This window comes from Neoarius graeffei, chromosome 6 (genome assembly GCF_027579695.1).
Source record: "Neoarius graeffei isolate fNeoGra1 chromosome 6, fNeoGra1.pri, whole genome shotgun sequence".
NCBI lineage: Eukaryota > Metazoa > Chordata > Actinopteri > Siluriformes > Ariidae > Neoarius > Neoarius graeffei.
In genome coordinates this window covers 100,313,639-100,601,996 of record NC_083574.1, presented here as the reverse complement: position 1 = coordinate 100,601,996, position 288,358 = coordinate 100,313,639, and the positions used below count along the sequence as shown (strand labels likewise).

The 288,358-nt window shown below is 42.1% G+C and overlaps 1 protein-coding gene across 1 annotated transcript; it reads left to right on the top strand.

Moving 5' to 3' along the window:
• Positions 1-48,170: 48,170 nt before the first annotated feature.
• Positions 48,171-228,755, top strand: LOC132888460 (uncharacterized). Its single transcript, XM_060924506.1, has 31 exons — positions 48,171-48,231; positions 65,921-66,031; positions 92,466-92,544; positions 100,625-100,746; positions 102,764-102,874; positions 104,306-104,416; positions 116,718-116,775; positions 117,231-117,435; positions 117,708-119,469; positions 124,433-124,606; positions 130,281-130,454; positions 130,543-130,716; positions 130,851-131,018; positions 131,311-131,484; positions 132,010-132,183; positions 132,614-132,787; positions 134,148-134,312; positions 134,410-134,583; positions 167,987-168,163; positions 168,458-168,631; positions 170,599-170,772; positions 174,483-174,647; positions 174,737-174,910; positions 176,900-177,070; positions 178,855-179,025; positions 183,252-183,416; positions 208,017-208,187; positions 211,811-211,981; positions 217,571-217,741; positions 217,941-218,102; positions 228,086-228,755. Exons 4-31 carry the CDS (start codon positions 100,676-100,678, stop codon positions 228,090-228,092), a joined length of 5,922 nt encoding a protein of 1,973 aa, XP_060780489.1. The 5' UTR covers positions 48,171-48,231; positions 65,921-66,031; positions 92,466-92,544; positions 100,625-100,675; the 3' UTR covers positions 228,093-228,755.
• The last annotated feature ends 59,603 nt before the right edge of the window (positions 228,756-288,358 follow it).

Sequence of the window (288,358 nt, the reverse complement as noted above, 5' to 3'; positions counted from 1 at the left end):
TCATGAACGTTTCAACTTGCAAAGACGTGACTTTAAAAGATGAAACCATTTTTAAAGTTGCTCAAAAGTAAAAGTAAATTATTACAGCAAGAAACATCTCGTCTCGTCTCGTCTTCTTCTGCTTTATCCGGGACCGGGTTGCGGAGGCAGCAGTCTAAGCATGGAAGCCCAAACTTCCCTCTCCCCAGACACCTCGGTCAGCTCCTCGGGAAGAACACCGAGGCGTTCCCAGGCCAGCCGAGAGACATAGTCCCTCCAGCGTGTCCTGGGTCTTCCCCGGGGCCTCCTCCCGGGGGAACATGCCTGGAACACCTCCCCAGGGAGGCGTCCAGGAGGCATCCGAAAAAGATGCCCGAGCCACCTCAGCTGGTTCTTCTCGATGTGGAGGAGCAGCGGCTCTACTCCAAGCTCCTCCCGAGTGACTGTGCTTCTCACCCTAAGGGAGCGCCCAGCCACCCTGCGAAGGAAACTCATTTCAGCCGCTTGTATCCGTGATCTTGTTCTTTCGGTCATTACCCAAAGCTCATGACCCTAGGTGAGAGTCGGAACATAGATTGACCGGTAAATTGAGAGCTTCGCCTTTTGGCTCAGCTCCTTCTTCACCACAACGGACCGGTAAAGCGACCGCATCACTGCGGAGGCTGCACCAATCTGCCTGTCGATCTCACGCTCCATCCTTCCCTCACTCGTGAACAAGATCCCGAGATACTTAAACTCTTCTACTTGAGGCAGGACTTCTTCACCAACCTGGAGAGGGCAAGCCATCCTTTTCCAGTCGCGAACCATGGCCTCGGACTTGGAGGTGCTGATTCTCATCCCAGCCGCTTCACACTCGACTGCAAACCGCCCCAGTGCATGCTGGAGGTCCTGGTTTGAAGAAGCCAACAGGACAACATCATCCTCAAAAAGCAGAGATGAAATCCTGTGGTTCCCAAACAGGATTCTTTCCGGCCCCTGGCTGCGCCTAGAAATTCTGTCCATAAAAATTATGAACAGAACCGGTGACAAAGGGCAGCCCTGCCGGAGTCCAACATGCACTGGGAACAGGTCTGACTTACTGCCGGCAATGCGAACCAGACTCCTGCTCCGTTCGTACAGGGACCGGACAGCCCTTAGCAAAGAGCCCCGAACCCCATACTCCCGAAGCACCCCCCACAGAATACCACAGGGGACACGGTCGAATGCCTTCTCCAGATCCACAAAGCACATGTGGACTGGTTGGGCAAACTCCCATGAACCCTCGAGCACCCTATGAAGGGTATAGAGCTGGTCCAGTGTTCCGCGACCAGGAAGAAAACCGCATTGCTCCTCCTGGATCCGAGGTTCGACTATTGGTTGAATTCTCCTCTCCAGTACCCTAGAGTAAACTTTCCCCGGGAGGCTGAGAAGTGTGATTGGAGCACACTCTCCGGTCCCCTTTCTTGAAAAGAGGGACCACCACCCCAGTCTGCCACTCCAGAGGCACTGTCCCCGACCGCCACGCGATGTTGCAGAGGCGTGTCAACCAAGACAGCCCCACAACATCCAGAGACTTGAGATACTCAGGGCGGATCTCATCCACCCCCGGTGCCTTGCCACCGAGGAGCTTGCAAACCACCTCAGTGACTTCGGCTTGGGTAATGGACGAGTTCACCTCTGAGTCATCAGCCTCAGTCTCCTCAGTGGAAGACATGATGGTGGGATTGAGGAGATCCTCAAAGTGTTCCTTTCACCACCCGACAATGTCCCCAGTCGAGGTCAACAGCTCCCCACCCGCACTGTAAACAGTGTTGGCAGAGTATTGCTTCCCCCTCCTGAGGCGCCGGACAGTTTGCCAGAATTTCTTTGAGGCCAACTGATAGTCCTTCTCCATGGCCTCCCCGAACTCCTCCCAGTTCCGAGTTTTTGCCTCCGCAACTGCCCGAGCTGCAGCACGCCTGGCATGCCGATACCCGTCAGCTGCCTCAGGGGTCCCAGAGGTCAACATGGCCCAATAGGACTCCTTCTTCAGCTTGACAGCATCCCTTACTTCCGGTGTCCACCACCGGGTTCGGGGATTGCCGCCACGACAGGCACCGGAGACCTTGCGGCCGCAGCTCCGAACAGCTGCATCCACAATGGAGGTAGAGAACATGGTCCACTCAGACTCAATGTCCTCCACCTCCCTCGGAAGCTGGGAAAAGCTCTCCCGGAGGTGGGAGTTAAAGACCTCCCCAACAGAGTGCTTGGCCAGACATTCCCAGCAGACCCTCACCATACGTTTGGGCCTGCCAGGTCTGTCCAGCTTCCTCCTCCGCCAGCAGATCCAACTCATCACCAGGTGGTGATCAGTTGACAGCTCAGCCCCTCTCTTCACCCGAGTGTCCAAGACATAGGGCCGGAGATCAGATGAAACGACAACAAAGTCTATCATCGACCTCCGACCTAAGGTGTCCTGGTGCCACGTGCACTTATGGACACCCCATGCTCGAACATGGTGTTCATTATGGACAAACCGTGACTAGCACAGAAGTCCAATAACAAAACACCACTTGGGTTCAGATCGGGGAGGCTGTTCCTCCCAACCATGCCCCTCCAGGTGTCACTGTCGTCGCCCACGTGAGCACTGAAGTCCCCCAGTAACACAATGGAGTCCCCAGTCTGAGCACCCCTCAGTACCTCTCCCAGGGACTCCAAGAAGGCCGGATACTCTATACTGCTATTCGGCCCGTAGGCACAAACAACAGCAAGAGCCCTCTCCCCAATCCGAAGGCGCAGAAAGGCGACCCTCTCGTTCACTGGGGTAAACTCCAACACATGGTGGCGGAGCTGGGGAGCTATAAGCAAGCCCACACCAGCCCGCCGCCGCTCACCATGGACGACTCCAGAGAAGTGGAGAGTCCAGCCCCTCTCGAGGAGCTGGGTTCCAGAGCCCAAGCTGTGCGTGGAGGTGAGCCCGACTATCTCTAGACGGTACCTCTCAACCTCCCGCACAAGCTCAGGCTCTTTCCCCCCCAGCGAAGTGACATTCCATCTCCCAACAGCTAGCCGCTGTGTCCAGGGATCAGGTCGTCGAGGCCCCTGCCTTCGACTGCCACCCAATCCACACTGCACCAGTCCCCTACTGCTACCTCTGTGGGTGGTGAACCCACAGGAGGTCGGGCCCACGTCACCTCTTCGGGCTGAGCCCAGCCGGGCACCATGGGCAAAGGCCTGGCCACCAAGCGCTTGCATACGAGCCCCAACCCCAGGCCTGGCTCCAGGGTGGGGCCCCGGCTGCGCCATACCGGGCAACGTCACGGTCCTTGATGGTTTCTCCATAAGGGTTTTGGTGAACTGCTCTTGGTCTGGCCTGTCACCTAGGACCTGTCTGCCTTGGGAAACCCCGACAGGGGCATAATGCCCCCGACAACATAGCTCCTAGGATCATTCAAGCACACAAACCCCTCCACCACAATAAGGTGGCAGTTCTAGGAGGGGGCAAGAAACATATAAGGGACTTTTTTTTTTAAACCACTGTTTACTAAACACGAGGACCTGAGCATTCTAGGGGGGGAAAAAATCGATAAAAATAGACTGAACAGACAGAATCTTATTGAAAATAACAAATAAACTGAAGGCAGTGATACTTTTAGGGGCTACGCTCCAATTTCTAACTGCACTAACAGCTGCAGAGAAAATCCAGCCTCTGTCTGAGGATGATGATGGTGATGATGATCCTGCTGAGGGAAAATGCTGGCATTATTTAGAAGAAAGAAGAAACTCTTATTTGTCACATGCACACTTCAAGCACAGTGAGATTCATCCTCTGCATTTAACCCATCTGAAGCAGTGAACACATGCACACACACCCAGAGCAGTGGGCAGCCACACTAGAGCGCCCGGGGAGCAGTCAGGGGTTTGGTACCTTGCTCAAGGGCACTTCAGCCCAAGGCCGCCCCATGTTAACCTAACTGCATGTCTTGAACTGTGGGGGAAACCGGACCACCCGGAGGAAACCCACACTGACACAAGGAGAACATGCAAACTCTATTCAGAAAGACCCCACCAGCCGCTGGGCTCGGACCCAGAACTTTCTTGCTGTGAGGCGACAGTGCTAACCACTACACCAGTGGTTATGAAACCTTTTCAACTTGAGACCCAAACAATAAATTCAGAGTCTCCTCAGGACCCAAACTTACAAAAATCTACAAACCCCATTTCCATAAAAGTTGGGATATTTTCCAAAATGCAATAAAAACAAAAATGTGTGATTTGTTAATTCATGTGAATCTTTATCTAGCTGATAAAAGTACAAAGAAAAGATTTTCAATAGTTTTACTGACCAACTTAATTGTATGTTGTAAATATAAACAAAGTTAGCATTTGATTCCTGCAACACACCAAAAAAAAAAAAGTTGGGACAGAGGCATTATTACCATTGTGCTACATCAACTTTCCTTTTAATAACACTTTATAATCGTATGGGATCTGAGGAGTTGGACTTTTTGTCCATTCTTGCTTGATACAAGACTTCAACTGCTCAACAGTCTGTGGCTGCCGCTGTCTGATTGTCATCTTCACGATGCACCATGCATTCTCAGTAGGAGACAGATCTGGACTGGCAGCAGGCCAGTCAAGAACACACACACTGTGTCTACAAAGCCATGCTGTTGTGGCCCGTGCCGAATGAGGCCTGGCATTGTCCTGCCCAAATAAGCATGGACTTCCCGGGAACATTCTCATTCTTATCTCATTATCTCTAGCCGCTTTATCCTGTTCTACAGGGTTGCAGGCAAGCTGAAGCCTATCCCAGCTGACTACGGGCGAAAGGCAGGGTACACCCTGGACAAGTCGCCAGGTCATCACAGGGCTGACACATCGACACAGACAACCATTCACACTCACATTGACACCTACGGTCAATTTAGAGTCACCAGTTAATCTAACCTGCATGTCTTTGGACTGTGGGGAAAACCGGAGCACCCGGAGGAAACCCACGCGGACACGGGGAGAACATGCAAACTCCACACAGAAAGGCCCTCACCGACCATGGGGCTCGAACCCGGACCTTCTTGCTGTGAGGCGACAGCGCTAACCACTACACCACCGTACCGTGATGGCAACATGTGTCTCTAAAATCCCAATACTGTATATCAATGGCACACACTTCACACACATGCAACTCACCCCCTGATGCCCCCCATCCACCCACCCATCACAGATGAATCATCTCTGCCCTGATAAAAACATCAAAATAATCGCTTCCACCGCTGTTTGAAATCTTCACGTCGCTCGTGACTCCACCCTTTCTTTTCAGTCACACATGACCAAATCAACTTCCTGTGACTTCCATAATATCACCTGGCTCCGCCCCTCTCGGCTTTCAAGATGCGGTGTTGATGATGATGATGATGATGATGAACATCACACACATCACATCACATTATCTCTAGCCGCTTTATCCTTCTACAGGGTCGCAGGCAAGCTGGAGCCTATCCCAGCTGACTACGGGCGAAAGGCGGGGTACACCCTGGACAAGTCGCCAGGTCATCACAGGGCTGACACATAGACACAGACAACCATTCACACTCACATTGACACCTACGGTCAATTTAGAGTCACCAGTTAATCTAACCTGCATGTCTTTGGACTGTGGGGAAAACCGGAGCACCCGGAGGAAACCCACGCGGACACGGGGAGAACATGCAAACTCCACACAGAAAGGCCCTCACCGACCATGGGGCTCGAACCCGGACTTTCTTGCTGTGAGGCGACAGCGCTAACCACTACACCACCGTACCGTGATGGCAACATGTGTCTCTAAAATCCCAATACTGTATATCAATGGCACACACTTCACACACATGCAACTCACCCCCTGATGCCCCCCCATCCACCCACCCATCACAGATGAATCATCTCTGCCCTGATAGAAACATCAAAATAATCGCTTCCACCGCTGTTTGAAATCTTCACGTCGCTCGTGACTCCACCCTTTCTTTTCAGTCACACATGACCAAATCAACTTCCTGTGACTTCCATAATATCACCTGGCTCCGCCTCTCTCGGCTTTCAAGATGCGGTGTTGATGATGATGATGATGAAGAACAGCACACAGGAAATTGCTGTGATTGTCGTAACGGTGCTGAAACGTGTAGCTCTCGCACTCCGCCACCAGAGGGCAGCACGAGCGCACTGCAGTTCCAAGGAGAACCTTTCAGAGCTGAAAGCCTGAGAACTCCTGCTCCCTTTTCATCATGAGGAAAACACAACTGGCAACAAACATCATCATTCAGTTATAAAAGGATTAAATGAAGTAAAGAAAAAAATGGAAACAATTCCAGAGAAGGAGGATAAAACAAAATATACTGTAAAATAAAACACAAAAGAGTAAATGAATAAATAAAACCGTTTTAACTGAAAGGTATACTAAACACAAATGTCAGAATAGAGGAAGAGCTTTCATTATTTGTGAAAAATATTTGCTTTTAGTGAATTAAAACTCAACAATTAAAACAGTCAGGTACTGTATTCTGTGTGTGTGTGTGTGTGTGTGTGTGTGTCATTAGTTTAGCATAGTGCAGTGGTTCTCAAATGTTTTTCACCAAGTACCACCTCAGAAAATACTTGGCTCTCCCAGTACCACCATAATGACCAACATTAAAATACAGTAGCGTAGTAGGCCTAAGTATTCATTAAAAACAAGGCGGAAGTTTTATTTAACAAGTATATTTAATATTGTTGGCCACTGTAACATTACACACAGTACTTTGAACAGTAACACTGTGTTTAAATATAGGAAAATAAAACACTGTCCTTAAATAATGAATCAAATAAATTGGCCAAATCTGCAACATCTGTAGTCTCATCAAGCTGTATGGTAAAATATCTACTGTTCTTAATGCGCTCAATCAGTGTCTTTTTAACATCGTCAGCCATGTCGTTTATTCTCCTTGACACGGTGTGATTTGAAAGCGGCACCAAGTTTAACTCTCTGGCAGCTTTCTCTCCACACATGATACGCGTCATCTCTCTGGCTAATGGCAAACACAGCAGTTCCCCGATTGTGTGCGGCTCACCGGCTCTGGCGATCAGGAGGCTGCACGATATGAAGCTTCCTGTGCTTTGGCTACGGGTGTACCATAGGACAGAATGGTGGACTTGGACTGCTTCAGTTCATCACGTTTTCGTAAAAAAAAAAATGCATTGGTTTGTCCTTTAGTGCTGTGTTTGGTTGTAAGATGCCGTTTGAGATGCGATGGTTTCATGGACTCATTGCTCAGAACGTCCCCGCATACAACACACTGCGGCCTGGGCAGCTCCTCTGTCCCGCTCCAGATTAATCCCAGTTTTATGTATTTTTCGTCAGACTTCCTCCTCACTGGTTTCTGCCGTTTGCTAGCAGTTCTGGGGCTGGTTTTGCACTGTCGTTAGCATCCGCGCTCAGCTCACACACGTCCTCTTCAGTTCTCCCTCTCTCCTGATCCACGCTCCCATTCGCGGATTTAAGCCACGACAGTAATTTTGTCCGACTCGTCATAATTAGCAAAGCCACCTCCACCTTTTCCCATCACAGCCGAGTCTACCAATGGCGGATAACCGTCTGTCAGCGGAACCGGCGGGAATGCGCACGTACGCTACGTATGGCTACCCAGAAGCACTTGCAAACTTTTTAAAATTATTAACTTAATTTGTATCTCCTTTCATTTTCTTGTCATCGGTTGATAAGATATTTTCATCCATTCGGATATTATGGATAGTATTTCACGTTTAATTTTATTTTTTAAATTTTATTGATATTTAATGAAGTGATTCTTTGGCGTACCACTAGAATGGAGCCCGCGTACCACAGTTTGAGAATCACTGGCATAGTGGATTAATGTGGGTTGCCAGAGTGCGTTAATTTGTGTTTTTCTAAAGTGGATTCTTGTGGGTTGCCAGAGTGGATATATTTGGATTGTGAGAGTGGATCAATTTGTGTTGCCAGAAAGCCTTAATCTGGATTGTCAAAGTGGATTAATATGGGTTGCCAGAGTGGATTATATCGGTCATGATATTACACTGTATTACTTCAGAAAGTAATGTGCACAATTGTGTACGCGGTGACTGAAGAGGTTAATGTGTGTTGCCAGAGTGGATCAATTAGGGTTGCCAGAGTGGATACATTTATGTTGCGAGAGTAGCTTCATTTAGGTTGCCAGAGTAGATTAATATGGGTTGCCATATTCGATTAATTTGGGTTGCGAGAGATAAATATGGGTTGCCTAGTAGATGAATTTGTGTTTTCAGAATTTTGGTTGCCAGAGTGGATTAATGTGTGTTGTCAGAATAATAGTAACATGTTAGTATCCAATACAAAAAGGATGGATGGATGTAGGGTGTTTTTTCTGTCTTGGTCTTAGATTAACACAAATTTTAATTTCATAAATACAGTGAAGGACAGCAGTGCAGTAACCATTATCAGGTTAACCGAGATCATTTATATCGACACCTCTACCGCCATACGCTTCAGTGCTTAATACTGTGTTTGGAAATAAACCATGATATAATATACTATACAGGTACAGCATCTTCAGCTCACACTGCATGTGTTATTGCATACATGAAATTTCACTCAGTGTAGTTGGAGGTGCCAATAATTCTGGACATGGAAAGGTAGGAGGGGGGAAATATGACAGAAAATGTCACAATCATGATACTTGAAGATGTTTCTACAATCCATGATATGTATTGCAATATTTTTACTTTGCTAAGAACAACAGGTAAAGCTGAATTAAAAAGAAGAACCTGGGAACAACTGAGACTGATCCATCCATCCGTCCGTTATCTCTAGCCACTTTATCCTGTTCTACAGGGTCGCAGGCAAGCTGGAGCCTATCCCAGCTAACTACGGGCGAAAGGCGGGGTACACCCTGGACAAGTCGCCAGGTCATCACAGGGCTGACACATAGACACAGACAACCATTCACACTCACATTCACACCTACGCTCAATTTAGAGTCACCAGTTAACCTAACCTGCATGTCTTTGGACTGTGGGGGAAACCGGAGCACCCGGAGGAAACCCACGCGGACACGGGGAGAACATGCAAACTCCACACAGAAAGGCCCTCATCAGCCACTGGGCTTGAACCCAAGACCTTCTTGCTGTAAGGTGACAGTGCTAACCACTACACCACCTTGCTGAGACTGGTGATATTTAACATTTAATTTTGAATAAAATAAATGAAAATGGAATGAAATGAGACCAAATTTTCCATTTTATAAACTGAGTTGAAGAGAGAAAAAAGAATCAACGTCAAATCAAAGCTGCTCCGAAGGTCAATTTATTTCGTCATAATTTTTGAAACATGATAAAAGTTATAAACTATGATTTAAAAAAAGTTCTCACATTCCTATGATATCTGAATAAAGTCTATTGCAGGGAATTTTATCACGATATTAAAGTATCGTTACAGCATATAAATCACAGTGCCCCCTGGCGGCAGGACATTTTATTATACAGTGGATATTTATGAAGCTCTTTTGTGATAGAGTTAAATAGAGCAGCAGGTCACAGATTTGAGAGAGGTGAGGGGTGAGAGGGGTTTAAATAAAAATAAATAAATAAAAGCTGTATAATTTTTATTTTGTATAAATCTGGCAACCGGGGCGGCCCGGTGGTGTAGAGGTTATCGCTGTCGCCTCACAGCAAGAAGGTCCGGGTTCGAGCCCCGTGGCCGGCGAGGGCCTTTCTGTGCGGAGTTTGCATGTTCTCCCAGTGTCTGCGTGGGTTTCCTCCGGGTGCTCCGGTTTCCCCCACAGTCCAAAGACATGCAGGTTAGGTTAACTGGTGACTCTAAATTGACCGTAGGCAGGGGCGTATCACCTGCGGGGAATGCGTACGTTTCATTCCCCGCACATTTGTTGAAACACAATTTCATCCCCCGCACTTCTGTCAGATTAAAATGACATCATTATGAAAATTATACAGCTACTATAAAATGTGTAACAAGGAAGTAAACTATTGCCATAACGCATAGACCGCAGAACTGCCCGGGCCAGTGGGGCCGTGGCCCGGGTAACTTTTTGAAAATTATTTAAAAAATAGGCTAAACCAATATTTTTTGACGTTGAGCGGACTCGAGCCTGGCATGAACCGCTCTGACGCGCTATAATGACACGAATCTATCACCAGCTAATCAGGAGACTTAATCAAACGCATCCCCCACCCACCAATTTATCACCAGCCAATCAGGAGACTTAATCAAACGCATCCCCCGCCCACCAATCTATCACCAGCCAATCAGAAGACTTAATCAAACGCATCCCTCGCCCACCAATCCATCACCAGCCAATCAGAAGACTTAATCAAACGCATCCCCCGCCCACTTGTGTCCGTGTCTGAGACGCTGAATTTTCACAGAAGGAGGGAAGAAGTTGACTGAGGTAAGACTGTGATAAATTAACGAGCGAATAAGAGAGGGATTTCAACATATAGGGCTTAAGTTTGTTACCGTTAAATAAGCATTGCTTGTACAGTAGCGTTATGTCGTTACAACATTGACCCACTTTTAACGTGTCGAGTACCGACTGTAGCCGCTAACATGCTAATTAGCTTGCTGTCAAAAGTGCAAAGACCTTAAATTGCTCTGTGTAAATTAGAAAATGGTGCAACTTCCTCTGTAGCCGTCAACGGACAAGCACAGACTTGTCTTGAGTTTTGAGCCAATCACAGCAGGGCAGCACTGTGGCCTGAGGTAAAACATGATAGTTTTAGTTTGTTTAAATTACAAAAATGAGTAACCCAATGACTGTCTCATATACTCTTCATATACTCACACTGTTTAAGTAATGCAATAAAACTAATCTTTAAAAGTGGAATTTACTCAAACTGTTTGCACAGAATGAACTTTGGGGTTAACAGTGTAATAGTGTCGCAGTGTTCTGCAAATCTGCAATTTAATATTTCAGATCTTGAGACATGAAAGTGCTATTTTAAAAAATAAAAGATCAGAAATGTTTTCTTTGTCGTCTATTTAGTTCATTTTATTTCCTCAATAATTTTCCTTGATTGAGAAATCGGTCTGGGCTCTTATGGGTTAATCAGTAGCCTGCATGCTAGTATATGTTCCATTTACAGTCAAACATTTTGATGAACTCCAGGCTCAGTTTTGATGAATCAAAAATCTGCGTAGTAGTACAGTCTGAAGATGCTCTTGCACATTCGTTGTCAATTGAACAAAAATTATGGGAGGATATAGGTTTAATAAGTTTTACAATTTTTGAAGTGAGTGATGGATTGATAAGTTTAGATGTGTTCAATATTTTCTTATCTTCAGACATAATATTGTAGATGTTTCTTTACCTGCTTGATAGTTTTGACCGGGACTCCAATCTTCCTCAGAAGAGTCATTAGTCCTTAAATTAAATTCATTATAGACATGAATTTAAAATCGTTTTATTTTATGGCCTCAGTGCCCTGGCTTTTGGCCTTCGTGCCCTCGGCATCAGCAGAGAGTTCGTTTTCCACACTTCGTCGACTGAAATCATACCTCCGATCCACAATGACACAAAAGAGACTGAATGACTTGATGAACTGCCATATTCACCGTGACATTCTGGAACAAACTGACATGACAGCCATCGCAAAGGAGTTCGTGCAGGCCAATCAGTGCGTTTACATGCACATCCAAATCGAGCTACTGTCGGTAATCGAGCTAAGGGTCCCAGCAGGGGTGCCAGAGAAATCCAATCCTACATGCACACAAGGAAATCGAGCTATTGTGTGAGGTACATTGTGCACCCGAGCCACAGGTGGCGCTACACGCCCCATCGTGTTGGTACACTTCCGGTTGTCGTCATGAAGAAGAGCTATTCAAGAGTATAAACAAAGTTATCAGCAGTGTTGCCAGATACTGCTGATGTTTTCCAGCCCAAAACATGTTCAAGTCTGCCAAAATGCACTTAAAACCGCCCAATCTGGCAACACTGGCAGTTCCGTGTTCACAAGTTCCGTGCTCAAGCTGTTAGGCTTGCTCTAACAGACTGTATGGCTACAAACTGTCCTGCGCAGACCACTGTTTTGTAAGACAACTTATTTTGCACAATTGTATATTTTTCTAAAGCCCATTTTTTGCTTACAAAAATTTTTTTTTTTGCTTACAATTTAACTTATGTCTTAATAAACACACAAAAAGTTCAATTGTTTTGTTTTTATTGACATTCTTCAGATGTTGGACATTATATATACACACAAATACAGTGACTTGTTTATGTACACAATTCACAGCTATGCAACAGCTGTACAGATGTATTTGGTGATACAGTAAGTGAGCTAAATTTTAACAGTGCAAACAATGCCACAAAAAGAAAAGATTCATGCCGTTGTCATGCTGACCGAGGCTGTCGTGTTTCCCGCTTGTGGTCTCGTCACTCATCACTTCCGGAAGGGGCAGTGCTGAAGTAAGTAGCTCGACTCCGTAGCTCAATAGGGTATACATGCACTAAGTAGCTCGGCAGAAATCGCATAATCTAGGTCGTGTAGCTCGATTCCGAGAAATCAAGTTCGGTTCAATTTCAGCCGAATTAAGGTGTATACATGGCATTTTGAACTTCGATTTCAGTCGAGCAACGGCAGAAATTCGATTCTCTCTATGTGCATGTAAACGCACTGAGTGACAGACGCAGGCAGGCCTTTGGGAAGTTTTAAGCGCAAGTCATTGGTTACTTCTATTAGCACCGCCGAGTGCACTGCTTCCTCTGTTTTCAATGTTTCTATACTGCATTGGTACTGATACAAGCAAGTTGTTTAAGTTGAGTTAGCCTACTACCGAGGTGCTTTTGTTGTGTACTGTTGGCCGTTTTAGCATTTTATTCTGCACACTTCTGTGCTGGCATATTGTGGACTAAAGTCATAACTGATGCTGGGGTTATTAGTGTTGGCTGTTTTGGCATTTTATTCTGTGCAGTTATGTGCTGGCATATTGTGGAAACGCTCACACACACACACACAGACGCGCACTCGCGGACACACACGCAGCTCTGACAAAACTGCAGGCATATTCCCATACTTTCCTCTGACCGAGCACCGCCGAGTGCACTTCTCTGTATTCAGTGTTTCTCTCTATAGTGCTTTAGTACTGGTACAAGCAAGCAGTTTAAGTTGAGTTACCACCGACCACCGAGGTGCTTTTCTTGTGCATTTTAATCTGCGCGGTTCTGTGCTGGCTGTCATGACTGATAGCATTACATGCGTGTCCGTGTATAATGTAGCCTACAGTATATGCATCATGTCTGACCTAACATTTCGGTGACACCCTCTTGCGATTGTGGCCCCCCCCCCCTTGTTCAAATGCGTTCCGCGGTCTATGCCATAACGTTAGACAAAAAACAGCCACGCAACGGACTCAAAACAGTTTTTCTCACCCGACCAATCAGCAGTTGCGTGAATATAATGGCCAGTTTGCATAGCGTGCCGAAAGCGCTCAATAATACAGTATCTGTCTGCAGAGCTGCAGAGCCAACACCAGTTTTACCGCTCCTGATTCACCGTTCCAGGTTTGACGTCGCATGCGGTGCTTACTGTGCCTGGCTCTGCAGACAGACCCTTCTCAAAGCGCTTGCGATGCCATCGTTCAAACAGTTGTCCCAGGCCCCATGCCCTAAAAGATTGTGTTAAAGGGCTGATGACACGTTTTTGACATCTTTGGCGATGTTTTATAACATAAAAAGTAATTCCCGATGATCCATATATTAATTCACGAAGGCGCCTATTTTACAAGTTATGATAAAAAACGCGGTTAGTTGGGCAAATTTGACGGGGCTGCAGCACCCAGGAGACGAATGAGGAGGAGGGGCTATATGACATCAGCGAAAGAATCTTCCTCCTTACTTACCAGTTTGTTGTTGATGCGAGAGGTGTTCAGTTTATCATTATTAGTATTATTATTATACATACATATACATATATTAGTTATTATGCCTTCACGTTGTGTTGCCGGCTTTTGCTCCAAAACCCAAGGATGGGGTAAGTTTATTCAAGTTTCCCAGAGATCCCGAGCTGCATGCGAAGTGGGTGAAGCAAGTCAGGCGCACTCGTGACAAGTGGGAGCCCTCACCAACATCCGTCCTGTGCTCTGAACACTTCGATTTGGATTGTTTTGACACCCTTCCCAGCTTAAAGGAATCTCTTGGGTGTTCAGTTCAGCACAAACGTGTGCTGCTACCATCAGCAGTGCCTACAGTATTCCGGAGGGGGTCTACTAGTAGCTATGCCGGATCCAGCAGTCGCCTGGGACAAGGCGACTCCTCCAAAGACAGTCCAACTGTCAGAACATGTGTTGAGAAACGACATAAGATAAAGGTACGTAGAGCTATAGAATGCTCCGACATGATGCTAAAAATAGTAACCATGCGCTCTGCGCGGCCATCTTGGAAGTGACTCGCTCCAGAGCGCTCATAGAGTACACATCATAGAGTACACATTCATGATAATCATAAATGTAATCATAAAGTCGGCGTGATATCAGTCATGTATTTGCTTGTGAAAGCTTGTTTCTCAAAGCAAACACTGAGGGAAAGCTAACTTAGCCAGACAAGTAGGCTACAGATTGTCATTTGCTTACGCTGATGTAGGTCATCAAATATTTTGCTTCATTCAAGGATAAAACTAAGAAGCCATAAACTAGAAGACGTGCCTGCCAATATTATCCTAAATGTATCACGGATCAGGCATAGTCATAAGCTTATGTTAGCCGTTTGCATTCTCCATTAGGAACTATGTATTCAGTGTAGCATACGGCTTACATGATATAAGCAGTGTTTACACATGCAAGACAACAATACACAATATTAAAATATTGATTCCGTAACATTTTGAACAAATACGGGTTGACCTACCAATCCTTGTTATCCAACCTTGTGGTGTTCAATGCTGGGCTGTCTGCCTGTCCGCTGTCCATCTCGGGGTCGGAGTCGCTCTCAGATTGCACAGTAACAGGTTCAAACCTGTACGGTTGGATGCACCCGTGTTCGTCATCACTTGATTCTTCCGATCTATCCCACTCACAACACAATTCTAGACTCCCAGAAGAGGAAGAGCTAGAGAGTTCACCGGCGTTTTCATGCGCCATTTCCACTGAGTAGACAGCCAGTGAACCGCAGCGTGTTCTTCCGCTGACGTCACAACATGGCCGCGAGCCACGGACCCAGTTTTCTTGCGCTGTGCAATTAAAAGTTGGATATTCGCGTAACAACAGCTTCTTTTCACGTAATTATAACAGAAATCTAACATGTTTGCCATGTTGTATAGTTTATTTAAGAAATTGCATAGAGTCATGTTCGTGTCATCAGACCTTTTAATTGAGATTTAAAGGCATTTCAAATCGAATGAATGTTCAATAATTGTTGTACAGTAATGTTATTTGGCCATTAAGTGTTTGTTGTATGTGTAGTCTATTGCATCATTTTCAAATTTTATGCGTTAAACCTGATGTAATGCATGATGCAAACAAGTTTTGTACACGAGTTTGAATAATTAAAGACATTAAAAGCAGGAACTGCCCCGTCTTATTTGAATGCTATACTAAAGAGGTCCTTCCAGGATGCTGCGCTTCTCCAACATGAACTGATTAGCCATGCCTCCTGCTCACACAAAGTGATCCCAGTCCAAACTGTTATGCATGATGGTGTATGATCTATACACTGTGTATGACTTCTTGGGCTATGTGAAGTTTTTGGTTTTGTTTATATCAGTGTATACCAGTGTAGGCAACAATACTGACATCTCTGTTATAGAACAGTATCCTATTACCTAGAATTATCACTCAATACTTTTTGCCTTCACTTACTGAATAATTACATAGCCCTGGCAGTAACAACACCAAAACCCAACATGATAGATCTCTGCATGAAATGCAGAACTTGGCTGGAGTCAACTGGATTTATAGGCTTTCTGCTGTCCTCCCTTTCATTTGCATCCATGGACCATGGGCATGAAAAAGTTCCATATCGGTCATTGACAGTACATCAGTGTACACGCTGGGCGTGTATATAGCCATAAACCGATTTCTAATGATATGGCTTCCCCATTCCAGAACACCCCCACTTTTGGAAAGCTTGATACGCCCGTGCAAAGACCATCATAAAAATTGTACCTACTGCCATCTGGCAAGGTTGCAATACAGATGTGAGTGGGGAGTCAAACTCTCACGGTTACCAGAGAACCAGTCCCCCAGTGTAACCCTAGCTATATAATAAGTGAGAGGCCGAGGGCTACAGAAACGGAGATCAGCGCTGCCCAGTGCACCTCAAAAGACTGGTTAGTACTGGGACAGGAGACTGCCTGGGAAGACCAGGTCCTGGAGTGGGAGGGACTTTGACACAATTCAATGCGTCATATGCTAATATTATTATTCTACTGAGATTGATTTTGTGCCCTTGCAAATATTTTGCTCATAAACTCATCAGGAGCTCCACTTTTATGCAGCGCATATATATATATATATATATAAAAATTTTCTCGCTTATTTGCAGATATTTCATGCGACAGAAAAATTACTTCAGCATCATTGTCAACAACATGCCCTCCTCTGACTAGCTGAAAATAGGTTGGTGGTCCATCCGCTTCCACGACGTAGTCAAGATGGTGACCACTGAGGATGAGAAGTGTCCAGGGTTCCACACTCAACATTGTGACTGTTTTGAGTCCACCATCCAGGTCTCACAGCATGTTGCAGTGTGAACACACTCAAAATATCAAGTGTAAGTAGAGGAGTGTGCGAACTGAGACACCTCAGCCCTAATGTGACCAGACATCCCGGTTTAACCGGGACAGTCCCGATTTTGAGTTGCGTGTCCCCAGTCCCGACAAAGGTCCGTCAGGATGCTGAAATGTCCCGGTTTATACCAAACACTAACAAACTGTCCCGGTTACAGCGATTATATATAGCCAACAAGATGTCAATAAAGCTTCTACCAATTCAGCATCAATGAGCGTGTGTGCGCAGTCAACTTTACAATGTATCTATTTGTACAATCTTGCAATGTAGAGGCCGCGTTATAACGGTTTCTTTCGCTAGTGGCAATGCCGAACGGATGAGCGCTGGGCGGAGATGTTGGTGCACTTCAAGAGTAGGGAGATTCCTTACAGCAATGTCAGCCAGCTTTGCCAGTTTGCCATGTACCTACCTGGCACCAATGCTCCAGTTGAGCGAATATTTTCACTCATGAGTAACACCTGGACTAATGAGAGGAATCGCATGACCGTGCCTACTCTCAAAGCCTTGCTCATTACCCGGGCCAATTTCGACGATACTTGCTCGCAGTTTCACAGCAGGCTCTCGGGCAATAAAGCGCTACTGGAGTAAATTCACTCATCATGTAAATATATGCAATAAAATGGCATCTTCTTTAGGGTGGGTGGGTTGGGTGGCTGTGTTTCTGAAACATTTTTTGTTGTCTTTCATCTGTCTTTAATCTGTATCACAGATTGTCTTGACTTGTTTGATGCTGTTGTCAACTCAGGGTTCATCTCATCTCATTATCTGTAGCCGCTTTATCTTGTTCTACAGGGTCGCAGGCAAGCTGGAGCCTATCCCAGCTGACTACGGGCAAAAGGCGGGGTACACCCTGGACAAGTCGCCAGGTCATCACAGGGCCGACACAGACACAGACAACCATTCACACTCACATTCACACCTACGGTCAATTTAGAGTCACCAGTTAACCTAACCTGCATGTCTTTGGACTGTGGGGGAAACCGGAGCACCCGGAGGAAACCCACGCGGACACGGGGAGAACATGCAAACTCCACACAGAAAGGCCCTCGCCGGCCACGGGGCTCGAACCCAGACCTTCTTGCTGTGAGGTGACAGCGCTAACCACTACACCACCATGCTGCCCACTCAGAGTTCACGTTTTCAAAATAGTTAATAGCTGACACTGGTTAAGATTAAAGAGACGCATTTTGGGTAAAGGTTCGGAGGTGACAATGATTAGGCTCATGTGCTCATTCCTGTTACAATGCATAGCCTATTGTTTAAAAAAAAAAGTTCATCGCATAAAATATTGATGTTAATATGCAAGCGATGCATTTTCTTGGCGTTTTCACAAAGGTGGAATAAATCAGTTGAAATGTAGGCTATTGGCCTATTCCCCATCATCACATCTGTTGTCTGATTTTCTTACTTTAACTGAATTGTGATAGAAGCACATGTAGATAACAAGAAAACACTTGCTTATTCTCTGAAATCTTGATAAAAGTGAACTTCTACAAAACGATAAAAGCACCTGTCTGAGCCATGGTTTGAGCTGGCGCATGTTTACATCAAAACGCGTGTGCGTGCACGAGTGTCCCGGTTTTAGACTCAAGAAATCTGGTCACGGCGGCACGGTGGTGTAGTGGTTAGCGCTGTCGCCTCACAGCAAGAAGGTCCTGGGTTCGAGCCCCGGAGCCGGCGAGGGCCTTTCTGTGTGGAGTTTGCATGTTCTCCCCGTGTCCGCGTGGGTTTCCTCCGGGTGCTCCGGTTTCCCCCACAGTCCAAAGACATGCAGGTTAGGTTAACTGGTGACTCTAAATTGACCATAGGTGTGAATGTGAGTGTGAATGGTTGTCTGTGTCTATGTGTCAGCCCTGTGATGACCTGGCGACTTGTCCAGGGTGTACCCCGCCTTTTGCCCGTAGTCAGCTGGGATAGGCTCCAGCTTGCCTGCGACCCTGTAGAACAAGATAAAGCGGCTAGAGATAATGAGAGAGATGAGATGAGAAATCTGGTCACCCTACTCAGCCCCTATACAGTTCTGTTATTTGAAACACATCAGTGAGCTGGTGTCTTGTTGGTATTCAGAACTGGAAATTCTCATCTCATCTCATTATCTGTAGCCGCTTTATCCTGTTCTACAGGGTCACAGGCAAGCTGGAGCCTATCCCAGCTGACTACGGGCGAAAGGCGGGGTACACCCTGGACAAGTCGCCAGGTCATCACAGGGCTGACACATAGACACAGACAACCATTCACACTCACATTGACACCCAGTGGCGGATTTAGCAAATTGGGGGCCCCAGGCGAAGGTATGTATGGGGCCCCCCTCATCCGATCCGAAACAAACAAACAAACAAACAAAATGTACCGACTGCATGGTGGATAGGCAGGTAAAGCTAATCTATAGGGAAGTAAAGGTTGGAGAGGAGAAAAAAAAAACATTCCCCTTTAAACCCTGCATACACTTCTGTACTCCAAAATGAAGATGGAAAGCAGAGAACACACAAAGTGTAGCACTGCACAAACTAATAGTCATGATGGAACCCAACAGAGAATAAGATTTCAGATAACATCTGTCTTTGCCAAAATGCCAGGAAAACCAGCACTGTTTATTTTTTTTAAAGATCAGAACATTTCAAACAAACATTCTATAAATAAAACTATGTACATGGTTGTGTGTGTCTATGTGTGTGTGTGTGAGAGAGAGAGAGAGTGAGTGTTTCTCTGTGTGTGTGAGTGTGTGTGAGAGAGAGAGAGAGTGAGTTAGTGTTTGTATGTGAGAGTTAGTGTGTGTGTGTGTGTGTGTGAGAGTGAGTTAATGTTTGTGTGTGTGTGAGAGAGTGTGAGTGAGAGTGTTTGTGAGTGTATGTGTGAGTGTGTGTGTGTGAGTTAGTGTTTGTGTGTGTATGTGTGAGAGTGTGTGTGTAAGTGAGAGATTGAGGGAGAGAGAGAGTGTGTGTGTGTGTGTGTGTGTGTGTGAGAGAGAGAGAGTGAGTGAGGGGAGGTAAGAAGTGTGGACTGAGGAGAGATGAGGTGGCATTTGGCTCTAAGCAACTCCATATCCATGTGAGTGTATGTGTCAGTGAGAGAGAATGAGACAGTGAGAGAGAGAGAGTGTTGTGTGTGAGAGAGGGTGAGTGAATGAATGGGAGTCATTTTCTTCGTGGTGGTCAACAGAAACGGGACACGCACTCACCACCTCCGCTATGTTTTTTTCAGAATGATTATTCTGCTGCTCGTCTGCTGTGTTGGAGCTCGATGCCGCTCGCTCCCCTCCTGAATCCACAGCAGCTCCTCCTGCTCCGCTACAACATCCGAGTCAACCGACGCTGCTGACACATTAAAGAAAGCTGTAAGCTTGGGAAGTGCATCATTCTTTGATTTCGCCTCATCCCGCTTCCTCCTTTTCGTAGCACCACTTGGAAAGTGGCGCTTCATTTCGCTGATCACAAGTTCAAAACAATTCAGCACAGTCGCTATTAGCAGTTCTCTGAATTCACTCACTCAGGTTCAGCTCACGCTCGTCTTTCGCGCGATCATTGCATGGAATAGTCCATTTCAACACAAACGGGGGGGGGGTACAAATACTTCATTCCTTTGTATTTTAGTTTTTTGTCTTTGTTTCCGATTTAAACATACAAAATTACAATTTACAAACACAATGGCTTAGGAATGGATCGCTGTCCAAAGGCCCCCAAATCCCCAGCTGATTCGGGAAGGGGCAGCTGGTCTGGGGCCCCTGCCGAATGGGAAAGTTGAAGGGGCCCAAGGCAATCGCCTACTTCGCCTCTATTGTAAGACCGCCTCTGATTGTGGCCAACACGAGTGTTAAGTTCCCTAAAAGATCGCGTGAAGTTGGCTGCTATCTACTTTGCGTTCGTTCTCATTTTCCTCCATCATTTCATAGGCCAGAAACAGATGTTTTGACGTAATTTAATTTAGTAGGCTATGATTATTATTTAACCGTAGTCTTCTAGACATTTTGACTGTTTGGGGCATTGAACGCTGGTGTATGATTTTCAGGGAATAAAGTTTAGCGCATGTCAGAACATCATTGCGCTCGCAGCCTCCAACTCCTCAAACGCCCTTTAAATTGTGATATAACGTAGGCTATAAGGCACGGTTCTAACATCCCTTACACACTGGCCTAACGAAAATAATAATTGTTGGGGCGTCTGCTGATTTGTTAGCTATAAATTTAGGTCTAATTACTTCTGACAGTCTGCAAGCATTGCACCGTCGGGTCTTCAAGTCTGGCTGAAGCAGAGGAGCGGGCTTTCCGGGGTTTATTTTTTCGGGTTTTTTTTAACATGCTCTATTTCTATATGTCCAGGTTTGAACTGAGTCATTTTGGCAAGATTTAATTTAATACAAAACAGAAATGGTCAGACACAAGCACACCAAGCACATGGGAATGTATTTTGCCAATTTTGACAGCGCATGTTTTTTTAATGCCGCACTGTAGACAGCAAACGTTTAAACATGATCAAACATAGGAAATGAGCGACACAAAGCATGGCTCAAAAACAAAAAAGTTAAATAAACCCTGCTGATAGTTGATGGTGTTGCAACACATCAGTGTTATAACCCAATCTCTACCCAACCACCCGTCATTTTAATTCTCCTCGGATCAGCACCGACCTCACATTTGGCCTTGGGAGAGTTCAGTTGACGGAAATCCGTCACACGACGGAAAACTTTAATCCATGCTACTGCAATAGCATAGGCAGGGAAACGCAGCTGTCAGACGTCTGGGGAACGATCAAACAAATGAGTGGTATAAGAAGAAGGTATGAAATACCAGTGTTAAACCAAAATAATAAAATAGCAGTTACAAACAGACAAAGCAGAGCTATTGGCACAAACGTTTGTTAAAATTCATAGCCTAGAGAATCTGTCAAATACAGCTAGACAATCTAGAGATAATACACTGACATTAAATTCAGGTGTTGAGGTGAAGAAAACTACATTAGGTGATCATCTGGACTTACCCTTCAGTCTATTTGAGTTAAATAGAGCTATCATGAAGGTCAAGCAAACTTCCCCAGGGAAAGATGGTATTAACTATAGCATGCTGGAACATATGGATAATAGTTCACTTAGTGTAGTGTTGAGACTATTTAACATGGTCTGGGAAACTGGAATAATTCCAACAACCTGGAAGCAGTCAATCATTGTGCCAATTTTAAAGCCTGGAAAAGACCCTTCAAACTACAGACCAATAGCATTAACATCACAGTTCGGTAAAACAATGGAGCGGATGATAACGGAGAGGATTACTTCATAGAAAGTAAACACCTTTTCGCACCTTATCAAAGTGGATTCCGTAAAGGAAGAAACACATTGGACTCTGTCTTATGCTTGGAATCAGAAATCAGGAAAGCCCAGACTAATAAAGAAATAGTTGTAGTTGTCTTGTTTGATATAGAAAAAGCATATGATACGTTGTGGAAAGAAGGACTTCTTATTAAGTTGAATAAATTAGGTATAGAGATCTTGCATGTGACGTCACAGCCGATCCAGATTGTGACAGACGCCATCGTGTCGGTCAAACACCATATTCCGCCTTCTACTTCTACTTCTGGTTCTACTTCTGCTTTTACTTCTACCTTTTCTTCTGGAAAACCCTACTATATACAATTCTACTACAACGGCTGTGGCTACAAGCTCTCCCTACCTGTGCACGGTTTTTATGTTTTTTGTGTGTATTTTTGCGTGTTGTTCGTCTGTACCGGACTTCAATATCCACTACAACCGTATGGACTTACTGGACATTGGTTTCCAGCAGAAAATGACGGTTTGTAGTGATTTCCATCGCATGCACAACATTCCGGACGAGAAAAAAAAAATATTCTGGACGAGACCAGATTGCGAGACCAGCGGGGTCTCCGTGGATTGTTATTGGAAGCAAAGCGAAGGAGGCGGCGCCGGGAGCCGAAGCAAAAGCGAGGCTACAGGCAGAGCCGGCCTGTTGACTAAGCTCAGAAAACAGCCACTCAAATCTCCACTGCCAAGCCTCTACCTCTCCAACGCCAGATCCATGTAAACAAGACGGACGATTTGGAATTACCTTATTCTATAGAGATCTTGCATGTGACGTCACAGCCGATCCAGATTGTGACAGACGCCATCGTGTCGGTCAAACGCCATATTCCGCCTTCTACTTCTACTTCTGGTTCTACTTCTGCTTTTACTTCTACCTTTTCTTCTGGAAAACCCTACTATATACAATTCTACTACAACAGCTGTGGCTACAAGCTCTCCCTACCTGTGCACGGTTTTTATGTTTTTTGTGTGTATTTTTGCGTGTTGTTCGTCTGTACCAGACTTCAATATCCACTACAACTGTATGGACTTACTGGACATTGGTTTCCAGCAGAAAATGACGGTTTGTAGCGATTTCCATCGCATGCACAACATTCTGGACGAGAAAAAAAAAACATTCCGGACGAGACCAGATTGCGAGACCAGCGGGGTCTCCGTGGATTGTTATCGGAAGCAAAGCGAAGGAGGCAGCGCCGGGAGCAAAAGCGAGGCTACAGGCAGAGCCGGCCTGTTGACTAAGCTCAGAAAACAGCTACTCAAACCTCCACTGCCAAGCATCTACCTCTCCAACGTCAGATCCATGTAAACAAGACGGACGATTTGGAATTACCTTATTCTATAATCGGCTGGTCAGTGCTATACTCAATACTTAAGTAACTTACCCATCCAGTGAGGATAATTTTCTTGTTTACAAGATGCCACATCTGAGTCGCTGACAAATCCTGAATTTCTGTAAAGAAAACTGTCCAGAGATTTATAAGCACGCAGTGCTTCACCACTGAACAGCGAGGGAAAATTGATGAGGTAATCATACACGTCCGGGTATTCCGCTGGCAGTTCAAAATCCGGTCGTGAAAACTCCGTCCGGAAAGCCATAAGGGTCACTAATCTGTAGATCGTTTATTTTAGACATATATCTAGTTATCTGTTCATTAGAAAAATGAGCCGTGTAGTCCATCAGTTGAAATTGATCCATTCTGTACACGAGTGCAGCAGTATTCAGCGGTGATTTTGACCGACATGATGGCGGTTGTGTACTTTCCGGTCACGTGACTGCAAGATCTCTATAGGTGGTAGGTTATACAACTGGGCGTTAGACTTTCTGTTTGGCAGAACATTCTCATCTCATCTCATTATCTCTAGCCGCTTTATCCTTCTACAGGGTCGCAGGCAAGCCGGAGCCCACCCCAGCTGACTACGGGCGAGAGGCGGGGTACACCCTGGACAAGTCGCCAGGTCATCACAGGGCTGACACATAGACACAGACAACCATTCATACTCACATTCACACCTACGGTCAATTTAGAGTCACCAGTTAACCTAACCTGCATGTCTTTGGACTGTGGGGGAAACCGGAGCACCCGGAGGAAACCCACGCGGACACGGGGAGAACATGCAAACTCCGCACAGAAAGGCCCTCGCCGGCCCCAGGGCTCGAACCCAGGACCTTCTTGCTGTGAGGCAACAGCGCTAACCACTACACCACCGTGCCGCCCTTTTGGCAGAACAATAGAAGTAAAAGTAGGCACAGATTATTCAAACATATATTCAGTAGAAAATGGAGCTCCACAAGGCAGTGTGTGTAGTCCGGAGTTATTTAACATAATGATCAATGACATTTTCAAGCAGGTGGAATATGGCATTGGGAAAGCACTGTATGCAGACGACGGGGCCCTCTGGATTAGAAATTTAGGATACATTCAGAAGAAAATGCAGATAGCAATAAAAACAGTAGAGGAATGGTCAAAGAAATGGGGGTTTAAGCTATTAAAGTCCCAGGTCATATGTTTTTCTAAACAGCAAAAATCACTTTTGCTGAAATGGTTAAACACTTGAGCAAGTCAGAGTGGTTAGGTTTCTTGGGGTTAATTTTGATGAGAAACTCATGTGGAGACAGCATATAGAACAAGCAAAAGGAAAATGTAAGAAAATCAACAATCTTTTCTGTTGCTTGTCAGGATGAGCCTGGGGGGGGGCAGCAAGATCATCATTACTAAACATTTACTGGGCGCTCATGAGAGCGACATTAGATTATGGTTGTGCAGCCTATATGTCAGCGGCAAAAAGCAACCTTAAAAAATTAGATGAAGCATAAGCACAGGCCCTAAGAATATGCTGCGGGGCATTCAAACCTCTCCAGTAGCTGCCATGCAGGTAGAAATGGGAGAAATGCCATAACATATTAGGAGAGTTAAGCTTATGTTGGCATACTGGGTTAACTTACAGGGACACAATTAATTGCACCAAACAAAGGCCATCCTGCAGGAGTGCTGGGAACACAACAAATCAAACTTTTACAGTTTTGGATGGATTGGTAATGTCAAGGCAGGTGAAGAAGGTCTACACAGTCACCAGTACAGCAAAACAGTTCCAATTTCAGTGATCCCTCCCTGGCTGTTTGTGATGCCATCTATTGATCTGAACTTACAAAAAGAAATGAAAGAAGTCCAAGCTAGTGCCCTCTTATTGCATTGTCCAAAGCTACATACAACAACACTTTGCAGATAAGACAGTGTTATTTATAGATGGCTAAAAAAAAAAACCTGAATCTGGATGCACTGGTGCTGCAGTATATATCCCACAGTATGGCACAGCTATAAAAAGAACAACAGACCATCTTTCAGTATACACAGTAGAGCTTGTGGCCATAATGCTCGGATTACTACGGGTAGAAGAAACCAACCAAAACAATACACTAATAGTAACAGATAGTTTATCAGCAGTCATGAGCATCAGGTCAGGGAAATCATGCAGGCAAGATATCATAAATGAAATATATCATATCATATACAGAATACACAGAGTGGGTTTAAGTGTATGTTTCATTTGGGTTCCTGCTCATGTAGGGGTAGAAGGAAACAAGGACGTAGACATACTGGTAAAACAATCAGTGAAATCACAAACAATTCATCTGCATATTACATTATGTAAAGCTGAGGCTAAAACCATCATTAAAAGTCAAACAGAGAAAGTATGGCAGGAGAACTGGGACACCAGTGATGCAGGAAGACATCTCTACAATGTACACAAGCATGTGGGTGTTGGGAGAAACAGAAGAGAGGAAACCATCATCACCCATCTAAGAATAGGCTATACAGCACTCAACAAGACACTTCATATAATAGGAAACCATCCGAGTGGGTTCTGCAGACATTGCAATCAGCCAGAATCAGTGCAGTGGAGTCGTGGAGTGTGACTTCTATAAGGAAGAGAAAAAGAAACTAAATTGAAGCACTTAAAGAAATAAAGCTTAACTTCACACTAGAGAACATCTTAGGTAAGGCATTGGCCATCTAATAACATTTTTAAAAGAAACAGGTGTAATAGAGAAAATTTAGTTTTTTGTGTTTTTTTTTCCTGCCAATCTTCTGTTCCACGCTCCAATCCAGTAGGTGGCAGTAATGCACCTTTAAGCTGGGATGCCAACCGCCATTAAATCCAAGAAGAAGAGGAATCTCCGCCCCCTGCAATGACCTCATCGGATGATTTAGTGGCGAGATGTGGGTTGACCTCTCTAGCGTGGAAGTGGTTCAGTTTTGACAAGACTGATGTAGGTCAAAATATGGCTATATGCAAGGCATGCTGAAAAACTGTTGCCGTGAAACTCAGCTCTACAACTAACCTGTTCCACCACTTGTGAACTAACCACACGAAAGAGTATGAGGAATATGAAAAACTTCCCAAGCACCACTGCAGCCAAAGAAAAGCTTAATAAATCTGCACAACACACTCAACAAACCCTCGCTGAGTCATTCAGCAGAAATGTGACATGTGATTAAAAAAAAAGTAAACGATGGCAAGACATCACGAACACCATCGCTAATTTCATAGCCAAAAAAATGATGCCGGTTCAAGTGGTAGAGAGCGAAGGCTTTAGACATCTTGTGAACATCCTAGACTATAATATCTACACATCCCTGCAGAGAGGGCATTCAGCACAGGTGGAAATGTTCCGTAACCCGTCACAGGGCTTCACTCGAGCCTGATGCTGTGGACAGATTGGTGTTTTTGGCTCATAACTTGAAGTTAATAACCTGTGCATGTAAACAGTTGGCCTACAGTTTTTTTCTGCAGAGTTCCAGCATATTGTTGATGCCAGTGTGCGCTGTAGTAACAATACTTGGTATTGTTTGTCTATTTGATTTAAAATTGTGGATTTTGTTTACATTTTAATGACATTTGTTTACAATTTTTACTATATTTTTGTACAATACCTAAGAGAATATGGAGAAAACCTGTTTTGGCATATTCTCCTGTTTTGGTTTTGTGTGATTTATGTACAGCCCTGGACATAACTTGAAGTTGGTCATTGTTCAATATGGCCATAAAATAGAAGTTGGTGTGCAATGTTTTGCAGAACATGCTCGGAGCACTTTGTTTACAATGTTAACAAATGCTAATATTTCATTTATTTGCTCTTGCTCATATGCTGCACAATTTACCTCACAGCAGAGAATCTGAATGTTTACCCATTCAGTGTTTCTACATTGGAGTTGAATTATGAGGAGTCTGAATTATTTTTACTTGAATGCTTAAGTTTAAAGAAAATAAACAAGAGCTGTTGTTCTGAAACATTGTGTCCATAGATGTGATTGGTAAGCAACAACAAATGAGTTAGAACTCAGACATTTAAAAAATAAATAATAATTTTTTTTAAAATCACATTTTAAAGGATATTGTTCAATTATCGATATTGTCAAAACTAAAAAAAATCAAGATATTATTTTTTGCCCATATCGCCCACCCCATTTCCACCTTGGAACATCCTCTTCACCTTGGCACCAAATTCCTCATGAACATATGATCTACATTTGGCTGGAAATTGATGGCATGGGTTACTTTAGTACTCAAACGCCAGTTTATGCTTTTGTTTGTGGACTTTGTTTTGAAATAAGGAGCCAATATATGTCTTCACCCCAGGAAGCTAGTGGTTGCTAATAAGCCCTCAGTCATCAAAACTCAACACATCTATAAGGCTTAAGCCTTTCTAACATTAAGTGTCTAGTCTGCTGGTTCAGACTAGACAATGTTAGATCATTGATCAAATGGCCGAAAATTTAAATCCCCCACCAAGCAAACCTCTGTTGGTCCCTTGAGCAAAGTCCTTAACCCTTTTTGATCCAGGGTCGCCACATCATGGCTGTGACCCCACCATTGTGACCCCAACTCCTTTCAGTCTCGGATACAATTTCTTTGTCCGGTATAAAATGCAGGCTATGTACTGTATGTAGGGCAGCCATGGCTTAAAGGTTAGAGAAGCAGCTTTGGGACCAAAAGGTTGCCGTTTCGATTCCCTAGGCCAGCAGGAATGGCTGAAGTGCCCTAGAGCAAGGCACCTGACCCTCTACTGCTCTGGGTATGTTGTACATCGCTCTGAATAAGATGTTAAATGCCTGTCATGTAAATAAATTTTTAATTTTTAACAAAAACGCAGTTATCTTCATGTCCAATCTCTCCTTCAAACAGCTGCAATCCACTTCTGCGTCCTGGCTTCATTCATGGGAAAAACATGAAAAGACCTTTTTCTTTTTCATCATATTGTGATTGTGACAACTTGCACAATAACTTTTTGCCATTTTAAATTGTTCAGCTCAGAACTGATAATGTTACTTATGTCAAACGCTGTTTCTGAGAGTTGTTTGTTTTCACCAAGTTGCCATGTAACATCACTTCCAGTTCTTCACCGACCAGACAAATCAGTGGCTGACTGTCTGAACACCAATAATCAGAGATTTTCGGGTTTTTCAGAAATCCTAATCTGTACAGCCAGAAATATTGCATCTGTGTGCTTGCGCTCCCCCAGGTAAGCGTTCAGTACTAGCTCGAGAGCTAACTCAGCCTCAGCGTACCTGTTGCAGTATTCCAGCTACCTTTCCAAGAGGGCAGGGTGCCAGTTATTATCACGGGCAATCTTTCATGCTTCTGGGGCAATTTTGCGCACATCACGATAGACAAAGAACCTATCACACAAAATTAGCCATACTGGGCAACTATTCAAAGTAGATTACTTTTGTAAAATAAAGTAAGCAAATCTGAAACTTCTTTGTGAACCAGTTTAATACAGTTTTCATAATTGTAATATGGACCAATCACGATATAGCATCGCTCCTCATCAAGCAGGAATATTTGTTGCCAAAGTTCTTCCACTGCAAATCTTATCCATATATTCTATGTGAATATTACAGTCATGATCACATGCACACATGAGTAACACGTTTCATCAATTAGGCCCCGCCCACAGAATTTCAAATTTATATGGCAGCCATGTTTTTCAAGTTCAACAAAAAAAAAAAATCATGAAGGTGAAGGGTGTGTTCTGTACCATGTCACTATGTGTCTGTCTGTTCATCTGTACCTCCGTGTGTGGGGGGGTTAGGAATCTTCACCTTATGTAAAAGAATCCGCTTTTTCCCTCCCTTATCCGGGCCTACCTTTCTCTTTCCTTTCTCCTCTACTCCTGAAGATGTTTTGGTTTGTTGTAAATCTTCTCTCGATGTTTCTGCACCCTAGCTCTCGATGCCTTCTTACGTTCACTTTCCTTTGCTCTTCATACTAAGGAATACACAGTTAGCATTAATGTTATCTATAGAACAATATATAATACACAATTGTGCTAATTTCCAAAAAGAAACTGTTCATACACATCACCGTAATATTATCTTTCATTACTGCAACAGGACTTGATATTGCATGGCAATGAAAGGGACACCTTCTGGTAATGAATGACATTAATGAAGTTCGCATAAAGTGACAGAAGCCATGATGACTCAGCAAAAATATTTTCACCAACAGTTGGGCTCACAGCAAGAAGGTCCGGGTTCGAGGCCCGTGGCCGGCGAAGGCCTTTCTGTGCAGAGCTTGCATGTTCTCCCCGTGTCCGCGTGGGTTTCCTCCGGGTGCTCCGGTTTCCCCCACAGTCCAAAGACATGCAGGTTAGGTTAACTGGTGACTCTAAATTGAGCGTAGGTGTGAATGTGAGTGTGAATGGTTGTCTGTGTCTATGTGTCAGCCCTGTGATGACCTGGTGACTTGTCCAGGGTGTACCCCGCCTTTCGCCTGTAGTCAGCTGGGATAGGCTCTTTCATTTTGTCACTGCCATTTATTCATCCAGTTCAGAGTGGAACACAAGAGGGCAGACTGTCTCTATCTCGGTCTCTGATTTCACACAAAAGAACATCGAACATTCACATAATGTAGTCAGTATCATGGTGGAGCCTATTCTGGGTTCAAGGTGGGGGGAAGGATTCCATCTATCACATGGCACCAAGTACACGCACACACACACACTGACAAATAGGATCAGTTTAGCATACCCAAACTGCCTAGCTGCATGTTTTTGGACACCGGGAGGAAACCAGAAAACCCAGAAGAAACCCACATACAGTGTCTTGCAAAAGTATTCATCCCCCTTGGTGTTTGACCTGTTTTGTTGTATTACAAGCTAGAATGAAAATGGATTTTTGGGAGGTTAGCACCATTTGATTTACACAGTACGCGTACAACTTTAAACGTGCAACTTTTTTTAAAAATTGTGACACAAACAATAATTAAGCTAAAAAAAAACCCAGAAATCTGGAGTGTGCATGGGTATTCACCCCCTTTCGTATGAAACCCCTCAATAAGAGCTGGTCCAGCCAATTAACTTCATAAGTCACATTAGTTGATTAAGATCCACTTATGTGCAATCAAAGTGTCACATGATCTGTCACATGATGTCTGTATAAATCAACCTGTTCTGGAAGGACCCTGACTCTGCAACACTACTAAGCAAGCAACATGAAACCCAAGGAGCCTCCAAACAGGTCAGAGACAAAGTTGTGGAGAAGTATAGATCACAATTGAGTTATAAAAAATATTCCAAACTTTGAATATCCCAGGAAGCTCCATTAAATCCATTATAGCAAAATGGAAAGAACATGGCACCACTACAAATCTGACAAGAGAAGGCCACCCACCAAAACTCACAGACTGGGCAAGGAGATCATTAATCAGAGATGCAACAAAGACACCAAAGATAAAGGCCCGGTCACACAGCGCTTTACGGCTTTATCACGGCCAAAACCCGTCAAAAAGTGCTCTCCCGTGAAGCAGACGATGTTGTTCGTGTTGATGTCGAAGTTAAGACGTGTTACAGTCGATATACAGACGTGACAGGACGCAGGGGAAAATCGGAACGGCGTCGGACGCGGCAAAAAGTTTTGGACTGCTCAAAACTTTAGACCGCGGACAACCACGGCCGGCACACGTGGTAAAGACGTGCAACACACGTGAAAAACACGTGATAATCAGTGTCCCGGCCGTTATTAAAACTTGGGGAGACGTGGTAAGACGCGAAAGTTTGGCGGTCTATCACGGGCAGAGCACGGTCATCGGACGGGTGTTACGCGTTGGTATCACGGGATATAGCGTGTGTTTAGCGGCTTATCACTGAGAAATGGATTTTTCCGCGTACATAGCACTGTCTAAGCCCGTTAAACGACGTCTCAAACAAGTTCTAAATTCGATTGATCACTGTCTAATCACTTCTGCATCACTTCTGATTTGCGGCATGTAAATACCGTAATTTTCTGAGACCTCGGCACTTGCAGTCTAAATGTCAAGGGGTGAACATGAACCCTCAACGCTGTGATGTCCTCATCTTAATGCTCCAGCACCAACAGAACCAACTGATACAGGCTCAACATATCCTACCGCTTTTATACGCGCAGCAAGCCGCTCTTCCAACGACGCTGAGCCGCGGTTACCCGTGATTTGGCAGTGCTGCAGCAGTGAAACAGCCGCCGACGGCCATACCCCGTACAAAGCACGGCAAAGCCAAAATTGACCAAAAATTACCACTTACGACCACGTCCACCAGATTTTTGTATCTTTTTGTACGTGATATAGACGCGGAGTGCTGTGTGACCGGGCCTTAACACTGAAGGAGCTGCAAAGATCCACAGCAGAGTTGTACGCTCCACAGAGCAGGCTTTATGGAAGAGTGGTCAGAAAAAAGCCACTGCTTAAAGAAAAAAAAAAGAAAACACATTTAGAGTTTGCCCAACAGCATGTGGCAGACTCCTCAAAACACATGGAAGAAGATTCTCTGGTCAGAGGAGACTAAAACTGATCTTTTTGGCCATCATGGGAAACGCCATGTGTTGTGCAAAGCCAACACCCTGAGAACACCATTCCTACAGTGATTGAGAATCTGTGGCATAACTTGAAGATTGCTGTACACCAACACAACTCATCTAACTTGAAGGAGTTGGAGCAGTTTTGCCTTGGGGAATGGGCAAAAATCCCAGTGGCTAGATGTGCTAAGCTAATAGAGACATACCCCAAGAGACTTGCAGCTGTAATTGCAGCAAACGGTGGCTTTACAAAAGTATTGACTTTGGGGGGTGAAGACCTATGCCCACTCCATATTTCTGTTTTTTCATCTTAATTATTGTTTTTGTGTCACAGTTAAAAAAAAATTGCACTTTTAAATTGGTAGGCATGTTGTGTAAATCAAATGGTGCTAACCCCCCAAAAATTCATTTTAATTCCAGCTTGTAATGCAACAAAACAGGACAAACACCAGGGGTGTTTGAATACTTTTGCAAGACACAGTAGATACAGGAAGAAAATGGGACTCTACCACAGTGAGGAGACATTGTTACCCATTGTACCACCATGTCACCTAGAAATGCCTTTTTACATCTTCTAGATGGCTCTTTATTTGTGTTTTCACACCTAGTATATTTCAATGCTCCAAGAGGTCTCCGATTGATGACTGAGCATTTTTTGTGCATATATGAAGACAACAAAAGAACAAGACAAAAGGTCTTTTACTGCTGCACATGAAGAAACAGAAAGGCCATGCAGAGTGCCTATGTAATTAGAACCTACTTCTAGCTACATGTGGTTCAAGTACTTCTGTCTTGTCAGAATTAAGTCAAAGGAAGTTTATAAGCATCCAGTGTCTAATGTCCTTTACACATTCCTCAGTTTATTTAAGCTGGTGTCTGTCATCTGGCTTTGCTGATACCTACAACTGTGTGTCATCAGCATAACCGTGGAAGCGAATACGATGCTGGCAAATAATATTACCCAGATCTAACATACATTAAAAAAAGCAGTGGGCCGAAGAGAGAACCTTGTGGAACACCAAACTTTACCTTATTATGCATAGAAAAATCACCATTTACATCAACAAACTGATAGCAATCAGTTAAATAAGACCTGAGCCAGGAGAGGGCCATTGCCTTAACTCCCACATTTTCTAGTCTATCCAGGAGAATGAAATGATCAGTGGTGTCAAATGCTGCACTAAGGTCAAGCAATACAAGCAGCGAGACACAGCCCTGATCAGAGGCCAACAGTAGATCATTTACTACTTTAACCAGTGCTGTGTCTGTGCGAAGATGAGGTCTAAATCCTGACTGATACAGGGCTGCCTTTACATTTTTGATTAAAAAACCTAACCTGGACCCCAGTCAGCTGTCCAACTATAAGCCAACATCATACTTCCCCTTTATCTCCAAGATCCTAGAAAAAGCTGTGGCACAGCAGTTATGTTCATACCTACATAGGAATAACACAGAAAGAGACAGAAAACACAGGTTGTTGGGTATGCCCAATGTCACCTGATGAGTAGGAACAGTATACATTTTGCACTGAGTACAAGCAGGGACTCCAGCAAAACTAACTATGACAGCATAACTAAAACGGGAGAGCCAGAAGGTAAACACGGGCATGAGAGGGCCCCGAGACTTAAAGCATCAGGCACTACACCGTCAACAAACTCAAGTGAGCAAGTGAGTGGGGGACTGACAGCATCCATACATCCCAGTTTACTAAACACTCTGTCTGAGGATCCTCCAGATCTAATCCTTTACCTAATAAAATAAAAAAAGGCTTGACTAAACAAATATGTTTTCAGCCTAGACTTAAATGCTGAGACTGTGTCCGAGTCCCGAACACTATTTGGAAGGCTGTATAAATGGGGGGCTTTGTAAAAAAAGGCTCCACCCTCTGATGTAGCCTTCACTATACGAGGTACCAGCAGCTAGCCTGCACCTTTTGATGTAAGTAGGCATGGCAGGTCATAAAGGACCAGAAGTTCTCTCAGGTACTGTGGTGTGAGACCATTCAGTGCTTTAAAGGTCAATAGTAATATTTTATCATATTTTACAATATGAAATATGGGGGGACTTCCGGATGCAGCGGAGGAGTGCAGACATGTATTCATGAGCTCTCGGTGGTAGGCCCTAGCACCTGCTTTTATCCTAATTTAACTTCTCATAATTTTGGTTTGTATGCAAGAGCTGAAGTCATTAAGAACACTTTTGTATGGCAAGCTACAATTTTCAACATACAAAGCGAAAGAAAACTACAATTCAAACTTCACTGCACTTGCACGCTTTAACTACAAGAAACATGGCGGCCGGGGAAAAAGAAACATCCTTCAACAAGCTTCTCGATGCTATTCGAGAAACTAAAGAGGACCTCACAAAACATATTGACAAAAAAACAGCCAACATACAAACAACTTTAACGAAGATCGAATCGTCACTCTCTACCCTGTCAGAACAGGTCCAGGAGATAGAGAATGAGTGAGTGCAAATGAAGACGATGTTAAGGATGCACGCAACCATGTTGAAAAACTGGAGAAACTGATAATGCACCTCCAAGACAAAAATGATGACTTAGAAAACCACAGCAGGAGGTCTAACATTAGGATACTGAATGTGCTGGAATAGGCAGAAGGTCGTGATGCTGTAGGATTTTTGGAAAAGTTTATACCGCAAATCCTGGGTAACGGCAACATCACCTCACCGGTCACCCTGGAAAGAGCGCACCGTATCGGGAAGAAGTCGGACAGACCGCGGCCCTTTATAGCCAAGTTCGTGAACTTCAAAGAGAAAGAGAAAGTCCTTCGGCTGGTCAGAAGCAAAGGAGAGATGACATACGAGAATAAAAATATATTGTTCTATCCAGATTACAGTGCAGACCTGCAGCGTAGGAGAGACGAGTTCCTTGACATGAAGCGGATGCTGTGAGAGAAGGAGGTGGAATACCCAGCCTGGCTTCGCATCAAACATCTGGGATCCGTCAAGTTTTTCTCTATTCCAGCCGAAGCGCAACATTTTCTGAAAGAACTCCCAAGTGAGTAAGCTGACCAAAGTGACTGCAGTACTCAGTCTAAAATTTAAAACTTTGCCATGTACAAACTGTTATGAGTGGCCAGTTTTAACTCCAGTAGTTGCTGGAGCCACCACTGTTGTTTAAGGGAGTTACCTACCTAATGTGGTTTTGTTACAGGGGTTTTACAAGGCAGGTTTTTACTTTAATGTTTTGGGGTTATGTATGGTCTCTCACTAACATTCGAACTTCTACTTACACATATGTCCAGATTATTCTCATGTCCAGGTTGTGTCTTATCGGTATACCTAGGTTAATTGTTTTTACCACCTCTAACTTATATTATGGGTAAATTAACATGTATATCTTGGAATATGGGGCGGCACGGTGGTGTAGTGGTTAGCACTGTCGCCTCACAGCAAGAAGGTCCGGGTTCGAGGCCCGTGGCCGGCGAGGGCCTTTCTGTGCGGAGTTTGCATGTTCTCCCCGTGTCCGCATGGGTTTCCTCCGGGTGCTCCGGTTTCCCCCACAGTCCAAAGACATGCAGGTTAGGTTAACTGTTGACTCTAAATTGACCGTAGGTGTGAACATGAGTGTGAATGGTTGTCTGTGTCTATGTGTCAGCCCTGTGATGACCTGGCGACTTGTCCAGGGTGCACCCCGCCTCTCGCCCGTAGTCAGCTGGGATAGGCTCCAGCTTGCCTGTGACCCTGTAGAACAGGATAAAGCGGCTAGAGATAATGAGATGAGATGAGATCTTGGAATATTAGAGAGGTCAACTCTCCAATTAAGAGGAAGAAAATGTTGACATATTTGAAGAGGCAGAATTGCCTTTATCCAAGAGAGCCACCTCACTGACACTGAACATTTAAAACTGTGTAGAGACTGAGTGGGTAATGTTTTCTACTCTTCCTACTCCTCAAAAGCAAGAGGTGTTGCCCAGCTCATTAATAAACACCTGAATTTTAAATTAAATTCAGTTGAAAAGGATAAAAACGGCAGATTTTTGCTTGTAGACTGTGAAATAAATAGGAACGAGATATTTTTGGTGAATATATATGGGGCTAACTACGATGACCCGTTGTTCTTTAGCAATCTGATTATGAAACTGGCTACAATTGGGGGTCAATGTATTGTGGGTGGAGACTTTAATTTGGTCTTAAACCCTCTTTTGGATCGATCATCACCAAAAACAACTTCACTATCAAAGGCGGCAACAGCACTAAACCAAGGTATGAAAGACATAGGCATAATTGATGTGTGACCAAATCTTTATCTAAATCAGAGGGATTTTTTTTCTTTTCACCAACACATAATACACACTCTAGAATTGCCATGTTCTTGGTGCCACAAGATATGATGGCCACGGTGATAGAATGCTCCTATTTAGCAGCTACCTTCTCAGATCATCATCCCATCAAACTCTCCTGGATGATTGATACTCCACAGCCCACAACCCGTAGGTGGAGATTTAAAAATTACATGTTAAAAGACCCTGAATTTATTTTATATATGACCACTAACATTGAAATATTTCTTGATGTCAATTTAAATTCCTCTTCTCATGCCAACATTTGGGAGGCTTTAAAAGCCTATATGAGAGGTCAGATTTTATCATACAGTGGCCATAAGGTAAAAAAAAAATTAGAGAGAGACTAACTAGATTAGAAAGTGATATTAAAAAGCAGGAACAGGACTACATTGCCACCAGAAAGGAAGAACACCTTAATACACTAATAAAAACAAGGATGCAGTATAATAATCTATGTACCAACAAAGAGGAAGCAGCTATGGCCAGAACTAGGTATCACTATTATGAATTTGGGAACAAGACAAGTAAACTCTTGGCTTGGCAAATTAGAAAGGAAACATCCGATAAGTTTATACACTCAATATTAACAGAGGACGGCAGACTCCTTGACGATTCACCATCCATAAATGCAGAATTCAAACAATTTTACGAAGATTTATATAAAACTGGGCAGGACGCTGATAATATCGGAGCAAAAAGGTTTATGGATGGAATAACCCTTCCTAAATTACAAGATGAGGATAGAGAACTGCTTGATGCAGATATATCAGAAATGGAGGTACTCTAAGCCATTAATTCTTTACAAAATAACAAGACTCCCGGGCCAGACGGTTTCCCTGTCGAGTATTATAAGGCCTTTTCAAAAAAAATTATTGACCCCCCTCACGAACATGTTTAAAGAAGCTCTAGAAAATAAAAAAATACCAGACTCATTGGAAATCTCAACAATCACACTGCTTCCAAAACTGGGGACAAACAGAAATGTGACTCATACAGACCCCTCAGCCTTCTAAATGCAGATTATAAAATACTGTCCAAACTAATTGCTCTCAGACTGGAAGATATTATACCAAAGATAATACACGCTGACCAAACAGGCTTCGTTAAAAACAGGCACGGAGCAGATAATGTGCGGCGACTGCTCCACATACTGAACATCTTTCAAAAAAATCAAAATCCTATGCTAATAATATCTATGGATGCAAACAAAGCATTTGACAGGATTGAACCAAGCTTTCTCTTTCTGACTCTAGAGGCTATGGGCTTTGGAGAGAAATTCACTTGGTATATTAAAACAATTTTTAATGCTCCCAAAGCTAATATTTTAACAAATGATGTTCTGTCTAACACTTTCTCCTTATCAAGAGGCTGCAGGCAAGGCTGTCCAAGCTCCCCCCTGCTCTTCGCACTTGTGATCGAACCATTAGCTGTCGCCATCCGCTCCAACACCTCCATAGCTGGAATTAAATTTGGTACAAGTGAACATAAACTTTCTCTGTATGCAGATGATCTCCTTTTATATCTAACCGATCCACACACATCAGTCCCCCCTCTATTGGAATGCCTCAAAGAATATAGTGCAGTTTCAGGGTATGAATTAAATTACACTAAAAGTGAGATTCTACCACTAAATATACTGGACAAAAATATCAGAGCTCTCACTGACCCATTGAAGTGGTGAATGGTTTCAAATATTTGGGTATAAAAATTGTCAAATCGGATGGGCATATATTTAAACAGAACTAGATGACATTATTGGAACAAACCAAACTCAACCTTCAAAGATGGATGGATCTCCCATTGTCTCGCATAGGCAGAATTAACACTATTAAAATGAACATTTTGCCTAAGTTTATTTACCTATTTCAATGTCTTTCTGTAAATGTTCCCAAGAGTTTTTTTAAAGAGCTTAAAAAATTATAACTCCTTTCATATGGCAGAGGAAAAACCCTAGAGTCAAACTCACCTCTCTGAAGCCTCTTGATAAGGAGAAAGTGTTAGACAGAACATCATTTGTTAAAATATTAGCTTTGGGAGCATTAAAAATTGTTTTAATATACCAATACCAATAGAAGTGCACCTTTGTGGGGTAATTCAAGGGGAGGACTTAACCTACCAAACTTTAGGAATTATTATCTTGCTTCTCAGTACCGATCAATTTGGATCTGGCTGCATGCAGAGAATAGTGAGGTTACATGGGTCCCAGTAGAACAACATGAGATGAAGTCTATGCCTTTAAAGGATGTTTCATTTTTAGGTACAAAAAAATGTTTAGCCACACTCACAAAGAATTCAATAATACTGAACACATTCACTGCTTGGCAAGAATCTCACTCACTTCTAAACACAAGTATTTCTTTTCTCAGAAGTGCACCTTTGTGGGGTAATCCCAACCTCTCACACCACATCGCTGACTCAGTATTGCAGGGGTGGAAAGATAGAAAAATCCAAACAGTTGCTGATTTATACATTAATGATACTTTTGCTAACTTCCAACAACTAAATGAAAAATCCAATCTTCCTAATTATAGTCTCTTCAAATTCCTACAAATTAGAGACTGGGTTAAGGACAAATCTAAAGAAACATTCCCAGATATTCCAAAAGAAACTCCTCTTGAAACCCACCTATGTAACAAGCTATGCAGATCAACAAAAGGAATAACATCTTCTATATATGGTATCATCAATGGAAAGTTACTTGTTTATGATAAAACATCTACAAAAGGAAAATGGGAAACAGACCTAGGCTGTGTTTATGAGGAGGCGGATTGGTATAAACTATTGGAACAGGCACAGACTGTGTTAACCTCCACAAAACACAGGCAAATTCAATTTAATATATTCCATAGGACATGCTACACCCCTTACAGGTTACATAAAATTGACAGCAACATTTCCCCCAGATGTCAGAGATGTAAAGTGACCGACGGTGAGCTTCTACACATGCTATGGAGTTGCCCAATTGTTGGGGTTCACCCAGAAAGAGACCCCGATTCCTTCATGAGCCACCCTCGGATCCGGGATGATAATGATCAGGTTGAGAAAAACAGACAAAGAATCAGAGATTCACATGCCAGTTTATTCGCACAGTCACTTCGTCAAAGATGAAAGATTACAAACACCTTTTATAACAAATCATAATCTTTCCAAACGGCTATTGTGTCTGTCAAATGTGTGTGTTTGTATGTGACCTCAGAGAGGGGTGTGTGTGTGTGTGTGTGTGTGTGTGTGTGTGTGTGTGTGTGTATGGGAGGGTGTGAGTAAGTGACATCATTTTGATATCTGTGTCTATGTGCTAGGTCAGCAAATGACATCTTAATTCCATATGTATGTGTGTGTGAATGAAACCTTCAATCATAAGCAAAATAATATTTCAGCAATTCAGCAATTTCATTTACGCACGTCAAAGCGCGTGAGATGTTTTTACGACAATGTTTTAAACAAAGACTATGTTTGGTCTAACAAAGAAGTGTTCTCCACTGGACAAAGGTCAGGCTACACAGGAACAGTTTAAAATCACTGCCATAGCATATGCAATAGTCCAAAATAATAAAGGATCTTAAAAAGCTCTAAAATATACTATAAGTAATATATACTATAACTATACTATAAAAATATAATATAAGAGTCTTAACTCTTTGTTCAGCAATAAGGCTACCATTACATCCAACATTAAAGTGTGTGTGGGTCGATCTGACATCAAAACAGACCTTGGTGTCGTTCAGACACATCTCTGATCAAAAATACACATTTCATAAACAAAATGTTCCCAAACAATGTCCAGCCGAGACAGAAGGTCATTTTTAACTGAACCTTAAGTTAATCCTTAATTTTGTCACCATTTTAATAATAATACTTATAAGAATAATAAGAATAATACTTATATAAACCTAACACCAATGATAGAAGAATTTTGGAAGCGTGCCATTGAATTAACCTCAAGGGTAATAGGAATTCAAATTGAACAGGACCCAAAACTATGGATTCTGTGGGACACAAGCTCTAATAATGTGAACTACTATAAGAAATACTTTATTTTACTTGCGAGCACTGCAGTGAAAAAATTTATTCTGATTAACTGGAAATCTGAAAATTCACCATCAGTAAGACACTGGATTAATGAGCTTGTATCTTACTGCACACCCGAAAAGATATTATATAATGTGAGAGGGAAGCATGGAGCCTTTGGAAAAATTTGGGGCCCCTTCATAGACATTCTGCCTTTTCTGGACTTGGTTGACCTTGGTGCTGTTAACCTTTATGGACTGGCTTCAAACTAGCCCTCTGTAGGTTCTTCTTGTACAGTGGGGCAAAAAAGTATTTAGTCAGTCACCAATTGTGCAAGTTCTCCCACTTAAAAAGATGAGAGAGGCCTGTAATTTTCATCATAGGTACACTTCAACTATGAGAGACAAAATGAGAAAAAAAAATCCAGAAAATCACATTGTCTGATTTTTAAAGAATTTATTTGCAAATTATGGTGGAAAATAAGTATTTGGTCAATAACAAAAGTTCATCTCAATACTTTGTTATATACCCTTTGTTGGCAATGACAGAGGTCAAACATTTTCTGTAAGTCTTCACAAGGTTTTCACACACTGTTGCTGGTATTTTGGCCCATTCCTCCATGCAGATCTCCTCTAGAGCAGTGATGTTTTGGGGTTGTCGCTGGGCAACACGGACTTTCAACTCCCTCCAAAGATTTTCTATGGGGTTGAGATCTGGAGACTGGCTAGGCCACTCCAGGACCTTGAAATGCTTCTTACAAAGCCACTCCTTCATTTCCCGGGCGGTGTGTTTGGGATCATTATCATGCTGAAAGACCCAGCCACATTTCATCTTCAATGCCCTTGCTGATGGAAGGAGGTTTTCACTCAAAATCTCACGATACATGGCCCCATTCATTCTTTCCTTTACACGGATCAGTCATCCTGGTCCCTTTGCAGAAAAACAGCCCCAAAGCATGATGTTTCCACCCCCATGCTTCACAGTAGGTATGGTGTTCTTTGGACGCAACTCAGCATTCTTTCTCCTCCAAACACCACAAGTTGAGTTTTTACCAAAAAGTTCTATTTTGGTTTCATCTGACCATATGACATTCTCCCAATCCTCTTCTGGATCATCCAAATGCTCTCTAGCAAACTTCAGATGGGCCTGGACATGTACTGGCTTAAGCAGGGGGACACATCTGGCACTGCAGGATTTGAGTCCCTGGCGGCATAGTGTGTTACTGATGGTAGCCTTTGTTACTTTGGTCCCAGCTCTCTGCAGGTCATTCACTAGGTCCCCCCGTGTGGTTCTGGGATTTTTGCTCACCGTTCTTGTGATCATTTTGACCCCACGGGGTGAGATCTTGCATGGAGCCCCAGATCGAGGGAGATTATCAGTGGTCTTGTATGTCTTCCATTTTCTAATAATTGCTCCCACAGTTGATTTCTTCACACCAAGCTGCTTACCTATTGCAGAATCAGTCTTCCCAGCCTGGTGCAGGTCTACAGTTTTGTTTCTGGTGTCCTTTGACAGCTCTTTGGTCTTGGCCATAATGGAGTTTGGAGTGTGACTCTTTGAGGTTGTGGACAGGTGTCTTTTATACTGATAATGAGTTCAAACAGGTGCCATTAATACAGGTAACGAGTGGAGGACAGAGGGGCCTCTTAAAGAAGAAGTTACAGGTCTGTGAGAGCCAGAAATCTTGCTTGTTTGTAGGTGACCAAATACTTATTTTACCGAGGAATTTACCAATTAATTCATTAAAAATCCTACAATGTGATTTTCTGGATTCTTCCCCCCCATTCTGTCTCTCATAGTTGAAGTGTACCTATGATGAAAATTACAGGCCTCTCTCATCTTTTTAAGTGGGAGAACTTGCACAATTGGTGGCTGACTAAATACTTTTTTGCCCCACTGTATAACTTCCTCATTGATGTATCTGCTGTGAGTAGTGTGTTGATTTATATACATTTGAATGTGTACAGATGGGTGTATGTATAGACTGGGTATACAGACTGTGTAGGTATATAAATGAAAGGAAAGTGAGAGCCATACGAGTGAGGAGGGTGGGATGGGAAAAGTTAATGTAATATATATATTTTTTCTTGTTTTCTCTTCTGATGTTCAAAAATCATCCTTGTATGGTGTGTCTGTAATGTTATACATTTATGTATTTTTTTTTGTAAAATATGACTTTCACTGTAACAAACTGTAGAAGGTTGCTATGCACTATAAACATCCTGTAAGAGCTTCTATGAATAAAAACAAATCTTTACCAAAAAAATAATACAAAATTTGATTGGGAGCCAATGCAGTGTACTGTAGATAAGACAGGGGTGATGTGGTCGTATTTTCTAGTTCTAGTAAAGACTCTTATTGCTGCATTTTGAACTAACTGAGCTTGTTTATGCACTTATTGGAACATCCAGACAGTAAGGCATTACAGTAATCCAACCTGGAGGTAACAAGTTCAAGTTTTATTTGTCACATATAATTACAAGTAATTACAGTGAAATTCTTATGTACCATAGGTCGTTGCGTGTATAAAGGTATATAGATAAGATAAATTAAAAACAATAGAAATAAAGGGGGGGAACTCAAGCTATATTAATGAGTGGAAGCATGGCAGAGATGTGATGATTGTGCGGTTATGAGTCCTTAAAGTCCAAAGTGCAGTACTGCATAGTAGTGTACCTTGTTATCATTATGAACAGTTCAACAGTCTGATGGCCTGAGGGAAGAAGCTCCTCCTCATTCTCTCAGTGTTGGCCTTCAGCTGTCGGTAGCATCTCCCTGAAGGTAGCAGGGAGAACAATCTATTATTTGGGTGGCTGGGGTCGCTGGCGATCTTCCTGGCTCTGTCCCTGCAGCAGTTGGAATAAATGTCCTGTAGGTTAGGGAGGGTGGTCCTGATGGTTCTCTCAGCAGAGCGAACCACCCTCCTGAGAGCCAGCTGATCTCTCCTCGTGGTGCTTCCCATCCAGTTAGTGATGCTCCTACTCAGGACACTCTCAATAGTGCAGGAGTAAAAGTTCCTTAGTACCTTGAGTGGGAGTTTGAAGTCCTTCAGTCTTCAAAAGCATGAACTTGTTTTTCTGCGTCGTGTAGTGACATTAAATTTCTTATCTTAGCAATATTTCTGAGATGAAAGAAAGCTATCCGGATAATGTTATCGATATGAGTTTCGAATGAAAGACTGGGGTCAATAATCACTCCGAGGTCTTTTACTGCTGCACGTGAAGAAACAGAAAGGCCATCCAGAGTTACTGTGGAATCAGAAAACCTACTTCTAGCTTCACGTGATCCAAGTACAAGTACTTTAGTCTTGTCAGAGCTAAGCAGAAGGAAGTTAATAAGCATTCAGTGTCTAATGTCCTTTACACATTCCTCAATTCTATTAAGCTGGTGTCTCTCATCTGGTTTTGCAGAAACATACAACTGTGTGTCATCAGCATGTAGGTACCATGCGCCATCTTGTGTCTCAGAACTACAACTCCCAGCCAACTTCCGCGTTGACCTACGTCACGCCTGGGCGGGATCACTTACATCACCTCCTCCATGATCTTCAAAAATGCTTGGAAGACTCCATTTTGTTATCTCTGGTGTCTGAACTCAGCGAGGAACAGACCATAAAGAGACGCTCACCATCGGACCGTCCGAAACCACGACTCTTTCTTGCAAGATCCACGCTTCAGCGCGTTTCCCCGTTCTGTTTACCCTTGATCACGGTAGACTCCAGAAACACGCGCGCTTTAACTCAAGCGAGTTATAAACCGGTTTTCAATTATTCTTTTAAGACGTATGCAACTGCAAGCAAAAAGGCAGTTTTCTTTGTTTTTCATCTGTTCGGGAAGCGGCTGGACCCTCGTGAACCCGTGCACGGTGCTTTTGAACAGAGCTCTCCTTCTCACGAGCCACAAAGCCTTTTCAAAGAACCTCCTCTCCTCCCTACAGAAGTTTTTCCTAAGCTCCAGGAAGACTCTGCTTTCTTCAAAAGACAAGACTTTTGAAGTAAGACTGGCATTGGGCAATAAGACTAGTTTTAGAAATTAGTTATTCACTTAGTGTGAAGTTATATGCAGGAAATTAAGTGTGCACACTGAATTTTTATTTTTATCATTTGTTATTGTTGATTTAAATTGGTTAATCAATAGGTTTTTGCATGTTCTCTCTCTCTCCTTCCTAACATCCTAATTTCACTACTCGCACATATCTTGACCTCATCAAGATTTCAGTAAGTTGAATAATACTATAGAGCTAGGGGTGAGCGGTCTGGAAGAGCTTTTGTCTCCATACTAGGCCTTAAACATGTGGCAAACCCCTCCTCCTCTCCTTTGTCTCCATACTAGGCCTGTATCTCAGCTTTAGATAATATCCTGAGTCCTGATTCAATTCAACCTTTATAGCGAATTCTCCTGTGCTTACATTTAAAGCCATATATATATATATATATATATATATATATATATATATATATATATATATATATATATATATATATATATATGTACCATGGATGACCGTTTGAATGTATTTTAATTGTTAACTTTAATTTTAACACACACACTAGGCCTGGAAAAGCACATGCTAGCCTAGCATCCCTTTGTCCAGTTAGCCTACAAAGCTAATCACTTGGAAAGCACATGGTTAGCTAGCATTCCCTTTGTCCAGTTAGCCTACAAAGCTAAATCTGCTTACACACACACACACACACACACACACACACACACACACACACATTCTGTTCATAGAAGATTTCATTCTGCTGCCATTCAATTATTCAAATTTCTTTTTTTTCCTTTTATTTTTACTTTTTATCTTTGTTATAATAAACTCCATTATTATTGGAATTTTGTGTGGTGTCTGTCTGCTGTTTCGATACTTTTGAAGTCACCCACATCGCAAAAGAACTATTAAGGTGTATTATGAATATTGGATGCAGCTTGGTAAGTGATCAAAATTCTGAGTTATATCAAATACTGGAATGATTCACTAAATGATTCACTAGATGATTCACTGAATGATTCATTTGAATGATTCACTTCAAACAATTCAATGAGACTGATTCCATGGTATGATTCAATTCAGATGAATCAAATTAAACGATTCAATGGGATTGATTCAATTTAATTATTAAAGATTGATCACTTAACACCAACCTACATACACATAAGCATAATTACACCTACAAGCATAACAGTGGAAACTAATACCATGCTTATGAATAATATCACCCAGAGGTAACATATATAAAGGAAAAAGCAGTGGGCCTAAGACAGAACCTTGTGGAACACCAAACTTTACCTCAGTATGTCTAGAAAAATCACCATTTACATCAACATACTGATAGCGATCAGTTAAATGAGACCTGAGCCAGGAGAGGGCCGTTCCCTTAACTCCCACAACATTTTCTAGTCTATCCAGAAGAATGGAATGATCAATGGTATCAAATGCTGCACTAAGGTCAAGCAACACACGCAGTGAGACACAGCCCTGATCAGACGCCAACAGGAGGTTGTTTACTACTTTAACCAGAGCTGTCTCTGTGCTATGATGAGGTCTAAATCCTGACTGATACATTTCATGGATGTTATTCCTATGTAAATATGAGCATAACTGCTGTGCCACAGCTTTTTCTAGGATCTTGGAGATAAAGGGGAGGTTTGATATTGGCCAAGAATTGGACAGCTGACAGGGATCAAGGTCAGGTTTTTTAATCAGGGTTTGATCACTGCTCGTTTAAAGGATTTGGGTACATAGCCAATTCTAAGAGAAGAATTTATTATTTTTAGAAGTGGTTCAATTACTTCAGGTATGATGTGTTTGAATAGTCGTGTAGGTAAGGGATCTAGTACGCAAGATGAGGATTTTGATGCGGAGACTAATGAAAGTAGCTCAATTTGTCTAAGGGGAGTAAAACATTCTAATTGCTGATCTGAGTTATATTGTTAACTACAGGGTTACTTAAATTGTCACTTACATTGTCTGACCTTAAATTAGTAGTTTGAATTTTTTGTCGGATATTTTCAATTTTGTCATTAAAAAAATTCATGAAGTCGTTGCTACTACATGCTGCAGGTGTGCATGTGTTTATAGTGGACTTATTCCTGGTTAATTTTGCTACAGTATTAAATAGGAATCTAGGATTATTTTTGTTATTTTATTACAGCAGCATGGTGGTGTGGTGGTTAGCGCTGTCGCCTCACAGCAAGAAGGTCCGGGTTCGATCCCCATGGCCGGTGAGGGCCTTTCTGTGCGGAGTTTGCATGTTCTCCCTGTGTCCAAGTGGGTTTCCTCTGGGTGCTCCGGTTTCCCCCACAGTCCAAAGACATGCAGGTTAGGTTAACTGGTGACTCTAAATTGACCGTAGGTGTGAATGTGAGTGTGAATGGTTGTCTGTGTCTATGTGTCAGCCCTGTGATGACCTGGCGACTTGTCCAGGGTGTACCCCGCCTTTCGCCCGTAGTCAGCTGGGATAGGCTCCAGCTTGCCTGCGACCCTGTAGAACAGGATAAAGCGGCTAGAGATAATGAGATGAGATTTTCTATTAGGGATATGTTGATCTAGCAGCACTGAGAGATTTTCTATACTTCAGGAAGCTCTCCTTCCATGCTAATGTGAACGCTACCAATTTTATTTGGCACCATTTACATTCCAGTTTTTGAGTGGTCTGTTTTAAAGTGTGAGTGTCATCATTATACCTGGGTGCTATTTTTTTCCCCTGATCATTTTCCTTTTAAGAGGAGCTACATTATCTAAAGTATAGCGGAACGTTGACTCTAAGCATTCAGTTGCCTGATTAAGTTCTGCGGGGGCTGACAGTGACCCAATCAAAGTTGATAACTCTGGGAGATCATTCATTTTAAGTAAGCTCTTCTAATATTAGGATGCACACCACTGACACTGTTCTTCATTTAGCCATCAGTGACGAGTTACTTTTGTTCTTAGTGAACCACAGGAAGATGCTCAAGTGTTGGCACGTGCACAATAAACAAATATATATGCATATTTTGAGGTGTTCATGAAGCATTTGAGTTCGTGAGGCATTCCTTGATGTTAATCCTCTCTAATACCTCCAAAAATCACCAACAAGGAGATATTAGAGAGGATTAACATCAAGGAATGCCTCATGAACATTATACAAATCAAGAAACTCAAGTATTTGGGGCATATTATTTGCCACAATACTTTTCATCGCATGCTTTTAGAGGGAAAAATGTATGGAAAAAGAGGAAGAGGAAGGCTAAGAATTTTATGGACATCCAACCTCTGTAGATGGACAGGCCTCAGTTACACCAAAGCAGTGTGAATGGCTCAGGATGACAGAAGTGGCTGGAGAACTATTGCATCCAACCCTCGACCCGAGGATGGAACCTGACGATGATGACGACGATGACAATGAGTTCCTTCTGTTCTTAGCGAACCACAGGAAGATGCTCAAGTGTTGGCATGTGCACAATAAACTTACATAGATGCATATTTTGCGGTGTGGTCTCAATTTTTTACTGTTCCAATTTACCCCAGGTTGTGTTACAACATACCCTGGTAGTGGGGTCGGCTGTAACAATGGCACTCCTTGCATTTGACATCAAATAATGAATTTGAGTCTTCATTTAGAAAATAATCCAAACATTCACATATTACAGCTTTATATTCCTGTACTCACTCTGATGATTTTTTTTTTCCTCCTAAAGATGATTTTTTTTTTCCTCACTCATCCCCGGTCTCCCCTACACCAGTTGTTGCCGGCACGCGCATGCCTAATGGCCGTGAATGGCCCTGCGTTTTCTGCCGTGTTGCGGACAGAGATTATTTCTAATGCAGAGCGAAAACAGAGATTGTTTTTACTTTAACGCCGTTTTAAAACTAAAACGTATGAGTGTGGACGTAGCCTATGTTTATATAAAGGAGAGAGAGAGAGAGAGAGAGAGAGACTGTGACTCCACCCTCTGAAACCCCGCCTTTTCTCCTCCGGATCTCAGGTGAAAGTGAAAGTGTTTTCAGGTGTTTTTCAGGTGAAGGTCAGCAGGAGGGTTTTTTTTTTTTGTGACCAGAAAAACATGTGGCTCTTTAGGAGGAAAAAAAAATCATCAGAGTGAGTACAGGAATATAAAGCTGTAATATGTGAATGTTTGGATTATTTTCTAAATGAAGAACATTTCTGTCTTAACTGACACAGTTGACTTTATTCTTAATTTGATAATTCGGTGTTGACGCAGTAACTTAACCTGAAGGAAGGAAACCTGTGTGTCCTGCGGTGTTTCTTACATGTGTGTAAAGTTTACAGCTGTTATTTGTTAGAGAGGGAAGAATATTCATATTTATTACAACAATTCCTGACATACTTCCACTATTTATTCTTCTTTTTCTCCAACAAACACAAACAGCAACAAACGCAACACCACTTCCTGGTTACACACACACACACACACACACACACACACACACACACACACACACACACAGAGCCATTTTAGATTGAAATGCTGAAATGTCATTGGACCTCGATACCATTCGTGTCAGATCGAAATATCTCACAGCAGCAATGATTTTTATCGATTCTGTCCTGATAAAACCATTTCAATCACAAGTCGGATAAATATCTGTGTAGCCTTCACCTGCTATATAAGCAACCAGAGAACTGTGCTTCAGAAACTTAAAGCTCTTTCAATAATAAATATCAATCTCTATGAAGTAAAATAGCTTTTTAGCATCATTTAGAGTAGAGTGGGGGGAAAAGCCCCCCTTAAGGAAAATTCAGTTTTTCTCCAAGTTGAAATGAACCATGTGTTTAGTTTTAATCATAGTTTTTGACAACAGTGACATGAACAATAATGCCACCTAAAGTTTGCCTAAAGTTAATACTTAATTTTTTTTTTTTTAAACAAAAACAAACATGGCGGCACGGTGGTGTAGTGGTTAGCACTGTCGCCTCACAGCAAGAAGGTCCTGGGTTCGAGCCCCGGGGCCGGCGAGGGCCTTTCTGTGCGGAGTTTGCATGTTCTCCCCGTGTCCGCGTGGGTTTCCTCCGGGTGCTCCGGTTTCCCCCACAGTCCAAAGACATGCAGGTTAGGTTAACTGGTGACTCTAAATTGACCGTAGGTGTGAATGTGAGTGTGAATGGTTGTCTGTGTCTATGTGTCAGCCCTGTGATGACCTGGCGACTTGTCCAGGGTGTACCCCGCCTTTCGCCCATAGTCAGCTGGGATAGGCTCCAGCTTGCCTGCAACCCTGTAGAAGGATAAAGCGGCTAGAGATAATGAGATGAGATGAGAAAAACAAACATTGTGCCAAGGGGGCCTTCCCCCCCCCACCCCCAGTGGGGTAAAAGGCCCCCTGAGGTGGGGCAATAGGCCCCCTCACTAAAAAAAAAAGCTGTTTGGATAGCAAAAGTGTTTACTTAAGCCTATAATGTGAAAGAAACAAGAAAATATCCCTGAATTAATGAATAGATGCATTATTTTATTATATTTCACATTTTAATTTCAATATAATTTTGTGTGGATTGAACATGAATTAACAAAGAACAAGTGCATCAATAAATAATGCTAATTGAATCAATGAATTCATTACATTAACATTACAGTGAAATGTAACGCTATCTAAATAAATACCTCACAGCTGAAAACCCCCAACTGAAACAACACACATGCCATCACACACACACACACACACACACACACACACACACACACACACACACACACACAACCATATCACCATGTTATATGTAACTATAAGAATCTGAATCTGATGAGCATCAATTAGCCAAACATGATGTGACTAATCTTAGGCTACTGTTCTAGCTAGCTACATAGCTATCTAGGCTAATCTGAGGTAATATTTTTAATATTAAGTTCAAATTACTTGCTTTGCTCAACCAGGTAAGCGAGATGTTATTAAAAACTATGTATCTGCTATTCAGAAATGTATGAAATACAGTAATTATGATAAAAGGAAACGATGCCCCCTGGGGGCCATTTACCCCGCCATTAAGGGGGCGTTTTACCCCACAGACTACACTTTTATGAAAAAGGGTCTTACTTTCAAAATGTGATTCAACTTTTTATACCTAATGTATTTTTTTTAACGTACTGACTTGTCTACTCATACCACATACACAGCTGTGATATCTGACGAAATAGCAGCTATCTAAATACAGTTTTACTGATATCTGAAAATTATATCACTTACCATGAAATTTGATTTCTCTCTGCTGCGTTGCTGATATGCGATCCACAGTGGATATTTGTATATCCCCGTTGTCAAGCCAGTCCATAGCAACAATAGAAATGTAACTTTGCGCCATCTGGTGGTTATTTTGGGTAAAACAGGCCGGGTCGTATTACCCCACGGGGGCTTTTCCCCCCACTCTACTCTAATTTATACACACTTTTTTTGACAAAGTACTTACCCATATTAACAAAAAAATAAACCTATGTATTTGTGCTTGCGTTTATATGGAAGAGCACTGAAATATACAGGAGATTAGTTGCTCAGTGTTGTTCAACTCAAAAGGTTAAATTCTTTACACATCTCCTGGTAAGACCAGAGAGACGTAACGCTTCACAATCTTGTGTACAAAAATTACATACTTGCCAACCCACTGAGAAGGAAAAGCGGTAGATCAGATTGTGCAGCATAGTCGCACCCTTGTCTGGGGGGGGGGGGGGGGGGGTGTCCTGGCTGCACTAAGGTCAAGCAATAAAAGCAGTGAGTCACAGCCCTGATCAGAAGCCAACAGTAGCCTTATCACACCCTTGGCAAAGCCCCGATGGTAAGGCTGCACTCAAGGTGTGTGAAGAGGATATGAGATGGCTCTTCCAGAATCAGAAAATAAGGAAAGCACAAGGTCCAGATGGAGTCTCCCCCTCCTGTTTTAAAGCCTGTGCTGACCAACTGGCTCCAATCTTTACACAGATCTTCAACAGATCCCTCAAGCTATGTCAAGTTCCCTCTTGCTTCAAGTGCTCCACCAAGAAACCCTCCATTACAGGACTAAATGACTACAAGGCTGTCGCTCTGACATCTGTGGTCTTGAAGTCCTTTGAACGACTAGTGCTGGCTCACCTGAAGAGCATTACAGGTCACCTGCTAGACCCCCTGCTTACAGGCCAAAGTGGTCAGTGGATGATGCAGTTAACATGGGGCTGCACTACATCCTGCAACATCGTGACTGCTCAGGGACCTATGCAAGAATCCAGTTCATAGACTTCAGCTCGCCTGCCATATGTCAGTGGATCACCAGCTTCCTGACAGGCAGGGAACAGCAAGTAAGGCAGGGGGAAGTCACTTCCGGCATGCGGTCAGTCAGAACTGGTGCTCCTCATGGATGTGTCCTCTCCCCACTGCTCTTCTCCCTTTACACCAATGACTGCACCTCCAGGAACCCAAATGTAAAACTCCTGAAATTTGCAGATGACACTTCTGCTGACTTTTTTTTTTGCTCACCTCTTAATGATCTAGGCAAAAAAATTCCACTAATTAACTTTTGACAAGGCACACCTGTGACGACCATACAGTCTATGGTGATGACTGCGAGTGCTCCTGGGCGTGGCTGCGCTGATTGCCTGATTGCCATCTGGCGGGATGAGCTCATCTGCGCCCTTATCTATTGGACTTCCCTCAGTTGTTAGTTACCCGTGAGCATTAGGCTTCACGTTTTTGCCACTTGTTGTGTGTGTTTGGTTTTCTGTGATTGTGAACTTGCAAGTGTTTTAGTAAAAGACTCGTGGTATTTTTGAACTTGGTGTATAGTTGAACAGTTTAAATCTTCTGTGCCTGAACGTGTAGCTATCTTTATTTCTGAGCATAAAGCTAAAACTCCTGAAAAGGCGGCGGAACTGGCTGACGAATTTACATTAACGCATAAAAGTAGTTCTCATGATGTTGGTAAGCCTGGGTTAAATGCAGCCCAGAGGGCGAGTAGAACATTGCCGGGGCCTTTGACGTTGTTGCCGAGTCAGGCCACGGATTTAGTATGCAATTACTGTCGCGAAATTGGGCACTGGAAGGTGGATTGCCCCGCCTTAAAAAATAGACTATTGCGCTCGACTTATAAATACGTTAAATCAAATGCATTAGCTAGGTCTTTGCATTCTATTGAGTCGTGTGCACGGAGCTCGGGGGGGTGACAGAGATTTTGCAAAAGATTGTTTAATGTCCTATTTGCCCTTTATTACTGATGGCTTTGTTTTTTTCCCAGGTCAGAACAGTGTTCCGGTCATAGTTCGAATTACAGGGGGTACTGGGGGGTACTATACCCCCCAATGAAGACCCAGTACCCCCCAAAGAGACAAAAATATAAGTTTTTGGGGGGTCCGATATTTTTTCTGATATTGTGAAAAGGAATATATAATTCAAACCAACTCCCATTCAGCATTCTTATTGTAGGAACATTTTAATGTAAATTGATTTCAGACAGACACCCCTATTGTGGACCGTACCATTTTTAGTCACCGCAGTGCTAGAACGTGCTACAGCAGGGGTTCTCAAAGTGTGGGAGAGTCAGCCCCCTCCCCCTCCCTCCCGCAGAGAGCAAATAAACAACAGCGCCCCCCCCCCACACACACACACACACAATTTTTGTTGTTGCTATACTTAATGTTCCATTCGTATTTAAAAAAAATGGTTGTTGTACACATTTTTATTTTTTCCTTTTACACATTTTAAACATCTGTGCTTTTTGAAAACATCTTTTTTACACATTTAAAACATATGAGCTTTTTTTAAACATCTTGTTTTACACATTTTAAACATCTCATAGCATCGTTAGCTAGCACCTCTTGGCAGACAACACACTGTAGCAATGGAGCATCTTCAGATCCAGTCCATGAAAATCTAAATTTTAAATAATCGTGGTCATACTTCCTTCTTTTTTTGCTTGGCCCAGACTCTGTCTCCTCACTCACTGTAGCTTTAGGTACTAAAAATCGATCCATTTTGTCTCTGGCAAAAGCTAGCTGAAGTTCGCTAAATGTCCGCAATAGTAACTTATTCTGGTTTATTTTTCCTCACGTTGTGCCCCCCCCCCCGAAGAACTCTGGTGCCCCCTAAGGGAGGCGCGCCCCACACTTTGAAAAGCCCTGCGCTAGAAGCAACAGCTTCTAGTCCACACCATATTCAGTTGATTCATCAGATACAGTCCATGGGTTTGCAGCAATTTATACAGTCATGTGGTTTGCAGCAGAAGACGTGCATTGGTAATGTTAGTTGCTAACCAACTTTTAGCCTGTTGAAAATGTGTTATTTTACAACTTTCATTTATTAAAGTGATTTGTTCTTTCAGCTCATGTCACATCTTTATACATTGAATTACTTACTCACTGAGGCCAGAAGGCTACAGTGGACGGACGTTAACGTTAGTTACCAGCGTTAGTTAGCAAGATAAGCTAAGTCTCTATTTAAATCAAGCTTATTACAGTGTGGTATAGAAACGATTCTCATTTCAAAGGAGAAGAACTCCATATGTTTCCATTCTCATTTTATCATGAATAAATTGTGCCCTTCTGAAATTCATTTGGCACATAGGCCCATCCTGTGTGTGTGATTAAGCACAAGAAGTTCTGATGTAGGCCTCGCTAAGCCTATGTAAAATTACAATCAGGACCTCTGGAGGCAACATAAAAAGAGCCAGGTAGTAGGCTAGCCTAGGCAAAATAGCCTAGTACATGGATGTTTTCTATTGTTTTTACTTACATTCCTTTTGTATTATTTTTAAGATATTCATAGTTTCATCTGAGTACCCTGTTTGATTTTATTCACAGAGACAGTAGGCCAAACATGAGGAAAAGAAAAGGGCCAGACATCAGGCATTTTTTTGGTGCTAAAAGAGTAAGTAGTAAATATTAGCACTAAGATCTACAGACAATTACAGTACAAGTGTAGGTGCAGTTAGGTTTTATACACTGTTCATGTGAATAAAGAAAATGGGTTCCCAGCAGACAGGAGAGGCACAGCAGGACGAAAGAGAGCAAGACATTCAGCAGGACTGTTCTGCATGTGTGTATATACTGTATGTGACTCATTTGTAGTGTTGATACCCAGTTTGTTCTGACAAAGAAGGTTATCAGGTTGTACTGCTGTTTTTCTTCTGTGGTAGTACTGTATGGTTTGTCATGCTTCTTAATGACATTAAAAATTATTGTTCAGAGTTATTGTGTTGAGTTACTGACACCGACTTCCATAGACGAGACGGGACAGGACCGGGGGGGGGATTGATATGATAATAATAATAATAATAATAATAATAATAATACATTTTATTTAAAGCGCCTTTCAGGGTACTCAAGGACACTTAACAATAAAAGTGTAAAGGTAAAATCAAGCAATTATAAACAATTAGAAATAATGAAAAATAAGATGAATAAAACGAAGCAAGGCAGGAAAATATAACAAGTAAACTATCAATAAAAAACATAAAACAATAAAATAGCTGGACCATTCTGACACTAAAATAATAAAACCGATTAAAAAAAGTATCTATTAAAAGGGAAAAGCAAGAGTAAAAAGGTGGGTTTTTAATTGTGCCTTAAAAGAAGAGAGAGAGGTACACTGCCGCAATGAGAGGGGGAGAGAATTCCAGAGTTTAGGCCCAGCTACACTGAAAGCCCTGTCACCCATGGAATGAAGACGAGTAGAGGGGGTGACAAGGAGGTGTGTGTCAGTGGAGCGTAGGGTGCGTGTGGGCTGGTATGGGAAGAGGAGATGAGTGAGATAAGGGGGTGCTAGATTATGCTGTGCCTTAAAGACGAGTAGGAGGATTTTGAATTGAATGCGTGACTGAACAGGAAGCCAGTGGAGTTGGTGAAGGACAGGCGTGATGTGTTGCCATGGTCTGGTGTGGGTAAGAAGTCTTGCTGCAGAGTTCTGGATATGTTGTAATCTGTTTATTGATTTGGCTGGAAGACCAGTAAGGAGGGCATTGCAATAGTCCAGTCTTGAGGTTATGAAAACATGGATGAGAGTTTCTGCAGTGGCAAGGGTGAGAGAAGATCGGAGTTTAGAGATGGTTTTCAGATGGAGGAATGCTGTTTTTGTGACCTGTTTTATATGGGATTCAAAAAAAAGTGATGAGTCAATAATGACACCAAGGTTCTTCACTTCAGATGAGGTGGTGGTAAAGTAGCCTGGGATGGAGAACTGAGAGTGGTTTATCTTTTTAAGGAGGGTGGGAGTGGCAATGAGTATGGCTTCTGTCTTATCATGGTTGAGTTTAAGAAAGTTACAAGTCATCCAATTGCTGATATCATGAAGGCAGGCAGCCAGGTCAGAAAGTGGGAGTGGATGTGAGGGCTTGGTGTGGATGTAAATGTGTGTATCATCAGCATAACTGTGGAAATGAAGATTATGCTGGCGGAGGATATGACCAAGGGGAAGAGTATAAATAGTGAAGAGCAGGGGGCCTAGGACAGAACCTTGTGGTACACCATGAGCAAGGGGCAAACTATGGGACCGGAAATCACCGATAGTAACAAACTGTTCCCTACCCGTGAGATATGACCTAAACCAAGAAAGTGCAGTGCCCGTAATACCCAAAAGTGTCTCAAGTCGAGTGAGCAGTGTATTATGACAAACCGTGTCAAACGCAGCTGTCAGGTCCAGTAATAAAAGAATGCTAAAATGGCCAGAGTCTGCAGCAATAAGTAGGTCATTAACCACTTTGACCAAGGCTGTTTCAGTACTATGCTTCACTCTAAAACCAGACTGAAACTCTTCCCACAAGCCACATGATGTAAGGTGGTCTTGGAGCTGCAGGGCCACTATACGCTCAAGAATCTTAGAAATAAAAGGCAAGTTAGAGATGGGCCGGTAGTTTTTAAAATCATCAAAAGCAGCTCCTGGTTTCTTAAGGACTGGTGTGATGGCAGCAGTTTTCAAGGAGCAAGGGACGATGCCAGAGACAAGAGATGAGTTTATGATGTTGACAAGGAGAGGGCAAAGAGCAGGCAAACAGGCCTTCACAAGAGGGGTGGGCATGGGATCCAGGAGACAGGTGGTGGGCCTAGCCTTGGTGACTAGGTCGTGAATTGTAGTGTCATCAACAGGGGAGAAAGATGAGAGTGACATGGCAGGTGTGGTCAGAGATGGAATGTCACACTGGGTAGTTGGTAATGACTGGAGTTTCTTGTAGATGGTGCAAATTTTGTTGTCAAAAAAGTCCAGAAACTCACAGCAGAGATCAGTTGTGGGGGTAAGCGGGAAGGGTTTGGATGGCTGGACAAGTTTGTTAATTATTGAAAATAGAGCTCTGGGGTTATTGTGACCACTGGTGATGACTGAGGAATAGTACAATGATTTAGCATCATTTAATGACTGTTTGTAGGATAAAATGTGCTCTTTATAAGCCTGTGCATGCACAGTCAGTCAAGTCCTCTTGCTAAGCCGCTCAAGCTGTCTACCGGCTGCTTTCATCTTTCTTAGCTCAGGTGTGTACCAGGGAGCAGATCGTGTGAAGGAGACAGTGCGGGTTTTTAAGGGAGCAAGTTGATGCAGTGCTTCAGAGAGATGGAAGTTGTAAATCAGCAATGGGTCATCCAAGTGGGAGCTATAAGACTCTGACATAAGCCGTGTTTGTAATAAACTAGTGAGCACAGCAGTGTTTATGTGTTTTATGTTTCTGTATGTAATGGAGCGCTTTGAGCGCATACGAGACTGAGGCTCAGGGATAGCAAAACCAAAAAGAACAGCTGTGTGGTCAGAGATGGCAAGGTCTTTAGATGACATATCAGATGGGGCTTTTCCACTAGTGCATACAAGATCCAGTGTGTGACCTTTCACGTGTGTGGGAAAATTTACATGCTGATCCAAGTCAAAACAATTTAAAACATTCAAGAACTGGCTTGAGAAATTACAGTGGTTAGAATCAACATGTATATTAAAATCCCCTAAAACTAGGATAGATGAGTACTTAGGGCAGACAGAGGAAAGAATATCAGAAAATTCAGAAATAAAAACAGTTGACGCTTTCGGGGGCCTATATACAAGTAAAATAAGTAGTGGTTGGCTACCATTAAAACTAAGAGCAAGACTTTCAAAAGATGTAAAATCCTTTAAAGTCACATATACAGGCTTGAAGCAAGAACGATAAAGCACAGCCAATCCACCCCCACGACCTGATAGCCGGGGCTTGTCAATAAATGTATAACCAGCAGGCACAGCTTCATTTAGTGCTATAAAGTCATTAGGAGCTTGCCATGTTTCCGTTAGACACAAAAAGTCCAAGTTCAAATCTATGATAACATCATTAATAAAAGGTCCTTTGTTGTTTAGCGATCTCACATTTAAAAGAGCAAAAGATGAAAAAGTTTGGTTGCAATTTTGAGAAGGCAAGGTGTACTTCACAGTGCGCAAATTGTTCACGTCAGCTGGTCGGTCTGCAGTAGGCCTACGAGCGGGCGAATATTTGCGGCGCAAACTCCAGAGGGAGTCGATGTCATTGGGGTGGCTATAGCAGGCAAAGTTCCTCCTAGAGCCTCTGTGGGTGTATTTTGGACGACGAATAATACCAAGGTGTTGGTGCATTTTGAGGTCGTCAGGAAATCTATAAGTGTTCTTTCGCAAGCTGTGTAAGAACACCACCGAGTATTTTAGGGCCATGACCATTGGCGAGGAACCCCACTTTACGCACAGATGTAGAGAGGGCTGAGATGGCAACAGCCAGTGGACAAGCCAGAGCAAAATGACAGCCAGTCGCATGAAGACCCAATGATAGTGGACCATGATGGTACCCCCCAATTATGGTGGGGTAATTCGCACTCTGGTTCCGGTGAAAATTCTGCGGGACACAGGCGCTGTAGATTCGTTTATTTTACAGTCGGTGCTACCTTTCTCTGAGCAGTCATATACTGGTGATAATGTTTTAATTCGTGGAATTGGTTTGAATACGGTTTCTGTTCCCCTTCACAGAATTAATATTCAGTCTGATTTTGTGCAGGGGGAAATTGTCCTTGGGGTTCATCTGGCCCTCCCTGTGGATGGAGTCCATATTATTTTAGGCAATGCAATTGTGGGGCACCGTGTTTGGGGTGACGTTCCTTCACCTATTGCGTCTGATTCCCCTGGTGCACCTGTTTGTGCTCCTAGTAATGAGGGGGAGAGCCCAGCCTGTGCAGTGACAAGGTCGATGAGCAGCACTGGTCATCATGTGGTACCGACGGCTGTGCAGAGGGAAAGTTTGGGGTCTGTGCTGGGCGTTCCTGATTTGTCTAACCTGCCCTTTCCTTTGTCAAGGGAGGAGTTGCGCAATGCACAGGCTGGTGATCCAGGGTTGTCTGATTTGTTTAAGAACGTGTTGTCCCCCGCAGATGCATTGGGAGCAGCGAGGGGGTACTTCCTGGATAATGGGGTTCTCTTCCGTAAGTGGGTACCGCAAGGGGAGGTGTTTGTGGGGGATGCCTATGTCCAGGTGGTAGTTCCTGCTCAATTTCAAAATTCTGTATTGCAGGTTGCACATGACCAGTGTGGTCATGGGGGCGTGAAAAAGACGTATGATCGAGTTCTTAGAACTTTTTTTTGGCCGCGCGTAAAAAGGGATGTGTCCGCGTATATAAAGACATGTCATACCTGTCAGACTACTAGTAAGTCAAATCAAGCGCTCAAACCTGTGCCTTTGCGCCCAATTGTAGCTGTTGGGGAACCTTTTGAGCACATTGTTATTGATTGTGTAGGCCCATTGCCTCGGTCGAAGAATGGTAGTAATTAGGATGCAGTGCTGCAGCACAGCAACCTATGGGCTCCCCTAGGGGAGCCCATAGGTTGCAGTGCAAAGCACTGCAACTATTGTTCTTCTACGTGTTTCTTCTTCTTCTTCTTATATTTATTATTCCTACGCAAATTTTGATTTCGAATAACTCAATAACCGTACGTCGCACACAGACAAACAATATATCAAAACGTGCGGCTCGATGGGACTCGCTATGCTATTACTTTTCTCTACAGAATACGATTTTTTCGCGACGTAGTCATGAAAAAATCATCAAAAAAAACCCCATTCATTTCTATGGAATTAACTGAAAAAAAAGCACTTTTTCAACGTTTTTCAAACGTCCGCTGCTCTGGCATGCTTTCACCTAGAGACGTGATTCTAACTCTAAAACGTAGGAAAACTTCTCCTCTGTGGATCTGGCATTCAACTTTTCTGCTAGGTTCTACACTTTTGGATCAGTCCTGGCTCAAACGCCAAGTGGGTTCCGGGAGAAAATCCGGCTTTTGAATGGGTGTCTATTGCGTTACACACCAGTGCACCTCGTTAACTCAGAGTGTAGACAGCTTGAAAAAAAAGCTCAAACTTTCTCGCTTAAACTGTGTTTTCAGCCACAAATTTCACTCTACAGACATGATTTTCTCAAAAGTAGTAGGAAAACTTGTCCTGATTCACACAATGTGTCTACCTAAACGATAGGATTTACAGTTTTTGAATGAGAAGCCTCAAACTGAGAAGAGGGCAGCCGAGAGGCTTCATTGACACCCATTATAAACGGGACAGAAAAGTCACTCATTTTTAACTCGCTCTAGTGTCGTCATTTTTAACACTACAGACAAAAAAATACATCATTTTATTCAGGAGACCCTTCTAGCGCTCACTGTGAAAGAATTTTGTGAATAGCTGCTTCCGTTGTCAAGTTATTTGTCATTGTTCGAGGCCTGGTCCTTCATAAAAAACAGCACAAAACTCCATACCTTGTGTGTCTTAGCTCATTGACACCCATTATAAAAGTGACAGAAAAGTCTCTCATTTTTAACACTACAGACAAAAAATTACATCAGTTTATTCAGGAGACCCTTCTAGCGCTCACTGTGAAAGAATTTTGTGAATTTCTTTTTTTTGTGAAAAAAAAAACAGCCTCGGTCGGCATGACACTTCACCTTAGCCGCCCACTTTATTAGGAACACTTCTGTTCGTACATACAAACTACAAACACTCTTCTTAGAGTTTAGAGTTTATTTTATTTTTAAAAGGGACAGTGCACAAATTAAACATTATCCTTGTGGTAAGGACAGATGTCTGTCCCAGGTTATAGCAGTACATGCTAATTTCAGCCTGTAGTCACTTTGTTTATACTCTTGAATAGCTCTTCTTCATGACGGCTGCTGTGTCAAGCACACACATAATCATTGCATTGAAACATCATTGCAGGTCACACATTCACGGCCAGCAAACATGCGTGACCGAATTGCTTTGCGCACTGCATCCTCTCACAATTTCCCCCGGGGAATTGTCCGGTCTAGTTATATTTTTATGCTAATGTGCTTGAACACGTTATCCTTTCATGTTTCCTTTGCGTACTAGCTCTGCGAAAGCTGTACTACGGGCTTTAATTCAGTTTATGTCTGTTTTTGGCATTCCAAGATTTGTGCAAAGTGACCGCGGGTCTAATTTTACTTCCCGTGTGTTTGCTGATGTCCTAAAACAACTGCGCATCGAACATCTTACATCCACAGCATATCATGCCCAGTCGCAGGGTTCCGTTGAAAGATTTCATCAGTCTATGAAATCTCTCCTCCGTGCCTACTGCGTGCAGCTGGATGCAGACTGGGAGGAGTCACTACCATGGCTCATGCTGGCTGCTCGTGAAGTTGTGCAGGAGAGCACTGGGTTCAGCCCGAATGATTTGGTGTTCGGTCACAAGGTGCGGGGACTTTTGTCAGTTTTGGGGGATGTAGGTAAACCTGTTGTACCACCCACTAATGTTGAAGGTTATGTGCTTGGGTTTAAGGACAGGTTGTCTAGGGTTTGGGATATAGCAAGAACAAATCTGGAGAGCGCACAAAAGAAAATGAAAAGCTTGTATGATCGAGCCGTAGAGCGTCGCTCTTTTGAAGCTGGGGATCAAGTGTTGGTGCTTCGTCAGTTAGTGGGGTTTTATAGATGTTTTTGTAAGAATTTTGCCACCGTGGTAGCACCATTGACTAATCTTTTGCGGGATGGAGAAAAATGTGTGGACTTCTGGCTGTCAAATGGCTTTTGAAAACGTCAAGTCAATTCTGTGTTCTGCTCCTGTTCTGTCTGCTCCACGTTTTGATAAGCCTTTTGTATTACAGGTTGGTGCCAGCAACGTCGGAGCAGGTGCTGTTCTGATGCAGGTTGATGAGCATGGCATTTACCATCCTGTGGGTTTCTTTTCCAAAAAATTCTGTTCTTACCAGCTTCACTATTCTGTGGTTGAGAAAGAGACACTGGCGCTAATATGGGCTTTGCAACATTTTTCCGTTTATATCAATTCCGCAGTAGCTTTGACTGTTTATTCAGATCATAACCCTTTAGTCTTCTTAAATTCACTGAAGTGTCCAAATCAGCGTTTAGTGCGGTGGTTTCTGTTTCTACAGTCATACTGTTTGGACATAAGACATATTAAAGGGTCTGAAAACATCGTGGCCGATGCGTTATCCCGTGCATGATCTACTGCTGTTTTTGTGCTCTCTCTCTTTCTCTCTGTCTCTCTCTGTCTCTTCTACTCATGGGATTGGGGGGGGATGACTATTGTTTTTGTTGTTTTAGGAAATTGTGGAAAAAAAAACTACGATCCTGAGGGCTCTGCGTTTTTTGGAAAGGGGGGGGCGTGTGACGACCATATGGTCTATGGTGATGACTGCGAGTGCTCCTGGGCGTGGCTGCGCTGATTGCCTGATTGCCATCTGGCGGGATGAGCTCATCTGCGCCCTTATCTATTGGACTTCCCTCAGTTGTTAGTTACCTGTGAGCATTAGGCTTCACGTTTTTGCCACTTGTGTGTTTGGTTTTCTGTGATTGTGAACTTGCAAGTGTTTTAGTAAGAGACTCGTGGTATTTTTGAACTTGGTGTTTGGGTTTTTTTTGTGGGTTGTTACGTCTTTGAGCCGCACGTAACAACGCCTGTTAATTGAAGTGTTCCAGGTGACTACCTCAGGAAGCTGGTTAAGATAATGCCAAGTGTGTGTACAGCTGTTAACAAGGCAAACGATGGCTACTTTGAAGAATCTAAATAAAATATGAAATATATTTTTGACCATTTTTAGTTTACCACATAATTCCATATATGTTCCAGATGTTATTCCATAGTTTTGATGTCTTCAGTATTGTTCTACAATGTAGAAAATAGTCACAGTACAGAAAAATATATGAATGAGTCGATGTGTCCAAACGTTTGACTGGTTGTGTGTGTAAATCATATTTGTTGTAATATCATTTTCCCCCTGTTGTTTTCACACCAGGACCAATCTAAGCTAATTAGACCTTCTGAAATAATGTCTGGGGAGTATGAGGAACTCAACATCTGAAATGCGTGAAGATGAGCAGCACAAGATAGATATATTTTGGAGGGTTCCCTCAGGGAAATTAAAATTCCAGCAGCATCATTACAGGATAAACAGAAAATAGAAAAAACTTCTGGATAAATTAAGTATTAACATATATATACAGGTGTATACATATGAAAAAAGTCCAGCAGGAGAGGTATTGCACTTTATATTGCACATTGTCCAGTATTGCTTTTTGTTAGGCGAGGCTACTGCTGCTCCTTCCCATCCTCTGTCCTCCTGTTACCCCTCCTCCCCCCCAGAGAGGAGTTGTATAGTGTGATGGCGTGAGAGACAAAGGAGTTTTTGAGTCTGTTCATCCTGCACTTGGGAAGGAGCATTCTGCCACTGAACAGGCTCCTCTGGTTGCTGATGACGGTGTGCAGAGGATGACTGGCATCGTCCATGATGTTCAGTATTTTGTCCATGGTCCTCTTCTCTGCCACCGCCACCAGAGAGTCCAGCTTCATGCCGACCACAGAGCCGGCCCGCCTGATCAGTTTATCACAAGACACAAACGAAAGCACGCAGAATGCAAAAATGTGATATAACCTACTGCTGCCTATGTTCTAAATTAAAAGAAAAAATAAATTTACATGCACTAACATAAACTTATAAAGGATTTGTTAGAAGTTCTGCATGGAGGCTCTGAATGAAATGTTGTACAGAATGGAATACATTTTTTTACTGTTCTTTTAAAGCAGTGTTTAAAATATTAAAAATGTGTAGTGTGAGAAGTTTACTATGACCCATAAATGGAACTAAATCTGAAAACTAGTAGTGCATTAACAACAAACTGGTAATGATTCAGGTTTCACATATTGTTGAAATGTTCGTGAGGAAGAAGTCCTGTATTTCTAGTGGGAAAAGGGTACGTTAATGGAACACAGGCATTGGGGGGGGGGGGGGGGGGGGGAGACAGGTATACTGAAAGAGCTGCTCAGAAATTCTTTGTGAACAGAACCAACAGAATCAAGACCATTAATGTTGCATGATCGTCAGAAAAATATCTTAAACAATAACAACTTGAAAAAGGAGAAAAGTGAGACAGAGACCTCTGGTGGCAGTGAGTACTAGTCTGTCTTTTTCAACCTGGAATGGAGAAAATCTTTTTAAAGAGATCATGAAATATTGTGAAAGCTAAAATTTGATTTTGTATGTTGATGTATTTACTTTTAAAATAGAAAATTTTTGTTTGTTTTTTAGAGAATTCTCTCTCACACACGTGTTTTACACACACACACACACACACACACACACACACACACACACACACACACACACACACACACACCTGGGACTACGTGAACTTTGCTAAAAAGCTAATTTCTTCCTTGCCTAGCTTGAACTCACATGATCTAATTTTAGGTGGTGATCTGAATTGTTACTGACCCAGCCTTAGACTGATCGAACAGACTGAAATTAAGACTTTCTCTAAAATGGCTACGTGTGTGTGTGTGTGTGTGTGTGTGTGTGTGTGTGTGTGTGTGTGTGTGTGTGTGTTCCTCTTTTCCCTCTCCACTGTAATTGTTTATTTTTCCAAAAAAATTCCAAAAAAGTTGGGACAAAGTACAAATTGTAAATAAAAACGGAATGCAATAATTTACAAATCTCAAAAACTGATATTGTATTCACAATAGAACATAGACAACATATCAAATGTCAAAAGTGAGACATTTTGAAATTTCATGCCAAATATTGGCTCATTTGAAATTTCATGACAGCAACACATCTCAAAAAAGTTGGGACAGGGGCAATAAGAGGCTGGAAAAGTTAAAGGTACAAAAAAGGAACAGCTGGAGGACCAAATTGCAACTCATTAGGTCATTTGGCAATAGGTCATTAACATGACTGGGTATAAAAAGAGCATCTTGGAGTGGCAGTGGCTCTCAGAAGTAAAGATGGGAAGAGGATCACCAATCCCCCTAATTCTGTGCCGACAAATACTGGAGCAATATCAGAAAGGAGTTCGACAGTGTAAAATTGCAAAGAGTTTGAACATATCATCATCTACAGTGCATAATATCATCAAAAGATTCAGAGAATCTGGAAGAATCTCTGTGCGTAAGGGTCAAGGCTGGAAAACCATACTGGGTGCCCGTGATCTTTGGGCCCTTAGACGGCACTGCATCACATACAGGCATGCTTCTGTATTGGAAATCACAAAATGGGCTCAGGAATATTTCCAGAGAACATTATCTGTGAACACAATTCACCGTGCCATCCGCCGTTGCCAGCTAAAACTCTGTAGTTCAAAGAAGAAGCCGTATCTAAACATGATCCAGAAGCACAGACGTCTTCTCTGGGCCAAGGCTCATTTAAAATGGACTGTGGCAAAGTGGAAAACTGTTCTGTGGTCAGACGAATCAAAATTTGAAGTTCTTTATGGAAATCAGGGACGCCGTGTCATTCGGATTAAAGAGGAGAAGGACGACCCAAGTTGTTATCAGTACTCAGTTCAGAAGCCTGCATCTTTGATGGTATGGGGTTGCATTAGTGCGTGTGGCATGGGCAGCTTACACATCTGGAAAGACACCATCAATGCTGAAAGGTATATCCAGGTTCGAGAGCAACATATGCTCCCATCCAGACGACGTCTCTTTCAGGGAAGACCTTGCATTTTCCAACATGACAATGCCAAACCACATACTGCATCAATTACAGCATCATGGCTGCGTAGAAGAAGGGTCCGGGTACTGAACTGGCCAGCCTGCAGTCCAGATCTTTCACCAATAGAAAACATTTAGCACATCATAAAACAGAAGATATGACAAAGAAGACCTAAGACAGTTAAGCAACTAGAATCCTACATTAGACAAGAATGGGTTAACATTCCTATCCCTAAACTTGAGCAACTTGTCTCCTCAGTCCCCAGACGTTTACAGACTGTTGTAAAGAGAAAAGGGGATGTCTCACAGTGGTAAACATGGCCTTTCCCAACTTTTTTGAAATGTGTTGTTGTCATGAAATTTAAAATCACCTAATTTTTCTCTTTAAATGATACATTTCCTCAGTTAATCATTTTATGTCATCTGTTTTCTATTCTGAATAAAATATGGAATTTTGAAACTTCCACATCATTGCATTCCGTTTTTATTTACAATTTGTACTTTGTCCCAACTTTTTTGGAATGGGGGTTGTACTTGTTATCATGACTTTTGGTTCTCAAAGGTGATGTGGTGTGTGGGTGTGGGGCTGTGGGGATGGGGGTGTGTGGGGAGGAATTGGGGGTGAAAAGTCAAAAAAGTATGTTCATATCACATGTTCAGTCCTTTTACTCAGTGTCTCCTCATAACTAGCTGCTACTTTGTAGCCAAGCTACAAAGCCCCTGTTGGTCCATCAAGCAAGGTCTTTATTCTGCTCTGTTCCAGAGGTGCAGTATAATAATCAAATTAGGATATGCAAATAATTATAAAACTCTGGAGCTGTATATGCATAATGGCATCTTCAGATATAAATGACTATATTTTATAGATAAAAATCTAAAACTACTTTCTCTTCATTCTAGTGAAACGAAGGAAAGGCCTGTCTCACCTGGACTCAGCTGTGTGTCCTTTCAGAGTGACGGCTCAATGGTGCAGCCTCTCGAGTTTACAGGTGGAGCATCCTCTGTGGAAAGGTATTCCTCTATCTTCCTCTCACTCAGTTCTCTGAATATCTGTAGAAATAACTCCTGACAGGGCAATTCTTGTTCGCTTCAGTATAAAATGTGTTGTGCTAAATTTTCTTGATTAAATTACTGGTATCATATTCAGAGTTCATATGAACCGTTATGAACGTGTGTTCTAGTCGTATCACTACTCATAACAAGCCCATAATAATTCTACCCTAATAACTTCTGGGTAGAAAAGGAAAAGTTTTTCCAGAAGGGAATCTGCCAATAGCCCTTGGTAAACTCCAGGAGGGGGTGGGGGGGATGGGGTTAGTGGTCAGAGGAGTCTCTGTATTGTCTTCCATGATCTAATTTTAGGTGTTGATCTGAATTGTTACTGACCCAGCCTTAGACTGATCGAACCCTAAACTTATGACTTTCTCTAAAATGGCTATGACCTTATCTGTATTTATGAACCAGGTGGGGTGCATTGACCCCTGGCAGACCCTTTTTCCTTACAACAAAGAACTTTCCTCTTTTTTCCCCCATGCACACAATACATATTCCAGAATTGATTATTTTTTCATGGATAAGACTTTTCTCTCCTCAGTTAAGAACGTTGTATATTCAGGGTCATTACTGAATACTCTAAGTGATGATTAAATACTCGAAGTGACAATATTTTTATGTGTAATTTGAGGGAAATGTTGTCAGTAATTTTTGGGATAAATAAAACAAAAATGTTCATGTTCTTCAAACACATAACTGTAAATCATAAAACCAGAGAAACTGATCATATATTTATATACAGTGGGGCAAAAAAGTATTTAGTCAGTCACCAATTGTGCAAGTTCTCCCACTTAAAAAGATGAGAGAGGCCTGTAATTTTCATCATAGGTATACCTCAACTATGAGAGACAAAATGAGAAAAAAAATCCAGAAAAATCACATTGTCTGATTTTTAAAGAATTTATTTGCAAATTATGGTGGAAAATAAGTATTTGGTCAATAACAAAAGTTCATCTCAATACTTTGTTATATACCCTTTGTTGGCAATGACAGAGGTCAAATGTTTTCTGTAAGTCTTCACAAGGTTTTCACACACTGTTGCTGGTATTTTGGCCCATTCCTCCATGCAGATCTCCTCTAGAGCAGTGATGTTTTGGGGCTGTCGCTGGGCAACACGGACTTTCAACTCCCTCCAAAGATTTTCTATGGGGTTGAGATCTGGAGACTGGCTAGGCCACTCCAGGACCTTGAAATGCTTCTTACGAAGCCACTCCTTCGTTGCCCGGGCAGTGTGTTTGGGATCATTGTCATGCTGAAAGACCCAGCCACGTTTCATCTTCAATGCCCTTGGTGATGGAAGGAGGTTTTCACTCAAAATCTCACGATACATGGCCCCATTCATTCTTTCCTTTACACGGATCAGTCGTCCTGGTCCCTTTGCAGAAAAACAGCCCCAAAGCATGATGTTTCCACCCCCATGCTTCACAGTAGGTATGGTGTTCTTTGGATGCAACTCAGCATTCTTTCTCCTCCAAACACGACAAGTTGAGTTTTTACCAAAAAAGTTCTATTTTGGTTTCATCTGACCATATGACATTCTCCCAATCCTCTTCTGGATCATCCAAATGCTCTCTAGCAAACTTCAGACGGGCCTGGACACGTACTGGCTTAAGCAGGGGGACACGTCTGGCACTGCAGGATTTGAGTACCTGGCGGCGTAGTGTGTTACTGATGGTAGCCTTTGTTACTTTGGTCCCAGCTCTCTGCAGGTCATTCACTAGGTCCCCCCATGTGGTTCTGGGATTTTTGCTCACTGTTCTTGTGATCATTTTGACCCCACAGGGTGAGATCTTGTGTGGAGCCCCAGATTGAGGCAAGGCAAGGCAAGTTTATTTATATAGCACATTTCATACACAATGGCAGTTCAATGTGCTTTACAGAAGTAAAAACAAAAACAGTAAACAATAGAGAAATAAAATTACATAAAATAATTTTTTTATTCTAAAACAATTAATTAAAAGAATTAAAAGAATTAAAAGAAAATAATAAGAATTAAACAATAGTAGAAATAAAATAATAAAATGAAGTAGAAATAGGAGGAGAAAAAAAAGAAACCAGCAGAATAGAATAAAGAATAAAATAGAATAAAGTTAAAATTAAAGTAAATTTAAAACATGCAGAGAAAGTAAAAATTATAAAAAAAAGAAGACAATATTAATTATTTAACAGAAAGCATCTGAAAACAGCTTGGTCTTTAACCTAGATTTAAAACTGCCAACAGCAGGAGCATTTTTAATGTCCTCTGGCAGTTGGTTCCATAGCTGTACTGCATAGTAGCTAAAAGCTGCTTCACCATACTTTGTTTTAACAACAGGTTTTACCAGTAAATTTTTCTGTTTTGATCTGGTAGGTCTGATTGGGTTAGGCCGCTGCAACATATCAGAGAGGTAATTGGGCCCTGTACCATTTAGAGATTTATACACCAGCAGCAATGCTTTAAAGTCAATTCTGTAGCTTACTGGAAGCCAGTGAAGGGACCTTAGAATTGGAGTAATGTGCTCTGTTCTTTTTGTTCGTGTGAGAACCCTAGCCGCTGCATTTTGAACCAGCTGAAGTCGTTTGATGGTCTTTTTTGGCAAGCCTGTGAAAAGGCCATTGCAGTAATCAACCCTACTAGAGATGAAGGCATGTATCAGTTTTTCCAGATCATTTTTTGACATAAGTCCTCTTAGTTTGGAAACGTTTTTTAGGTGATAAAATGCCGTTTTAGTAATTTTTTTCATGTGACTGTCAAAGTTTAGCTCGTTGTCAACGAAAACACCAAGATTTTTAACCATTTCTTTAGTTTTCATCCCTTTTGTGTCAAGAATAGTGGTAATCTTGAGTCTTTCATCTTTTTTCCAAATAGAATTACTTCTGTTTTATCTGTGTTCAGCTGAAGAAAATTTTGTGACATCCAGCTGTTGATTTGATCGATACACTGGTAGAGACATTCAAGGGGGGCATAATCATTAGGTGATAGAGCAAAATAAATTTGGGTGTCATCTGCATAGCAGTGATACAAAATTGAATTTTTATTGATAATTTGCCCAAGTGGGAGCATATAAAGGTTGAAAAGTAATGGTCCAAGAATCGACCCCTGGGGGACACCACAGGTCAAGGACATTGACATTGAGGAACAATTTCCCAGGGTAACAGAGAAGCTTCTATCTTTTAAGTATGAATTTAACCAATTGATAACTTTACCAGTCAATCCAACCCAGTGTTCAAGTCGATATAGCAGTATGTTGTGATCAACAGTATCAAAAGCTGCACTGAGGTCCAGTAATACCAGGACCGATGTTTTGCCTGCATCAGTATTAAGACGTATGTCATTTATAACTTTAATCAGCGCTGTTTCAGTGCTATGATTGGCACGAAATCCTGACTGAAAATTATCAAAACGGCTGTTTGCTATCAAGAAGGCAGTTAATTGATTGAAGACAATTTTTTCAAGGATTTTCCCAATGAATGGTAAATTTGATATTGGCCTGTAGTTATTTAATACTGAAGCATCCAGATTATTCTTTTTAAGTAGAGGCTTTACAATGGCTTTTTTCAAGGACACAGGAACAATGCCAGTCTCTAGGGATGTATTTATGATTTGAAGCACATCTGTAATTATAAGATGTAGAACAGACTTAAAAAAGTTGGTGGGCAGAATGTCCAATTCATATGTTGAGGAACTGAGATTTTGTACAGTTTTTTCAAGAGTCTCATAATCAATTAAACAAAATTCTGACATTGTGTTGAAGTTATCTGTCTGTGTCACTGGTGATTGCAGTTTTTCAATTATTTGCAACTGAGATATATTATGAGCAATATTATGTCATATTTTATCAATTTTACCTTTAAAGAAGGATGCAAACTCATTGCATTTATTAACTGAGAGAAGTTCAGGTGCTAATTGTGGTGGGGGATTAGTTAGCTTCTCTACTGTTGAAAATAGCACACGGGCATTGTTCATATTCCTGTTTATGATGTTGGAGAAGAAAGACTGTCTTGCTTTACGAATTTCATAATTATATTTACAAAGCATCTCTTTATGGATTTGATAATGGATGTGAAGTTTAGTTTTGCGCCATTTTCTTTCAGTCTTTCTACATTCTCTCTTTAGCAGTTTAACAGCTGGGTATTGCTTCCATGGTGATTTCTGCTTATCATTGACTCTTTTGATTTTGAATGGAACAATATCATCCATAATTTGGGTCATATTTAAATTAAAAATTTCCAGTAAATCATCTACAGAGTCTGACATTTTGGTTGAGATCCGAGAGAGAGCTTGCTCAAAGAGAGCACATGTGTTGTCATTTATGACTCTCCTACCCATAGTCATTGAGCTGTTCTGAATGTGAGGAGACATAGAAACATCAGAGAAAACACGAAAATGATCAGATAAGGCAAGATCAACAACAGTAGTAGAAACAGTAAGACCCTTTGTGATGACAAGGTCAAGGGTATGACCACGAGAGTGGGTCGGCCCCTGTACATGTTGTACAAGGTTGAAGTTGTCAATAAGTGCAAGTAGTTCATTGGCATAGGTGTTTTCAGGATTATCTACATGCAAGTTAAAATCCCCAGATATAATAAGACAGTCAAACTCTAAGCAAATGACTGACAACAGTTCACCAAACTCTTCCAAAAAAACTTTGGCTGAATGTCTCGGAGGCCTGTAAATAGTTAATAATAATGTGTTAGGAGAGCATGTAACAAGTGCACATAAGTGTTCAAAGGATGTAAAATCACCAAGTGAGGATTGTTTACATTGAAAAGAGAATTTGAATATATTTGCGATCCCTCCACCTTTCCCCTGTCGGGTAACATTCATAAAATTAAAATTTGGGGGAGTTGCTTCAATAAGGGTGGTAGCACTATTTGCTACCACCCTTATACAAGAGGCTGGAAAAGTTAAAGTTACAAAAAAGGAACAGCTGGAGCGCTTGGTGGCCGGGCCTTTGCCCATGGGGCCCGGCCGGGCTCAGCCCGAAGAGGCGACGTGGGCCCGACCTCCTGTGGGTTCACCACCCACAGAGGTAGCAGTAGGGGTTTGGTGCAGTGTGGATTGGGTGGCAGTCGAAGGCAGGGGCCTCGACGACCTGATCCCCGGACACAGCGGCTGGCTGTTGGTACATGGAATGTCACTTCGCTGGGGGGGAAGGAGCCTGAGCTTGTGCGGGAGGTTGAGAGGTACCGGCTAGAGATAGTCGGGCTCACCTCCATGCACAGCTTGGGCTCTGGAACCCAGCTCCTCGAGAGGGGCTGGACTTTCCACTTCTCTGGAGTCGCCCGTGGTGAGCGGCGGCGGGCTGGTGTGGGCTTCCTTATAGCTCCCCAGCTCAGCCGCCATGTGTTGGAGTTTACCCCAGTGAATGAGAGGGTCGCCTCTCTGCGCCTTCGGATTGGGGAGAGGGCTCTTGCTGTTGTTTGTGCCTACGGGCCAAATAGCAGTATAGAGTATCCGGCCTTCTTGGAGTCCCTGGGAGAGGTACTGAGGGGTGCTCAGACTGGGGACTCCATTGTGCTACTGGGGGACTTCAATGCTCATGTGGGCGATGACAGTGACACCTGGAGGGGCGTGGTTGGGAGGAACGGCCTCCCCGATCTGAACCCGAGTGGTGTTTTGTTATTGGACTTCTGTGCTAGTCACAGTTTGTCCATAACGAACACCATGTTCGAGCATAGGGGTGTCCATAAGTGCACGTGGCACCAGGACACCTTAGGTCGGAGGTCGATGATCGACTTTGTAGTCGTGTCATCTGATCTCCGACCCTATGTCTTGGACACTCGGGTGAAGAGAGGGGCTGAGTTGTCAACTGATCACCACCTGGTGGTGAGTTGGATCCGCTGGCGGAGGAGGAAGCTGGACAGACCTGGCAGGCCCAAACGTATGGTGAGGGTCTGCTGGGAACGTCTGGCCGAGCACTCTGTTGGGGAGGTCTTTAACTCCCACCTCCGGGAGAGCTTTTCCCAGCTTCCAAGGGAGGCGGGGGACATTGAGTCTGAGTGGACCATGTTCTCTACCTCCATTGTGGACGCAGCTGTTCGGAGCTGTGGCCGCAAGGTCTCCGGTGCCTGTCGTGGCGGCAATCCCCGAACCCGGTGGTGGACACCGGAAGTAAGGGATGCCGTCAAGCTGAAGAAGGAGTCCTATCAGGCCATGTTGACCTCCGGGACTCCTGAGGCAGCCGACGGGTATCGGCAGGCCAGGCGTGCTGCAGCTCGGGCAGTTGCAGAGGCAAAAACTCGGAACTGGGAGGAGTTCGGGGAGGCCATGGAGAAGGACTATCGGTCGGCCTCGAAGAAATTCTGGCAAACCGTCCGGCGCCTCAGGAGGGGGAAGCAGTACTCTGCCAACACTGTTTACAGTGCGGGTGGGGAGCTGTTGACCTCGACTGGGGACATTGTCGGGCGGTGGAAGGAATACTTTGAGGATCTCCTCAATCCCACCGTCATGTCTTCCACTGAGGAGACTGAGGCTGATGACTCAGAGGTGGACTCGTCCATTACCCAAGCCGAAGTCACTGAGGTGGTTTGCAAGCTCCTCGGTGGCAAGGCACCGGGGGTGGATGAGATCCGCCCTGAGTATCTCAAGTCTCTGGATGTTGTGGGGCTGTCTTGGTTGACACGCCTCTGCAACATTGCGTGGCGGTCGGGGACAGTGCCTCTGGAGTGGCAGACTGGGGTGGTGGTCCCTCTTTTTAAGAAAGGGGACCGGAGAGTGTGCTCCAATTATAGGGGAATCACACTTCTCAGCCTCCCAGGGAAAGTTTACTCCAGGGTACTGGAGAGGAGAATTCGACCAATAGTCGAACCTCGGATCCAGGAGGAACAATGCGGTTTTCGTCCTGGTCGCGGAACACTGGACCAGCTCTATACCCTTCATAGGGTGCTCGAGGGTTCATGGGAGTTTGCCCAACCAGTCCACATGTGTTTTGTGGATCTGGAGAAGGCATTCGACCGTGTCCCCCGTGGTATTCTGTGGGGGGTGCTTCGGGAGTATGGGGTTCGGGGCTCTTTGCTAAGGGCTGTCCGGTCCCTGTACGAACGGAGCAGGAGTCTGGTTCGCATTGCCGGCAGTAAGTCAGACCTGTTCCCGGTGCATGTTGGACTCCATCAGGGCTGCCCTTTGTCACCGGTTCTGTTCATAATTTTTATGGACAGAATTTCTAGGCGCAGCCAGGGGCCGGAAGGAATCCTGTTTGGGAACCACAGGATTTCATCTCTGCTTTTTGCGGATGATGTTGTCCTGTTGGCTTCTTCAAACCAGGACCTTCAGCATGCACTGGGGCGGTTTGCAGTCGAGTGTGAAGCGGCTGGGATGAGAATCAGCACCTCCAAGTCCGAGGCCATGGTTCTCGACCGGAAAAGGGTGGCTTGCCCTCTCCAGGTTGGTGGAGAAGTCCTGCCTCAAGTGGAGGAGTTTAAGTATCTCGGGATCTTGTTCACGAGTGAGGGAAGGATGGAGCGTGAGATCGACAGGCGGATCGGTGCAGCCTCCGCAGTGATGCGGTCGCTTTACCAGTCCGTCGTGGTGAAGAAGGAGCTGAGCCAAAAGGCGAAGCTCTCAATTTACCGGTCGATCTACGTTCCGACTCTCACCTATGGTCATGAGCTTTGGGTAATGACAGAAAGAACAAGATCGCGGATACAAGCGGCTGAAATGAGTTTCCTTCGCAGGGTGGCTGGGCGCTCCCTTAGAGATAGGGTGAGAAGCACAGTCACTCGGGAGGAGCTCGGAGTAGAGCCGCTGCTCCTCCACATCGAGAGGAACCAGCTGAGGTGGCTCGGGCATCTTTTTCGGATGCCTCCTGGACGCCTCCCTGGGGAGGTGTTCCAGGCATGTCCCCCCGGGAGGAGGCCCCGGGGAAGACCCAGGACACGCTGGAGGGACTATGTCTCTCGGCTGGCCTGGGAACGCCTCGGTGTTCTTCCCGAGGAGCTGGCCGAGGTGTCTGGGGAAAGGGAAGTTTGGGCTTCCATGCTTAGACTGCTGCCTCCGCGACCCGGTCCTGGATAAGCGGAAGAAGACGAGACGAGACGAGCTGGAGGACCAAATTGCAACTCATTAGGTCAATTGGCAATAGGTCATTAACATGATTGGGTATAAAAAGAGCATCTTGGAGTGGCAGTGGCTCTCAGAAGTAAAGATGGGAAGAGGATCACCAATCCCCCTAATTCTGCGCCGACAAATAGTGAAGCAATATCAGAAAGGAGTTTGACAGTGTAAAATTGCAAAGAGTTTGAACATATCATCATCTGCAGTGCATAATATCATCAAAAGATTCAGAGAATCTGGAAGAATCTCTGTGCGTAAGGGTCAAGGCCGGAAAACCATACTGGGTGCCCGTGATCTTCGGGCCCTTAGACGGCACTGCATCACATACAGGCATGCTTCTGTATTGGAAATCACAAAATGGGCTCAGGAATATTTCCAGAGAACATTATCTGTGAACACAATCCACCGTGCCATCCGCTGTTGCCAGCTAAAACTCTATAGTTCAATGAAGAAGCCGTATCTAAACATGATCCAGAAGCGCAGACGTCTTCTCTGGGCCAAGGCTCATTTAAAATGGACTGTGGCAAAGTGGAAAACTGTTCTGTGGTCAGACGAATCAAAATTTGAAGTTCTTTATGGAAATCAGGGACGCCGTGTCATTCGGATTAAAGAGGAGAAGGACGACCCAAGTTGTTATCAGCACTCAGTTCAGAAGCCTGCATCTTTGATAGTATGGGGTTGCATTAGTGCGTGTGGCATGGGCAGCTTACACATCTGGAAAGACACCATCAATGCTGAAAGGTATATCCAGGTTCTAGAGCAACATATGCTCCCATCCAGACGATGTCTCTTTCAGGGAAGACCTTGCATTTTCCAACATGACAATGCCAAACCACATACTGCATCAATTACAGCATCATGGCTGTGTAGAAGAAGGGTCCGCGTACTGAACTGGCCAGCCTGCAGTCCAGATCTTTCACCCATAAAAAACATTTGGCGCATCATAAAACGGAAGATACGACAAAAAAGACCTAAGACAGTTGAGCAACTAGAATCCTACATTAGACAAGAATGGGTCAACATTCATATCCCTAAACTTGAGCAACTTGTCTCCTCAGTCCCCAGACGTTTACAGACTGTTGTAAAGAGAAAAGGGGATGTCTCACAGTGGTAAACATGGCCTTGTCCCAACTTTTTTGAGATGTGTTGTTGTCATGAAATTTAAAATCACCTCATTTTTCTCTTTAAATGATACATTTTCTCAGTTTAAACCTTTGATATGTCATCTATGTTCTATTCTGAATAAAATATGGAATTTTGAAAATTCCACATCATTGCATTCCGTTTTTATTTACAATTTGTACTTTGTCCCAACTTTTTTGGAATCGGGGTTGTATAAAGAAAAATGCAGTGGACCCAAGACAGAACCTTGTGGAACACCAAACTTTACCTCAGTACGTCTAGAAATATCACCATTTATATCAACATACTGATAGCCATCAGTTAAAGGTGGAGTACGAGATTTTTTTCAGGAGTATTTTTTACCATATTGCTTGAAAAGCTCCTCACACCCATGTTGCAAGCAGTACAATAGAAGGTTTGACCCCAAAACGAAATATTTTAATCCAGTCTACAGTGTAAAATAAAGGAAAAACACCATCAAATCCTATCGAGGTCACCACCTCAAAATGATTGGATACTGACACATCAATCAGACTGAAGCCTGAGCAGCCCGGCCCTTCTGTGCATAGATTTACATAGAAGACTAGATGCCTCGTCCCCGTTGCCCGTCAACAAAGTCGAACGTCCGCACGTGGCGGCCATCTTACCTCAGACAGCTGGCTTACCCATTACATTGTGTTGGTAGCGATATGTACTTTTCAGATGACCGTAACTTCCTCAAATTTCAATCGATATTCAAACGGTTTGGTTTGTTATATAAAAAAAAACGGAAGTATATATTTATGATATTAATGATGAATAATCATTTTATGTTTTAAAAAAATACGCATAGCTTGGCGAAAATATTTCAGTATACCACAGACTGTAAGACAGGATGCATGCTGAAATTCCTCTGCTGTGAGAAGCCTAACACTGCATACTTATGGATAACTGCAGCCTTAGGACAAATAACCATACAATTTATTTCCAATTTTTAGTGAAAATATTTTTACATGTGATAGGGCCGTAGGGGAAGCTAAATTTAAATTAACAGCTTACTCACTTCTGAAACTTCAGAAATACTTCATCCACCTCAAAAACCTAATGCACTCACATCATAGCATAATAACAAATGTAAACTCACATCATAGCATAATAACAAATGTAAACTCACATCATAGCATAATAACAAATGCACTGCCCGAGTAAGTAATAGTATAAAACAGTGACAGCGACTCATGGTAGTTTGTGACAAAAAAAGCATTTAATTAATCACATGTGGTTATAGTTCCAAGGATAAAAAGATATCTTTACATTTACAAAAAGAACATTCAAAGCTGATTATCATGTCAAAGTCAATATATGTTAGCACAGAAGATTGAAATTTCATTTGACTAGGCTCCAATCAGGCCCGGCGCCAGGAACAGTTTACTAAGGGGGCAATTAGAAATCGCAAGGGGGCAAATATTTTTCATATAGTGTGTAGTAGTGATGGCGGTCTGACAACGTGTTTCAAACAATTAACTGCGCCAACCACAAAACCACGGCCCCGAAGGTTGCTTTAGTACGGGAAAATCATGTGACATATTACCAGGGCAGTTGCGCTTTATCAACTCCCGTGCCCACCTGTTAACCCTCCCCTCCGATTTTCTCACAGACACGCGGTACAACCGGAAAGATGCCAAACATAAAACAACACACACAAACCTACAGGCAAGTCCTTTACATTTAAAATACATACAAATAGCTCCGCGGCATGAAAACAAAACGCCAATGCAAGTCTAAGGTACTTGGCTCGGCGGCCAAAATCATAATTTAAAAAAAATCAACAGACCCCGCGGCTGCACCAGTAATAGCCTTCCTGATTCGCACCGAGTCAACGCTAGCCACTTAATCCGCGATCCCAGTTTAGGCGTGTAGGGGACTAAACACTCTGAAGTGATGAATTTTCACCCCCGCTGCATGGGGGGTGACGTCAACGACACATATTCTTACGCTATTTGCGCACAAAGCGGACCATATATGAACACATACACCGACATAAACGGAGATAAACTTAGCCTACAAAGAAAGAAAATGGATTCACAATATTGTGATTGAATTCGTTTAATTCGGTGGGGGAAAGACTACTCCCGTAAACTGACTGCATATAGACCCCTTCGCAGTAAACGTCATTCATACGTAAGCGGAAATTGCGCGCGCAGCCTGGACCCAAAAAAGACTCAGAAATGCCTAGTTGTTGTCTTGTCGGGTGTCAGAATCGTAGCAGTGATGGGGTTAAAATGTACAGAATTCCAGCAGGATCTCACCCATTCCAAAAAAATCGCCGACATCTATGGCTACAAGCCATCAAACGTGTAGACTGGGATGAAAGCACTATCAAAAATGCGCGGGTTTGCAGCGCCCACTTCATCACAGGTAAGATCAGGCTATTTATTAAATCTTTCTTTTTTATTCTTTCTAGTCTTCGTTTATTGATGTAGCAAAATACTTTGGTAACGTTTGTCTGATTAGCTGGGTCATAGTTACACAATGTAATGAATATTGTTAGCATGTTAGCTTTGCATGCAATTGTGTTTGTAGGAGAGGTCTTGCTTGACTCAAGCAGTCCAGATTTTGTGCCATCATTATTTGTGTATGCCAAAAATCACAATTTTAAAGCAAGGATGGAAAGGTAAAATTGTGTGCCCTCACTCTAAATGCCAACTTACGCTGACTGCTCTAACCTAGCTCCCGCCCCGTTCACTTTCATTTCTGCTCTCTGCCTCTCGCTTTTTACGCAGCTCTGATTTCTCTTAGCTGCACTCTTTACACTATCATTCCTTTCATGCCATTACCTCCTGCAAATTGCTGTTTAGTGTTGGTATTTGCTGTTGTAGCTAAAGCCACATTGCCATCACACCACTGGCATAATTTGATTAAAACAAAATGAATATGAATGTCCCATTGTTAATCAAGTTGTACATGCCCGCACAGAACATAATCATATGCGTCTAAAGACTTGTAGGCACGAAGTTTTTCGTGGGTGTACACTGAAGTCTTGTCAATAAGGTACGAGTATATATCTGGCCATTGTATACGAGGGAACTTACTAACATCGTCCGCCCACTCTTTATTTATTTATTTATTTATTTATTTTTGATTGATTGATTGATTGATTACTTTATTCTGAACAATAAAGAAGATATAAAAATAAAAATTTAAATAAAAAATACAATAATCAAAACATCATCATAAACAAACAGAATAGCGTAGCCACAAGGCAATAACATAACGTTCAGAAAGGATTAGGAAGAAGTAATAACTTATCCAATCCTAACCCTCTATACCACCGCTAATCAAATGTCACTTTCCACCATAATAAACTATATATACAAAAGAAAACAAAAGCAATAAACAAAAAAGAAAACATACCAACATACCAAAACATACCGACATGGTATAATATCGACCAAATCAAATCATATATACAGATACTTATGTTATGCATATATACACACATACAATACATCTAGTACATACATATACACATACCTATAACTATACACTAAATACAAGAAGACCAGTCACAGACTTACTCTCAATTTCATCATCACCTATATAGTCTGCCTGTCCTCATTCTCATATATTTTTATTAACATGTTTTTATATAATTTTTTAAACAGTTTTATGTTGGTGCTATTTTTGAGTTCATTATCCAGACCATTCCACAATTTCACCCCACAGACTGTTATGCACATACTTTTCATAGTTGTTCTAACATTTACTCTCTTAAAATTCATTTCCCCTCTCAGGTTATACCCACCCTGCCTTTCCATAAACGTATTTTGTACCTCACCCGGAAGAAGGTTATGTCTTGCTTTATACATAATTTGTGCAGTCTTGTGTTTAACCAGATCCGTGAATTTCAGAGTGTGTGCTTTTACGAATAATGCGTTTGTATGTTCAAGATATCCCGTATTATTGACAATTCTTATTGCTCTTTTTTGTAATGTGCATAACGGCTGCAGGTTAGATTTGTAGGTGTTACCCCATATCTCCACACAGTAGCTCAGATATGGAAGTATGAGTGCATTATACAGAGTATGTAGTGATTTATAGTCCAGAATGTGTCTTGATTTCCCCAAAGTTACAGTAATCTTTGCTATTTTTGCTTTAACATGATTAATATGCGGTTTCCAGCAGACTTTATGATCAACAATCACACCCAGAAATTTTATTTCATACACTCTTTCTATGGTTATGTTGTCAATTTTCAATTCAACTTGAGGGTTCGACTTATATTTTCCAAATAACATAATCTTTGTTTTACTCAAATTCAATGACAATTTGTTTACGTTAAACCACCTTTTTAATTTATTCATTTCGGTTGTGATTGTTTCCATAAGCTGCTGTGCATTGTCCCCGGCGCAAAAAATGTTTGTATCATCAGCAAATAATATGCATTTCATTATACTTGATACATTACATAAATCATTAATGTACAATATAAACAGTTTAGGACCTAAGACAGACCCTTGCGGTACTCCACATGTTATGGGCAAATAATCAGATGTGTGATCTCCAATTTTTACAAATTGTTGCCTGTTACTTAAGTAGCTCCTCACCCAGTCCAAACCAACCCCTCTGATACCATCCCTCTCTAATTTGTTGAATAGAATGTCATGATTTATTGTATCAAATGCTTTCTTTAGATCTATGAAAATTCCCATAACATGTTTTTTATTGTCTATACCATTTGTGATTTTCTCGATAAGTTCCACACAGCAAATTCCTCAGTGTTGAATTAACACTTTTAGAGTTAATTTGTGTCCAATTGGACCTATATAAACACAGTAGGGTGTTAAATCAACACTCTGGGTGTTAATTCAACACTGGGGATTTTGCTGTGCATTAATGCCAGGGTTGTTGATCTGTCTTTCCGGAATCCGTATTGACTGTCAGCTAGAAGTTTATATTTTTCAATGAAGTTGTCTGGTTTTGCTGTGAACAGTTTTTCGAGGATCTTGGAGAACTGAGAGAGTAAAGAAACTGGTCTGTAATTTGTGTAATGGTGTTTATCCCCACATTTATATAAAGGTATAACTTTAGCTATTTTCATGTTGTTTGGAAATTTACCAGATTGAAAAGACATATTACATATGTGAGTAAATGTTTCTGCAATTTCTTCAATAACTTTTTTTATTAAACTCATATCAATATCATTCCAGTCAGTGGAGGTTTTACTTTCACTTCTCCTTACAATGTCTATGACCTCTTTTATGCCAACTGCACCAGTGAATATAGATTTAGGATTTCTCTCCCATCGAGCAGCCTCCGCCCGTCCAGGTGTGTCTGTATCTTGAATCTTTTCTGCCAGATCTGGTCCCACATTTACAAAGAATCTATTAAAACCATTTACCACTTCCTCCATATTATTTATTGATCTGTCATTCTCAATATAATGATCAGGGTAGCTTGTGTTTTTGTTTTTAGCTTCATTCCTAATAATACTATTCAGTACATTCCATAGCCCCTTCATGTTATTTTTATTACTATCTAATAATTTATTATAATATTCCTTCTTACATGTCCTCATAATGCTGGTTAATTTATTCTTGTATTTTTTATATTTAATTTCTGCCTCTAAGGTTCTTTTTTTATGAATTGTCTATACAGCGTGTTCTTTTTTTTACAGGCATTTTTTAATCCTTTGGTGATCCATGGACCATTTGCCTGTTTATGTCCATCATTGTATTTCCTTACAGGACAGGTTTTATCATATAGTGTTTTAAAGATATTTAGAAATCCGCTGTATGCTTTGTCAATATCTTCTTCCTCATATACTACTCTCCAGTTCTGTTTCAGTAATTCACTCTTAAGTGTCCTTATGTTTTCTTCAGTTCTTATCCATTTGTATTTCAGCTGATTCATATCCTTAGGTTTCCAGTAATTACAGTGATAGACAATAAATACAGGCAAATGGTCACTGCTGTCATTATATAAAAGCCCCTTTCTGTATTATTTTCCATACTGTTTGTAAATATATTATCTATTAATGTGACACAATGAGAAGTAATTCTACTAGGTTTGGTGATTTTTGGGTATAAACCCATACTGTACATTGTATTTATGAAATCTTCTGTCATTTTATGCTTTTTTGGATTTAACAGATCAATATTATAATCCCCACAGATAAACACAGTCTTCTGCACTGAGTTAGAAAACATGTTTTCCATCCAGTTTTCAAATATGACAGAAGATTTCATAAATACTTGATGCTGGAGTTCTGTACAAACAGCTCACAATTATATTTTTTACTTTTTCCATACAAATTTCCACTGTGATACATTTCACCAGATTATCAACAGCTGCTGTCATACTCTCCCCCACCTTATACTTCAGTCCTTTGTCCACATATATTGCCACACCTCCTCCTCTCTTTTTCACTCTGCTTATATGATTTAGATCATAACCCTCCATCTCAAAGTCCACATCTCTGTCAGTGCTGATCCATGTCTCTGAAATTGCTATGATGTTGAATGGGTTCTTAAACTCTTTCAAATATTCTTTAATACTGTGGAAGTTGGCATATAGGCTTCTGCTATTGAAGTGGATGATTGATATGTTATGATTTGATTGGAAAGTTGCGTTGTAGTGCTCATCTGTGTAATAACTGCAGCTGTTTTCTATATCATTGAGTAAATTGTTATCCGGATTAATATCATGTTCTATGTCCTGTATTTTATGTTCTGTATATACAAAGTTTTCTAGTCCTAATGTGTGTTTATTATCAGGAGTTGTCATGGCTGTAGTTTAAGGATACCTTGTTGTGGTACGTTTCGTTAATATTTGCTCGGCTCCTCCAGCTCCCTGATGACTAGTACTTTGGCTTGTTCTGGTGTTCCATTTAACTTGATGTATATTTTGCAGTTTGAAGTCCATGTTGATTGTATTTTCTTCTGTTTTCTGAGTAAACGGGCCGTTCTGGCAATGTCCGCATTTTTCTTTGTCAGGTGCTCATTGATGTAAACGTCTGATCCCTTCAGCCGTCTTCCCTGTTTCAGCAGTTCGTTTTTGTGTTTTCTATTTGCAAACCGAACTATTATTGCCGGTTTTGTCTTCTCGTTTCCCCTTGGGAGCGGGTGACAGGCCTCGATGTTCTCCCTGTCTAACTCAACTCCCTTTGAGCGGAGAAACGCCGCCACCTGTTGCTCCACCGATGCCGCGTCCTCCTCGCTCGGCTCCTCTCCGTTCCGCATCGCCACTGCCCGTGCATATGAACGAGGTTTCACTTCCAAGCCGGTGATTATGATGTCGTTCATTCTGGTATATTGCTCCAGATCGGCCACCCGGTTCTCCAGCAAGTTAATCCACTTGTCCTTCTCGGTGATTTTTAGCCTCAAGGCTTTAACTTCCTCCACCAGGCTCATGATGGTTTTCTGCTGTTGTCTAACAGCAGAAACCTCCTCCGTCAACATGTCGAGCGATCTTTTAATATCGTCGACCTCCTCAACCTGTGCTGTATTCTTTCTTGGTGGCATGTCGCGAAGCGCAGGAAGAACAAGCGGGGCGGCAGCAGCGCGGCAGGAAAATCTGAGGCTTCAGCCGCGGCCCAGGCCCGCTCTCAGCCTGCTCTCGCTCTCAGCGTGTTCCCGCGCAGCCTCTCAGCCCGCTCTCGCTCTCAGCGTGTTCCCGCGCTGAGATATTTTGAGGATAACCCCTTGAGATGTGACATCTCATTTTCAAGGGGGTCCTAAATAAAATGCGGATTAAATTAAATGCGGATCCGGTAGGCGATGTCCACTTGTTAGAGTTAACTTATTTATGTAGCATTCTCGATCTTGTAACGACAGTTGTTTGGCATAATCTGACAGCTCATAATGCCAGTCTATGGGCAGCGCCATTGTTTCTGGGTCCAGGCTGCGCGCGCATCCTGGCAACGGTCGGTTTGTTTACAAACATGCGAAGGGGTCTATTACAGGATATTGCAGAGACAGTGCACTTGTAAGTGTACATGTAAAACCCCCACCCGCACGACCCCTCCCCTTGTCCTTATCACAGGTGTGCGCAGCTGTGTCAGCATTTCACACATACACTCACAATAACTAGTAGTCCCCAGTAGTTAGGATTGATACATATGTCTAAAACAGGGTTAATATTTTCTTATATCCATTTTGATGCCATCTAACACACGGTCAGCAGCCAACTACGAGCTAACCGCCAACACTCTCAAAACCCTTTGCCTGCGTGTACAGCGTCAGCAATGAAAGCGCAACACTGTGCAACATAAGAATCATAACAACCAATCAGATTTGTTCTACCGTGCCAGTTTTAGTAGTGATTTATGTGAAATGTATTTTTGTGCAATGCGCAACCACTTAATATTTCGTATTTGAAAATGCAAATTATTAATACGTCTATAATACATTATATTTTCATAAGAAAACAATTAAGTGATCTGAGTCTCCGTTGAGGGGGTGGGGCTGTAACCATGAGGGGGCGATGCCCCCTTTCGCCCCCCCATGGCGCCGGGCCTGGCTCCAATGTGCAGTTAAAATAAAACTAAACATACTGATATAAACATCTACAATTAAAACACACACACAGACACACACATCATCTTGTCATCAAAGTCAGTACTTTGAGTTCCTGTAAATCATAATGTGAGTGCTGGGCTGTGCTTGCGTAAGTCTTCATACCCCTTGTCTGTGGTAAGATGGCCGCCCTGTGCGGGCGTTCTGGAATAGATAGTTTTCACTGACGTCACGGCATTCCGGGGAACGCCCCCCAGCCGCCATCTTGGAGGGCAAACAAAACGGACCATCGCCACTACCGGCTACGTTATCTCGGACGAATTTATGAAGTTATATAGTCAGTTTTCTAAAATAAAGATCAATGTCGGCAAAATCAAGCAAACGGAAGTATACAGATACATTAGACGACATCTCACGACAACGGTATGCAGCCAAACTGGCCTTGATTGGGGGAATTGACCCCTATGAAGTGGACAAAGATGCATTTTCAAGTGACTATGCAGGGCTGCCAAAGCCTGAAACTGCCAAAGCCTGAAACTGACTTCATCAAACTTTAAAGGCTGTCTGATATATATAACTTTATATATTCACAGCGCGTCTTTTGGCGGATGCCGCCTGAATCGCGCAGATCCGATTTTATTATTTTTTTCAGGGGGGCGTTGGATGTCTGATTATAATTTCAAAGTAAATTCTGTATTAAAATTACTAAATAAGCAAATCCGTTACAGTCCATGAAACAGGAAGTATAAGGATGAGAAAAAAACAGTTTAAATCGGGAAGCTGCGCACATTTGCGCAGTCCTGCACACCGCTCGGGCTGCACAAGTGTGCGCAGCTTCCCGATTTAAACTGGTTTTTTCTCATCCTTATACTTCCTGTTTCATGGACTGTAACGGATTTGCTTATTTAGTAATTTTAATACAGAATTTACTTTGAAATTATAATCAGACACTCCAATGCCCCCCCCCCCCCCCCCCCCAAAAAAAACCCCCGGATCTGCGCGATTCAGGCGGCATCCGCCAAAAGGCGCGCTGTTTGCATCTCAAACACAAATTAAATCATACAGAATAGACCTAAAATGTTTTTCAAAAATGACCCTTGCGTGAGTGAAGTGACAAGTTTCAAATAGAAACGTGACAAACGAGCGATATTAAGTGTACATTACAATGTAAACGTACACTCAGCGGCTCCAGTTAGGCATTCTCCAGAGATTGTTTACACGATGTTTTGGTTTCCAAAAACAAACTTAAACACAATTGATTGTTTATTTAAACAACTTACCACTTATAAAATGATCGGAGCAGACTTTGCTGTGTTTGGAAGGCTGATAATCCTTGCGGTTGATTCTCGCAAGCCATAGATTTCTCCTTTGTATGCTGAGTTTGTCTGCTCGCCTTCGTGCTCCCGTACAGTGGGAATTCCATAAAAGCCCCGCTTGACTTCATCATCTGACCTATTACGACAGCCGTGAATACAACAGGTGTGCACCATTGCTAGCTTTAAATAGTAGTAATGTAACTATAAATGTAAATAATATATAAATGAATGTAACTCGCGCGCTACAATATGTGCTCAGTGACCCGTACGGTAAGCTGGCCCTCCAAGATGGCCGCCACCAGGGAATCCCCGATTCTGTGACGTCATGTGAAAGCTATCTATACGCGGTGAGGAATCGAGTCTTCTATGTAAATCTATGCTTCTGTGTGTGTGTGAGAGAGAGAGAGCAGCCCAACCCGCACGCTGAGCAGGGAGAGACAGAAATGCACAGGAAAAGGTCCCTCCAAACAACGGGGATTTAGACGAAAACGGAAGGAGATATTCACAAAATTCTTTCACAGTGAGCGCCACAAGGGTCTCCTGAACACACTGATGTATTTTTTTTTGTCTGTAGTGTAAAAAATGAGGTTGCTAGAGCGAGTTAAAAGCGAGTGACTTTTCTGCCAAGTTTATAATGGCAGTCTATGTGGCTGTGCTCTCTTCACTTTCAGGCTTCTCATTCAAAAACTAAATCCTATCGTGTAGGTGGACACATTGTGTGAATCAGGACAAGTGTGGCTACTACTTTTGAGAAAATTATGTGTGTGGAGTGAAAATTGGGGCTGAAAACACAGTTTAAATGAGAAAGTTTGAGCTATTTTTTCAAGCTCTCTACACTCTAACGAGCTGCACTGGTGTGTAACGCAATAGACACCCATTATAAAGCCGGATTTTCTCCAGGCACCCACATGTGTTTGAGCTGGGACTGAGCCAAAAGTACAGAACCTAGCAAAAAAAGTTGAATGGCAGATCCACAGAGGAGAAGTTTCTCCACGTTATAAAGTTTTAATCATGTCTCTAGGTGAAAGCATGCCAGAGCAGCGGATGTTTGAAAATGTGTGTAGTTTTTCAAATAATTCCATAGAAATGAATGGGAAATTTTAATGCAAACAGTCCTCGCGACAACCATGAACGCTGGGGAACTGGCAATGCGCGTTCATGTGCTTTGGAGGCGCGGGTAGGGAGGGGGGTGGAGACGCGGGGGGTGGGAGCATGGCGAGGGCGGGCGTGTTTCTTTTCAAAATATGGCTTGCGGGAACCATTATTCCAAAATCTCGTACTGCACCTTTAAATAAGACCTGAGCCAGGAGAGGGCCGTTCCCTTAACTCCCACAACATTTTCTAGTCTATCCAGAAGAATGGAATGATCAATGGTATCAAATGCTGCACTAAGGTCAAGCAGCACAAGCAGCGAGACACAGCCCTGATCAGACGCCAACAGTAGGTCGTTTACTACTTTAACCAGAGCTGTCTCTGTGCTATGATGAGGTCTAAATCCTGACTGATACATTTCATGGATGTTATTCCTATGTAAAAATGAGCATAACTGCTGTGCCACAGCTTTTTCAAGGATCTTGGAGATAAAGGGGAGGTTTGATATTGGCCGATAATTGGACAGCTGACAGGGATCAAGGTCAGGTTTTTTAATCAGGGGTTTGATAACTGCTAGTTTAAAGGATTTGGGTGCATAGCCAATCGTAAGAGAAGAATTTGTTATTTTTAGAAGTGGTTCAATTACTTCAGGTATTATCTGTTTGAATAGATGTGTAGGTGAGGGATCTAGTACGCAAGTTGAGGCTTTTGATGCCGAGATTAATGAAAGTAATTCAGTTTCTTTTAGGGGAGTAAAACATTCTAATTGCTGATCTGATACAGTTATATTGTTAACTACAGGGTCACTGACATTGACTGACCTTAAATTAGTAGTCTGAATTTTTTGTCGGATATTCTCAATTTTGTCATTAAAAAAATTCATGAAATCGTTGCTACTACATACTGCAGGTATGCATGTGTCTATAGTGGACTTATTCCTGGTTAATTTTGCTACAGTATTAAATCGGAATCTAGGATTATTTTTGTTATCTTCTATTAGGGAGGAGAGATATGTTGATCTAGCACCGAGGTGGGCAAACTACGGCCCGCGGGCCACATCCAGCCCGCGGAAGACAATCATATAAACGCGATTGAGCAGATCTATAAACCATAAGCTTCAGTGTTATCACATAGACAGGTGTTCTAGAGATCTGTCTTTCCAGTCAGTCGTATTCACGCGAGATTACATTTGCAGAGTGGTGCAGCGCGTGCCATGGAAGTCATTCTGGCGCCCGTGCCACTGATGATCTCGAGAACACAGGATAAAATTTTACAATGAGTGGTCCTAAAAAAAGAAAAGTGGACAGTGAGTGCAGGGTGTTCAATAAAGAATGGACAACTAAATATTTTTTTGCTGAAGTCCGATCAAAGGCTGTATGCCTTATTTGCAAAGAAACCGTTGCAGTTTTAAAGGAATATAACATCAAACGGCACTTTTCCTCCAAGCATGCTAATTATAGCCTAGGTAACAACCGGACGTACGATTTTTTGGCCGTGCGATTTTTGGCGTTTCCCAAATTGCTGCGTTTTTTTTTTGTTCATGGAGAAAGACGCACGTTGGCCGTAATTTTGTCTTGCAACCTGAAAAAAACCCGTAAGCGCCCGTAGAGTTTGTTTAACATGACAAAGAACCTCTGCGGCCGGTCTGCAGCCAGTCTATGGCTAGAAAATCAGCACGTCACACACGCACCCTCCGTGCGTTTCTTGCACGTAGACCGGCCGTAGGAGCACGTACGGCCGGTTGTGACCGAGGCATATGCTAACAACCAGTCAGCGCAAGAACGAACAAATACAGCTCAGCGGTTGCTGAATGAATGCGAGTATTAACACTTTCTCTTTTTAAAACTATGTTGGAGCTGTAATAAGATGGTAGTCACATGTTTACAGACATAATATAAAAAGTATAACTCTTAGTAATTTTGGTTGTCGTGGGTGGCTGCTGTAGTGCTGGTGTTTGTTTTTAAGTACCATGTGCTTTTGGGTGTCTGTTCCGCCCCTCATTTATGTCCCTGTCTGCTATTATAGGTGTATTATGAGCAGCTGACCTTGCTCCTGCTTATATCTGTTCCTGGACTTTTGCCTGTGGAGGTTATTCTGATCTATGAGTGGCCTTTTGGAATATGAAAACCTGTTTGGAACCTGTGTTTTGATTTTTTGAGGACTGGAAATATTTCAGTGAGTGACTTTGAACCTGAAAACCAGCTTGGAGTTTTTTGCTTTCTTGAGCTGTTTTGTTTGATTTTGTGGGCTGGATGGATCCAGTGCCAAACCATTGAACTGCAGACATGTTGGCATGGTGTGGTACCCAAACTGTTGAACTGCAAACATTTTGGAATGGTGTGGTACCTCTCCTACTAATGGTGGTGGGTTGTACTGGCAGGCTGGAAGTGGATGGTTAAAAAAAAACACTCAGGTGTAAATCTACGAGTTCAGTGAAATGTACAAAAATGATATGTACTGATATGTAATTTAGTTCAATTTAATGATATGCAATTTAGTTGTATGTATAAAATGATACAAATATACAAATACACTGGCATCCTACTCATCCTGGCAGCTCAAAGATGTAATTTAAGAATTAAGTGTGATACTTTTCTTACTGTCACATTGTGTGTGTGTGTGTGTGTGTGTGTGTGTGTGTGTGTGTGTGTGTGTGTGTGTGTGTTACTTTTCTGGATGGATCCAGTGCCAATCTATTGAACTGCAAACATTTTTCTGCTCTGCCTTTGTTGACTGAGAACTAAAATAAATGTCAATCTGATCTGCATTTGGGTCTCTGTCAGTGAAGGCCTTACAATAACACTAAAGCTTTTCCGGTTTATGTTCGATATGTATGAATTTGGTGCTGGCCCGGCCCGCCTGGCAAATTTCAAAAGTCAATGTGGCCTCTGAGCCAAAAAGTTTGCCCACCCCTGGTCTAGCAGCACTAAGAGCTTTTTTATACTTCAGGAAGCTCTCCTTCCATGCTAATTTGAATGCTACCAATTTTGTTTGACGCCATTTACGTTCCAATTTTCGAGTGGTCTGTTTTAAAGTGCGAGTGTCATCATTATACCAGGGTGCTAATTTTTTGTCTCTGACCATTTTCCTTTTAAGAGGAGCTACATTATCTCAGGTATGGCGGAATGTTGACTCTAAGCATTCAGTTACCTGATCAAGTTCTGCAGGGGCTGACAGTGACCCAATCAAAGTTGATAACTCTGGGAGATCATTTATAAAGCTCTGTGCAGCAGTTGACGTGAATGTACGTTTAATACAGTAGCGTGGTGAGGTGCATATATTATTACTCAGACATAGTTTGAATGAGATGAGATAATGATCTGAGAACTTCAGACTGTGGAAGTGTGACTATATTGTCTACGTTTAACCCGAATGTTAGTATTCGATTGAGGGTGTGACCACCGTTATGGGTCGGTCCTATGACATTCTGATTAATCCCTACTGAATCTAAAATGGACACAAACACTGTTTTCAAAGGGTCTTCTGGGTTATTGAAGTGAATATTAAAATCTCCAACTAAAGCTTTGTCGGAGACTGTGTCATGAATCCACAAAGCGAGCACAGAAGCACTGCCACACAGAGCGCTGGTATGTCCCAAATCACCTGCACAGCCACCGCGACACCACTGAGCAACATTGCTCTGAACACCGCGCCAAGCATAAAAGTACCGCTGCACAGAGCGCTGGACAACCCTGATGTTAAAAGAGCAACGCGCTCACTGCAGTCCATAGTGAGGAGCACAGGCATCACCAACAGTGAACCAAGGCCTGGAGGGAACCGCATACCTGTCAAGTCATAAGGATTAGCTGTAAGTCTTACGGATTTGTTGGGTAAAAATAACCTTACCAGCGTATAACAATTTTCTTAAAGATTTTTCCATTTTTCACCTAAAAAAATTCGCAATCGATTATTAGACTCACTCTTTATTTTGCACAAGAAAGCAGAGCAGTAGCGGCTTCCCCGCAAAATCCCCCCTAAATCGCTCTGCTGCAGCCGATAATGGCACTAGTCAATTTTCGTGACGTCATGTTTATCACTCTCCGGCAGAGTAAAGCTAATAGATTTTCGCACGGTTGTTTATTCCAGTGAAAGGAGATTAAGCTATTGGCCATGTTTCCAGTTCCTGATTCGTTCATTTAGTACAATGAGATTCATCAAGCAACAGCCGATAACTCACGGCTTCTAACTATGGCACCGGCAAAGAAGAAAGCAAAGTACAGTGGACGGTTTTTACCGGAGTGGAAAGACCAGTTTAATGGAGTTATTGTGCCTGCTAAGAATGAACAGTATGCACGTTGTTCAGTGTGCCTTCGCGATATCAAAGTGGCAGCATCAAGTGTGTACAATATAAAAGAACAATTTAAGTCAATTCTTCATAAAAAGAAATTGGAGGAATCACAAACGCAGGGTCGATTAATCTCTTTCACGAAAACACAAGCACCTTCAACCATCTTGAGGTCGGAAGTTATGCTGTCCAACTTTATTGCGCAACACAACGTGCCTCTATTGGTTGCGGATCACATGTGCGAGCTTTTGCCAAAACTCTGCCCCGACAGTGACATTGCGAAAAAAAATATTGTGTAGAAGAACAAAAGCAACTCAAATAATAAAAAAGTGTCTGGCACGGGAAGCCACAGAAAAGGTGATTGACTATTGCAGAAAAAATCGCTTCTCCCTGCTCATCGACGAATCCAATGACCAGAAGACTGAGAAAAGGCTGGTGGTTCTGGTGAGAACATTTACCATCATCGAAGGCACCAAAACTCGCATCCTATACATGCCAGTGTGCAACAATGGAACTGCAGAAGGAATATTCAACACTCTGGAAGATATATTTCGGTATGAATTACAAAGGTATCTTTCCATATACTTTTCTTTATTAATTGAATCAATATAGGCAGGTTCCAATTAAATGACATATAGTAATGAATCATAATTAGAATCTATTTACTTTACAATGTTAGCAATGTGAAATTTACATTAAATCATGCCAATGATATGGTGCCAAATCAGAAACATTTGGAATTGGCAAAAAAAAGCTGCAACTGAGTACAATAACCAACATTAATTAGCTCCAAGAGTCATTAGACAGTGTTACTTATGTTTGGCTCTTGAATGTATTAACACTGTATATTATGTGAATAAACCTTTGCGAAATTCGTTGTTAGTTATAAGGATTTTGTGTGGTTTATAAGGATTTTAACGGTTGCTTATACAGATTGAGATCCCTAGAGGTTGACAGGTATGGAACCAATACCCAAAACTGGGTCCAGAGCTACACCACAACCGGCGAACAAAACACTAAAAAAAAAACCCAGACATCAAACTATACAAACACAAAGAAGTAAAACAAAACTTTTAACTCGGAGAGAGAGCGTTCATTGTGCCGCTTGCTCTACCGTTTAACGATGATCTTTGTGCTGCGATGCTTTTGGGAAACTCGGCACAGATGAACCGGAGTCAGACAGGGAAGGTTTTGAGGAAGTCTTTGCAGGGACCTTACTGCTGGCGGGTGGCAATAAGAAAACTGAGCTTACTTCAGATTTGAGTGTCTTTGACCACATGGAAACAGAAAAGCGACCAGTGAACATGAAATCACACAAAAACCAGCCATTTAATGTTGAAGTTATTGACACTGGTGACAACTTACCCCGCTCTCCCCACATTGTGTTTCCTATTTAGTATTTGTAGCTGGCATTTGGGGGAAAGGATTTATCAGACAGGTTCAAATGACTGTAAGAACTAGCTGAGTGTGAATTCTGGAGCGGTGCTCTGAGCCAGTGGGAGTCATGCTGAAGTGAACACTGAAGGGTGAAGGAGAGAAAGTGAAAGTAAACTGCAGCAGAAGAACGGACTCGCTGTTAACACAGGAATGTTGTTTCTTTCTGTTTCCTCATTTATCTTTGTCCTAGAGACAACATCGGGCTTACAGAATATTAAATATCTGACAGATCAAATGAAATTAATCTTCCAGTCTGACGAATTTAACCTTTTTTAATCTGAGAATTTGATAAACACAAACAAACTGAACAAACACCATGACTAGGCTGTTTTAGTAAAAAATATCTAACAATCAGAAAGAAAACAATCTGAACATTTGTATTTCTTCATTGGTAAGAATGTTGAATTCATCAGAAATGCCTTTGATTTTACTGCATGCAGTTTGAGGTCACGTGCTACAAGGAGACACAACTTTCATTTCCTTTGGTTCAGAAATCATTAACCTTCAAACTGGTTTCCTGTGAATCAGTTACCAGATGTGTGCATTTAGCTGCTTGATCTCATGCACTTCTTCCTGACACTGACACTAATCACAAGAATCTCTTCTCCAGCAGCACAGCTCATCTGTTTTAGTCGGAAACGTGTTTGGACGTGATGGAGCCTGAAAAGAAGAACTAAAGGAAATAACCGGTAAGAAGAAGAATATACACACATCTGTAAACATCATATTCTAGGGTTGCCACCTGTGTCTGACAAAAATCCTGGACATTTCGACCATCCAATCGACCTTTTTGCTTGTAAGCAACGGCGCCCTTCGCACATCTAACCCAAGACAAAAATCGCCCTTCTACGCTGAAATTGTATTGCTCTAATTAGTAAAAATGACGCTTTTGCTAGTTATTTGTTTAGTTAATTGCTGTACATAATATAGCAGGTCTTCATTAGCCTGGCAAGCCAGACTAAATGTGAATATTTAGTCTGGCCTCGATCCGTAGACATTTCTGACGGGGGTGGGATGAACAAACCGCTGTCTTTCAAACTGTCTCTGTGCGTATAGGCCAACGCTCTGACCAATCAGCGCAACAGTGACTGTGACGTAGTCAGAGCGACAGAAAGCAGTGGGGGAGGCCTTGAAATAAATAATTTTTCAAAATGTGTATTAATTAATAAACAGGTTCTAGATATTAAGAAGTTTGGAGATAATGACCACAAGTTTGGAGTCTGTAACACATACACTCATTTTTTCCCCCAAGTGTTTTTCAAGGGTTTGCTTAAACTGTTTTTGAGAGTTTTTATTTAGTGGTGTTTGATGAAATAATTTCCCTTAAATTTAAAATAACGGGAAAATAAGAAACAATCAAAAAGTAATGTTTCAAAGCTGTTTATTAATTCTTCGTACTGCACAAACTAGCCCCATCCTTTTGGCTACGAGCAGAGCCAGCTGGTAGATCAGACTTTTGCCATAGCCAGTCGGCAAAACAGTGAAAACGTCCTTCTTGAAAAGGAATGAGCGGAGAGCCTCTTCCTGCTCATGTTTCAACGAAAACTCCAAGTCTAATTCTTCTAAAACTGATTCCAAAGTGGAGTAAAACGCGTGCTGTTCACTAGCCATAGCCATCTTTCCTGTTGTGCTTTCTCCAGCGTCGCGCAGCCTTGTCGTCACTCCTGCAAAAGCCCACCCAAAGAATCCAAACAAAAACCTTGTGTTGTGATTGGTGGGCACGATTTGATGCCCGGGGTGTTTTTGTTTATATGGTGCGAGGCTAGACCCACTCGCTAGGCAAAAATATTTTTGGCCGCTAGGCGGGTGGGTCTAGTTTACTAGGCTAGGTCTTCATTATTTTGGTTTATTTCCAACAGTTTTTGGTTGTGGACACCTGGGGGCAGTAGTGGGCACAGGTAAAAGGGGAATACATAATTAAGTTCTGTTTGTTTGCTTATGTGGAATAAAAATAAATAATCTAATTTTTCATTGTATCTAAGAATACCTGAATGTAACAATGTAAGGTGTAGTGTCCAACAGCTTACCTGATTGCTTAGAGTGTGGTGTGTGCTTTGCTTGTGTTTGCCTGTGCCTCTGCTGCTCTTGGCTAAACAAATACATAGGAGGACATGGAACTGATATAACTGAGCACATACAGTACATACAGGAGTATGTACTACACTACACTATTTCATTTAATTCACCAAAACCTTACCTAATCTTCCATTTACATTTGGTGTTTTTCTTTGCTGCTGCTATGAGTCCTGGCTGATTTTCAATGAATGTCTTGAACTCAGTACAGGACAACTGAAAGTTTAGCCTGACTTGAAGCTCAGCCTTCACCATTGCAACAGAGAGTCTGTTTCTTTTATCAGTCCAAGCTGGTTCCAGGCTAGCACCAACTCTCTGCTGGGCCAGAGGAAAGAACCGCTTACGTCAGCGGGGGGCGGAGTTGTTAAGACCAACAACAATAACAAGACCGCGAAAGATCGCCATTTTTAAGCGCCGAGAAGCAGCAGCTGTACAAACGCGAAGTCATCCATTATTATTATTATTGTTGTTGTTGTTGCTGCTTCTTCCGTGTTTTTGCTTTGATATTCGCGCCAAGGTTTATGTAAACGTAGCGCCGTATCTGACGTATACAGCGACGTAAGTGACGTATACAGCGACATAATGACGTATTCAGTGACGTGATGACGTGGCTCCGCTTAGCGGCGCTTAGCATGGCAAGCTATGGAAAAGCAAACTGGTTCTCAGCTGGCTCGCAAGTTGAAATACACATTTTGCCCATCATGTACAAAAAACCGGGACATTCAGTGTCCCGGATTTTTTTTTTTTCCGGGACAGACCATGAAAATCCGGGACAATCAGGAAAAACCGGGACAGGTGGCAACACTATCATATTCTCACATCCAGAGATGGGAAATGGCCTACTTGAGTAATTGCACTCCATTACAATAATAAAGTTATACCCAGTAATTACTGAATTGTCCCTCGGAATAATTTTAATTCAAAAAATTAAAATAAAACCCATTGTTTTCTGTCGGTGTTTGGAACCCAAAGGGTTAACAGTTGTGGTTCTCTACTGGTCCCGCCTCCTAAACCCATTATCGTTATTGGATTGGCTTTGGCATTTCTTGCTAACGTGTGATTGGTTAAAGCTCTATCTGATTCAAGATTCAAAGATTCTTTTTTTTAAATTATCAATTCACTATATATTCAGGACATAGAGAAAAATCAAAATGCCGTTTCTCTCTCACCTTACTTGTAAAATCAGATAAAACATATTTCCATTAGGAAAAACTATATATATATATATATATATATATATATATATTTTATTTTTTATTTTTTTTTTTATTTTTTTTTTATAAAATATAGTTAATAGAGGTAAAAATGCACTCTAAAATCAAACAATGTACAAAATAGCAGTAGTGCAAATCCAGTACAATATCTGTAACGGAGAAGGTGCTAGAAGAGCAGCTTATGAGGTGAATATGAACAGTAGTGCAAAGGATCAATAGCAGCAGATACAGCAGTAATGCAAATGATTGTAGTGTGATGTGCAAACGGATGAGAGAGAGTTTCTTGTGTGAATGAATGTGTTGCAGACCAGGGGTAGGGGGTAGGTAGTGGACAGAATTCAGCATCCTGACAGCCTGGTGGATGAAGCTGTTCAGCAGTCTTGTGGAGCGGGCCTGGAGGCTCCGGTACCTTTTCCCTGAGGGCAGGAGGCTGAAGAGTGAGTGTGAAGGGTGGGAAGTGTCACCAGCGATGCTGATGACTCTGCGGGTGAGACGGGAGTGACAGATGTCCATAAGGGAGGGCTGATGGGTACCAATGATCTTGCTGGCCGTGTTCACTATGCGTTGCAGAGTCTTCCGGCAGGAAGCACTGCAGCCTCCGTACCACGCAGTGATGCAGCCAGTGAGGACACTCTCAATGGTGCTCCTGTAGAAAGAGCACATGATGGGGGCTGGGACTCGTGCAATCCTCAGTTTGTGAAGGAAGTAGAGGCGAGTTTGAGTCTTCTTGGCCAGCAATGTCGTGGTGTTGGACCAGGAGAGGTCCTCAGCAATGTGCACCCTGAGGAATTTGGTGCTGCTCACCCTCTCCACTGCAGCACCGTCAATGGTCAGATAAAGCTCTCTCTGTAAAAGCTCTATCTGTTAAAGCTTTATCTGTGGACTTGTGAGGAGGCTGTTATCTGTATCCATGGCTTTCCTGCGAGAGCACTGAGCTCTATATAAAATCTGGAGGGCTCAGAGCCTATTCCCTGCTGTAGAGACGAGTGAAACCATCTGGCCACCATCTTAACTCTCACATCGTGCGTATTTGGTTTATGTGTTAAAGTGTCGTATCTGATCAAATTTGCCCCAAGAAAAGTATCTCTTGACTTTTTTCCCTTTCATTACCTCCTCTTATTTTCTCCACTCTAACCCCATTCCTTACAGATCTTTATAGTGCTCTTCTTCACTGTTATTGTTTTTTTTTTCCCTTTTCCAGTTCAGTCTCTGATTATTTTTTGAACGGCTCTTTTACTACTATAATTATTTAAACAGAGATTATTTGTTTTTCTCTTATATACATACAAAAAGCAAATCTTGTGCTTTAGCTAGCTAACATTAGTAGGTTAGCTCGCTACTACTGACTCTGAGTGCCATGCTTTGTTCCTGTAGACCTTTGTTCAAATGTCACCATCCTGATCCACAATAAAAATACACAGTTTAGATTGATTGATTACTTTATTCTGAACAATAAAGAAGAAAGATATAAAAATAAAACAATTTTAAATAAAAAATGCAATAATCAAAACATCATCATAAACAAACAGAATAGTGTAGCCACAAGGCAGTAACATAATAATGTTCAGAAAGGATTAGGAAGAAGTAATAACTTATCCAATCCTAACCCTCTATACCACCGCTAATCAAACGTCACTTTCTGCCATAATAAAATATATATACAAAACAAAACAAAAGCACCAAACAAAAAGAAAACATACCAACATACCAAGACATACCGACATCGTATAATATCGACCAAATCATATATACAGATACTTATGTTATGCATATATACACACATACAATACATCTAGTACATACATATACGCATACCTATAACTATACACTAAATACAAGAAGACCAGTCACAGACTTACTCTCAATTTCATCATCACCTATATAGTCTGCCTGTCCTCATTCTCATATATTTTAGTAACATGTTTTTATATAATTTTTTAAACAGTTTTATGTTGGTGCTATTTTTGAGTTCATTATCCAGACCATTCCACAATTTCACCCCACAGACTGTTATGCACATACTTTTCAGAGTTGTTCTAACATTTACTCTCTTAAAATTCATTTCCCTCTCAGGTTAGACCCACCCTGCCTTTCCATAAACGTATTTTGTACCTCACCCGGAAGAAGGTTATGTCTTGCTTTATACATAATTTGTGCAGTCTTGTGTTTAACCAGATCCGTGAATTTCAGAGTGTGTGCTTTTACGAATAATGCGTTTGTATGTTCAAGATATCCCGTATTATTGACAATTCTTATTGCTCTTTTTTGTAATGTGCATAACGGCTACAGGTTAGATTTGTAGGTATTACCCCATATCTCCACACAGTAGCTCAGATATGGAAGTATGAATGCATTATACAGAGTATGTAGTGATTTATAGTCCAGAATGTGTCTTGATTTCCCCAAAGTTACAGTAATCTTTGCTATTTTTGCTTTAACATGATTAATATGTGGTTTCCAGCAGATTTTATGATCAACAATCACACCCAGAAATTTTATTTCATACACTCTTTCTATGGTTATGTTGTCAATTTTCAATTCAACTTGAGGGTTCGACTTATATTTTCCAAATAACATAATCTTTGTTTGACTCAAATTCAATGACAATTTGTTTACATTAAACCACCTTTTTAATTTATTCATTTCGGTTGTGATTGTCTCCATAAGCTGCTGTGCATTGTCCCCGGCGCAAAAGATGTTTGTATCATCGGCAAATAAAATGCATTTCATTATACATGATGAATTACATAAGTCATTAATGTACAATATAAACAGTTTAGGACCTAAGACAGACCCTTGCGGTACTCAACATGTTATGGGCAAATAATCAGATGTGTGATCTCCAATTTTTACAAATTGTTGCCTGTTACTTAAGTAGCTCCTCACCCAGTCCAAACCAACCCCTCTGATACCATCCCTCTCTAATTTGTTGAATAGAATGTCATGATTTATTGTGTCAAATGCTTTCTTTAGATCTATGAAAATTCTCATAACATTTTTTTTTATTGTCTATACCATTTGTGATTTTCTCGATAAGTTCCATTAATGCCAGGGTTGTTGATCTGTCTTTCCGGAATCCGTATTGACTGTCAGCTAGAAGTTTATATTTTTCAATGAAGTTGTCTAGTTTTGCTGTGAACAGTTTTTCGAGGATCTTGGAGAACTGAGAGAGTAAAGAAACTGGCCTGTAATTTGTGTAATGGTGTTTATCCCCACATTTATATAAAGGTATAACTTTAGCTATTTTCATATTGTTTGGAAATTTACCAGATTGAAAAGACATATTACATATGTGAGTAAATGTTTCTGCAATTTCTTCAATAACTTTTTTTATTAAACTCATATCAATATCATTCCAGTCAGTGGAGGTTTTACTTTCACTTCTCCTTACAATGTCTATGACCTCTTTTATGCCAACTGCACCAATGAATATAGATTTAGGATTTCTCTCCCATCGAGCAGCCTCCGCCCCTCCAGGTGTGTCTGTATCTTGAATCTTTTCTGCCAGATCTGGTCCCACATTTAGAATCTCATCTCATCTCATTATCTGTAGCCGCTTTATCCTTCTACAGGGTCGCAGGCAAGCTGGAGCCTATCCCAGCTGACTACGGGCGAAAGGCGGGGTACACCCTGGACAAGTCGCCAGGTCATCACAGGGCTGACACATAGACACAGACAACCATTCACATTCACATTCACACCTACGGTCAATTTAGAGTCACCAGTTAACCTAACCTGCATGTCTTTGGACTGTGGGGGAAACCGGAGCAAACCCACGCGGACACGGGGAGAACATGCAAACTCCTCACAGAAAGGCCCTCGCCGGCCCCGGGGCTCGAACCCAGGACCTTCTTGCTGTGAGGCGACAGCGCTAACCACTACACCACCGTGCCGCCCTTACAAAGAATCTATTAAGACCATTTACTACTTCTTCCATATTATTTATTGATCTGTCATTCTCAATATAATGATCAGGGTAGCTTGTGTTTTTGTTTTTAGCTCTATTCCTAATAATACTATTCAGTACATTCCATAGCCCCTTCATATTATTTTTATTACTATCTAATAATTTATTCTAATATTCCTTCTTACATGTTCTCATAATGCTGGTTAATTTATTCTTGTATTTTTTATATTTAATTTCTGCCTCTAAGGTTCTTTTTTTTATGAATTGTCTATACAGCATGTTCTTTTTTTTACAGGCATTTTTTAATCCTTTGGTGATCCATGGACCATTTGCCTGTTTTTATCCATCATTGTATTTCCTTACAGGACGGGTTTTATCATATAGTGTTTTAAAGATATTTAGAAACCCACTGTATGCTTTGTCAATATCTTCTTCCTCATATACGACTCTCCAGTTCTGTTTCAGTAATTCACTCTTAAGTGTCCTTATGTTTTCTTCGGTTCTTACCCGTTTGTATTTCAGCTGATTCATATCCTTAGGTTTGCAGTAATTACAGTGATGGACAATAAATACAGGCAAATGGTCACTGATGTCATTATATAAAAGCCCACTTTCTGTATTATTTTCCATACTGTTTGTAAATATATTATCTATTAATGTGACACAATGAGAAGTAATTCTACTAGGTTTGGTGATTTTTGGGTATAAACCCATACTGTACATTGTATTTATGAAATCTTCTGTCATTTTATGCTTTTTTGGATTTAACAGATCAATATTATAATCCCCACAGATAAACACAGTCTTCTGCACTGAGTTAGAAAACATGTTTTCCATCCAGTTTTCAAATATATCGATACTTGATGCTGGAGTTCTGTACAAACAGCTCACAATTATATTTTTTACTTTTTCCATACAAATTTCCACTGTGATACATTCCACCAGATTATCAACAGCTGCTGTCATACTCTCCCCCACCTTATACTTCAGTCCTTTGTCCACATATATTGCCACACCTCCTCCTCTCTTTTTCACTCTGCTTATATGATTTAGATCATTGAAGCAGATTTAGATTGAAAATAAAAAGACTCCAGATTGTTCTCTGTAATTGTTCTTTATCATGTAAAATAGGCAACTCTTGCTTTTAAAATTTTATTGCAATTATCTGTTGGTTACAGTGCCACTCTGTGGGTGAGAAGAAAGTGAAGGAAAACTGCTCATCCAAAGGAAGCATATTTACTCAAATATGTGTAGATTAAAACAAACAAACAGGCTTTAAAATATAACAAAAAAAAGGGTGTAGAGAAGTTCGATTGTATGGCACAGGTTCCCAGTCTTGATCCTTGACTAATCCCTGACCTGCATATTTTCGTGTTTTCACTGCTCTAACACACCCAGTTCAACTCGGGACGGGATGTTAATTAGCTGATTAATTGAATCAGGTCTGCTGGGAGCAGAGAAAACACTAAAATGTGCAGGACAGGGGGTTCTCCAGGGCCAGGGTTGGGAACCTTTGCTCTGTGGTATATATCCAGAAGTTAATTTAATGAGCTCAGCCATTTTACACTCTCCTAGAGAATTCCTACCAGGATTAAGAGTGAAGCAGACGTTTGACTTTCTGAGAGAATGTCGGGGGAGTGTGAAGAAATCACAGCCACTGAAATGAGTCTTCCTGAGGGGAAATGCAAGAATCAAGGGTAAGCCAACCAGGTTTATTTGCTACTTACATTACAATAAATCACATTTACTGCATTAGCAGATTAGAATTCCATTTGGAAAAAAAAAAGAGGTGTGTATTTTGCAAACTGCCAGTTTCCCTCGTAAACATTTATATCATAACTATACAAGATGTTCGCCGATAATGTGTCTTATGTTCTCTCAACAAGAAGTCAGGAAGTTTAGCGTCTTGTGAGAGCTAAATATAACAGGCCTCAATGCTACTTTTTGAAATCTTGCCCTGCAGGGCAAATGGCCTCAAAATATTTTTGCCCCCCCCCTTGAATTTCCTTTTGCCCTAAAATTTTGCGGTATTTCGGCAAGTTTTCAAGTACACGGTTCAAGTCAACACTGATATGTTTTCTAGGGGTATAATTGAGTTATTTAGACAAAAGTACATGTTTAAAAAAATATATATTTTTAAAAGCATTTATTTCTGCAACAGAAGAACAAGACAAGCTCTGAAAACATGAAACATAAATCAGTATCATATGTGTACGGACTTGCGTACGGTACGAGTATGTAATACATCTTTTTATATAGAGTTTAGGACACAAAACACTTTGTTTTGCCTAACAATGACTAGCAATATCACAAAGATGAATTATAAAACTAAAAACATGATAAAACAGGAGTCTGTACTGCAGTAGTGTCTTATCATTCAGTTTGCCGTTGCATTCAGGAGGAAATTAAACAACCTGTCCTCCTCATCTTCACATGCATGATGGGCCAATGTCAAATGGTAAATGGACTGAGATATTTATCTGTGGGATAATTCACTATGTAAATGATGTATATTTGCTGTAGAGGGTGTGGTTTACTATTTGAGACACGAAAGCATGTCTTTCCATTCACTGAATGTACTTACCACTAGCTTTAATTATTACAGAATGATTATAGCTACTATAGGACTACACCTACAACTGGAATGTGCTGATTCTGTTAGCGTTTGTAATTATTGTTCCATCCACTATTAGATAAAATTAAAATAAAATCTTACAACATTCTTTGAATGTCTAGAGCAAGATATTTGTTATTTTACAAATAACACTTCAGATGTTGTTTTAACAATAATAAGCATCACTGTATAAATGATGGAGTGCAGATAGCTCTGTAACTACATGTCACTGGGGTTGATGAGACATGGAGGGGAGGGAATACCATCCAGCCCACAGTTCAGGTTGGAGTCCTTTGAGAGTAAATTCTTTGGCTTTCACAACATTCTGTTCTCAAAAACTGATGTCAGGAGAAAGTCTTTACACAAAGAAGGTTTTCTTGCTTTTGTAATTTTTTTTTTTAACTGTTCTTCCGTGTCGGGACTTTTCGGGAAAAAGTAGGTGTATTCCAACATGTAGTGAATGCTAACACTAGGCCACAAATCTGCACCGTCACTCCAGTCATTTCGAGGAATTTTGTACGGATCATAACCGCTAATAGACTCTAATTTCCATGTATGTCTGTCCTTCGCTTCTTTCTGACTAAGATTATCCAAGTAATCCCGTAGTAGAGCTTTTTTAGCTGTAGTTTTCTTTGGACAACAGACCCCGAACGGGTCTAACTTGCTAAACTATTTCTGCCTGAATGTCTTGGTCGGGTAAATCGGGCATTCGGGCAATGCCTGGCGTTGAGGCTTGTATAATGGGTGATTAAATTGAAGGTAAAATCTATCGCCCTCCTCAGCTGCTCTGAGGTCAGTTGAGAACCTGCTCATCACTTCTGGTTGGCACTCGGAATGCATTTTTTCATCACAGTAGACAATGTACTGTCACCATGTTATCAGCATGTTGTTGTTGTTTCCGTATAGAATTTGAAAGGTAAAACAAAAAAAAAACCTTTCAAAACTACTGAGGGACAAAATGGGATTATATAAACAGCAACATGTGTGAGAAGTGAATGCATGCAGAAGTAGAGGAAAATACAATAAAAACACTCAGCAGTGTGTATTGACTGTGTCCCTGGCGCTGCTGTTGATGTGACACATTTCTCTCAACTCTTTAGTGCAACAGAGAAAAGGCCAAATTCTCCTGAAGTCAGCTGTGTGTCCTTGAAGAGTGGGCGGTCAATGACGCCCCCTATTAACTTTAAAGGTGGAACATCCTCTCAAGAAAGGTATTCATTTCTTTTCCTCTTGCTCATCATTATCTAATCTTCAGACACATCTTTAGAAACAGTTTCTCAGAATGGAATTTTTAACCTCAGCCTAAAGGGGTTTGAAAATGATCCTACGATGAACCATAACTTATTGGTACTAACATTAGTGTGTTGCTCATTTAGTTTGTAGGACACTTTTTTCTCTTTCTTGCCCAGTTTCTATTTCTGCAGCTGGAAATGCTCTCTCCTACGCTGAAGGGACTGGATCAGAACAGCAGGGGGTTTCATTTGTCATCATGTAACGATTCACTCAATTCATGATTGCATTCGATTCACAATATCGGGTTCACAAATCAAATTTCCCCACAATATTTAAAAAAAAATTAAATGAAGAAAATTTTATCAAAAATGCAACATTTCCCTTGTTCTTTATCAGCTTCAATTTTAATTGTGTTCAGTAAAAAAAAAAACCCTTTTATTTCGTTTTCTTAATAACCAGCAAGAATTATTTGCCCACATTTGTAAAGGTTGGAGTAAAATATAATGGCCTATTAACTAAAATATTCTTTTTATTAAAAAGAAAAAAAGTTAAAAGCTAAAAGCGAGCTCTGATTTCTTGCTAAATCTATTTGTACAGTCAATCACACAACAGCTCTTTGATATTTTAGATCTGTTTTTGTGTTTTAACTGCTTTAGAGCAGGGTTACTTCCACCTACAGTGAAGTCACATGTATTCCTGCTATTTTATGCTATTACGCCCTCTGCTGTCTCAACACTGTTACAGCAATCGTCGATTCAAATAGTCATACATTTATATCAGGATTTATCGTTGCACAATATATACATGCCAAATCATTGGGGTGTGAAACCTGTTGGTGCAGTGGGATTTTCAAACCCACACTAATCCAAGATTTTGCACATGTTACTTGTTCCTGGTGCCATTTCATATGTGTCACCCACTTCAGTATAATAAGGCAACTTCACCTTCAAATATTAACCAGTTAAACTAGTGAACAAATATATTCACTATTAACAAAACGTCCATCCCAGATTGAAGTATTACTGAATGAAAGTGAAAGAGAGTGCGCCCATAGGATCAGTGATAGCTGGCTTGATTCCAGTAGGTGTGTCGGTGAGAACACAGGAGTCTAGTCAGGTTAAGTCCTTTGAATATGTTGGAGTTATATTGTGTGTGTGTGTGTGTGTGTGTGTGTGTGTGTGTGTGTGTGGTGTTTATTGCTCAATTATGCACACATACATGATAACAGGTCTGACCCGTACTCGTCGTCTTCTTGCCTTTCATCCATCCGTTTTCAAAACATTTCATCCAGCCGTCATTCAGTAGTTAACAGTCTGCTGCATCGGTGAAGTCACTCTGCATTATCTTCAGAGAATGCACTTTCTAGTTTTTGATTAAAAAAATCTAAAACTACTTTCTCTTCATTCTAGTGAAACGAAGGAAAGGCCTGTCTCACCTGGACCCAGCTGTGTGTCCTTTCAGAGTGACCGCTCAATGCAAGAGCCTCTCCGTTTTACAGATGGAGCATCCTCTGTGGAAAGGTATTCCTCTATCTTCCTCTCACTCAGTTCTCTGAATATCTGTAGAAATAACTCCCGACAGGGCAATTCTTGTTCGCTTCAGTATAAAATGTGTTGTGCTAAATTTTCTTGATTAAATTACTGGTATCATATTTAGAGTTCATATGAACCGTTATGAACGTGTGTTCTAGTCGTATCACTACTCATAACAAGCCCATAATAAGTCTACCCTAATAACTTCTGGGTAGAAAAGGAAAAGTTTTTCCAGAAGGGAATCTGCCAATAGCCCTTGGTAAACTCCAGGAGGGGGTGGGGGGGATGGGGTTAGTGGTCAGAGGAGTCTGATAATTTTTTTTTTTTAAATTGATATATCGCATTTTGGAAAAAAAAATTAAATACAATTTAAAAATCAAAATCTCGATTTGTATTTTTAATGTTATTACAGCTTCTTAGTGTTATATTAAAGTTTCAAACAGAACATCATGGCTTTCATGCGACTACTTTTTTGGTAAAGAAAATACCTTTTTCTCAAAGTTCCTGACAGTGGATTTATCGCGGTTTGGAACCAAACTCTTCAAATTGTCAAAACAGGAAACACCCTTTAGGCCACCCATTTTTTTATTTTTAAGTTCACGGATTTTTTCAACATATTTCTGATAATGTCGGTCGAAATAAAAATAAAAGTGTCCTTGTCTATTTTTTCTTTTTTTTCGCATGGCAAAATTTCAATGTCCGATTAAGATGATAAAATAATTTAAATTCAAAAGACTCCCTTTTTATATACAGTGCTGAGCGTAAATGAGTGCACCCCCTTTGAAAAGTAACATTTTAAACAATATCTCAATGAACACAAACAATTTCCAAAATGTTGACAAGACAAAGTTTAATATAACATCTGTTTAACTTATAACGGGAAAGTAAGGTTCATAATGTAAACATCACTCTCCATCCAGCATCCAGTCACTAAAAGAGGTCATTGTTGAAGAATGGAAAAAGATTGATGTTGCAAAATGTCGCCAACTTGTTCATTCCATGCCTAGAAGACTTGGTGCTGTCATTAAAAATCATGGAGGCCATACAAAGTACTAGATGGAGTAGTTTATGTTGTGGGGTGTACTCATTTTTGCACCACCCTAATTTGAGTAAAACTGAAAAATGTGTAATCTAAGTTATATTATTAACCTTACTTTCACGTTATAAGTTAAACAGATATTATATTAAACTTTGTCTTTTCAACATTTTAGAAATTGTGTTAATTGAGATATTGTTTAAAATGTTACTTTTCAAAGGGGGTGCACTCATTTACGCTGAGCACTGTGTGTGTGTGTGTGTGTGTGTGTGTGTGTGTGTGTGTGTGTGTGAGTGTGAGTGTGTGTGTGTGTGTGTGTGTGTGTGTACAACCCTGATTCCAAAAAAGTTGGCACAAAGTACAAATTGTAAATAAAAACGGAATGCAATGATGTGGAAGTTTCAAAATTCCATATTTTATTCAGAATAGAACATAGATGACATCAAATGCAGGGATGAGAATTTTCCGCCGATCGGCGGATTTCCGACTTTTTCAGACCAAAATGATCATTTTTGAGATCGATGTAAATCCGTTGAGAAATTTTCGGGGGGTATGATTAACGATCTGTGGTCACCTTATAACGCAGACATCCCAAGTCTCCCGGAACTTCCGGGAGTCTCCTGCATATTGATAGAAGCGAGCAAGAGCGTGCGCGCGCAACATTAAGGTCTGCATCACGCATCTTAGAATGTGCGCGCGCGAGGGAGACTGTGTGCAGTGTTGCCAGATATTGCTGACGTTTTCCATCCCAAAATATGTTCAAAACCCGCCAAAATGCACTTAAAACCACCCAATGTGGCAACACTGCCTGTGTGCCTGTTCATGTAGCGCATGCCAGACAAAGAGCATCCTGATTGGGTTACTCAGCAAAATAAGCCAATCAGCTTTCAGTGTGGGCAGGCTTTTATCCCTTTTCTCAAGGACCGAAGTTTTTAGTTGAGTCAGTGCAGCCGACAGGACCGGCATAGCAGAGAGAGAGCGCGCGCCCCAAAAAACCAAAGTACAAACCCCACTTCAGCTCAGATTACACAAAAGAATCTCCCTGTCTAATAAGGGTAGAAAATAATGACAGTTTCGCGCGATGTACTGTTTGCAGCAGTGGTTTCAGCATTGCCCATGGTGGCTTAAATGATTGTAAAGGACATGTTGAGGTGAGGAGTGTCATTTCATGTGCATTATATTTAGGTCTACAACAGGCTGTCATGAAAAGACCAAACTTACTGAAGATTTCCATAAAGTAACAATGTATGAATATACATCATATATATCAAATACACGTCATATATAAATGTGTATCTTTTTATAAATGAGGTTAGCTTGTCTAATGTAGCATGTTGGGGAGAATCATAGTATCATATCTATATTTCTGATAAAATTTTAGGTATGATACCGTGTATAACTCTCCTACTTATTGCTCATTTCATGGGGTGGGGGGGGGGGGAATTGCTGGGATGTGCCGCGCGGGAGCGTCTGCCCACATTTTTTTAGGCCGAGATGAACTTATAGTTTTTGATTAAAAATTTTTTTTCCAATTTGTAATGCCCATTGTACATGCCTGTTCTTTAACTCAACATCACCATCTCGATCTTCAAATTGACCGTATGGTATCTGTATTACATTCCACAACATCCTGTCCAGATAAAACCTCGTTAGTTCACACAACAGTTGAAAGGGAAGTGATGAGTGATGTTGAATGTTGCCTGCTTAATATGCAAGACCTCCTGCTACCATGATAACATCAGAAGAAAGCTTAAGAGAATTATATGACAGAACTTTTTTCTGCTTTGCACTTCATTGTAAAGGATTAGAGTATTCAAAGACATGAATAGCAAAAATGCAGAAATATAATACTGTAGAGCTCGTTTATATTAAAAGGTGCATTGATTTTTTGAAATCATCAAATGTGAATTGATTAAAAACAAGTCTCTTGTACCATATTAATAATTTTCACCTGGTAGTCCACCAAGAAGGGGAATTTATTTCCAAATACATTGCAACTTTTTGCTGATAAAATTAATGGTTTTGGGGTTAAAAAAAAAAAAGCCAAAAATCATTAGCGCCTGGAACCCCTGGGCCCCGCCCCCTTGGGCCATGGGCCCTGCCCCCCTGGGCCATGGGCCCCGCCCTGGTTTTTTCAGACTTTTTAAATATTTTCCATTCTCATCCCTGCAAATGTTTAAACTGAGAAAATGTATCATTTAAAGAGAAAAATTAGGTGATTTTAAATTTCATGACAACACCTCATTCATCTCATCTCATTATCTCTAGCTGCTTTATCCTGTTCTACAGGGTCGCAGGCAAGCTGGAGCCTATCCCAGCTGACTACGGGCGAAAGGCAGGGTACACCCTGGACAAGTCGCCAGGTCATCACAGGGCTGACACATAGACACACAACCATTCACACTCACATTCACACCTACGGTCAATTTAGAGTCACCAGTTAACCTAACCTGCATGTCTTTGGACTGTGGGGGAAACCGGAGCACCCGGAGGAAACCCACGCGGACACGGGGAGAACATGCAAACTCCGCACAGAAAGGCCCTCGCCGGCCCCGGGGCTCGAACCCAGGACCTTCTTGCTGTGAGGCGACAGCACTAACCACTACACCACCGTGCTGCCCTCATGACAACACGTCTCAAAAAAGTTGGGACAAGGCCATGTTTACCAGTGTGAGACATCCCCTTTTCTCTTTACAACAGTCTGTAAACGTCTGGGGACTGAGGAGACAAGCTCAAGTTTAGGGATAGGAATGTTAACCCATTCTTGTCTAATGTAGGATTCTAGTTGCTCAACTGTCTTAGGTCTTTTTTGTCGTATCTTCCATTTTTTGATGCGCCAAATGTTTTCTATGGGTGAAAGATCTGGACTGCAGGCTGGCCAGTTCAGTACCCGGACCCTTCTTCTACGCAGCCATGATGCTGTAATTGATGCAGTATGTGGTTTGGCATTGTCATGTTGGAAAATGCAAGGTCTTCCCTGAAAGAGACATCGTCTGGATGGGAGCATATGTTGCTCTAGAACCTGGATATACCTTTCAGCATTGATGGTGTCTTTCCAGATGTGTTAGCTGCCCATGCCACACGCACTAATGCAACCCCATACCATCAGAGATGCAGGCTTCTGAACTGAGCGCCGATAACAACTTGGGTCGTCCTTCTCCTCTTTAGTCCGAATGACACGGCGTCCCTGATTTCCATAAAGAACTTCAAATTTTGATTCGTCTGACCACAGAACAGTTTTCCACTTTGCCACAGTCCATTTTAAATGAGCCTTGGCCCAGAGAAGACGTCTGCGCTTCTGGATCATGTTTAGATACGGCTTCTTCTTTGAACTATAAAGTTTTAGCTGGCGACAGCGGATGGCACGGTGAATTGTGTTCACAGATAATGTTCTCTGGAAATATTCCTGAGCCCATTTTGTGATTTCCAATACAGAAGCATGCCTGTACGTGATGCAGTGCCGTCTAAGGGCCCGAAGATCACGGGCACCCAGTATGGTTTTCCAGCCTTGACCCTTACGCACAGAGATTCTTCCAGATTCTCTGAATCTTTTGATGATATTATGCACTGTAGATGATGATATGTTCAAAATCTTTGCAATTTTACACTGTCGAACTCCTTTCTGCAGGGTTCGTACAGCCTGGAAAAACCTGGAATTTCAAAATATGCCCTAAAGGCCTGGAAAAGTGCTTGAAATTCATATTGTGTCCTTGAAAATCCTGGAAAATTGGTCTTAAACAAATAAAATGATAAAATGCCCTTATTGTAGGTTATATCTAAAGTTTCTGTACATGCACGCATACGCGTTTTCATAGAAAAATCATAGCGACGATCAACCATCGGTATTCAATGTTTATAGCGACACGAACGCCATCTGTTGGTAAAATAATAAGATGCAATACTGTGATTTGACGCATGCGTTATAGGTCTGTACAAAATGGCGCCATCCACAAACATCATGCGTTAGCTCATAAGCGATCAGCTTTCGGTAGTTTTAGTGTAATTTTAGTGCAGTTTTTTTTAGTTTTATATATATATATATATATATTAATTGTGATGCCTGGAAATTGTTCGTTTACTGATCGATGGCTACAAAAGCCAGAATATGGGAAGTGGCTGCGGCGAGTGCCGGGAGACAGACACAAGGCACAGTGCACATTATGCGTGAAGACGTTTGACATATCTAACATGGGCGAGGCTGCTATCATGAGCCACCAAAAGGGAAACAAACACCAAGAACAGGTGGCCATGATAGCGAACTGCATGTGAATCACGGATATGTGCCCGTCGGTAAACACAACCTCATCAGCATCGCCGTCGGTCGTCACTAACTTGACTAAGCCACGTGATGCAGTGCCGCAGCCAAGTACATCCGCCACGAGTACCGACAGTGACAACAGAACATGCAAAGGGAGATTAGACAGTTATTTTTCGCGAAACGACACATTTAAAGCGGAGATAATTTGGTGTCTGCATATCGTCACAACTCATTCATCATATAAGTCATCTGAAGGCACAAATAAGCTTTTTTGTGATGTGTTTCCTGATCGTGCCATAGCAAAGTGGTTTGGGTGTGGTGAATCAAAATGTGCTCGTCTTGCTAAATGGGGGATCGCTCCTCATTTCAAGTCTCTCTTGATAAAAGCAGCGAATAGTCAGGGAAATGTTGTGCTTATGTTTGATGAGTGTTTGAAGAAACAGCTTGATGTTTATGTACGTTTTTGGGATCATGATTCGGTACGCTCCCGCTATTTGGGATCGGATTTCCTGGGTCACGGCGATGCTGATACGCTTGTGAAGAGTTTTTGCGATTGTGTCACTGATCTCCACCGAGGGAAACTGTTCTCATTCAAATAGCTTAAGAAGAACCATCACTGAAAAGAAGGCAGAATTGGATGAAACGGAGAAATGTTTAGATGGACTGTTAGTCAAATATAAAGGACAGTAATCATCAAATGAGATGGGAAATTTTTATTTTCAATATTTACTGTCAACTGAGTTTAATTCTAGTCTTATTAATATTTTTCTATATTTTTTATTTTTAATATTTATTTACCGAGTTTTATTCTAGTCTTGATCCAGCAGAGGAGTTTTTGTTTTACTGTCTAATCATAGTCTGGCATTTATCAATGTCATAAGCTATAAATACAGAAGATTAAGTGTTCATAATTATTGTATAATATTGCTTGATATGTTTTCATTTTCCAGTAGACAGTGGGTTGTTGCACATATTTATATTTTATTTTTATTTTGTTTGTTCAATGATTCATATTCCGTAATTACAGTAGATTATTTTTGTTTTATTGTTTGTTTAGTTTGATAATGTTTATGCAGATGTACAACTTTACAATTTATATTTTTATCATTTAACATTTTTATTTTTGATTTTTTTTATTTACAAATCTTATTTGTAGTACATGATATACAGATTGTTGGCTCACACACAGATGGATATATATACCACAGTATAGCAGCTGCAAAGACAATGTCCTAAATTTGATAAAATATGTATTTTCACAAGAAAAAGAAATAGTATGAATCTTTAATTTCCATAAGTCAAAGTTTTAATTGTATTTTGAATGATAATTATTGTTGATACACATGATTATTGTTGTTGATAAAGAAAATAGAAAGATTTCTGTGTACGTTTTTCTTGGCTAAGGTCCTGGAAAAATAAGATTGTGTCATGGAAAAGTCATGGAATTTCATTCCCTCTCAGGGTGAAGAACCCTGTTTCTGATATTGCTCCACTATTTGTCGGTGCAGAATTAGGGGGATTGGTGATCCTCTTCCCATCTTTACTTCTGAGAGCCGCTGCCACTCCAAGATGCTCTTTTTATACCCAGTCATGTTAATGACCTATTGCCAATTGACCTAATGAGTTGCAATTTGGTCCTCCAGCTGTTCCTTTTTTGTACCTTTAACTTTTCCAGCCTCTTATTGCCCCTGTCCCAACTTTTTTGAGATGTGTTGCGGTCATGAAATTTCAAATGAGCCAATATTTGGCATGAAATTTCAAAATGTCTCACTTTCGACATTTGATATGTTGTCTATGTTCTATTGTGAATACAATATCAGTTTTTGAGATTTGTAAATTATTGCATTCTGTTTTTATTTACAATTTGTATATATGTGTGTGTGTGTGTGTGTATATATGTATATGTATGTGTGTGTGTATATATATATATATATATATATATATATATATATATATATATATAATGAGAAATATTTTATGGCCCTATCATTATATCAGATGTCTCTCATCTCATTATCTCTAGCCGCTTTATCCTGTTCTACAGGGTCGCAGGCAAGCTGGAGCCTATCCCAGCTGACTACGGGTGAAAGGCGGGGTACACCCTGGACAAGTCGCCAGGTCATCACAGGGCTGACACATAGACACAGACAACCATTCACACTCACATTCACACCTACGCTCAATTTAGAGTCACCAGTTAACCTAACCTGCATGTCTTTGGACTGTGGGGGAAACCGGAGCACCCGGAGGAAACCCACGCGGACACGGGGAGAACATGCAAACTCCGTACAGAAAGGCCCTCGCCAGCCACAGGGCTCGAACCCGGACCTTCTTGCTGTGAGGCGACAGCGCTAACCACTACACCACCGTGCCGCCCTATATCAGATGTATTTGTTTGAATAAAATGTGTTCACAATTCTATATAGAAATTAAAAAAAAAGCTAAATCATCTACAGGCAAGCTTGCATGCTACCAGCACAAAATAAAAATGCTACCATCACCAATACAAGAAAAAATAAACCTACCTGGCCATATTGTCCAATTTCTGTTTTCCTACATATCAGTATTTATCATGAATAGTATATTTGTATTTTTTTAAACGAACACCTTCAAAAAATCAGTTTCAACATTTCTTAAAATCACACAGCAAGAGATATTTTGTACCACAGATACATGGACTTGTCTGATCTCAAAAACATTGATCCACATATCAGAGCTATTTTTCTATACACCATCAATTTATACCTGTACAAGTACCATACATCTGCTCATGAGGCTATCGCTAGCCATCAGCCGCTGAAAGAAAATGTTGAAAAATATAATACACAAATTAGCCAAAAATATTTTTCTTCTTTTGATTTACTGTAATGTGGTTAATCAATTTGAAATCCTGGTGCTAGCCTGGCATTCCCAATGACCATTCTTAAGAATGTGCAAATCCTAAGTAGGCACACAACACGTTTGTGTGTATATATAAAAAATCTCCTTCTCACCCCCGGCGGGGGGGTGGTATCCATGTCATCCTCAAGCTCGGGTCCTCTACCAGAGGCCTGGGAGTTTGAGGGTTCTGCGCAGTATCTTCGATGTTCCTAGTACTGCGCTCTTCTGGACTAAGGCTTCAGATGTTGTTCCTGGGATTTGCTGGAGCCACTCTCCCAGTTTGGGGGTTACTGCCCCAAGTGCCTCCACTACCACGGGGACCACGCAACCCTTGACCTTCCACATCCGTTCCAGCTGCTCTTTCAACCCTTGATATTTTTCAAGTTTCTCATGTTCCTTCTTCCTGATGTTGGCGTCAGCTGGGATCGCCACATCTATCACCACCACCCTCTTCTGCTCTTTGTCCACCACCACTATGTCTGGTTGGTTAGCCAGGATCTGTTTGTCAGTCTGGAAGCTGAAGTCCCACAGAACCTTGGCCCTGTTGTTCTCAGCCACCTTCTGTGGTATGGCCCATTGGGACTTGGGTACTTCTATTCCATACTGGTTGCAGATGTTCCTGTATACTATCCCAGCCACTTGGTTGTGCCTATCCATGTACGCTGATCCAGCTAGCATCTTACACCCTGCTACTATGTGCTGGACTGTTTCAGGGGCTTCTTTGCACAGTCTGCATCTTGAGTCTGATCTACTCTGGTAGATCCTGGCCTCTATGGCTCTTGTGCTTATGGCCTGTTCTTGTGCTGCCATGATTAGTGCCATATCATTCATATATATATATATATATATATATATATATATATATATATATATATATATATATATGTGTGTGTGTATGTGTGTGTGTGTGTGTGTGTATATATATACAGATCATATCACTTAATTGCATATCGGTTAATCGCATAAATCGCTTATTTGCGTAAGTAGAAAACCACAAACCATTCCCCATTATTCATAAACAAATTTGATCGGTTAATTGCATATCGGTTAATCGCATATATCGCTTATATGCATAAAAATTCATGGCAAAAACCTTCCAACTGATCAGTTTATCACATAACAATACAGGGTATTTTCCCATCAATCATCTTCTGCACATGCGCAGAGCACACGAGATTCCATGGAATCTCCGGTTATGACGTCAGTGTAACGTCATCACCTACTTTCGTGAATACTGAGTGGACGACCTAATTTCTGACAAATCAGCGCATTGTTTACCCGGAAGCAGGTGCGTGAAGCAAGATGGGAAAATCACTTTAGTTTTAAGTAGTAATGATGTCGAAACAACGTAGTAGGACTGACTTGGATATTTCCAAACAATATGAAGTTATCAGTCAGTTGGACAAGGGTATTTCACAAAGCATAGTGGCTGAAAAATTCGGGATATCTCAGTCACAAGTCTCATGGATAAAAGCAAAACGAAATGATGTTATTGCGAAATTCAAATCGAACGACAATACATCACGAAAACGGAATAGAATTTTGACACGTGATAATTTGGATGCGGCGCTTATGCGATGGTAGACTCAAGCCAGAGCCATGAATTTGCCTGTGTCTGGACCTCTTCTGCTCAGTAAAGCGCAGAGTCTTGCAAAAGAACTCCAGCTGGAAGGAGAAATTGTTAGGTCATGGGTCCAGAGATGGTGTAGATGGCATAAAATTCAGTTCAAAAAGGCACATGGTGAGAAACAAAGCCATGACCAAGAGGCAGCTGACCACTGGGTGAAGACCGTGTGGCCTGAAATCTTTCAACATTATAGTGCTGAGGACATTTATAACTGTGATGAAACTGGGGTCTTTTTTCGAGCACTCCCCAGTAGTGGAATGGTTTATGAACATGAAAAACCTGCTGGAAATAAAATCAGTAAAGAGCGAATTACTGCATTGGTTTGCTGCAGTTACACTAGGTCAGATAAAAGGAAACTGTTTGTTATTGGAAAGTCCTCGTCTCCTCGATGTTTCCGTGGTGTTCGGAAGCTTCCCGTAAAATATGCAGCAAACAAGAATTCCTGGATGACGTCTGTTTTATTTAAGGAATGGCTCCAGGAATTCAATAGAGACATGGGGAGCAAAAATAGAAAAGTATGTCTCCTGATGGATAATTGTACAGCTCACAATGTTGATGTACACTTGAACAATGTAGAAATTGTCCTCTTACCCCCAAACACAACATCGAGCATTCAACCTTTGGATCAGGGGATAATTAGAACAATGAAACATTATTATAGATCGGAGTTGCTACAGAGGACGGTGGCAGCAATTGACTCGGGTGCACTGGATAATGCCCTCAAAGTATCGAAATCAGTGACATTACTGGATGCAGTACACATGCTGGATAATGCATGGAAAAAAGTGAAACCAGAGACCATAGCAAACTGTTTCATGTCCGTCCTGACGGAGAATGTAGAAGATGACTTTGTAGGATTTTCTCCTGATGAAATTCCTCAGATGCTAAACAGGGAACAATATGAGGACTACATTGACATTGATGAGGAAGTAGAAAAAGAAGGAGCATTGAGTGATGCGGATCTCTGTGATGGTCTCCGACAAAAGGAGCAAGTGCAGGAGGATGAGGATGATGATGATGATGATGAGGAGGAGGACAAGTCTCCACCACAACAACCTCCTTCTAATGTTGAAGTTGTTCAAGCCCTGGATATCATTAGAAGGAGGTGATATCACCATGGACTCTCAACTGAGGCTTTTCAAGAAACTGAAAAGATAATCAATAAGGACATGATAAACAATGTTAAACAGAAGACAATTAATGATTATTTTAAGTAAATTTATAATGTTAAATAAACATTGTAACAATAATCATGTTTGTAGTTGATTATTTTAAGTAAATTTCTAATGTTACACAAACATTTATTGTATACCATGCAGAAGTGTATCAAGCAAAACACATTACACGACAATGCAAATCACACAACTGGGCTTAAACTATCCTCGAAGTAGCCTGATCTCTTAATTGCATAGATCACTTAATTGCATAAAATGATCTTGCACCAAGCTTATGCAATTAAGCAATCATGTCTGTATGTGTATATATATATATATATATATATATATATATATATATATATATATATATATATATATATATATATATATGTGTGTGTGTGTCTGTGTTCTAATATAAAACTGGACTAGTATTCCAGTACTTACTTCTCTGAAGGTGTGTGGTCATATGACCGTTGAGCTCTCATTAGCATATCGAGGGCTGATACCTTCGTGATACTCGGTTCGATAGGACTCTCTCCAGCACCTTCTTCTTCTAATTCTAGTCAGATACCTGCAGCCAAAATCTCAAACTAACGTTACTGCAGGCATGTTCAGCATGGCTCTGGTTAAATCGTTACCTTCTCTCTGTGAACCAAAGATCGTTTTGATCTTTTCATTGTTTATCTTCATCGCTTGAGAGATGAAATCGCCCACGTTTTCAAAAGATTTTTGTTTACCACTTGTTATGCTTACATAGAGTTGAGTCGATGGCTCGGAAGCCATGCTGTCAGCATCAGCCATGATCAGCACGAGGTTTATACTGTCGTAAAGCGGTCGTAAATCACCCTGTAGACTTTACAACATTCAAATCTAACATTCAAGTGAATACGCAATGTCGTAAATAGTTTCGTTTTCTGACTTGGCTGAAGTGGATATACAGTATACAACACACGTTTCGTTTGTATTTACGCTTTTTCCTTTTTACTTGCGACAAATAGGATCTAGTACTGGGGATACAATGCTGTTACAAGAAAAATATGTGACCCCAAAATTTTGTCACTTCTTTTTGTAAGTTTCCGTGGTTCAAATAAAAATACACACAAACTTTTTATTTTTTCAGCGGTAGTATTTAACTGCCGTCGGTGGATCCGTGATCTGAAAAACCTAAAATGAGTCGCCTTATGTTGCCATTGGAGCCAGTTTTCCCATGATAAGAGACTCGTGTGTGGAGTTCCAGAGGTTTATATATCACAGCTGTGTGGACCAGATCTACAGGATGTGTTCTGATATTAAAATTAAAAAAGTAATTTACAATCTTTGTTTATCTACAGAACCCCAAAACAGGAACCAGAAAACAGCTGCAGAAATTGGATGGAGTCCGTATTCCAGGTGTGTTTGTATGTGTTTTGTTGTGTAATTAATATACACAATTTTAATTTGAAATGATGACAGTAATTTACAGTTAACAGTTTAGTTACAGCAGCATTATGGGTAATCGGACAAAACTGCATTTCAATCTGTTTTAAAGTCAGCTTCTGACTTACAAAGTACTGATAATGGAGACTCCTTATCTACATGTGAAATAAACATCTGTTTACTGAAAACGTCACCAGATTAACGATTACTCACATTTTTAATCGATTGAGTTGGAGTGTTTGCTGTACAGGTCCCTGTGAAACAGCTGTACATCAGCTATAGAAATGTATTAGAATGAGAAAATAAATCCAATTAACCCCTTCTGACCAATCAGAATCCAGAATTCAACAGCAACGTGGTGTAAAATCAGGTTATATACCATTTTTATTGATTTATTTTAATTTAATTTAATTTTTTTAAATCACAAGCTGGAGCACAAAGTCATCACATTGGTGAAGAATGAACTGAACAATTTAAAGAAGCTACTGAGTGCTGATTACCCAGAATGCTCTGAGAGGGAGGAGAAAGCGGAGGAGGAGGATCTGGACCGTATTAGAGAGAGTGTGCTGAAGATCACACTGCGTATCCTAAAGAACCTGAAGCAGAAAGATCTCGCTCACCAACTGCAGATCAGTAAGAGCTTTAGATTATTACAATATTCTCTCAGTTTAAAGGAAACACACTGGGCCACTGGTCGATATTATCATACTGCTGTTTATCCTAATGACTACAGTTATTTCAACAAATAAACGACTCCAAGATAATCCGAGTGTTTTGGTTCTTTTCCAGAATATTTATGTATTTATTAGGAATGTATGTCAGTTTTTTTTATCGATATTGACTTTCACACTGTGTATAGTGTTTATACATGAAAATAATGGCCATCACATTGTTCTGTTTGTTAGAGCTGGCCTCTGTATATCAGCGAAAACTCAAATCCAGACTTGGAGATAAATTTAAAAGGATAAATGAAGGAATCTCCCAGCATGGGACATCAGTACTTCTGAATCAGATCTACACAGAGCTCTACATCACAGAGGGCTGGAGTGAAGACATCAGTAATGAACATGAGGTGAGACAGATTGAGACAGTGTCCAGGAGACCAGTAACAGAGGAGAAACCCATCAAATGTAATGATCTCTTTAAAGACACGTCCATCAGAAGTGTGCTGACTAAAGGAGTTGCTGGAATTGGAAAAACTGTCTCTGTGCAGAAGTTCATTCTGGACTGGACTGAAGGGAAAGTGAATCAGGACGTCACCTTCATGTTTCCACTTCCCTTTAGAGAGCTGAATCTGATGAAGCAGCAAAACCTCAGTCTGATGAATCTTCTTCATCAGTTTTTCCCTGATATTAAGGACCTAGAAGTAATAGACAGTGATACCTACAAAATCCTGTTGATCTTTGATGGTCTGGATGAGTGTCGACTTCCTCTAGATTTCCAGAACAATGAGAGATTGTGTGATGTGACCGAGTCGGCCTCAGTGGATGTGCTGTTGACGAACCTCATCAAGGGGAACCTGCTTCCCTGTGCTCTCCTCTGGATAACCACTCGACCAGCAGCAGCCAATCAGATCCCTCCTGAGAGTGTAGACCAGGCAACAGAGGTACGGGGGTTCAGCGATCCTCAGAAAGAGGAGTACTTCAGGAAGAAGATCAGTGATCAGAGCCTGGCCAATAAAATCATCACACACATGAAGTCTTCAAGAAGCCTCGACATCATGTGCCACATCCCAGTCTTCTGCTGGATCTCAGCCACTGTTCTCGAAAGGATGTTGGGTGAAGCAGAGAGTGGAGAGATCCCCAAGACTCTGACTCAAATGTTCACACACTTCCTGATCTTTCAGATCAAACACAAGGGACAAAAGTACCATGGAACATATGACCCTGATCCTCAGCAGACCAGAGAGAGTATCCTGGCACTGGGAAAACTGGCTTTCCAACAGCTGGAGAAAGGAAACCTGATCTTCTATGAGGAAGACCTGAGAGAGTGTGGCATTGGTGTTCGAGAAGTGGCAGTGTACTCAGGGGTGTGTACTCAGATCTTCAGAAAAGAATCGGGACTCCACCTGGGGAATATGTTCAGCTTTGTGCATCTGAGCATTCAGGAGTTTTTGGCTGCGTTGTATGCATTTCTCTGCTTTCTTGACAAAAACTCAACAAAAGAACAAACTACTGATCTGTCTGGTCTTTTCAACACATCAGAAATGTCTGACTTCCTCAAAGGTGCAGTGGACCAGGCCTTACAGAGTGACACCGGACACTTGGATCTTTTCCTCCGCTTCCTTCTGGGCCTCTCGGTGGAGTCCAATCAGAAGCTCATTCGAGATCTGCTGCCACACACAGGAAGCAGCTCTGACTGCCAGAAGGACATAGTTGAGTACATCAAGTTCAAGTTTGAACAAAATCCATCTCCAGAGAGATTAATAAACCTTTTCTACTGTCTGAATGAGTTAAATGATGATTCACTCGTGAAAGAGATCCAAAGTTACATGAGCTCAGGACGTCTCTCTGAAGCTGAACTCTCACCTGCTCAGTGGTCTGCTCTGGTCTTTGTGTTGCTGACATCAGATGAGGATCTGGAAGTGTTTCAGCTACAGAAGTTCATAAAGTCAGATGAATGCTTTAAGAGGCTGCTACCAGTCGTCCAGCAAGCCACAACAGCTCTGTAAGTAAAACCCTGTGACACTTTACGGGGTTTGGGAGACTGATGGGATGGAGACGGGCCGATTACTTTTGCTTTATTCAAAGTAGGCTGCCTTTCAGATTTTCAAGTGTAGGTCATGAAAAGAATTTCCCGACACCCAATTATTTTTGTTTAGTGACCGAAAGCTACTGAATTCAAATCACAGACTTCCAATTTTATTAGTTTTTTTTAAATAGAACAATTAATGCATTTATCTCCATGTGGCCCTAAATTCTCCGCTATTTTTTCCTGCTTCACCATGACCCAATACGAGATACTACATAATGCATCATGTGGTGGGCTTTCCCCGTTCATGTAAGGCATTGTGGGATACAAATTTGAAACAGGAGAGGAAAACGGAGGACGTGAGTGTGCGAATGAAACTTGAAAGCGCGACTACAGTAACGGAAAGTGAGAAGAAAAGACGTTACGTTGTATATGAAGGAAAGGAAACGCAGGACCAAACTAATAAATATGGGTGCTCAGCGAGCACCTCGGTGTGATCAGCTGTTCGTTTAGCGACAGAATGATGGAACTGTCAGTGCACGCTCAAGGGTAAACCTGTAGATGGCAGTAATGCAACACTGTGGATGCCAGCTGCTGTAAAACCCAAAAGAAGAAGAAGGTAAACCTGCGCATGCGCACACGGACTTCCTCTGTCTGCTTGACTGCGCCAAGCGAGCGATTTCATGCACATTATTTGCTTTAATCCCCTCAAATTAAATAACCTCCCAGCCACAGAATGGCCTGATATTTTGTGGGATATTACAGAAATAAACAGATATCACAATCACCACATTTCAGGCGGAACTAAATTTCACCGAGTTTATGAAATCAAAAGGCCGTCTCGCTTTAACTTTCAACTTGCACTTTTCAGCAGCTTTATTGTTTCACAGTCTCACTCTGACACACACACGCGCACACACACACACACTCATCACTGTTAATCAGTCCCAGGTGTCCCTTTGCCACTCACCTCCCACACCTTCACTCTCCATTCCCAAACTGATGCTTGACCGCGCCTTCGCTTCCACAAACTCAGTTCTCTATTAAACTCAGGTTTTGGGAGGGAGAGGAGCTGTTCTGATTGCATTTCACAGCAATACACCAAACTGCTCGTGATAATTTATTCTTCCTAAAGGATGTATTCGGGATGCATTGTTATTGATACTGGTATGCGGTGGCTACAATTATCGACAGTCCATAATTATCGACACCTTTTCAGATTTACCAATAAAAAACAAATTTTACAAAGGTGAGTTTCAGTTCCAACAGTTATTATTGGTTAATTAATTTTTTTTCAGTTTGTTGTAAATATCTACCACATATTACAGTATCAGTAGACATTTTTTTTTTAAATTTTGGTTCGAGGAATGAGATGCGACCTTTGACCTGGATGTTAATGTGGTTACAGTGTCGATTGCCTGTTGACATTTATTATTAAACGACAAAACTAGAAATTAATACAAACAACAATGAATGATTAACAAAATGTGATCTACGAAAATCCTGAGAAAGTGGAACAAAGATTTTCTGATGCAGGTTAAACATTATCAGTTCATTTGTTTACAAACATGAGAATTACTTCCTCATTTACGTAAACACCGACATCCATATATTTATATAAAATATATTTTGTCCTAAATATAAGTCTATGGAAAACTAATTTTAAATAAAAACTGTTTTTTTAACTTAATACCACATACTGATTTATTTTCTATAAATATTCATCTGGATGTCGATAACTGGACAAAGGTGTCGATGATTGTGAAACAGTGTCACGTGATCTGATAAGCGAAGTAATCAGGAATCAACTCTTTTTTTTTTTTTTCAGTGGAAGTTTGAGGAATTATTCATGCACAATTTACGTATTGAAAGTCTTCTACTTTTGCAATGGCCAAAAGATCGTTAAGGTGTTGATAATTGTAGCCGCCGCTCCAGTCTGATACTGTGCTGAGTTACATGTACTCGTCAGGGTGCAGGCACTTCCGGATGCAGTCGCAGGGGAGAGCGGGTGCATCGCGAACTGTGAACAAATCCAAATCGGGAAACTAGAAACGTAGTCAGGGACGAGCAAGAGTCAGTCATTCGGCGAACAGGATATCACAGATAAGGCAAGAGGACGAAGTTGAAAGTAAACGTAAACAGAGTTCAATAACGGGAAGTCAGGCAGATAGTCAAACGGCTCAGTAAAGTCAGGCACAGGGACACAGAACAATACTTCACAAATACTGAGAGTGAGAGCTGAGCTTACAGTGGGGCAAAAAAGTATTTAGTCAGTCACCAATTGTGCAAGTTCTCCCACTTAAGAAGATGAGAGAGGCCTGTAATTTTCATCATAGGTACACTTCAACTATGAGAGACAAAATGAGAAAAAAAAAAAATCCAGAAAACCACATTGTCTGATTTTTAAAGAATTTATTTGCAAATTATGGTGGAAAATAAGTATTTGGTCAATAACAAAAGTTCATCTCAATACTTTATATACCCTTTGTTGGCAATGACAGAGGTCAAACGTTTTCTGTAAGTCTTCACAAGGTTTTCACACACTGTTGCTGGTATTTTGGCCCATTCCTCCATGCAGATCTCCTCTAGAGCAGTGATGTTTTGGGGCTGTCGCTGGGCAACACGGACTTTCAACTCCAAAGATTTTCTATGGGGTTGAGATCTGGAGACTGGCTAGGCCACTCCAGGACCTTGAAATGCTTCTTACGAAGCCACTCCTTTGTTGCCCGGGTGGTGTGTTTGGGATCATTGTCATGCTGAAAGACCCAGCCATGTTTCATCTTCAATGCCCTTGCTGATGGAAGGAGGTTTTCACTCAAAATCTCACGATACATGGCCCCATTCATTCTTTCCTTTACACGGATCAGTTGTCCTGGTCCCTTTACAGAAAAACAGCCCCAAAGCATGATGTTTCCACCCCCATGCTTCACAGTAGGTATGGTGTTCTTTGGATGCAACTCAGCATTCTTTCTCCTCCAAACACGACAAGTTGAGTTTTTACCAAAAAGTTCTATTTTGGTTTCATCTGACCATATGACATTCTCTCAGTCCTCTTCTGGATCATCCAAATGCTCTCTAGCAAACTTCAGACAGGCCTGGACATGTACTGGCTTAAGCAGGGGGACACGTCTGGCACTGCAGGATTTGAGTCCCTGGCGGCATAGTGTGTTACTGATGGTAGCTTGTTACTTTGGTCCCAGCTCTCTGCAGGTCATTCACTAGGTCCCCCTGTGTGGTTCTGGGATTTTTGCTCACCGTTCTTGTGATCATTTTGACCCCACAGGGTGAGATCTTGCGTGGAGCCCCAGATTGAGGGAGATTATCAGTGGTCTTGTATGTCTTCCATTTTCTAATAATTGCTCCCACAGTTGATTTCTTCACACCAAGCTGCTTACCTATTGCAGATTCAGTCTTCCCAGCCTGGTGCAGGTCTACAATTTTGTTTCTGGTGTCCTTTGACAGCTCTTTGGTCTTGGCCATAGTGGAGTTTGGAGTGTGACTGTTTGAGGTTGTGGACAGGTGTCTTTTATACTGATAACGAGTTCAAACAGGTGCCATTAATACAGGTAATGAGTGGAGGACAGAGGAGCCTCTTAAAGAAGAAGTTACAGGTCTGTGAGAGCCAGAAATCTTGCTTGTTTGTAGGTGACCAAATACTTATTTTACCGAGGAATTTACCAGTTAATTCATTAAAAATCCTACAATGTGATTTCCTGGATTCTTTCCCCCCATTCCGTCTCTCATAGTTGAAGTGTACATATGATGAAAATTACAGGCCTCTATCATCGTTTTAAGTGGGAGAACTTGCACAATTGGTGGCTGACTAAATAATTTTTTGCCCCACTGTATATGGAGAAGGTGATAGCAGGTAGACTGAAGACAGGTGATGTTGTTAGAACTCTGGTGACGAGGGTCGCTGTGGATCTTGGGAAGTGTAGTCCAGAGTGGCCATGTGTGGAGGCTGCTCTGAACTCAGGTTTTCAGCGCCGTTACTGACAGTACTCCTAAAAAAGTGTCCAGTCCCAACATCCGATACCATGTGATGTAAGTTGTAGCACTAATGAAAAGATTAACAGGAAATGACTGTTCTTGACGCACTAAAATGATGAACGCTCAAAGCAAATCAGATTGAAAACCATTAAATATCAGGAGGCGGAGCTATCACATCTTCCTACAATACAAGTAACGCAATAAAAACATCTTTATTGTGTATAAACAGTGTATTAAATAGAGAGGATGGCTGAGCTGAGCACACAGAGCAGTATTGGCGAGTAGATCATTAAAAATGAGCACAAGCCGCTGGGAATTGAACACATAAAGATATTCTGAGTATGGATTATTAACGTAAGCGGGCCGAATAAATACAGTGTGTGTGAAATACTAATACACTGAGTACTGAGACACACACTTCCTTTTGTCAGGGTCAATACCTTGCTAGAGAGTCATGGTTCAGTTCTCCCTCACACTATCGATTAAATATACTGTTTAATCATCAAAACTCATCAGGAGTTCATTCTGAACAGGATATGACTGCAACCAGCACAGAGTGAAACAGTCGTGACGCTGTGGCCGTGGTAATGCCGTGAATATTCTGTGTACAGCAGTGATTTTCTGTCTTACAGCACAAACAGTTTTGTGTTTGTGTTCATGAAGGGCTCAGTGTTTTATGAGTTCCTCTGATATTTTCAGCTTTCAGGTGGGGATGGGTCAGGATTTTCAAATATTCACATCATTAAAATATAAAAAATTGAATAGTTTATGTCATCATTGTCTTTCAAAATATATTTTCCCTTGTTTTTACTAGCACCAGGTAAAGTTAACATTCAATCTCTCTCTCTCTCTCTGTTCGTTCGCATGTTGGGGGGGTGTTGGTGGTGAATCATTCTTCAAAGAATGGTCGAATAGTATTTTTGTTTGAAATGTCTCTCCCTCCTTTCAGGCTCAGTGATTGTAACCTGACAGAGAGAAGCTGCTCAGCTTTACACACAGTTCTCAGCTCTGAATCCTCCAAACTGACTGAGGTGGATCTGAGCAGTAACCATCTGGAGGACTCAGGAGTGAAGCAGCTTTGTGTTGGACTGAAGAGCTCAAACTGTAAACTGGAGAAACTGAGGTGAGTTCATCTCTCCTATTGGGTCGACTTGATCTGAAGAATTGCTTATTGCAACTGATACACAAAGAATAAAAAGGAAAATAATTACAGAAATGTTTATTTTTAGATCTGTATATATTAGCGCATCTCAAACAATTAGAATATCGTGAAAAAGTTCATTTTCACCGATATTCACTGAGCCTGTGACTCATTGTTTTATTGTAAAATAAATCTGATTATTTTTTAAAAAATATTGGGAAAAAAAGTATTTCAAACTTCAAAAGCGACAAGTAAATGTAATAACTTTGCAGCGCAGACTTGTCACTTATTTAAGCCGAGTCACATAAAATACTTTGTTTTGAAATCGATAAAATAAATCACAATTCCACCTTACCTTTGAATAGTTTTAGACCAAACTGCGTATCATCTTTAGTGCTTTTAGGAACAGCATTTTCTTTCATCATTTGTAATTCTTCCTCACTTACAGTGACAAAGTCTATTATTGCAGGTCTATTATTGCTTACATGAGCTCAGACAATTCTGACATAACAGCCTCTCAAGTCAAGAAAGTCAAGACTCTCCAGATAAAGTGGCGCCTGGAGGGTCTCATATTAATGCGCATTGTCACACCTTCAATGCTAACACACTGCACCTCAGAAATCATGCAAAAGAGCTTGCATCAAGAATGCAAGAACACAAGATTGACATGTTTGGTATCCAGGAGCATAGGAGAGTACACCCAAGTGAAGAGCTTAAGTTTGAAGTAGTTGAAGATTTTCACCGAGTCACATCTGTATGGAGAGAAATAATCACAAATTCATCCCAAGGAGGGGTTGGACTAATGCTCAGCATTAGAGCGAGAAAGTCCTTCTGAAGCATAACCTCTGTCTGCAACTGTATTTTAGTTACTGAATTTAAAGGGAATCCTGCTTGTACAGTCATACTTTGTTACTGTCCACACTCTGGACTCAGGAGGATAGGTCCACCCTGACTAAAAGCCAACTAGACTATATCATTGTCTGAAGAAAGTGGTGGAACAGTGTAATCAATACTGAGGCTTATAACAGCTTCAGCACAGCGGGCTCAGACCGTTGGGTCATCAGTATGAGTTTTAGGCTCAGCCTACACCAGCCAAAGACAATCCCTGCACCAAAGATTGACTGGAAGGCCTTTGCGGGAGATCCTACACTCCAAGCCCAATATACCATCGAGGTAAGGAATCGTTTTGAGGCTCTTGACCTTGAAGAAAGCTCCACTGACTGCTACTCCAGATTTATTAATGCGAACAGAGAGGCAATGAAGCTTTTACCAACTGTTAAAAGCATCAAGAAAGCAAAAGCCTCTGACCACCCTAGCATACAAACAGCGAGGAAGGCAGTCAAAGAATGTCAAGTCAAGTTTATTTGTATAGCGCTTTTAACAATAAACATTGTCGCAAAGCAGCTTTACAGAATTTGAATGACTTAAAACATGAGCTAATTTTATCCCTAATCTATCCCCAATGATGAAGCCTTTGGCGACGGTGGCAATGAAAAACTCCCTCAGACGACACGAGGAAGAAACCTCGAGAGGAACCAGATTCGAAATGGAACCCATCCACATTTGGGCACCAACAGACAACATGACTATAACATTAACAGTTTTAATATGAAGTCAGTTTCATTGATGTTTTAAACTCTTCACTGATGGAAACTTGAGTGCAAAACTGTTCAAGACAACTGCAGTCCTAAAGTTAGCAAGTCAACTGTAGTCCTCAGCCATAAAAGGATTACTGTAAGAGTCCAGAGCATCCTCCAGGTGTGACTTTCAACTGTCACATGGGGCTGTCCTCCACAGGAGCGATGTGATGAGACTCAAACCAGACACAGGGCACCAGGATGGATCAGGCAGGTCCGAGGAGCAGAAGAGGTTCAGCATCTCGATCCCAGGACCGATATGTAAGTCAAAGGGACAGATTTGAGGGGGAGGAGAGAGAGAGAGAGAGAGAGAGAGAGAGAAAACACAAGTTGTTAGGTATGCCCAATGTCACCTCAATAAGTAGGAACAGTATACATATTGCACCGAATACAAGCAGGGACTCCGGCAACTAACTATGACAGCATAACTAAAAGGGGGAGAGCCAGAAGGTAACACAGGCATGAGGGAGCCCTGGGACATAAAGCAGCAGCCACTACACCGTCAACAAACTCGAGTGAGCAAACAAGTGGGGGACTGACAGCATCCATACATCCCAGTTTACCAAAACACTCTGTCTGAGGATCCTCCAGATCTACACCTTTACCTCATAAACACCATTAACACAAGGCTTGACTAAACAGATATGTTTTCAGCCTAGACTTAAATGCTGAGACTGTGTCTGATTCCCAAACATTACTTGGAAGGCTGTTCCATAACTGTGGGGCTTTGTAAGAAAAGGCTCCGCCCCTGATGTAGCCTTCACTATACGAGGTACCAGCAGATAGCCTGCACCTTTTGATCTAAGTAGGCGTGGCGGGTCATAGAGGAGCAGAAGTTCACTCAGGTACTGTGGTGTGAGACCATTCAGTGCTTTAAAGGTCAACAGTAGTATTTTATAATCAGTAATAAATTTGATTGGGAGCCAATGCAGTGTGGATAAGACAGGGGTGATGGGGTCATATTTTCTAGTTCTAGTAAGGACTCTTGCTGCTGCATTTTGAACTAACTGGAGCTTGTTTATGCACTTCTTGGGACATCCAGACAGTAAGGCATTACAATAATCCAACCTGGAGGTAACGAAAGCATGAACTAGTTTTTCCGCGTCATGTAGTGACATTCAATTTCTTATCTTAGCAGTATTTCTGAGATGAAAGAAAGCTGTCCGGGTAATGCTATCAATGTGAGTTTCAAATAAAAGACTGGGGTGAATAATCACTCCAAGGTCTTTTACTGCTGCACACGAAGAAACAGAAAGGCCATCCACACTCCACAACCTGAAAAGAGTTTGAACATCCAAGTTATCAAGAGGGTTAAAAGCCAGGATATTCACAGCAGCCATTAAATCCATCCTGCTCTATGGCTGAGAGGTCTGGACCCTGACCACTCCCCTTACGAAGTCCCTGGACAGGTGTTACACAAGAATGCTGAGGGCCATTCACAATATCAACTGGCAGCAACACATCACCAATCAAGAATTGTATGGAGACCTCCCTAGGGTCTCAGAGAAAATAGCGGCAAGGCGACTCAGGCTAGCCGGCCACTGCTTCCAACATCCAGAGATCCCAGTATCTGTAATGGTATTATGGGAGCCCACACATGGCAGAAGATGCCCTGGGCGGCCACTCAAAACAGTGGTGGATGTCCTCAAAGAAGATGCTGGAGTGGTCGACACCACTGAATTGAGGACCCTAATGATGGATAGAGAGGAGTGGAGAGTCCATTATTACAGTGGTGCTTGAAAGTTTGTGAACCCTTTCTATATTTCTGCATAAATATGACCTAAAACATCATCAGATTTTCACACAAGTCCTAAAAGTAGACAAAGAGAACTCAGTGAAACAAATGAGACAAAAATATTATACTCGGTCATTTATTTATTTATTGAGGAAAATGATCCAATATTACACATCTGTGAGTGGCAAAAGTATGTGAACCTCTAGGATTAGCAGTTAATTTGAAGGTGAAATTAGAGTCAATTGTTTTCAATCAATGGGATGACAATCAGGTGTGAGTGGGCACCCTGTTTTATTTCAAGAACAGGGATCTATCAAAGTCTGATCTTCACAACACGTTTGTGGAAGTGTATCACGGCACGAACAAAGATTTCTGAGGACCTCAGAAAAAGCATTGTTGATGCTCATCAGGCTGGAAAAGGTTAGAAAACCATCTCTAAAGAGTTTGGACTCCACCAATCCACAGTCAGACAGACTGTGTACAAATGGAGGAAATTCAAGACCATTGTTACCCTCCCCAGGAGTGGTCAACCAACAAAGATCACTCCAAGAGCAAGGCATGTAATAGTCGGCAAGGTCACAAAGGACCCCAGGGTAACTTCTAAGCAACTGAAGGCCTCTCTCACATTAGCTAATATTCATGAGTCCACCATCAGGAGAACACTGAACAACAATGGTGTGCATGGCAGGGTTGCAAGGAGAAAGCCACTGCTCTCCAAAAAGAACATTGTTGTTCGTCTGCAGTTTGCTAAAGATCATGTGGACAAGCCAGAAGGCTATTGAAAAAATTTTTTGTGGACGGATGAGACCAAAATAGAACTTTTTGGTTTAAATGAGAAGCGTTATGTTTGGAGAAAGGAAAACACTGCATTCCAGCATAAGAACCTTATCCCATTTGGGCCTGTTTTGAAGCATCTGGGCCAGGACGGCTTGTCATCCTTGATGGAACAATGAATTCTGAATTATACCAGCGAATTCTAAAGGAAAATGTCAGGACACCTGTCCATGAACTGAATCTCAAGAGAAGGTGGGTCATGCAGCAAGACAACGACCCTAAGCACACAAGTCGTTCTACCAAAGAATGGTTAAAGAAGAATAAAGTTAATGTTTTGGAATGGCCAAGTCAAAGTCCTGACCTTAATCCAATGGAAATGTTGTGGAAGGACCTGAAGCGAGCAGTTCATGTGAGGAAACCCAACAACATCCCAGAGTTGAAGCTGTTCTGTACAGAAGAATGGGCTAAAATTCCTCCAAGCCGGTGTGCAGGACTGATCAACAGTTACCGCAAACGTTTAGTTGCAGTTATTGCTGCACAAGGGGGTCACACCAGATACTGAAAGCAAAGGTTCACATACTTTTGCCACTCACAGATATGTAATATTGGATCATTTTCCTCAATAAATAAATGACCAAGTATAATATTTTTGTCTCATTTGTTTCACTGGGTTCTCTTTATCTACTTTTAGGACTTGTGTGAAAATCTGATGATGTTTTAGGTCATATTTATGCAGCAATATAGAAAATTGTAAAGGGTTCACAAACTTTCAGGCACCACTGTATGCCCGACTGAGGTCGATGTTGTAGTAGTATGGTGACAAAGCGATTGGCTGCCATTTTGCCACATCACTCGAGGTGATTATCATTCCAGGTGACTACCTCATGAAGGTGGTTAAGATAATGCGAATAGTGTGCAAAGCATCAAGGTAAATGGTGGCTACTTTAAAGAATCTAAAATATCACACATTTTGTTTTTTAACACTTTTTATTTTCAACATAATTCCACATATGTTCCATTTGTTATTTCATAATTTTGATGTCTTCAGTATTGTGTTTAATATAATATTATGAATAGAATTGCCATGTTTTCCAGTGTGCCAAATAGCTTCTTAATTCTATATTGTTTTCTAACCCTTTTTATTCTCGATCCTCTTTGGCAACATTTTACACAGACTTTCAGACTGCAGTATAACAGAGGAAGGATACACTGCTCTGGCTGAAGCTCTGAGACTAAACCCATCATCCCACCTGAGAGAGCTGGATCTCAGAGGGAACGACCCTGGAGCATCAGGAGTAAAGCTGCTCACTGATTTACTCCAGGATCCAGACTGTAAACTGGAGAAACTGAGGTGAACAATACGTACTGGGGTTAATTACTTCATTACAAAATCCACTTTAATACTCGAACACAACATTAATTCAATATAATTGAACACAAAATAAAATATGAGCTTGTTAATGATGTAATATTTTTGTCTTTGTAATTTTGTGCCTTTCTCTCACTGCAGGTTGTTGAAAAGTGATGAAGCAGTGAAGGCCTGTGATTTTCTGACTGAGGTTCTGGATAAAAACCCTTTATTGCAGAAAGAACTGGATCTGAGTGGAAAGATCTCTTCAGTGTCAGAAGTGAAGCAGCTCTCTGCCCTACTGGAGGATTCACACTGCAGACCTGAGAAGCTTACGTGTGTATTCTAATGTTATTTTATAAATTGCTGTTTGCAGTTCTGATTATTATGCTTGAACTAAAATGAATCTGCCCTCTATCCTTAGGCTAAGGAAGAGTGGTGTTACAGAAGAAGGCTGTTCTGCTTTGACTTCATCTTTTCTATTCAATCCTGCACACATAAAAGAGTTGGATCTGAGTGAGAATAAAGTTGGAAACTCTGGAGTGCAGGGAGTTTGTGCTCTACTGAAACATCAGCCATGTAACCTGCAGATCCTGAGGTTGGTTTCAGGTTCCACAAACAAACACATACATCTAGATCATATAATCCTTAAATGGCCTTGGCATTACATATTATATTGTATAGATGTTCATGAGACTATTATAAAAATGCCATCAAATGTTCTCTGTTTAGACTTTCAGACTGCAGGATAACAGAGGAAGGATACGCTGCTCTGGCTGAAGCTCTGAAATCATCCCACCTGATAGAGCTGGATCTCAGAGGGAACGACCCTGGAGCATCAGGAGTGAAGCTGCTCACTGATTTACTCCAGGATCCAGACTGTAAACTAACAACACTGAGGTGAGTCTTCTATAAACTAAAACAATTATATAAATATTAAACATAAAGGAATGCTGTACAAAAAACTTTGATAGTTTCTTTGAAAAAAAAGGATAAAATTGATAATTGACTGTAATTTATGGTTTATTCAACTGGTCCTAATTTTTTCCCAGTGTGTTACAGACATTGGGCACTATCATTTAAATTTAAAGAGAAGTCATCAGGAAATAAGCAAAAGCAGCCACACTGTTCTGGTTAATGTGGGTCTATTATTCTGGAAACACCAAGTACAAAAACATTTTACTTTTTGCAGTTTGTTGAAACGTCCTGCTGCACAAGAGGCCTGTACTTGGCTAAATTCAGTTTTAGATGAAAACCCTTTACTCCTAAAAGAGCTGGATCTGAGCATGAAGGAACCAGGAGACTCAGGGGTGAAGAAGCTCTCAGCTCTACTGGAAGACTCTCACTGTAAATTTCAGAAAATTCGGTAAGTATTTTTATTTATGCATCACTGTCAGCTGAGTTTTACTCACAGAATGTTTTCTAGTGGGACCTGCCATTAAGGATGACCCAAGTATGCACAAATGTATTTTTAATTATAGATTTGTTTTTTGTTTTCTATAAGTGCTGACATAACATAATATCCTGTGTTTCTCCAAAGAAACCTCATAGTCCTTCTAGAAACACCTGGGTTCTGTTCCATCACTGGAAAGTGTTAAGCTCCTGAAACTAGAAAGGAACAGAAGAGTAGAAATGATCAACACGTTTGACCTTTTCAAATAAATCACTTGATTTAACCACTGAGACATAACAGACAAGACAAATTAAAAGAGGAATAAATGAATAGAATGATGTTAAAAATAAACTCTAATAACCCCTTATGACCCGATGAACCCAGAATATGGACTTCAGTGCACATGAAAATAAAATGACTTGTGTTTTCCATAATATCTGCACAATGAAGTATTAAGATTGAGCATAAAGCTCTGTCTACATCATATTTCATATCTAGGCTGAATAAAAGTAATCTGACTGGGGAGAGCTGTTCAGCTTTAGCCAGCGTTCTCAAATTAAAGTCCTGCAGTGTGAGAGAGCTGGACCTGAGCAACAACAGTCTGCAGGATCCAGGAGTCACTCAGCTTTCTGCTGGACTGAAGAATCCACAGTCTCCACTCAGAACACTGAGGTGAAGGAACATCTGAAATGATGTCTAATCCTTCAGTGAAGCATCAATTCAGTATTTTAATCTCTGAGTTTAAACGACTGCAGAATTATGTGTCATTAAAAAAGCAGTACATGTTCTACAGACTTTAATGCTGTTAATACATTTCTGAGTCTCCATATTCTCTGTGTCCAAGTCTGGCAAAGAGATCAGGAAAAAAATAACTAAACTAGAACACAATATAATTAAACAGCATGTTTTGATTAAAAAATAGATTATTAGTTTTATTATATTTAACTAAAAGGTGTTTAATTGTGTAAAAGTTCTATTCCAATGTAAACGTCTAATTGCTGTAATTCTAAGGTAACTGTTAAAGAAAAGAATGAAAATATTGCGTTCTTATTGAACAAATGAGATGCGATCTGTTCATTGTGCTCCTTCTTTCCTTCTGCAGACTGTGTAACTGCAGTGTAGCAGCTGAAGGCTGTGCTGCTTTGGCTGCAGCTCTGGAAGAAAATCCCTCACAGCTCAGAGAGCTGGATCTGAGCGGGAATAAAGCAGGAGACTCAGGAATAAAGCAGATCTCAAACCTCCTACAGAATTCACACTGCCTCCTGGAAACACTCAAGTATGTCAATGTCATTTCTTAAAAACATGACAAAGTGTCATGAAATGCTTTTATCCTTCAACACTATTTCTTTTACTTTTGAAGTCGTGCTCAGTCAAGCACTGAATTATTATAATATCAGTTTTTAATGACAACCCAGTAATTTGTACACAATCCATTAAGTGACATTGACTTAATGGACTTATTGACTTCCTTACCAACCGGCCACAGAGGGTGTTTGTTAACGGATCCTACTCTGACATCCTCCACACCTCCACTGGCTCCCCACAGGGCTGTGTCCTATCGCTCCTGCTTTACATCCTCTACACCGATGATTGCAGGTCCACTCAGCCAGACTGTCTGTCATCTGGTGAAATTTGCGGACGACACAGTCCTGCTCTCTCTGCTTTCCGCCTCTAACCCACACCATGGCTCTGTACTTCAGGACTTCATCTCCTGGTGTGAGGGAGCCGGTCTCCAGTTGAACTCTAATAAGACCAAAGAGTTGATTGTGACATTCTCCATCAAGCAGAGACAACTGGCAGAGGCTCACACGACCACCATCCGGGGGGAGCCGGTGGAGCTGGTGGAGGAATATAAGTATTTGGGCACAGTATTTGACAGTCTTCTGAGGTTTTCCTCCAACACTGAGGAGATCCTCAAGAAGTGCCACCAGAGACAATATTTGCTGAGGAAGCTGAGATCATTTGGAATGAATAAAGACATTCTCCTGACTTTCTACCACTCTTTCATTGAGAGTGTATTAACATTTTCATTCATCTCATGGTTTCACTCCATCAGCCTACAAGACCGGTCAAGACTACTCACTATCACCAAAGTCTGTTCTAAAATCATTGGACTCCCTGTTCGAGCTCTGTCTGCTTTTTGTGACCAGCAAACCATCCGCACCGCCCACAGGATCCTACATGACCCCTCACACACACTACACTCAGTGTTGGAGTGGCTTCCATCAGGACGCAGGCTGCGCTGTCCACGCTGCAGGACACAAAGGAGGAGGTCCACCTTTGTTCCCACAGCGGTCCGACTCCTGAACACTGACCCTTCCCTGTCCCAACATCATTGTCCAGCCCCTCGTCAGACTGAATGCACACAGAACTGACAGCTGTAGAGGATTCTAATTTGTGTTTTTATGTTTTTATGTTGTCTGATGTTCGACTGCCCTAATGCTGCTCTTGATGCTCTTTTAATTGCCCTGCGGGGACAAATAGTGTTTTGAATTTAATTGAATTGAAATTGAATTGACAATCTAGAGTTAATAAATTAACAAGAAAAAAGATGAAATTCTCAATTTGTATACAATATCACATCTTCATTAATTTATTTTGGACATAAAATCAGAGTGTTGTGTGTTTTTGTGTAGACTTTCAGACTGCAGTATAACAGAGGAAGGATACACTGCTCTGGCTGAAGCTCTGAGACTAAACCCATCATCACACCTGAGAGAGCTGGATCTCAGAGGGAACGACCCTGGAGCATCAGGAGTCCAACAACTTACTGACTGCAAAACTAACAAACTGACACTCAGGTGATTCTTCTAGAAGCAAACATCATATTAAATAAACAAACAAACAAATAAATAAATAAATACTGTGAAAAGAACCTCTCTCTTCAAATCCCTACAGGTTGTTGAAAAGTGCTGAAGCCGAGGAAGCCTACAACCTTCTTACTCGAATGTTCAGTAAAAACCCCTTACTGCACACGGAGCTGGATCTGAGCTACATAACATCAGAAGACGTCAGAGTGGATCAGCTCTCGCCTCTGCTGCAGGATCCACATTACAGACTGCAGAAACTTACGTAAGAAACAACTATAAACACATCGATCTCTATTTTCTGTTTTCACTCAGTTGCTGTTTTTTACAGCCAGAAGGGACTGTATCCATGCGGACTGTGCCTGTGCTGATTGGAAAGCCGCTGACAGTGAATTGTACTCACCTTACAACCTGCCGAGTCCCTGCCTCTTCGAGAAAACGCTGTTTTCATTGAAGCCCAGGCTTAAATATTCCATTTCTTACAGCTCAGTTTTGTAGATATTCACTAATTATGTCACACGGCTTTTATAGTAGGCCACAGCACTACAGCCGCATTTCACCTCAACTCCTAATTATACACAACTGACTCAATTATTTTAAACATTTTACAGATTTTATATATTTACATTATTTTTCAGAAAAAATAAGAATAAACAGGTCAGTTGTAACCACTAAATGTGAATCACATGAATTTAACAGACTACTATTTCATTTGTCAAGACAATGTGACGTCACACATCAGAGCTGATGCGAATATCCAATGAGGGAGGTTTCTGCTGCACAGAACCATTTCTTCGTTCGCTGGGAAAGAGAAAGATTCGGCTAATCCAGTGCTAGGATTAGCTGTGCTATAATTAAGCACTAAATAAATAAATAAACTGAAACTAAAGACATGTTGAACACCTGAAAGGCTCCCAAAACTTCATTAGATATTCTTCACGCATGTTTACAAGCAGTGGTGAACCGTTACTATTAGAGCTGGGACTTCAGACACCAAAACAGCAACAGGGTAAAGGATTCTGTAAGGGATTAGCGTCAGGCTGCCAGGTCGCTCTGTTGTGTGAAGCTGTCGATGTTGATTTTAACTCAGTAAATTCCACAGGGGAATAAATCCTTAAGTCTGAGTGAAAAATACTGTAGTGAGCGTGCAGTGTGGAAGAAGAGTCTGGAGACAGAAATCTTAGTTTCTCGGTCGTTAGCCTGTGCTACTTGCTCTCGATAGCACTGACTGCTTTATTAGCTTTCGCTAACACTACTGATGAACGCTACACCGGCTGGAAGGTGACTTCACTGCTGCGCTGACGGCGCCGATTCATGGTTAAATTCGCGTTGGCCTTCAAGAATGCAATTAAAAAGCAATTAAAGAATGAAAGAAATGAAATATAACATTTGAAATGCTGATATGTTTGGGCTTCTCTGAACGCCTGGAAGGCCCTGACGCTTCCCCTCTGTTTACAAGAGAAAACCACAGGAACCGACATTGGAAAACTAGAAGAGTGTGCATGTAGAATAATAATAATAATAATAATAATAATAATATTGGCTAACTAACTTCTTTCATTGATGTTCCGCAACATTTAATGAAACTACAAATTTTTTTTTTTTGGCAAATTGCTGTGGTATGAGAAGAATAACACTCCAAGATGTGCTGTTATTGAAAAATAATCAACTTCAGTGTGAGAACAGTAACTCCACTTCATCACACCACCCTGTCTCTCTCTCTCTCTCTGTCTCTCACACACACACACACACACACTCACACACACACACACACACACACACACACACACACACACACACACACACACACACACACACACACACAGTGGTTTATTCTTTAGTTATTGACCTTAATACTGTAACAGTGTTGAGTTCACTCTAATAAAGGACTAAATATCTTTTCTCTGTCTCCCTCTGCAGACTGAGGAGCAGCGTCAGTGAGAAATCCTGCACTGCTTTGGCTTCAGCTCTCTGTACAAATCCATCACACATCAGAGAGCTGGATCTGAGTGAGTGTAAACTGGGAGACTCAGGAGTGGAGAAGCTCTGTGATCTACTGAAGAAACACGAGTGTAAACTGGAGACACTGCAGTGAGTAACTCAGTGATGAAACACACTAAGTTTAATAATAATGCAGAACAAGGGCGCCTGCTAGTGGGGGGACTGGTGAAGATAAACTGCCCTTTAGGTGTGAATGAGTGTGTAAAAGTGTGTGTGTGCATGGAGCCCTGCAATGGACGGTGTTCTGATGATTTGTGGTGTTCTACTGAAAAATGCTAACGTAGCGCTAATCGACAGCAGAGTCCATCGATTTATGCTACTTTGTCAAAAACTGCTCCCGTTGATTATCGGTATGATTTTTGTATATCTCCTAAAGATATAACTCACAACAAGTTACGTTACATATTTATTTACTTTACAAACCAAGTCATGTGTACTGTCCGAGCTTGGCTTGCATGTTTTGACTGACATTTTTAAAATAGCACATTTTGATCTACCAATATTCTTCATCAAATAATGCTCCCAGTAGATACGCATTCTATTTTACACCTCCAGTCCCTCCAAGGGCGCTGTCAGAGCATGGGGAGCATGTTTTGATACTCTATTCTCATATTCTGAAATATACATTTCAGATTCCAGCAAAGTCACTCCTGCAAGGTAGCATGAAATGATGGGTGTGGAAACGGAGCTAAAAAAAATGGGCCTGCGCAAAGACGCAGGGTAGCACATCTCGATAGGTAGCACAGTTTGATAGAACAACGGTACATTAAAGAGAATCATACTGTAATTCAACACAAGTTTTCTGACAGTAACACACACTGGCTCAGCACTAGTAAACAGATGTAAACAGCTGTAAACATCTGTCAGCACTAATACTGAACAGACGGTGAAAACTTAGTTTAAAAACTGTCGCTATTTTTAACAGTTTTAAAAGAGGCTAATATTACCCAAAATAATATTTACATTTTATTTTCATTTACTTCATCATTCCATCCTTCAGGGGTGTCACTAGGCCTTTTTTACTGGGGTACGTGCCCCAGTAAAAATCAGCTGTGCCCCAGTAAGAAAATGTTGAAAGATTTTCGTAACAAACTAGTTTCTTTGGCAGATCATTTATCTACTGTAAGTTGTAGGACAGAGTGTGTTTCAAACTTCTATCGCCTCTTCTTTCTAACTAATTTTCTGATTGGTCTGGGAGATTCTCACTGTAAACATAGCGTGCATGCGGCGTGCCATGAGTCCATTTAGCCTACTGGAGAGATGAGTCTACTCTTTGGATGAGTCAGAGAACGGGCTCTGGATGAGTTAAGGTAGCGCGAAGTTTTTGCAACAAAACTAAGCAAACCATATTCTAACAAACCCATTAAACTACATTGAATTAAACGATATTAAATGACTTTTCCAGATGGATATCAGACAATTCTTCTCACGAAGCAGAGACGGGGGCAGGGAAACAGTGACAGATGACGAGGAGGGTGAGAGAGGTCAGATTAAGGTTGTAGGCTATGTGCTAGTCAGTCATAACTAACCAGCTAAGTTCGTGAATCGTGAGAGTTGAGGTGACACGTTTAGCATCAGCATGCATTAAAAGCCCAAATGCCAACAATAAATTTTTTGGGGACTGGGATGTGTTTTCCGTCTCGTTGACCTATTCCTCGCATAACTTCATCCACGAGAGCATGAGAATTATCCACTTTGCATAGGTTGGGGACAGGAACGTTAAGGTGCATTGTGCAGTGCCCCTGTAAAGCGTAATTCCTAGTGACGCCCCTGCCATCCGTTACACTTCTATCTTACAAATAAAAAAAAAAAAAGTCACAGCAGCTCACAAAAATACACTGAATTATCAGTCTAGTGATTGGCGTTGTTAACTTTCAGATATGTCATACACTACCGTTCAAAAGTTTGGGGTCACTTTGAAATGTCCTTATTTTTGAAAGAAAAGCACTGTTCTTTTCAATGAAGATCACTTTAAACTAATCAGAAATACACTCTATACATTGCTAATGTGGTAAATGACTATTCTAGCTGCAAATGTCTGGTTTTTGGTGCAATATCTACATAGGTGTATAGCAGTGGCAGCTGCTGGTTTTTAAAACAGGGGAAGCCCATTTTACGCATTCATCGTAAAACCTGTAGGCTGGATATCAAAGCATAGAAAGGTGTGCCCCATTAGCATAGTGAACTAGACAACCCTACCTAGTGGCAGAAAGTATTTTTGCTTGTACATTTCATGTTATAGTCTGGCTTGCCAGGCTAGTGCCTCATATCCTTAATCAAAAATATCAAACATCCAAAAATCACTGGCTATTCAACGAAGAGCCTTGAACATCATACCCTGATATGCAACACAGAGTCTTTAACACAACACCCAGCTGTGCAACACATCCTTGAACATCTTCTGCAACACAGTCTGGAAATTCATAACCAGGTAGGCTATGCAACACACAGAACCTTGAATATTATACCCAGGTATAACCTATAACACAGAGCCCACCATTCTCTTAACATTACTGAACAATATACACACTTCAGATTCATGAACATTATATGATGCACACTATTTATACACAAATTCTGCCCTCCGCTCCTTTTCCAGAAAATGGTCTGTGACCCTGTCATACCAGCTGGTTGTGCTTTCCAGAGACTTCACCAATTTCTGTTAGCAGCTAGCACTGCAGATCCCAATAAGGCTCAAGCTAGCCTACAACCAGATTGAACTACAAATGAAATAAACGAGTGAATTCACGAATGATCAAACTGATAGAATGGATGAAAGTTAACGGAGCACAATGAGTAATATTTACATTTATTTACAGAGTAATGTACAGAGACATCAATGAGAAGAAATGTTTACATGAAAAGAAATTCGGACAGCACTTTGGCACACGACTACACTTTCTCGACATCCGCTAGGGACTGATCATGCTTCCGTGTTCCTCGCCGACGCCGAAGTACAGAGCCCGCCCTCCTCATGTCTTTCAAACACTACCTCCAATAATCCTTCATCAGCCCGGCTTCTTGCCCCCCCACTGTCTCGTTAGTCCCAGAGAAGCCCGGCTTCCCTGGAAGTGACGATTTTGTCGATTTTAACCAATAACAACTAGCCGAAATTGGCTGTTCAGAGCCGTCTCATAGACTGCAACGGATACCCGGCTGCCAGTCCATAAAGCCCATTGAAATAAGAAAGGTTACAGCCAGTGTTGCCAGATTGGGCGGTTTTAAGTGCATTTTGGCGGGTTTTGAACATATTTTGGCTGGAAAACGTCAGCAGCATCTGGCAACGCTGGTTACAGCCTGGCAGCAAAGGTGATTCTCGTAGCGAACTGCAAGTTCGTCAGACATCACTCAAATAAGTTACAGGATAGTTATGAATGTAAATACAATCTTGGGCATATATTATGTTATGCAAGTTATTGTTTTAATGAGAATTCAACGTCATAGATGCCATTCAACGTCATAGATGCCACAGACAACCATTCACACTCACATTCACACCTACGGTCAATTTAGAACGAGAGAGTCACATTATAAAATAAAATATTACACGTCTCGTCTTGTCTTCTTCCGCTTATCCGGGACCGGGTCGCGGAGGCAGCAGTCTAAGCATGGAAGCCCAAACTTCCCTTTCCCCAGACACCTCGGCCAGCTCCTCGGGAAGAACACCGAGGCGTTCCCAGGCCAGCCGAGAGACATAGTCCCTCCAGCGTGTCCTGGGTCTTCCCCGGGGCCTCCTCCCGGGGGAACATGCCTGGAACACCTCCCCAGGGAGGCGTCCAGGAGGCATCCAAAAAAGATGCCCGAGCCACCTCAGCTGGTTCCTCTCGATGTGGAGGAGCAGCGGCTCTACTCCAAGCTCCTCCCGAGTGACTGTGCTTCTCACCCTAAGGGAGCGCCCAGCCACCCTGCGAAGGAAACTCATTTCAGCCGCTTGTATCCGCCATCTTGTTCTTTCGGTCATTACCCAAAGCTCATGACCATAGGTGAGAGTCGGAACGTAGATTGACCGGTAAATTGAGAGCTTTGCCTTTTGGCTCAGCTCCTTCACCACGACGGACCGGTAAAGCGACCGCTTCACTGGGGAGGCTGCACCGATCCGCCTGTCGATCTCACGCTCCATCCTTCCCTCACTCGTGAACAAGATCCCGAGATACTTAAACTCCTCCACTTGAGGCAGGACTTCTCCACCAACCTGGAGAGTGCAAGCCACCCTTTTCCGGTCGAGAACCATGGCCTCGGACTTGGAGGTGCTGATTCTCATCCCAGCCGCTTCACACTCGGCTGCAAACCGCCCCAGTGCATGCTGAAGGCCCTGGTTTGAAGAAGCCAACAGGACAACATCATCCGCAAAAAGCAGAGATGAAATCCTGTGGTTCCCAAACAGGATTCCTTCCGGCCCCTGGCTGCGCCTAGAAATTCTGTCCATAAAAATTATGAACAGAACCGGTGACAAAGGGCAGCCCTGCCGGAGTCCAACATGCACTGGGAACAGGTCTGACTTACTGCCGGCAATGCGAACCAGACTCCTGCTCCATTCGTACAGGGACCGGACAGCCCTTAGCAAAGAGCCCCGAACCCCATACTCCCGAAGCACCCCCCACAGAATACCACGGGGGACACGGTCGAATGCCTTCTCCAGATCCACAAAGCACATGTGGACTGGTTGGGCAAACTCCCATGAACCCTCGAGCACCCTATGAAGGGTATAGAGCTGGTCCAGTGTTCCGCGACCAGGACGAAAACCGCATTGTTCCTCCTGGATCCGAGGTTCGACTATTGGTCGAATTCTCCTCTCCAGTACCCTGGAGTAAACTTTCCCTGGGAGGCTGAGAAGTGTGATTCCCCTATAATTGGAGCACACTCTCCGGTCCCCTTTCTTAAAAAGAGGGACCGCCACCCCAGTCTGCCACTCCAGAGGCACTGTCCCCGACCGCCACGCGATGTTGCAGAGGCGTGTCAACCAAGACAGCCCCACAACATCCAGAGACTTGAGATACTCAGGGCGGATCTCATCCACCCCCGGTGCCTTGCCACCGAGGAGCTTGCAAACCACCTCAGTGACTTCGGCTTGGGTAATGGACGAGTCCACCTCTGAGTCATCAGCCTCAGTCTCCTCAGTGGAAGACATGACGGTGGGATTGAGGAGATCCTCAAAGTATTCCTTCCACCGCCCGACAATGTCCCCAGTCGAGGTCAACAGCTCCCCACCCGCACTGTAAACAGCATTGGCAGAGTACTGCTTCCCCCTCCTGAGGCGCCGGACAGTTTGCCAGAATTTCTTCGAGGCCGATCGATAGTCCTTCTCCATGGCCTCCCCGAACTCCTCCCAGTTCCGAGTTTTTGCCTCCGCAACTGCCCGAGCTGCAGCACGCCCGGCCTGCCGATACCCGTCGGCTGCCTCAGGAGTCCCAGAGGTCAACATGGCCCGATAGGACTCCTTCTTCAGCTTGACGGCATCCCTTACTTCTGGTGTCCACCACCGGGTTCGGGGATTGACGCTACGACAGGCACCGGAGACCTTGCGGCCACAGCTCCGAACAGCTGCGTCCACAATGGAGGTAGAGAACATGGTCCACTCAGACTCAATGTCCACCGCCTCCCTCGGAAGCTGGGAAAAGCTCTCCCGGAGGTGGGAGTTAAAGACCTCCCCAACAGAGTGCTCGGCCAGATGTTCCCAGCAGACCCTCACCATACGTTTGGGCCTGCCAGGTCTGTCCAGCTTCCTCCTCCGCCAGCGGATCCAACTCACCACCAGGTGGTGATCAGTTGACAGCTCAGCCCCTCTCTTCACCCGAGTGTCCAAGACACAGGGCCGGAGATCAGATGAAACGACTACAAAGTCGATCATCGACCTCCGACCTAAGGTGTCCTGGTGCCACGTGCACTTATGGACACCCCTATGCTCGAACATGGTGTTCGTTATGGACAAACCGTGACTAGCACAGAAGTCCAATAACAAAACACCACTCGGGTTCAGATCAGGGAGGCCGTTCCTCCCAACCACGCCCCTCCAGGTGTCACTGTCATCACCCACGTGAGCATTGAAGTCCCCCAGTAGCACAATGGAGTCCCCAGTCTGAGCACCCCTCAGTACCTCTCCCAGGGACTCCAAGAAGGCCGGATACTCTATACTGCTATTTGGCCCGTAGGCACAAACAACAGCAAGAGCCCTCTCCCCAATCCGAAGGCACAGAGAGGCGACCCTCTCGTTCACTGGGGTAAACTCCAACACATGGCGGCTGAGCTGGTTAGCTATAAGCAAGCCCACACCAGCCCGCCACCGCTCACCACGGGCGACTCCAGAGAAGTGGAAAGTCCAGCCCCTCTCGAGGAGCTGGGTTCCAGAGCCCGAGCTGGGTTCCAGAGCCCAAGCTGTGCGTGGAGGTGAGCCCGACTATCTCTAGCCGGTACCTCTCAACCTCCCGCACAAGCTCAGGCTCTTTCCCCCCCAGCGAAGTGACAGTCCATGTCCCAACAGCCAGCCGCTGTGTCCGGGGATCAGGTCGTCGAGGCCCCTGCCTTCGACTGCCACCCAATCCACACTGCACCAAACCCCTACTGCTACCTCTGTGGGTGGTGAACCCACAGGAGGTCGGGCCCACATCACCTCTTTGGGCTGAGCCCGGCCGGGCCCCATGGGCAAAGGCCCGGCCACCAAGCGCTCGCATACGAGCCCCAACCCCGGGCCTGGCTCCAGGGTGCGGCCCCGGCTGCGTCGTACCGGGCGACGTCACGGTCCTGGAGCACACATTATGAAGTATTGCAAGGTAAGGTGAGGTGCACAGTCCTGAGGTGAATGTGTTGCATTTCACATTATGGAGTGAGGTATTGCACATTATAAAAGTATTGCACAGACAGTGAATGAGTGTGTAAAAGTGTGTGTGCATGGAGCCCTGTAATGGACGGTGTTCTGATGATTTGTGGTGTTCTACTGAAAAATGCTACCGTAGCACTAATCGACAGCAGAGTTCATCGATTTATGCTACTTTGTCAAAAACTGCTCCCGTTGATTATCGGTATGATTTTTGTATATCTCCTAAAGATATAACTCACAACAAGTTACATTACATATTTATTTACTTAACAAACCAGGTCACGTGTACTGTCCGAGCTTGGCTTGCATGTTTTGATTGACATTTTTAAAGTAGCACATTTTGATCTACCAATATTCTCCATCAAATAATGCTCCCAGTAGATACACATTCTATTTTACACCTCCAGTCCCTCCAAGGGCGCTGTCAGAGCATGGGGAGCATGTTTTGATACTCTATTCTCATATTCTGAAATATACATTTCAGATTCCAGCAAAGTCACTCCTGCAAGGTAGCATGAAATGGGCGTGGAAACGGAGCTAAAAAAAATGGGCCTGCGCAAAGACGCAGGGTAGCACATCTCGATAGGTAGCACAGTTTGATAGAACGGTACATTAAAGAGAATCATACTGTAATTCAACACAAGTTTTCTGACAGTAACACACACTGGCTCAGCACTAGTAAACAGCTGTAAACATCTGTCAGCACTAATACTGAACAGACGGTGAAAACTTAGTTTAAAAATTGTCGTTATTTTGAACAGTTTTAAAAGAGGCTAATCTCATCTCATTATCTGTAGCCGCTTTATCCTATTCTACAGGGTCGCAGGCGAGCTGGAGCCTATCCCAGCTGACTACGGGCGAAAGGCGGGGTTCACCCTGGACAAGTCGCCAGGTCATCACAGGGCTGACACATCGACACAGACAACCATTCACACTCACATTCACACCTACGGTCAATTTAGAGTCACCAGTTAAAGGACCCATGGCATGGTGCTTTGTTGATGCTTTAAACAGGATCGTGGAGGCTTCCGGATGTTATATCCGCAGCCTTTCTCGAAATGAACCCTCGGAACGTAGATATAGCCTCCTAGAAGAAAACCCCATTTCAGCGCTTTTTCCAGTGCGTCATTTTGCTAATGAGAAGCATGGAGGCGGAGAAGTGTAGAGGGTGGGGGCGTGCCATGGGGGGAGGGGCTGCCGTCTGCCTCCCAAGCTGGCCGAGAGCGCTCCTCGTCGGGCACGGCCAGGCGGGCGAATGCCCTGGTCCGTCCGCCCTGTCTAAAAAAATGGTACAACTCGAGCCCATGGTAAAACTGGGACTTTGTCGGTTTTTTTTCAGCCTGAGGCCCATGGTAAAACTGAGCAGTTTTACCATGGAGGAGTGGGGACTTTGCCGTTTCCTCCCCCCAACTCACCCCTGGGAGAACCGCTGCCTCCACGGGCGGCCGGTGCCGCTGGAGGGCCGCCCGCGCGACCTCAGCTCCCGACAAAAGATTGGATCTAGGGCTGACTTTCAATGGATCGCAGCGATGGAGCTGCTCTGCCACTCACGACACCCCGGCCCAGAATCAGGGAAAAATACCACGCGCTGACGTCATTAAGGTGCGACGCGAGGAAATAAAATAAATTCAACAAATGTTTGGGTTTTTACTGAACAAACAAATAAAATGAACGAGTGACTTAAAAAAAAGAATGTGGGTGTCTTTGTAAAAACTGTTTTGATTGGCTATTATAACAGAGGTAGCACAGAGTACCTGGCTAACTGCAGGAAGCGGTTAGCTGCACAGCTAATGTAGCCATTGCAAACGCACCGATTTTAAAACACGGCAAAACGACTTAACAGTTATACACTTACTTGTTCGGTGTTTGTGGCTGATGCGGCAGGGATGCTTGGTACGGACCCAGGCTTCAGTGACAGTGGATGTGCAAAACCTGCCCTGTACTGTCCCAAGTTGTGGAAACATTCCTCAGGAAAATGCTTCCGACAAACATACACCGTCTTAGGTAGACTCGACGGCATATTATTGAAGTAAATAAAATTAAGCCACTGCGTCTTCAGGGGCTCTCCCATCGGCAGTAAAAACAGACTCTCTTCTGTGTTGTCACATCCATGTACAGCGCAATTTCCATGTTTTGCTCACTTCGGTGATGCCATGTTGTTGTGTCCTCTATGGTCTCCTCACTACAACTGGGCGGGCAATCCATACAGTGGGTGGGAATCTAGCGGGGGGGCGTGGGGATCATCTCCCTTGCTGACGTAGTAAAGGGAAGAGCTTATCATCAACGCGCCGTTTTGACACGCCATTCTCAAATGTTGGGCATAGTTTGGTTTACACATTATGAAATTTCTAGCCACTGGGGTGACTTAAGAAGGTCAGAGGAACTCATTTTAACGTTAAAAAACCTCAGAAAGTGAAAATTTCATGCCATGGGACCTTTGACCAAACCTGCATGTTTTGGTGAATGATATGTTCTTTGCGGAAAGTTGTGGCCACTGAGGGGCATCGGTAAGAATGCACAATTGAAGATGTGGAAGATAAGGTTCTTGGGGATTTATTAATAAGAACTCAATAATGACATATTAATTAGTTTGTGGTGTGTGTGTGTGTGTGTGTGTGTGTGTGTGTGTGTGTGTGTGTGTGTGGTCGTTCTGAAAGGGAAATAGAAATGACATAGAGGAAAACAATTACTCCTAAGCATAATGACATAAGAAATTAGCATCCATAGCTTTACAGAGAAATATGAATAGCCTGACCTACAGTGAGCTAAACACAAAATGCTCTACTACAAGTTATAAACACAGTAAGTCAAAACGGTACTGTTCCCCCCCCATAATCTACCAAATAATTACTACGAAAGTCCGTTTTACACATATATCAACAGCATAAGCATGAATATACACAATATCAAGACGTTAGATAAAACATTAAAGACTATAACCTCGCAGTTAACTCGCGCTAAATTCCGCGGTAGAAATTTACCTCCGCGAATTATATGAAGCCATGTTTAAACAGAATATCTGTTTTATAAACAGCAAAGTAAGTAAGTGTACTTACATTTCTGAACGCACACAAGAAACCACTGGCATAAATCAAGGCACTAAGTAAACCTAGAAACACTGCTGACTCATCAATCTAAAATGGCGACCTCACCCCGAACTTTTTCTGGAATATTAAAGTGGCAGGCGTCCTTCACATGCCTGTGCGGGAGAAGGCACTCTCTGATTGGCTAATAATAATAATAATAATAATAATAGAATAGGTACTCTGGCACAGGTCAGCCCTTTGTAACAGCCGCCCCCAAATTTGTCCCATCAAATTTGTCACTTGCGGAAGGGCTGACAGGGTCCATGTCCTGAAGGTCAGGGAGGGCGATGAGGCGTGCCACGGGCCTGGTGTAGGTCTTCTCCTTCACCTGGATGACAGCAGTGCGGACTCGTCCGTCTATGCCTGGGATGACGCTGGTGACATGACCCACAGGCCACAGGGCCCTTGGCAGTTGGGGGTCCACCACCATCACAACAGTTCCTGGCTGCAGCGGGTCCTTGTGCCACTTGGACCTGGTCTGCAGTGACGGGAGGTAACGCTGGATGAAGTGGGTCCAGAACTGATCTGCTAACACCAGAGCATGCTTCCAGCGGCGGCGGCTGAGCAGATCAGACTCTGTGTAGACTGCTTGGGGGAGTGAGGGATCCAGCCGCCCCATGAGGAGCAGATTGGGTGTCACGGGGTCCACATCAGCTACGTCTGTGGAAACATAGCCTAGAGGCTTCGAATTCAATACCCCCTCCACTTCTATCAGCACTGTCCTAAGAACCTCTTCAGGGACAGGCTGAAGCTGAATAGTGGAGTATAGTGCTGCCTTGACGGATCTCACTTCCCACTCCCAAACACCTCCGAAATGTGGAGCGCTGGGAGGATTGAACAGGAACTGGATCTGGTAATTCATCAGGTGATCTTGAAGAGTGGCATGCATGGCTCTGAAGGCTTCTTGCAGCTCTCTATCCCCACCACGGAAGTTTGTCCCCTGATCCAATAGGAGTTCGGCAGGCTTGCCTCTCCGTGCAATGAACCTGCGGAGGGCCATTAGGAAGGAGTCTGTGTCGAGGCTGGACAGGATGTCCAGGTGTACTGCCTGGGTTGTGAGGCACTTAAACAGGATGCCCCACCTCTTTTCATGACGGCGGCCCACCTTCACTGTAAAGGGGCCAAAGCAGTCCATTCCCGTCGAGAAGAATGGGGGCTTCATCAGTCGCAGCCTTGCTGGTGGGAGGTCCGCCATTTTGGGCACAGAGGGCGTAGCTCTCCACTGCTGGCAATCTGTGCAGGCATGCTGATGACGCTTGACAGCTTCACGGCCTTGTAGGATCCAGTTTGCAGAGCTGCGTCGCAAATACAAGCGCTCTGATCCAGGGTGGTGCAGTCTCCTGTCTGTGTCTTGAATGATGAGGCGGGTGACTTCATGCTGGGGGTCGAGGACCACTGGGTGGATGGCATCCAGGTCCAGCTGGTCACTGCAGCGAAGCCTCCCTCCGACCCGAATGAGACACACGGTGTCATCGTACTCTGGGGCTAGAGTACGTAGCCGACTGGTCATAGACACTGGCTTGCCAGCACATAGTAGGTCGAACTCCTCCGGGAAGCTCTCCTGCTGGGCTTGTCTCAGGACTTCTCGCTCCGCATCCCTGTAGTCCTCAGCCGAGACATTGGCCTGGTCAGTGGCCGCCTCATGGCGGGATCGCACAACAGTTTCGACCATGTCTTTGAAGGAGGAGAACCGAGCGGCCGGAGGCGATGAGCTCTGAGTAGTTGTGCTGAGGCAGCAGACTGTAGGTTTCCGCAGCTCAGCAGTGTCTTCCAGCTCTGCTGTGGCAGGTGTTGTAGGCCAGAAGTCAGCCGACTGCTGTAGGAAACCTGGGCCTTCGCTCCATCTGTTGTTGCCGCTCAGCTCTAGCAGCGTCTTGCCTCGCGTGATGTCATCAGCTGGGTTATTGGCCGAGTCCACATACCTCCACACATGGACATCAGTCAGGTCCTGGATCTCGGCTACCCGCGTCCCCACAAACACTTTGTAGCGGCAGGAGTCAGAACGGAGCCAGGTAAGGACTGTGGTGGAATCGGTCCATAGCACAACTTCATTGATGGGCAATGTGAGCTCTCGCTGCAGAAGTGAAGCCAACTGAGCTGCTGTCAGTGCAGCACACAACTCGAGCCTGGGCATCGACAGCTGTTTCTTTGGGGCTACTCGCGATCTTGCAGACAAGAAGGACACCTCCACACGGCCATCAGGACTCTTTGTTCTCAGGTAGGCTACAGAACCGTAGGCCCTTTCGGACGCATCGGCAAAGACATGCAGGTCTCTCTGGCAGTTTGAGATGTCCAGCTCACGGCTCATGTAACAACGGGGTAGGGAGATCTCTGAGAGATGCTGCAGCTCCTCTTCCCATGCCAGCCAGGGTTGCAGCACATCCTCCGGAAGTGAGGGATCGTCCCACTCCCTTCGCTTGTCCCACAAGTGCTGCACTAGGACTTTGGCTCATGTTGTGAAAGGGACAATGAATCCCAAGGGATCATACAAGCGGGCCAGGACTCTGTAAATGTTCCGCATCGTGGGTATGGGATGGTCTGGCATCCGGTACTTGTACCTCAAGGTGTCCGAGTTGCAGAGCCAACGGAGCTCTAGAGCTAGCTCCTGCGGGTCGGCACTGGACTCATTGAGCCATAGCTCGCTGCTCTCCGACCTGGCTTCCCTTGGCAAGTGGCTGATCGAGTCAGGGACGTTACTAGCCCATTGACGTAGCTCGAATCCTCCAGAAGCCAGCAGTGAGGTGATCTTGTCCACGAACTGTTGAGCTTCGTCCACAGAGGCAATACTCTGGAGGCAGTTATCCACATAGAATGACCTCTCTATGGCCACCCGAACATCATCGTCTTGCTGGCTGTGGTCAAGGACGTGCTTCTGCAGCGCGAAGATAGCACAGCAGGGGCTACATGTTGTGCCGAAGGGCAAGACTTGCCAGACATAGGTGTTCGGTGGTTTCTCTGTTTCCAGGTTGCGCCACAGAAAGCGAAGCAAGGGCTTGTCTTTGGGGAGTAGCCTCACCTGATGAAACATGCCCTTGATATCGCTGCTGACTGCAACGGCATGCTCTCAGAAGCGCAGTAGGATACCAATTAGGCTGGAGCTTAGAGTGGGCCCTGGCAGCAGCAGCTCGTTCAGGTTGTCTCCCTTGTACACGAATGAACAGTTAAAGACAATCCTGTTCTTGCCGTTGTGGGACACCATGTGGTGCGGGACGTACCACGATTCTGCTGCACTCTTGAGGTCCTCTTCTGGCACCTTGACTGCGTAGCCGGCCGTCTCCAGCTTGGCGATCTCTGCACAGTATGCCGCTGCACGCTCTGTGTCTTTCAGTAGGCGCCTTTCTGTGCGGCGGAGGTTAGCCAGCACGGCCTCTTTGGGTGCATGCAGCTGTGGCATATTCTTCACCCGTAGGAGTGGAGCAGCGTATCGTTGGATACCATCTACATCGATGCGTGTGGTCTTCTCTTCCAACAGGTGGATAGCATCCTGATCCTGCCTGGAGCGGGTGACCAGCTTCTCACTCCTGTAGGGGAGAACATCCAACTGCCACAATCTCTCGACACTATGCAGGAGCTCAGCAGTGGGGGAGAAGGTTGACAGATGCATGCAGCTCTGTTCAGACGGCTGTGGCTTCCTCTGCAGAACTGGCCCTTGTAGTGTCCAGCCTAACCTCATCTTCACTGCTGCTGGAGTTCCGGGTGGTCCCAGGCGCACTGGTTCCACTGGAGTGACGAGGTGAGGGTGGTCGGACCCAATTAGAAGCAGCGGGTGCACTCCATCTAGAGCCTTGAACGGGATACCTCTCAGGTGCTTGTGCTTTCGTTGAAGAGCCTTCACCGGGTATGAATGCTTTGCCAGACTCAACTGCTCAGCTGTAAAGGCCCGCTGTATCTTGAAGGACTGCTTTGGCTGGTCCACTGGCGAGATGGAGAACGAAACGGTCGTGCCATGTAGGACTCTGAGATCTTGGCGGACTGTCCTCAAGGCCAGGTCCTCGGGCTGGCCTGTGAGCTTAAATCAAATCAAATCAAGTTTATTTGTACAGCGCTTTTAACAATAAACCTTGTCGCAAAGCAGCTTTACAGAATTTGAATGACTTAAAACATGAGCTAATTTTATCCCTAATCTATCCCCAATGAGCAAGCCTGTGGCGACGGTGGTAAGGAAAAACTCCCTCAGACGACATGAGGAAGAAACCTCGAGAGGAACCAGACTCAAAAGGGAACCCATCCTCATTTGGGCAACAACAGACAGCCTGACTATAATATTAACAGTTTTAACAGGTATAACCCTCAACTGTCCTCATGGGGCCGTCCTTCACAGGAGTGGGGCGATAAAACTCCGACCAGACACAGGGCACCAGGATGGATCAAGCAGGTCCGAGGGGCAGAAGAGGCCAGCATCTCAATCCCAGGATCAACATGTAACTCAGAGGGACAGATGGGGGGGGGGGGAGAAAGAAAACATGTTGTTAGGTATGCCCTAAAAATGACAAGTATTAAATCTGTGTGGTAGGCTCGCAGAGACGAGAGTCTTTACATCAGGCATAACACACAATGGCATGTTAATATGGTAAAAAATATATCATGACCTGCTCTGGCTGGATGCTTGATTGGGTGATGGGAGCACACTCCTCAGCAATGATGAGATGCAGATGGGACCCTTAGGACTGGCCAAGACAAGTTTAAGGCTGTGGGCAGCTGCTGGGAGTAGAATGGTCCTCTCTGAACCATCATCGAGAATGGCATATGTCTCCAGGGTGTGAGGGCCATTCCGCAGTAACACTCGAATCACTTTCAGGAGTACCTGATTGCAGCCTGACCGCCTGTCCAAGTACAAGACGTCATTGACACTGGGTGTGCTAACAAAGCAGGCTAGGTTCTTTGTCTCGGTTTCAGACTTGGCATTCACATCGTGTAAGGCATGCAGATGTTTGCCTTTACACCTTTGGCACAGCATCTTCAGACGACACTGGGCGGCCTGGTGCAGTCTGCCACAACGCCAGCATCTTCTGTTGGTTTTGATCCACGCCGTCTTCTGTTCCACAGTGAGCAGCTTAAAGTTAGCACAGTGATCAAGGAAGTGCTGGTTGTTGTTGCAGTAGGGGCAATATGAGGTTTTCTCCGCCTGCTTGGCATTGGAGGGTGGCGTAGCTGCTACTGGGGCACTTTCAGGCTGATCCGTAGTGTGCAAAACGCTAGTGACTTTGGCACCCTTGCTGTCTTGGCGACGGTCAGTCCTAGACTTTGCCTTGCTCTTCTCATCATGGTCCCGAGGCTCACACATAGACTGCTGCATCTTCAACTCTTAATTGAGCCAGTCAGAGAAGTGCAGAAGGGTAGGTATGGTGACTCGCTGCGGGTACAGGAACCTCTTGAACTCTGCCCTCATGTCCTGGGGCAACTTAGACAAGAGCCGGGATACGTGTGAGCCACAACAGAGTTCGGTCTGTCCACTCGTCCCAAGCTGATTCAGTAGGCCCACCAGTGATCTTACTTGGAGTGTGAACCTCTTGAAGCCTTTAGTGTCGCCATGTGCAACGCTCTGGGCGTCCATCAGGTCCGCGATGTACCTGAGTGCCAGCTGGTGTGGCTGTCCGTAGTGCTCTGTAAGGCTGGCTATTGTATCGGTGTAGGGCTGAGGGGAGTTGGTGTATGAATCGGCGATGAGCAGAGTGTCTTCATACTTTAGGTGATCGACCAGTATCTGGAACTTAAAGCCCTCTGTTGCGTCCCTTGGCAGCAGATTCTCCAGTGCATCCTTCAGCCTCGCGAACTCCCTTGGATCTCCTTTGGTGAATGGAGGGATTTTTGCCTTGGGCCCACGATACACTCTCTCCCTCTGGGGGGCAGATATTGGCTCACCAAACTCTGACGCTGATGGCGTGTATGGTAGACAATACTCTGGTGTTAGTACCCTGGGTACTGGCGGTGGAGGTTGAGGCAGCACTGGGCGCGGCTGAACTGGGTGCAATGCCCTCAGGCGTGCTGTAAGCTCTTCCATTAAGTCCTTTACCGGAGAGGCTGGCTGCTCCGCTTCCTCTGCTACGGGAGGTGGAGGCAGTGGCCAGTCACCGTCATCTCCTGGAGGCAACATGTATGCACTGGGTTGAGCAGATGGTGGCGGTGGCGGTCCAAAGGACTGGGACCACTCCCTTTCCTGCTTAATAGGACGCAGTCGTGGATATGGTGCAGGCATATGAAGAGAAGGAGGAGGGGCAGATGGCGGTTGAGACGGTGAGTGTGGCAGTGCAGCGTTAGTGTCGAGTCGCCTGTGCAGGTCCAACATCTGTTGCTGCATTCTCTGGTTATCCTCCACTATCCTATGCAGAACAGCCATGACATCAGGCGCAGCTTCAGTGATGGGCTTACTTCATGGCACAGCAGGTGTGCTCTGGTAAAGGGGGGCGACAGGTTCAGGTAAGTAGACTGAGTGCTGAATTCCTGCTACCTGTGCTGCACCACGCTCTTCCCCCAGAGCTGGAGGTGTGAGAGGCGTCATCCTGGCGTATCTCTCTGAAGCTCCCTCCATGCTATGATAGCGCTGTTGTCCGGGTAAGTAAGCTGCATCATGGGGGGGGGGGGTAGTTGGACCGCTGCAGGGCTGGAAGAGAGACGGCATAGTCCTCCAGCCAGGCTGGCTGCCGCACTGCACGGCGGGGACGCACATCTGCAGGCGGAGGGCTCCTTCTCTGATCTGGAAACATCTTCAATAAATCCACAATGACCACTAAATCCTCGCTGGGGCCTCCAATTTGTTTTGGTGAATGATATGTTCTTTGCAGAAAGTTGTGGCCACTGAGGGGCATCGGTAAGAATGCACAATTGAAGATGTGGAAGATAAGGTTCTTGGGGATTTATTAATAAGAACTCAATAATGACATATTAATTAGTTTGTGGTGTGTGTGTGTGTGTGTGTGTGTGTGGTCGTTCTGAAAGGGAAATAGAAATGACATAGAGGAAAACAATTACTCCTAAGCATAATGACATAAGAAATTAGCATCCATAGCTTTACAGAGAAATATGAATAGCCTGACCTACAGTGAGCTAAACACAAAATGCTCTACTACAAGTTATAAACACAGTAAGTCAAAACGGTACTGTTCCCCCCATAATCTACCAAATAATTACTACGAAAGTCCGTTTTACACATATATCAACAGCATAAGCATGAATATACACAATATCAAGACGTTAGATAAAACATTAAAGACTATAACCTCGCGGTTAACTCGCGCTAAATTCCGCGGTAGAAATTTACCTCCACGAATTATATGAAGCCATGTTTAAACAGAATATCTGTTTTATAAACAGCAAAGTAAGTGTACTTACATTTCTGAATGCACACAAGAAACCAATGGCATAAATCAAGGCACTAAGTAAACCTAGAAACACTGCTGACTCATCAGTCTAAAATGGCGACCTCACCCCAAACTTTTTCTGGAATATTAAAGTGGCAGGCGTCCTTCACATGCCTGTGCGGGAGGAGGCACTCTCTGATTGGCTAATAATAATAATATTAATAGAATAGGTACTCTGGCACAGGTCAGCCCTTTGTAACACTGCATGTCTTTGGACTGTGGGGGAAACCGGAGCACCCGGAAGAAACCCACACGGACACGGGGAGAACATGCAAACTCCACACAGAAAGGCCCTCGCCGGCCACAGGGCTCGAACCCGGACCTTCTTGCTGTGAGGCGACAGCGCTAACCACTACACCACCATGCCGCCCAAAAGAGGCTAATATTACCCAAAATAATATTTACATTTATTTACATTTACGTCATCATTCCATCCTTTACACTTCTATCTTACAAATAAGAAAAGTCACAGCAGCTCATGTGGCAGAGTGTGATTTGACAGATAGGAAAAAGACTTGATTTAGAGAAAAGACTGAACACGTCATTTATATTATAGAACTGCCACTTTATAGAAATTTCAGTGATATAATTCACTCCGGCGGCACGGTGGTGTAGTGGTTAGCGCTGTCGCCTCACAGCAAGAAGGTCCTGGGTTCGAGCCCCGGGGCCGGCGAGGGCCTTTCTGTGTGGAGTTTGCATGTTCTCCCCGTGTCCGCGTGGGTTTCCTCCGGGTGCTCCGGTTTCCCCCACAGTCCAAAGACATGCAGGTTAGGTTAACTGGTGACTCTAAATTGACCGTAGGTGTGAATGTGAGTGTGAATGGTTGTCTGTGTCTATGTGTCAGCCCTGTGATGACCTGGCGACTTGTCCAGGGTGTACCCCGCCTTTCGCCCGTAGTCAGCTGGGATAGGCTCCAGCTTGCCTGCGACCCTGTAGAAGGATAAAGCAGCTAGAGATAATGAGATGAGATGAGAGATAATTCACTCCTGCTGAGAATAAATTCACCAGCAGATGGCGCTCTCACATAGGAATACACATAGGAAGCTTGCAAAGAGCTGACATCAGAACGAAGTGTTGTCAATGAATGAATGTCCGTGAATGAGAGCGCTATCTGACCTGTTGCATCTTTGTGTATTCCCAACAGGCAGGGCCAGAGTGGGCCCTGTTTTCAGTCCGGGAGTTTAATTCACGGGGCTCCACTTAAAATTGGATGGTGTGTGGCCGCGTGTCTAATCCGCATATACATTTATCTGTGTCACCAACATGTCCCAAAGTTCCTTAGTGAAAATATTTGAAAACACATCCAAAGGACATGCATCTTCAGAAATCGGCATCTTCGGCCCGGGTGTGGGAATGAACTTTTACGTCGGGGGCGAAATCCAGCTGACTGCCACTCCAAATAGCAAAGCAGCGAGTATGGCTGATTGTTTTGCGTTATTTAAGACGAATTACACAACACATTTTTAGTCACATAGTCTTAAAATAACGAAAGCACCCATCTCGCGTGCATTTGAACCAATGCTTGTGCATTACATGCCGCATACGCCTCGAAAATAATGGCAAATCAACAATGCTGGGTACTCAGCAACCGGCAGATAAAGCGTGAGGGCGCATTAGGCAACTCAAAAATGGTTGAATGAAATGTAGGCTAAAGCAAGTGTTCGATTCTGCTTAGAATATTGGCATACGCATACACCTCTTCTAAGTTATATATTTAACAACAATTATTTAACATCAAATATGACTTCTAGGCCTATGTGTTCATAACCACAATGTGCGCACGCCTGTGGAAATGCACGGTGTGACAGCGAGATGAAATAGGCTGGATGAGGAAATAACGCGCAACAGCACATTTGGGACCTGTTCATCTAAAATTGTTAATAATGTAAAGCAATGTCCGGTTCTTCTTAGAATTAAGACATACACCACATCTATACCATGTAAATTGCGAGATTTCACATGACATCAAAAAGCTGAATTGACATCGCAAACTATCGACACATTATAGGCCTAGCATAGACTGATAAAATCGACAAACAGGGTTATCATACTCCATATCTTTCGTAACCTACCAGCTGGTCTTGAGAACATATCTGTCAATTTGGCACATTTTGCTGCCACCTCCTTCCTTTTTTTAAGCTTCGCGCTTTCGGTTCCACCTGGCCTCTTTCTGCCCTCCTTCACTGACGCGCGCTGTTTCGCGCCAATGTTGTTTAAGTTCCCCACAATACAGAGGAGGAGTCTTGGACCAAACCAACTGCAATAGAGGGGAGGGGAGAATTTCCTTATTTGGTAGCGCCTATTTAATCTGCTGCGATGCTGTCGGCGTCTGGGCTGCCATGTGAAAATGCAGAGTGCAGTTGAATTGATGATTAATGCAAGAATAAGATCAGTGACCAAAATTAGTGAAAATTATTTTCCCCATGCTCCAAGCAGGCCACCATTGATGGTTTGGGCCGGGGATGGTCCCGGCTAAATATAGGGCCACCCCGGCATTGCCAACAGGTAAATACACTCAAAACATAATTCTGTAAACAGTAACACTTATAGGAGCGCAGATAGCGGCCTGTGTAATGGTTGTAATGGGATTAGCAATGAGTTTTCCTGTCAGTTGTTTGTGGTGCAGCGAGGGCGGCCAGTTAACGGTCACCAGTGAAGCCACTGAGTGTTTGGTACAAAATCACCTGTCAGCTAAATGAGGAATGCAGTTTGGAGATGGATATGTAATGTATGAGGTTTACTGTGAAATGTGCTGGTAATGAATATGTTTACCGTAGCCTAAACATGCTAGTAATGAATAGTGCAGGTAGTTGGGTTTGGTTCTGTGTTTCCCTCAGCCCGAATGAACGAACGTTAGCTAGCCTAATGCTAATCGCGATTGCTAACTCTTAGCATTTAAGCATTACAGTAGAGGGAACTGGTCTGTATGTGGTTGCTGAGGGAAGGATATACCAAGACACGATTGTTCTTTAAAGTGTTGTGTGTCACACTATTTCTGTATCTATTTTATTGTTATTCCCTGTTGAGTGAGAAATGTAAATCGCACAACCCCCCCCCCCCCCCCCCCCAAAAAAAAAAAAAAAAACACACCAGTCTAAATCAGGACAACCAGTGTTCGAACTACGGGGGTACTTGGGGGATCCGAGATCCCCTGAAACAGACATGAGATCCCTTAAAAACGTGATTTGGGAAATGTTGGATGGTCTCTAAAATATTGGCAAAATGATGTTTATTGACATAGCAATCGTGTGTAATGGGAAGCATTTGCATATCCGAAGTGTTGTGTTTACATCAAAGATAAAATAAACCAATATGACAACGACTGCTGCTGCCAGGTTGGTTGTTGAGTAGCCTGACCTGTTTTTTTTTGTTCTTGCGTGTGGTATCATTGTTGACGCGAGGTTGTTTTTTGAACATGCCAATGCGGACACGATTTCCCCTGATGAGTTATGACTTCAGATGCGATGCGTGTGTGGAGATGTGGAGTCCGCGTGATATGTGCGTAAGAGAGGCTTCTCGTGTGTTTGGAGATCCGCGCTCCGAGACAAGCGCAAGCACCCCCCAGGGAAAAAAAGGGACCCCCCGAAAATATCGGCATAGTTCGAACACTGAGGACAACCATCACATAACTATAACTATAAACATTTTAGATCAACTATTTTAACTAAATGGGCTATAATAAATAAGCCTGCAGGCAGCCACGGCGGGCTGCCTCAGAAAAGTAACCATTTGTCCTACCTTAACTCGTTTTGCTTTTTCTGCCTCCTTTTTTGTATTTTTGACCCTGCGTGTATTTTCTTTCCTTTTCTGAAAAACCGATTTGTGTCCAGACATTTTGTTCTGCTACCAACGAACTAACTCGTCAGGTCTCGTCTCTCGAGTCCGCGATGAAGGGCAACAATTGATACATTTTTACAAACAGCCAATAAACAGCCAATAGGGAGGTTGCAACGTTCAGGCTCTCCTTTGCTCACAGACACTCAGTAATGCACTTATTCTCTGTCTCCTGGCAGAAAGCTCCTTGGTTTGCTTGTGTCTCAATCACAGCTGGTATTCTGTAGAAAGACTTCTTTTCACCTTTCCCATCAGCTTTGTTGGAACACCCTAACACAGCACAAAAGTTTACCATTGTAGGTTTATGATGAATCAAGTGCCTTGTGGGTTTAAATTCCGCGCGCTGCCGTTATTTCCCCCTAATCACGAGTTTGTTGGTCTTCCAATATGGCGCAGGGTTTGTTTACTTCCGGTTTCCGGTGACGTCAGTGGGAAGGGTCTATAGTAAGGGACCAGAACGTGGCATATGATCAGTTGTATGTTAAGTAACACCTATGTTATTATTTACAGTTAGTATGGAATCCAATATGAAAGAGCTGACATCAGAACGAAGTGTTGCCAATGAATGAATGTCCGTGAATGAGAGCGCTATCTGACCTGTTGCATCTTTGTGTATTCCCAACAGATGATATTTCATTAAATATGTTACTCCAGACCACAGTGTCATTTTTGGGACCCGTAACACTCACAAAATACACTGAATTATCAGTCTAGTGATTGGCATAAGGTCCAAATAAGTCAGAAAAAGGCAGCATGCAGCTTCAATAAGTGTGTGTGTGTGTGTGTGTGTGTGTGTGTGTGTGTGTGTGTGTGTGTTCTGGGGTCAATGTAATCACTGAACAATACTCCCTTAGTGTACATGGGAACACTTGGATAAAAGGAAATCAGAATTAAAAAAATTTATTAACAATTTTCAACTCTGGTCTCTTTTCTTTTTTTCTGTCCTGATGGACTAAATGCCGTTTCCTTTCTGCAGACTGAGGAACAGCGTCAGTGAGAAATCCTGCACTGCTTTGGCTTCAGCTCTCTGTACAAATCCATCACACATCAGAGAGCTGGATCTGAGTGGGTGTAAACTGGGAGACACAGGAGTGGAGAAGCTCTGTGATCTACTGAAGAAACACGAGTGTAAACTGGAGACACTGCGGTGAGTAACTCAGTGATGAAACACACTAAGTTTTATAATAATGCAGAACAAGGGCACCTGCTAGTGGGGGGACTGGTGAAGATAAACTGCCCTTTAGGTGTGAATGAGTGTGTAAAAGTGTGTGTGCATGGAGCCCTGCAATGGACGGTACATTAAAGAAAACCATCCTGTAATTCAACACAAGTTTTCTGACAGTAACACACACTGGCTCAGCACTAGTAAACAGATGTAAACAGCTGTAAACATCTGTCAGCACTAATACTGAACAGACGGTGAAAACTTGGTTTAAAAACTGTCGTTATTTTTCAGTTTTAAAAGAGGCTAATGTTACCCAAAATAATATTTACATTTTATTTACATTTACTTCATCATTCCATCCTTTACACTTCTATCTTACAAATAAGAAAAGTCACAGCAGCTCACAAAATACACTGAATTATCAGTATAGTGATTGGCGTTGTTAACTTTCAGATATAAGACATACAGTTTTGCATGTTTATGATTTTTGTTGTGTTTAATTAAGAGTGATGAAAGGTAAGAGTGATGAAAGATGGAAATGGAAATGTGCTGACAAACAAAGAGAGTGTATTAAGAAGGTGGAAAGAGTACTTTGAGGATTTATGAAATGAGGAGAATCCAAGAGAGAAAAGGTCAGATTCGTTGGAGACAGCAAATCAGGAAGCAGAGTCGGTTAGTAAGGATGAGGTGAGGGCAGCCATGAAAAGAATGAAGACTGGGAAAGCAGTCGGACCAGATGGTATCCCGATTGAGGCTTGGAGATGTTTGGGTGAGACGGCTGTGGAGTTCCTAACGAGATTGTTTAATAAGATCTTGGAGAATGAGAAAATGCTGAATGAATGGAGAAAGAGTGCACTAGTTCCAATATACAAGAATAAGGGAGATGTACAGAGCTGCAGTAATTACAGAGGGATGGCGGCGCGCACACACGCAGCGGCTCCTCTCTGTCCCGACAGAACGGTGTTTTCGTGTTTGTGTTTTAAAACAGTGTGTATCTGTTCGTCTTTGTCGCGTCCATTAGTTTCAAGGCGCACATACTCCCGTGAGTTTCTGCTCGACAGCCACAATCCCACCAAAAGGCACGTGAAAACAAGTGCCACACCCTCCAGCAGAGCCACCGCGATACCACCGGGCAAAATCACTCGGAACACCACGCCATGGATCCACAAAGCGAGCACAGATGCACCGTCACGCCGAGTGCTGGTATGTCCCAAACCGCCTGCACAGCCGCCATGACGCCACCGAGCAACATCGCTCCGAACATCACGCCAAGCCCTAAATCAATAATAATAGTTATGAATAATAGCAATTATTATAATTTTATTATTAATAATATATTGTTTATAATAATAATCATAATAATAGAATTACACCATAATTTAATTCCTAGCATATAAAAAATTACATGCTTGAATTTTTCAGATTTTTCTATTCCATTCAGATTTTTTTTTTTGCAGTTTGTTGTAAATATCTCATCTCATCTCATTATCTCTAGCCGCTTTATCCTGTTCTACAGGGTCGCAGGCAAGCTGGAGCCTATCCCAGCTGACTACGGGCGAAAGGCGGGGTACACCCTGGACAAGTCGCCAGGTCATCACAGGGCTGACACAGACAACCATTCACACTCACATTCACACCTACGGTCAATTTAGAGTCACCAGTTAACCTAACCTGCATGTCTTTGGACTGTGGGGGAAACCGGAGCACCCGGAGGAAACCCACGCGGACACGGGGAGAACATGCAAACTCCACACAGAAAGGCCCTCGCCGGCCCCGGGGCTCGAACCCAGGACCTTCTTGCTGTGAGGCGACAGCGCTAACCACTACACCACCGTGCCGCCCTTGTTGTAAATATCTACCACATATTACAATATCAGTAGACATTTTATATTTTGGTTCGAGGAATGAGATGCGACCTTTGACCTGGATGTTCAAGTGGTTTCAGTGTCAATTGCCTGTTGATATTTATGGGTAAATGACAAAACTAGAAATTAATACAAACAACAACGAATGATTAACAAAATATGATCTACGAAAATCCTTAGAAAGTGGAACAGAAAGAGTTTCTGACGCAGGTTAAACATTATCAGTTCATTTGTTTACAAACATTAGAATTACTTCCCCATTTACGTAAACACCAACATCCATATATTTATATAAAAGATATTTTGTCCTAAATATAAGTCTATGGAAAACAAATTTTAAATAAAAACTGTTTTGTTAGCTTAATACCACATACTGATTATTTTCTATAAATATTCATCTGGATGTCGATAATTGTGGAACAGTGTCACGTGATCTGATACACGAAGTAATCAGGAATCAACTCTTTTTTTTTTTTTTTCAGTGGAAGTTTGAGGAATTATTCATGCACAATTTACGTATTGAAAGTCTTCTACTTTTGCGACGGCCAAAAGATCGTTAAGGTGTCGATAATTGTAGCCGCCGCTCCAGTCTGATACTGTGCTGAGTTACATGTACTTGTCAGGGTGCAGGCACTTATGGATGCAGTTGCAGGGGAGAGCGGGTGCATCGCGAACTGTGAACAAATCCAAATCGGGAAACTAGAAACGTAGTCAGGGACAAGCAAGAGTCAGTCATTCGGCGAACAGGATATCACAGATAAGGCGAGAAGACGAAGTCGGAAGTAAACGTAAACAGAGTTCAATAACGGGAAGTCAGGCAGATAGTCAAACGGCTCAGTAAAGTCAGGCACAGGGACACAGAACAATACTTCACAAATACTGAGAGTGAGAGCTGAGCTTATATAAAGAAGGTGATAGCAGGTAGACTGGAGACAGGTGATGTTGTTAGAACTCTGGTGACGAGGGTCGCTGTGGATCTTGGGAAGTGTAGTCCAAAGCGGCCATGTGTGGAGGCTGCTCTGAACTCAGGTTTTCAGCGCCGTTACTGACAGTACTCCTAAAAAAGTGTCCAGTCCCACCATCTGATACCATGTGATGCAAGTTGTAGCACTAATGAAAAGATTAACAGGAAATTACTGTTCTTGATGCACTAAAATGATGAACGCTCAAAGCAAATCAGATTGAAAACCATTAAATATCAGGAGGTGGAGCTATCACACCTTCCTACAATCCAAGTAACGCAATAAAAACATCTTTATTGTGTATAAACAGTGTATTAAATAGAGAGGACGGCTGAGCTGAGCACACAGAGCAGTATTGGCGAGTAGATCATTAAAAATGAGCACAAGCCGCTGGGAATTGAACACATACAAAGATATTCTGAGTCTGGATTATTAACGCGAGCGGGCCGAATAAATAGTGTGTGTGTGAATTACTAATACACTGAGTACTGAGACACACACTTCCTTTTGTCAGGGTCGATACCTTGCTAGAGAGTCATGGTTCAGTTCTCCCTCACACTATCGATTAAATATACTGTTTAATCATCAAAACTCATCAGGAGTTCATTCTGAACAGGATATGACAGCAACCAGCACAAAGAGAGTGAAACAGTCGTGACGCTGTGGTCGTGGTAATGCCGTGAATATTCTGTGTACAGCAGTGATTTTCTGTCTTACAGCACAAACAGTTTTGTGTTTGTGTTCATGAAGGGCTCAGTGTTTTATGAGTTCCTCTGATATTTTCAGCTTTCAGGTGGGGATGGGTCAGGATTTTCAAATATTCACATCCTCATTAAAATATAAAAAATTGAATAGTTTGTCATCATTGTCTTTCAAAATATATTTTCCCTTATTTTTACTGGCACCAGGTAAAGTTAACATTCAATCTCTCTCTCTCTCTCTCTCTCTCTCTCTCTGTTCGTTCGCATGTTGGGGCGGTGTTGGTGGTGAATCATTCTTTAAAGAATGGTCGAATAGTATTTTTGTTTGAAATGTCTCTCCCTCCTTTCAGGCTCAGTGATTGTAACCTGACAGAGAGAAGCTGCTCAGCTTTACACACAGTTCTCAGCTCTGAATCCTCCAAACTGACTGAGGTGGATCTGAGCAGTAACCATCTGGAGGACTCAGGAGTGAAGCAGCTTTGTGTTGGACTGGAGAGTCCAAACTGTAAACTGGAGAAACTGAGGCGAGTTCATCTCTCCTATTGGGTCGACTTGATCTGAAGAATTGCTTATTGCAACTGATACACAAAGAATAAAGAGGAAAATAATTACAGAAATGTTTATTTTTAGATCTGTATATATTAGCGCATCTCAAACAATTAGAATATCGTGAAAAAGTTCATTTTCACCGATATTCACTGAGCCTGTGACTCATTGTTTTATTGTAAAATACATCTGATTATTTTTTTTTAAATATTGGAAAAAAAAGTATTTCAAACTTCAAAAGCGACAAGTAAATGTAATAACTTTGCAGCGCAGACTTGTGTCACTTATTTAAGCCGAGTCACATAAAATACTTTGTTTTGAAATCGATAAAATAAATCACAATTCCACCTTACCTTTGAATAGTTTTAGACCAAACTGCGTATCATCTTTAGTGCTTTTAGGAACAGCATTTTCTTTCATCATTTGTAATTCTTCCTCACTTACAGTGACAAAGTCTATTATTGCAGGTCTATTATTGCTTACATGAGCTCAAACAATTCTGACATAACAGCCTCTCAAGACAAGAAAGTCAAGACTCTCCAGATAAAGTGGCGCCTGGAGGGTCTCATATTAATGCGCATTGTCACACCTTCAATGCTAACACACTGCACCTCAGAAATCATGCAAAAGAGCTTGCATCAAGAATGCAAGAACACAAGATTGACATGTTTGGTATCCAGGAGCATAGGAGAGTTCACCCAAGTGAAGAGCTTAAGTTTGAAGTAGTTGAAGATTTTCACCGAGTCACATCTGTATGGAGAGAAATAATCACAAATTCATCCCAAGGAGGGGTTGGACTAATGCTCAGCATTAGAGCGAGAAAGTCCTTCTGAAGCATAACCTCTGTCTGCAACTGTATTTTAGTTACTGAATTTAAAGGGAATCCTGCTTGTACAGTCATACTTTGTTACTGTCCACACTCTGGACTCAGGAGGATAGGTCCACCCTGACTAAAAGCCAACTAGACTATATCATTGTCTGAAGAAAGTGGTGGAACAGTGTAATCAATACTGAGGCTTATAACAGCTTCAGCGCAGCGGGCTGAGACCGTTGGGTCATCAGTATGAGTTTTAGGCTCAGCCTACACCAGCCAAAGACAATCCCTGCACCAAAGATTGACTGGAAGGCCTTTGCGGGAGATCCTACACTCCAAGCCCAATATACCATCGAGGTAAGGAATCATTTTGAGGCTCTTGACCTTGAAGAAAGCTCCACTGACTGCTACTCCAGATTTATTGATGCGAACAGAGAGGCAATGAAGCTTTTACCAACTGTTAAAAGCATCAAGGAAGCAAGAGCCTCTGACCACCCTAGCATACAAACAGCGAGGAAGGCAGTCAAAGAATGTCAAGTCAAGTTTATTTGTATAGCGCTTTTAACAATAAACATTGTCGCAAAGCAGCTTTACAGAATTTGAACGACTTAAAACATGAGCTAATTTTATCCCTAATCTATCCCCAATGATGAAGCCTTTGGTGACGGTGGCAATGAAAAACTCCCTCAGACGACACGAGGAAAAAACCTCGAGAGGAACCAGACTCAAAATGGAACCCATCCACATTTGGGCACCAACAGACAACATGACTATAACATTAACAGTTTTAATATGAAGTCAGTTTTGTTGATGTTTTAAACTCTTCACTGATGGAAACTTGAGTGCAAAACTGTTCATGACAACTGCAGTCCTAAAGTTAGCAAGTCAACTGTAGTCCTCAGCCATAAAAGCATTACTGTAAGAGTCCAGAGCATCCTCCAGGTGTGACTTTCAACTGTCACATGGGGCCGTCCTCCACAGGAGCGATGTGATGAGACTCAAACCAGACACAGGGCACCAGGATGGATCAGGCAGGTCCGAGGAGCAGAAGAGGTTCAGCATCTCGATCCCAGGACCAATATGTAACTCAGAGGGACAGATTTGAGGGGGAGGAGAGAGAGAGAGAGAGAGAGACAGAGAGAAAACACAGGTTGTTAGGTATGCCCAATGTCACCTCAATAAGTAGGAACAGTATACATATTGCACTGAGTACAAGCAGGGACTCCGGCAACTAACTATGACAGCATAACTAAAAGGGGGAGAGCCAGAAGGTAACACAGGCATGAGGGAGCCCTGGGACATAAAGCAGCAGCCACTACACCATCAACAAACTCGAGTGAGCAAGCGAGTGGGGGACTGACAGCATCCATACATCCCAGTTTACCAAAACACTGTCTGAGGATCCTCCAGATCTACTCCTTTACTTCATAAACACCATTAACACAAGGCTTGACTAAACATATGTTTTCAGCTTAGACTTAAATGCTGAGACTGTGTCGGATTCCCAAACATTACTTGGAAGGCTGTTCCATAACTGTGGGGCTTTGTAAGAAAAGGCTCCGCCCCCTGATGAAGCCTTCACTGTACGAGGTACCAGCAGATAGCCTGCACCTTTTGATCTAAGTAGGCATGGTGGGTCATAGAGGAGCAGAAGTTCACTCAGGTACTGTGGTGTGAGACCATTCAGTGCTTTAAAGGTCAACAGTAGTATTTTATAATCAGTAATAAATTTGATTGGGAGCCAATGCAGTGTGGATAAGACAGGGGTGATGGGGTCATATTTTCTAGTTCTAGTAAGGACTCTTGCTGCTGCATTTTGAACTAACTGGAGCTTGTTTATGCACTTCTTGGGACATCCAGACAGTAAGGCATTACAATAATCCAACCTGGAGGTAATGAAAGCATGAACTAGTTTTTCCACGTCATGTAGTGACATTAAATTTCTTATCTTAGCAGTATTTCTGAGATGAAAGAAAGCTATCTGGGTAATGTTATCAATGTGAGTTTCAAATGAAAGACTGGGGTCAATAATCACTCCGAGGTCTTTTACTGCTGCACGCGAAGAAACAGAAAGGCCATCCACACTCCACAACCTGAAAAGAGTTTGGACATCCAAGTTATCAAGAGGGTTAAAAGCCAGGATATTCACAGCAGCCATTAAATCCATCCTGCTCTATGGCTGGGAGGTCTGGACCCTGACCACTCCCCTTACGAAGTCCCTGGACAGGTGTTATACAAGAATGCTGAGGGCCATTCACAATATCAACTGGCAGCAACACATCACCAATCAAGAATTGTATGGAGACCTCCCTAGGGTCTCAGAGAAAATAGCGGCAAGGCGACTCAGGCTAGCCGGCCACTGCTTCCAACATCCAGAGATCCCAGTATCTGTAATGGTATTATGGGAGCCCACACATGGCAGAAGATGCCCTGGGCGGCCACTCAAAACAGTGGTGGATGTCCTCAAAGAAGATGCTGGAGTGGTCGACACCACTGAATTGAGGACCCTAATGATGGATGTAGAGGAGTGGAGAGTCCATTATTACAGTGGTGCTTGAAAGTTTGTGAACCCTTTCTATATTTCTGCATAAATATGACCTAAAACATCATCAGATTTTCACACAAGTCCTAAAAGTAGACAAAGAGAACCCAGTGAAACAAATGAGACAAAAATATTATACTCGATCATTTATTTATTTATTGAGGAAAATGATCCAATATTACACATCTGTGAGTGGCAAAAGTATGTGAACCTCTAGGATTAGCAGTTAATTTGAAGGTGAAATTAGAGTCAGGTGTTTTCAATTGATGGGATGACAATCAGGTGTGAGTGGGCACCCTGTTTTATTTCAAGAACAGGGATCTATCAAAGTCTGATCTTCACAACACGTTTGTGGAAGTGTATCATGGCACGAACAAAGATTTCTGAGGACCTCAGAAAAAGCATTGTTGATGCTCATCAGGCTGGAAAAGGTTAGAAAACCATCTCTAAAGAGTTTGGACTCCACCAATCCACAGTCAGACAGACTGTGTACAAATGGAGGAAATCCAAGACCATTGTTACCCTCCCCAGGAGTGGTCAACCAACAAAGATCACTCCAAGAGCAAGGCGTGTAATAGTCGGCGAGGTCACAAAGGACCCCAGGGTAACTTCTAAGCAACTGAAGGCCTCTTTCACATTGGCTAATATTCATGAGTCCACCATCAGGAGAACACTGAACAACAACGGTGTGCATGGCAGGGTTGCAAGGAGAAAGCCACTGCTCTCCAAAAAGAACATTGTTGTTCGTCTGCAGTTTGCTAAAGATCATGTGGACAAGCCAGAAGGCTATTGAAAAAATGTTTTGTGGACGGATGAGACCAAAATAGAACTTTTTGGTTTAAATGAGAAGCGTTATGTTTGGAGAAAGGAAAACACTGCATTCCAGCATGAGAACCTTATCCCATTTGGGCCTGTTTTGAAGCATCTGGGCCAGGACGGCTTGTCATCCTTGATGGAACAATGAATTCTGAATTATACCAGCGAATTCTAAAGGAAAACGTCAGGACACCTGTCCATGAACTGAATCTCAAGAGAAGGTGGGTCATGCAGCAAGACAACGACCCTAAGCACACAAGTCGTTCTACCAAAGAATGGTTAAAGAAGAATAAAGTTAATGTTTTGGAATGGCCAAGTCAAAGTCCTGACCTTAAGCCAATGGAAATGTTGTGGAAGGACCTGAAGCGAGCAGTTCATGTGAGGAAACCCAACAACATCCCAGAGTTGAAGCTGTTCTGTATGGAGGAACGGGCTAAAATTCCTCCAAGCCGGTGTGCAGGACTGATCAACAGTTACCGGAAACATTTAGTTGCAGTTATTGCTGCACAAGGGGGTCACACCAGATACTGAAAGCAAAGGTTCACATACTTTTGGCACTCACAGATATGTAATATTGGATCATTTTCCTCAATAAATAAATGACCAAGTATAATAATTTTTGTCTCATTTGTTTAACTGGGTTCTCTTTATCTACTTTTAGGACTTGTGTGAAAATCTGATGATGTTTTAGGTATTATGCATATTTATGCAGCAATATAGAAAATTGTAAAGGGTTCACAAACTTTCAGGCACCACTGTATGCCCGACTGAGGTCGATGTTGTAGTAGTAGTAGTATGGTGACAAAGCGATTGGCTGCCATTTTGCCACATCACTCGAGGTGATTATCATTCCAGGTGACTACCTCATGAAGGTGGTTAAGATAATGCGAATAGTGTGCAAAGCATCAAGGTAAATGGTGGCTACTTTAAAGAATCTAAAATATCACACATTTTGTTTTTTAACACTTTTTATTTTCAGCATAATTCCACATATGTTCCATTTGTTATTTCATAATTTTGATGTCTTCAGTATTGTGTTTAATATAATATTATGAATAGAAGTGCCATGTTTTCCAGTGTGCCAAATAGCTTCTTAATTCTAGATTGTTTTCTAAGATGTTCACCCTTTTTATTCTCGATCCTCTTTGGCAACATTTTACACAGACTTTCAGACTGCAGTATAACAGAGGAAGGATACACTGCTCTGGCTGAAGCTCTGAGACTAAACCCATCATCCCACCTGATAGAGCTGGATCTCAGAGGGAACGACCCTGGAGCATCAGGAGTGAAGCTGCTCACTGATTTACTCCAGGATCCAGACTGTAAACTAACAACACTGAGGTGATTCTTCTATAAACTAACACAATTATATAAATATTAAACATAAAGGAATGCTGTACAAAAACTTTGATAGTTTCTTTGAAAAAAAAAAAGGATAAAGTTGATAATTGACTGTAATTTATGGTTTATTCGACTGGTCCTAATTTTTTCCCAGTGTGTTACAGACATTGGGCACTATCATTTAAATTTATAGAGAAGTCATCAGGAAATAAGCAAAAGCAGCCACACTGTTCTGGTTAATGTGGGTCTATTATTCTGGAAACACCAAGTACAAAAACATTTTACTTTCTGCAGTTTGTTGAAACGTCCTGCTGCACAAGAGGCCTGGACTTGGCTAAATTCAGTTTTCGATGAAAACCCTTTACTCCTAAAAGAGCTGGATCTGAGCATGAAGGAACCAGGAGACTCAGGGGTGAAGAAGCTCTCAGCTCTACTGGAAGACTCTCACTGTAAATTTCAGAAAATTCGGTAAGTATTTTTATTTATGCATCACTGTCAGCTGAGTTTTACTCACAGAATGTTTTCTAGTGGGACCTGCCATTAAGGATGACCCAAGTATGCACAAATATATTTTTAATTATAGATTTGTTTTTTGTTTTCTATAAGTGCTGACATAACATAAAATATCCTGTGTTTCTCCAAAGAAACCTCATAGTCCTTCTAGAAACACCTGGGTTCTGTTCCATCACTGGAAAGTGTTAAGCTCCTGAAACTAGAAAGGAACAGAAGAGTAGAAATGATCAACACGTTTGACCTTTTCAAATAAATCACTTGATTTAACCACTGAGACATAACAGACAAGACAAATTAAAAGAGGAATAAATGAATAGAATGATGTTAAAAATAACCTCTAATGACCCCTTAGGACCCAGATGAACCCAGAATATGGACTTCAGTGCACATGAAAATAAAATGTCTTGTGTTTTCCATAATATCTGCACAATGAAGTATTAAGATTGAGTATAAGGGTGTTTTCACACTTGGTCCCTTTCAGCCATCTAACCGAACTCAGATCGATGACTCAGCATTTTTTGCGCATATGTGAACACTCCAACCGTACCCAGACCCCTTTAAAGTGAACCGAACTGAGACCACCTCAGGAGGTGGTCTCAGTACGGTTCGCTAAAAATCAACGGTACGGTTCGCCTAATCTGCGCATTGTGAACAAAAAGCGCACCGGGTTCACTTCGCCTTTTTCACTATAGTTTAACCTTCTTCGTTTGCCGTAGTTGGTCACGTGACTGTAGCAGGGAAACTCAACTTCCTTTTGGAACTTACCACAGCCGCTTTACAGTTCTCTGAACATAATTACTGACTGATGTGTCGGCCACAATAATATAACTATATTATAAATATATAATATTATATATATATATATATATATATATATATATATATATATATATATATATGAGTGATTCCACGCTTATGGGTACTGAAATGGGGACATGAACTTATTCACCTAAAACCATTTCTTTTTTTACCATCAGGTCACAAAACATGTAATCTTTAATGAATGATATGTTAAAAGATAACTTTAATTTTCTGAGATGTAATAAAAACATATTTTGGCATATTTATATGCCAAAGTCAAGCCTATGAGTTCCAAAATGATGTCTGTTACATTACTTCTGTTACGATTGTCCATCTCGCGTCTGTTACAAATTAATTACAATCTAGCTCTATACCATGTTAATCTTATTGAAAGAATGTGTATGTTTATTCTACTACACATGTTTATTAATTATATTTGCTAAAACATCACCTTCCTATGTTTCAAAAAGTAATTCTACATTGTTAAAATTGAGAATATATATGTCCACAACACTTCTGTTACGTTCTGACTTTGGCATATAAATATGTTTTTATTACATCTCAGAAAATTAAAGTTCTCTTTTAACATATCATTCATTAAAGATTACATGTTTTGTGACCTGATAGTAAAAAAAAGAAATGGTTTTAGGTGAATTTTTAAAAATAAGTTCATGTCCCCATTTCAGTACCCATAAGCATGGAATCACTCATATATATATATATATATATATATATATATATATATATATATATATATATAATACATTTATTTTCCTTAATCCGCGCTATTTTGATCAAAGAATACAGCAGGGCAAGCATGGCAGCAGACATTTTGATTCAAGAGAAAATTACCCAGAATTCCGTCCACTGGGGGTCTGAGGGCTCTAGAGGACCTGGTGTGAACAGAAAGCGGACTGAGGCCCCATCAAAGCTTAACTGGACCAGAAAGAGAACCCAGTCCTCTTGGTAATAAATTCACAGTGTGAACACAAAAAGAACTGAGTTCTTTTTCTGTTGGTCCACTTTTTGGTCCACTTAAAGAGGACTGAGTCTGGTTCCTTTAAAGGGGACCAGGTGTGAAAACACCCTAAAGCTCTGTCTACATCATATTTCATATCTAGGCTGAATAAAAGTAATCTGACTGTGGAGAGCTGTTCAGCTTTAGCCAGCGTTCTCAAATTAAAGTCCTGCAGTGTGAGAGAGCTGGACCTGAGCAACAACAGTCTGCAGGATCCAGGAGTCACTCAGCTTTCTGCTGGACTGAAACACCGTCACTGTAAACTGGAGATTCTGAGGTCAGTTCATTTAGGTTATGAATATTTAGTCAGGTCACATTAAAAAAATGTAAAATGTGGGTGAATTTTGGTATAAAACACGATTATTGTTCTGAATGTGTCAGTTTATTGTTGCTCTTCCTTCCTCTGGTTTCATCTTTAGGTTTAATGCATGTGCTCTAACTGATGGAAGCGGTTCAGCTCTCGCTGAAGTTTTGAGCTCTGAATATTCCCAGCTGAGAGAGCTGGACCTGAGCAACAACAGTCTGCAGGATCCAGGAGTCACTCAGCTTTCTGCTGGACTGAAGAATCCACAGTCTCCACTCAGAACACTGAGGTGAAGGAACATCTGAAATGATGTCTAATCCTTCAGTGAAGCATCAATTCAGTATTTTAATCTCTGAGTTTAAACGACTGCAGAATTATGTGTCATTAAAAAAGCAGTACATGTTCTACAGACTTTAATGCTGTTAATACATTTCTGAGTCTCCATATTCTCTGTGTCCAAGTCTGGCAAAGAGATCAGGAAAAAAATAACTAAACTAGAACACAATATAATTAAACAGCATGTTTTGATTAAAAAATAGATTATTAGTTTTATTATATTTAACTAAAAGGTGTTTAATTGTGTAAAAGTTCTATTCCAATGTAAACGTCTAATTGCTGTAATTCTAAGGTAACTGTTAAAGAAAAGAATGAAAATATTGCGTTCTTATTGAACAAATGAGATGCGATCTGTTCATTGTGCTCCTTCTTTCCTTCTGCAGACTGTGTAACTGCAGTGTAGCAGCTGAAGGCTGTGCTGCTTTGGCTGCAGCTCTGGAAGAAAATCCCTCACAGCTCAGAGAGCTAGATCTGAGCGGGAATAAAGCAGGAGACTCAGGAATAAAGCAGATCTCGAACCTCCTACAGAATTCACACTGCCTCCTGGAAACACTCAAGTATGTCAATGTCATTTCTTAAAAACATGACAAAGTGTCATGAAATGCTTTTATCCTTCAACACTATTTCTTTTACTTTTGAAGTCGCGCTCAGTCAAGCACTGAATTATTATAATATCAGTTTTTAATGACAACCCAGTAATTTGTACACAATCCATTAAGTGACATTGACTTAATGGACTTATTGACTTCCTTACCAACCGGCCACAGAGGGTGTTTGTTAACGGATCCTACTCTGACATCCTCCACACCTCCACTGGCTCCCCACAGGGCTGTGTCCTATCGCTCCTGCTTTACATCCTCTACACCGATGATTGCAGGTCCACTCAGCCAGACTGTCATCTGGTGAAATTTGCGGACGACACAGTCCTGCTCTCTCTGCTTTCCGCCTCTAACCCACACCATGGCTCTGTACTTCAGGACTTCATCTCCTGGTGTGAGGGAGCCGGTCTCCAGTTGAACTCTAATAAGACCAAAGAGTTGATTGTGACATTCTCCATCAAGCAGAGACAACTGGCAGAGGCTCACACGACCACCATCTGGGGGGAGCCGGTGGAGCTGGTGGAGGAATATAAGTATTTGGGCACAATATTTGACAGTCTTCTGAGGTTTTCCTCCAACACTGAGGAGATCCTCAAGAAGTGCCACCAGAGACAATATTTGCTGAGGAAGCTGAGATCATTTGGAGTGAATAAAGACATTCTCCTGACTTTCTACCACTCTTTCATTGAGAGTGTATTAACATTTTCATTCATCTCATGGTTTCACTCCATCAGCCTACAAGACCGGTCAAGACTACTCACTATCACCAAAGTCTGTTCCAAAATCATTGGACTCCCTGTTCGAGCTCTGTCTGCTTTTTGTGACCAGCAAACCATCCGCACCGCCCACAGGATCCTACATGACCCCTCACACACACTACACTCAGTGTTGGAGTGGCTTCCATCAGGACGCAGGCTGCGCTGTCCACGCTGCAGGACACAAAGGAGGAGGTCCACCTTTGTTCCCACAGCGGTCCGACTCCTGAACACTGACCCTTCCCTGTCCCAACATCATTGTCCAGCCCCTCGTCAGACTGAATGCACACAGAACTGAGAGCTGTAGAGTATTCTAATTTGTGTTTTTATGTTTTTATGTTGTCTGATGTTCGACTGCCCTAATGCTGCTCTTGATGCTCTTTTAATTGCCCTGCGGGGACAAATAAAGTGTTTTGAATTGAATTGAATTGAATTGAATTGAAATTGACAATCTAGAGTTAATAAATTAACAAGAAAAAAGATTAAATTCTCAATTTGTATACAACAGGGGTCACCAAACTACGGCCCGCGGGCCAGATCCGGCCCGCCACCCCCCTTTGACCGGCCCCCCAGCCCCTCTGCCCCCCATCACTTGAACCGGCCCTATGAGGCAATCCCCAAAAGTGGTCATGGCCTATTTTTTTTAATTGCTTTTTGGCAAATAATAACATGTCTGCATCTTGTATTTTGTTGATTTTATCAATTAAAATTGATATTTAGTTATAAAATGAACTATTCATATTTTCCGAATTTTCGTCATATGCTCGCGATCAAGCAGTGACAGGCAGCGCACGCGCAGAGAACTGTCAGTGTTCAGGACAGCAAAATGGCTAGCGGTCAGCGAAAAGCTGACAGAGAGTGCAGAGTTTTTAAAGAACAGTGGACCGCCGATTATTTTTTCGTTCAGTGTAAGGACCGTGCAGTTTGTCTTGTATGTAAAGAAAGTGTGCCGGTTTTCAAAGAATATAATCTGCGTCGTCACTATGAAACCCGCCACAAAGAGTATGCTAGTTTGCGAGGGCAAACAAGAGAAGACAGGATTCGGAGGATGAAATGTGGACTGGCTGCACAACAGAATGTATTCCTTCACCAAACCCAGATCAACCAGGCTGCTGTCTGAGCTAGCTATAAGGTAGCTCACCTCCTAGCTACCCATGGAAAGCCGTTTACTGATGGGGACTTTGTTAAAGTATGCATGCTTGCTGTGGCCGAGGAGGTGTGTCCCGACAAGAAGGATGCGCTCAACGCGGTGAGTCTCTCCGCACCTACTATGACCAGCCGAACTGAAGATTTGGGGGACACAGTGTATGACCAGCTGAATGAGAAAGCGTCAGAATTCGAGTTTTTTGCTTTGGCCATGGATGAGAGCAATGACGTGCAGGACACAGCACAACTGCTGTGATCTATTGATCTATTGCTCATATTATAATTTCACTGTTTTTTAAAATGTATTTATTTTATAGGCCTATTTATAATTTTCCACTCACCTTTGCCAGTGTCAGTCACCTCAAATAGGCAGATGTTTCTTACCTTGACAGCTTTGATATTATTTTTATTAGAAAATAAATAAATGGAATATCAGTGGTATTTCAAATTAAAACAAAGTGTGAAGGCTTGATTACTACTTTTGCAAACCACTAGTAAACAAATATGTGCCAGGAATCAAGTGTGGATATAGTAGTATGGATATAGTAGTGGGGGATATAGTAGTATGGATATAGTAGTGGGGGATATAGTAGTATGGATATAGTAGTGGGGATGGCCGTGCCAGGCTAGTAATCTCTACTACACAATGAGGCCTGCTGGTGGTCATATTTGTCTGGGTCATACAATTCTATGTGATATAGCTGACCCGACCCTGGCCCCCATCACAGTCAGGAACGACAATGTGGCCCCCAGAGAAAAAAGTTTGGTGACCCCTGGTATACAATATCACATCTTCATTAATTTATTTTGTACATAAAAAATCAGAGTGTTGTGTGTTTTTGTGTAGACTTTCAGACTGCAGTATAACAGAGGAAGGATACACTGCTCTGGCTGAAGCTCTGAGACTAAACCCATCATCACACCTGAGAGAGCTGGATCTCAGAGGGAACGACCCTGGAGCATCAGGAGTCCAACAACTTACTGACTGCAAAACTAACAAACTGACACTCAGGTGATTCTTCTAGAAGCAAACATCATATTAAATAAACAAACAAATAAATAAATACTGTGAAAAGAACCTCTCTCTTCAAATCCCTACAGGTTGTTGAAAAGTGCTGAAGCAGAGGAAGCCTACAACCTTCTTACTCAAATGTTCAGTAAAAGCCCCTTACTGCACACGGAGCTGGATCTGAGCTCCAGAAAATTAACAGACGTCAGAGTGGATCAGCTCTCGGCTCTGCTGCAGGATCCACATTACAGACTGCAGAAACTTATGTAAGAAACAACTATAAACACATCGATCTCTATTTTCTGTTTTCACTCAGTTGCTGTTTTTACAGCCAGAAGCGACTGTATCCATGCGGACTGTGCCTGTGCTGATTGGAAAGCCGCTGACAGTGAATTGTACTCACCTTACAACCTGCCGAGTCCCTGCCTCTTCGAGAAAACGCTGTTTTCATTGAAGCCCAGGCTTAAATATTCCATTTCTTACAGCTCAGTTTTGTAGATATTCACTAATTATGTCACACGGCTTTTATAGTAGGCCACAGCACTACAGCCGCATTTCACCTCAACTCCTAATTATACACAACTGACTCAATTATTTTAAACATTTTACAGATTTTATATATTTACATTATTTTTCAGAAAAAATAAGAATAAACAGGTCAGTTGTAACCACTAAATGTGAATCACATGAATTTAACAGACTACTATTTCATTTATCAAGACAACGTGACGTCACACATCAGAGCTGATGCGAATATCCAATGAGGGAGGTTTCTGCTGCACAGAACCATTTCTTTGTTCGCTGGGAAAGAGAAAGATTTGGATAATCCAGTGCTAGGATTAGCTGTGCTATAATTACGCACTAAATAAATAAACTGAAACTAAAGACATGTTGAACACCTGAAAGGCTCCCAAAACTTTATTAGATATTCTTCACGCATGTTTACAAGCAGTGGTGAACCGTTACTATTAGAGCTGGGACTTCAGACACCAAAACAGCAACAGGGTAAAGGATTCTGTAAGGGATTAGCGTCAGGCTGCCAGGTCGCTCTGTTGTGTGAAGCTGTCGATGTTGATTTTAACTCAGTAAATTCCACAGGGGAATAAATCCTTAAGTCTGAGTGAAAAATACTGTAGTGAGCGTGCAGTGTGGAAGAAGAGTCTGGAGACAGAAATCTTAGTTTCTCGGTCGTTAGCCTGTGCTACTTGCTCTCGATAGCACTGACTGCTTTATTAGCTTTCGCTAACACTACTGATGAATGCTACACCGGCTGGAAGGTGACTTCACTGCTGCGCTGACAGTGCCGATTCATGGTTAAATTCGCGTTGGCCTTCAAGAATGCAATTAAAAAGCAATTAAAGAATGAAAGATAACATTTGAAATGCTGATATGTTTGGGCTTCTCTGAACGCCTGGAAAGCCCTGACGCTTCCCCTCTGTTTACAAGAGAAAACCACACGAACCGACATTGGAAAACTAGAAGAGTGTGCATGTAGAATAATAATAATAATAATAATATTGGCTAACTAACTTCTTTCATTGATACGTAGTGGATGTTCATTATGTCTAACTATTACAGATATTTTAAGTTCGTTTCTAAGACAAGGATATTTTTTAAGCTTGTTACCTCGTTAACAGTTTCGGCGAGAATCTCCCGCCTTCTTCAGAAACAGTCACCAGATGTCGAGTGGTGACGTGCCTTATCAGCTGATGTTGCATTACGAAGGCGTGAACGTCCCGCCCAATTTGACAGGTAGTTCACGCCTCCTGCTGTCAGGTCGCTCCTCCAGGACGGCACTCCAGGTGTGCGACAGCGCGTACGCTCCCTCATCCTGGTTCATCGTCCTCTGCGCCCGCTTGCGTATCTCCACTGCCTCTAAAATCCAACGCTGGAATCTATTTTCTTCAGCGCGAATGACTCTTGCGTGTGTGTGTGTGTGTGTGAGCGGAAGTGGATGTGGTCGTTTGAGGGGAGGAAGATGGAGGTTGCCATTAAAATGTGTCAATAAAACTTTTGAAGAGGGTCTTATTGTCATGTAACAGGCATAAGGTCCAAATAAGTTCACAAAAAGCAGCACAATTTGTGTGTGTGTGTTTCTGGGGTCAATGTAACCACTGAACAATACTCCCTTAGTGTACATGAGAACACTTGGATAAAAGGAAATCAGAATTTTTAAAATTTATGAACAATTTTCAACTCGGGTCTCTTTTCTTTTTTTCTGTCCTGATGGACTAAATGCCGTTTCCTTTCTGCAGACTGACTTACATTTTCAGTGAGAAATCCTGCACTGCTTTGGCTTCAGCTCTCTGTACAAATCCATCACACATCAGAGCGCTGGATCTGAGTTGGTGTGAACTGGGAGACTCAGGAGTGGAGAAGCTCTGTGATCTACTGAAGAAACACGAGTGTAAACTGGAGACACTGCGGTGAGTAACTCAGTGATGAAACACACTAAGTTTTATAATAATGCAGAACAAGGGCGCCTGCTAGTGGGGGGACTGGTGAAGATAAACTGCCCTTTAGAATAGAATAGAATGCCTTTATTGTCACTATACACATGTACGATGAGATTAAAGCATCTCCAATAAGTGCAAACAGCGTGTAGAGAGAGAGGAAGGGAAAAAAGGGGGGGGGGGTGTCAGGGGGGTAAGGTGCACAGTCCTGAGGTGTATGTGTTGTGTTACACATTATGGAGTGAGGTATTGCTCATTGCACATATAAAGTATTGCACAGAGAGAGTCACATTATAAATTATTGCATGAGAGAGTTTCAACTCATCTCATCTCATTATCTGTAGCCGCTTTATCCTGTTCTACAGGGTCGCAGGCAAGCTGGAGCCTATCCCAGCTGACTATGGGCGAAAGGCGGGGTACACCCTGGACAAATCGCCAGGTCATCACAGGGCTGACACATAGACACAGACAACCATTCACACTCACATTCACACCTACGCTCAATTTAGAACGAGAGAGTCACATTATAAAATAAAATATTACACAATATGAAGTATTGCAAGGTAAGGTAAGGTGCACAGTCCTGAGGTGAATGTGTTGCATTTCACATTATGGAGTGAGGTATTGCACATTATAAAAGTATTGCACAGACAGTGAATGAGTGTGTAAAAGTGTGTGTGCATGGAGCCCTGCAATGGACGGTGTTCTGATGGTTTGTGGTGTTCTACTGAAAAATGCTACCGTAGCGCTAATCGACAGCAGAGTCCATCGATTTATGCTACTTTGTCAAAAACTGCTCCCGTTGATTATCGGTATGATTTTTGTATATCTCCTAAAGATATAACTCACAACAAGTTACGTTACATATTTATTTACATTACAAACCAGGTCACGTGTACTGTCCGAGCTTGGCTTGCAGGTTTTGATTGACATTTTTAAAGTAGCACATTTTGATCTACCAATATTCTCCATCAAATAATGCTCCCAGTAGACACACATTCTATTTTACACCTCCAGTCCCTCCAAGGGCGCTGTCAGAGCATGGGGAGCATGTTTTGATACTCTATTCTCATATTCTGAAATATACATTTCAGATTCCAGCAAAGTCACTCCTGCAAGGTAGCATGAAATGATGGGCGTAGAAACGGAGCTCAAAAAAATGGGCCTGCGCAAAGACGCAGGGTAGCACATCTCGATAGGTAGCACAGTTTGATAGAACAACGGTACATTAAAGAGAATCATACTGTAATTCAACACAAGTTTTCTGACAGTAACACACATTGGCTCAGCACTAGTAAACAGATGTAAACAGCTGTAAACATCTGTCCGCACTAATACTGAACAGACGGTGAAAACTTAGTTTGAAAACTGTCGTTATTTTTAACAGTTTTAAAAGAGGCTAATATTACCCAAAATAATATTTACATTATTTACATTTACGTCATCATTCCATCCTTTACACTTCTATCTTACAAATAAGAAAAGTCACAGCAGCTCACAAAAATACACTGAATTATCAGTCTAGTGATTGGCATAAGGTCCAAATAAGTCAGAAAAAGGCAGCATGCAGCTTCAATAAGTGTGTGTGTGTGTTTTCTGTGGGGCAATGTAATCACTGAACAATACTCCCTTAGTGCACATGGGAACACTTGGATAAAAGGAAATCAGAATTAAAAAAATTTATTAACAATTTTCAACTCGGGTCTCTTTTCTTTTTTTTCTGTCCTGATGGACTAAATGCCGTTTCCTTTCTGCAGACTGTGGAACAGCGTCAGTGAGAAATCCTGCACTGCTTTGGCTTCAGCTCTCTGTACAAATCCATCACACATCAGAGAGCTGGATCTGAGTGAGTGTGAACTGGGAGACTCAGGAGTGGAGAAGCTCTGTGATCTACTGAAGAAACACGAGTGTAAACTGGAGACACTGCGGTGAGTAACTCAGTGATGAAACACACTAAGTTTTATAATAATGCAGAACAAGGGCGCCTGCTAGTGGGGGGACTGGTGAAGATAAACTGCCCTTTAGGTGTGAATGAGTGTGTAAAAGTGTGTGTGCATGGAGCCCTGCAATGGACGGTGTTCTGATGGTTTGTGGTGTTCTACTGAAAAATGCTACCGTAGCGCTAATCGACAGCAGAGTCCATCGATTTAGGCTACTTTGTCAAAAACTGCTCCCGTTGATTATCGGTATGATTTTTGTATATCTCCTAAAGATATAACTCACAAGTTACGTTACATATTTATTTACATTACAAACCAGGTCACGTGTACTGTCCGAGCTTGGCTTGCATGTTTTGATTGACATTTTTAAAGTAGCACATTTTGATCTACCAATATTCTCCATCAAATAATGCTCCCAGTAGATACACATTCTATTTTACACCTCCAGTCCCTCCAAGGGCGCTGTCAGAGCATGGGGAGCATGTTTTGATACTCTATTCTCATATTCTGAAATATACATTTCAGATTCCAGCAAAGTCACTCCTGCAAGGTAGCATGAAATGATGGGCGTGGAAACGGAGCTCAAAAAAATGGGTCTGCGCAAAGACGCAGGGTAGCACATCTCGATAGGTAGCACAGTTTGATAGAACAACGGTACATTAAAGAGAATCCTACTGTAATTCAACACAAGTTTTCTGACAGTAACACACATTGGCTCAGCACTAGTAAACAGATGTAAACAGCTGTAAACATCTGTCTGCACTAATACTGAACAGACGGTGAAAACTTAGTTTGAAAACTGTCGTTATTTTTAACAGTTTTAAGAGGCTAATATTACCCAAAATAATATTTACATTTTATTTACATTTACTTCATCATTCCATCCTTCAGGGGTGTCACTAGGCCTTTTTTACTGGGGTACGTGCCCCAGTAAAAATCAGCTGTGCCCCAGTAAGAAAATGCTGAAAGATTTTCGTAACAAACTAGTTTCTTTGGCAGATCATTTATCTACTGTAAGTTGTAGGACAGAGTGTGTTTCAAACTTCTATCGCCTCTTCTTTCTAACTAATTTTCTGATTGGTCTGGGAGATTCTCACTGTAAACATAGCGTGCATGCGGCGTGCCATGAGTCCATTTAGCCTACTGGAGAGATGAGTCTACTCTTTGGATGAGTCAGAGAACGGGCTCTGGATGAGTTAAGGTAGTGCGAAGTTTTTGCAACAAAACTAAGCAAACCATATTCTAACAAACCCATTAAACTACATTGAATTAAACGATATTAAATGACTTTTCCAGATGGATATCAGACAATTCTTCTCACGAAGCAGAGACAGGGGCAGGGAAACAGTGACAGATGAGGAGGAGGGTGAGAGAGGTCAGATTAAGGTTGTAGGCTATGTGCTAGTCAGTCATAACTAACCAGCTAAGTTCGTGAATCGTGAGAGTTGAGGTGACACGTTTAGCATCAGCATGCATTAAAAGCCCAAATGCCAACAATAAATTTTTTTGGGGACTGGGATGTGTTTTCCGTCTCGTTGACCTATTCCTCGCATAACTTCATCCACGAGAGCATGAGAATTATCCACTTTGCATAGGTTGGGGACAGGAACGTTAAGGTGCATTGTGCAGTGCCCCTGTAAAGCTTAATTCCTAGTGACGCCCCTGCCATCCGTTACACTTCTATCTTACAAATAAAAAAAAGTCACAGCAGCTCACAAAAATACACTGAATTATCAGTCTAGTGATTGGCGTTGTTAACTTTCAGATATGTCATACACTACCGTTCAAAAGTTTGGGGTCACTTTGAAATGTCCTTATTTTTGAAAGAAAAGCACTGTTCTTTTCAATGAAGATCACTTTAAACTAATCAGAAATACACTCTATACATTGCTAATGTGGTAAATGACTATTCTAGCTGCAAATGTCTGGTTTTTGGTGCAATATCTACATAGGTGTATAGCAGTGGCGGCTGCTGGTTTTTAAAACAGGGGAAGCCCATTTTACGCATTCATCGTAAAACCTGTAGGCCAGATATCAAAGCATAGAAAGGTGTGCCCCATTAGCATAGTGAACTAGACAAGCCTACCTAGTGGCAGAAAGTATTTTTGCTTGTACATTTCATGTTATAGTCTGGCTTGCCAGGCTAGTGCCTCATATCCTTAATCAAAAATATCAAACATCCAAAAATCACTGGCTATTCAACGAAGAGCCTTGAACATCATACCCTGATATGCAACACAGAGTCTTTAACACAACACCCAGCTGTGCAACACATCCTTGAACATCTTCTGCAACACAGTCTGGAAATTCATAACCAGGTAGGCTATGCAACACACAGAACCTTGAATATTATACCCAGGTATAACCTATAACACAGAGCCCACCATTCTCTTAACATTACTGAACAATATACACACTTCAGATTCATGAACATTATATGATGCACACTATTTATACACAAATTCTGCCCTCCGCTCCTTTTCCAGAAAATGGTCTGTGACCCTGTCATACCAGCTGGTTGTGCTTTCCAGAGACTTCACCAATTTCTGTTAGCAGCTAGCACTGCAGATCCCAATAAGGCTCAAGCTAGCCTACAACCAGATTGAACTACAAATGAAATAAACGAGTGAATTCACGAATGATCAAACTGATAGAATGGATGAAAGTTAACGGAGCACAACGAGTAATATTTACATTTATTTACAGAGTAATGTACAGAGACATCAATGAGAAGAAATGTTTATATGAAAAGAAATTCGGACAGCACTTTGGCACACGACTACACTTTCTCGACATCCGCTAGGGACTGATCATGCTTCCATGTTCCTCGCCGACGCCGAAGTACAGAGCCCGCCCTCCTCATGTCTTTCAAACACTACCTCCAATAATCCTTCATCAGCCCGGCTTCTTGCCCCTCCCACTGTCTCGTTAGTCCCAGAGAAGCCCGGCTTCCCTGGAAGTGACAATTTTGTCGATTTTAACCAATAACAACTAGCCGAAATTGGCTGTTCAGAGCCGTCTCATAGACTGCAACGGATACCCGGCTGCCAGTCCATAGAGCCCATTGAAATAAGAAAGGTTACAGCCAGTGTTGCCAGATTGGGCGGTTTTAAGTGCATTTTGGCGAGTTTTGAACATATTTTGGCTGGAAAACGTCAGCAGCATCTGACAACGCTGGTTACAGCCTGGCAGCAAAGGTGATTCTCGTAGCGAACTGCAAGTTCGTCAGACATCACTCAAATAAGTTACAGGATAGTTATGAATGTAAATACAATCTTGGGCATATATTATGTTATGCAAGTTATTGTTTTAATGAGAATTCAACGTCATAGATGCCGCAGTTTGGGGAAAGAATTTTAGGGGAAGCTTGGCTTCCCTTGTTGTCTCTGAGAAATCGCCCCTGGTGTATAGAGGCCCATTTCCAGCAACTCTCACTCCAGTGTTCTAATGGTACAATGTGTTTGCTCATTGCCTCAGAAGGCTAATGGATGATTAGAAAACCCTTGTACAATCATGTTAGCACAGCTGAAAACAGTTTAGCTCTTTAGAGAAGCTATAAAACTGACCTTCCTTTGAGCAGATTGAGTTTCTGGAGCATCACATTTGTGGGGTCGATTAAATGCTCAAAATGGCCAGAAAAATGTCTTGACTATATTTTCTATTCATTTTACAACTTATGGTGGTAAATAAAAGTGTGACTTTTCATGGAAAACACAAAATTGTCTGGGTGACCCCAAACTTTTGAACGGTAGTGTATGTTTTGCATGTTTATGATTTTTGTTGTATTTAATTTACTAAAGCTGTACATGTTCACATATGTTTCCTTACACTGAATGACAAAGGTGAAACTCGTATTGTGAAAGGAGCGGAAGTGGATGTGGTCGTTCGAGGGGAGGAAGATGGAGGTTGCCATTAAAACGTGTCAATAAAACTTTTGAAGAGGGTCTTATTGTCATGGAACAGGCATAAGGTCCAAATAAGTTCACAAAAGGCAGCACAATTTGTGTGTGTGTGTGTGTGTGTGTGTGTGTGTGTGTGTGTGTGTGTGTGTGTGTTTCTGTGGGGCAATGTAACCACTGAACAATACTCCCTTAGTGTACATGAGAACACTTGGATAAAAGGAAATCAGAATTTTTAAAATGTATTAATTTTCAACTCTGGTCTCTTTTCTTTTTTTCTGTCCTGATGGACTAAATGCCGTTTCCTTTCTGCAGACTGAGGTACAGCGTCAGTGAGAAATCCTGCACTGCTTTGGCTTCAGCTCTCTGTACAAATCCATCACACATCAGAGAGCTGGATCTGAGTGGGTGTAAACTGGGAGACTCAGGAGTGGAGAAGCTCTGTGATCTACTGAAGAAACACGAGTGTAAACTGGAGACACTGCGGTGAGTAACTCAGTGATGAAACACACTAAGTTTTATAATAATGCAGAACAAGGGCGCCTGCTAGTGGGGGGACTGGTGAAGATAAACTGCCCTTTTGAATAGAATAGAATGCCTTTATTGTCACTATACACATGTACGATGAGATTAAAGCATCTCCAATAACAGTGCAAACAGCGTGTAGAGAGAGAATTGAATTTTCAAAAGCTCTTTATTACAATCTTAAAAATACATCAAAATCAATTTTCCACTGTATTCAACATGTAAAAATAGTTTAAAAAAAGGTCTATTTTTTAAAGAAATGTGCAAGCTGCAGCTTATCATTTTCAACAGCACACAACGCATTGTTGCAACACCATCTCTCCTCAAATACATCAAGGCTTTTCATAGATTTATAAAAATGAAAATCAATCAAAATACGACATCTTACAAGAGTAGAAAACACCACTAAGATATCAACATTTAAATCCTGTTCAACTTTCCTTTTACGAGTTACATATATCGCCATCTTCGCTTGCCCAAGCAGGAAGTTTAAGAGTTGACATTTAAAGCGATATTTTTTACATATTTGAACCCAAAAATGAAAGTCTCCAAAGAGAAGCTTTCATTTAGCTCAAAAAAAAGTGTAAACAAAATAGCAAAAAAAGGGCTCAACCGCTGACAGTGCATAAAAGCATGGAATACAGTTTCCCTTGAAGAACAAAAAGGGCACCCTGATCCGCACCTGGATCTAAAACAGAGACAAAAGCATTCACAGCTATTGCACCATGTAGAATACGCCACTGTAAATCCCCAGCTTTTTTGGTTAATGGTGACTTGTACAGAGCTCGCCATTGTGGTTTGACATTATTATCAACCTGCAAGACCTCACGCCAGGGTGTATCCACCCTCTTGTCTAGGAACCTTTTATTGAGAGATAAAACACACAGTTTATACAGTTGTTTACCTGCTGCAGTAAGAAAAAACAAACTCTCCGTATCTAAATAACAACCTGTACACCCTGCTAAATCTGGGAGCAAAGTAAACCTGGGAAAAAGGTCCTGATAATCAGGACCACTCTCGCCCCCCAAAAAATCCCGTAGCATTTGCATCTCCTCTCCAGTTAAGAGAGACCGCCATTTCCCTAGTAACCGATCTATTATCCGAATTGACCTCACACCCAAGTGATGGGCTAATGTACAGCTATCAGTCAGATCAGGACCAACAAACTCCACTAAATCCCCAAGGGTTGTAACTCCTGAGCTGATAAGTTTAGATGTAGGTACCAGGGAAATTTCTTGGCTTACATCAAGAACAGAGCCATAAATCAGAGGCTCATTAAGTAGCCAGAATAATGACCCTATTGGTCGTGTGCATTGTGTAGTAAAAAGGGACCAGACTTTAAACAGATTCTTATAAAAAACAGGAAACAAATTGAGATTCATTCTCTTTGGATTGAACCAGAACAAAGTTCTATCCATCCCCAGCCCTTCAAAACATTGTAAAATACAACAGGCTGCAGCTTTCCAGCTTGAGTTCACTGATCCTGTGAGAAGACGCTGTATAAACTGCAGACGAAAAGCAGCGGTTCGGCTCTGTAGGTGAACGAGTCCATGTCCACCCTCCTCCTTGGGCAGGTATAAAACGCTCTGTGGTACCCAGTGAAGATTGTCCCAGAAAAAATCAACCAGTATTGACTGAATCTTCACCAGCAGGTTTGATGGAGGGTCCACACAAGCCAGACGATGCCAGAGAGAGGATGCAACCAGGTTGTTAATAATTAGAACACGCCCCCTGTAGGAAGTGATGTTAAGTAAAAATTTCCATTTTTCTAAATGACCTTTAACCTTTTCAACCACTCCTTCAAAATTCTTTTGGATGTACACATCACCTAAGAAAACTCCAAGGTATTTAAACCCACCCCTATTCCAGGATAAGCCATCAGGCAGACAAGGTTCACCATTCACCCATCTCCCAACAAGCAAGGCTAAGCTTTTTGACCAGTTCACTTTTGCTGAAGAAACAGCTTTAAACTCATCACAAATTTTCAAAAGGGTGTCAACATCTCTCTGGCCATTAACAAGGACTGCCACATCATCAGCGTAGGCTGACAATTTAAAAACCTCCTCACAGTTTGGGATTTTCACCCCAGCAATATCCCTCCTCAACTTTACTAGGAGTGGCTCAATAGCCAGACTGTACAGCATACCTGACAGGGGACATCCTTGACGGACACCTCTGTATACTTTAAAAGGAGCACACAAGTCACCATTAACCTTGAGTATACTTTCAAGGTCACAATATAATGCTTTAATCATACAGATAAAATTTGGGCTGAAACCAAAGGCTGACAAAGTATTCCACAAATAACTGTGCTCCACCCTATCAAAAGCTTTTTCTTGGTCAATTGAGACCACACCAAAATCAAGGCTACAAATATTACTAATGTGAAAAACATCCCTAATGAAGGAAATATTGTTATGAATCAGTCTGTCTGGCACGCAGTAGGTCTGGTCAGGGTGGACTACCTGGTCGAGAAACTCCCCCAGTCTATTTGCTAAAACTTTTGAGAGCAGTTTGTACTCAGAGCAGAGGACTGACACTGGCATCCATGATCTTATGTCTGTCAGGTCTCCCTTTTTTGGCAACAAAGTAAGCACTGCTCTACGGCAGCTCAGTGGCAGTTTCCCCCTGGTAATACTGTCTTTCAGAACAGCAAGCACATCTGTGCCCAACTCTGGCCAAAAGGACTTATAAAAGTCTACTGGCAGGCCATCCACACCAGGTGCTTTGCCACTCTCCATGCTCTGGAGGGCTCTCTCCAGGTCCTCTAGGGTCAACACCCCTCCAAGGGCTGCATTTGCCTCTTCAGATACCTTAGGTAGATCGCAAAGGAACACCTTGTCAGTCGCCTGATCTTGCGGAATCTCACATTTGTAAAGCTCCTTGTAAAAATTGACTGCCCTCTCACGTATTGCCGCAGAATCAGACAAGATATTCCCATCCTCAGACCTCAAAACATGAATGAACTTCCTCTGGCCATTCCTTATTTCCAAGTTAAAAAAGAATTTTGATGGTACATCCATCAACTCCACACTCTGAAAGCAGGACCTGACCAGAGCTCCCTGTGCCCTCAACCCTAGAAAATCAGCCAATGTTTTCTTCTTTGTTTTGAGAATTTCAGTAGACCTCTGATCACCGGTTTGCTCTGCCTGATTTTGAAGTTCAATAATTTCCTCCTCCAGCTTTCTCATTGAAAGTGTTATGCTCCTTGTGACATTGGCTGTATACTCCTGACACAATTGTTTAATTTGTACCTTGCCACAATCCCACCATTGCTGCAAAGACTTAAAACAGGATTTTGTGGTTCTGAATTCCTTCCAAAAAAAGAGGAAGACTTCTGTAAAATGACCATCAGTCAATAAATTGGTGTTAAAGTGCCAGTAGGCACTTTTTGATTTGACAAATTCTAAAAACAAAGAACAGAAGACTAGGCTATGGTCTGAAAAGCCAATTGGAATTATGGAACATTTCTTGAATAAACTAAGCTGGTGTCTGAAACCGTAAAATCTATCAAGTCTTGCCAAAGACAAGAAGTTGTTATGTGAGTGTACCCAGGTATATTGCTTCTGCCCCCCATGAAAGTTTCTCCAGATATCACTGAGGTCGTTGGAGTTCACAATCTCTACAAGTCGTCTACGAGAGGGCATGTGTGGCTCCACATGATTTCTATCAATACTTTGTGCAGTGCAATTAAAATCTCCACCAAGAACAACAATATCATCAGGACAACAATTTCCTATAACATTTCCTATGGTATTCAAAAACAGCATTCTATCTGTTGCTGTTGTAGGAGCATAAATGCAGATAAACACAAAAAAGTGATTCTCAAACTGGGCTCTGACTTTTAAAAGTCTACCCTTTACAATTTCATCAATCTGATAGATAACAGGGATAAAGGACTTTGAAAACAACACTGCAACACCACCACTATTAGATGTACCATGACTGAGAATAGATAGCCCATCAAACTCCTGAGCCCAATCAGCTACATTAGACATGTCACTGTGCGTTTCTTGCGCAAAGAAGACATCAAATTTATTCTGTCTTATTATTTCAAAAACAGCGGCTCGTTTACTTCTTTCTCTAGCACCATTTACATTTAGAGAAGCCACACGAACCTCACCCATCATTAGAAAGAAAAAATAAGAAAATAAAAATAGACCTATACAATCAGCCATCCCAAGACACATGTTGAAAGGGTGTTTAACACTAAACATCTTTAGCAAGTAGAACATTGAGTTTTGTGAGAATTTTTTTGAGACGATAGCCCTCTTGATCAGAGAAGCTTCCCTCTCGCATAAATGTTCGTGTTTTCGTCATAAATTGTTCAATATCAGGAAAATAGTCATCAACCCGGACCTTCTTAGCATGCTTTGTATCCCTAAGGAATTTCTTTATATCCTCCACTCTGTAATTGCAAGTGCGGTAGCCACTCATGCCATGTACACACGTAGCCGGGTATTTTTAAAACCGAACATTTTCCCCCCCTCCGTTTATAAAAATGTTTTATCCACACCACCTCGTCTTCGAAAAAAATCCCTTCCACACATAACCCAACATCTGCGTTTTCAATCACATTCATAAGCATTCCAAACCTGAAGATGGCATTATTTCCCCAAATCCTACCCCCTAATCACATCGCCTGTGCTCTTGGAGCAGTAGTTGGGCTTCTAAAATTAAAGATGTAAATAGCACCTGCACAATAATTAACACTTTCAAGGCACTACTCCGATCCATTACTCTTTAGCTAGCCGCACACTACACCGATTTTCAACGTACCGAGCCAACTGAAGTCGCGAGTCAGGCGTAAAGACTAGTTTTCGATGGTACCGACTCATCTCACAGCCGATTCAAAAAACTAATCGGGAGCCAGACTGATCGGCGAGAGTCGCTAGCAATAGCCAATCATATCTTTCGCATATAACACGTGACATCATTAAACACAATTTCTAGCGCGAGAAATACGTGTTGGTAGCACCTAATGCAGGTGTAATTCCATAGACTGAAGCTTTATCCATATAGGGTGTTCACACGGCACATATTTGCATCGATGCTGCACCGATGTATTTTGTTGCGATATATCTTACACCGGTGTAAATTTTGCGCAGCGTTCACACGTCACAACCCTGCTTACTAGAGAGAAGCGTGTTAGCACCGGTGCAGCCCCACTTGCGGTCACACGGCAGTTTCTGCGACCGTGTTATAGTAGCAAAAACTTTATTACTATCATTTCCTTTGATAGTAATAAAGTTTTGATATTTCCTCATTTCCTATCATTATTACTATCATTTCCGATAGTAATAATGCGGAAATGAAATATGCGCATGCGTGAAAATGTACTTTTTTTTCCCGGTTGTCATGGCATCACCAAGCGCCGGGAAAACAACGTGGATGAAGACACCAGTGTTGCCAGATATTGCTGACGTTTTCCAGCCCAAAATATGTTCAAATCCGTCAAAATGCACTTAAAACTGCCAAATCTGGCAACACTGGAAGACACGCAGTTCTGTTGTTGTTGATATTCGCCATTTTGGAAGCGCAAAATACCAGGATGCAAGTTATGCAATGCCCGTACGTAATCAACTCTCCTCACGCGTAGCGAGTCTACCCCGTAGCGTTCAGACGTCCCATTTTATATTGGTGCTGCCCCGCAAACTAGCATTTACTCCGGAGTAAATTTCTTAAACCACCTCCCGAGCAGGGTTAGATTTGCACCGGTTTAAGCAGCTTTCAGGGGCTACACCGGTATAACTTTGTACCGTGTGAACGCTCTACCGGGGCAGCCCCGGTGCTACACCGGAGTAAAAGTTGCCGTGTGAACACCCCTATAGACACAGTGGGCTGGAAAGCCACTCTGCTCAAGTTGTGGCTGAATTCCAAATCGCTTTAACTCCCCTATATAAGTGCACTATTTAAGGTTGGGAATAATAGCTCATGCAGCCTAGATAGTGCGCTACATATTCCGTGTTGTGTCATTTGTAATTCAGCCTGTAGCATCTTCAAGTGTTGGATTTAACAGTAACTATATCCAATAGCCAATCACAAAGCTATTAAGTTGTCACGTGTCGCTTCAATCGCGACTGCACTCGTCAACAGTCGGGGGATATGTGCGTGCCCTGTCGGGAGTCGGCTCTGAAATGGGTCGGTTCGGTACCGCGTGGATCGCCGTAGTGTGCGGCTAGCTTAAGTCCATGCTTAATCTGGCTTCTGCAGTAAACAAAGGTCACACGTTTGACGTCAGGGCAGATTTGTTGTCATTTTTTTGGCGCAGATTGTGACGTTCTAAAGCGCAAACCTCCGGTTATCTCTGTCTACACGAAAAGGCATACACGGAGTTTTCAAAAATCTTCACTTTGCCCGGAGTTTTTTTAAATATTCGTTTTTGATGTGTTTTCATGTGGATGACAGGCCAAAACGTAGAAAAATATCTTCGATTTAGCAGATACCCGGCTACGTGTGGATGGGGTCTCAGTCGCAGACTGCAGGATATACTACAATCAGATAGATCGCTCTCACTCTCATTATCGCTCAAATCAATAAGAGACCGTTCGACTTTTTCACTCTTTTGAGTTGCTTTCTTTTTCCTTTTCTTTGACGGTATTTTAAAAAACTTATCACCCTCTTCCAAAACAGAAGTTTCCATATCTTCCTCTAGAGCCTCCTCAGCAATAGTGGCATCATCATTGCTTCCCTGACACTGAGAATCAGTGATGATCTCCCCCAAAGGTGTGGAAAGACCCTCCCCATCAGTAGTTTTATCATTGAGGTTTTCTACTTGCGCTTCAGACCCATGCGCAACATTTTTTGTTCCTGGGCTTCGCTCACAGGCCCAGTAGCACCAGCGGTACCCTCCCCCTCAGTAGTTGCACTAACATTAGTGTTAACATTAATCACGCTCGACGCTCCCTCTGCCACATCACCCCTAGTTTCATTAACATTACAATTTTCTTTGTTTCCAGAATTATTAGCGTCTTCCTTTTTATCAGGACACGCACGTACGAGATGACCCGTTTGTCCACAACCAAAGCATTTCATCACGCTAGTTGTTGCATAAAACACATAATTAAAGTTATCCACAGTCACATTCATTGTCAAATCCAAATCATCTTTGTTATCCTTAAGAACCATGTACACAAAACGCCTGAAGGACACTACATGTTTCAACAAAGGGGATTTGCTCGCAATCGGAATTTTCTTAATTGTCGAGACCAATTTACCAAAGCGCGACAGTGTTTGTCCTAGAACTTCATCAGAAATGAAGGGGGGAACATTTGACAGAATTACTTTCTTGGATGGCTTAGAAAGAGGGACAACAGATGTAAAAACACCATCTATCACCACATCCGTCTCCGTCAGGTGACTGGCAAGCTCAATTGATTTTAGGAACAAAACAATCGCATTATTCATGCGGGAAGCTGATACGATATTCTCATAACCAACAACTTCACCAGCAGCCAAACTACAATCCTCAACACTGGCTGTCGATGCTATTTTAACAGCATGACGCCGAGTAAGTTTGTCAAAATCCTCTGCCATGATTCCAGCACAAAGGCTGAAGGCAGTGACTTTAGGGGAAACCCCTGTTTATTACCAGAAAGGGACTAACCCAAGTACGAAGTAGAAGTTCAGCAGAAAGTTACAAGGAGAAAAAAGAAAATAAGAAAAAAGTAAGAAATAGAGATTTAAACAGACCACTCATTCGCGGCCACAGCGCCACACTCACTCCCAGCGCTCAGGCTCCGCCCACTCACTCCGCATGCGCACACAGAGAGAGAGAGGAAGGGAAAAAAAGGGGGGGTGTAAGGGGGGGTAAGGTGCACAGTCCTGAGGTGTATGTGTTGTGTTACACATTATGGAGTGAGGTATTGCTCATTGCACATATAAAGTATTGCACAGAGAGAGTCACATTATAAATTATTGCATGAGAGAGTTTCAACTCATCTCATCTCATTATCTGTAGCCGCTTTATCCTGTTCTACAGGGTCGCAGGCAAGCTGGAGCCTATCCCAGCTGACTACGGGCGAAAGGCGGGGTACACCCTGGACAAGTCGCCAGGTCATCACAGGGCTGACACATAGACACAGACAACCATTCACACTCACATTCACACCTACGCTCAATTTAGAACGAGAGAGTCACATTATAAAATAAAATATTACACATTATGAAGTATTGCAAGGTAAGGTAAGGTGCACAGTCCTGAGGTGAATGTGTTGCGCTTCACATTATGGAGTGACGTATTGCACATTTATAAAAGTATTACACAGACAGGGAATGAGTGTGTAAAAGTGTGTGTGCATGGAGCCCTGCAATGGACGGTGTTCTGATGGTTTGTGGTGTTCTACTGAAAAATGCTACCGTAGCGCTAATCGACAGCAGAGTCCATCGATTTATGCTACTTTGTCAAAAACTGCTCCCGTTGATTATCGGTATGATTTTTGTATATCTCCTAAAGATATAACTCACAACAAGTTACGTTACATATTTATTTACATTACAAACCAGGTCACGTGTACTGTCCAAGCTTGGCTTGCATGTTTTGATTGACATTTTTAAAGTAGCACATTTTGATCTACCAATATTCTCCATCAAATAATGCTCCCAGTAGATACACATTCTATTTTACACCTCCAGTCCCTCCAAGGGCGCTGTCAGAGCATGGGGAGCATGTTTTGATACTCTATTCTCATATTCTGAAATATACATTTCAGATTCCAGCAAAGTCACTCCTGCAAGGTAGCATGAAATGATGGGCGTAGAAACGGAGCTCAAAAAAATGGGCCTGAGCAAAGACGCAGGGTAGCACATCTCGATAGGTAGCACAGTTTAATAGAACAACGGTACATTAAAGAGAATCATCCTGTAATTCAACACAAGTTTTCTGACAGTAACACACACTGGCTCAGCACTAGTAAACAGCTGTAAACATCTGTCAGCACTAATACTGAACAGATGGTGAAAACTTGGTTTAAAAACTGTCGTTATTTTGAACAGTTTTAAAAGAGGCTAATCTCATCTCATTATCTGTAGCCGCTTTATCCTGTTCTACAGGGTCGCAGGCAAGCTGGAGCCTATCCCAGCTGACTACGGGTGAAAGGCGGGGTACACCCTGGACAAGTCGCCAGGTCATCACAGGGCTGACACATAGACACAAACAACCATTCACACTCACATTCACACCTACAGTCAATTTAGAGTCACCAGTTAAAGGACCCATGGCATGGTGGTTTGTTGATGCTTTAAACGGGATCGTGGAGGCTTCCGGATGTTATATCCGCAGCCTTTCTCGAAATGAACCCTCGGAACGTAGATATAGCCTCCTGGAAGAAAGCCCCATTTCAGCGCTTTTCCCAGTGCGTCGTTTTGCTAATGAGAAGCATGGAGGCGGGGAAGTGTAGAGGGTGGGGGCGTGCCATGGGGGGAGGGGCTGCCATCTGCCTCCCAAGCCGGCCGAGAGCGCTCCTCGTCGGGCACGGCCAGGCGGGCGAATGCCCTGGTCCGTCCGCCCTGTCTAAAAAAAAAAAAAAAAAAAGTACAACTCGAGCCCATGGTAAAACTGGGACTTTGTCGGTTTTTTTTCAGCCTGAGGCCCATGGTAAAACTGAGCAGTTTTACCATGGAGGAGTGGGGACTTTGCCGTTTCCTCCCCCCAACTCGCCCCTGGGAGAACCGCTGCCTCCACGGGCGGCCGGTGCTGCTGGAGGGCCGCCCGCGCGACCTCGGCTCCCGACAAAAGATTGGATCTAGGGCTGACTTTCAATGGATCGCAGCGATGGAGCTGCTCTGCCACTCACGACACCCCGGCCCAGAATCAGGGAAAAATACCACGCGCTGAGGTCATTAAGGTGCGACGCGAGGAAATAAAATGAATTCAACAAATGTTTGGGTTTTTACTGAACAAACAAATCAAATGAACGAGTGACTTAAAAAAAAGAATGTGGGTGTCTTTGTAAAAACTGTTTTGATTGGCTATTATAACAGAGGTAGCACAGAGTACCTGGCTAACTGCAGGAAGCGGTTAGCTGCACAGCTAATGTAGCCATTGCAAATGCACCGATTTTAAAACACGGCAAAACGACTTAACAGTTATACACTTACTTGTTCGGTGTTTGTGGCTGATGCGGCAGGGATGCTTGGTACGGACCCAGGCTTCAGTGACAGTTGATGTGCAAAACCTGCCCTGTACTGTCCCAAGTTGTGGAAACATTCCTCAGGAAAATGCTTCCGACAAACATACACCGTCTTAGGTAGACTCGACGGCGTATTATTGAAGTAAATAAAATTAAGCCACTGCGTCTTCAGGGGCTCTCCCGTCGGCAGTAAAAACAGACTCTTTTCTGTGTTGTCACATCCATGTACAGCGCAATTTCCATGTTTCGCTCGCTTAGGTGATGCCATGTTGTTGTGTCCTCTATGGTCTCCTCACTACAACTGGGCGGGCAATCCATACAGTGGGTGGGAATCCAGAGGGGGGGCATGGGGATCATCTCCCTTGCTGACGTAGTAAAGGGAAGAGCTTATCAACGCTCTGTTTTAACCTAACCTGCATGTCTTTGGACTGTGGGGGAAACCGGAGCACCCGGAGGAAACCCACACGGACACGGGGAGAACATGCAAACTCCACACAGAAAGGCCCTCGCTGGCCACGGGGCTCGAACCCGGACCTTCTTGCTGTGAGGTGACAGCGCTAACCACTACACCACCGTGCCGCCCAAAAGAGGCTAATATTACCCAAAATTATATTTACATTTATTTACATTTACGTCATCATTCCATCCTTTACACTTCTATCTTACAAATAAGAAAAGTCACAGCAGCTCATGTGGCAGAGTGTGATTTGACAGATAGGAAAAAGACTTGATTTAGAGAAAAGACTGAACACATGTCATTTATATTATAGAACTGCCACTTTATAGAAATTTCAGTGATATAATTCACTCCTGCTGAGAATAAATTCACCAGCAGATGGCGCTCTCACATAGGAATACACATAGGAAGCTTGCAAAGAGCTGACATCAGAACGAAGTGTTGCCAATGAATGAATGTCCGTGAATGAGAGCGCTATCTGACCTGCTGCATCTTTGTGTATTCCCAACAGATGATATTTCATTAAATATGTTACTCCAGACCACAGTGTCATTTTTTGGGACCCGTAACACTCACAAAATACACTGAATTATCAGTCTAGTGATTGGCATAAGGTCCAAATAAGTCAGAAAAAGGCAGCATGCAGCTTCAATAAGTGTGTGTGTGTGTGTGTGTGTGTGTGTGTTTGTTTTCTGGGGGGCAATGTAACCACTGAACAATACTCCCTTACTGTACAGTACATGAGATAACACTTGGATAAAAGGAAATCAGAATTAAAAAAAAAAATTCACCTCGGGTCTCTTTTCTTTTTTTCTGTCCTGATAGTCCGGGAGCCAAAGGCCCAAATTTGGCTGAACCTGGCTTCGTCGGTTAAAGTTTTTTTTTTTGCTGTTTGTTGTTGTCCAAGGTCTACTCATTAAGATAAGAGAGGGTGCCCGGTGATATCCCTTGGGCAATTCCGGATATTGGCCCTTTATTGTTGGATGTGCTGCAGTCATAGCCTAAATTCTGACATTTTGACATTCTTCACTTTATGTTCACCAAAGTCTATATATCATACTTATTTTTGTGTTTGTTAACATAATAGGATGAGTTTAAGGCCTGGGGGTGGGGTTCCAGCCATGGTTGGGGGTGTGGCCATGCAATTGGGGGCGGGGCTTATACCAAAAAGCCCTTTATTACTCTATTACTTTGGTTGTTAATGCGAGCCTTAAATTATTAGGCATACACTCCATTGTCATCCTTGTGTTTACTTCTGCAGGGGCATATGAGGGACACAATTAGCTAATTCAAGCCAACTTGTGTAGCTATCTTGCTAACTCTGTCAATCACACTGCCCCCAAAAGATCACAGCACGCATAAGCTAAGCAGAGAAACTATTTGACTGTAATCATGAAAGAGCAGTGACATGTACTCACTGCTCACCAGTGAACTAGACCCATAGTTTCACAACACTGGCTAGCACACCCAACTCTCACCTAGTAAATGCTAGTCACTGATTTTTTTAAGCTAATAGATTGCTTATTTTAACGATATTGACTGTTGAAATAGTAATGTCCCTGGTTCCCTAGTAAAATTCAGGGCATTGTCCCCGATTATCATCTCAAAAGTCTGTTAACCTTACCCTCACCCCCACTCCAAACCACACTGCTTGTGGACTGAGAGTCATGTGCACTAGCCAGTCCACTGACTAGCGCGACTTTTAAAATGTTGGGGAGTAAGGTTTCCTTAAGCTAATACATTAAGCTAATAGATTGCTTATTTTTACGATATTGACTGTTGAAATAGTAATGTTCCTGGGTCCCTAGTAAAATTCAGGGCATTGTCCCCGATTCACCCCCACTCCAAACCACACTGCTCTTCCACTGACTAGCACGACTTTTAAAACGTTGGGGAGTAAGGTTTACTTAACATTCTCCTCTGTACTAGCTGGCATCCAGTACATAAGCATATTTTTACAGACACTAAGCAATGGCAAAGGGTTTAGAGGGTTTTTTTTTATCTGAACTCTTAGTTCTTTCCTTAAATAGTTTTTGTCTTTTGTGTGTGTGTTTGCATACTGTATGTAATTATTTTACATAATTATTGCTCATTAGTGTGTGTGCGTGTGTATGTGTGTGCGTGTGCATGCATGCATGCACATACATGCTTTATGTACTGTAGTTCTTGTATCAAAATTGTTAATTTTGCAAATTTATGAAAGGGTCAATTACACGTTTGACTAATTTGAATGACAGTAAAGCATGAATACTGTACAGCCAATTTGGTTAATTGAAAATCAGTATCTTTTGCTATTCTTGTGTGTGTGTGCGCATGCTGTATATGCCATTTTGCATGCTTGATATATTGCATACTGTAGTTTTACATAGTGGATCACTGGTGTGAGTGTATATGCATGCTGTATATAGTTCTATTGCATGCTGTATATAGTTCTTTTACATAGTGGATCACTGGTGTGAATGTATATGCATGCTGTATATATTTCTATTTCATGCTGTATATACAGTAGTTCTTTTACATAGTGGATCACTGGTGTGAGTGTATGCATGCTGTATATAGTTCTATTGCATGCTGTAGTTCTTTTACATAGTGGATCACTGGTGTGAGTGTATACATGCTGTATATAGTTCGTTTACATAGTGGATCATTGGTGTGAGTGTATGCATGCTGTATATAGTTCTTTTACATAGTTATTGGTCATTAGTGTGTGTGTGTGCATGCTGTATATAGTTCTTTTACATAGTTATTGGTCATTAGTGTGTGTGTGCATGCTGTATACAGTTCTTTTGCATGCTGTATAGTTCTTACATAGATATTGATCATTATTTTGTATTAACTGTAGAGTTTATGCAATACTTGTATAAAAATCGCTAATTTGGAAAAGTTATGAAAGGGTTAATTAATCCACATTTGATGTACTTGAATGACAAATATAGAGAAAAATGTGAATACCTATCAGATACAGCCAACTTGGTGCATTTAATATCAGTATTTACACTGATATTATTTTTTTTGTATTTTCTTCCATTATTTGGGCATATAGGGCATTAAAGGGTTAATATATTAAATTGCCCAAGGGATATCACCGGGCACCCTCTTAAATCTTGAAGAGCTACCTCAAATCTATAAGATAAAGCAAAAAAAAAAACTTTAACCAAAAATTTCGGGTCCGACCCCATGGCTCCCGGACTATGATGGACTAAATGCCGTTTCCTTTCTGCAGACTGTGGAACAGCATCAGTGAGAAATCCTGCACTGCTTTGGCTTCAGCTCTCTGTACAAATCCATCACACATCAGAGAGCTGGATCTGAGTGGGTGTGAACTGGGAGACTCAGGAGTGGAGAAGCTCTGTGATCTACTGAAGAAACACGAGTGTAAACTGGAGACACTGCGGTGAGTAACTCAGTGATGAAACACACTAAGTTTTATAATAATGCAGAACAAGGGCGCCTGCTAGTGGGGGGACTGGTGAAGATAAACTGCCCTTTAGGTGTGAATGAGTGTGTAAAAGTGTGTGTGCATGGAGCCCTAAAATGGACGGTACATTAAAGAAAACCCTCCTGTAATTCAACACAAGTTTTCTGACAGTAACACACACTGGCTCAGCACTCCTAAACAGATGTAAACAGCTGTAAACATCTGTCAGCACTAATACCGAACAGACGGTGAAAACTTGGTTTAAAAACTGTCGTTATTTTTCACAGTTTTAAAAGAGGCTAATATTACCCAAAATAATATTTACATTTTATTTACATTTACTTCATCATTCCATCATTTACACTTCTATCTTACAAATAAGAAAAGTCACAGCAGCTCACAAAATACACTGAATTATCAGTCTAGTGATTGGCGTTGTTAACTTCCAGATATAAGACAGACAGTTTTGCATGTTTATGATTTTTGTTGTGTTTAATTAAGAGTGATGAAAGATGGAAATGGAAATGTGCTGACAAACAAAGAGAGTGTATTAAGAAGGTGGAAAGAGTACTTTGAGGATTTATGAAATGAGGAGAATCCAAGAGAGAAAAGGTCAGATTCGTTGGAGACAGCAAATCAGGAAGCAGAGTCGGTTAGTAAGGATGAGGTGAGGGCAGCCATGAAAAGAATGAAGACTGGGAAAGCAGTCGGACCAGATGGTATCCCGATTGAGGCTTGGAGATGTTTGGGTGAGACGGCTGTGGAGTTCCTAACGAGTTTGTTTAATAAGATCTTGGAGAATGAGAAAATGCTGAATGAATGGAGAAAGAGTGTGCTTGTCCCAATATACAAGAATAAGGGAGATGTACAGAGCTGCAGTAATTACAGAGGGATGGCGGCGCGCACACGCGCAGCGGCTCCTCTCTGTCCCGACAGAACGGTGTTTTCGTGTTGTTTGTGTTTTAAAACAGTGTGTATCTGTTCGTCTTTGTCGCGTCCATTAGTTTCAAGGCGCACATACTCCCGTGAGTTTCTGCTCGACATCCGCAGAACTTTATTCACGGATATAAATCCAGCGGACGCGAAAGTGCTACGCGGCTACGGTTTGCTCCGGAGGCCTGCCCGAGCACCGACCCCCACTCCTGCATCCAGCCGGCAGTGGAAGCGCCACAGGCGGAACATGCGGAAGCAGAAGATAGGCAAACGCGAAGGTGTCCGAGCTAGGCTAGCGGCTAACCCTCACAGGCCGGCTATCCCTACCATCACTCTGGCCAACGTACGCTCGCTGGACAACAAGCTGGATTATGTCCGCCTGCTCCGCTCATCTTTTAAGTCTGTGAGTGGGTGTTGTGTCCTTGTGTTTGTGGAAACATGGCTTAACGACAGCGTCCCGGACTGTGCCATTCAGCGAGCCCGGCTAACATGCTACCGGTCAGACAGAGCGCGAATCGAGGGGGGGGAAGACTCGTGGTGGAGGACTCTGTGTTTACATCAGTGATGCCTGGTGCCGTGATGCTGTTGTAGTCTGCAAACACTGCTCACTGCTGGAGTTTGATTATTAAGTGCCGGCCATTCTATCTGCCGAGGGAATTTACAGCCATACTGCTGGTAGCATTATACATCCCTCCCGGCTCCAATAGAGATCTTGCAGTCACGTGACCGGAAAGTACACAGCCGCCATCTTGTCGGTAAAAAACACAGCTGAATATTGCTGCACTCGTGTACAGAATGGATCAATTTCAACCGACGGACTACACGGCTCATTTTTCTAATGAACAGATAACTAGATATATGTCTAAAATAAACGATCTACAGATTAGTGACCCTTATGGCTTACTGGACGTAGTTTTCACGACCGTGTCAGTGGATTTTGAACTGCCAGCGGAATACCCAGACGTGTATAATTACCTCATTAACTTTCCCTCGCTGTTTAGTGGTGAAGCACTGCGTGCTTATAAATCTCTGGACAGTTATCTTTACAGAAATTCAGGATTTGTCAGCGACTCAGGTGTGGCATCTTGTAAACAAGAAAATAACAATCCTCATTGGACGGGTAAGTCACTTAAGTATTGAGTATAGCACTGACCAGCCGAGAATATAATAAGGTAATTCCAGCTGTAATTCCAAATCGTCCGTCTTGTTTACCATGGATCTGGCGTTGGAGAGAGAGAGGCTTAGTAGTGGAGATTTGAGTGGTTGTTTTCTGAGCTTAGTCAACAGGCCGGCTCTGCAGCCTCGCTTTTGCTTCCGCTCCCGACGCCGCCTCCTTCGCTTTGCTTCCGATAACAATCCACGGAGACCCCGCTGGTCTCGCTATCTCGTCCGGAATGTTGTGCATGCGATGGAAATCGCTACAAACCGTCATTTTCTGCTAGAAACCAATGTCCAGTAAGTCCATACGGTTGTAGTGGATGTTGAAGTCCGATACAGACGAACAACACAAAAAACATAAAAAAACGTGCACAGGTAGGGAGAGCTTGTAGCCGCAGCCGTTGTAGTAGAATTGTATATAGTAGGGTTTTCCAGAAGAAAAGGTAGAAGTAGAAGGCGGAAATATGGCGTTTGACCGACAAGATGGCGTCTGTCACAATCTGGATCGGCTGTGACGTCACATGCAAGTGCTCCATAACAACAGGAGTGAAGCACTGAATGAACTCTATCAGCACATCAGTGAGCAGCAGACAGCCCACCCAGATGCTTTCCTCATCCTGGCTGGGGATTTCAACCATGCAAACCCCAAAAGCGTATTTCCAAAACTCTATGGACATATCAACTTTCCCACACGTGGAAACAATATTCTGGACAATGTTTACACCATGCATAAAGACACCTACAAAGCCCTACTCCTCCCCCACCTTGGGGCCTCAGATCACTCCACTGTTATGCTAATGCAAGCATACAGGCCGCTGGTTAAAGTCACCAAACCAGCTAAAAAGCAGATACGTGTGTGGCCAGAGGGGTCCTCAGAGGCACTCCAGGACTGTTTTTCCACCACTGACTGGAGCATGTTCAGACAGGCGGCCACCTACAACAACACCACAGATCTCCAAGAATACACGGAGACAGTCACTGCCTACATGAGGAAGTGCATGAATGACGTTACGGTCACCAGAACTGTCTCCATTCGGGCCAATCAGAAGCCATGGCTGACAGGGGAAGTCTATAGGCTCCTGTGGGCTCGGAACGCCGCCTTCAGAGCTGGGGACGAGGTGGGCCTGAGGACAGCTAGGGCCAATCTGTCACGAGGCATCAGGGTGGCCAAGAGACAGTATTCCAGGCACATTGCTGACCATTTCAACGACAGCAGAGACACCAGGAACCTGTGGCGGGGGATTCAGACCATCACAGACTACAAGCCCTCGCCACAGACCTGTGACAACTCCACGTCTCTGCTGAATCAGTTGAACGACTTCTTCGCTCGCTTTGAGGCAGACAACAGCACCATGGCACAGAAGACCCCACCACCTCCCGGCGACTAGGTGTTGACGCTGTCCCCAGACAGCGTGAGGAGAGCTCTCAGGACGACAAATGCACGAAAAGCTCTGGGTCCTGATAACATTCCTGGTCGTGTCCTGAGAGACTGTGCCGAGGAGCTCACAGATGTCTTTACAGACATCTTCAACATCTCGTTGAGCCAGGCTGTTGTCCCCACGTGCCTCAAAGCCACCACCATCATCCCGGTCCCGAAGAAGCAGTCTCCCTCCTGCTTCAATGACTACCGCCCTGTCGCACTCACTCCCATCCTCATGAAGTGCTTCGAGCGGCTAGTCATGAGGCATATCAAGTCTGCCTTCCCCCCCCGCCCTGGATCCTTTCCAGTTTGCATATCAATCCAACCGTTCGACCGATGACTCCATCTCCACTGCCCTCCACTCAGCCCTCACCCACCTAGAGACAAAAGACTCGTATGTCAGAATGCTGTTCATAGACTTTTTAGCTCAGCATTCAACACAATCATTCCTCAGCAGCTCATTCACAAACTGGATCAGCTGGGACTCAACACCTCCCTGTGCAACTGGCTGCTGGACTTCCTGACAGGGAGACCACAGACTGTACGGGTCGGCAGCAACTCCTCCAGCACCATCACACTAAACATGGGGGCCCCCCAAGGATGTGTGCTGAGCCCCCTCCTCTTCACTTTGCTGACCCACGACTGCACACCAACATCCAGCTCAAATATCTTCATTAAGTTTGCGGATGACACGACTGTGGTGGGTCTCATCAGCAGTGGCGATGAGGCAATCTACAGGAGTGAGGTGAGCCGCTTGGCCATGTGGTGCAAGGACAACAATCTTCGTCTGAACGTGGAGAAGACGAAGGAGATTGTTGTGGACTTCAGGAGAGAGCACACCCAGCATGCTCCACTATCTATCGACGGTGCTGCAGTGGAGAGGGTGAGCAGCACCAAGTTTCTGGGTGTGCACATCTCTGAAGACCTGTCCTGGAGCAACAACACCGCATCACTGGCCAAAAAAGCCCAACAGCGTCTGTACTTCCTCCGCAAACTGAGGAGAGCAAGAGTCCCGGCCCCCATCATGCACACATTCTACAGAGGCACCATCGAGAACATCCTGACCAGCTGCATCACCGTGTGGTACGGCGCCTGCACCGTGTCCTGCTGCAAGACTCTGCAGCGCATCGTGAGAGCAGCTGAGAAGATCATTGGTGTCTCTCTCCCTTCTCTAATGGATATTTATAACTCCCGCCTCACCCGCAAAGCCATCAGGATTGCAGGTGACCCCACCCACCCATCTCACAGCCTCTTCAGCCTGCTGCCATCAGGGAGGAGACTGCGGAGTCTCCGGGCCAAAACCAGCAGGCTCAAGAACAGTTTCTTTCACCAGGCGGTCAGGAGGCTCAACTCCCTCCCTGTTCTGCCCCTCCTCCCCCCTCTGCCCCCTGCCACAGATTCTGCCCGCACACCCCCCTGCCCCCCCTTCAGCATCTGACATGTCATCCTCACAGTTCCCCCCCCCCCCCCCCCAACACACACACGCATATATACATCTCATCGTTCATTAACACACTGAACTCAGGGACCGCACATCTCACTTTACCTCGCTCATTTGCACTATTCCGCACTACCTCACCTTAACGGCTGCTAGTTTGTTTATTCTGCTTATTTCATGTTTCATGTTTACCTGCTGTACCTCAAGTGCCCTTGACTGTTTTTGGTTATTTGTACCAATTTGTGTGTGTGTGTGTGTGTGTGTGTGTGTGTGTGTGTGTGTGTGTGTGAGTGTTTAGTCTAGTTAATATCTAGAGTGTTTATACTGTTTATATTGTCTGTTTGAGTGTTTAGTCTGTCTTGTTCTTATCTAGTGTTTATACTGTTTATTTATACTGTTTATATTGTTTGAGTGTTTAGTATGTCTAGTTCCTATCTAGAGTGTTTATACTGTTTATATTGTTTGGTTTTTTTCAGTTATTCTATTTTTATTTATTGCATTGCCAATTTGCACCGTGGGTCAGAGAGGACTGATATTTCATCTGTGCTGTATGTCGAGCATGTATAGCATATTTGACAATAAAGTTGACTTGATACTTGTTAGAGGGATAAAATTGATGAGCCACACCATGAAGCTATGGGAAAGGGTATTGGAGGCGAGATTGAGAAGAAAGGTAGCAATCTGTGAACAGCAGTACGGGTTTATGCCAAGGAAGAGCACGCCAGATGCAATATTGGCTTTAAGAATGTGAATGGAGAAGTACAGGGAAGGCCAGAGAAAGCTACATTGTGTGTTTGTAGACCTGGAGAAGGCATACGATAGAGTGCCGAGAGATGAGTTATGGTATTGTATGAGAACGTGTGGAGTGAATGAGAAGTATATCAGAGTGGTGCAAGACATGTATGAGAACAGTGAAACAGCAGTGAGGTGTGCAGTTGGAACGACTGAATGGTTCAAGGTGCAGGTGGGACTCCATCAAGGATCTGCTTTGAGTCCTTTCTTGTTTGCCAGAGTGATGGATAGCTTGACGGACGAAGTGAGGCAAGAGTCACCATGGAACATGATGTTTGCGGATGATATTGTGATATGTGGTGAAAGTAGAAAGGAGGTTGAGTTGGGTTTAGAGAAATGGAGGTATGCATTGGAACGAAGAGGAATGAAAGTGAGCAGGAGCAAAACAGAATACATGTGCCTCAGTGAGAATGGGGATGAGAGTGTAGTGAGGATGCAAGGAGCAGACGTAAAGAAAGTTGGTGAATTCAAGTACCTGGGGTCAACTGTGCAGGAAAATGAGGGCTGCGATAGTGAGGTGAGAAAGAGAGTGCAGGCAGGGTGGAGCAGTTGGAGAAGGATTTCGGGAGTCATTTGTGATCGGAAAGTCCCAGCAAAAGTGAAAGGTAAGATGTATAAGACAGTAGTGAGACCAGCTGTGATGTATGGATTGGAGACCATACCCTTAACGAAGAGACAGGAGGCAAAGTTGGACGTGGCGGAGTTGAGGATGTTAAGGTTTGCGATGGGAGGTTGGACAGGATAAGGAACGAGCACATCAGAGGGACAGCACATGTGGAGAGCTTGGGAATTGAGCTAAGAGAGATGAGACGGAGATGGTATGGGCACATCCTGAGAAGAGATGCAGAGCATGTGGGAAGGAGAATGTTGAGGATGGAGCTGCCAGGCAAATGAAAACGAGGAAGGCCAAAGCGAGGACATGAAAGTGGCAGGTGTGGTAGAGAAGGATGCGGAAGACAGGGAGCAATGGAGACGAAAGATCCGCTGTGGCGACCCCTAATCAGGAGCAGCCAGAAGAAGAAGTTGTATTTAATTTGCTAAAGCTGTACATGTTCACATATGTTTCCTTACACTGAATGACAAAGGTGAAACTCGTATTGTGAAAGGAGCGGAAGTGGATGTGGTCGTTCGAGGGGAGGAAGATGGAGGTTGCCATTAAAACGTGTCAATAAAACTTTTGAAGAGGGTCTTATTGTCATGTAACAGGCATAAGGTCCAAATAAGTTCACAAAAGGCAGCACAATTAGTGTGTGTGTGTGTTCTGGGGTCAATGTAATCACTGAACAATACTCCCTTAGTGTACATGAGAACACTTGGATAAAAGGAATTCAGAATTTTTAAAATTTATGAACAATTTTCAACTCGGGTCTCTTTTCTTTTTTTCTGTCCTGATGGACTAAATGCCGTTTCCTTTCTGCAGACTGAGGAACAGCGTCAGTGAGAAATCCTGCACTGCTTTGGCTTCAGCTCTCTGTACAAATCCATCACACATCAGAGAGCTGGATCTGAGTGGGTGTAAACTGGGAGACTCAGGAGTGGAGAAGCTCTGTGATCTACTGAAGAAACACGAGTGTAAACTGGAGACACTGCGGTGAGTAACTCAGTGATGAAACACACTAAGTTTTATAATAATGCAGAACAAGGGCGCCTGCTAGTGGGGGGACTGGTGAAGATAAACTGCCCTTTAGGTGTGAATGAGTGTGTAAAAGTGTGTGTGCATGGAGCCCTGCAATGGACGGTACATTAAAGAAAACCATCCTGTAATTCAACACAAGTTTTCTGACAGTAACACACACTGGCTCAGCACTAGTAAACAGCTGTAAACATCTGTCAGCACTAATACTGAACAGACGGTGAAAACTTAGTTTAAAAACTGTCGCTATTTTTAACAGTTTTAAAAGAGGCTAATATTACCCAAAATAATATTTACATTTTATTTACATTTACTTCATCATTCCATCCTTTACACTTCTATCTTACAAATAAGAAAAGTCACAGCAGCTCACAAAAATACACTGAATTATCAGTCTAGTGATTGGCATCAGGCGCGGCACGGTGGTGTAGTGCAGTGTTTCTCAACCACTGGGCTGCAGCGCATTAGTGGGCCGCGAAGCGACATCTAGTGGGCTGTGAATTTTTTTTCAAGTTGAAGCTAATTTTTAATCTTTAGGGTACAATTGGTGGGTTGAATCTGACGTCACATCCACCTCATTAAGCTACAGTCTCACTACAGCTCGCGGTGCTTTGCGACGGGTTATTGATGAAAATGAGGCATTTTGATGGCGACATACACGCGAGCTAAAAGTTGTGGTCACACAGTCGGTGAACACTTGACTGTCACGCCTTTGTGCACTTAAGCCTGGTGCAGCTCGAGCGGCCGCGTGCACTCACGGAGCGCGTTGTGCGCGTGATTGGGACCCAGTCGTTATGGGGAACACCTGACGCTGATTTGAGTGCAATCAGCACGCACAGATACGGAAGCTGTTTTCACAGAGGCTTTGCGAAGTATTGTCATCATCACTGTCCAATTTGTTTCTAGCCATGTTTATAACGCTGTTTAAATACCCTGTTTTGCTTAAAAAACAAAGAAAAAAAAACACTTGGAAGACGCGCTGGACTCTTACAGTAATGCATTTATATCTGAGGACTTCAGTTGACTTGCTAACTTTATGGCTGCAGATGTCATGAACAGTTTTGCACTCAAGTTTCCGTCAATGAACAGTTTATAACTTCAACAACACAGACTTCCTGTTTAAACTATAATGAAGTTCCAGGTTCCACAGTTATACTTTGTGACTCTATAGGACACAGTTATAGAAGTGAGTTATTTATAATCATGCTTTCTGTTATCACCCAGATGAGGATGGGTTCCCTGTTGAGTCCGGTTCCTCTCAAGGTTTCTTCCTCATGTCATCTGAGTTTTTCCTCACCACCGTCGCCACAGGCTTGATCATTGGGGATAGATTCGGGATAAAATTAGCTCATTTTTAAAGTCTTTAATTTTCTGTGAAGCTGCTTTGCGACAATGTCTGTTTGTTAAAAGCGCTATAAAAATAAACTTGACTTGACTTAAATATCACGCCTGCTAATAAACACTCTTCCTGCACTTAGATCCGTCTACCGCCGTCTATCGTGTAGTGTCCTGATCCCCAGATCTTTAACCCAGCCACATATAAAAAGTTGTTCTCCTCCAGGATCTTCCAGGTTTTCATCTGTTTGTCCGTATAGGACGATGTCTGCAGCAGCAGGTAGTCTGAGATGTCGGGGAACTCAACGGATGGATAATTTTTCCAACTCCTAGGAAAAATCCTTCATTGTTAGCGTGTAAGGATCTAATCCCATTGAGTGGGTTCTATATCCATTTCTTGGTTTTAATAACTTGCTTGTTTGCTGAACACAAACATGGCAATGAGTTCTTGTGTTAATGGACCAGACTCCACTTTTGGATCATTAATCCCTTTGGGCTGAGAATGAGCTGCATGCATGGGTTTGGCTTCTGGCACATCCATACAGTTTTAAATACAAAACCTACAATTAAAAACTGTCAGTCCTGTGCGCTGTGGCGCGTGCACCTGAAGGCATGCCTCGGGCTGCGCGAGCACCGAGTGAGCTCCAGCACGCGTGCCATGAACAAGACGCACCTGAACTCAATTACGAACTCTCTGTTTGGCTATTTAAGGACTGCACTGATGCAGTAGCATCGCGAAGTATTACACTACATTAAGTACGCATTACCGAGCCTTTCTTCCCGTGTTCTTGTTTTCCTGGTTTCTTGATTCTTGTGCCTTGTTCTCGGTCTCGTTGTGGCTTTGATGTACTGTTTGCGCCTCGACCGACCCTTTACCTGTTTTCATGTTTCTGATCTTGCCTGCCGTTTTGGACTGTTTACCTTTGTGTGTGTTTTCTGCATTTTGTGTATATATTGCACTGTATTAAACTGAACACTTCTGCACGTACATCCGCCTCTCTCGCGTACCTGACAAAAACAGTTTGTTTTTACTGCATTTATTGAATTCCTGAGCTCCCAGCTGTAACAGGGAGTGATGTTGTGTTCCATTAATACACTTTACAGTAGATTATTAGATTCTAAGAGAATAGATGAGCCAAAATAATTGGGGATCTTTTTAATGGGCCCCGACTCGTTACAAATATGAATAGGTGGGCCTTAAAGTAGAAAAGGTTGAGAACCCCTGGTGTAGTGGTTAGCACTGTTGCCTCACAGCAAGAAGGTCCGGGTTCGAGCCCCGTGGCCGGCGAGGGCCTTTCTGTGTGGAGTTTGCATGTTCTCCACGTGTCCGCGTGGGTTTCCTCCGGGTGCTCCGGTTTCCCCCACAGTCCAAAGACATGCAGGTTAGGTTAACTGGTGACTCTAAATTGACCGTAGGTGTGAATGTTTGTCTCTGTGTGTCAGTCCTGCGATGATCTGGCGACTTATCCAGGGTGAACCCCGCCTCTCACCCATAGTCAGCTGGGATAGGCTCCAGCCCGCCCGCGATCCTGCACAGGATAAGCGACTACAGATAGTGGACGGATGATTGGCATGAGGTCCAAATAAGTGAACAAATGCAGCTTCAAGAAGTGTGTGTGTGTGTTCTGGGGTCAATGTAACCATTGAACAATACTCCCTTATTGTACATGAGAACACTTTATGCTATTTCCTTTCTGCAGACTGAGGAACAGCGTCAGTGAGAAATCCTGCACTGCTTTGGCTTCAGCACTTTCCAGATTAGTTATTGACCTTAATACTGTAACAGTGTTGAGTTCACTCTAATAAAGGACTAAATATCTTTTCTCTGTCTCCCTCTGCAGACTGAGTTACATTTTCAGTGAGAAATCCGGCACTGCTTTGGCTTCAGCTCTCTGTACAAATCCATCACACATCAGAGAGCTGGATCTGAGTTGGTGTGAACTGGGAGACTCAGGAGTGGAGAAGCTCTGTGATCTACTGAAGAAACACGAGTGTAAACTGGAGACACTGCGGTGAGTAACTCAGTGATGAAACACACTAAGTTTTATAATAATGCAGAACAAGGGTGCCTGCTAGTGGGGGGACTGGTGAAGATAAACTGCCCTTTAGGTGTGAATGAGTGTGTAAAAGTGTGTGTGCATGGAGCCCTGCAATGGACGGTACATTAAAGAAAACCATCCTGTAATTCAACACAAGTTTTCTGACAGTAACACACACTGGCTCAGCACTAGTAAACAGCTGTAAACATCTGTCAGCACTAATACTGAACAGACGGTGAAAACTTAGTTTAAAAACTGTCGCTATTTTTAACAGTTTTAAAAGAGGCTAATATTACCCAAAATAATATTTACATTTTATTTACATTTACTTCATCATTCCATCCTTTACACTTCTATCTTACAAATAAGAAAAGTCACAGCAGCTCACAAAAATACACTGAATTATCAGTCTAGTGATTGGCATAAGGCGCGGCACGGTGGTGGAGTGCAGTGTTTCTCAACCACCGGGCTGCAGCGCATTAGTGAGCCGCGAAGCACCATCTAGTGTTCTGTGAATTTTTTTCAAGTTGAAGCTAATTTTTAATCTTTAGGGTACAATTGGTGGGTTGAATCTGACGTCACATCCACCTCATTAAGCTACGGTCACACTACAGCTCGCGGTGCTTTGCGACGGGTTATTGATGAAAATGAAGCATTTTGATGGCGACATACACGCGAGCTAAAAGTTGTGGTCACACAGTCGGTGAACACTTGACTGTCACGCCTTTGTGCACTTAAGCCTGGTGCAGCTCGAGCGGCCGCGTGCACTCACGGAGCGCGTTGTGCGCGTGATTGGGACCCAGTCGTTATGGGGAACACCTGACGCTGATTTGAGTGCAATCAGCACGCACAGATACTGAAGCTGTTTTCACAGAGGCTTTGCGAAGTATTGTCATCATCACTGTCCAATTTGTTTCTAGCCATGTTTATAACGCTGTTTAAATACCCTTTCTGTTTTGCTTTAAAAAAAAAACACAACACTTGGAAGACGCTCTGGACTCTTACAGTAATGCATTTATATCTGAGGACTTCAGTTGACTTGCTAACTTTATGGCTGCAGATGTCATGAACAGTTTTGCACTCAAGTTTCCATCAATGAACAGTTTATAACTTCAACAACACAGACTTCCTGTTTAAACTATAATGAAGTTCCAGGTTCCACAGTTGTACTTTGTGACTCTATAGGACACAGTTATAGAAGTGAGTTATTTATAATCATGCTTTCTGTGATCACCCAGATGAGGATGGGTTCCCTGTTGAGTCCGGTTCCTCTCAAGGTTTCTTCCTCATGTCATCTGAGTTTTTCCTCACCACCGTCGCCACAGGCTTGATCATTGGGGATAGATTCGGGATAAAATTAGCTCATGTTTAAAGTCTTTAATTTTCTGTGAAGCTGCTTTGCAACAATGTCTGTTTGTTAAAAGCGCTATAAAAATAAACTTGACTTGACTTAAATATCACGCCTGCTAATAAACACTCTTCCTGCACTTAGATCCGTCTACCGCCGTCTATCATGTAGTGTCCTGATCCCCAGATCTTTAACCCAGCCACATATAAAAAGTTGTTCTCCTCCAGGATCTTCCAGGTTTTCATCTGTGTATCCGTGTAGAACGATGTCTGCAGCAGCAGGTAATTTGAGATGTTGGGGAACTCAATGGATGGATAATTTTCCAACTCCTAGGAAAAATCCTTCTTTGTTAGCGTGTAATGATCTAATCCCATTGAGTGGGTTCTATATCCACTTCTTGGTTTTAATAACGTGCTTGTTTGCTGAACACAAACATGGCAATGAGTTCTTGTGTTAATGGACCAGACTCCACTTTTGGATCATTAATCCCTTTGGGCTGAGAATGAGCTGCATGCATGGGTTTGGCTTCTGGCACATCCATACAGTTTTAAATACAAAACCTACAATTAAAAACTGTCAGTCCTGTGCGCTGTGGCGTGTGCACCTGAAGGCACGCCTCGGGCTGTGTGAGCACCGAGTGAGCTCCAGCACGCGCGCCATGAACAAGACGCACCTGAACTCAATTAGCGAACTCTCTGTTTGGCTATTTAAGGACTGCACTGATGCAGTAGCATCGCGAAGTATTACACTACATTACATACGCATTACCGAGCCTTTCTTCCCGTGTTCTTGTTTTCCTGGTTTCTTGATTCTTGTGCCTTGTTCTCGGTCTCGTTGTGCCTTTGATGTACTGTTTGCGCCTCGACCGACCCTTTACCTGTTTTCATGTTTCTGATCTTGCCTGCCGTTTTGGACTGTTTGCCTTTGTGTGTGTTTTCTGCACTTTGTGTATATATTGCACTGTATTAAACTGAACACTTCTGCACGTACATCCGCCTCTCTCGCGTACCTGACAGAAACAGTTTGTTTTTACTGCATTTATTGAATTCCTGAGCTCCCAGCTGTAACAGGGAGTGATGTTGTGTTCCATTAATACACTTTACAGTAGATTATTAGATTCTAAGAGAATAGATGAGCCAAAATAATTGGGGATCTTTTTTTAATGGGCCCTGACTCATTACAAATATGAATAGGTGGGCCTTAAAGTAGAAAAAGTTGAGAACCCCTGGTGTAGTGGTTAGCACTGTCGCCTCACAGCAAGAAGGTTCTGGGTTCGAGCCCTGTGGTTGATGTGGCCTTTCTGTGTGGAGTTTGCTTGTTCTCCCCATGTCTGTTACCCCTTTTCCACCAAATCAGTTCCAGGGCTGGTTCGGGGCCAGTGCTGGTGCTGGTTCACAACTCGTTCAACTTGCGAGCCAGCTGAGAACCAGTTTGCTTTTCCATAGCTCGGGGTGCTAAGGGGAGCCATGTCATTACGTCGCTGTATACGTCAGTTACGTCGCTGCGTTTGCATAAACCTTGGCGCAAACATCGAAGCAACAACAACACGGAGAAGAAGAAGCAGCAGCAGCAACAACAACAATAATGGATGACTTCGCGTTTGTACAGCTGCTGCTTCTCGTCGCTTAAAAATAGTGACCTTTCGCGGTCTTGTGTTGTTGGTGGTCTTAACAACTCCACCCCCCCGCTGACATAAGCGGTTCTTTCCTCTGGCCCAGCAGAGAGTTGGCGCTAGCCTGGAACCGGTTTTTCTGGCCCCAGAGCCAGTTCTTTGTCAGTGGAAACAGAAAACCCAGTTCCAAACTAAGCACTGGCCCCGAACCAGCCCTGGAACTGCTTTGGTGGAAAAGGGGCATCAGTGGGTTTCCTCCGGGTGCTCCGGTTTCCCCCACAGTCCAAAGACATGCAGGTTAGGTTAACTGGTGGCTCTAAATTGACCGTAGGTGTGAATGTGAGTGTGAATGGTTGTGTGTCTCTGTGTGTCAGCCCCGCGATGATCTGGTGACTTATCCAGGGTGAACCCCGCCTTTCGCCCGTAGTCAGCTGGGATAGGCTCCAGCCTACCCGCAACCCTGCACAGGATAAGTAGTTACAGATAATGGACGGATGATTGGCATAAGGTCCAAATAAGTGAACAAAAGCAGCATGCAGCTTCAATAAGTGTGTGTGTTCTGGGGTCAATGTAACCATTGAACAATACTCCCTTATTGTACATGAGATAACACTTTATGCTATTTCCTTTCTGCAGACTGTGGAGCAGCGTCAGTGAGAAATCCGGCACTGCTTTGGCTTCAGCTCTCTGTACAAATCCATCACACATCAGAGAGCTGGATCTGAGTGAGTGTGAACTGGGAGACTCAGGAGTGGAGAAGCTCTGTGATCTACTGAAGAAACACGAGTGTAAACTGGAGACACTGCGGTGAGTAACTCAGTCAGTGCGTTTACATGCACATCCAAATCGAGCTGCTGTCGGTAATCGAGCTAAGGGTCCCAGCAGGGGTGCCAGAGAAATCCAATCCTACATGCACACAAGGAAATCGAGCTATTGTGTGAGGTGCATTGTGCACCCGAGCCACAGGTGGCGCTACACGCCCCATCGTGTTGGTACGCTTCCGGTTGTCGTCATGAAGAAGAGCTATTCAAGAGTATAAACAAAGTTATCAGTTCCGTGTTCACAAGAAGTGTTTGTATGTACGAACAGAAGTGTTCCTAATAAAATGGCCACTAAGTTGAAGTTGATCTGTAATGGTGAACATTTTAACTGTTAGCCTGCTAACATGCTAATAACTTACCAACTAATTGGAAATGGGTGCGTACATGCCCAGACACAGGTGTTCCTAATAAAGTGGCGGCTAAGGTGAAGTGTCATGCCGACCGAGGCTGTTGTGTTTCCCGCTTGTGGTCTCGTCACTTCCGGAAGGGGCAGTGCTGAAGTAAGCAGCTCGACTCCGTAGCTCGATAGGGTTTACATGCACTAAGTAGCTCGGCTACAATCGCATAATCTAGGTCGCGTAGCTCAATTACGAGAAATCCAGTTCGGTTCGATTTCAGCCGAGCTAAGGTGTTTCCATGGCATTTAGAACTTCGATTTCAGTCGAGCTACGGCAGAAATTCGCTTTTCTCTATGTGCATGTATGTATGTATGTGCTGAGTGATGAAACACACTAAGTTTTATAATAATGCAGAACAAGGGCGCCTGCTAGTGTTTTTTTTTTCTTTTCGTCTTTATTGTCAAAGGATAAAAATGCATATCCTAAGGTACATAAGCATATAAGAAAAAAGAAAAAAAAACTTGTACGTATACTAAGTTAAGCTAAATGTTTAAAAAGTAGCCTATTTACAAAGGTATTTTTAAAACGATCAGTATTTACATTAGGCATTACATATCTTGCTCCACGGAGATTATATTTGCTTTTTTTTTGACGGGGAGATGAGGCTTAAGCGGATGATTATCAGTCGACAGTGCTTTCTTGTCTATTTTACAATCTTGATTTGCTAAAAAAGTTTTAATACAGATAGGCTACGATATGAAGCGGCGCTTATGACATCTATCTAGAAAATTTTGAACTACATTAAGACTAGATTCATACGCACCATAAACAGGTAAGGCATATGTAAAACAAGGCAAAACAAGGGATAAAAATAATCAATTTCTAATTGAGTACACTGTTCCTTTCTAAGCGTTCTTAATACATGCAGACATTTGTTCGCCTTAGTCAATTTAGTCTTTGTGTGTAATGTAAATTTAAAATCACTCTGTAACGTAACTCCTAATAAAGGTAAGCTACTGCATTGTGGGATATCACTAACAGGCTGATATACATAATTATTACATTTCTTCCGCACTATTAGTTCCTTACGTTTACTAGTGTTACATGACGTCTGATTCTCATTAGACCATCTAAGAAACAATTTGACTAAATTTATAGAAGGATCTGCTTTGTTATAAACGGGAGACAATATAGTAGAATCAACTGCGTTTTTGAAAAGTATAGGATTACCATTATAACGTATGTCAAGATCATTAAGGAAAATGTTAAAAAGGTGCGGTCCGCTGACACTGCCCTGAGTCGTCCCTTTGTTTACAGACTTCCAATTGCAACTGTGATTTACTAGAGAAGATTCTTTGTTGCCTACCAAAAAGAAAACTGTGGTACCAATTGATTATGTATGGGCTAAGCGCTTACTGTTTGAGTTTGTTTGACAAAAGATTATGCTTAACAGTCAAAGGCCTCGCTGAAGTCCATTGTAAAACCTCTAACGGCTCTGCAGTCAATGTCATCCAGGTATTTACACACCTGATGCTGGACGGTGATCAGCGCATTGGTACAGTTACCTCCTTGTCTGTATGCGAACTGAGAGGGGCTAATGCCGCTTTTCCACTACAAACGCGGCTGAGCCGTGCCATGCTGAGTCGGGCTGAGTCGAGCTGAGTGGGGCTGTTGGAGTTGCATTTCGACTACAACCGCACTGAACCATGCTGGCTGGAAGTGGGTGGACACATTGGGTGGAGTTAGCGAAAGTGGGTGAACGTCACGTGATGTCGTTAGGCGGCGCAAACAGTGACATCAGTGATCTTTTAAGCGGTAGTCTCACGACCCGGATAGTAAACAATAAACATGGAGGACATGGAGTCGTTAGTGTTGCTGGTCTTGGTGCTGTGGCTTGTTGTCACCGACAACGCCAACAGATACTGGCAAGAGCGTATAGATGAGGCGAGGTGCATAAGGCTTCATAATTCTCGTAATTCATAATTCTCCTTCTTCCGGGTTTACGGTGTTTACAGATCCCAGCGTGCTCGCGGGGCGTGTGAGGACACTCCTCCTCACCAATCAGTGCACAGGGGAGTGTCTCCTCACGCCCCTAGCCTCACTCAGCTCGGTTTGGCTCGCTTCAGCCCCACTCCAAAACTGTGCGAGTTTTGGGGGCTAAGCAGGGCTGAAGCGAGCTGAGTCGTGCTGTTTTTGGATAGTCGAAACGCAAGCCGTGTCGGGCTGAAGTGAGCTGAAAAAGGGTAGTGGAAAAGGGCCATAAGGCTAGCTTTGACCGTTTTCCTGGCGAAGTTCTCAAACACAACCTTTTCAAAGGCCCTCGCAATAACAGGTGTTACATTAATGCCTCTGTAATCTTTGTCCTCCTTCGGGATATCCAACTTGGGTAGCGGGTTGATGTTAGCTCTCTTCCAGGACTCAGGCCATTCGTACGTTGACAGTGATAAGTCCCAAACTTTAGAAATAACAGGTGTAAATATTTCCGAAAAGTCTTTCCAGATCCAGAACGGGATCTCATCCGGGCCAGTAGCAGTTTTCTTTAATTTCCCAAGAGCATTCCAGACCATTCTCTCAGATAATTCAGGAACCTCCACATCATCAGCAATTTGCATGTTGATTGGTCGCATGTAGTTGTCATCACAGCAGAGTTGCCCAAAATAATCATTAAGACGGTCCATGGTATGTTCATCCAGAGCAACGTAGGTCGAGTTACGGCGCTGAGAAATAAAGTCTACGTTTTTCCACCACTCGCGGCTCCCTAAGATTGTAGAAGGGTTTCTCCAGTTCTGGCTAATTACTTCCGAAATTCTGCTATTAATCACTTTAAGGCGTTCTTCGTTGTTTGGAGAGAGAGATTCTTGATTTTGCTCTAAACATTGATCTTACGAGAGGAGTCATCCAAGCAGGGTCACGTGATGACATACGCACAGATCTGAAAGGCATATATTTATCCATCAGTGAGCGACTCTTTTCTTCAAGCCGACCGACTGCCTCATTTATGTTTGTTGCCTCGGTAACATCTCCCCAGTCCATATCCGCCAATGCAAGATACAGCGCTCGCTTGCGGTGTTCTCTACAGTCACGCACTAGCACTTTACGACGAATGGGCTTCAGTTTACGACCCGCTGGCAAAACAAAGCCTTTGTGATCGGTTTTTATTAGCATGTGAATGGGATAAGCTTTTCCAAAAAGTTCCGGGCGGTTGGTTAGGCAATTGTCAAGAATAGCATCGCCCCTCGTGGGGAAATCAACCATAATGTCCCACCCTGACAAAGCCTTTAATTCTTGCAAATCCAATCGATTGAGATCACCGCCACATACCACGACTATTTCAGGGTGTTTTTCCAACACTGACTCAACAAAGTCAACCAAATAGCCCATTAGCTCTTCATCACGGTAATTGTACTTTGGTGGATTGTAAAGGCCACAAATTAGCATTCGATATCCAGAAGGCAATACCAGAGTCAAACAGATCAATTTGTATAGCTTAGAACGATAAACGTCCAAAACTTTTAAATTTTTCCGTACATAGACAGACACTCCACCTTTTTTCCTTTTGTCCAAATCAGCCCAACCTCTATCACGCCTGTAGATTGCATACTCAGGAATATTCACAACTGCATCAGGCACATCGGTTGAAGGATGTGTTTCAGATACCACACACACATCGATATCCTGGTTTCTGAAGTGAGTTTCGAGAGCAACTGGTCCCCTTACACGGTTTTGTTTTCGCCAATCCACAATTTGTGAAAAGACAGTTAGGAACAGCAAAATCCGTGGCAGGAGCAGCACAGTTCGTTGTTGTATTTACTCGGGGAATGCAAATCAGACTGCTTCGGTTAATAGGGCGACATATAGATTTTACTTTAAGGCGGCGGGTTTCAACAACAGGGATGTTCTTCTGCCCAGCCCCTCTTCTGCCTCTGTATCGCAAAATGCCTAGTGACTTCAGTTCAGACAGGACGGTCCTATCAGGCTTAAGTGCCATATGCCTGAGGGACAGGAGTTTCGAACGGTCGTAAGCTGTATTCCCACTGTCTGGTCTTTTGCGACCATTTCCCATCTGCTTCCTCCCTGGAACGACAAGCTCTGAACCAGGGTGAGGCTGGACATCCATACAGATCGTAATATCTAGTAAAATGGACTGTTCCGGAGCCACCAGGAAAGTCAAGCCTCGATCACTCCATAATACAATCGCCCGTCGAACTCGATATTTATGCGAATAGGGAACTTGAAACCGGCTGTTTTGGAGCCACGGCGTTTCGTTTTCCTTAAATCTAGCTTTTAAAAGCTTGAAAGCAACTATCAATGTAATAAAAGTAAAGAACAAACACAGAGCTCTTCAAAACGTGGGGGCCATGTTGGTGCCTGCGCAGTGGTGTTTTTTTTTTTTTTTTTTTTTTTTTTTTGGGGGGGGGGGACTGGTGAAGATAAACTGCCCTTTAGGTGTGAATGAGTGTGTAAAAGTGTGTGTGCATGGAGCCCTGCAATGGACGGTACATTAAAGAAAACCATCCTGTAATTCAACACAAGTTTTCTGACAGTAACACACACTGGCTCAGCACTAGTAAACAGATGTAAACATCTGTCAGCACTAATACTGAACAGACGGTGAAAACTTAGTTTAAAAACTGTCGCTATTTTTAACAGTTTTAAAAGAGGCTAATATTACCCAAAATAATATTTACATTTTATTTACATTTACTTCATCATTCCATCCTTTACACTTCTATCTTACAAATAAGAAAAGTCACAGCAGCTCACAAAAATACACTGAATTATCAGTCTAGTGATTGGCGTTGTTAACTTTCAGATATAAGACATACAGTTTTGCATGTTTATGATTTTTGTTGTATTTAATTTGCTAAAGCTGTACATGTTCACATATGTTTCCTTACACTGAATGACAAAGGTGAAACTCGTATTGTGAAAGGAGCGGAAGTGGATGTGGTCGTTCGAGGGGAGGAAGATGGAGGTTGCCATTAAAACGTGTCAATAAAACTTTTGAAGAGGGTCTTATTGTCATGGAACAGGCATAAAGTCCAAATACATTCACAAAAGGCAGCACAATTAGTGTGTGTGTGTTTCTGGGGGGCAATGTAACCACTGAACAATACTCCCTTAGTGTACATGAGAACACTTGGATAAAAAGAAATCAGAATTAAAAAAAAAAAATTCATCTCAGGTCTCTTCTTTTTTTCTGCCCTGATGGACTAAATGCCGTTTCCTTTCTGCAGACTGAGTTACAGCGTCAGTGAGAAATCCTGCACTGCTTTGGCTTCAGCTCTCTGTACAAATCCATCACACATCAGAGAGCTGGATCTGAGTGTGTGTAAACTGGGAGACTCAGGAGTGGAGAAGCTCTGTGATCTACTGAAGAAACACGAGTGTAAACTGGAGACACTGCGGTGAGTAACTCAGTGATGAAACACTGAACTGAGATCACAATCTTTAATAGTTTTCTGTGAATCAGAGCTTTCCAGATGCACATGAACAAAACTGACAAGATCTTCATCTCTGTATTAACATCTGTGTTTGTGTTACATTCACGATGAGTTCATGAATCTCTTCATGTTCACACGTACGTCATTATCTCCCTGTCTGCAGGTTATCTCAGTGCAGAATAACAGAGAGAGGCGGTGCTGCTCTGACTGCAGCTCTGAGCTCAAACTCCTCACATCTGAAAGTGCTGGATCTGAGTGGGAATGAACTAAAAGATTCACTCACACAGCTCGAGGAGTTGCTGAAAAGTTCAGGAGGCGAACTAATGTAAGTGAACTTAACACACACAGGACTGAATGTATGTTTCCTCTAAAATATAATGTAAGAGCAAGAATGTCATGTCTGTTCGAGTAATGTAATGGGACAAATCAACAGAATGTACCGATGATAATCGTATTGACAGAAGCCAGGGGCGCTGCTAGAAATCTTGGACCCTATGAAAGATTACAATTTAGGGCCCCCCGGTAAAATTTTCAAGCGCAAGCAACTGAATTTGAAGTCTGTTTTTGGCTGCACTTCTACTTTACTATGCATGTGATCAGCTACCTAGCAAGTTTAGGTGATACAATTATTTGGTATATGAACATTTTAAATGCAGAACTGTCAGAATTAGACTGAATAGACTGTTGCCTTAAAATTAAAATTCCATGATATATATGGAAGATATATATATATTTTATTTTATGAGCAACTATTATTAGGCCACTCAGTAGCCTATGGAGTTCATTCAATCCAAATGTTTGTGTTGAGAGAAACTGCATGCATTGCTGTATCAGTATGGACTTATAACATTCTGTATGACATTATGGAGACTCCAGAGCCCTCCAGCAAACATCATCAATAATAAGGATTACAAAATGTATTCCTTTGTTTCCTCCATTTATTGACTTATTGTATGTGATCAAATGTATGCCTTGATGAATAACTACACTAGTTCTTTGATACAATTACATAGTGCACTGCAAGAAATCCACTAAGTGTTTTTGGTTTCTTTTAGGCATCACACATTTATGAGAAAACACAGCAAATGTTTAAATATTCAAGTTAAATACTTAGCAACAGTATCAATAAATCCACACATGAACAATAGCAATGATATCTATGACCACAGCTAATGTGCAAAATATTCAAGTTAAATACTTAACAATATCAACAAATCCACACATGAACAATGGCAAAACACCTAGACTTAATTATATAATAAAGATACCTATGAAAAAAGGTGATTTTTTTTTTTCACACACAGTGTTCTCAACTTTCATGGCCTGAGGAGGGCGCTGGCTCTGAACTATCCATAATGTGCAGAATACAGAATCTGTTATAAATCCACTGAGATACTACTGAGACAGTAATGCATGCAAGTTCTCTCGACACATGAACATTTTGATTGAATGAACTCCATACTAAGTTAGCTAAGAATAGTTGCTCATAAAAGAAAGAAATGTCTTTTCATTTTAATGTAAGTCTTAATAGTCTAATGCTGCTTACTGTAGCCTAGCAATTAAAATAGTTTTTAACCCTAAATCCTTTATTCATGGATTGTACTGCTCACCTCCTCCTAGGATTTGGGTTGAGGGCTGGGGTCCTATTCCTGAGGCTGAATCTGTGTATGTTGAGGGCACCTCATTAGTTTTGAAACCAGTTATTAGCACCAGTATCATGTACTGTAGGCTAGCCTAATATTTTACCTCACGTATTAGCCCAGTAGGCTAGTTTACTGCACAAGTTTAGCTAGTTCTGTGCACAGTGGCGTGCACAGACATTTTGGAGGGCAAGTGCTCTGGGGGGAAAAAAGGGCACTTTTTTGCGCATGTGGAACACCTTATTATAAAAGTCTGAGATTTAGCCCTCCTCTTGTGTTTGGGTCGCCACTGACCCGTTTTAGTTTTTAAAGGTGTAAAACAACCACTTAATGTTAATTTATTACATCAAGGCTTTTTGACTTTGCCAGGAATCTCGAGTTGAACAAAATAGAAAAAGAAATTTTTGTTTTCCTAAATCTGAAAATGGTCTAGCAAAAAATATAATACTTATGTGCAGTTGTTTCTGTATGCGACGGGCTACTTCACGACAAAATTACAGCTTGGGCTTAGAGGGCAAACAATACATTTTCACTCAATTCATGTGTTACCTGGCTGGTGGGGCAGGGGAAGAGCTGACTGACTGCCCGATGTGTTGTCTGCGCTACGACAAGGCCGTGGCTTCCAGGACGCTATGCTGCTGCAACCTCACATTGAATGCACTGCACGCTTGTTCACGTGACAGAGCAAGAGAGACAGAGGTCTGGTGTGTGCGCGGAGGGGGCACACATCGGGACATTATTTTCACACACGCTTTTAATGCTGCGGCTTTTCTAAAAGATCATGTCGACATTGGCCTCAGTAAACTGTAAAAAAAAAAAAATTCAAAAGGGCACTTTTTTGGACAGCGGGCAGAGGGGCAGGTGCTTGAGCACCACCTCGTGTCTATCTGTGCACGCCACTGTCTGTGCAGACCTTCTACATTACAGTCATCTGATCTTCCATGGCAATAAACGTGAAGTATTTAAATAAAATGACACTGCACTGCTGATTGAAAAGGCAAGGCAAGTTTATTTATATAGCACATTTCATACACAGTTGCAGTTCAATGTGCTTTACAGAGGTAAAAGCAAAACAGTAAACAATAGAAAATAAAATTACATAAAATAATTTCATTTTTATTCTAATATATAATATTAAGAATTAAACAATTAATTAAAAGAATTAAAAGAAATATAATAAGAATTAAACAATAGTAGAAATAAAATAATAAAATGAAGTAGAAGTTCAAATAGGGGGAGAAAAAGAAAAAAAAGAAACCAGCAGAATAAAATAGAATAAAGTTAAAGTAAATTTGAAACATGCAGAGACTGTAAAAGTAAAAATTATAAAACATGTAAAAAAGACAATATTAATTATTTAACAGAAAGCATCTGAAAACAGCTTGGTCTTTAACCTAGATTTGAAGCTGCCAACAGCAGGAGCATTTTTAATGTCCTCTGGCAGTTGGTTCCATAGCTGCACTGCATAGAAGCTAAAAGCTGCTTCACCATACTTTGTTTTAACAACAGGTTTTAATAGTAAATTTTTCTGTTGCGATCTGGTAGATCTGATTGGGTTAGGCCGCTGCAACATATCAGAGAGGTAATTGGGCTCTGTACCATTTAGAGATTTGTACACCAGCAGCAATGCTTTAAAGTCAATTCTGTAGCTTACTGGAAGCCAGTGAAGGGACCTTAGAATTGGAGTAATGTGCTCTGTTCTTTTTGTTCGTGTGAGAACCCTAGCCGCTGCATTTTGAACCAGCTGAAGTCGTTTGATGGTCTTTTTTGGCAGGCCTGTGAAAAGGCCATTGCAGTAATCAACCCTACTAGAGATGAAGGCATGTATCAGTTTTTCCAGATCATTTTTTGACACAAGTCCTCTTAGTTTGGAAATGTTTTTTAGGTGATAAAATGCCGTTTTAGTGATTGCTTTCATGTGACTGTCAAAGTTTAACTCGCTGTCAATGAAAACACCAAGATTTTTAACCATTTCTTTAGTTTTAATCCCTTTTGTGTCAAGAATAGTGGTAATCCTGAGTCTTTCATCTTTTTTTCCAAATAGAATTACTTCTGTTTTATCTGTGTTCAGCTGAAGAAAATTTTGTGACATCCAGCTGTTGATTTGATCGATACACTGGTAGAGACATTCAAGGGGGGCATAATCATTAGGTGATAAAGCAAGATAAATTTGGGTGTCATCTGCATAGCAGTGATACAAAATTGAATTGTTATTGATAATTTGCCCAAGTGGGAGCATATAAAGGTTGAAAAGTAATGGTCCAAGAATCGACCCCTGGGGGACACCACAGGTCAAGGACATTGACGTTGAGGAACAATTTCCCATGGTAACAAAGAAGCTTCTAAGTATGAATTTAACCAATTGATAACTTTACCAGTCAATCCAACCCAGTGTTCAAGTCGATATAGCAGTATGTTGTGATCAACAGTATCAAAAGCTGCACTGAGGTCCAGTAACACCAGGACCGATGTTTTGCCTGGATCAGTATTAAGACGTATGTCATTTATAACTTTAATCAGCGCTGTTTCAGTGCTATGATTGGCACGAAATCCTGACTGAAAATTATCAAAACGGCTGTTTGATATCAAGAAGGCAGTTAATTGATTGAAGACAATTTTTTCAAGGATTTTCCCGATGAATGGTAAATTTGATATTGGCCTGTAGTTATTTAATACTGAAGGATCCAGATTATTTTTTTAAGTAGGGGCTTTACAACGGCTTTTTTCAGGGACACAGGAGCAACGCCAGTCTCTAGGGATGTATTTATAATTTGAAGCACATCTGTAATTATAAGATGAAGAACAGACTTAAAAAAGTTGGTGGGCAGAATGTCCAATTCAGATGTTGAGGAACTGAGATTTTGTACAGTTTTTTTTCAAGAGTCTCGTAATCAATTAAACAAAATTCTGACATTGTGTTGAAGTTATCTATCTGTGTCATTGGTGATTGCAGTTTTTCAATTTTTTGCAACTGAGATATATTATGAGCAATATTCTGCCGTATTTTATCAATTTTACCTTTGAAAAAGGATGCAAACTCATTGCATTTATTAACTGAGAGAAGTACAGGTGCTAATTGTGGTGGGGGATTAGTTAGCTTCTCTACTGTTGAAAATGGCACACGGGTATTGTTCATATTCCTGCTGATGATGGAGAAGAAAGACTGTCTTGCGTTACGAATTTCATAATTATAATTACAAAGCATCTCTTTATGGATTTGATAATGGATGTGAAGTTTAGATTTGCGCCATTTTCTTTCAGTCTTCCTACATTCTCTCTTTAGCAGTTTAACAGCTGGGTATTGCTTCCATGGTGCTTTCTGCTTATCATTGACTCTTTTGATTTTGAATGGAGCAATATCATCCATAATTTGGGTCATATTTAAATTAAAAATTTCCAGTAAATCATCTACAGAGTCTGACATTTTGGTTGAGTTCTGAGAGAGAGCTTGCTCAAAGAGAGCACATGTGTTGTCGTTTATGACTCTCCTACCCATAGTCGTTGAGCTGTTCTGAATGTGAGGAGACGTAGAAACAGAGAAAACACAGAAATGATCGGATAAGGCAAGATCAACAACAGTAGTAGAAACAGTAAGACCCTTTGTGATGACGAGGTCAAGGGTATGACCACGAGAGTGGGTCGGTCCCTGTACATGTTGTACTAGGTTGAAGTTGTCAATAAGTGCAAGTAGTTCTCTGGCATAAGTGTTATCAGTATTATCTACATGCAAATTAAAATCCCCAGATATAATAAGATAATCAAACTCTAAGCAAATGACCTGACAACAGTTCACCAAACTCTTCAAGAAAGACTTTGGCTGAATGTCTCGGAGGCCTATAAATAGTTAATAATAATATGTTAGGAGAGCATGTAACAAGTGCACATAAGTGTTCAAAGGACGTAAAATCACCAAGTGAGGATTGTTTACATTGAAAAGAGACTTTGAATATATTTGCGATCCCTCCACCTTTCCCTTGTCGGGTAACATTCAAAAAATTAAAATTTGGGGGAGCTGCTTCAATAAGGGTGGTAGCACTATTTGCTTGATCCAGCCAAGTTTCAGTTAGAAGCAAAAAATCAAGATTGTGTTTGCAGATAAGATCATTAATTAAAAATGACTTGTTTAAAAGTGATCTAACGTTCAGAAGAGCTAGCTTTACAGAAAGTCTAGAAGTAATATCTGCTTGTGCACTCTGATGTTGTTTTAAAACAGGAAGGAGATTAGATTGGTTTACCCCCAGGGTTAAATGTGCTCTATGTTTTCTATTTCTTATCAACACAGGAATAGAGAATGGCATAGGCACATTGGGTCCCTGCTGGTTTTCAAAACTACACCCATTTGCAGGGACCCAGAGTACATCAAACAAGACTTTCTAAATGTTCCATTTGGTTTGAGGGTGAAAGGATTGGAGATGACATGTATCTTTTGGATGGTGAAAAAGATTTGTAGCCAGCTGAAAGTCCTGGGCGAACTGGGTACACTGCTTGTCGCGACAGATTTGGGCTGGAAAAAGTGTGTGTAGCCATTGGGGGCAATTTTTTCATGCTATTTGGGAAATCCATCCTGGGGGAAGATGGAGATGGCGAAATGAAGTCAGAAGAGCGAGAAATTGGGGAGTTCTTTGTAAAGCAGTTTGTCTCTGATTTTTGGCAGTCTGTCTTTGAATCTTGGCAGTCTGGCAGGTCAGATGTCTGTGTGTCCTTGATGACGACTTGCAAAGATGATTGTTTAGGCTTTGCAGAGGTATTGTTTTTTGTAACTATGTCAGTCTGCGACATCTTATCAACTGTTTTCCTCAATGCTGGCTGAGAAAAGATTGCAAGTCTGTAATGGTCTACTAAGACTTTGGCTCCAATCCAGCTGAGTTCAGTGCTATTTGGCTTGTAGAATTCTCTGCGATTCCAGAAAAGGTTAAAATTGTCTATGAAGTTCATACCAAATGAAAAACAAGTTTTTCCAAGCCAGGTGTTAAGACTGAAGAGTCGAGAAAATGCAAAACTTCCTCTCGCTGGAAGTGGGCCGCTAATAAAAGATTGTATTCCAGTCTTATAGAGCTCAGAAAAAAGTTTTCTGAAATCATCTTGGACAAACAGCTGTTCTCTGAAAACATCATTTGCTCCCACATGCACAACAATACGTTTAATAGTTTTATGCTCGGACATGAGTTTCAAAATGCTGTCTTTGGTGTCAGAGATGGATGCATTTGGAAGGCAGCAAATAATCATCCCATTACCTTTTAATTGTCTTATAGTGGAATCACCAAGAACAAGGGTTGTGGGATCAGGTGGTGTTACGAGCTGCTTTTTGCCTCTTCCCACAGCTCTTCGATCTTGGTGCGATCTCTTTTTACGATGTGTTTGTCCGCTTGAAAAATCCTCTTCCACATCCCTGAGGCATTCAAATTTGTTCTGAAGCCTTATGGGCTGTGGATTTTCCATAGGATTGTAGATCCTATTGTAATTTGTAGAACGAGCTGGTGTTGAAGTAATTACTCTTCTGTTTTTATTTTTGGGCTTGCCACCCATCATTTGCCAGTTTTCTGTACTCACATTTTGCCCAGCTTGATTGATGATTTCATCCACTCGATCTGCAATGCCTTCGGTCTGTCGGAGTGTAATCTCTTCATTCTCAGCCACTGTTTCTGTACTCCTTTCCTGAGATATCACTTTTAATTTGTCTGTCTTTGGCAGAGCATCAATCTTTGATTCCAGAATAGAAATCCTCTGTTCTAGTTCCATGCATTTTCTGCAAGATTTTTTGCCCCCTGGCATTTTGTTTTAAAAACTAACTTCTTATAAAGATGAAAAAATAGTGGAAATTAAATTAAAATTAAATTAAAAGCTTATAAAGATGAAAAATAAAATGAAAAAATAGTGGAAATTAAATAAGTAAAGTATAGAAATAAAGATCAAGAAAGCAGGAGCAAAGCAAAGAAGCGTCCTACTCGCTTGAGTAGGAGGAGCAGAAAAAAACCATTCCCCACAACTGAATGAATAAAGCAAGATGTGTACAAAAGTGAACACTTTAATGGAAGGTGCAACAAGCTGTTCAACACAGCAATATGGCCAAACTGTCAGAATGGTATGTTAAACAGAAAGAAAAAAAGAGACAAGTGATTTGAGAATATATACTACGGAAGCCGCGAGAGGCCCTTCATATAATCCTTTTTTTTTTTTTTTTAATTCACCTTCTTATCCCGAGATAACGACATAATTAATTCAGGATCTCGAGAAAACAACACAACTAATTCGAGATCTCGAGAAAAAAACGTTATTCCGAGATCTCGAGAAAACAAAATTATTTCATGATCTCGAGTAAACAGCTGAGAAATGGTTCATTCAGGTGCGCCAAGAGACTTGTGATATGCTGACTTTGGGGCTATTTCTCATTCTGTATAGACGCAACTTTGGTCATTAGAATGTCTGGAATAATCGATCACCTAATAAGGCAATATTTTGATCAGGGGTTGACACAGGGAGAGATTGCATTAAGTCTTTTAATAAGGGATAATTTCAAAATTAGTCCGTGGCACCTCCGCAGAAGACTGGCCCGGCTTCGTCTCTACCGACGGAGATACAGTGATCCAGCTGAGATCATGAAATAATTTTGTTTTCTCGAGATCTCGAATTAGTTGTTGTTTTCTCGAGATCCTGAATTAATTATGTTGTTATCTCGGGATAACAAGGTGAATAAAAAAAGATTATATGAAGGGCCTCTCACGGCTTCCGTAAATATACACTCAAACAAAACAGCAATAAAAGAGGAGAGGGGCGACAGCCCGAGGAAAGCCCCCACAGGAGCGCACATCATTTGCAACATAGGCTACCCAACTCAGTACAAGAACAAAACACTTACAGTGTGTGCAGTAGGCTTCGTGCGCATTGTTCTGCACCTCTCGGAGGAAGGGGTAGGTGCCCTGTAAATCTTTGGAAAAGGTACATTTTCTTTTCAGCATAATTGCTGCGGCATTACTGCTGCTAGCTGCTAGACAAAGAACATTCGTGCCAGTTAATGTTTATTTTATTGTTGCATGGCAACACGTTCTGTTGTCTGGAATAATGTGGCTAAATAAACACCCATGCCACAGGGCCAGGGGGCAGTAACCAGGAAAGTTTGCGATTCCTGTCAATTCATCAAAATAGTAAATGCAGACATTTCTCCGCTAATGATTCCCACGCTGCTCAGTCGCAAACGTTGCGAGTGGCGAAAACCGGGACATATCCGTGTCCCGACAGACTTTTGTCGGGACTTGGGACACACAACCCCAAATCAGGACTGTCCCGGTAAAACCGGGACGTCTGGTCACCCTAGGTTAAAATGAAATCTGCTAGTCTATCATTAGCTAGCATGCTGTAATGGCATCGAGTGTCAGTGAATAATAGACTACCTTTCTTTGGGAAAAACTGAGTCACCAATTGTCGACCCTTTTTCTCCCTTTCTGCTGCTTCTCCTTCCGTTTTTGAAATCCAGACTTCATAATTTATCTCACCACCATCACACCTGCTCCTGCTTAGCAACTTCTAGAATGTTGCTCTGTTGCGCACACAGAAAAACCGGCAGCTGATCTGAGCTGCGCTAATAGCGCTGTGCACACACAGAGCTACACATTTCACTGTCCCCGCCCAGAATCAGACTGTACCATTAGTAAAAAGGGAGGAGGGGTGAAATAACTATCATAAATAATTCAAGGATATAGCAAATCATAACCATGTATAATTTGCATATTTTAACAGATGAAATATATTTTATTTCAAAAACTTACACAAGGCAATACTATTAAAATAATATTAATATCCCTCACAGGCCCCCCTGTCAGTGCCAGGCCCTTAGAATCGTCCTAACCCCCCCGCGCTGCCCCTGACAGAAGCGCATAGAATATCCCATCAGAACTCAATATCAGAATTCAAACATAATGCTAACAATCACTGCATGCTAATTTAGTTGTGGCTGTAATTTGATTCGAGTACACTAAGTACACTTTGAACTGAGCTGTTACTGTTCTACACAGAAATACCACTGCAGTTTCACTTTCATTTCAGCAGGAATAACAGCTTACACGAGTCCAACATGCTCTAAACTCACTCACTCTCACACACACAATGATCAACTGTTCATTCACATTTTTTATACTGTATTTACTGAAGTGCAAATGTGATTTAACCAAATGTGATTTATTTTAAATATTTTAATAAAGTCATAATTACAAGGGAAAACAGATATAGTTCCTCTCATCTCATTATCTCTAGCCGCTTTATCCTGTTCTACAGGGTCGCAGGCAAGCTGGATCCTATCCCAGCTGACTACGGGCGAAAGGCGGGGTACACCCTGGACAAGTCACCAGGTCATCACAGGGCTGACACACAGACACAGACAACCATTCACACTCACATTCACACCTACGGTCAATTTAGAGTCACCAGTTAACCTAACCTGCATGTCTTTGGACTGTGGGGGAAACCGGAGCACCCGGAGGAAACCCACGCGGACACGGGGAGAACATGCAAACTCCGCACAGAAAGGCCCTCGCCGGCCACGGGGCTCGAACCTGGACCTTCTTGCTGTGAGGCGACAGCGCTAACCACTACACCACCCAGATATAGTTCCTAAGATAATTTATATTGATCACAATGTTGAAACCTGTCTTTTTTTTCTGTTTTCATCTTACAGATATTAGACCACATGGGAGAAAATGAAAGCTCTTGGGTTTGCTATTACACATTACGTCCCTGGTATTAGAAATTCTGATCAGCAGCCGACTTTAGAAAGTGAGTCGTCAACACTGCAGCATGACCAAAGAGAGGGAAAAATGGAACTCGTCCCACAGTGAGGAAGCAGTGTGGACAATGTCTCCAGCGAGCCAGACCAGGGCAGGAGGGGGAACACAACAAAAGACTGCACAGAGAAAAGTCACACCAGTAGTTCACAGAATCTACAAAATAAAGGCTACACAAGCGTTCCCACCTCCAAACCACAAAACAACATGGACTAGAAAAGAACAAAAAAATCCCTCACCAATACGGGCTACAAACATCCTGGTGACTGACGCTCAGATTTCATTCAGTCCATTTACTGAAAAGGAAGTTTGTTCTGGTTTCTGTTCCTTTCTTCTGCAAAGGAACTTTCAGAGCTGAACACAGTGAACGGGTTTGTTTAATAAATATCACATGGACAACTTCATTTGTAATGAAAGCACCGATAACCCTCACTCTCTAATCCCACACACACTGAAACACACATTATGGGAAGAATGTTAGAAAGTCGGACTCTGCTGTCGTTCTCATTCACACACATACAGACTTTTTGTTTGTTTTTTAATAAATTAATTTTGTTACGAAAACATGCTTATAATAATTTTTTAAATATCTGGAATATTCTTCTGTGTCTTTACACTAAGGCTACAATGAACAATTTTTTTTATTAGTTGATTGCACTAATGATTTGTTTTAAATTAATCTATTGATTTTTTTTTTTTTATTAGTCAGTTAATTCTTTGGTGAGCTTATCAATAAATAATAACCATAACTTCTACCTTTTAATCTTTCAAACTTTTATTCAAACATTTATCCATAAAAATACTTTAACTCTTCCTGAGACACAAAAATCAGTGACATTTTCACATGAAATCTATGAATGAAGGAACCATTTCAAACTGTAACTTTTACCTCATGATATTATTCATCACAACACTTTAGATTTATGCAGTGTAGGCCTCATTAGGAAAGATGTTGTTTACTATATCATGCTATTAATTACCGTAAATAGTGTTGAGTTGGATTTATTTCAACGGCTCGTGCTGATTGTAATCAGAAATGAACTTGTATTATTTATCTGTAAAAGGTTTGTTTATACTGACTGACAGTGTAATGTTAATGGAAATTACCTGCTTACAGTGAGGATAGAGCAGGTGTTCATGACTTGGATGGCGACACTGCTTTCCAGAACAAGGCTGAATTTAACTCCTTATTTGCATAATAATCTCATCTCATCTCATTATCTCTAGCCACTTTATCCTTCTACAGGGTCGCAGGCAAGCTGGAGCCTATCCCAGCTGACTACGGGCGAAAGGCGGGGTACACCCTGGACAAGTCGCCAGGTCATCACAGGGCTGACACATAGACACAGACAACCATTCACACTCACATTCACACCTACGGTCAATTTAGAGTCACCAGTTAACCTAACCTGCATGTCTTTGGACTGTGGGGGAAACCGGAGCACCCGGAGGAAACCCACGCGGACACGGGGAGAACATGCAAACTCCACACAGAAAGGCCCTCGCCGGCCACGGGGCTCGAACCCGGACCTTCTTACTGTGAGGCGACAGCGCTAACCACTACACCACCATGCCGCCCTGCATAATAATCAATAATTAAATAAACACTTACACTGCTGTCTTTTGGTTTTGAAGTCAGAGAGCCACAGGACGTTTACTTTTGAGATATTTGTGCAGTGTTTGTGCTCCTGTAGAAGGCCATTTTAGTTTTACAAACCATGCAGAGCTCTATTTTATTCGGTCTCTGTTTAAAGAAATCCCACACTTTGGATGATCAGGTTTGAGTTTTTTGGGATAAAGTTTCATTTTCAGCATGCTCAGGGAGAAGGTCCTGGCTGCAGCCCGGAGAACGAGGTGGGGCATGTGTAGCTCCACCCCTAACCCCTGGGGCGTGGCTATACATGTAGCCCCACCCCTAACCTTATTCCTTACTGTAACCCTTGGGTGGGGCTCCACGTTCCCCGCCTTGTTCAAAATAAATTGCTGGGACAAATTTAAAAAATGTTATTTTTACCCAAGTTTTGGTAACAGAATCTTATGAGAAATGTATTAAAGGACTAATGCCTGAAGCTGGGGGGGGGCTCACGTGATGCAGCTGAGCTAGGAAGATGTCTGTTCCGGAGCTCCCATAGAAAACTCGGTTTTAACTTATAAATTACACCCGCTCTGCCTCTAACTTCACCTGGTTGATGTAATATGGACTTGAGACCTCGAAACAAGACTCAAAGCTCGATTATTGATCACTTTTCCTCTCGGGAAGCCGCACATGAACCGAGCACCGAGTGCAACATGGCTGTGAAAGAGCAGCGTGAAGTGGAAGGAAGCCTCGCAATATTACAAGAGAGAAAACGCGGAAATGAAGCACTCTCCCAGAAGCTCAACGCCAAAACAGCCGAAATTAAGCATTCTATCTCGGGGTTGAAAACGGTGATAGACGGGATGTGCTCACGTGTTACGGAGGAATGAATTAGCCCAGCCGAAGACAAGCTAACTGAACTGGATTCCCGTGTCCTCAGCCTGATAAAGGAGAAGGAGTTTCTCATGGACAAAGCAGACCAACTGGAAAATCAAAGCTGATGCAACAATGTCCGCAATGTTAACCTACAAGAGGGCGGAGAGGGAACAGATCCAGTGCGCTTTTTTACAGATTGAATCCCTCCGTGCTGGGACGACAGCACTTTCCCGAGCCACTGATTATTGAAGGAGCGCATCGATCCCCGACATCCCGCCAACCAACAGATAAACAGCCCAGACCCATCCTCATCCGTCTGCTCAACTACCAGGACTGTGATAAAATTCTCCGAACAGCCACTAAGAGATCCAGAGAAAAAGGTGGGCCGATCACTTTCAATGGGAACGCGGTGCTGTTTTTCCCGGATCTGAGTGCAAACCTGGTGAGGCGCAGAAAGGAAAATAACAACATTAAGAAGGAGCTGCATGCAAAGAAGCTCCAATTCAGCCTTCTACAGCCAGCGATTTTGAGAGTCGTCCTGCCTGATGGAGAGAAGTTTTTCAAGACACCCGAAGCGGCGGCATCTTTTCTCAGAGACTTCCCGGGAGGAGCTGGGTCCTGATCGACACCGGGGACTACAGGTGCAGCTCTGTAGCTCCGCTAATGCTGAGAGGAGAATGACATTTGTACAGATCCTCTCCATGAACTATCTGGTGACTTTTACAAATGCAACAATATCCCTGTCATAACTTCTTTATTTTTTGGACATTATGGACAGAAAAGGGAACTTACAGTAGCCTACTGTTCTGAGGCTGCATCTGATAGAACTTTTATTTACTTTTAAAGCGGGTGTTAAAATGTTTACATTTCAGTTTGCTTATATACGGAGTGATAAGTTTCTTTACAATTGAGCTCTGGGCCCGACAAGGTATTAGTTAGGCAAGATACATTTAGGCAGCGTCCAACGGAGGCCCCGGGAGGTGATTTTGGATGGGGCCGAGTGTTCAGGGGGTCAGCAGTCAAGGGGACGGGGAGGCTTTGGTTTCATTCATTTGTTTTTTGTGTTTAGTTTGATCAAAAGAGAGGCATTTTCTTTAAAACTTATTGACGACAGATTACAAGGTGAGTTACTGTCATACCTCTATATTTTTCACATGAACAAGGTGGTGAAATTTGTCAGTTTTAATGTCAATGGTCTAAATGGGCTCGTTAAGAGGAAAAGGGTGTTAACATATTTAAAAAAGACTGAAATGGATATAGCCTTTATCCAGGAGACCCATCTTACTGCACAAGAGCACAACAAATTAAAGAGAGGGTGGATAGGCCAAGTCTTTTCTTCATCTTTCAGCTCTAAGGCGAGAGGAGTTGCTATTTTGATAAATAAAAACATTCCCATCACTATTCAGGAAATGATCAGTGATCCATTAGGCCACTATGTTTTAATAAATTGCCGGATCTATTCGGGACACTGGACCTTACTAAACCTCTATGCCCCAAACTATGATGCCGTTTCCTTTATTCAAGACATTTTTCTTAAAGTATCAGGAGGCCACAAACATATTCTTATGGGAGGAGATTTAATTTCTGTTTAGATTAAATTTTAGACAAATTAGCAACCTCCATCTTTAAAACTAAGTCAGCCTCAACTACTGTATCATTCATGAAGGATTTAAACCTAACAAATGTTTGGAGGCAAATGCATCCTCAAACCTTAGGCTACATCCACATGACAACGGCAACGAGATGTTATTAAAAAAAATATCGCGTCCACATGGGCGATGGATCAGTAAAATATCAGGTACATATGGCAACGCACCGCTTGCTGAAAACGATGCAACACACATGCCACACCTCTAGGGGCGCTGTAAGATGGTCCCTTTGGAGACACCAGAACAATAGAAGTAAGGACGCATGCGCATAAACTATTATGCGCGAGACTTCATATTAGCCACAAAGTCAGAAAAATCTGTTCGTAAAATTACATTATAATGACCAAATACAATGAAAAGTATTTTTCCAGTCTCACCTGTGAAAGGTAATCCCATGTGATCTCGTTTGGACGGCAAACCTGTTGGTACAGTTAAACGCAGCACATGAATGAGGCATCTTTATTCTCCGCTTTGACCCATCCAATATGGCGGCGAGGATGACGTATGATTCTACGCGGAAGGCGGCGTCTTTAATGGTCCGGAATAAATTGAATGCTACACGTTGATGGATTAATTTGTTCTTCTACGCCCTTTTTGAGGAATGTATTGTAGGACTTAAACCAACATCTGAAGAGGTGAGATCGCTCCTTTTTTTCCCTATTTTTGCTGGCGGGATTGACTCTGCCCTCAGGGCTATTCTCCCTCTCTCTCTCTGCACCATTACACAATAAATATTCACAGTGAAAATATTTTGTAAGCACGTTTCATGAACCAAGTTATAGGATTTGTTGACAACTCGCATCGAGTTCGTTACACTTCTACCCGGCGTGAAGCACATGTGGTTGTGACGTCATCATAAAAAAATCTGTTCTACTCATCCAGACGACTTCGCAAGGGCGCCGTTGCTAGATATTTCCACTCTGGAACCCGTTCTCAAAAGATTTCGTTTTGGGGCACCCAAAACGCCGGTGCCGCGTGGACGCCAGGCCCGGTAAGGAGGATGGTAAGCAAAACACAAAGGCAACAATGTAGGAATGGGAAAAAAACCCAGTACATTTATTTCACAAAATAAATAATTCAGTAACTGAATAAACCAAGATGTTTCACCTTTATCTTTTTAAATGTTAACTTGGATTCACTTGAAATTAAATAAATAATAATAATAATAAAATAAATGGATCAACAGAAATGTACCACTTTGGTCACCGCTTTTCAATTCCAATGGTAACTTTCAATTCGGTATTCACATCAAAGTCATAAAAAAACAACAAAATTAAAAAGTGTCCACCTCTACAGTTCGTTCCTGAGGTAGTATCACAATCAGTTTCTTTATCAGTCCCCCCAGGATTCCGCGGGCCTTTTTTGTGATTGTTGCGGGCTAAATGTCTGATGTTGCGGGGGGTTTATCAAAAAATTGCGATGAAAGTTGCGGTGTTTTTTAGGTTTTTGTTGCGATTACATTGCAGGAGGAAGTGAAAGTTGCGAGGAATTGTTGCGATTTTCTCTTTTTGTGATTAAAATTGAGTGATATGTTAAATATTAAAGTTATTACTGAAAAACTATTGATTAAAAAAACAAAGACACTGAGAAATGGTCCTATAAACAACTTTACCAATATAAAAGATTACCAGGACTACAAAAATGCAGAAAAATAGGCTTTACTTATCCAAATGCACCTGTTGGTTCAAAAGTTAAAGTGCATAGAACCTCACAGCACAACATGAAGTTACCTTAAAATATAATATAAATGCCTCAGCTTTCATGTAAGAAAAAAAAACTAAATACTAGTACTGTGTGCAGGCAGTCTCTCCTGAAGACTAAATTAATAATTATAAACTAATAAAATAAATGGCTCAGGCTTCATAGAAGAAAAAAACAATTTGAACAGAATCTCACAGTATGATGCTGAAGCTGCCTAAACAATGGAAAATAAAATACCATTTTGGCAAAAATGTTGGCATCCATTAATTTATTGTATTAAGTAAAAAATAAAGTGCACACAGTCCTTCACTGTAAACATAACACACTTTCAGTAACAGAATTTAAGCCTATATAAAACACTGACTCGCACATCATGCAATGTTGCCAGATACTGCTGACGTTTTCCAGCCCAAAATATGTTCAAATCCTCCAAAGTGCACTTGAAACCACCCAATCTGGCAACACTGGAAGTAAGGCGGAAGGTAGTTTGTTGACGTCACCACAATACGACGCCAACGATTGGTCAGATTTGCGGGAAAGTTGCGGTGATTGGATATAATTGCAGCACTGCCCTGAATTCGCGGTGATTGGTTGAATTTGCGTTGAAGTTGCAAATCGCAACATCGCGAAATCCTGGAGGCTCTGCTTTTATAATCCTTCTGCATTAGATAATTGAGATAACTGTCCTTTTCTTTTCTTTGCAAGTGCAGTTCTGTTGAGTCAAGTCAGTCAGTCAACTAGTCAGATTCACTTTAGTTCGTGGCCCCTTTTTTTTAGTCTTTTATTCTCTTTGCGCAAGCTTATCTGATTCTTTATGTGGAAATCCAACGCATCCCAGAGCATCCACTCGAGACTCTCTCTCTCTCCACACATGCATACATGTCAACCTTTGGTCAATCAAACCTGTATAACCAACCTCCAAAATCCGTATTTCCCTTATAAAATCCGTATAAGATGCAAATTAAAATAATTTACCTAAAATTTGAATGATAATTAACAATGATGTATCCCAGTTACTTTTTACTCAATATTAATAACAATAAACCTTCAGAATGAATACAAAGCTCCAATGTTTGACAAAAACACAGTGTTATCAGCGTAGTTACGAAGGAAATACTTCGTTGTTTGGAGACAGGTTTCACCGAGCGGCTATTACGCGCGAGACTTCATATTAGCCACAAAGCCAGGAAAATCTGTTCGTAAAATTACGTTATAATGACCAAATACAATGAAAAGTATTTTTCCAGTCTCACCTGTGAAAGGTAATCCCATGTGATCTCGTTTGGACGGTAAACCTGTTGGTACAGTTAAACGCAGCACATGAATGAGGCATCTTTATTCTCAGAATCGCCACTTTGCCACATCCAATATGGCGGCGAGGATGACGTATGATTCTACGCAGAAGGCGGCGTCTATGTTTATATGTCTATGACTTCCGGGTTGGCGGGATTCTCGCAGTGCGGTGTGCGCATGATCAAAAGTGGAACGAAGTCTCGCTACCACAAGATAACGCGCGATTTCATAAGACTCTTTACTGGCTGTCGTGGGAATTGATTATAGCTCTAAATAAATATTGAAGTTTTTTTTAAAGAATCCGTATAACTTTATTTATACGCCCGTATACTACGCTTATTGAATCAAATCCGTATAAAATACGGACATTCCGTATAGGTTGACATGTATGCACATGCCACGGCAGGATCCTCGCCGCACCTCCTGCTCGTTGGAAATCTTTGTCGTTCTCTTCTTCAGAAAGCGACCAACACAAAAAACCCAACCTGCACACCATATAAATTAACCTCAGTTAATATCAAATCATATTAATCATAATAATATTACTGATTGATGTGTGGTATTTTATCATAAAATCCAACCATTTTTTAAATACATGTGTTTAATTCATAAATGCATAATGCTCACTGGTTCTGTAGCTCTTGACTTGTTTCTTTTCTTTTTGAAAAGGAAAATGTTCCAGCTTGGGTTTCAGTTGGAATGTATGCTCTTAAAGAAAATGTTCCTGCAGACTTTGTCTACAAATGGACACCTACAACTAGCAACCCTGTCTTGATACATAGAATCAAAACATGGTATGAAGTCCGGGAAAGTATTGGACTAAAAATATTGTTTCACCTAAAACACCTTTGAAAGAGAATGGACTCATACCCATGTCAGTGGATAATAAGACCCTGGAAACATGGCATTTTGCATGGCATCCAGGACTGGCACACGACTCCAAAAGGTACACTCTGGTGCATTTCAGCTAAGAGATAATGATACACAAAACTAGCAGGTAAATGAGGCTTTACATGACCAAACTTTGGGAAAAAAAAATACTGGTGTGAGAAGCGCATGTCCACATATAACATAGTGAAAAAGATTCCGTTAAATCCTGCTAAATGGGTAAAATGTGCCACCTGCTGTAGTAAGTGTGCGCCTGCATTGACTGAGTAGGAATAGCGATGGATTACGGGTAATCCTCAAAGCAGCGGAGGATCTGCCACTAGATAACGTGTCTGTGACTAGCCCAGGGGCGCAGATAGGATTTTTGAACTGGGGGGGGACTGAGCTGTCAGCAATATATATTATATGCACACACACACACATACACATATATATATATATATATATATATACACACACACACACATATATATATACACACACACATACACTACCGTTCAAAAGTTTGGGTCACTTTGAAATGTCCTTATTTTTGAAAGAAAAGCACTGTTCTTTTCAATGAAGATCACTTTAAACTAATCAGAAATACACTCTATACATTGCTAATATGTGGTAAATGACTATTCTAGCTGCAAATGTCTGGTTTTTGGTGCAATATCTCCATAGGTGTATAGAGGCCCATTTCCAGCAACTATCACTCCAGTGTTCTAATGGTACAATGTGTTTGCTCATTGCCTCAGAAGGCTAATGGATGATTAGAAAACCCTTGTACAATCATGTTAGCACAGCTGAAAACAGTTTAGCTCTTTAGAGAAGCTATAAAACTGACCTTCCTTTGAGCAGATTGAGTTTCTGGAGCATCACATTTGTGGGGTCGATTAAATGCTCAAAATGGCCAGAAAAATGTCTTGACTATATTTTCTATTCATTTTAAAACTTATGGTGGTAAATAAAAGTGTGATTTTTCATGGAAAACACAAAATTGTCTGGGTGACCCCAAACTTTTGAACGGTAGTGTGTATACATGTTATTTCACCTCCCTCACTGCCATCACCAGGAACTACCTGCAGGCCAGGACAATGATAAAATTTTAACATAGCCTATGGAAATCCAAAGTTTACACATTATCATCACGCACAGAAACTGCAAAACTAGTTTTAAAAACCGCTAAGTTCCAACTGTTAAACATAGCGAGAGGCTGGGCTACGTGTGTGTGTGTAAAGTGTAAACCAGTGCATCCTGACTTTCTAACTATGCCTGTGTGTTGCATGAGCGGCAGTCAGTCAACAACTCTTCGCAAAGTTTCCTTATGAAACAATATGCTCGCTGAAATTATGGCAGGGAACGCCAGATTGAACATTAAAACTGCCTTCTGAGCACTGTATCTACAGGCTACCACCGAAAGAAGGAGGCTACCAGAAAGGCATCTCTACTCCGTACAATTTTACTTTCACTACGACATTACTTTGAACAGACTATCAAAAAATTGCAAGGTGATATTGTAAGGCACAGTTTACTTAGTCGTTTTTTTTTTTAACGATGCAATCGTTTTCTGCCTTTTGGCACCCTTCATCATGCCGTGTTGGGGTCCTGAACTAGGAGGAGCTGTCCACGATATGCCTGTCAAACTTGTTGTGGGTAACCATAGCAACCAAGCTCGAGCTCGCAACCCGTGCAGTCTGCGCAGTTGCAACTATGTCTGTACTGCTGTGCACCTCAATAAACCGAATGGTAATTAGTCTTTTGATTTTTCCGTGAGGTTTGCCTTATGCAAAGAAAGACAGCATAGACGTTTTTTCCTCCCTATAAGTGGGGGGGACCGAACGAGGTGAATTTAAATCTGGGTGGGACGAATCCCCCCCGTCCCCCCCTCTATCTGCGCCCGTGGACTAGCCGTGGACAAAAAGAATGTGAAATTGCTCAAAACAGCACATAAATGTTAGCTGGCTGTATTTGGTTGTCTGTCACGTTTCAGGTTAAACTCGTTATGGTTTTATTAAAAGTTCATGATTTGATTTTTGTGTGTTTTGCCGCCAGTAAAAATTCCTCTCGTATCGCGCTAGTTAACATTAGCGCTAGCTGACACTTATGGCCCTTTTCCACTACCCTTTTTCAGCTCACTTCAGCCCGACACAGCTCGCGTTTCGACTACCAAAGAACAGCATGACTCGGCTCGCTTCAGCCCTGCTTAGCACCCAAAACTCGCACGGTTTTGGAGTGGGGCTGAAGCGAGCCAAAGCGAGCCGAGTGAGGCTGGGGGCATGAGCAGACACTCCCCTGTGCACGGATTGGTGAGGAGGAGTGTCCTCACATGCCCACACACGCCCCGCGAGCACGCTGGGATCTGTAAACACCGTAAACCCGGAAGAATAATAATTACGAATTACGAGAATTTCTGAAGCCTTATGCACCTCGCCTCATCTATACACTCTTGCCAGTATCTGTTGGCGTTGTCGGTGACAACAAGCCACAGCACCAAGACCAGCAACACTAACGACTCCATGTCCTCCATGTTTATTGTTTACTATCCGGGTCATGAGACTACCGCTTAAAAGCTCACTGATGTCACTGTTTGCGCTGCCTAACGACATCACGTGACGTCCACCCACTTTCGCTAACTCCACCCAATGTGTCCACCCACTTCCAGCCAGCACGGTTCAGCGCGGTTGTAGTCGAAATGCAACTCCAACAGCCCCACTCAGCTCGACTCAGCACGGCACGGCTCAGCCGCGTTGGTAGTGGAAAAGCGGCATTACACAATGTCTTTTCAGAAAGAGCAATGCGCTGCACGCCCACAAATGACTATCCGACTCTTATGTCCTGTCATATATGTATGTAGCAGTGTGTTGATTTTTAAAGTGTTGTAATATCCTATATGAGGTATTTGCCTTGTTTTGTATGGGTAGTTGGAGTTTTGTAAATTGCTTTTTTATAGAATGTAAAATGCAACAAAAGGTAACAGTCAGTTTGAACTCTGTAGAAGTTTGTTATATTATTTTTGTTCATTTTCCTTGTACTTTCTTTTTGAAAATTAAGGGGATAGCTTCTGTTTTATTTATTTATTCTATTTACATTAATCAAAAACCACTATACAATCATTGTGTATTAGTTAATATTGTATTAAGTTCTAATAATTTAAATATGGGTAATCCTAAAAGCAGCAGAGGATTTGCCACTAGACAGAGCAATGCGCTGCATGCCCACAAATGACGATCCGACTCTTATGTCCTGTCATACACTACCGTTCAAAAGTTTGGGGTCACCCAGACAATTTTGTGTTTTCCATGAAAAGTCACACTTTTATTTACCACCATAAGTTGTAAAATGAATAGAAGATATAGTCAAGACATTTTTCTGGCCATTTTGAGCATTTAATCGACCCCACAAATGTGATGCTCCAGAAACTCAATCTGCTCAAAGGAAGGTCAGTTTTATAGCTTCTCTAAAGAGCTAAACTGTTTTCAGCTGTGCTAACATGATTGTACAAGGGTTTTCTAATCATCCATTAGCCTTCTGAGGCAATGAGCAAACACATTGTACCATTAGAACACTGGAGTGATAGTTGCTGGAAATGGGCCTCTGTACACCTATGGAGATATTGCACCAAAAACCAGACATTTGCAGCTAGAATAGTCATTTACCACATATTAGCAATGTATAGAGTGTATTTCTGATTAGTTTAAAGTGATCTTCATTGAAAAGAACAGTGCTTTTCTTTCAAAAATAAGGACATTTCAAAGTGACCCAAACTTTTGAACAGTAGTGTATACCATACGCAGATGTGAGAAATAAACTGCTGTCACCACAAGCCTGATTAGTCCAGAGAGATCCCTTAGAAGACACCACACACAGGCCACACACGCACTGAAAATTTGGCATGTTTCCATGTTATAGGTGGTTATTCCCCTGACCTCTTGCATGATGTTTTAGAGGGCAAAGATAGTGTACACAAGATTCCTTCTCACTCGTTTCTTGGGGATAGCTTATTTTGATTTTGTAACTTGCATGCTCAATAGCATTGTTCTATTAAAAAGTGTACACAGATTACAGGTTAGATTTTATAAACAACCAACATCTAAGGATAGTTGCATTGCTAAAAATAAATGATTACATACCATCCACGACTGAAACTATCCTCATGAAGAGCATTTGATTTATTCGCTGCTGTCAGGATGTAAAGAGAATTCCAAGAAATATAACAAAAAACACCTCCCATGTCTTTAAATAAAATAAAAATCAGTAATAATAATAATAATAATAATAATGCCCCATACTGTTCGATTTCACTTATTCCAAATGGTTTAATTTTTATTTTATCAGAAGTGTTTACATGTAGAATGATAAGCTGGGTTCAGTCAATCACGGGTATTAATCAAACCTTGTAACACTTTGTCTTTAAAATTTGCAAAATAATATCAAAAATTTAGTGATTTTCACCTTAAAGGTCTGTTTAACTTTGAGCTTAAAAGTTTCAATGTTAAGTTTGGTGAGAATTTTGAACTTGTAGACTGAACTTGCAGACACTGTGTGAAAAATAACACAAAATAACTAAAGAAGCCAAACAACTTAATGTTTACCACATATTGTAAATACATCATGAGTAAATAAAGCCTTATATAAATATTATAGTCAATGATATCTTTACACTATATATAATTATATCCCAATTTATATGCATAAATTACCTTACAGCCAATTTGTTTAGTTCAAGTTCAGAGAGCCACAACATTTCCAGTTTACAGGTTATACAGTAATACTTCGAGAGTCTGAGGCCCATTTTGATGAAGAGCAGCCATTTTGTGAAAGTGAAAAAACAAACAGTGAATGAAATGGGTTCATATAAAATAACATTGCGATTCTGAGGACAATCAAAATCTTCAGAAGGATTTTTGTTTAATAAGACTAGTTGAATTATCGATTTTTCTCTTCTTTTTTTTACCTCCCAGAATTTATAAATGAATCACAGGCTGTTTTAACGGCTTCGACCCAGTCCACACTGTGCCCTCCTCCCGTCCATAATGTGTGAGATTCGGTACTTGATGTTATGAACATATTGAGTCCAGTAAAGTGACTAAAGTGTGTGATTCTCATGAAGCTAACAGAAGTGATGTCTGTGAAGATTTTTGGGACTCAAGAAAACTTAAAATAATTAACGTTTATTATAAAGTACACTATGTCCATTATGTGGCACAGTTCACTGCTTGGTAAACTAGTAGGCCTATTTTATGTGTTTTTAAATTTTTTGAATCACAAATTCATTAGAGATTTTTCTGGAGAAAAATTCATGGTTTTCCTTTAATTTAGCGAAATAAATATTCAAGCCAGTGCATGAAAATAAATATAAATTTGTATAAAACTATAATTTAACAGATTATATTCAGCTTCAATGGTTTTGAACTATGCATAAAACAATTGTAAGAAAACAGTGTTGAAACATGCAGCTTCTATTACCGGTGCCCCCTTTTTTTTTTTTTTTAAACCTATAATGCACCACAATGAAAAGGAGACAAAAGATGGACACAAGCTAATGCTAAGCTAATGTCTCGTATCTTGCCACGCAAGTGGTGTGTGGGTCAAACGCCAAAAAAAAATGAGGCGCATTTTGTCCAAAATTAAAGTTTTGTGACATGCACGGCCTATGCATGGTGGTGTATCTGGGGTTTGTATGGGGTTCAAGGGACGTAAAGTTATGCCCTGTGTCCGAAATCACTCACTCGTTCACTACTCCCTATATAGGGAATTACTATATAGAGGACTATACAGTGAGTGATTTCAGACACAGGGTCGGTGTACTGAGCTATATGATTCATTGCCACGGCGTAACCGTTTCATTGGTGTGGTGTTTCGTTCTTACATGTGATGTTGCTGTTGCGTATCTGCGGCGTTCATAGGTGGGTATAAAAGGGGGCCGCACACTGCGTTTGTTGTCATTCGTCACAGTCAAGAAAGCGTCGTGCCAGCGAAGAAGTCACGACCCAGGAAGGGCAAGGAAAGAGAGAAGACATCAGCCGCATCCACCCAGCCAGCCCTGGAGCCACCTTCATCAGACACTGAAGTCATTCCAGAGAGCCAGCCACAGCCTGAGCCAGAAGCCCAGTCTACAGGGGGCACTGAAGCCAGGGCCAGGTCCCCAGCTCCCTCCATGGCCTCCAGTATTGCTCAGGAAAGTGAATCTTCATCATCATCATCATCATCATACTCTGATAGCACTCAGAAAAAGAAGTGGTGTAGAAAGTCCCGAGGAAAGAAGTGCAAGGCCAAGGAGCATGCCAACCTAACTGTGGCCCAGGATGATATGTTTGAGTGGCTGAAGGCAAATCCTGTGCTGTACTCCCAGGACATGGCTGGGTAGAAGGATGTCCAGTCAAGAAACAAGCTGTGGGCTGAGAAGGCTGTGAAAATGGGGAAGACCATCAAGCAGTTGAAAGACATCTGGTACAAGTCAGTGAGATCCAGAGTGGGGAGGCTGCTGAAGAAGTCTGGCGACGCCCAGTTTGATGTTGAAGTCTGTTCAAACCATGATAAACATCTCATGGATAAGATGCAGTTCTTGATACCTCACATCCATGAGGTCAAGAAGAGACCAATAGTTAGTGTAAGTACATATTCATTTTATATTTTCCAGTCTTATTCCATTTTTTTCTGTTTTCAATGTATAACTTGTATTGTCATATCATACTTATCTTTATTCTTATTTCTGTCACTTCAGATTAAGCAGAAGTTGGCCTCTTCCCAGAAGTCTGCTGAGGTGGTGTCGGGGGCATTTGATGTGGCATCAGTTACCTCATCACAGTCCAAGGCAAAGCAGAAGTCCCTGGCCGATCCCACTTTCATGGAGGAGGAGGGAGCCCTGTCTGAGGCAATGTGCAAAGGGGCTACAACTTCAGAAATTCAGCAGCAGTTACTCTTATTCCTGACCAAGCACATGGAGGCAACCCTTAAGCCCAGGCAGGAGATCTTCGTGAAATTCATCAGGACCTCCATCGAGGACCTTGATTATGAAGTGTACTTAGACCTCGAGTTCAAAATATACCAACTGATACACCATCATGAGCAACATGACAAACAAATGCAAAATTCCTTCACATTTTCCATCTTTTAAAAATTGTGCAATTTTACATCTGCTGTATTTTTTTTTTAAATGCCAATATAAAATACTTACCTTTCTTTTATGCCTTTTCAGAAAATGCTCCAGAATGTTCCCAGCTCCACCTCCTCCTCTGGGACCTTCAACTGCCTCCCAGCAGACTTCTGGCCAGCAACATCCAGATTACCAGTGGCAGCCCATGCCTCACCAGTGGCCACAGCACACTTTCCCTGGTGTCTTACCTTGGCAGTCGCAGGACCCTTCATTCATGGCCTAGTTGCAGCAGCCTCCCCAGCGGTTCTCCCAGCAGTATTACCAGTCCCAGCCAGCCCAGCAGACACAGCCTTCTCCATCAGGGCCATCCTCCGTGCCTGTCATCTCTCCATTGACGGAGCTGAATGTCAGCACCACCGCCTTCAATTTACCTTCCCTGATCCAGAGCACACCAGCACCTCCTAGTGCAGGTTCCTGGCAACCCAATAGTCATGCCAGCAGTTCAGCAGCACCCTCCCAACACCCTTCTTCAGAGGCTAATCGTTCAGGAAACTACTGGACACTTGGTGCCATAGCAACAGCATTATATTTGTGATCATTTATATACGTATGGGTCCGTCTCAGAAACTGGTCTCTCATTTGGGACATTATGGTCAAAAATAAATTTAATTTTACTTTTTTTTTTTTTTGCATTTACCTAACACTCAATGTTTCTTTTAGATTAGATAAAACTTTATTGATCCCTTTGGGCGGGCTCCCTCAGGGAAATTAAGATTCCAGCAGCATCATTACAGATAAACAGAGAAAAGAAAGAGAAAACTTCTAAATAAATTAAAATAAAGTATTTTGTCATGTTTAATAAGAATAAAGATAGTGTCTTGCTTTATCTGGCCTCCATTCACTGTGGAAATTTTTTTTGATTACAATTAAAATGCTTTTGTAAAATTGATTTACATATAAAATAACTACATCATGAAGAATTAAAGCCTCTCCTTCACAGACGAGTGAAAATATTGAATAAATTTCCTCTTTTTGATTGCTTGGGTTAAAAATGCCAAGTTATGATGACTGAATTGATTATTCACTTAAATATGAATAATATGATACTTGGGTATTTGATATGGCGAAATAGGACACAATGGAAAAATCAAGAGCACACCGGAAAGATGAGAATAACGGCGGTGGTAAAAGAACAGCGACTGTACCGGTCGAAGGTCATGCGGGTCTCTGCTGCGGCGCGCGAGCAACAGGACATCACTACCGCACCGGGCAGAGCGCGAGGCAGGGGCGGGGCAAAATGACTGGCCGTAGATTCTATCAAAAGTTAGATCTAAATTGACCATGGTTGCAAAATATTGGCCAAAAACATGCAAACACTACGAAATATGAAAGCAAGATGAAAGACATTCTACTGCCTTATACTGCAAGACTAAAACAAAATAAAACTGCCAAAAAACTCACCTTTTCAGCGATGCGAACAGATCACCTGCGTAACAGAAAGACCGCAAATGGAAGCACGATCAACTTCTAACTGTTGGAGTGGAAAATTCCATTCTACACATGCAAATTGTTAATGTGTGTCCTTCCCCGCACACAAATAACACGCTACGGTAAAAAATAGACCACAACTCATTTTATAGCTCAGAAATTCATACAAGACCAGCTACCATCGTAACATATTCTGTAAGAAACATATTCTATACCTAACTTTCAGCTTTCATTTTAAAAAACAAAATCGCAGATTTATAACTAAATTTTTATATGGCGTAGTGATTTATGTTACTACTTTTGGTGAGTAGTGATCTTGACCCTGAGGTTTTCCATTTAGATCAAAACACACAATCGTATTGGTTTTGGGTATGCGGAAAATGGAGTTACAACGGTAATCAAATATTTTGCATGATGTTTTATTACGGTTATGATTATTCTGTGAGTGCACCAATCCTTAGGTGTATAAAGTTACAACTTAAAATACAATTAGTGATAACTGTAGACTTTTCAGTGGACTACAACCTTTTTAAGGGAATGCGATGTAGTCAACCATTTATCATGGCCCAGATCAAGCCACCATTTTTCCACAAATTTGCAGAATTTTTGCCAAATTCTGAATATTCACATCAAAGATTTAGTTTTATTTCTTTCATCATTTTATTTAAAATTAAATCCAACACCACCATTTAAAACCATATAGTTTATTGAGTGAGTATATTTAGTGGGGTACGCCCACAGTACCCAGTTTCTGAGACAGACCCATATGAACAGTTGTTGCAGTTACAACAATATTTTGCTGTGCTTATATTTTTGTATGTTATTTGTCTTTTTTTTTTGGTTTCTAGCTGGCTGGGATAAATGTAATAAATATTTTTAAAAAATGCAAGAAATGCAACTTATACAATTGTAAAAATGGCAGAATAAAAGTTTGTACATAGCTTTTGTTAAACAAAGAAAGTTTGGTTTATCTTTTATATAAAATGTAAAATAATTTAAGTCCCAATATCCCTATATATTCTAAAATTAAATTTCCCTCCAAGTCCCACATTCCTAGACTTAACTTTAAAATAATTATAAGTAGGAAATCCATATTTCCAAAGTGATATCGCCAAAAACCCTTTATTTCTTTTAACACTTCAATATTCCCACCCCATTAGATTTTATGCTTCATCAGGTTTACTCTTTTGGGAGGTTTTGGTGAGTTCTGCCTGGACCATACGTCCTTGCCATGGAACAGAACCAGCAGGACTGTTAAAGTACAGTTTTAGATACTCCCTCTGTCTCTTGGCAATTACAGTGGTACGATTGTGTCCTCTAACAGCTCCCAGATCATGCATATTTGCATTCTCCCCCCACTGGCCAGGAACAAGGGCTTGCCGGTACCAGGTATTATGCTTGGCTATTCTTGGTCTGATTCTGTTCAGGAGCTCGTTGAACATTGCAGGCTCCATCCTCAAGAATTTACTGAAGGAAGCAGCGTCTTCTTGCCGTAATTCCTCCATGAGGCGATTGTAATGGTCATACTGCAATCTTCTGTCAACATCCAGCCACGGTCTCACCCACCCTCTTCGGGGTCTTCTTCTCACAACAGGTCTCTGGGCAACTAACCTGGCGTGTCTCAGCCTGGCTATTTGTCTTCTATTCTCCTCTTCAATTAAAGCCCATGCCAAACCCACGACAGCTACTTGCACTTCAGGTTCTTCCAGGTCCATGACTGTGGAATGAATGAGAACAAGCAGGGAATGTTGGTCTTTTATAGGTACACATCGTGTGACCCATCATGGAATGCCACAAATACAAAAAAAAGAAAAAAAAAAAGTGTAGACGTTGTAGGTACTCTTGCAACACCACAAACACTTCAACAACGCAGCAACGACATGGCAGCGAAAGGTACGTAGTATGTACGCCATACATACACCAGGATACGCCCAAGAAACAAAAAATACAGAATCCATACGCAGCTGATACACAGTGGATAAGAACGCTGTGGGTATGCAGTGGCAACGCATGTCAATGGTAACCGTGTATGCCACGGTTACGCAGAGGCTCCAATCAAGCTCAGTGAAAAAGAGGGAGACCTCCCTACACTCACTCCAGAAAATAGGGAGAATTTTTTAAACCTTGAATAACATACACAAAGCTACAGGAAGATGCTAAAATGATACACATACCGGTACAAATTATTTATTGTACCGGCATTGTCAGATGAAAATCCTTTGACGCTTGACCAGGGTATATTGTGATGTCTGCAAAATATACAGCAAATAATGTCCTTAGCACAGAAAAAAAATTAATAAGAAGTGGTCAGCCTATCATTAGACTGACACAGAATTTAAGGACTGGAATAAAAAAAAACTATCCTCTTATCTGTTAATAATTATTATATTATGGGGAAAAAACACTTACTGTAGTGTCTTGTAGAGTTGTGAACAAGTTTTAATGTGTGGAGTGATGCTGCTCCAGAGTGAGAGCTGCTCAGTGCTAGCAAAGCTAACTGTCTGTGGAGAATCAACTGAGCAAAGCTAGATAGAGAAGTCACCGCCATTCTGCACCCTCACACGAAAAAGAAATTCAAGTAATGCCGCCAAAGAAGAACTTAATGGATGAGATTGAGGATTTAATTAAAAATTTTTTTGCTTGATTTCCTTATGGAAGAGGTTTCTGCTGTCCACAAGCAACAGAAAATAATAATGGATCTGGTTGAGGAGGTGAACTCCCTCAGGATCCAAAATGTTGAGAAGGACCAGAAGATCATGCTGCTGGAAAACCGGGTCGAAAATCTTGAACAATATTCAAGGATAAACAATGTCAGTCTCCGGACTGGAGATTAAACCCGGTCGTATGCCCACGCAGTAAAGCAGCAAGACGGAGAAGAACTCACTGAGATGGAAACCATTTTGGTTGAGGAACCGGTGTCCACTTTCTTCCATTTACACCATATCAAGTTAGACATCAGCAACATTGAGGCATGCCATCTCCTTCCTCAGAGAACAAATACAGACAAACCAGCTGTGATTATAAGGTTTGTGAACAAAGTTCAAAAAGGAGTTGCTAAAACAAAGCCGAATGCTGAAAGGAACCAATGTATATTTGAATGAACATCTGACAAAAAAAAAAACAACAACGCAGATATTGCTTGAAAAGCCCGCTCACTGCGAAGGCAGAAGAAAATTCAGTCTACAGGGTCTACAAACTGCAAAATCTTTATTAAACTAAATGGTTCCCCAGAGCAAGCTAAAGTTTTGGTTGTCAGAAGCTTGGAGGAACTGGACAACTATTAATGACACCATTTATCTATGGTAGGATTAACCTTTTTTTTCTTTTTTGAAATAAAAGGCATTTTTGTGCTTTTTTTCATATGGAGAGTTTTAATCACTCTTCTCTCCTTATATGTTTTTGTTGGACTGTGGAATTTTGCTTTTCCAAAATGAATAGTTACTCTTTATGGTTTGGATATCAGGGATCATGTTGTTTCCCGCCCCAGTTTTGCACTATTTTTGACGGAAGACGCCCATTTTTGTTTTTGGAGTGTAAATTCTATAGAAGTTGTGTATTTATATATAGTGGTCAGAAACTCTTTAGTCAATATGCAGGACATAGAATCAGATATAGACCCAGAAAGTAATCTGCTAAATAAATGTGATTAGAAATCGCCGTTACTATACTGAAGATCAGTTTAATAACAAATTCAATATAAAACATGGAGTATCGATCATTCACTTTAATAGCAGAAGTTTATATGCAAACTTTCAAAATATAAAAGATTACCTGGGTCAGTTCACTACACCCTTTAGTGTGATAGCCATCTCTGAAACCTGGCTCAGTGTGGAAAAAAAGGGTGATTTTGAACTAGGAGGGTATGAATTAAATTACACGAATAGAGCTAACAAAATGGGGGGGGGGGGGGGGACAGCTCTGTATGTCAACAGAAGATTGAAATATAAGATTAACAGTATGACTGCTGCTATTGATATGTGAATGTATTTCTATGGAGATTTTCAAGAAGAAAAATAAAAATATTTTGCCAGCTGTGTTTGCAGAGCTCCCAGCTCCAGTATAGAAAAATTCAAAAAAGTGATGGAACGCATGTTCATAAACACTGAGCAGGTGGTCACTTTCATTTGTGGTGATTTCAATATAGATCTATTAAATCCTAATAAATTAGCCTTGATTGATGAATTTAGTGCTGCAATGTATAGTATGAGCTTTTATCCGATCATTACTAAACCCAGTAGAACAACATCACGATCAGCAACAATTATAGATACCGTAATATATTTACTAACAACTTGGAAGACAATATAATTGGAGGATTACTAATAAATGATATCAGCGACCACCTGCCCGTGTTTGTTAATTATGATTGTGAATATAAAATGTTGAAAGATGAAAATGAAATAAGACAGAGGAGAGTAAGAGCAGAAGGTACTATAAAAACATTGAGAAGTGAACTGTTATGTCAAAACTGGAGAAATGTATACAAAGCAGTGGATGTAGACTCTGCTTATGACTGTTTTCTGGATACTTTCCTATCCTTATGACAGAACATGTCCAATAAAACAGAGCAGGAGGAAAATAATCAGTTATGATAAACCCTGGATTACAAAGGGCTTGCTGAATGCCCGTTTAAAAAAAATAAAAATAAAAAAAATAAATAAATATATATATATATATATATATATATATATATATATATATATATATATATATATATATAGTACAAAAAAAATTTGTAAAGCATAGAACTATAGAAACGGAAATAAAATATAAAAAGATATAAAAAATTAACTGATATTCAGAAATGTAAGAAATATTTCTACAATAACGTATTAGAAAAGAATAAGGATAACAGAGGTACATGGAACTTATTAAATTCAGTTATTAGAAATAGGAAAACTTGCCCTAAGTTTTCAGATTATTTTATGGAAAACGATAAGACAATAACTGATAAGAAGGATGTGGTGGAGGATTTCAACAGACTCTTTGTGAATGTAGGGCAGAAACTTGCAGAAGATATAGACCCTCCACAAGGGGGAGCTGTTAAAATATTATGGAGAAAAATTCATCCACTATATTTTTGAGACACAGATAAAAAATGAAATTATTGATGTTCGCAAGTTTAAGAACAAAGCATCTTTGGATTGGAATGGTATACTTTAATAAAACAAGTAACTGATACTATTGTGGACCCTCTAACATACAGCTGTAACTTATCGTTGAAGCTGGGCTGCTTTCCCAGCAAAATGAAAATTGCCAAAGTGATCCCACTATATACAGTTGGAGAAAAAAAAAAAAATCTGCTTAACAGTTACAGGCCAATTTCACTACTCTCCCAGTTTTCTAAAATATTAGAGAAACTTTTTGTTGCAAGGTTGGACAGCTTCATTGATAAACATGAATTGCTTAATGACCATCAGTATGGTTTTAGAACAAGCAGATCATCTGCAATGGCTTTAATGGAACTAGTAGAAGAGTTAACAACTGCAATTGGGTGTTTTTATAGATTTGAAGAAAGCGTTTGATACAATTGATCATGAAATTTTACTACAAAAATTGGAAAGGTATGGGATTAGAAGGGTAGGGCTAAATTGGTTAAAAAGCTACATTGAAAATAGGCAGCAATTTGTTCAGATGGGTGCTATTAAGTCTACTCTCTTAGACATTACATGTGGTGTACCACAAGGATCAATTCTTGGACCAAAATTATTGATATTATATATCAATGACATATGTAATGTTTCAAAAATATTGAGATGTTATTTTTGCGGATGACACAAACGTATTCTGCATAGGGGAGAGCCTTCAGCAGCTATTGGAGGTAGTCTCGGAAGAACTAGGAAAGCTAAAGCTGTGGTTTGATGTAAATAAATCATTAAGTATAAAAAAATTATGGTTTTTGGTAAACAAAAACATCTGGGCACACCGGTGGAAATGATTGATAGTGTAAAGCTGGAAAGAGTATACGAGAATATATTTCTGGGGTAATAAATTGACCACAACTTTAGCTGGAAACCCCATATTAAGTATGCCAGGTTCAAGTTAGCATGCACAGTGGGGATTCTTTGTAAAATAAGGCACATTCTGAACTATAAATCAATCATTGCACATATTGTATTGTACTCTCTTTTTACCATATCTGACTTATTGTGTGGAAGTTTGGGGCAACACCTATAAAAGTACCCTGCAGTCAATATACATTATGCAAAAGAAGGTAATAAGAATAGTGAATAATGTAGAATACCATGAACATACTAATGCACTGTTTCTAAAGTCAAAAATACTGAAATTTAGAGATTTTGTTGATTTCAAAACTGCACAATTTCTGTATAAAGTAAGACAATTTACTTTCTGGCAATATCCAAAAAAGGTTTATAGATAGAGAAGGGGGCATCACTTAAGACGGAGAGAGAACTTGAAACAGCCAATAGTTCATACCACGCTGAAAAGTACGTGTATATCTGTATGTGGGGTGAAGCTGTGGAATAGTTTACCTGTTGAAATTAAAGAGAGTAAAAGTGTCCCACATTTCAAGATAAAGCTTAAAAACATTATACTTGAGAAGTATCGAGAGGAATGTATGGATAGTTAAAGGATTAAATAAATGTTGCTTAATATCTTTCCTCTTCAATCTTTGTGTTAGCTAGATCATCTATTGGCTGCTCCCGATTAGGGGTCGCCACAGTGGATCTTTCGTCTCCATTGCTCCCTGTCTTCCGCATCCTTCTCTACCACACCTGCCACTTTCACGTCCTCTCTCACCACATCCATGTACCTCCTCTTTGGCCTTCCTCGTTTTCGTGTGCCTGGCAGCTCCATCCTCAAAATTCTCCTTCCAACATGCTCTGCATCTCTTCTCAGGATGTGCCCATACCATCTCAGTCTCATCTCTCTTAGCTTCATTCCCAAGCTCTCCTCATGTGCTGTCCCTCTAATGTGCTCGTTCCTTATCCTGTCCAACCTCGTCATTCCCATCACAAACCTTAACATCCTCAACTCCGCCACCTCCAACTTTGCCTCCTGTCTCTTCGTTAAGGGTACGGTCTCCAATCCATACATCACAGCTGGTCTCACTACTGTCTTATACATCTTACCTTTCACTTCTGCTGGTACTTTCCCATCACAAATGACTCCCGAAATCCTTCTCCAACTGCTCCACCCTGCCTGCACTCTCTTTCTCACCTCACTATCGCAGCCCCCATTTTCCTGCACAGTTGACCCCAGGGACTTGAATTCACATACAATAACATTATTGTATTTTATTTGTATGGCTCTTTGGACCATCCTGTAGGGCAAGTGATTTGTGGGTTTGCACATTTATAAGCTTTGCTTCAGTCTAAACCCTTTTCGGTCAGCCACAGAACTGCTGGGTTTGTGGTGACTAAATTGGCTTGTATTGTACAGATACTGCTGCTGACTGAAAATTAAATAAATAGATATAAAATAAGTTTTAAGCATTCGGTATATTGCACACTGGAATGCCTAGAAATCTGTTTTCAACTCTGAAGGTCCTTTTGTCCAGCAGTCTGACCATGATGGCACAAGCTTCTTCATCTGCCCTTTTGTTGGACTCCTCCATCATGGTGGTGATCGGTCCCTCTTGAGCAGTTTCCACAATGTTCTCCACACAGTGAGGAGCAAGAGCCTGATTGATTATCGCTGCGGTTTGTGTCCACACTGATATTTTTCTGCTATGCTGCTGTGTGGAAAAGCTGCCTTTATAGCGAACCCCAGCCACACAGGTGAAGCTTACTGATGTTCAAGAAGCATTTATTATGTTCAGCCGCCATCTTTAATCTGAACACAAATATACTTCCTTTCCTTCACAACCTTTCTTCACAAACACCGTCAGAGCTGCAGATGGATAAATAAAATGAAATTAGCTCTTACAAGCAGAAACATTTCCATAATGCCAGTTAACCACACATGTGAACATTTATAAAATATTCACTCACATATAAAATCGCTCAAAGCACATAAACAGCTAGAAACCCAGCATTAACACGCCATTACAGCTTCTCCATTAGCATGGCTAACACAACAACAACGAGTTTATATATAAACACCCTTTCGGCGGTTAATTAAAATAAGTCACAGCAAACAGTCATAAACAAGTTGAAACACACAACACCTTGTTCCCATTTCCAGCGAGGCGCTTAATTATCCCTAATGAAACTTTACATCGCAAAGCAACGTCTCCAAAACACCTTTTCCTTCCGGACACTCTTCCATTAGCTGCCCTTCACGTGTGAACACTGACCAACAAGTTGCTGACTCTCAAGTGAGAGGACACCAGAAGGGCTTCAAAATAAAAGACCCGGAAACGCAAAAGGCACGAACAAAATAAAACTTACAGGAAGTAGTTAACCTGCTTATAGAGATCTTGCAGTCACGTGACCGGAAAGTACACAAACGCCATCTTGTCGGTCAAAAACACTGCTGAATACTGCTGCACTCGTGTACAGAATGGATCAATTTCAACCGACGGACTACACGGCTCATTTTTCTAATGAACAGATAACTAGATATATGTCTAAAATAAACGATCTACAGATTAGTGACCCTTATGGCTTACCGGACGGAGTTTTCACGACCGGATTTTGAACTGCCAGCGGAATACCCAGACGTGTATAATTACCTCATTAACTTTCCCTCGCTGTTCAGTGGTGAAGCACTGCGTGCTTATAAATCTCTGGACAGTTATCTTTACAGAAATTCAGGATTTGTCAGCGACTCAGATGTGGCATCTTGTAAACAAGAATCCTCATTGGATGGGTAAGTCACTTAAGTATTACTAGTACTGATACTAGATGCACTGACCAGCCGATTATAGAATAGAATAAGGTAATTCCAAATCGTCCGTTTTGTTTACCATGGATCTGGCGTTGGAGAGAGAGAGGCTTAGCAGTGGAGGTTTGAGTGGCTGTTTTCTGAGCTTAGTCAGCAGGCCGGCTCTGCAGCCTTGCTTTTGCTTCCGCTCCCGGCGCTGCCTCCTTCGCTTTGCTTCCGATAACAATCCACGGAGACCCCGCTGGTCTCACTATCTCGTCCGGAATGTTTTTTTTTTTTTCTCGTCCGGAATGTTTTTTTTTTTTTCTCGTCCGGAATGTTGTGCATGCGATAGAAATCGCTACAAACCGTCATTTTCTGCTGGAAACCAATCCAGTAAGTCCATTCGGTTGTAGTGGATATTGAAGTCCGGTACAGACGAACAACACACAAAAATACACACAAAAAACATAAAAAACGTGCACAGGTAGGGAGAGCTTGCAGCCGCAGCCGTTGTAGTAGAATTGTATATAGTAGGGTTTTCCAGAAGAAAAGGTAGAAGTAAAAGCAGAAGTAGAACCAGAAGTAGAAGTAGAAGGCGGAATATGGCGTTTGACCGACAAGATGGCGTCTGTCACAATCTGGATCGGCTGTGACGTCACATGCAAGTGCTTCATATACTGTTGGGGTTCAACCCAGTCTGAAACGGTCAATCGGTCAACTTATTTCTCGGGACCCCCGCCCTCATACCACCCGGACGTCTGGGATGGAACACCGCAAAAAAAACAGAGAACCAGAGATCGGTTTAACTGCTGTTTATTCACAGTATTCTCGCCAAAGATGAAAGATTACAAACACCTTTTATAACAAATCATCATCTCTCCAAACGACTATTGTGTCTGTCAAATGTTTGTGTGTGTGTTTGTATGTGACCTCAGAGAGGGGTGTGTGTGTGTGTGTCTATGGGAGGGTGTGAGTGAGTGACGTCATTTTGATATCTGTGTCTATGTGCTAGGTCAGCAAATCACATCTTAATTCCATATGTATGTGTGTGTGTGAATGAAACCTTCAATCATAAGCAAAATAATATTTCAGCAATTTCATTTACGCACGTCAAAGCGCGCGAGATGTTTTTACGACAATGTTTTAAACAAAGACTATGTTTGGTCTAACAAAGAAGTGTTCTTCTCCACTGGACGAAGGTCAGGCTACACAGGAACAGTTTAAAATCACTGCCATAGTATATGCAATAGTCCAAAATAATAAAGGATCTTAAAAAGCTCTAAAATATAGTCTTAACTCTTTGTTCAGCAATAAGGCTACCATTACATCCAACATTAAAGCATGTGTGGGTCGATCTGACATCAAAACAGACCTTGGCGTCGTTCAGACACATCTCTGATCAAAAATACACATTTCATATCAAACATAAACAAAATGTTCCCAAACAATGTCCAGCCAAGACAGAAGGTCATTTTTAACTGAACCAAAGTTAATCCTTAATTTTGTCACCATTTTAATAAATTACTGCCTTCTTGGTCAAGAATAATACTTATATAAACCTAACAATCCCCCCCCCTTTGATAATAGTATCACTATTATCAAATCCTAGGACCATATATTATCACCTCATGATCATATATGTGATTACATTGAGAATTAATCTTGAGTTAATCTTTGCCCTTCTTGATGTATATTGGTGCTCAGAGGGCGGGCATGCCCAATCAGCCCTCGTCCCACCTCACCGGAGCTTAGAGAAACTCAAAACCTCTTAATTCGTCCCAAATACACGCTACTTCCTTCAGGGTAATTTGTTCTAAAACAGTGAGGGAAAAATGAAATTAGAAGGCATATCGACCTATAGTGAGAACAGAGTCCTGTAAGAATACAGAGTTTCAGAGCATAGAGATGTGTAATAATAGTAGAAGACATAGAAGCATCAGATGACAGACATAACACATTCGTGTGGTGTGCGCTTGTGCAGTCCAGTTAGCGAAGTTAGTCCAGAAGATGTTGTCTCGAAGTCCAGCTCGAGCAGGTAACCCTGCTCCGAGCAATGAAGTGGTCCTGAAGGCTCGGGTGGGTAACCCTGCCCCAAGCAAAGATGAAGCAGTCACGAAGGCTCGGGCGGGTAGCCCTGCCCCGAGCAACAATGAAGTCACGAAACCCGTGATGAGGACTGTCATGGTTGTAGTGAGGATGATTGGTTCCAAACGGGGTGCAAGATCTCTTCCCCTCTTTGTTCACAACGTCTTGAGGATTCTCAGTCGAATCTGTGTAGAGCTCAGAAATAGAGAGACGGAGAGAGAGAGAAAACTGGCCAGAAGGAGACTAGATAGGGACACAAAAAGCATTAATAGCAGCAAACTTGTCATTGTAACACAACTTTGTTATGGAGCCTTCATCAATCGCATGGTATGGATCCACTGTGGAAAAAGATCAGTTAAAACAGCAGTAGAAGTAATGGTGACTATGTCTGCAGGCCCATTATATTGTTTTCCCAATTGTCCAAATCATTACTTTAAAAAAATCACACCAGCACTTGTCTCCCACATGAAAGGGGTGTGTGGTGGAGATATTGTACTATTGACCTTGGTACAAATTTTATACAACTTATCTAAAGGGCTGCAAAATACTCATCCATATGCATTTTCAAATCAGAGGTACCCAGAGCCAGAGTTCCCTTCTTCCAGGGGAATTATGGATTACAGAACCAAACCTGTGTCCTGCATGACCTTAATTAATTTGTCTTTCAATGTTCGATTAGTACGTTCTACGATACCAGAGGATTGAGGAATGTGAAAATACCAGTTTAGTTTAGAGATACTTACAAAGGTTTTGTGTGACTTTTGAGGTGAAAGAAGTACCCTTGTCTGACTCTATGGCATTTGAAACCCCACAACTATAACAATAATTATTATTATTGATTTCTTATTATTTTATTGTTGTTATTTTATTGTTCTGCTTTTATTGTTTGTTTTTCTAACCCTTTTTTACTGTCCAGTGTTCTTAGGTACCTTGAAAGGCACTTATAAATAAAATGTATCATTATTATTATTATAACTAGGTATTATTTCTTTTGCCAGAGTACGAGTGAACTACCTTCGGGTTCCCTCGAAAACAGAAAAAAAACTTCTACCCATTTAGAGAATTTGTCCACAATCAAGATGACAACAATCAAATGAGAAAGGAAGAGCGTATGTCTCATGCAGAATATCAGGCTGATATTGATTGAACACACAGAATAACCACAGATGTGTGCTAATATTATAAATTATAAACAAGAACCGTTTAAGGGTTTAGAACAAGAACCACCAACAAAGAGTACATCCCCCATCCCTAGAGGGCTGGAGGAGAGATCAGACCTGATACTAGTAGTATGTACGATTTTTAGACAGACAATATCAATGTCATCCCAAGTATCATCCCGAGAATTAAGGAGGCGTGCGGGAGCGTGACCTACATTATCAAAGAGGATGTGACACGAACTTCGAGATTGTTAGTAGAACAGAGAATAAATAGTCACATGTTAATTTAATTATCTATTAAATTACTGATTAAATTAATTTAATGAGTCTGTAAATGGCGGCACGGTGGTGTAGTGGTTAGTGCTGTCGCCTCACAGCAAGAAGGTCCTGGGTTCGAGCCCTGGGGCCGGCGAGGGCCTTTCTGTGTGGAGTTTGCATGTTCTCCCCGTGTCCGCGTGGGTTTCCTCCGGGTGCTCCGGTTTCCCCCACAATCCAAAGACATGCAGGTTAGGTTAACTGGTGACTCTAAATTGACCGTAGGTATGAATGTGAGTGTGAATGGTTGTCTGTGTCTATGTGTCAGCCCTGTGATGACCTGGCGACTTGTCCAGGGTGTACCCCGCCTTTCGCCCGTGATCAGCTGGGATAGGCTCCAGCTTGCCTGCGACCCTGTAGAAGGATAAAGCAGCTAGAGATGATGAGATAAGATGAGTCTGTAAATTTTGCAACACCTGTTTAACTTGGTGTGACGAGTGCAAGATCAATGGGTGAGACAAAACCAACTTTTCCACATCTAAAACCATCAAAGCACATGCGGAGACAGCCCTCAGACACGCAGGTAAGCCTTGAGCAACAATGTCTAATGTTTTGGATAAAAACGCACAATGATGCATTCCCTCCCCCCCCCCCATGCTCCCCAGAGGCTGTGCCTTGGTGTTCACAGGCCTAGAGGTGGAAGGGCTTGAAGTGAGCAGGTAACCCAGGGGCGGAACAAAGGGTGCTTCTGAGGGAGTGATAAGCGACCACCATAGCGTCAGTCCAGGTCAAAGGATGTTGCAGTGGATCGTGATGAGAGATTGTGGAATGGAGAAGCTTGTCATATAAAGAGCAGTCAGGGATCCATTTTCTGACCCAGAAAAGACATCAATGCATGTTTAGTTGCAGGGCGTTTTGTGTCTAGAATGACAGCCTTGAGAAAGTTCAAAACTTCAAAAGTTCAAATACTTAAGTGTCCATGCAATATTGCAGCTTGTTTCTGGAAACCTTAAAGCCCTTATGCGCCAGATGTTGGAGCAGGCGCAAGTGTCAGTGTCTTGGCAGATTTCTGGTGACTCAGCAGATACCAGAACACACAGACCACAGAGTCCTGAGGGAGGGAGAAGGTCACAGAGTGTGTTATGAATTACAGCTGAAAAAAAACAGCAGGAGAATCAAATGAAACCTTGAGTCCAAACGCTATCCCCTCATGTGCGTGAAAAAAAAGGCAGAACAGAGATCATTAATGGAAAAAAGCAATGATGAGCAGGAACCTGTGATATTACAGAAGAAACAATCAATTCATTAATCTTACGTAAATCTTGTGTAAAGTGTCTCACCACGCCTTGCTCAAGAAGAGACTGTAGGATGACATCCAGAGAGAGAGAGGTACTGCTTAACATAAACAACTTAACTCTGTTAACTCTGTTTCTTGCTGAAAAAAATTATGGTTAACTAAATACATTAAAAGCCTATCCATTCCATATCCTCTGTGGTTTTTAAAGGCAAAAGTATGGAGGTTTAAAACTCAGCAAACAGTTAATCAGAGCATTTCATATCAATAGTTCGAAATTAGGAGGAACATGTTTAAGCTTAGCCTCCTAAGTAGCAATAAGTTTAAAGAAAGAAAAGGAGATATAAAACAGGGCAAATTGAAATGACAAACAATTTCACTGAATGTAATTTGAATAAAATTGAATAGCTGATAAGCACTCTTTGTTGGATTTGATATGTGACAGAGACTCAAAATACATTTTTAATTCAATTAACAGTATTAATGAGAATTGGTTGTCTTGGACATTTTGACTTTATGTATATGGAATATAAAGAGATTACTTATTAAATTTATTATTGTGAGAAAGTGCCAAAAATAATGATTTTCTCTGCCCATTGCAGATTTCTGTGGCTGTCCTTGCCTGCTATGCTTGCATGAGTTGTTTATATTATAGCTATCTGTAACAGTCTGGGAGCTCTTATCTCAATGCTGACTGAGAAAGAGACAGAGAGACTATAGAGACGGAACAATTATTCAAAATATTATTTATAATAGGACGACAATTATTCAAAAAATGTCAAAAATGAAGTAAAAAGCGGGTTAGCTCACTGTTGAACTAATTGCATGCTTCCCAGACAAGACAAGTCCACATTTCGCTAAAACGCGTTAGAAACAGGAGTATATAGGATATTTAAAGGTTAGAATTACATATGATTAATAAAAATACCACTACACGATCAGTTTTAAAATGTTTAGATCAACATTAAACATTAGGTTAAACATTAAACTTTTCGGCATTTCCATTCACACGTAGGGTAAATATATTTGATGCCTTTTATTATGCCTTTAAACAGGAAGTGGTATAATACTCAATAGACCCCTTTCACTGACGTCACCCGAAACCAGAAGTAAACAGACCCTGCGCCATTTTGGAAGACCAACAAACTTGTGATAACGGCAGCGGTATGTGAACCCACGAGAATAAAGTGGAGTGGCAAACGACTTAAACAAACAAATTTGAGCTGTTTTATTTATGATTTATTGGCCCAACAGTAGACTTGAAAGAAACCTGTGTGAGACTTGGCAAAAAACTGTGGATATAATGGATAAGTCTGTGCATGATCTGCGGACACTTTGAGGTAAGCAAATGCAAGAAATTCAGATTTAAAACATGCTAAATTGGCCCCAAGTTGATAACTGTATGAGGAGCAAGCCTCCCAGACTTCTACAATTTAATAATAATAATAATAACTATGTGTAGGTTATTCTTAATAACAGCTGTAATATCACGAACCAAGCCACTAACAACATAATTGTAAGCCTGTAGCCCTTTGTAGGCTTTCAAGTCATCAGCAGTGTAGGCACTGGGTGTAAACAACAAATAGTTTACAATGTCTGGGTAGCAAACAGATGGCAGAATTGGTGTCCGGTCCTCCTTATGTATCTGACGCGGAGAAATAATATAAATTGTGCTGCCTACCAGATTACAGTCGTCTGTTTTATTGTATCAGTACTAGTATCACTTACTATACTCATCAGTCATAGATTAGTCCAGTACAACATGACCAGCCTGCTTTTTTTCCATTTGACTGTTGCAAGTTTTTTCAGGCTGGTACAGTCAAAAATTTAAAAAGTTTTGGCCTACTAAACTAGTCATCGATTCTACTAGTGTATTAATTGGAGTCGACATGAAAACGTTAGGTAAAAACTTTAAACCAGTACAATCTCTTCTTCAAAGTTTCACCAAATGGTTTTATTTATGCAATTTAAAGCTCATAATACTGTATAACTTTGGTCGAGTAAAAGCACGGAGCAAAAACATGGCTGAATCCTGAATGACTCCTATTTGTTTAAATAGGGGACTACATAGGCGGCAGAATGTAGTTTCTTTTTCCCTGCCATGGAAGCGCACTTGTATACCGAGGAGGAAAGCAATTTGCATTACAGCCGTGAGGCGGCTCGGCTCGGTTTTCCCTTTCGGGCGCTCTCGTTTTCTGTTAGAATTTGGTAAAGAAAAAAAAAAAATTATTTACCAGCTTATCGGGTCCATTAACATAAATCTGACAGCTGACAAGGTCGGGATATAAACGAACTTTTGCGTTAAACTGTGTGCTTGGATTCACATAATTTTTTCTGAGTCTTATCATATGGGTCAAACCCATCAATCACAGCCAGTTTCTCCACATACCCTTTCTGCAACTGGTAATGTACTCACATAACCCGAATTATCATCCATCGTGTCACTTTACTCTCGCTCGTACTTTGTTTTATATTGTGAGTGCATGTACTTAGTCTTCCAATATGGCGCCTAACAAAATCTCGCGGCGCGGTGACGTCATGTGAAAGGGGTCTATATTTTAAAAATGATTCCTGATAAATATCTTCAAATCTGAAAGTGATATTTGATTTGGTTGAATTAATCAAACTCTAAGCCTTAAATATATTTCTTCTGTTTTTACCATGTCTCTTTAATTTAAGTGAATGTTTTAAAAATGGTTTTTATGTTGTATTTGCTTGTACAGTTATTTCATTATTTAAGGACTGAACGCATAGAATTACTGCCCAAATCTGATGAGACGAGAGTTTTGCCCTAAAGAGCTGCTTTTTCTTTTATCCAGTGCGCATGCCCAGTTCACAAGCATCATGGGAACTGGAGTTCATCACGATTTTGAAAACTTCGTATTCATCATTTATAAGATCTAGACATGAAACTGCATTAATAGCTGCACTATTAATTATTAAAACACATTAATAGTCTTGTAGAGTGCTCGCGGACCTGTTCAGAGATCACCTCGCAGACCACTCGTGTCTTTCCTGATAACTTTCCAGTTACAAGTTTCGGACTATCAACACACAAGGAATATAAAAAATAAAATACAGATGATCTACTCACCAAACGCTGAAATTAATTGATTAAGAAACAGATTTTTCCTCTGATGATTCCATTCTGTGTTAAGGGAAGAGGATCTCTTCTCTTGGATTTCTAACAGTGATGAGATTCACAAACGATTCGGATCTTTTTCGGGACGAAACATAAATGACTCGATCGAGCGAATCGATACAGACGCATGGACTGCATTTGTTGAGTTCATGCACACGTAATGGTTTAATTTCATGCAGCATGAAAGTGTGATTATTGTTTACAATTTGAAAACAGGAATACAAATAAGGTTTCCGTAGTTTCTAAGTCAAGAATCAAGAGTGAATCAAGTAAATTGATTCACCCGCATGCGAGTTTGTTCTAAAGAATCGATTCAGTGAAGCTTTCGCTGAGGTTAAAATGCACAATATACAGAATGTCCGTATTTTATACGGATTTATAAACGTATACGGGCGTACAAATAAAGTTATACGGATTCTTTTTAACAAAAAAAAACACTTCAATATTTATTTAGAGCTATAATCAATTCCCACGATGATAAAAGAGCACATAACATTTACACCTTGTGTTTTTTTTTTGGTCAAACATTGAAGCTTTGTATTCATTCTTAAAGTTTATTGTTATTAATATTGAATAAAAAGTACCTGGGATATATCATTGTTAATTATCATTCAAATTTTAGGTAAATCATTTTAATTTGCATCCTATAAGGATTTTATAAGGGAAATAAGGATTTAAGGAAGTTGGTTATACAGGTTTGATTGACCAAAGGTTTGACATTTATGCACACCAGGAACACAGTTCTAACTGTTCATGTCCAGAGTACTGATTTATTGTTTCATTATTTTGTGCATATCCAGTAATGCCTTATATAAATGCTATAACAATTAAAGATACATTACACAGCTCCTAGAGATTGCAAATACCTGAATGAGGATAAATCAAAATTGAGCTGGCCAAACTGTCTAGAATTTGTGTAGAATGCTAAACCACAGCAATTCATCCAATCCCGTGGGTTTTTTTCTCGGGGTCCGGGTACCTTAATACAATAATACAATTAATATAATACAATTTTTCCCCCCATGGTGGCACGAAGGAATCAGTCCCAAGATTAATTAGGGTAATTATTATGGGTTTAACATAAAAAGCGCGCTCTTCCCGTGACAGCGCCTTCACTTCACGAGGGTCATCTTCCCGTAAACAAATTACGAGGATAGCCTTCCCGTGTTTTTACACGAGGTTTAACCAATCTTCCCGTAACCCAAACAAAAGTCTACGAGGATCCCCAAAATAAAAACGTCCCGTGCCTCTACACGAGGATTAACATAACCAAAATAATAAACAACTGGGTTTTTTTTTTTCTGAGACCTCCAACCAAGCGGAAGTCCAACCAATCAAACTAATCAATTAAAATAATTTACTCCTTACCTGATTGGGAGGTTCCCTGTATGGGCCACCAAATTGTTGGGGTTCAACCCAGTCTGAAACGGTCAATCAGTCAACTTATTTCTCGGGACCCCCGCCCTCGTACCACCCAGACGTCTGGGACGGAACACCGCAAAAAAACAGAGAACCAGAGATCAGTTTAACTGCTGTTTATTCACAGTATTCTCGCCAAAGATGAAAGATTACAAACACCTTTTATAACAAATCATCATCTCTCCAAACGGCTATTGTGTCTGTCAAATGTGTGTGTGTGTGTTTGTATGTGACCTCAGAGAGGGGTGTGTGTGTGTGTCTATGGGAGGGTGTGAGTGAGTGACATCATTTTGATATCTGTGTCTATGTGCTAGGTCAGCAAATCACATCTTAATTCCATATGTATGTGTGTGTGTGAATGAAACCTTCAATCATAAGCAAAATAATATTTCAGCAATTCAGCAATTTCATTTACGCACATCAAAGCGCGTGAGATGTTTTTACGACAATGTTTTAAACAAAGACTATGTTTGGTCTAACAAAGAAGTGTTCTTCTCCACTGGACGAAGGTCAGGCTACACAGGAACAGTTTAAAATCACTGCCATAGTATATGCAATAGTCTAAAATAATAAAGGATCTTAAAAAGCTCTAAAATATAAAGTCTTAACTCTTTGTTCAGCAATAAGGCTACCATTACATCCAACATTAAAGTGTGTGTGGGTCGATCTGACATCAAAACAGACCTTGGCGTCGTTCAGACACATCTCTGATCAAAAATACACATTTCATATCAAAATAAACAAAATGTTCCCAAACAATGTCCAGCCGAGACAGAAGGTCATTTTTAACTGAACCGAAGTTAATCCTTAATTTTGTCACCATTTTAATAAATTACTGCCTTCTTGGTCAAGAATAATACTTATATAAACCTAACACTGCTAACACAGTGACAGTGGAAATGACATAGAATCATCCAGAATGTCAACTTTTACCTCAGAGGTGTTGAAAAATTAACAGGAAAATATTTAAAATACACTGTAATAACATTTAGCATCAAACTGCTAACACAGCGAGCATGGGAATGCCACAGAATTACCTACAATGTCAACATTTACCTCAGACATGTCGAAAAATTAATAAGAAAATACCTAAATTACACTGCAATAACATTTAGCATCAAACTGCTAACACAATGACAGTGGAAATGACGTAGAATCATCCAGAACATCAACTTTTACCTCAGATGTGTTGAACAATTATTACGAAAATACTTAAATTACACTGTAATTGCACTTAACATCAAACTGCTAACACGTAAATGGCACAGAATTATCTACAATGTCAACATTTACCTCAAATATGTTGAAAAATTAATAAGAAAATACCTAAATTACACTGTAATAACATTTAGCATCAAACTGCTAACACAGCGACAGTGGAAATGACATAGAATCATCCCGAACGTCAACATTTACCTCAGATGTGTTGAAAAATTGTAAGGTTTTATTACTTTGTAAGGATAAATAATTGTAAGGATTTATTCTTAATATTGTTAAGGATTATATTTTACTATTTCAGCTAGAAGGACATATTGCTCGAGACGTAATATTGATATCTTTATCAGAACATCTTGCCCTTTGCTATCTCTGACCTAAGGTTGTGCGTAAGAAATGGCCTTTGATATCTGTATCGTATCATATCATAAGAACATCTTATTATTGTACCATCGCCAAGGTTTCACTCACACACACACATACATCTGAAAGAACAGTGATGTAATTAAGATGTGACCTGCTCAGACCAAGGTTTAAGCATGCAATGATGTCATACACACACACATACACATAGATACAGATATCAAAATGATGTCACTCACTCACACCCCCCCTACACACACACACACACACACACACACACACACACACACACACACAGCTTCAGTGATGTCATTTCATCCACACAGATAACACACACATATAAAATTCCCTGTATTCTCTTGTCTCATTGGGGACTTGTGAATAAAGATTGCAAACTACTTTGTGGGGTTCCTGTCTTTTTTTTCGCAACTCACCCCCAGAGCTCTGGGTGACGCGAGGGGACTGATCTCGAGATGGGGTAATCGCTCTCTGAAGGCTGAGGGCAAGAGGTGAAGAAACCTTTCAGTTTGGGGGCTCGTCCGGGATCTGCTGACCAGGTAAGTTTAAGGGACTTCCGCCTGGTTGGTAGTATCCGAAAACCCAGATTTGTTTATCCCCATGAAATAGTTGTCATGGAATGATTTGTTAATTTGTTTATCCTCGTGAATGGTTTCACGGGAATATTTGTTTCTCCTCGTGAATGGTTTCACGGGAAGATTTGTTTATCCTCGTGAATGGTTTCATGGGAAGATTTGTTTATCCTCATGAATGGTTTCATGGTACGATTTGTTTATCCTCGTGAATGGCTTCACGGGAAGAATTAGTGCGCGCACCTCTGTATTAATTAACACAGAATAATTAATCTCGAGACTGTCCTTTCGTGTCACCATGGGAGGGGAAATTGTGTTAAGGTACTCAGACCCCAAGAAAAACTCACGGGATTGGATGAATCGCTGTGGTTTAGCATTCTACACAAATTCTAGACAATTTGACCAGCTCAGTTTTGATTCATCCTCGTGCAGGCATTTGCAATCTCTAGGAGCTGTGTAAGGTATATTTTATTTTTTAATTGTTTCAGCATTTATATATGGCATTACTGGATATGCCCAAAATAATGAAACAATAACCAACTTCCAAAATCCTTATTTCCCTTATAAAATCCTTATAAGATGCAAATTAAAATAATTTACCTAAAATTTGAATGATAATTCACAATGATACATCCCAGTTACTTTTTTTTTCAATATTAATAACAATAAACCTTCAGAATGAATACAAAGCTCCAATGTTTGACAAAAACACAAAGTGTAAATGTTATGCGCTCTTTTATCATCGTGGGAATTGATTATAGCTCTAAATAAATATTGAAGTTTTTTTTTTTAAAAGAATCCGTATAACTTTATTTGTACGCCCGTATACTACGTTTATTGAATCAAATCCGTATAAAATACGGACATTCTGTATAGGTTGACATGGGTGTGCATTTTAATCTCAACGAAAGCTTCACTGAATCGATTCTTTAGAACAAACTCGTATGCATCTGTATCGATTCGCTCGATCAAGTCATTTTTATGCTTCGTTTCGAAAAAGATCTGAATCGTTTGTGAATCTCATCACTGTTACTGAAGGAGAGAGAGAGATCCTCCTCCCTCAACACAGAATGGAAAAATCTGCTTCTTCATTAATTAGTTTCAGTGTATGGTGAGTAGATCATCTGTATTTTATTTTATATTCACTGTGTGTCGATAGTCCGAAACTTGTAACTGAAAAGATACCAGTAAAGTCACGAGTGGTCCGCAAGGATATCTATAACTCCCGCCTCACCCGCAAAGCCATCAGGATTGCAGGTGACCCCACCCACCCATCTCACAGCCTCTTCAGCCTGTTGCCATCGGGGAGGAGACTGCGGAGTCTCCAGGCCAAAACCAGCAGGCTCAAGAACAGTTTCTTTCACCAGGCGGTCAGGAGGCTCAACTCCCTCCCTGTTCTGCCCCTCCTCCCCCCTCTGCCCCCTGCCACAGATTCTGCTCGCACACCCCTCTTCAGCATCTGACATGTCATCCTCACAGTTCCCCCCCCCAACACACACACACACACACACACACACATACATCTCATCGTTCATTAACACACTGAACTCAGGTACCGCATATCTCACTTTACCTCGCTCATTTGCACTATTCCGCACTACTTCACCTTAATGGCTGCTAGTTTGTTTATTCTGCTTATTTCATGTTTCATGTTTACCTGCTATAACTCAAGTGCCCTTGACTGTTTGGTTATTTGTACCAATTTATGTGTGTGTGTGTGTGTGTGTGTGTGTGTGTGTGTGTTTAGTCTAGTTCATATCTAGAGTGTTTTATACTGTTTATATTGTTTGGTTTTTTCAATTATTCTATTTTTATTTATTGCATTGCCAGTTTACACCGTGGGTCAGAGAGGACTGATATTTCATCTGTGCTGTATGTCGAGCATGTATAGCATATTTGACAATAAAGTTGATGTTAGGACTTGGACTATCTTGGCCTCTAGAGGCCGCTATTATTTCTGTTGTTGTCATGTTTGTTTTGACTGCTAGAGCCCGAATAATTGTTCCATAGCAATATGATAACTACAGTCTCTGTCTCTTTTCTCAGTCAACATTTAGATAAGGGCTCCCAGACTGACCTAGTTACAGAGAGCAATAATATAAACAAACAACCATCCATGCCAGCACAAGGACAAGAACAAGGACACACAGATATCTGAAGTGTCGAAAGATTTGGGAAATTTTCTTTGATGAGAAAATCATTATTTTTGGCACTTTCTCACACAGTAATAAATTTAATATAAGTAATCTCTTTATATTACTAGGTAAATTCCATATACATAAAGTCAAAATGTCCAAGACAACCAATTCTCATTCCCATTATTTTTAATTGAATTAAAAATGTATTTTGAGTCTCTGTCACATATCGAATCCAACAAAAAGTGCTTATCAGCTATTCAATTTTATTCAAATTACATTCAGTGAAATTGTTTGTCATTTCAATTTGCCCTGTTTTATATCTCCTTTTCTTTTTTTCTTAAACTTATTCATCCTGTTTATGTTAAGCAGTACCTCTCTCTCTGGATTGATGTCATCCTACAGTCTCTTCTCGAGCAAGGCGTGGTGAGACCGTGTACCAGCTCGTACAATACACCTGTCAATCCAGGACCTAAATCTGATGGTACCTGGTGTTTTACGCAGGATTTACGTAAGATTAATGAACTGATTGTCCCTGTTGTCCTCTGTAATGTCACAGGTTCCTGCTCATCATTGCTGTTTTTCCGTTATTGATCTCTATATTAATCAATATAGATTAATTAATATATTAATCTATTAATATTGCTCTGCCTTTTTCACGCACGGGGGAGATAGTATACTTGGACGCGTTTGCCTTAAGGTTTCATTAACTCTCCTGCTGTTTTTTCAGCCGTAATTCAAATTCATAACGCACTCTGTGACCTCTCCGTCCCTCAGGGCTCTGTGGTCCTGCAGTATGCAGACGATCTTCTGGTATCTGCTGGGTCACCAGAAATCTGCCAAGACACTTCCTTATGCCTGCTCCAACATCTGGCGCACAAGGGCTTTAAGGTTTCCAGGACCAAGTTGCAATATTGCATGGACACTTAAGTATTGAACTTTCACAAGGTTGTCGTAAGCTGTCATCTGAACGGTGATTCTAGACACAAAACGCCCTGCAACTAAACATGCACTGATGTCTTTTTTGGGTCTTATCAATTACTGCAGACAATGGATCCCTGACTGCTCTTTATATGACAAGATTCTCCGTTCTGCAATCTCTCATCATGATCCACTGCAACACCCTTTGACCTGGACTGACGCTATGGCGGACGCTTATCACTCCCTCAAAAGCGCCCTTTGTTCCGCCCCTGGGTTTACCTGATTACTCCAAGTCCTTCCACCTCTATGCCTGTGAACACCAAGGCACAGCTGTTGGCCCGGGAGCATGAGGGGGGGATGCATCCTTGTGCGGGTTTTTATCCAAAACATTAGACACTGTTGCTCAAGGCTTACCTGCATGTCTAAGGGCTGTCTCCGCATGTGCTTTGATGGTTTTAGATGCGGAAAAATTGGTTTTGTCTCACCCACTAATCTTGCACTCGTCACATCAAGTTAAACAGGTGTTGCAAAATTTACAGACCCAACATATGACTGTTCATTCTCTGTTCTACTAACAATCTCGAAATTCGTGCCACATCCTCTTTTGATACTGTAGGTCACGCTCTCGCATGCCTCCTTAATTCTTGGGACGACACTTGGGATGACATTGATATTGTCTGTCTAAAAATCGTACATACTACTAGTATCAGGTCTGATCTCTCCTCCAGCCCTCTAGGGATGGGGGAAGTACTCTTTGTTGATGGTTCTTGTTCTGAACCCTCAGACGGTGTATAATATTTATAATTTATAATATTTATAACACCTCTGTGGTTACTCTGTGTGTTCACTGCCTGATATTGTGCATGAGGCATACGGCTCTTCCTTTCTCATTTGATTTTTGTCATCTTGATTGTGGACAAATTCTCTAAATGGGTAGAAGTTTTTCCCTGTTCTCGAGAGAACACAAAGGTAGTTACTCGTATTCTGGCAAAAGAAATAATACCTAGTTATAATAATAATAATGATAATACATTTTATTTATAAGCGCCTTTCAAGGTACCCAAGGACACTGAACAGTAAAAAAAAACAATAAAAGCATAACAATAAAATAACAATAAATTAATAAGAAATCAATAATAATAATTATTGTTATAGTTATGGGGTTCCAGACGCCATAGACTCAGACAAAGGTACCCCTTTTACCTCGAAAGTCACACAAAACATAACAAGTAAGTATCTCTCATTAAACTGGCGTTTTCACATTCCGTACCACCCTCAATCCTCTGGTATCGTAGAATGTACTAATCGAACATTGAAAGACAAACTAACTAAGGCCATGCAGGCCACAGGTTCGAAAAATTGGTAGACTTATTGCCAGCCACTCTGGCTGAAATTCGTATGACAGCCTAGTCTAGGGGATACTCCCCCTACAAAATTATTTTGGAAGACCTTTCCCTTTCCCATGGAGGAAGGGAACTCCGGCTCCGGGTACCTCTGATTTGAAAACATATGGATTAGTATTCTGTAGCCCTTAAAGATAAGTTGCATAAAATTTGTACCAAGGTCAATAGTCCAATATTATCTCCACCAGCAGCACCCACACACCCCTTTCACGTGGGAGACAAGGTGCTGTTGCGACTTTTTAAACGATTTGGACAATTGGGAGAACCTATATATAGTGGGCCTGCAGACATAGTCGGCATTACTTTTACTGCTGTTTTAACTGATCTTTTTCCACAGTGGATCCATGCTACACGATTGAAGAAGGCTCCATAACAAAGTTGTGTTACAATGACAAGTTTGCTACTAACGTTTTCTCTGTGTCCCTATCCAGTCTCTGTTCTGTCTCTCTATCTCTGAGCTCTACACAGATTTGATGTGACCTGTGTGCAGCCCTGGCCGACTGAGAATCCTCAGATTACCTGCAAGACGTTGTGAACAAAGAGGGGATCTTGCGCCCTGTCTGGGACCAATCACCTGCACTACAACCATGAAAGTCCTCATCACAAGCTTCGTGACCACTCTACTGCTGCTCGGAGCAGGGTTACCCGCTCGAGCTGGACCTCGAGACAACATATTTTGGCAATTCGCTAACTGGACTGCACGAGCGCACACGAATGAAAGTTGTTATGTCTGTCATCTGATGCCGCCTTATACTATTATTACACATCCACCTTTGTCTCTATGCTCTGAAGCTCTGTATTCTTACAGGACTCTGTTCTCACTATAGGTCAATATGCCCTATAATTTCATTTTCCCTCACTGTTTTAGAACAAATTACTCTGAAGGAAGTAGCGTGTATTTGGGACAAATTAAGAGGTTTCGAGTTTCTCTAAGCTCCGGTGAGGTGGGACGAGGGCTGATAGGGCATGCCCGCCCTCTGAGCACCAATACACGTCAAGAAGAGCAAGCATACATCTAATCTCATACATCTTACTCAGTGCAATATTGCCGCTTTTCCACTACAAACGCGGCTGAGTCGGGCTGAGCCGTGCCGTGCTGAGTCGGGCTGAGCGGGGCTGTTGGAGTTGCATTTCGACTACAACCGCGCTGAACCGTGCTGGCTGGAAGTGGGTGGACACATTGGGTGGAGTTAGCGAAAGTGGGTGGACATCAGGTGATGTCGTTAAGAAGTGCAAACAGTGACATCAGTGATCTTTTAAGCGGTAGTCTCACGACCCAGAGAGTAAACAATAAACATGGAGGACATGGAGTCGTTAGTGTGGCTGGTCTTGGTGCTGTGGCTTGTTGTCACCGACAACGCGGACAGATACTGGCAAGAGCGTATAGATGATGCGAGGCGCATAAGGCTTCAGAAATTCTCGTAATTCGTAATTATTCTCCTTCCGGGTTTGCGGTGTTTACAGATCCCAGCGCGCTCGCGGGGCGTGTGTGGGCATGTGAGGACACTCCTCCTCACCAATCAGTGCACAGGGGAGTGTCTGCTCACGCCCCCAACCTCACTCGGCACGGCTTGGCTCGCTTCAGCCCCACTCCAAAACGGTGCGAGTTTTAGGGGCTAAGCAGGGCTGAAACGAGCTGAGTCGTGCTGGTTTTTGGTAGTCGAAACGCGAGCCGTGTCGGGCTGAAGTGAGCTGAAGCGAGCTGAAGTGAGCTGAAAAAGGGTAGTGGAAAAGGGCCATATGTATACTGTTCCTACTTATTCAGGTGACATTGGGCATACCTTACAACCTGCGTTTTCTCTCCCCCCCAAATCTGTCCCTCTGAGTTACATGGAGTCAACAGGAAATCTTTTGGTGGAGAGGGTGGAGACCTCGATTGGCTATCGTAGCCTGCAGGGAATTGGCCGTCAGACATTCTGTCGCATGTCCCAGACCTGGTGAAATGTAACTGAATTGTCTTGGCCAGCCCTAAGGGTCCCATCTGCATCTCATCATTGCTGAGGCGTGTGCTCCCATCACCCGATCAAGCATCCAGCCAGAGCAGGTCATGATATTTTTTAACCATATTAACATGCCATTGTTGTGTATTATGCCTGATGTCAAGACTCTCGTCTCTGCGAGCCTACCACACAGATTTAATACTTGTCATTTTTAGGGCATACCTAACAACCTGTGTTTTCTCTCCCCCCCCATCTGTCCCTCTGAGTTACATGTTGGTCCTGGGATTGAGATGCTGGCCTCTTCTGCCCCTCGGACCTGCTTGATCCATCCTGGTGCCCTGTGTCTGGTCGGAGTTTTATCGCATCGCTCCTGTGAAGGACGGTCCCATGAGGACAGTTGAGGGCTATACCTGGAGGATGCTCTGGACTCTTACAGTAATGCTTTTATGGCTGAGGACTACAGTTGACTTGCTAACTTTAGGACTGCAGTTGTCATGAACAGTTTTGCACTCAAGTTTCCATCAATGAAGAGTTATAACATCAACGAAACTGTCTTCATGTTAAAACTGTTAATGTTATAGTCAGGCTGTCTGTTGTTGCCCAAATGAGGATGGGTTCCCTTTTGAGTCTGGTTCCTCTCGAGGTTTCTTCCTCATGTCGTCTGAGGGAGTTTTTCCTTGCCACCATCGCCAGCCACAGGCTTGCTCATTGGGGATAGATTAGGGACAAAATTAGCTCATGTTTTAAGTCGTTCAAATTCTGTAAAGCTGCTTTGCAACAATGTTTATTGTTAAAAGCGCTATACAAATAAACTTGACTTGACTTGACTAATCCTAATTCTCGATGTAATCACATATATGATCAGAATACCGGGGTGTGATCCTAGCGATACTAGTATCAAAGAGGGGATTGTAAAGTTTTATTCCTTTGTAAGGATAAATAATTGTAAGGATTTATTCTTAATATTGTTAAGGATTATATTTTACTATTTCAGCTAGAAGGACATATTGCTCGAGACATAATATTGATATCTTTATCAGAACATCTTGCCCTTTGCTATCTCTGACCTAAGGTTGTGTGTAAGAAATGGCCTTTGATATCTGTATATCATATCATATCATATATCATATATCATATCATATCATATCATAAGAACATCTTATTATTGTACCATCGCCAAGGTTTCACTCACACACACATACATCCGAAAGAACAGTGATGTAATTAAGATGTGACCTGCTCAGACCAAGGTTTAAGCATGCAATGATGTCATATACACACACACATACACATAGATACAGATATCAAAATGATGTCACTCACTCACCCCCCCCACACACACACACAGCTTCAGTGATGTCATTTCATCCACACAGATAACACATGCATATAAAATCCCCTGTATTCTCTTGTCTCATTGGGGATTTGTGAATAAAGATTGTGAACTATTTTGTGGGGTTCCTGTCTTTTTTTCGCAACTTGCCCCCAGAGCTCTGGGTGACACGAGGGGACTGATCTCGAGATGGGGTAATCGCTCTCTGGAGGCTGAGGGCAAGAGGTGAAGAAACCTTTCAAAAATTATTACGAAAATACTTAAATTACACTGTAATTACACTTAGCATCAAACTGCTAACACAGCGACAGTGGAAATGACACAGAATCATCCAGAACATCAACTTTTACCTCAGATATGTTGAAAAATTAATAGGAAAATATTTAAATTACCCTGTAATAACATTTAGCATCAAACTGCTAACACAGCGAGCATGGAAATGCCACAGAATTACCTACAATGTTAACATTTACCTCAGATATGTTGAAAAATTAATAAGAAAATACCTAAATTACACTGTAATAACATTTAGCATCAAACTGCTAACACAGTGACAGTGGAAATGACATAGAGTCATCCAGAACATCAACATTTACCTCAAATATGTTGAAAAATTAATAAGAAAATACCTAAATTACACTGTAATAACATTTAGCATCAAACTGCTAACACAGTGACAGTGGAAATGACATAGAGGCATCCAGAACGTCAACTTTTACCTCAGATGTGTTGAAATATTAACAGAAAAATATTTAAATTACACTGTAATGACATTTAGCATCAAACTGCTAACACAGCGAGCATGGAAATGCCACAGAATTACCTACAATGTTAACGTTTACCTCAGATATGTTGAAAAATTAATAAGAAAATACCTGAATTACACTGTAATTACACTTAGCATTAAACTGCTAACACAGTCACTACGTTTATATGCACATAGAGAGAATCGAATTTCTGCCATTGCTCAACTGAAATCGAAGTTCAAAATGCCATGTATACACCTTAATTCGGCTGAAATTGAACCGAACTTGATTTCTTGGAATCGAGCTACACGACCTAGTTTATGCAATTTCTGCCGAGCTACTTTGTGCATGTATACCCTATCGAGCTCGTTGTCGAGCTACTTCCGGAAGTGACGAGTGACGAGACCACAAGCGGGAAACACAACAGCCTCGGTCGGCATGACAACAGTAGTAGCAAGCAGCAGAAGAGGTCAGGAGGAACAAACGAAGAAGAGAAAATGGCGATGTAGAGCTCTCTGAAGTGTGGGTGGAGCACAGAGGACGGCAGGACAAAGCTTCTGGTACTAATAGGCTTTTTATTGTCAGACTTTTCAGTTTAACAGCCTACTTTTATTCTTGAGAGAAAAACACACACACACGCACGAGCGCGTGCTGTGTTCTAGTCCCGGGATGAGCTGTCCCCTCTGCTCTCCCTCTGCCACCTTAAATAGGGCGCGGTTACTGGGAAGACACACAAACACAGGTTAATTACCGTCAGGTGAAGTGATTCTGCCACTCACCTTCCCTGGCTCCGCCCTCCTGTCACAGACCGGCACTTGACCACGCCCCTACTGCCACAGGCGAGCAGAAACGTGCACTTCTGGAGCAATGAGGAGACAGAGTTCATGCTCATTCAGCTTAAGGAGTTGAATATATTAAAATTCATGGATGGGAGAAAAACGCGCAATGGAGAACACGGAACTGATAACTTTGTTTACACTCTTGAATAGCTCTTCTTCATGACGACAACCGGAAGTGTACCAACACAATGGGGCGTGTTGTGCCACCTGTGGCTCGGGTGCACAATGCACCTCACACAATAGTCCGATTTCATTGTGTGCATGTAGGATTGGATTTCTCTGGCACCCTGCTGGGACCTTCAGCTCGATTACCGACAGCAGCTCGATTTGGATGTGCATGTAAACGTAGTCAGTGACCCAGCACATGATCCATTATTTAAACTGCACACACATTGCGTGTAGGCAGCAGTGTGTGTATGTTGTTCCCTACATGTTCCCTGAGAATTCTGCGCTCTCAATAAAGTCTCCTTTAACGATTCCCACCTGCATGTCTTCATCTGTAACACACAAAGTTACACACTGTTATACACCATGTGTGTGTAGGTGCATATTGGGGACAAATCTCAGACTACACCAGCCGACTGGGGATTTCTTGGCAAATGAGGACCAACTCTTAGATTTCCAATTGTTTTAGCGCTCTAATACTATCCAGGAGGGTAAAAATGTATGCTAGTAGGAAAATCTCCAAAGTCCACAAATTTCATTTCATGAACAAATGTGTGCAGAAAGTATGTGCCCCCTACAAAGTGTGTGTGAGCACAGTGCCCGAGGAAGTGAATCACACACTGGCATCAGATGATGCAAATTGGCGTGAATTGTTGTAAAGCCTGAGAGAAGAGGTCAGGTGATTCAAACTGACCAATCAGAGTCTACTTAGCCAGACTATGCTTTCAAAACAGGAAGTGTAAATTCCATCTATTTACTTTGTGCATGTCAGTCCTGGGGTCGAGATGCTGACCTCTTCTGCTCCTCGGGCCTGCCTGATCCATCCTGGTGCCCTGTGTCTGGTTGGAGTCTCATCGCATCACTCCTGTGGAGGACAGCCCCATGAGGACAGTTGAAAGTCACACTTGGAGGATGCTCTGGACTCTTACAGTAATGCTTTTATGGCTGAGGACTACAGTACAGTTGACTTGCTAACTTTAGGACTGCAGTTGTCATGAACAGTTCTGCACTCAAATTTCCATCAATGAAGAGTTTATAACATCAGTGAAACTGACTTCTGACTCCTGACTGATGTCAAGACTCTCGTCTCTGCGAGCCTACCACACAGATTTAATACTTGTCATTTTTAGGGCATACCTAACAACCTGTGTTTTCTCCCCCCCCCCCCCCAATCTGTCCCTCTGAGTTACATGTTGGTCCTGGGATTGAGATGCTGGCCTCTTCTGCCCCTCGGACCTGCTTGATCCATCCTGGTGCCCTGTGTCTGGTCGGAGTTTTATCGCATCGCTCCTGTGAAGGACGGTCCCATGAGGACAGTTGAGGGCTATACCTGGAGGATGCTCTGGACTCTTACAGTAATGCTTTTATGGCTGAGGACTACAGTTGACTTGCTAACTTTAGGACTGCAGTTGTCATGAACAGTTTTGCACTCAAGTTTCCATCAATGAAGAGTTATAACATCAACGAAACTGTCTTCATGTTAAAACTGTTAATGTTATAGTCAGGCTGTCTGTTGTTGCCCAAATGAGGATGGGTTCCCTTTTGAGTCTGGTTCCTCTCGAGGTTTCTTCCTCATGTCGTCTGAGGGAGTTTTTCCTTGCCACCGTCGCCACAGGCTTGCTCATTGGGGATAGATTAGGGACATAATTAGCTCATGTTTTAAGTCGTTCAAATTGTGTAAAGCTGCTTTGCAACAATGTTTATTGTTAAAAGCGCTATACAAATAAACTTGACTTGACTTTTGTTATCTCGTCTTGTCTTCATCCGCTTATCCGGGGCCGGGTCGCAGAGGCAGCAGTCTGAGCATGGAAGCCCAAACTTCCCTTTCCCCAGACACCTCGGCCAGCTCCTCGGGAAGGACACCGAGGCATTCCCAGGCCAGCCAAGAGACATAGTCCCTCCAGCATGTCCTGGGTCATCCCTGGGGTCTCCTCCCAGGGGGACATGCCTGGAACACCTCCCAGGGAGGCGTCCAGGAAGCATCCAAAAGAGATGCCCGAGCCACCTCAGCTGATTCCTCTCGATGTGGAGGAGCAGCGGCTCTACTCCGAGCTCCTCCCGAGTGACTGTGCTTCTCACCCTATCTCTAAGGGAGCGCCCAGCCACCCTGCGAAAGAAACTCATTTCAGCCGCTTGTCTCCGCGATCTTGTTCTTTCAGTCATTACCCAAAGCTCATGACCATAGGTGAGAGTCGGAACGTAGATCGACCGGTAAATTGAGAGCTTCACGTTTTGGCTCAGTTCCTTCTTCACCACAACGGACCAGTAAAGCGACCGCATCACTGCGGAGGCTGCACCGATCCGCCTGTCGACCTCACGCTCTATCCTTCCCTCACTCGTGAACAAGGTCCCGAGATACTTAAACTCCTCCACTTGAGGCAGGACTTCTCCACCAACCTGGAGAGGGCAAGCCACCCTTTTCCGGTTGAGAACCGTGGCCTCAGACTTGGAGGTGCTGATTCTCATCCCAGCTGCTTCACACTCGGCTGCAAACCACCCCAGTGCATGCTGAAGGTCCTGGTTTGAAGAAGCCAACAGGACAGCATCATCTGCAAAAAGCAGAGATGAAATCCTGTGGTTCCCAAACAGGATTCCTTCCGGCCCCTGGCTGCGCCTAGAAATTCTGTCCATAAAAATTATGAACAGAACCGGTGACAAAGGGCAGCCCTGCCGGAGTCCAACATGCACTGGGAACAGGTCTGACTTACTGACGGCAATGCGAACCAGACTCCTGCTCCGTTCGTACAGGGACTGGACAGCCCTTAGCAAAGAGCCCCGAGCCCCATACTCCTGAAGCACCCCCCACAGAATACCACGAGGGACACAGTCGAATGCCTTCTCCAGATCCACAAAGCACATGTGGACTGGTTGGGCAAACTCCCATGAACCCTCGAGTACCCTGTGAAGGGTATAGAGCTGGTCCAGTGTTCCGCGACCAGGACGAAAACTGCATTGTTCCTCCTGGATCCGAGGTTCGACTAACTTTTTTTTTTGAATGAATTCGTCTTTATATATATATATATATATATATATATATATATATATATATATATATATATATATATATGACTTTTGTTATATAAAGACGAAGTCAATCAAAAAAAAGTCTTGATAATTTTTGTATGTCTATTGAAACTATCAAATTGTTGATTAATTATTGTGATTCGATATCGATCCACAATAAAAGTTTCCTTTAAACATAGCATGGCTTCCGCTTCATTCACCAGGCAGATGCTATACTGGCAAACTGATTCTGTTTTAAACGTAATGTCTAATTATTTTATTGAACATCATAATTAAACAAACATGGGAAACACCACTCTGTGTGATGTGGCTTGCAGGACTATTGCACGACTTCAGGAACCTTTCTCCGGGGAGAAGATTCCAGGGAACCGGGGGCATCATATCATGAGCAGCTAGCGAGCCACAGGTGTACACTACAACAACAGGAAAATGCAGTAGAATTCTCTTATTACTTTAGGACTAAAATCATATCATCTAAACTACTCAATAACTAGAAGTATAGCATGTCAAATTTAAAGCCGAGTCGATACACCTACATGGTGATGTGCGTTTAAACAGGGGAACACCATGTGTAGCTGGTTAATGTGTGTTAAGGTAATGATTTGTTTTGCAAGTTTTGAAAAGTGTGTAAAATGTTTACATTAGCTCATTAAAAACAAATTGGACTTATATTTTAGTTGGCAAAATTTATCCCATGTGTGTTTGTGTTTCAACAAAAATGACTTGCACTGGAGGAAAACAGTACGGTGATTATAATAATGAGTGTTATGCTAATGATAAACGTCGAATTGAACAGAGAAAACATGTGGGCCATTTAAATATTAAGACACCAGGTTTACATGCTAATCTAATGCTAGGGTTTTAAAAATAAAACTGACTGTATTCAGGAAGATTAATTTTGCTCCTTTAGTTCAGCTCCTTCCAAATCCTTTAGTTTGCCAACTAAAATATAAGTCCAATTTGTTTTTAATGAGCTAATGTAAACATTTGACAGACTTTTCAAAACTTGCAAAATACCAAGAAATTAAGGAAAATGAAGTAATTTTCTTGAAATGTTTTCCGTGAACAATTAATATGTAGTGATTTACCATAATGTGGGACACCTATTAATATTTAGTCTATCCATATTCACTGGATATGAGCAATCACGCGCTCCGATTGGCTACACTACTACACAGCAAATTCCCCAGTGTTGAATTAACACTTTCAGAGTTTATTTGTGTCCAATTGGACATAATAAACACAGTAGGGTGTTAAATCGATACCCTGGGTGTTAATTCAACACTGGGGATTTTACTGTGTACTAGGGTATCAGCTCATACACCGTGAGTAGAGAAAAACAAAATGGCAGAGCGTGAACCAACCAAGGATGAAATAAAAACTCTACTCAAAACAAAACCCCCCAAAATACAAAAAAATCCCCAAAACAAATATGGAATAAAAGTTTTTGACGGTAAGAACTTTTTTTTTCAAGAATTAGTATTGTAACATTTTTTACAAATTGTTCCTGTCATTTCACCGGTTTGTTTACATTCTTCATCTTTGAGCATTAAAATTTGTTGAATTTGTTTAGACTGGTTCAAAAGCTCAAAGAAGTTTGAAAATTACAGAACTGAAATGTCCAAGGAAAAATTTAATAAATGTTTAAAGTTATTCTATACCTCGGCACGACAGCGAGACAGCACTTTCTACAAAAAAAAACAACACTAAAGTCAATTCATGCCGCCATCGATAGGATTTTAAGAAGTCTGCCTAAGCAGACATGATTTTGTCTGATGTTTTATATAAAGTTTTATTTATCGAATTTGCAAAAAAAACTGCTTTGTTTCTCAAAACCCAGTGAATGTGGATAGAATAAAACACTTATTCAACTCAGTCTCGTCGTACATGGGTTATACATGTAAATGGCTCGGTGCTGCACGCCTCATCAGCTAGAGGCTCATGTATGACTTGATTTCAGCGAATAATTGTTATATTTCTTTAGACTCAATTGGCCTAAAATGTCCCACATTAGGTTAATTTCACCCTACTTTATCATAATATGCATTTCTGCAATTACATGTAAATGTACATGAAAATACCACAGTTAAGCAATAATAATAATAATAATAATAATAATAAAACCATGAAATTAACAATATGACTATACCAAGAAGTTCAGAAGCTGGAATATGACACTAACACATTATATATGATTATAAGAATCCAAATATTTATCATTGCTTTCAAAGTTTTCACAGTTTATGAAACAAAATTTGGGAATAATAAACCGGAAACCACAAAACTTTTCAGACGACTTAGATCAGAGGAATCAATGAACACTTTTAGAAATGACTTGCTGGCACAAAACTGGGATGAAATATACCGACTCAAAGACATAAATAAAGCATATGAGGAATTCTTGAGGATATTTACATCATTGCAACAGTGATCATCGCCCATGATGTTTGGGATGGAGCCTGTGTGTGCACGCGTCTTACAGGAGACACTGAAGCCAAAGACACCGTCGAACTCTTTGAGCAGTGTTTTGAGTAATGTGCTTTTCCCAGCACCCGAGGGACCGCTGAAAACCACTGGCCTCAGTCCTGCCATCACTACACACACACACACACACAGGGTTCCGTAAAAATGCAAATATAACAAAGCTGATGTTCTTGTTGAGTGTTTTTTGGAATTAATAATAACAAAACAACTGTGTGTTCCAGCATCTTCAGTGGATTGTGTCCCAGTCCACACTAAACCCCACAAGCCATAGCAACTGATCACAGGGCACTTCACACAGCACAGTGGTACATTCCACTGTTTGGGAGCAGCAGCACAACAGCCACTCTCCCTAACTGAAGTCTCCTGATTAGGACGTGATTAATAAGGACAAATCAACACACTCAAACACACTTCACCTCCAACATCACACCGAACACAAGGTCCTTCAGCATCAACAAGGAACAAGAAAGATCTAAAGTCTGGGGTAATCTATAAATATAAATGGGGGGGGGATCATCAATATCATATCAGGTCAAAAGTTTGTGCCCACTTTTCTGAATCTGATAGGAATATTCTATAATAACCTGCATGTATGCTGTTTTTCTTTCAGTGTTCTTCCTGGATCTTGGGTTTGTTTTTTCTTCTCCTGTTGAGTTTTTCGAGAGTTCTCGTGTTGTAGAATTCAAGATCCCCCCCAATCCAGACATTATTTTTAATCAGGGCTCGACATTAAGCACTGCCTGATTGCCCGGGGCAAGTGAAACATGCATTTGGGCAAGTGAGGTATGTCCCTGACATGCCCGACCGGGCAAATTGGAATGAGTATATATTACGAACTAGCACCACAAAATTAGACTTTTTGATCTTTTATTTCAGTTCCTAAAAGCGTCCCTCACTACGTATCCGCCATTATGTCTTGGCTGTTTTCGTAGTCTCAGTTTAATTAACTGCTTTGCATGTTATTTTATTTACCCCCGTTGTTGTACTGTGGTACTGTACATGTACTGTTTGTAGACCCTCTTGTGTATGACGTCACGCATCACGTGATAATTACAGCTGGGGCTTAATCTGTCTTCAGTCTGGTTAATTTTTTGTGCTGTTTTTGCTTGCTCAAACAGAGAAATGGATAAAAGGCATTACCATCTCCCTGCTATCAAGAAAAATGTTAACAAATAGAAGCAAATGCTTCAAGAACAACGAGGAAATGAGCAGTTAAAGAATACGAGGAGAGGAGCTCAGCATGAAAATGGAGAAATTCACGATTTTATTTAAAATGTATTTTACAAAAACAAAGTCGGAAGTGAGGATGGAAGAGTTTGATGAAGAATCTTTTTTGTTCTTGCTCGCATTCGAGTTTAGCCTAGTAAACTAGACCCACCCGCCTAGCAGACAAAAATATTTTTGCCTACGAGTGGGTCTAGCCTCGGACCATATCAACAACACACCCCGGGCATCAAATCGTGCCCGCCAATCACAACACAAGGTTTTTGTTTGGATTCTTTGGGCGGGCTTTTGCAGGAGTGACGACAAGGCTGTGCGACGCTGGAGAAAGCACAACAGGAAAGATGGCTACGGCTATTGAACAGCGCTCATTTGACTCCGCTTTGGAATCAGTTTTAGAAGAATTAGACTTGGAGTTTTCGTTGAAACATGAGCAGGAAGAGGCTCTCCGCTCATTCCTTTTCAAGAAGGACGTTTCGCTGTCACATTTAGTCTGGCTTGCCAGGCTACTCCCCCACTGCTTTCTGTCACTCTGACTACGTCACAGTCACTGTTGAGCTGATTGGTCAGACCGCTGGTCAGGGTTTTTTTTGTTATATCATCCACCTCTAGGTTTAAAAAAACAAACGAAAAAAAAAGCAGTGCTGCGTTATGACAGACTGGTTGTACTTGATTCAGTTACAGGTTGCCAGGTCAGTATAAAACACCCACAACCTACACACTAAGGTGGTGTTTACATTAGACCGTATCCGTATCGTTTTCATCGCGGATGCACTGTCCGTGCACATTAAAACGCCGGGAAACGACTCCACAGGCGGAACAGTTTGAATCCGCCAGGGCCCACGTATTCAACCCAGTACGTATCTGATCCGGTGCTGTGTAAACATTGAGGAATGAGGATACGCAGTGCTGAGCTCTAGCTGACGTCGTCATTGGACAACGTCACTGTGACATCCACCTTCCTGATTCGCTGGCGTTGGTCATGCCACGTTGGTCATGTGACGGCTCAGTCCCGAATCACTGCTTGTGCGCTTCACTCGCGCGCTCTGTGAGTTGTGCAGGGCCGGAGTGCGCACCCTCCAGAGGGCACTCGCTGTTCAGGGCGGAGTGATTTGGAGCGCAGGATGCCTGAGTGCGGAGAAGGAAGCGCTGAGCCGCACTGAGGTTTATTTACACATTTCAACTTACGTGCCATCTAATTAGTCATGTGATTAGCGTATCCGTGTATTGGCGTTGCTGTGTGCACGCGAATCGTGTATTGGCGTTGCTGTGTGCACGCGAATCATTTTAAAAACATTAATCTGATGATCCGCTGATACGGTCGAATGTAAACACCACCTAAACAATTTTAAACTCAAACATTATCCTGTCTGTCATGATGCAGCACTTTTTTTTAAACCTAGAGGTAGATGATATCCCAAAGATATGTAAATATTCTCAAACACAGTACTGTTCAAAAATATTGGCACCCTAACCTTCATACAAACTTTGTTATAGATTTCTATTTTATGATTTCTACATTGTCGAGTAATTAACCTACAGTCTGAGAGACAAACACACTGAACTTTACAACAGCTGCATGCATGTGAAATGGAAATAAATCGACTAAGGCAGGAAAATCTATTTTGGATAAAATGTTTACTTTTAGGGCGGCACGGTGGTGTAGTGGTTAGCGCTGTCGCCTCACAGCAAGAAGGTCCTGGGTTCGAGCCCCGGGGCCGGCGAGGGCCTTTCTGTGTGGAGTTTGCATGTTCTCCCCGTGTCCGCGTGGGTTTCCTCCGGGTGCTCCGGTTTCCCCCACAGTCCAAAGACATGCAGGTTAGGTTAACTGGTGACTCTAAATTGACCATAGGTGTGAATGATTGTCTGTGTCTATGTGTCAGCCCTGTGATGACCTGGCGACTTGTCCAGGGTGTACCCCGCCTTTCGCCCGTAGTCAGCTGGGATAGGCTCCAGCTTGCCTGCGACCCTGTAGAAGGATAAAGCGGCTAGAGATAATGAGATGAGATGAGATGTTTACTTTTACTTGTAATGGACAATAAAAAGTAACCAATAACCAAACTTAATAATAAACTTAGTCAATAACCAAACTTCAACTCAGTGTGTGTGATCTTAATTTTATGTTGCAATTCACAACCATCCTAGATTTCCTTAAAAAAAAGTACAACCCCGATTCCAAAAAAGTTGGGACAAAGTACAAATTGTAAATAAAAACAGAATGCAATGATGTGGAAGTTTCAAAATTCCATATTTTATTCAGAATAGAACATAGATGACATATCAAATGTTTAAACTGAGAAAATGTATCATTTAAAGAGAAAAATTAGGTGATTTTAAATTTCATGACAACACATCTCAAAAAAGTTGGGACAAGGCCATGTTTACCACTGTGAGACATCCCCTTTTCTCTTTACAACAGTCTGTAAATGTCTGGGGACTGAGGAGACAAGTTGCTTAAGTTTAGGGATAGGAATGTTAACCCATTCTTGTCTAATGTAGGATTCTAGTTGCTCAACTGTCTTCGGTCTTTTTTGTCATATCTTCCGTTTTATGATGCGGCAAATGTTTTCTATGGGTGAAAAATCTGGACTGCAGGCTGGCCAGTTCAGTACCTGGACCCTTCTTCTATGCAGCCATGATGCTGTAATTGATGCAGTATGTGGTTTGGCATTGTCATGTTGGAAAATGCAAGGTCTTCCCTGAAAGAGACGTCGTCTGGATGGGAGCATATGTTGCTCTAGAACCTGGATATACCTTTCAGCATTGATGGTGTCTTTCCAGATGTGTAAGCTGCCCATGCCACACGCACTAATGCAACCCCATACCATCAGAGATGCAGGCTTCTGAACTGAGCACTGATAACAACTTGGGTCATCCTTCTCCTCTTTAGTCCGAATGACACGGTGTCCCTGATTTCCATAAAGAACTTCAAATTTTGATTCGTCTGACCACAGAACAGTTTTCCACTTTCCCACAATCCATTTTAAATGAGCTTTGGCCCAGAGAAGACGTCTGCGCTTCTGGATCATGTTTAGATACAGCTTCTTCTTTGAACTATAGAGTTTTAGCTGGCAATGGCGGATGGCACAGTGAATTGTGTTCACAGATAATGTTCTCTGGAAATATTCCTGAGCCCATTTTGTGATTTCCAATACAGAAGCATGCCTGTATGTGATGCAGTGCCGTCTAAGGGCCCGTAGATCACGAGCACCCAGTATGGTTTTCCAGCCTTGACCCTTACGCACAGAGATTCTTCCAGATTCTCTGAATCTTTTGATGATATTATGCACTGTAGATGATGATATGTTCAAACTCTTTGCAATTTAACACTGTCGAACTCCTTTCTGATATTGCTCCACTATTTGTCAGTGCACAATTAGGGGGATTGGTGATCCTCTTCCTATCTTTACTTCTGAGAGCCGCTGCCACTCCAAGATGCTCTTTTTATAGCCAGTCATGTTAATGACCTATTGTCAATTGACCTAATGAGTTGCAATTTGGTCCTCCAGGCCTGTTCCTTTTTTGTACCTTTAACTTTTCCAGCCTCTTATTGCCCCTGTCCCAACTTTTTTGAGATGTATTGCTGTCATGAAATTTCAAATGAGCCAATATTTGGCATGAAATTTCAAAATGTCTCACTTTCGACATTTGATATGTTGTCTATGTTCTATTGTGAATACAATATCAGTTTTTGAGATTTGTAAATTATTGCATTCTGTTTTTATTTACAATTTGTACTTTGTCCCAACTTTTTTGGAATCGGGGTTGTAGTAGTCACAAAATAGGGGGAAAGTGATGATTGGGGGGGGGGGGGGGGGGGGGGCAAGTGGAAATTTTTTTAAAAAAGTGGAAATAATAAAGGATGCACAAGTGTTAGTAAACTAAAAGCAAATTAAACTAAACTTGTGAAACTTGATTAAAGAATAGGCCTGTAACACAGCGCCACCTGCTGTAATAGAAGATAAACACGTGTACATTAACAAAGTGAAAATAAACAGTCTCGCAGTGAATAAGGGAACAAAACTAGGGGACTTGTGTAAAGGCAAATAAAAAAAAAAGCGAATGCATCTAGTGCCTAGTGTACAAGGCGACAAAAACTGGGTGAGTATTTTTAAAAAATGTCAAAGTGCAATAAGCTGATTTCCATAATGTTCCAAATTTTACACACACAATAGAAACAGAAGGATCAGACTCACCTAAGTGAGACATGGCCATGCGAGAGTGAAAACAGAAGCTACACTCTGTGTGTGTGTGTGTGTGTGTGAGAGAGAGAGATACCGTACATGTATGGGTGTGGCCAGCATTCAGCCAATCACCTGCTTCATAAATTGAGCATTCAAATCAGCCATTACATCAGACACTTCTATTATGGGTTTGTTTAAGGTGTGTGTGTGTGTGTGTTATTTGGAGAGCTCTAACTGATTCAGGAGGAAAAAATCATCATTAACTTTGAACCCACCATCACACAATGGCGATGAGACAATCTACAGGAGTGAGGTGAGCCGCTTGGCCATGTGGTGCAAGGACAACAATCTCCGTCTGAACGTGGAGAAGACGAAGGAGATTGTTGTGGACTTCAGGAGAGAGCACATCCAACATGCTCCACTATCTATCGATGGTGCTGCAGTGGAGAGGGTGAGCAGCACCAAGTTTCTGGGTGTGCACATCTCTGAAGACCTGTCCTGGAACAACAACACCGCATCACTGGCCAAAAAAGCCCAACAGCGTCTGTACTTCCTCCGCAAACTGAGGAGAGCAAGAGTCCCAGCCCCCATCATGCACACATTCTGCAGAGGCACCATCGAGAACATCCTGACCAGCTGCATCACCGTGTGGTACGGCACCTGCACCGTGTCCTGCTGCAAGACTCTGCAGTGCATCGTGAGAGCAGCTGAGAGGATCATTGGTGTCTCTCTCCCTTCTCTTATGGATATATATAACTCCCACCTCACCCGCAAAGCCATCAGGATTGCAGGTGACCCCACCCACCCATCTCACAGCCTCTTCAGCCTGCTGCCGTCGAGGAGGAGACTGCGAAGTCTCCGGGCCAAAACCAGCAGGCTCAAGAACAGTTTCTTTCACCAGGTCTGCCCCTCCTCCCCCCTCTGCCCCCTGCCACAGATTCTGCCCGCACAACCCCCTTCAGCATCTGACATGTCATCCTCACAGTTCCCCCCCCCCCCCAACACACACACACACATACATACATACATACATCTCATCGTTCATTAACACACTGAACTCAGGGACCGCACATCTCACTTTACCTCGCTCATTTGCACTATTCCGCACTACCTCACCTTAACAGCTGCTAGTTTGTTTATTCTGCTTATTTCATGTTTCATGTTTACCTGCTATACCTCAAGTGCCCTTGACTGTTTGGTTATTTGAACCAATTTATGTGTGTGTGTGTGTGTGTGTGTGTGTGTGTGTGTGTGTGTGTGTGTTTAGTCTAGTTCATATCTAGGGTGTTTATACCGTTTATATTGTCTGTTTGAGTGTTTAGTCTGTCTTGTTCTTACAGTATCTAGTGTTTATACTGTTTATTTATAATGTTTATATTGTTTGTCTGAGTGTTTAGTCTATGTCTAGTTCCTATCTAGAGTGTTTATACTGTTTATATTGTTTGGTTTTTTCAATTATTCTATTTTTATTCTATTTTTATTTATTGCATTGCCAGTTTGCACCGTGGGTCAGAGGGGACTGATATTTCATCTGTGCTGTATGTCGAGCATGTATAGCATATTTGACAATAAAGTTGACTTGACTTGACACAGAGAAAGAGAAGAACACAAAAAAGAGAAAAAGAAGGAAAAGAGGAAATAATGCAAAAGATAATGAAGAAGGTTAAATCCCCTTTAAAAACTAATGTTAATGGCGCTAAAACAGCCACTCTCAAATGGTGCGGTTGGAGTGTTGTTCGTGGACTCAACTCAGACTTGACTCTAAAATTTTTTTAATGACTTGGATTTGACTCGGCTTTGAACATTGGGGACTCGAGACTGGACTTGGACTCGAGGTTTAATGACTTGACTACAACACTGATCTTCATAAAGGTGACATGGGGGAACCCCACGGACTCTGGGGCTGGTGCACCTGTTGGAGTGATGAGGTGCAGGAGCGCCTGGCGGTCCTCTTGCTGGGCTTGCAGCAGGGCCTCGACACACCACTCCTGCTCAGTCCGCATTGTGACCAGCACCTGGTGCTGGTTTTGTTGGGCAGCGGCGAGAGCATGGACCAGCTCTTTAAACAGGGAGGATTCCATATAATAAAAAGAAAATTACACATTCGCTTGGATATGAAGTGATCATCTCATGTTGAAAAATATTTCCATCACTTGCAGATAAACTTCATATTATTGTGCCACCATGGAATATCAAATTATATATATTTTTTTTTCATACACACAAGCATTAATAAAATCAATAATTTTGCAGATAAGTGTATATTCTAAAGAAAATAGTAATTGTGATGTTCTACTTTAACATACTGAGGTGAATTATTGAATCGTCCTGAGACATTTTAAAAAAAGGAAAATGAGCATTTCCACATTTTTCGTTGAAGGATTAAACCCCCCCGAAAATAAACTCCTTTATAATGACAGACAATATCCATACAAGACATGTTTGAGTGTTCACTGTTCATATTTGTACCTGTATACTGTGTACAGATTTTATTTTAAAGGAAGAAGTGTCCTTGGGCACTGACATCTTACTCTCCGAGGTACAAATATCACGCTCTGAGTACAAATTACATGAGAGAATCCAAGATTGTGATGTCACTTACATGCTGCATGACTTACTGAGACTGAGATCTAGTGAATACATCACTTTTAAACTGTTATAAACAACCCTGAAGATGCCGAGTGTCAATTGTGTAAAAATCAGCCCACTCATGGATCACTGTATGTGACATGCATAGGCATAGAGTGTGGATACATAAAGAAACCCATTGAGTTTGTTTTCTGATGGTTTCGGTCCTGTACGTGCCTCCACCATGCCAGTGTTAAAGTAATGACCAGTCATACACACCGCCGAGTGGCCAGTGTTATAGTAATGACCAGTCATACACACCGCCTAGTGGCCAGTGTTATAGTAATGACCAGTCAT

What these genes read in the sequence shown, in the direction of transcription:
- LOC132888460 (XM_060924506.1), top strand. Translation starts at nt 100,676, where the DNA reads ATGTCGGGGGAGTGTGAAGAAATCACAGCCACTGAAATGAGTCTTCCT. An exon ending in TCTCCACTCAGAACACTGAG is followed by an intron (nt 132,184 to 132,613) that starts GTGAAGGAACAT and finishes TTCCTTCTGCAG; the next exon opens with ACTGTGTAACTGCAGTGTAG. An exon ending in TGTAAACTGGAGATTCTGAG is followed by an intron (nt 170,773 to 174,482) that starts GTCAGTTCATTT and finishes GTTTTTGTGTAG; the next exon opens with ACTTTCAGACTGCAGTATAA.